Source organism: Hippopotamus amphibius, chromosome 4, assembly GCF_030028045.1.
Source record: "Hippopotamus amphibius kiboko isolate mHipAmp2 chromosome 4, mHipAmp2.hap2, whole genome shotgun sequence".
Lineage (NCBI taxonomy): Eukaryota > Metazoa > Chordata > Mammalia > Artiodactyla > Hippopotamidae > Hippopotamus > Hippopotamus amphibius.
The window spans coordinates 185,431,593-185,712,070 of record NC_080189.1 but is presented as its reverse complement, the minus strand read 5'-3'; the positions used below and the strand labels follow the sequence as shown (position 1 = coordinate 185,712,070).

General features: G+C 51.8%; 7 protein-coding genes across 17 annotated transcripts; 3 read left to right on the top strand and 4 right to left on the bottom strand.

The window, feature by feature from the left end:
• The first annotated feature begins 7,378 nt into the window (after positions 1 to 7,378).
• On the top strand, positions 7,379 to 8,973 carry LOC130851997 (collagen alpha-1(I) chain-like). The gene is made up of 2 exons (XM_057732646.1): positions 7,379 to 7,740; positions 7,830 to 8,973. Exons 1-2 carry the CDS (start codon positions 7,379 to 7,381, stop codon positions 8,971 to 8,973), a joined length of 1,506 nt encoding a protein of 501 aa, XP_057588629.1.
• Positions 8,974 to 17,859: 8,886 nt separating this feature from the next.
• LOC130852620 (ras-related protein Rap-2a-like) lies at positions 17,860 to 19,176 on the top strand. The gene has a single exon (XM_057733762.1). The coding sequence runs from the start codon at positions 17,915 to 17,917 to the stop codon at positions 18,515 to 18,517; it is 603 nt and encodes a 200-aa protein (XP_057589745.1). The 5' UTR covers positions 17,860 to 17,914; the 3' UTR covers positions 18,518 to 19,176.
• A 75,697-nt stretch (positions 19,177 to 94,873) lies between these two features.
• Positions 94,874 to 108,244, bottom strand: TNFAIP2 (TNF alpha induced protein 2). 3 transcript variants are annotated; one of them, XM_057733595.1, is made up of 13 exons: positions 108,196 to 108,234; positions 107,151 to 107,265; positions 104,958 to 105,339; positions 104,018 to 104,648; positions 101,778 to 101,892; positions 101,506 to 101,628; positions 101,220 to 101,320; positions 100,475 to 100,573; positions 99,769 to 99,892; positions 98,784 to 98,906; positions 98,399 to 98,554; positions 98,092 to 98,213; positions 94,874 to 96,678 (listed from the first exon to the last, which is right to left on the bottom strand). In XM_057733595.1, exons 3-13 carry the CDS (start codon positions 105,322 to 105,324, stop codon positions 96,537 to 96,539), a joined length of 2,103 nt encoding a protein of 700 aa, XP_057589578.1. In that variant the 5' UTR covers positions 105,325 to 105,339; positions 107,151 to 107,265; positions 108,196 to 108,234; the 3' UTR covers positions 94,874 to 96,536. The 3 variants fall into 3 exon arrangements, with proteins under 3 accessions (XP_057589578.1, XP_057589580.1, XP_057589579.1); XM_057733597.1 differs by having other exon boundaries at positions 94,874 to 96,545; XM_057733596.1 differs by lacking the exon at positions 107,151 to 107,265 and having other exon boundaries at positions 108,196 to 108,244.
• An 8,916-nt stretch (positions 108,245 to 117,160) lies between these two features.
• On the bottom strand, positions 117,161 to 131,636 carry EXOC3L4 (exocyst complex component 3 like 4). Of its 3 annotated transcripts, XM_057732711.1 has the most exons (12): positions 131,516 to 131,636; positions 126,496 to 126,917; positions 124,962 to 125,613; positions 123,855 to 123,966; positions 123,469 to 123,591; positions 123,000 to 123,100; positions 122,708 to 122,788; positions 121,449 to 121,563; positions 120,762 to 120,881; positions 120,528 to 120,680; positions 119,713 to 119,834; positions 117,161 to 118,427 (listed from the first exon to the last, which is right to left on the bottom strand). In XM_057732711.1, exons 2-12 carry the CDS (start codon positions 126,899 to 126,901, stop codon positions 118,235 to 118,237), a joined length of 2,178 nt encoding a protein of 725 aa, XP_057588694.1. In that variant the 5' UTR covers positions 126,902 to 126,917; positions 131,516 to 131,636; the 3' UTR covers positions 117,161 to 118,234. The 3 variants fall into 3 exon arrangements, with proteins under 3 accessions (XP_057588694.1, XP_057588692.1, XP_057588693.1); XM_057732709.1 differs by having other exon boundaries at positions 120,591 to 120,881; XM_057732710.1 differs by lacking the exon at positions 131,516 to 131,636 and adding an exon at positions 129,439 to 129,588 and having other exon boundaries at positions 120,591 to 120,881.
• A 4,315-nt stretch (positions 131,637 to 135,951) lies between these two features.
• LBHD2 (LBH domain containing 2) lies at positions 135,952 to 146,928 on the bottom strand. 4 transcript variants are annotated; one of them, XM_057730233.1, is made up of 6 exons: positions 146,860 to 146,928; positions 143,398 to 143,475; positions 139,492 to 139,618; positions 139,111 to 139,197; positions 137,347 to 137,503; positions 135,952 to 136,300 (listed from the first exon to the last, which is right to left on the bottom strand). In XM_057730233.1, the coding sequence occupies exons 4-6, from the start codon at positions 139,177 to 139,179 to the stop codon at positions 136,203 to 136,205; spliced, it is 324 nt and encodes a 107-aa protein (XP_057586216.1). In that variant the 5' UTR covers positions 139,180 to 139,197; positions 139,492 to 139,618; positions 143,398 to 143,475; positions 146,860 to 146,928; the 3' UTR covers positions 135,952 to 136,202. The 4 variants fall into 4 exon arrangements, with proteins under 4 accessions (XP_057586216.1, XP_057586214.1, XP_057586218.1 ...); XM_057730231.1 differs by having other exon boundaries at positions 143,398 to 144,241; positions 144,622 to 146,911; XM_057730235.1 differs by lacking the exon at positions 139,492 to 139,618.
• A 12,561-nt stretch (positions 146,929 to 159,489) lies between these two features.
• Positions 159,490 to 262,172, top strand: CDC42BPB (CDC42 binding protein kinase beta). Of its 4 annotated transcripts, XM_057730186.1 has the most exons (37): positions 159,491 to 159,977; positions 199,165 to 199,256; positions 204,492 to 204,575; positions 206,962 to 207,057; positions 213,152 to 213,300; positions 220,588 to 220,681; positions 222,450 to 222,650; positions 224,520 to 224,768; positions 226,131 to 226,210; positions 228,037 to 228,203; positions 228,287 to 228,406; positions 229,272 to 229,405; positions 230,650 to 230,892; positions 232,586 to 232,696; positions 233,958 to 234,202; positions 234,303 to 234,408; positions 234,967 to 235,091; positions 235,511 to 235,616; positions 237,533 to 237,681; positions 238,002 to 238,096; positions 239,667 to 239,746; positions 243,139 to 243,228; positions 243,528 to 243,605; positions 244,800 to 244,905; positions 245,531 to 245,667; positions 246,193 to 246,332; positions 247,778 to 247,859; positions 248,951 to 249,167; positions 249,288 to 249,350; positions 250,680 to 251,276; positions 253,886 to 253,983; positions 254,068 to 254,152; positions 254,279 to 254,396; positions 254,476 to 254,593; positions 254,950 to 255,055; positions 255,163 to 255,233; positions 260,773 to 262,172. In XM_057730186.1, the coding sequence occupies exons 1-37, from the start codon at positions 159,803 to 159,805 to the stop codon at positions 260,902 to 260,904; spliced, it is 5,139 nt and encodes a 1,712-aa protein (XP_057586169.1). In that variant the 5' UTR covers positions 159,491 to 159,802; the 3' UTR covers positions 260,905 to 262,172. The 4 variants fall into 4 exon arrangements, 3 of the variants coding, with proteins under 3 accessions (XP_057586171.1, XP_057586169.1, XP_057586170.1); XM_057730187.1 differs by lacking the exon at positions 243,528 to 243,605; XR_009053026.1 differs by lacking the exons at positions 254,476 to 254,593; positions 254,950 to 255,055; positions 255,163 to 255,233; positions 260,773 to 262,172 and having other exon boundaries at positions 250,680 to 251,092.
• A 1,994-nt stretch (positions 262,173 to 264,166) lies between these two features.
• AMN (amnion associated transmembrane protein) lies at positions 264,167 to 272,726 on the bottom strand. The gene is made up of 11 exons (XM_057733960.1): positions 272,670 to 272,726; positions 271,795 to 271,913; positions 271,645 to 271,689; positions 266,502 to 266,589; positions 266,144 to 266,361; positions 265,840 to 265,977; positions 265,550 to 265,658; positions 265,349 to 265,431; positions 264,979 to 265,156; positions 264,701 to 264,887; positions 264,167 to 264,529 (listed from the first exon to the last, which is right to left on the bottom strand). Exons 1-11 carry the CDS (start codon positions 272,710 to 272,712, stop codon positions 264,298 to 264,300), a joined length of 1,440 nt encoding a protein of 479 aa, XP_057589943.1. The 5' UTR covers positions 272,713 to 272,726; the 3' UTR covers positions 264,167 to 264,297.
• Positions 272,727 to 280,478: the final 7,752 nt, after the last annotated feature.

Sequence of the window (280,478 nt, the reverse complement as noted above, 5' to 3'; positions counted from 1 at the left end):
TGTTTACAGAGCTGCGCAACCATCACCACAGTCAATGCTGGAACATTTTCATCACCCTGTAAAGAGACCCTGTACCCTTCAGATATTACCCCAAACCCCTCTTCTCACCCTGCCCCCAGCCCTAGGCAATCACAGCTCTGCTTTCTAGCTATATAGATTGTCTGTTCTGGACGTGTCACATGAAATGAATTCTATAATATGTTGCCTTTTGTGATTGGCTTCTTTCACTTAGCATCGTTTTTCAAGGTTGATCGTTGTTGTGACTTGTATCCATGATCCATTCGTTTTTATAGTTGAATAATATTCTGTTTTATGGATACCCACATTTTGTTTATTCACACATCTGTTGATGGGCGTTTGAGTTGTTTCCACTTTGGGGCTTCTGTGAACATCTGTGTACGTTTTCGTGTGGACTTATGTTTTTAGTCCCCCTACGTTCTACTTAGGTGTGGAATTCCTGGGTTAGGAAAACGTTAACTCCATGTTTAACTTTTTGAGAAACTGTAGACTATTTTTCCAAAGTGTCTGCACCAGTTTACATTCCCACCAGCGATGTATGGGGGGTCCAATTTCTCGACATCATCATCCACATTTTTTATTTCTGACTTTCTGATGAGAACCAGCCTCGTGGGGGTGACGTGCTGTCTCACAGTGGTTTTGATTTGCACTTCCCTGATGAGTAACAATGTTGAGCATCTTTTCGGGCCATTTGTATATCTTCTTTGAGAAATATTTATTCAGAAACTTTGCTGATTTTAAATTAGGTTATTTGTCCTTTATTTCTGAGTCATAAGAGGTTTTTTATATATTCTAGATACAAGTCCCTTATCAGAGAAACGATTGCAAAAATTTTATCCCATTGTGTGGATTTTCTTTTCATTTTCTTGGTAGTGTCCTTTGAAGCACAAAAGTTTTACATTTATCTGTTTTTTTTTTTCTTTTATTGCTTATACTTTTGGTGATAGCTAAGAAATCATTGCCAAATCCAGGATCATGAAGATTTACTCCTATGTTTTCTTCTAAGAGTCTTAAGTTTTGGCTCTTATATTTGGGTCTTGGTACATTTAGAGTTAATTTTTATATATGACGTGGTAGAGCTCAGACATTATTTGGATGTGGCTATCCACTTATTCCAGCTGCGTCCACGGAACAGACTATTCTCTCTCCATTGAACTGTCTTGGCACTCATCAATAATCAATATCAAAATCAACTGACTCACAGAGTCGATTCTGGACTTTCGTGTGTTCTAGTGATTTATATACCTCTGCCCCTATGTCAGTGCCACACTGTCTTGATGACTCTAGTTCTGAAGTAAGTTTTGAAACTGGAAAGTGTGAGTCCTCTGACTTTGTTCTTTTTCAAGACTGTTCTTGGCTATTCTGGGTCCCTTGAGTTTCCATATGAGTTTATGATCAGCCTGTTCATTTCTATGAAGAGGCCAGCTGCAATTCTGATAGTGATCACATTGAATCAGTGTCCTTTTTGCTGCAAGTTAGAGTGTAAACAGAACAATACAAGGAAGGTTTCTGTGAGCCGCAGCCTCAGAGAAAAGGGGCCCCTTCAAAGTGGGTTCTGGAAAGAACAGCCTTGGCTGGCTTCGGAACAAAATGTTCTGGCTCAGCTGGAGCCTGAGTGGGCACCCAGGCCTGAGGAGGGGGTGGGTGCAGGCTGATGGCCCTTTCCTGCTAGCCCTGTGAGGTGCAGGGGGAGCCTGGAGCAGTGGCTCACCTGGACCTGGCCCCCCACGCCCATGGCTTCAAAGGGATGGACACTGGCCACCCAGAAACAGGTCTGCTCCTGGTTGGGGTGGATGTGCTGAATGGGGTGCTGAATGGACTGCCTGCAGGCAACCCTGGGCTCCTCTTGCTCTCCACCTGCTACGTGCTGCCTCAGTGGACAAAGGTTTTAACACCTGTGTACAGTTTCCCAGCGTATGCTAGAGCTCACGTCGGCCCTGGCAAAAACCAAGACCTGGAGCCTGATTGTGGGGAAGGCACACAAAGAAATGCATTGTGGGGAAGACACACAAAGAAATGCATTGTGGGACTTCCCTGGTGGCGCAGGGGTTAAGAATTCGTCTGCCAATGCAGGGGACACGGGTTTGATTCCTGGTCTGGAAAAATCCCACATGCTGCAGAGCAAGTAAGCCCACACGCTACAACTATTGAAGCCTGCACACCTAGAGCCCGTGCTCTGCAACAAGAGAAGCCACCGCAATAAGAAGCCTGTGCACCACAACAAAGAGTAGCCCCCACTCGCCACAACTAGAGAAAGCCTGCACACAGCAACGAAGAGCCAACACAGCCAGTAAATAAAATAATTAATTAAAAAAAGAAAGAAAGAAATGCAGTGTGGGGTGTGTACACCAAGGGAGAAGGGATGAATTTAGCTGGAGGGGACTGTGTTTGCAGCTGGGCTGTGGGTTGTGAGGCTGGGCTGGAGGAGGTCCAGGAGGTCCTCTCAGAGGGGGACCAAGATGCCCCACTCCCATGAGGGTCAGAAGGAGGGTAGGAGTTTGCTGGAGGACAAGAGGAGGGCAGAGAGGGAGAGATGGAACAGATGAGCTGCAGCTAGGTGCGTTGGCACAGCTGAGGCAGGTAGAGGGGCAGCAGGACATGGCAGTGGGCAGGCAGGGTAACCAGGAGGCCTTGTGCCAGGCCAGGGTGCTCAGGGCCTGGGCGTGTGGACAGCGGGAGCTGACAGGCTTCCATCAGGGCTGACCCTGTGGTGGGCCTGTTGCCCCGGCAGCTGCCAGCAGAGGATGCAGGGGGCTGGGCAGGATGGCCTGACTCTCTGCTCGTGCAATCAGTGCCTCTGTCTGTGCACCGGGGAGGTGAGGGCGGGATGGGCGGTACCGCGTCACTTGCACCATCTTCTCTGCACTGCCTCATCTCTGACAGCATTTTGGAATAGATCTCAGTGCCACCACTCTTACAGATGCGAAGGCCGAGGCTCGGAGGGGAGAGTGACGTCTTCGGGGTCAGCCGCTCTTCAGTGTGGATGTGGGGACGGACCCAGGACTGCCCCCTGCAAAGTGCCCTGTGCCTTGAGAGTGGGCTGCAGTTGGCGCCAACGCCCACCAGAGGGCGCCAAAGCCCAGCCTTTGTGAGGAAACCCCTCCCCCATGGACTGAGGGTCGGGCAAGCAGACCCCACCCCCAGGCCCTCCCAAAGGCTGGCCCCAGTCCAGGCTGGGAGAACTGAAGTGCTCAGGTCCCAGGGGGCCAGGGGGCACCCTGTCAGCCCAAGACAACAGAGTGGACTGGAGTTGGGCCAAAGGAGGGGGCAGTGTGAGAGCCCGAGGCTCTGGGGCCCCTTCACTGTCCTTAAACACGTGGCAAACTCTTCAAGATCCTGGGGGGCCCTGCGTCCTCGGTGAGCCCCTGCGGGGGCCGCTGTGGTCTAGCCCAGGCTTTCCCCCAGCAGTGGCTGGTCAGGAGGAATTTCCACCTGTCCCACCCCCAGCCCCCAGGGTGAATTGCGACAAGAGGGCTCAGGTCCACAGGCCTGGGACCAGCCTGCCGGTTCCTCCCTGCCTGCAGCCGGGATATGCTGCGGAGCCCGTCGCAGCCTGCCGCCTGCACTGGGACCTCACGGCGTGCCAGGCTGGCGGGGAGAACAGGGCGGCTGGAGGGCAGGACAGGAGGGCCAGGCTGAGCAGCCCCCTCCCCCGCCCTTTGGGGGCCTCTCCCAGGCCCAGATGGGCAGCCAGGATGTGACAGGACTCAGGCCAGAGAAAGAGACGAGAGGATGGCAAGGAGGGGGAGGTGGGGACATTTGGGGGCTACTTGAAAGGGTCCCCAGAAGCGACGTGTGCTTTCCCACCTCTGGATGCAGCTGCAGGGTCACGGAGAGGTTGTCAGCGTCCTTTCACTGTGAGGACAAAGCCGAGAGAATCGTGGAGGCGAGACCTGGAGCCTGGGCTCCACTGGTCCCGAAAGTAACCAATCCCGGGACCACCAGGTTAGCCAGTTGTAGCCCAAAGCACCCAGGACATGCAGGTCCTCACCCAGAGACAGCGCCCCCACCCCCACCGTAGACTCACTGTCTCATGGGGGGCTCACCCCTCTGAAGTGGATCTGGGTGACAGGAGTGCCACCTGCCCTTGGATGGTTTGACGATATCATGACACTATCACCCACTTAAGCTACAAATCCAAAGTCATCCTGACTGGAAAGCCACTTAGATCCTTGGAGGAGCTCAGTAAACATACTCTAAAAGTGAAGGACTACGTCACCAAATGGCCACGTCACTGTAAAAATGGAGAATATCTGATGGGAAGGCATGGCAAGGTCAAGGTCAGAGAAGTTTCTTCTAGCCAGAGGGGAGGGCGGAGAGCTGGAGGTGGTGCCAGGTGAGAGGAGACCCTCACCACCTACCCAGGGCCCCCGCCATCAGCAGAAAAGAAGAACGGTCCCTACTTAATGCCACATACAAAGATGGACTCTAGAGAGAATAGAGACCCAAAGGTAAAAGGTAAAAATATAAAGTTAGAGGAAAATGCAGAAGAATCTAACACCTGGACAGGGAAGGACTTCTTACACAAAGATCCAAAAGCATAATCAGCAAAAAAACAATGATAAACTTGATTACATTAAAACAGGCTTTTTCTTAGTGGACACCACAGACAGGTTAGAAAGAGATAAGAGAATGGGTAGAGATATTAACAGTGTCTAAAATTGCGGTGGAAATCTCTAGAAAGGACAGGAACACCTGTGAATCAACAAGGCTGATGGATGGGGTAGCAACTGAGGCAAAGGCTTCTTTGGGGTCTCAGGGTGTGTGTGGAAGGGTGAGGGGGCAGGAGATCTTCCTGGGAACAGGAAGAGCATGTGTTTATATTAGTTTCCTGCAGCTGCTGTAACAAATTACCATAAAGCTGGTGTTGGCAAAAGACGGAAGAATTGCTTGGTATAGAAAACCCATACATTTGGTGTCAGAAGTGTTGTGAGTAGAGGAATAGTTTTCCTTTCACCACATTTTCTTTTTTTTTAAAGCTCTTTATTGGAATATAATTGCTTTACACTTTTGTACCAGCTTTTGAGGTACACCAAAGTGAATCAGCTGTATTGATGCATATATCCCCATATTCCCTCCCTCCCGCGACTCCTTCCCATCCTCCCTATCCCACCCCTCTAAGTCATCACCCATCATCGAGTTTATCTCCCTGTTATGCAGCAACTTCCTGCTAGCTATTTTACATTTGGTGGTGTATATATATCAATGCTACTCTCTCACTTCTTCCCAGCTTCCCCTTCGCCCCCCTCAACCCTGTATCCTCAAGTCCATTCTCTACATCTGCATCTTTATTCTTGCCCTGTCACTGGGTTCATCAGTACCATTTTTTTAGATTCCATATATATGAGTTAGCATACAGTGTTTGTTTTTCTCTTTTTGGCTTACTTCGCTCTGTGTGACAGACTCTAGGTCCATCCACCTCATTACAAATAACTCAATTTCATTCCTTTTTATTATTCAGCTATTATTCACCACATTTTCTTTATCCATTCAACTCTGGTGGGACATTTGGGTGGCTGCCACCTCTTGGCTGTTAGGAATAATGCTGCAATGAACAGGCCTCCAGTTAATTTTAAAGAAGCTGAAGCTGCCTGCAGTCAAGTCATTTTTTATCTGCCTTTCCTTCCCCTTGTCCTCCTTCTTTTTCTAGAAAATAAAAGAGTAACTCTTGTACAACTGTTTTGGCGCTGAGACCCAGAACTTGTTTAAGAATTTAAACACTGTTTTAGCTGGTCCCATAAGCTCAGATATATGGTACTTTAATATATTTTAAAAGAAATTCTGGAGACTTCATAGTACTTTAATATATTTTAAAAGAAATTCTGGAGACTTCCCTGGTGGTCCAGTGGCTAAGACTCCGGATCTTCCAATTCGGGAGGCCGGGGGTTGATCCCTGGTCAGGGAACTAGATCCGTCATGCTGCAGCTAAGAGTTTGCATACCACAACTAAAGATCCTGCATGCCTCAACTAAGACCTGGCACAGCCAAATAAAAAGAAAAAAAATGTTTTTAAATAAATAAAAGAAATTCTGCAGTTTGGGGCTATATTTCCTCTTTCAAAAAAAATTATTTAATTTTGGCTGCTTCGGGTCTTAGTTGCCACCCGAGGGATCTTCATTGCACATGCGGGATCTTTCGTTGCAGTGTGCGGGCCTCTCTCTAGTTGTGGCGCGCTAGCTCAGTAGTTGTGGCTTGCGTGCCTGGTAGTTGCTATGGCACCTGGGCTTAGCTGCCCCATGGCATGTGGGATCTTAGTTCCCCCACCAGGGGTTGAACCCGTGTCCTCTGCGTTGGAAGACGGATTCTTAACCACTCCACCACAAGGGAAGTCCCTATATCTCCTTTTTGACCTTAGAGATAGCAAAGAGTTTTTAAATATAGATTTCCAGGTGGGAGGGTCTTTTTGTTTTCTGATTTATTTTTATCTTCTGGTTTTATTGTGTGATATCACAGAATATTGTCTACATGATTTCTATTTTTTGGAACTTATTTTAATTTGGGGGGGAGGGTAGTACTTGAAAATGTTCATGGATGTCCCCTGGGAAGGGCTGTGAGACTCGTGGGCCAGAGCAGCTCTGTGCTGGCCCAGCTCTTCCTCTGTCCTGGGCTGGAAGGACAAGCCTGGCCTTCGCATCATCTCCCCGTCCCCATGGGACTGTCCTGGGCCTGGGGCCCCAGCTCTACTGATACTGAAGCTTCCTGGGAGCCCTGAGGCTGGTGGGATGTGCCAGGTAACACCCCCACTCAAGTCTGGTCACTCAGCCACCCACCTCCCACCCCCATCAGCCTGTAACCCTGATCACCCCCTTCCCAGCAGGCTTTGTCTAGAGACCACAACCTGGTCCCTCCCTGGGACCCTGCTCAGCGTTAGTTTGTGCCCTTCCCCCAGGAGGACCCTCGGCTGGGTGGGGAGGGCATCACTTTGGGAGCCTAAATACACAGGACCCCCCTCCCACCACCCACCTTTTTTCCAGCCTTGGCCCTAGGTCCAGCAGAGGGCGCCCTGGCCCATTCCTCAAAGTCCCAGGAGTTCTGGGAGCCCAGGGGTCCAGACAGATGGTCTAGCCTTGGGAGTCCTGATTAGAGGCTGGGGAGCCCCTGCCGCTCAGGTGGGGACGACCCGGCAGGTCTGGGGCCTGTGTGCTGGGTGGTCCCCCTCACAAGGTGAGATGGAAGTCCCTCTTCCTTTCTGTTGCTTCCTGATCCCTGCACTAGGAGGCGGTGGGGCAGACACCTGGAGTCCAAAAGGGGGGCTTGACGTTCCTCATCTAGAAGAAAGAGGCGGTTTGTTCATGTCCCTCCTCCCTCCCCTCCCCTCCCGCCTCCCTAATCACCACGTGCCCACCGCCTGCTGGGGAGAATGGGCAGGCGGGTCTTCCTGGAGTCCAGGTTGGTGTCAGCCGCACCGCCCCTTCCTCTCTACACCACACTTTTCAGAGAATTAGCCCTTTTTTCAGGGACCCAGAGCTCTGACCCCAGCCCAGGAAATCCCGCCCTTCCCGTCCCGAGCTCCCGTGTCCCTGGGGTCATAGCCTCCCTGCGGTGCAGGACCGACACGGACAGAGACCTGGAGACCCTGGTGCGCTTGGCCCAGGCCTGGGCGCCGCGGAGCCTGGGGGACAGCCAAGGGACCCGCGACATCGTCAGCCCCTTTGGAACCGGGCCGGGCGGGGAGAGCCCTAAGCGCGGTGGAGCGGGGAGAGGGCCCCGGGGCGGAGAGGGGTCATTCTGCGCGCCCTGGACCCTGTCCTGCCCTCCGGCACATGGGAAAATCGTGGAAGCTCTGCTGAGCGGCCCTGTTCTCCGTCCAGGGACCTTGGCGCCAAGGCCGCAGCCCGGCCCGTCCACGACCCCGAGGGCATCGAGGCCCCGCCCCGGGGGCGCTCCCGCGGTGACCCAGGACCTCACCGCAGGTCGCACCCGGTGCTCAGGAGCCCGGCCCGCCTCCACCTCCAGCCCACCTGCGCGCACGCCTGGTCCGCAGGCCTGGCTCTCGGCCGCGACCCCCAGGGCCGGCCCGGGGCCCGCGACCCCGCCGAGGCCTCCCCGCCGCAGGATGCGCTCGCCACGGCCCGCGTGGCCTCGAAGGAGACACCGGGTCGGAGCAGCCGAGGCCGTAGGCGGGCGCAGGGCCCCCCCCCCCCCCCCCGGCCCCGCCGCCTCCTGCCACGCGGCGCCGGCGCCTCGTCGAGGGCTGGACCCGCGCGGAGACAAGACCCCCCCAGGAGGCGCCCACGCCGTCCTGCCGTCCACGCCCCGCGAGTGCTCCGCACCCGTGCCCGTCTCCCAGGCCCTCCCATCGGAGCCGCGCGGGGGACACGGGGGAGGCAGTGGGGGAGGGGGCGCGGCGACGTGGCGGGGCGCCTCCCTTCCGGGGGCGACAGGGAGACGCCCACAGCGGGCTGCAGCCTCCGCTCGGGGAGGAAATGCAGGGGCCGGGGTCGGGGGGCCCGGGGACCGCAGAGGCGCCGCGGCCCCGCCCCCGCTCCCCCCGCAACGCGGGCCCAGCTCCGCCCCCGACACCGCCTCCCGGGCCAGGGTCCTCCGGCCTTGAAATGGCGAGCCCTGTGCTCCCGGAGCTCGGACCGCATCTCAGGCCCTGGACCACCTGGCGGGCACCGGGAGCCGGGGAAGGATGTCCGGGAGGGCGATCCGGGAGGCAGCGCGGAGAAAGGAGACGCGCCCCTCTGGCCCGGGGGGAGGGAGTGGCGGAGGAGGGTTGGCGGGACGAGAGGGCAGGGGTCCCAGGGCGACCCCTCTCCCTCACCCCCGCAGACGCCTCTCTTGTCGGACTCCAGGCGGGGACCCAGGAGGAGCTGGAGGCGGGGGTCGCAACTCCTGGCCCGTCCGCCCTCCAGCCTGGATGTCCCAGAACGAGTCAAGATGGGCAAAAGGCCCTCGCGGGCATCCTGGCCTCTGGCTCTGAAACAGCATCTGCACCGCGGGAGGCACTGAATTATTGGTAGTTAACGGATGGATTGAATCAAGGAAGCGACATCACTTCAGTCTCCTCGACTAGGGACTTGGGTTTCAACTCAAGTATGTCTGTGCTCCCCCGCCCCACGCTTGCACACGTCTTCTCCAGCAGTCTTCACTCTGAGGTGTACCAGAACTTTCCAAGGACTGGCAGGTACACGCAGCTCTAAAGGAATCAGTTTCCAGTTTCTGGAGTCCCATATGAACTCTTTCCTAAAACCTACCTCCCCAAGAAAGCCCTGGAGACACGGGGTCCTGCTGGCTCTCTTATGCTCTGGCCATGCACGCGCTCCTTTCCGAGGGCTCACCTGGCACCATGGCCGAGGTCCAATGCTCCTTGGTGAAAATTTGGTGCAAAAACAAAACGTCCAGGGAGACAAACAAAAGACAATTCACAATTTGCTTTAGAATAGATAAAGCTTCCTTTAAGCAAATCACTGCAAACCCAAGTAGCACTTCTGTCTGTTCTCTCTTACGCATATTTATTTAAGAGCAAACTTAGAAACTGGATATTTTGGCTCTAGTTGACATGTTCTGAATACATATATAGTATAAAGTGGCAGTGATGACAATTTCTTCACCTGACTTTGTCAAGAAATGCCAGACTGCCAGGGCAGTGACCTTGGAGGGAAGGACAGAGCATCAGGAAGACACGTTGCTCTTTATTCCAGGAGTGGTCCCTCAAGGTCAGGCAGCTGCTTTGTCCAGGTCTTGTCTGAGAAGCAGAACTTAAGCGAGGAGACGGCTATAACAGGGGCACTTGTGGAGAGTCTCCAGGGCTGATGCTGGCGCTCAGTGTCCACAGGGCAGGTTGTCAGGAAGGGGAATTCAGGAGCGGCCTGAAGCCTCCTGAGTAGGAGCTGGTGCCCCTGAACACAGGCTGAAATCCAGTACAGGCTGAGATACCAAGGTCAGTTCTCCTTGCCTCTGACCTTGGTAACTCCCGTGTTCCGTGAAAGCCAGTATTTTTATTTAGTCTCACAATTTTTCTCATATCTCTATAATCTATTTTTTTTTGTTTTTAAAGCATATTTACCTTATAGGTATATCTTATAGGTGTGACTTTGATTGGGTACCCCTACTGCCTGAGAATTAGACTGTCTGTGCTAGCTCTTGCTTGTGGTGACTTGCTCCCATATTTGTTCTGTAACTTTGGAGCACGAGCTTTATCTGAGAGGATCACGAGAGACCCCGACGGAAGGTGCATCCCTCCAGAGAAGTCGGCTTACGTTGCTTTTGGGATCCTAAGGAACTACCCACTTGGACTCCTTAATGTTAATTTCTCAACTTGCTGTTTCTAGGACCTCCCAGGCACGTTCCGTTTACACCCCCGCAAACCCCACCCCCACCCCAGGACTGAGACCTCATTACAGATTTTAAGGAAGATCTTTTATATTTTGTCCCAGGAAGGGCCCTGGATAGAACATTTTCTTTCTCATCTCCTTCTGCTGATGGTTTGAAAATTTTTGAATTCATTCATTCACTGAGAATATGGCCCTTCTACGATGCAGACTTTGTGTGGGAGTCTGGTTCTGACTGGGAACTTTATAAAGGCTCACCATCTTGTCTCTCTTCTCCATTACGCCCAAAGCTCTTGGTTACCAAGATTGCAAATACCACCCCCACCCCCCCCACCCCATTTTCAGCAGCTTCTTTGTTTGGGACATTTCCTCTTCCCCACTGCTGCAGTTGTGCAAGGAAGGATTTTGTAATCATTCATTCAGAATTTCTAGTCTCAGCAGATTTTTCCAGTCACCTAAACGACTTAATTGCTGAAAAGAGAGTAACCACTTCTACTTTGCAGTGGCTACGTCCACATTTGTCTTCACTGCTAGACCTGTCAGCAGGGACGGCCCAGCAGTTTGCAGTAGTTCCAGAGGTCCTCAGAGGGCTCCTTTGTTTGCTGCTCCCAGGAGGGTCATACAGTTGTTCTCCACAGAGGCAGCAGCAGCTGCGTCTTTCCTGGGAATGCTGTCCTTCTCTGTGCCTGGAGTACTGAGACCGGTTCCTTCCAATTGGGTGGAGACTTGGAGGTCAGAGTGATTCTCTCTGGCCTAGGGCCAAAGGCTCAGAGACAGTTACAGGCTCCCAGGCACAACAAGGTCTAGATAACAAGACCAGGCCAGGTGTTTGAGGAGTGGGCACCTGGAACATGGTGTGAAGTTTGCTACCTGTGATTCTCTGCCATGAATTTCAAGGGGCTGCTCCCAGTGGGGTGGCCTGTAGGTTTGTGGGGCTGCCCACCATGGGCAGGTGAGTCCAAACGTTCTTGAGTCTCCTCTGTCATATCTCTCGGGTGTTTGGTCTCGGGCAAGAGTAATGAGGTGTCCTTACTGGGCTCTTTCACAGCCCTGCATTAACCACTGCCTTATCCTATACGGCGCTCTACAGCCTTGCGGGTGCAAACAGCCTCAACAAACAATTAGCAAATTCATTTCATTGGTATACTGAAAAAACCAATATACCAGGATAAATTAGGGTTCAATTCAGAAAGGCAAGCATTTATGCAACCACCCAATGACTATGGTCAGTTTTGCTATGACACCTCGTAAGCACTGCTAAAATTCAGGGTGTCCTGCAAAATTGCACAATAAAAGATATAGGACTGGGGACTTCCCTGGTGGCGCAGTGGTTAAGCAATCTGCCTGCCAATGCAGGGGTTCCATCCTTGGTCCAGGAAGATCCCACATGCCACGGAGCAACTAAACCCATGTGCCACAACTACTGAGCCTGTGCTCTAGAGCCCACGAGCCACAACTACTGAGCCCACGTGCCACAACTACTGAAGCTCACAGGCCTAGAGCCTGTGCTCTGCAACAAGAGAAGCCACCACAATGAGAAGGCCTCACACCACAACTAGAAAAAAGCCTGTGCACAGCAATGAAGACCCAACGCAGCCAATAAATACATAAATAAATTTATTTAAAAAAATAATAAAATATAGGACTTACAGCGAAAATGGGGTTGGAACAGGACACTCAAAATACTTCATCAGTGACACATTTTTTGAAAAGATGGGAACCTAATAAAAAAGGTTAGCGCAGTTGTACAATTTAAATTGTTTATATTTTTTTATTTTTAAAAATTTATTTATTTTTGGCTGGGTTGGGTCTTCATTGCTGCGCGGGCTTTCTCTAGATGTGGCAAATGAGGGCTACTCTTTGTTGTGGTGCACAGGCTTCTCATTGTGGTGGCTTCTCTTGTTGCGGAGCATGGGCTCTAGGTGCACGGACTTCAGTAGTTGTGGCACACAGGCTCAGTAGTTGTGGCTCGTGGGCTCTAGAGCAAAGGCTTAGTAGTTGTGGTGTACGGGCTTAGTTGCTCCGCGGCATGTGGGATCTTCCCGGAGCAGAGATGGAACCCATGTCCCCTGCACTGGCAGGCAGATTCTTAACCACTGTGCCACCAGAAAAGTCCCTAACTTGTTTTTTAAGATACATAAATACTACCAGAAAAATGATTCTTTATTTGAAAAGGCCTGAAGTTTGCTTGTGGAAGTAGGTATTGGAAGGGTTGCAGCTTATGAGGTATTGTGAGGTGGTTGGAAGGTTGTAACCCTGGTGTGGACGGGGGTGGGGTGGCTCATAACATAGAGGTTAGGAGGTAGCTGGGAGACGTTTGAGGTGTGCGAGTGCGTGTGTTTTCCTACACACCTCAGTTCAGCTGGTGGAGTCTTCTGTGTCCAACCTAGTATTCCTCATAAACAAAATCACACAGAATGCAAAATTCACATTATGCGCCAACTGTTGCCTAACGTTCAGTGTGTTGGAACAAATTCACCTTTTCAAAGCAAGCGTCATAGCAGGACTGTAGTTATGGTGTACCTGTGGGAGGCACTGCCCCACACACAGTAGATTCAGCAATATACTACCTCTGCCCTCATGGGAGATACATTGTAACAAAGGGAACAATAAATAATCAATTTCATGTAATACAATTTGTGTACCACCCTCCCCACCCCCAATTCATATGTTGAAACCTAACCTCCAAGGTGATGGGCTTTTGGAGGTGGGGCCTTTGGGAGGTGATGAGGTCCTGAGAGTGGAGCTCTCATGGATGGGATTACTGTTCTCATAAAAGAGAGCCCACAGAGCTCCCTGCCCCTTCCACCATATGAGCACACGGCAAGAAAACGGCTACGTATGAACCAGGAAGTGTCTCTCATCAGATGCTGAGTCTGCTGGCACCTTGACCTTAGACTTCCCAGCCTCCAGAAACGTGAGAGATGAATACCCAGCCTATAGTGTTCTGTTATAGCAGCCCGAATGAACTAAGCCAGCAGGACAGTAAGTGATGGGTTTGTGGGAGCTGGAATTGTATCCCCCCAAATTCCTGCGTCGAAGCCCTAGCGCTCTTATAGGTTGACGTGTTAGTTTCCTGGGGTGGCTGTTAAGAAAGCCCCACAGACTGGGTGACTTAGAAATTCAGTATCCCACAGTCTGGAGGCCAGAAGTCTGAGATCAAGGTGTTGGCAGAGTTCCTTCCTTCTGTGGGCTGTGAGGAAGCCTTCTTTCCATGCCTCTCCCTTAATTTCTAGTGATTTGCCAACAAGTCGTTGGCTTGTAGAAACACCACCCCAATCTCTGTCTTCCTCTTCAGGTGGCATTCTCCCTGTGTGCATGTCTGTGTCCAAATTTCCCCTTCTATATGGACATGAGTTACGCTAGATTAGCGGTTCACCCTACTCCAGTGGGACCTTGTCTTAACTGATTATATCTGAAATGACCCTATTTCCAAATAAGGTGACATTCTGAGGTGCTGAAGGCTACAACTTCAACATGTGAATTTGGGGGGCATACAAGTCTACCTGTCACTTACTTAAAAGGGGTGAGGGAAGACCCCTTTAAGTAAGTGATATATGAGCAAGAGACATGAACGAAATGAGTGAGGCACGCAGACCTCTGAGGGAACAATTCCAGGAGAGAATAGCAACTGGGAAGGCTCTGAGATGGGAAACAGACTGGCCTGCCAGAGGAGCAGGTCGCTGTGTCCAGCAGGGAGCAAGGAGGAGCATGGTAAGAGATGAGGTGAGAAAACAGAATGATTCACCACTAGGAAATCCATCAACTGACAATCAACAAATTAACAAAATGGAAGGAGAAAAGCCTTATGTGTTTATCAGGGGCCAAAACAAAACAAACAAACACATTCCCAGTGAAAACACTAAGGTATAAATAGATGAAAACAGCTTCTTATGATAAAGAATATCGGTTAGAGAACAAAAGCATCCATCGTATTAGCTGTGCGATATAAGGACATTTATGTTATTCAGAAATGAGGAGGGATGCCAGCAATTACGTCTTTGGTTCAATATTGTTATTTTTGGAGAGCCTAGCTAAAGCAATAAGATAAGAAAAGGAAATAAGCAGTATTCTCATCATTGTTTGCAGATAATGTGCTGCTATACACTTCCCCCCTACCCCAAATGAGGTATTTTTGAACTATTAGAACTGAGTCACGTGGGCATAGGGAGATCAGACTTGTGGTTGCCAAGGGGGAGGGTGGAGAGGGAGAGGGATGGACTGGGAGTTTGGGATTGGCAGATGCAAACTATTACATTTACAGTGGATAAACAGCAAGGTCCTACTGTATAGCACAGGGGACTATATCCAATCTCCTGGGATAAACCATAATGGAAATGAATTAAAAAAAAAAAAAGAAGAACGTATAGGGACTTCCCTGGTGGTCCAGGGGTTAAGACTCCACGCTTCCAGTGTAGGGGGCCTGGGTTCGATCTCTGGTCAGGGAACTAGATCCTATATGCCACAACTAAAGATCCCACGTGCCACAATGAAGATCCTGCATACAGCAACTAAGCCCTGGCACAGCCAAATAAATAAATATTTAAAAAAAGAAGAATGTATGTATGTGTATAACTGAGTCACTGCTGTACAGCAGAGATTGGCACAACACTGTAAATCAACTATACTTCAAAAACTTTTTTTTAAATAGAATGAGTCAGTCATCTTTTATGCCCTAACCTCAAGTTCTAGGGGTATACTTTCTTGCTCTAGTGATGGCTACCACAACCAGCTGGTCATGCAGATAGAGCCTGGCTGCCACTTGCCTCAGCTGCACTGCACACCCTTGCTCTCTACTGCTGCTGCCTGGATGCTTCTGGAGCTGACTCAGCCTGCCTGGCACACATGTACACCTGGAGGAGGCAGTCTGCAGGGCAGCCCTGGAGCAATGAGGAATGGGTGCCAGTAGATACGGGCTCCCCTCGCTTCTGTGCATCAGTGGACAATTCTGACGTTTGTTCTGCACTGCTCCTCAAAGCACTTCCACAGCAGTGATAACCCAACGCACCTGGCACAGAACTCTCCCACCTTTCCCTGTTTCTCTCTTCTAGGGCCCTCATTCCTGATCCCTGTGATCACTTCCAAAAATAAACTATTTGTCCACAAGACCATGTCCCATGTCATAGATTCTGCTTGTGGAGGGAACCCGAATTAAGAGAGTTAGTACCAGAAGAGGTTGTAGAAAGCAGAACTTCGGGGTAGAATTCTAAGACTCGTCACACACTTTTCAGACCTCGTTGTAGGGACTTTACTGCTGGTGGTGAGTGAGCTGGTGACGAGGTTTGGCCTGTGGCAGTTATAATGACTCACTAGGGGTGGATTAGAATGTGGTACAGGTGGAAGGGGACGCATGGGCTTATATGCTAGTGGTGGTACTTTAACTGCGTTGAGGCGATGGTAATTAGAAGGACGGTGGGGCGGGATGACTTTTGTTAAGGGCTTTAAAAGCCTCAAATAATAATGACCGGCTCAAACCAGCCAACTATCAATTTAAGGTGCCCTGTGAATGTGTGGCAGCCTTATGGCAACCGGAAGAAACTCTTATCTCCTGCAGGCACAGGGCACTGTGTGATGAAAATCAGTCCTGGCTTAGTCACATCTCTGAATAATGTTGGTTTTAGTTCTTTCTGCAGCCACATTTAATCTCCTGTTTAACCTATCAGTGGGTGTTTTCTGTTAATTAAAATGTATGTTTTCCATTTCTAGTAGGTTTTTTTTTTCCTTTTTGGGGGGAAGACTCTCTTTCACATCACTTGACCATAGTTTATAGCCTCTTGTTCCTTGCTCATATTTTTAAGCTTTTCTTTTATTCCCTTAAACATGTACATAATTATTTTGTGTGTCTGATAACACCAATATCCGCAGTTTCTGGATGTGATTTTGTTGCCTGGTGTTTCCAATGGCTCTCACTCAGAGTGATTTTTTTTTTCTCTCTGTGCATTTTGTGACTTTTTGTTGACAGTGAGTTCCCTATGTTCCCTCAAAAGGTATGCACGGGGAGTTGTTGAAACCTAGATGGAACTTGCATTCCTCCAGAGAATATTTGCAGTTTATCCTTTTAAAAAAATTGATTTTTAGTTTTGTTACTTTGCAGTCAGAAAAGTCTTGTAAGATTTCTCTATTTAGAAGTCAAGTTGTCTGTTGTAGTAAGTATATAATTAATATTATACATTAAGGCTGTTCCATGCACTGTCGCTGACCACAGACACCAAGGTGCAGGATGTCCTATTGTCACTTAACCTTTATTTCTGAATCTAGGCTGCCAGGGAGGCAGGAAATTCCAGCTCAGCCAGTCTTGGGGCCCTGGCCCCTCAGGGCTGAATGGAACGAGGGAGGTTCAGCCGTACCCCAAGCCGAGGGAAAGGGACTGTGTGGCTACCTCATCTCCACTTCCAACCCAGGCCTGCAGGCCCCCTGAAGTCCTAAGGCACCTGTTAGTGCCCGAAACAGACAGTGTGCAGAGTTTACTCAGGCGGGCAATCCCAGGACTTTCCATCCAGCCCTCTCTGTCCCGACACAGCTTTTCTCCTCTGACATCAAGGAATAGCAAGAATGTTGTGTAGCTGGAGAGCAGAAGCTTGAGAGAGACTGGAGCAGGAGAGTCAGACCTGGGGGAGTCCCTTTCTAAGTACGGTGACCCCATGCCGCTGGGTGAATGGGTTCATGCTTTCATTGTCGGGGTTGGGATGGAGTTATGCAGTCACTCTACTCTTAGATCAGGAGGGCACGGCAGAAAGCCAGGGAGGGTTTAAGTGGGGGAGTGAAATGCGATTTGCATTTTATAAAGTTCCCCGGGGCTCTGCTCAGTGAGAAGACAGGGCTGGAGGGGGCCGGAGTGAAGGCAGGGGCACGAGGGACCCAGGCACACAATGGGCGCCAGGAGGGAGTACCCTGGGACCCTCGGCTGAAGCTCCCCCCCAGGTTCCGCCTTCCGTGGGGTCCTCCCGGGCTGGAGAGGGGCCCCAGCGGCGCAGCCCCGCCAGGCCTGACCCTGAGCGAGGCCAGTCTGGCTTCCGGCCACGAGACTGGATCTGACATGGTGGAGAAATGCTGGTGTTTCCCGGTTGACGCGGAAGGGATCGGGTTACCTTCTGGCCCCGAGGACCGAAGGGGCTCTGCTGGGAAGGGGCGCAGGGAGCGGGGGCTGAGGGGCGGGCCCCAGCCGGCCGGCCGGCGGGCTCCTGATGGGAAAGGCGGAGCGGGGCCTGGCAGCCCGGGGCCCACCCGAGGGAGGCCTGCGACGTGGAGCGGGTGGGCGAGGTCGGCGCCAGGCCGCCCGGGGTCGGGGGCGGGGCAGACGCGGCGCCAGGCGCGGAAACCGGGGGCCGGGAGCGGGGCGCGCGGGGCCTCCGTCCTGGAGGCGGGGCGGGCGACCCCTGAGCCGCCGGGAGCGGACCGGGGCCCGGCGGGGGCAGGCCGGGGCGCGACGAGGGACGCCCGCCGCGGCCCGGCGCCGGAGCGCGCGCGCCGAGCCCCCCGGCCCCCCTCCCGCTTCGCCCCTGCCCCGCCCCCTTCGCCCCCGGCCCCGCCCCTCGCCCCGCCCCCGCGGCCCCGCCGCCCGGCCCCCGCCCGCGCGCGCCATTCCTCGGGCCGCGCGTCCCGCCTGCCGCGCCTCGGCCATGGCCGGCCTGGGGCCGCGACCCGCCAAGGGCTACCGGGTGGTGCTGCTCGGGAGCGTGGCGGTGGGCAAGACGGCGCTCGCCACGCAGTTCGCCTGCGGCAGCTTCCCCGAGCAGTGCGAGCCGTCGGTGGAGGAGCTCTTCAGCAAGGTGATCGAGGTGAACGCCGCGCCCGCCCTGCTGGAGATCGTGGACACGGTGGGCGCCGAGCACCTGGTCACCCTCAAGGACCTGTACATCAAGAACAGCGACGGCTTCGTGGTGCTCTACAGCGTGTGCAGCGAGGCCTCGTTCGAGGCGGTGCGGCCGCTGCGGGAGCGCATGGGCCGGCTGCGGGGGCCCAAGGCCGTGCCGCTGGTGCTCGTGGGCACCAAGGCCGACCTGGACGCCCAGCGCCAGGTGCTGACGGCGCGGGGCCGCGCGCTGGCCCGCGAGTGGCGGTGCCCGTTCCTGGAGGTCACGGCCAAGAGCAAACTGATGGTGGACCAGGTGTTCACGCAGGTGGTGCGCGAGATGGAGGCCCTGGCCCCGCCCGAGGAAGAGGCTCCCGCCATCCCCACGAACGCGCAGGAGACGTGGCCATCGGAAAGATTCATCGGCTGATGTGCAGCGGCTCAGGTTTCCCGTGTTCGTCGCTTTTCTGGATTTCTGAAGCTCACTTTGCTACTCTGCCTTTTGGAAGAAAGTTATCCAGCTGTAAACAAGTGGTTGCTTCTTTATATTGACTCACATCCGTGCTTCAAACTGTCCACGGCGCTTCTTAAATATTTGTCGAAAACTTTGTTTACCTCTGACAGTGCTGGAAGAAGAAATTGAAAATCGATTTTTTTTTTTTTGTGTACGGAAAGAGTGCTACCCTTTTCTTCGAGTGGAATTAGTTACCGGTTTTTTGTTTTGTTTTGGTTGTTCTTTTTGTCAAAACTAACACCTTCAGATGTCATCTGACATTTGACATTGATAGAGGAACATGAATTAAAATTTAAGCTTTCGATTCCATGAGGCTTTCATATGTTTCCCTCTCATTTACAGCCTTGAATGGCAGTAGTAATATTTTCCTCTCTGCGTATTTCTAAATATAGTTATGACATACATAGCGTTGGTTTGAAAGGGACATTGTATACCCTGGGAGGGGAAAAATCAACTGTGTACACAGGGGAAGATGGCTGAGCTGCAGCCTGCAGTTTTGTAATTGACATCTAGTCAGTTTCTGCCTCTGTAAATTAAGTGGAAATAAAACGACTTTAGAAGTTGGTGGTTTTTAATATTTGTCTTTCTGGAACCTAAAGCTACAATTCGTAAAGTTTCCATACACCATATCTTTGCTTTTCAGTTATTTTCCAGGACAAGTTAGTTACCAGAGTGAAAACTGGCACCACATCTTTTTGTGTTTTTGCAGAAGTGCTTTCGGCAGCGAGTTTTCTTTTTCCTTTTTGCTTGCCAGAGACGGATGTGTTGTCTGAATACCTGCCTAGTTTAACAGTGACAGGGGTACTGAAGTAGAAGCAAAACGTGAAGAATCTTTTTGCATAGTTTTCACATAACGATAGAAGAGGGTTTTTCCACTGGTTTAAAAATGTTGCTTTATAATTTAAAAAATTGGTCTTTGATATGAGTTGCTTGTGTTTATTTGCACAAGTTAACAGTTTTACCTTAGCTGCTGCCACAAAATTTTCAAATTTAGGAATCTGACTTAGCCATTTGAACATCCTTCTAAAAAAATAAACAAGAAAGCTCCGTGCCTGTGATCTGAAATAATTTCATTAAATTAAAGTTATCTTTTAAGTGATGGTTACACAAGGCTCTGGGAGTTTTATTTATATTGTATATGGTGTTTGACTAGAAGAATGGATTTTAACACAAAATATATATTTTAGAACCTCACAGTGCCTGCGAGCCAATTTGTCCCACAGGAGAGGGCTAGGCTGGGACCTCCCCTGTCTTTTATTTCTTTCTCTTTCCCCTGGATGTTGGGGGCGGGGGCGGTTGGGGACTTACTTTTGAAGCCTTGAAATCCAGCTAACTCACTACTCTCCTCTGACCCTCTGTATCCTGGTGTCACGCCTCCTGGCAGTGTTACCTCCCACCCTCTTCCAGAACCATCATTTCTCCAAGGCGACAGTTCAAACACAGGGAGCAGGGCAGGGGGCGGTGATGGGGGGTGGGCAGGAAACACCTCCTGGCCTCAGCTTTGTCCAAAGCTTCCCCCTCCTCCTGCTGAAGCAGAGGTTAAAAACCCAAGACGGTCCCCTGACTGGGTGTGGGCTGTGTAGAGAAACCCCCGGATGGGGGTGGGGTGGGGGTGGGCGGGTGAACAGTATCCCCCTCCCAGCCCTGAGAGCTGGGCGCCAAGGACTGCAAGCTGGTGACCCCCCTCGCCCTGCCTGCCCTGCCTTTCTGACTCTACCTGCCTATGCTGAGGCCTCCGGGGAGGTTTGTGCCCCTGGATCCCAGGCCCTCTGGATATCAGGCCTGATTTGGGAAAAAATTCACAAATAGCCATTTCTTCCTTGAAATTACTAGAACCACCTGAGACTACCACTCAGATCCAAGTGTCGGCTTAGAGCCCAGAGGTGTTCCTGTCTGACTGGTCAAAACAGGAATGATCAGGCTCACGTGATCAGCTCCTGTGACCTCAGGCATATGTATGAAACAGCGTTCTGGGTGTAACATGGGTGCGTGCGCGCGCGGACACACACACACACACACACGCACACATTAAAGACCCACACTGATTTTCTTTCTCTTCCTGCATTTCTAATTTATAACTTATGTATGTTATTTACAAGTTTCCTGCAGTCCCTCTGGCCTCAACTGAGGCCTAAATAACTCTACGGTGAATTTGCAAGTGGCCAGTATGACCATTTGTCAGGGTGCAGTGGTACCGGGAAGTACTGTGCCGAGGTGAGGGACCCGTGAAACTGTGGCAGCCAACTTGACAGCTTGAAATGTGTTCAAATCGCAAGCCCTTTTTATAACCCTGGGGAATGTGAAACTGGTTTCCAAAGAGGGTGGAACAATTCACTTACCCACAAGCAGGGTGAGTGCTTCTGATTTTGCAAATGCCCTGCAACTCAGGGCATGGACAGATCTTTTTCTTGCCAATCTCTTATGGTTTCAGTTCGTATTGCTCAGAGTACTGGTGATGCTGAGAATTTTTTTTTTTTGGCCATGCTGCGTGCCTTGTGGGATCTCAGTTCCCTGACCAGGGATCAAACCCAGGCCACAGCAGTGAAAGTGTTGCAGGAAGGGAGACCCTTTCCAGGGCCTGAGAGGGGGCTCTTGTCTCACACTCGGAAATGAATTGTCCGAAGGAGACGCGACACACGTGCTGACAAAGCAAGAGACTTTATTGGGAAGGGGTGCTGGGCGGAAAGCAGGAGGGTAAGGGAGCCCAGGAGGACTTCTCTGCCACGCGGCTTGCAGTCTTGGGTTCTATGGTGACGCGTGGGTTTCTGGGTTGTCTCTGGCCAATCACTCTGACTTAGAGTCCTTTCCTGTGGCGCGTGCATCTCTCAGCCAAGATGGACTCCAGCGAGGAGAATTCTGGGAGGTGAGTAGGTCATGTGGACTAGCATTTCATTTTGACCTTTCCCATATTCTTCTGGTTGGTGGTGACTTGTTAGTTTCCTGTCATAAAATAAATCATGCAAATTATTATTGTCTGCCTGGCCAGGGTGGGTGGTTACAATCTGTTTCCCCTAACAAAAGCGCCAAGTCCTAATCACAGGACCACCAGGGAACTGGTGATGCTGAGAGTTCTTTTGGAGGTTTTTAAATGACATTTGATTTCCTCTTCTGTGAAACGCCTGCTCTTTTTACCTACTTTTAAAATTGTGTGATGTATCCTTTTCTTCTTGGTTCTTGGCCCCTGAGATGCCCCCAGTGATCCCCACCTCCTGGTACTCATGCCTTTGTGTGGTCCCCTCCCCTCGAGTCTGGGCAGGACCTGGTGACTCTCTTCTAAGGAATATAACACAACAAGAGTAATGGGATGTCATTTCCAAGATTATGTTCCAGAAATGCTGGTTTCTGTTTTGCTCCCTCACTGTCTCTTTCTCAGAGCACTTGTTCTGGGGAAAGCAAGCTGATCTGCTGTGACTAGCTCAGTGGAGAGCGCCTTAGGGTCTGAAACCCACCAACAGCCTCATGAGGGAGAGGGAGCTCGGGAGGGGGATCTTTTCCCAGTTGAGCCTTGAGATGACAGCCACCCCAGCTGACCCTTTGCTGCGGCCTGTGGGAGACCCTGAGCAGAGGACCCAGCTGAGCCACAGAAACTGCGATGATAAGTGTTCACTGTTTTACACCACTGTGTTTTAGGGTAATTTGTTATGCAGCAATAGAGAACTAATATAGCTTTTTGGTATCTGGAAGTGGGGTGCTGACACACAAACACCTAAAATTGCAGGAGTGGCTTTGGAACCAGGCTGTGGGCAGAGGCCAAAGGATTCTGAGGAGTGTTAGGTAAATGCGAAGTAACCTTGAACAGGCCATCAGTGAAAAGCTGGACTTTGAGCATGCTGCCAGTAAGGAACAGAGGTTCCTGTTATGTAATGGCAGAAAGCTCAGCAGCCCTGTCAAATCTATAGTTAAAGGGAAAGCCCAAAGCTGCCCACTGCTTATTGTGTTTGTTTGTTTTCTGGCTGTGCCACGTGGCTTGTGGGATCTTAGTTCCCTGACCGGGCATTGAACCCAGGTCCCAGCAGTGAAAGCATCGAGTCCTAACCACTCTACCACCAGGGAATTCCCCAAAAGGTGCCCATTGAAATTCATGATCTAGCTGGTAGATTTCCAAGCAAAGTGCAGAAGGTGCTGCCTGGTTTCTTCTTGCTGCTGATCGTAAAATGTGAGAAGAAAGAAAGAAATTGAGAGAACTGGTAAACAAAAAGGAACAAATACTTGATGGTTTTGAAAACTACCAGTTTCTCCAAATGGCAAAAGAGGCTAAAATTAAGAAATGACTTCCAAGTGGATTTCAGATCCAGAAGAATTGGTCTAAAAATGAAGCCAAGGGTGTGACCGTAAAAGCTTTTACAAAGACCTCAGACAGATCAAAGCTGACACCTCAGAGTACTGTCCAGCCACACAACGGGTCTCTTAAGAAGACTGAGGTGAGCCCACACATCCTCCCGATCAAACAACAGGGCCTCAAGGAAGGCTGGATATTGCTCCTCACACAAGTCAGTAGGAGCCCAAGGTGCAGGAGCAGGACTTATCTCAGAGACTTTTGTGGGCTTGTCTTTTCTCTGATGGAGTTAGCCTCAAATCATAGGTGATACGCAAAGTTTTTGAAAGAATTATATCAGCAAAAGCACTACCAGCTTGGACTAAAAGAGACAGAGCCAGTTAAAAATGAAAGGAGATTTTGGAATCATCCCCTCACACACACCCATGGTCACCCAAAATTTTACTGGAAGGAAGCAGGCTGAGAAAACTACCTGGTTGCAAACACATGCTATCTTTCATTAAAAAATAATAATTTTTTTTTTTAAATGAAAGGATGACTCCGAGGGCAGAATAAAGAGCTCAGAGGACAGAGTCCAAAGCAATGGAGGATTATTTCCAGGATTTAAGACCAAACTAAAGAATTTCTTGGCTAGGTTTCAGAATTGCTGTGCACTGGTGATTCTTTTGTGTTTCCTATCCTCTCCCCTTTTTGAACAGGAGTGTCTAGAGCAGCTATCCCATGTCAGTTGCACCACTGTATATAGGGGGCATGTATGGCAGGTGAGAGGCAGATAACCTATCTCTTAGTTCCATGGATCTACAGACCAAGAGAAACTATATTTGAGCAGCTGTTTGCTTAAGGAACTATACTAGAGGAGCCTCATCCTCACTCGACTTGATTTGATGTAAGGACAAGATGACGAGATTGTAAACTTTAAGCTTATCAAACATAGAAGATTACTAATCCGTTTTATAATGTTAAACTAACCTTGCAAGTTCCTAAGATAAGCTCCAACTGGCCATTGTTTGCTATAAATTTGATACAATTGATCAATTGGTTTTCCTAAGATTTTGTTTCACATTTTTGCATCTATGTTTATGAATAAGACTTGCCTATAGTTTTCTTTTCTTATGCTCCTTTGTTTGCATTTGGTATCAATATTATGTTAACATACACAAAAAAGTAGTGGGGACTCTTCCCTCTTTAGAGATTGAAATTATCTGTTCTTTCAACTTTTGGCAGGTATTGCTTGTAAATCCATTATTTTGAAAAGATTTTTAATGTCCTTCATTGTTACAGGTTTTATATTTTTTTCTTAATTTAGTTTCCTAGTTTGTATTTTTCTAGGAATCTATACATCCTATGTCTTTTCAAATGTGTTGGCATAAAATTGTTCATAACAACCTCTTACAAGATTTTAAGTAACTGTAGCATCTCTGGTTACATTCTCCACTTTGTTCCTAATGTTGTTTATTTATGTCCTCTCTCTAGCCCTGGTTCCTTCTCTATCTCTCTATCTCTATCATCTCTATCTCTATCTCTATGTTCATATCTCTATCATCTCTATCTCTATCTAACTTTGGTTTATTCCAAAATTCACAAAAGAAAGTCAATATGTTCTCAGAAGAGATTCTGAGTTTAGCATATAGGATGCTCATTAAGAGATGCTTTGGGGAACGATGCCTCTGGAATGAAGGGGAGGGAAGTAGGAGGGCAGAGGGAGGAGCTGAACTGCAGCGCAGCCCTGATAATGGCCGCAGCCAACGCCACAGGGATCGCTGAACTAGAATGGCTCTTCAGGTGTTCTGAGTTGGGTAAGAATGTCCAGGTCTTTATACTCTCCCATCGGGTCAGTCATTGGATGTGGGAAGTCACCAGATGCGTGATACTGAGCAAGGCTGCTCTCTACAGCTGAGGCAGTCCCTGATTGACAGCTGAAGTCTGTCAATCAATAGCCCTCTGGCAGCTGAGACCACAAGCCTGTTGAAGGAGAACCTGGGCAGCACCTCTGTAGTCCATCATGGCAACAGTCAGATCTTTACTCTCCTTGGTTTGCTTTCAGTCTAGCTCACTCATGCCTCAAGTTCATCTTTCTTCTAAGTTTGCTAGAATTAGCCTGAAGCAGCCAACACGTGCCACTTACTTGTTTTTTTCTAACTGCTTCCCTTACTACATGTACCAGTCAATTCGGAAGAAAGAAACTAGACCGATTGTTTTAACAGAAAGAATTACATATAAAGAATTGTCCACCAGGTATTAGAAAACTGAAAAAGCAAAAAGGTGACGATAATTTATCCCAGAGCTGGTATTTCAGGAAGCAGCGACCATGCCTAGTGCTAGGGGAACAAAGGCTGAGACTATTAAAACTTGGAAGCTTAGAGGAGGGATCCTGTGGAAACGGAGAGCCAGCCCTCTGAGGACGGGCTGTGTCTGATTTGCACGGATGCCTCAGTAGCTGCATGGAGGGACCTCACAGAGCTGAGATCCAACATCCCTGAGGACAGGGCACCAGCGGCCTAGTGCTAGGATTCCTGAGGAGGGGCGATGAGGCTGGTTCTAGAAATGTGGGAAAACTTCAAACTGGAGTCCACTGCTGCTGTTGAAGTCACCTGCTACACTCACGGTGAAGCCCCATTTCTCTGGCAAACAGAGAAGAATGAGTGCATTTTCCCTCCTCTGGCCTTCCAGTTGACATCCATTACCCACTTGGGGGAGATGCTAACAGGCAGCGGGTCGGCAAAGGAGAAATGTGTTTACAGAGACGCTGCCTTAGCATCAGGAAGCAGAGAGTGGAAGTGTGGGTGTGAAGAAGAGAGAATGATAGCACAGCCCCCTTTTGACTACGAAGCACCCATACACACCTTTCTACACACACAAATTGAAAATGCTCTCCCCCGCATCCCAAACCAAGAGACACAGAGTCCCAAGAGTCATGGCACCCATCTCTGGGATACAGTTACAGTATCCACCTCTGGACTACAGTAGACTCCATAAATTCAGGCCCAGTCCCATATGAATATGCTGTTACTTAAAGACTAAATTTTAAGGTTAACTACCACCTGCAATCCTTCTATAAAATAATGGGAAGAAGAAGGGAAAGAAGCTACCAGTGATGCCACATGACAGGAAAGGAAGAAGATATTCATGGCTGCCGCAGGCACTGTGTCTGTAATCCATCATGAGGCCACAGTTGATTTTTAAATTGTGATAAAATACACATAGCACAAATTCTGCCATTTTAGCCATTTTTAAGTGTACAGTTTAGTAGTGTTAAGGATATTCACGTTGTTGTGCAACCAATCCCCAGAACTTTTTCATTTGTAAGACTGGAACTCCGTATCCATTAAACAACAAATCTTTACTATTCCCCGTCTTCACTGTGCCTCAAACCCACCATCCCACTTTCTGTGTCTGTGCATTTGGCAACTCTACTATCTCACAGAAGTGGAGCCAAACAGTAGTTTTCTTTTTCGCGACTGGCTTATTTCACTTGGAGTGATGTCCTCAAGGTTCATAATGTTGTAGCCTATGTCAGAGTTTTCTTTCTCTTTAAGGCTGAATAACATCCCATTGTGCTATGTATACATATACATGTGTATGAGTAGACCACATTTTGTTTATTCATTCATCCATCAGTGGGCACTTGGGTTGCTTCCACCTTTTGGCTATTGTGAATAGTGCTGCTAAGAACACGGGTGTGGACTTCCCTGGTGGCGCAGTGGTTAAGAATCCGCCTGCCAATGCAGGGGACATGGGTTCAAGCCCTGGTCCGGGAAGATCCCACATACCGAGGGGCAACTAAGCCCATGCACTGCAACTATTGGGCCTGCATGCCACAACTACTGAAGCCCATGTGCCTAGAGCCCGTGCTCCGACAGAAGAGAAGCCACTGCAAAGAAAAGCCCATGCACCACAGCAAAGAGTAGCCCCCGCTTGCCGCAACTAGAGAAAGCCCTCATGCAGCAAAGAAGACCCAAAGCAACCAATAAATAAATTTTAAAAATTAAAAAAAAGGAACATGGGTGTGCAAATCTCTCTTCAAGACCCTGCTTTCAATTTTTTTGGATATATACTCAGAAGTAGTCTTGCTGGACCATATATGGTAATTCTGTGCTTAATTTTCCAGGAATTGCAATCCTGTTTTCCATAGCAGCACTTGCTCACCAACACCAACAGAGTGCAAATGCCTCAATTAGTCCACATCCTCAAGACCGCTTGTAGCTGTTTTTTTCTCCCCATAGAAGTCATTCTAATGGGTGTGAGGTGATATCTCATTGTCGTTTTGATTTGCATTTCCCTAAAGATTAGTGACATTGAGCATCTTTTCATGTGCTCATTGACTATTTGTATTTCTTCTTTGGAGAAATGTCCATTCAAATTCTCTGCCCATTTTTTAATCAGGTTTGTTGTTAAGTTTTAGGAGTTCTCTGCCTATTCTGGGTGGTGATCTCTTATCAGGTATGTGATTTGCAAATATTGTTTCCCATTCCTTGGGTTGCCTTTTTACTCTCCTGATAATGTATTTTGATGTACAAAATTTAAAATTTTTCACGAAATCCAGTTGTTCAGTTTTTCTTTTGTTGCCAGTGCCAAGAGATCACTGCCAAATCCAAAGCTGGGAAGCTTTTGACCTATGAAAACATAGGTTTAGGTCTCTTCTACTTAATTGGTCTATGTTTGTCTTTATGCCAGTATTACACTGTTCTGGTTACCACAGCATTGGGGTAGTTTTGAAATCAGGAAGTGTGCCTGCCAGCTTTGTTCCTTTTCAAGGTTGCTTTGGCTGTTTGGGATCCTTTGACACTCCATATGAATTTTAGGATGGGCTTTTCTATTTCTGAAAAAATGCCATTGAAATTTTCATAGGGATTGCATTGAATCTATGGATTGTTTTGTGTAGTATTGACATGTTAACAATATGAGGTCTTCCAATCTATGAACATGGAATGTGTGTGCATTTATTTGTGTCTTTAATTTTTTGGGGAATATATTGTCATCTTCGCTGTACAAGTCTTTCACCTCCTTGGTTAAGTTTATTCCTAATATTTTATCCTTTTCGATGGTATTGTAAATGGAGTTGTTTTCTTAATTTCCTTTTTGGATTGTTCACTGTTAGAGTATAGAAATGCAACTGATTTTTGTGTGTTGATTTTATATCCTGCTGCTTTGTTGAATTTATTACTGCTAACAGTCTTGTGTTGTTTTTCTCTTTTGTGAAATCTTTAGGGTTTTCTACATATAAGATCAAGCCAACAGAGATACTTTTACTTCTTCCTTTCCGATTTGGGTGCCTTTTTTTTGTTTTACTTGCACTAACTGCTCTAGCTAGGATTTCCAGCATAACGTTGAATAGAAGTGGTGAAAGCAGGCACCCCTGCCTTGTTCCTGATCTTAGAGTAAATCAGTCTCTCATCATTGAGTATGATGTTCCCTGTGGGCCTCTATATGTATAGCTTCTATTATGTTTAGGTAATTTCCTTCTATTCCTAGTTTCTTGAGTATTTTTATCATGAAAGGGTATTGAATTTTGTCAAATGATTTTTTTTTCCGCATCAGCTGAGATGATCATGTTTTTTTTCCCCCTTCACTGTTACTGTGGTGTACGTTGATGAATTTTTGTATGTTGAACCACTCTCGCATTCCAGGAATAAATCCCTCTTAGTTATGGTATATAAGCCTTTTAATGTGTTGTTGAATTCTGTTTGTGGGCATTCTGTTGAGGACACAGTTGCTTTTCCCCCAGTTTTACTGAGATATACGTGGCATAGAACACTGTGTAGGTTTAAGGTGTACAGTGTGATGATCTGATACACACACATACTACAAAATGGTTATCACAGGTAGGTTAGATAACACATCCTTTACCTCACATGATTACCATTTTTATCAGTGTTGTGACAAGAACATTGAAGATCTACTCTCCCAGAAACTTTCAAGTATGATTTTTATAATTTCATTCCACTGTCCATTCCTTGTTTGCTTCCCCCTTACCCAGGACTCAGCTGGCTGGAGTTCTTTACCTGGTAGTATGACCCAAACATTCATTCCCAAAGGATATGAGTCCTCAGTAGGTTTCTGCCACTTTCCGGTTGATACTGTTTTTTTCTGATAAACTTTTACTATTGGAACAGAAGTCCCAAGAGGCATCTCAAAGAACCCACCTGGTCTCTGGGAATAATAGTGAGAGGAGTGGTTCCTCCACCACCCTTCGACTCCCAAACTCCTATATTCTGGCTACGGGAAAAACAGCACCAAATAGTCGTCCCTGATTAAAGATTATGTCACAACCTGTAAGATGGAGTCCCATCCTTTCAGGGTGTTGTCCACCAGTTGGTGCTAAAATGGTCTTCAGGAGACCATTCAACCTTTCCATCAGGCCAGCTACTCATGGTGAGCGAACAGAAAGGAGGACCATTGAATTCCATGGGCATAGCCTATTACTTCATTTCTTTTTCTGTAAAATTAATCCCTTGATCAAAGGAATGTTCTGTGGGATACCATGAAGGTCCATAAGGCATCCTGTAAATCTGTGGGTGGCGGTGCTGGCAGAAGAATCCCAGGCAGGGAAGGCAAATCCATATCCAGAACAAATGTCTACCCCAGTGAGGGCAAACTGCTGCTCCTTCCACGGTGGAAGAGATCAAATGTAACTGACTTTTCACTGAGTGACTAGTTGGTCCCTTGGGAAGTGACACCATATTAGGGGCTCAGTATTAGTTTCTGCTGTTGGCAGGTTAGAGACTCAATGGTGAGGACAGCCAGGTCAGACTTGGTGAGGCAAAGTCCATGATGTTGAGTCCGTTCACAGCCTCCATCCCTGCCTCCTTGGCTGTCTTGTACGTGGGCCCATTGAACAAGCACTTGGATGGATGGCTAAAGAGGCGGAACTGCTATGCACTGGATGGACTCTCTTGCCCAACTATTTATTTTTTAAATTTTTTGGCCACGTGGCATGGCGTGTGGGTTCCAGAGCGTGTGGGCTCTGTAGTTTGCAGCACGCAGGCTCTCTAGTTGAGGCGCACGAACTCAGTAGTTAGGGTTGTGGCGCATGGGCTTAGTTGTCCGGAGGCATGTGGGATCTTAGTTCCCTGACCAGGATTGAACCCACGTCCCCTGCACTGGAAGGTGGATTCTTTACCACTGGAAGCCCAGGGAAGTCCCAGATCACCTCTTTACCAATCTTCCCATCTTGTTTTTTTCAAGTCTCTGATGATCCAGCCAAGCCATTAGCAGCTGTCCGTGAGCAAATGTAGAGTCACCCTTCAGCCCAGGCAAAGTGGCCAACAGCCCAGCAGAATGCTGGAAATGAAACATACTGGGAGGACTTTCCTTCCTCACTCCCCTTTAGGGCCACCTCTGAGTGGGACTGCAGAGCTGCAGCCATCCACTTCTGGACCATCTGTAAACCAGGATCACAGTTTTTCCTCCTCAATCAGCTAGTCGTAAGGACCTCCCTGTGAGGCCATAGGTTTGGACTGTGGGTGAGGAGACAAGGCAGTCGGAGGAGGTGAGGCACACAGCCTATCAGCACACTTTGACAGGCTCTTTAGGTACACGGCCTACTGTCAAAGGCACTTAAGACAACAGTTTTACCATATGTTTTTCCGTGCTGCCACAGGGCTCACCCGCTTCCCAGCCCAAACAGATGCATATTTACACCAAGAGGGAAGCAGCCCCCCGCCACCTGGGAGCTGGCCTGGCCCTCACAGCTACGCCATGGCGTTCTCCTGCTGAACATAAACAAGCTCACAGAACACGACGGAGATGGAGCAAGACAAAAACCAGAGGGCTCTGTAATCAGGTCTAAACACAGACAAAAATATGAATACCTTCAAAACCACAAAAAGTGGACTTCCCTAGTGGTGCAGTGGTTAGGAACCGCCTGCCAACGCAGTGGACGTGGGTTCGATCCCTGGTCGTGAAGATCCCACATACAGAGGAGCAACTAAGCTCGTGCGCCACAACTACTGAGCCTGCCTGCCGCAACTACTGAAGGCTTCGTGCCTAGAGCCTGTGCTCTGCAACAAGAGAAGCCACTGCAATAAGAAGCCCATGCACCGCAATAAAGTGTAGCCCCTTAATTCTCCTACTAGGGATGAAACCCTCGCCCCCTGCAGTGGGAGTGTAGAGTCCTAACCACTGAACTGCCAGGAACGTCCCTGGAGTAAAGTCAACTTGTTCAGTGACAGGTGGTGTGCTCCTCTGGTCTTTAGCTAGAGGGCAGTGACGCCACCCATGCCTCACCCGTGGTGGTCAGGCCACATCATTTCTAGCAGCAAAACTTGCGGCAGTCAGGGTGCAGCAGGACCACTGTAGGTAATCTAAGCAAGGCTGACGTGATCAGGAAGAGTGGGAGGAGTAGGTTCTGGGCTTCCTCTCTGAGAAGGACTTCCACAATAATAAAAACTGCATGGGGCTTGGTGGGGAGTTCCACCCTCTGGGTCTCCCACTGGAGTCCTGAGTTTGCAAAACATCCAGAGCTACCATCCCAGGTTCTGGCTGACAAACTAGAGATCCTTCTGCTGCTACTGTCACTGCGGTCCCTGCCTCCACTGGAACCTGCTAAGAAAGTCCCCACCCCTTCACAACCTTGCTCATCAGCAGAAAAGAGCAAAGAGCAGCAAGGGCATGGCCTCCACCCCCTTTCCCACTTCCAAACCTCCTGGAAGATCATGTAGTTGGCAGACTCCAGCTGCCGTGCAGACCTGGGACGGAGGAAGTGGGGACACGCCGCTGTAGCAACTCCCACACCGCAGCCTCGAGCAGCTGCAGGACCTTTTTCTTTTTCTTTCTTTCTTTCTTTCTTTCTTTCTTTCTTTCTTTCTTTCTTTCTTTCTTTCTTTCTTTCTTTCTTTCTTTCTTTCTTTCTTTCTTTCTTTCCTTCCTTCCTTCCTTCCTTCCTTCCTTTTTCTTTCTTTCTTCCTTCCTTCCTTCCTTCCTTCCTTTCTTCCTTCCTTCCTTCCTTTCCTTCTTCCTTTCTTCCTTTCTTTCTTCTTTCTTTTCTTTCTTTCTTTCTCTCTCTCTCCCCTCCTTCCTTCCTTTCTTTCTTCCTTTCTTTTCTTTTTCTTTCTTTCCTTTTTCTTTCTTTTTCTTTCTTTTCTTTCTTTTCTCTCTTTCTTTCTCTCTCTCCCTTTCTCCCCCTCTCTCCATCTCTCTTTTTGTCTCTGTCTCTCTATCTTTTCTTCAAACAAAACCAAACTTTTGTGTTTAACCCCTCTGGGTCCGGACTTCTGACTGGCGCAGGGAGGAGGGGACGTCTCCCTGGGGTCTGGGGCTCTGATTGGGGTCCGAAAGCAGGAGCCCAGCCATCACCTCCCTCGGAAAGGCCTGCTCTGCTCTGCCCTGTCGCGGGAGGGGGCTGGGGGGGCAGTGTGGGGGCCACCAGTCAACGGTGGCTTCAGGTGAAACGGGGGCAGATTCTCCAGTCCCAAAGGCATAAAGGCCCCTGAGCCGTCTGAGGGGATCCTGGGGAGGGAAGGCACTGGGGCGCTGAGGAGGCCACAGTGGGGGGATCCCTCCAGATTCCATGCGTGCACTCTGGCGCCTTCCTTGAACCTCCACACAGGAGGTCAGGGCTTCCTGGGGTGCGGACACCGGAGCGCGGCCTCTCCGACGTCCTGTTGCACGTGCGCGTTGTGAAGGCACACTCAGCCAGTCCGTGAGGCCCGCCCGCATTCCAGGGAGGCCCGCAGGCCACAGGGGAGGACGCCGCCGAGCCGGGCGAGGAGACTTCTGACCAGGGTTGGCGGGGCGAGGAGGGGCTGCGCATTCCTGAGCACGGAGGCTGCTCCCGCGGCCCCGCGGGCTGACCACGCCTCCCGTCTCCAGGACCGCGTCTCCCGCCTCCCGCCTCCATGACCACGCCTCCCGCCTCCATGACCACGCCTCCCGCCCCCATGACCACGCCCCGCCTCCATGACCACGCCCCCGCCTCCATGACCACGCCTCCCGCCCGGCTGCCGTCGCGCCTGCGCCTGCGCCAGCGCCGGGCGGGGCTGCGGAGAATCCGTCTTTATGGAAACTTGGTGCATTTTCCTGGATTGCGGTCTGTTATGCGGAGAGGCCGGGATGCAGGAAGTCAGGGCTGCCGTGGGCCGGGAGGCAGGGGGCGGGTCGGGCCACGAAGGGCCCCCGACGCTGGTCCCCACCAGGCGTTTCTGCTGCGGGGATGGAGGGGCCATCTCTGGGAGGAAGGTGCACTCGGGTGGCAAAGAAGAAGCCTTTACGGGCAGCAACTTCGGAGCCTCCTCAGTGACTTGGAGGGAGGGGCGTGTCCACAGGAGGACGTCCTTCCACAAGGTGTAAGGTGACACCCGGGAGAGGGGAGGGAAGCGGAGGGGAGGGAAGGGGAGACCCACCCAGCGTGGGAGGAGGGAGTGAGCCTTTTGGTTTCCGAGGCTTCAAAACACAGCCCCACCCCTGGGAGCCAGAAGATGCCGACAGGGCCGCAGAGCCCGCCCTGCCCCGGGTTGAGAATTGAGTTCTTTGTTTTTGTTTTTGAGGGAGGTAGTAAGATAAAAGCCATCACCTTATTTAAATGTTATATGGAATATTAATAGAGCTTTCTTTGACAAAGTTATTTAGTTGTTACAGATCGAAATACGGTTGTGAGGTTTGTTTGGGGTTTATTTTATTTGGAAGCATGTGGCCTCTACAGCCAGTGAAGTAGAGAAGCCGCCAGGCAACACAAACAGCAACTTTTTAAAACACAAGCTCAAAAGAAATCCTTCCTAAGATTGCAAAAGGTAAAGCCTTTCAAAAAAGAGTTCCCCGTATACCGCTATCAAAAACCAGGATCTGGAATGAATTGGGAGATTGGGATTGCCATATATACATTACTAATAAGAAAAAAGACCAAATTGTACACTCTAAATATATGCAGTTTATTGTCTGTTAACAGTATCTCAATGAAAGTTCTTAAAACAAACAAACAAAAAACCAGGATCTGAAAAAAAGACTTAGGTTTGATAGGTTTTCTGTTCCAGTGTTGATGCTACTTTTAAAATATTCAAGAGCTCCGGCCAAATAGAGGGATCTGCGAAACACCCTTTAAAATACATTTGCAGAACTCAGTGTTGTTCCTCATTACGCTGATTTTTCCCTTCCTTTTAACAGAATTCTTGGGAGAGAAGTTAAAAAGTAAATGTGCTAACAGCTAGTTAACACAGCTTTAAAATAAAATTCATTCAGACAAATGTAAAATCATTTTATTTGTGCTTAATTTACCAATGCAAATGTTTACTAAAACTAAAAATTACAAAACTGGCAGACAGAGCTGAGTTCTTGGGTCTACATACACAATTAATACCACGGCGCCGCAGCCCCCTTCTCAAGGCATTTCTAGGGAGGTTGTAACTATATTTAGAGGGATATAGAAAGGACCACAGCTGCAGTTCGGGGCTGCAGATACACTTTAAAATATGTGAGGCTTCATAGTATTCTGAGCTTACTCTTCAGCTAAATTGTCCAGTGAAAACATGAATTATAACTCTCAGAGCGTGTTGTGCATCTTATCTCATCTGTACAGCAGCGTCCTAGTATGTCTCCCCTGCCAGGAAACAAAATGCCAGACAGGGAGAAGGTGTGCTGGCTTGAGGCTCAGTTATTCTCCATTTTTACTTTCTTTAAAAGACCCTAATTTGGTAATTCTGAGCTCAAATACTTACTCATTACAAGTACAGAATGTGATTAAGAAAATCAATTATATTTTTAAAACTTTCCCTTGCATTTGGGCCATTTGGAAGATCTTAGAAAGCTAAAGGGCCGATTGATAAGGCCCAGGTTTCATACTGGTGGGAACCACTGAGGGCATCTGTTCTCTGCCTGTGGATCTTGGGGGCCAAGGCCTTGGCACAGGACAGTTCTCTGCCCAGCCACCAAGGCCCCCATCTGGGGACATTCAAGTGGTGGCACAGGACCTCATCGTAGCTTCCACCTCAGGCTAGTGTCCATCTCCTGCTGGACCTGAGTCCACACCTGGTCCACCTGGGCCTCGCTCTCTGTTGTGACCTCCAGGCCCCAGCACTGCCCCAGCAGGCCAGTGTGTGCCCTGCACTGTCAGCCCCTCAACTCACCTGCTGAGGCCACCAGCACCACCCAATGTGCTTGCCAATGTCCGGGTGGCCCTCCAAGGCATGAAAGGCTCACGGAATTTTATACCCTGTTAAACCACCATTCAAGAATGAGGATAGAATGAAAATATTTTCAGAGAAGTAAAAATGGAAAGTGTTAGTAACAGACTTGATTAAAGTATGCACTTCAGGAAAAAGGAAATTGAACCTAGAATGAAGATTTGAGAGGAATGGTGAACAAAACAGATGAGGTAAGACCAGAGAAGCCAGTGAAGGAACTGAGTCTGGGTGATCCCACTATTTCAACCTATTAGACAACAGAAAAAGAACTTTCACATTCCAAGGAGTGACATTAGAATGCGTCTGCATAAAACTTGTTAAGAAGTGTCCAGTTGATCTGGGGACCACATCACTCTCAACAGGCTATTTAGGAGGAAGCTTCTGGTAGTGCTGGGCTAGGTAATTTACAACTGCCTACCCAAGACAACTGAACTGATGAACAAGATCTAGAAAACATATTTTTCAAAGCACCAGAGAGCTCAGAAGATAACAACCCAGAGAGAACAACCCAGGCAACATCACACAATAGGAATCCAGTGAAGTGAGTCTGGCAGCTGGAACAGCTTTTCCCCTAGGGACAAATCCAGGAGAGATGGAAGGCTGTGCTGCATCTTTGAAAGCCTCAGTGGCTTAGAGGTGTGGAATTGAGGTTTGTGGTAGGTGGTCTGCAGAGGTGACCACCAATGACTCCTGTACACACAGCTGCTCCTTCCATGAGGAGGCAAGTCTGTTTCCCATCCGTTAGAATCTGACTTACTCTGACTAATAGAATGTGGTATTTAGTGATATTGTGTCAGGTCCAGGCCATCGCCTTCAGAGGACTAGCAGCTCCTCTCTTGTCCTCTTGGAACGCAGTCACCAGATAAAGAAGTCAAGACTAGACTGCTGGGTGGTGAGACATCACATGAAGATAAAGAGAGAGGTGACACCATTCCAGCTGTTCCGGGATGAGTGAATATCTGCACATTCTCTCCCCAGCTGAGCTCCTCCCCGAATGCAGCTGCATGAGTGACTCCAGCAGAACTATCCAGCTAAGCCCAGCCAATACTCAGAGCCGTAAGAAATAATACATCTTTTAAATTTAAGCCGCAGAGCCTCCAGGTTTTTGCTATGCAGCAACAAATAATCGACAGTCTTTGGCCTGCTGAGATTGGGGCCCTAGGGAAAACATGTACTGCTTTAAGCTGGGATCTTAAAGGGTTGCACCCTAGAAGTGAGGGTTAACTGGAAGTAAAATAGCTTTCAGAGAGTCTGGAGCCCAGCTTTAGGAAAAACTTTCAGGGAACTCTCAAGCCCTGAAATTAGATTAAGCCCAGAAATTAGATTAGATTAAGCACTCTCTTATGGTTAGTGTTCCTAGGCACCTGGAAGAAAGTTAAAACTCTTTTGGAGAAAGAACAACCTAATCTTCACATTGTTTCAATGATTTATCCAGTATATAAAAAAGATCATCAGGCGCATAGGAGAGATGACAACAAACAACAACAAAAAGACAAGAACAGACCCCAGAGACCCAAGATATTGGTTTAATCAGACACAAACTTTTATTCTGTTGAAAGAAAAAAAAATTGAAAAATTTAGCAGACAACTGGAAACTGTAAAAATCACATAGCATATATGAAAAAGAATCAAATAGAAATTCTAGAACTGAAAATGGAAAAACTTAAATCCCAGTTCGCAAGTTAACTGCAGATTACACACAGCTCGAGAAAAATCAATGAACTGAGAGATTTCAGAATAAATTATTCTGAATAAAATTTTAAAAAGTAGTAAATAGGAGAGGTAAGAGAGTAGGTGAGGAAGTCTCACCTTGGTGTAATTCGAGTCCCCAAAGAAGCAGAGAGATTAGACCAGGGAAAAGCATATTAAGAGCTAATGGCTGAAAATTTTTGAAAATGGGTGAAGGATAATATACACATACAAAACTACAGATTTCAGCAGAGTAAATGAAAAGAAACCTACACATAAGATATATCACAATGAAATTACAGAACACCAAAGACAATGTGAGATCTGAAAGTAGTCAGAGGAGAAAAGTACAGTAGTTAGGCTAATAACTAGGTTTTTAACAGTAAAATTCAGAAGCCAGTAGGAAGATCTCTTTAGCATATTGAAAGAAAACAATTGCCAACCTAGTTATCTTTCAATATTTTTCAAAAGTGAGGGCCAAATAAAGAAATTTTCAGCAAAAAAAAAAAAAAAAAAAGGATTGCAACTACAAATTCATACTAAAGGAAATTCTAAAGAATGTACTTCAAGCAAAGTGAGAGAACAAGAAAGAATAAAGGGCAAAAAAAGTGATTAACGTGGGAAAATCTAAATGATGATTGCATATATAAATGGTAATAATTATACAGTATTTTGGGGTTAAAAACAAGATAGAATTAAAACCATAACAATAATAAGTTTAGAGGAAGGATATGAAGTTAATGTTCCTCTTTTTTTAAATTGAAGTATAGTTGATTTACAATGTTGTGTTAACTTCTGCTATACAGCAAAGTGATTCAGTTATACATAGATGTACATTCTTTTTCATATTCTTTTCCATTATGGTTTATCACAGGATATTGAATATAGTTCCCTGTGCTGTCCAGTAGGACCTTGTTGTTTATTCTGTATATAATGGTTTGCAGCTGCTAACCCCGAACTCCCAATCCATCCCTCCCTCATCCCCCTTCCCTCTTGGCAATCACAAGTCTGTTCTCTATGTCTGTGAGTCTGTTTCTGTTTCATAGATGAGTTCATTTGTGTCATATTTTAGATTCCACATAAGTGATATCATATGGTATTTGTCTTTCTCTTTCTGACTTATGAAATTAATGTTTCTAAAAATCCTTATTTCTGGGAAGATGGAAAGATTTTAACTTTAAACTTTGATGAGTTGTGTGAATATTTAAAATTTTAGTGTAACAAATAATCAAAAGATGAAAAAATGAGAAATATCTACAAGATGACGAGAGGTGGGAAAAACAAAATAGAATAGGCAGGACAAATAGAAAGCAGAATATAAGATGTTATATTTAGGGAATTCCCTGGCAGTCCAGTGGTTAGGGCTTCACACTTCTGGGGGCACAGGTTCAAGCCCTGGTGGGGGAAGTAAGATCCCACAAGCCACATGGCCAAAAAAAAAAAAAAGGATGTTATATTTAAATCTAATTATAACTGAATTACATTAACTATAAATGGAATAAATTCTCAATTTATGAAACAAAGATTATCAGATTAGATTTAAAAGATCAAACTACTGCTGTTATGAGACACATTTAAAATGTAAAGATGCCTAAGGTTTGAAACAAAGAATAGAAAATTATAGTGGTGAAATAGTAACTAGAAGCTTGGTATAACCATCTCAGTGTTTGACAAATAGACCTAAACACAGATTTGGAATGGGCTGGGGGAAGCAATCTTCATTTTGTAGCTCACACATGTAATTGCTGACATGCTAACTCACCTATAGATGTGATGTTATAACTGGGCCTCAACCTGCTCCACCTTCCCCCAGATCCTCCTTTAGCTTCTTCGACTCCTGGACCAAATAAGTGTGTGTTTAGCTCTGTGATGAAGGACCCCGCTGTTCTGCAGGATACCCATATCACCAAGGCCAGAGGCAGCGGGAACTGGCTCGGATTTCAGTCTGTCTTTATAGGGTGCCAGCTCCTGCTCAGAAGGTACTTTTATACAAACTTCTACCTGGTATGCAAGCACATAGATCTTTTCTTATGGCCATTTAATATCACAAATGTTTGATTATTAGCAACCAAGAAAAACTTAATTCCAGTCTTAGTTTGCTAGGGTTATTATAACAAAGTGGTTATAATAACCCTAGCCACAGATTGGGTGGCTTGAACAACAAAAATTCATTTTCTCACAATGATGGAAGCTGGAAGTCTGAGATTGAGGTGTTGGGAGGGCTGGTTTCTCCTCAGGCTTCTCTCTGGGCTTGAAGATGGCCGTCTTCTCCCTGTGCCCTCATGTGGTCTTCTCTCTGTGTCTGTGTCCTAATCTCCTCTTCTTAGAGGACACCAGTCATAATGGATTAGGGCCCACCTTAATATCCGTATTTTAACTTCATTACCATTTTAAAGACCCTACCTCCAAATACAGTCACACCCTGAGGTACTGGGGTTAAAGTGTGAACATATAAATTTTGGAGAGATGCAATTCAATACATAACAATTACTGGAAGAATCTTCTGGATCTCATCCTCCAGCTACAGTGTATTAAAACTAGAACACAGCAGTTGTTCTTTAAGAAACACAGGATTCATAGACATCCCAGTGTATTTCTGAGGAGAAGAGGCATCTTACCATCAAAAATGACAAAGCACATGAGGAAGTGAAACACCACGAGAGCATGCCAGCAGAATCATATAAACTGGATAGAGTGGGATTATCAGACAGAATTATACTTTATATTTTTAAAGAAATAAAATGAACTTCTAGTTACTATTGCACCACTATAATTTTCTATTCTTTGTTTCAAACTTTAGGCATCTTTACATTTTAAATGTGTCTCATAACAGCAGTAGTTTGATCATTTTTTTTTATTTTTTATTAATTTTATTGGCTGTGTTGGGTGTTTGTTGCTGCACACGGGCTTTCTCTAGTTGTGGCTAGCGGGGGCTACTCTTCATTGTGGTGCACTGGCTCCTCATTGCCATGGCTTCTCTTGTTGTGGAGCACAGGCCCTAGGCGCATGGGCTTCAGTAGTTGCAGCACATGGGCTCAATAGTTGTGGTGCATGGGCTTAGTTGCTCCAAGGCATGTGGGATCTTCCTGGAGCAGGGATCGAACCCATGTTCCCTGCATTGGCAGGCAGATTCTTAACCACTGTGCCAGCTAGGAAGTCCCAGTTTGATTTTTTAAATCTAATCTGATAATTTTTGTTTCATAAATTGAGAATATATTCCATTTATAGTTAATGTAATTAAATTATAATTGGGTTTAAACATAACTTTTTTTTCTATTTTTTTTTTGCCACGTAGCTTGTGGGATCTTAGTTCCCCCACCAGAGATTGAACCTATGCCCCTGGAATTTACTTTAAATGATAAGGAAATGACCCTAAATAATGACAATGGAGATTTGTAAGAAATTCAAGTAGAACTTCTAGAAATGAAAATTGTAAGAATTCAACTAAAATTAAACACTAAATAAATGGCTTAACAACTAGACACAGCAGCAGTATGAATAAAACTGGCATAACTCAGATATCCTTGTCCCTGTAGAAATTCTCAAAGGATCTACAGATAAGTGACAATTAATATGTGACTTTAGTAAAGTTGCTGGGTTATAAAAATTTGCTTACAGAAAAGATTCTGGGAAGATGGCAGAGTAGGAAGCCCTGAAATCTGTATCCCCACCTAGACAACAGTTGCCCTGGCAGAATTTGTCTGATGTAGCTGTTTGGGAACTCCGGAATCTACTGAAGGCTTTCAGTGTCCAGGCAAAAGCTTGGACAGTAAGTTACAAGCACCTTCAGTCACTTTTAAGGTCTTAGCACAGTGGATACCTGTCCTCCACCCTCAGCCCCATGGGAGGCAGCTGTGCACACACCCTCCACAGAGCCTGCAAGAGTCAGGGTGGGCAAAAAGGACCCTATCTTCCCAGTATTGGAGATCTGTGCTCTGACTATTGCTTGTGATCACAGGGGTCCAAAGAGGGGGGCAGTTATTGATGTTGCCCCTCCCCCATTATTGCAGTCCTCTCCCCCTCCAGCTGAAGTGACTTCCAGGGGATATAATAGGCCAGTGCCCTTCCCACCTTCATTTTTTTTTTTTAATATTTTATTTATTTGATTGTGCCAGGTCTTAGCTGTGGCAGGTGGGCTCCTTAGCTGCAGCTTGTGGGCTCCTTAGTTGTGGCACATGGAATCCTTAGTTGTGGCATGTGAACTCTTAGTTGCATGCATATGGGGTATAGTTCCCTGACCACAGATTGAACCCGGGCCTCCTGCATTGGGAGCATGGAGTCTTAACCACTGCGCCACCAGGGAAGCTCCCCCCCACCTTCATTTTCTTTTTCCTCTTTTGGGAGCCAGATATTGAAGATGAGGACACACAAAAACAATTACATATACAGCAACAGCCAGAAGATGACTGCACATGCCCAGGACAGACACAGGTTCAAAAAAGAGCTGAGAAAACCCTAAGTTTACACTTTATGCTGATCCTTGGCATAAAGACACCCTCAGCAGAATAAAAATAACCAAATTCCCCAGCAAACTCTGGGTAAGGGGGAGAATCTGATTTCCAGAGATACCACACTAGATTCAAATGTCCAGTTTTCAACAACAACAACAACACAAGGCAAAGAAATAAACAGAAACATATGGCCCATTCAAAGGAAAAAGAAATCAACAAAACAGTTCCTGGAAAAGACCTGATGGCAGCTTTCCTAGACAAAGACTTTAACACAACTATCTTAAAGATGCTCAAAGAAATAAAATGTGGAGAAAGTTTTTTAAAATGATGTATAAACAAAATGGAAATATTAAGAGGTAGAAAGTCTGAAACGAACCCCCTCTCCCCTCAAATTCTGGAGCTAAAAATGCATGATAACTGAAATGAAAAATTTGCCAGAGAGATTCAAAGGCAGATTTAAGCAGGCAAAAGAAAGTCAGAGAGCTGGAAGATAGGGCAATGGAAATGGTCAAGTCTGAAGAATAGACAAAATAGAGGAAAAGTGAACAGAACCTAAGGGATCAGTGAGAAACCATTAAGTGGACCAACATACACATTGTAGTCAGAGAGAATATTTGAAGAAATAATGATTGAAATCTTCCCAAATTTGATGAAATACATGGATATAAATGTCCAAGAAGCTCAGTGAAGTCCAAGTAAGATGCATGCAGAGCCACACCCACACCTGTTATAATCACACTTTTGATGGAAAGACAGAGCATCTTGAAAACAGCCTCGCCACATACAAAGGATCCTTAAAAAAATATAAAGCAGATTTCTCACCAGAAACTGTGGAGGCCAGAAGGCAGTGAGTCAATAGACTCAAAGTACTAAAGCAAAAATCTCTGTCAACCAAGAATCCGATATCTGGCAAAACTGTCCTTCAGATGTGAGGGAGAAAAAGACATTCTGGATTAAAAAAGTGGAGGGAGTTGGTGGCCACTAGACCAGCCCTGCAAGAAATGCTCAGGGGGTCCTGTGGGGTGAAGGGGAGGACACTGGAATCGTAACTTTAAGCCAGGTGGAGAGACAAAGACCTCAGGAAATACAGGGGCTGTTATAAAAGATATTGATGTCACTTTGGTTTGTAACTCCATGATTTGTTTTCTCTGTAATTTAAGACTAATGCATTTAGCTATTAGTTCATGTTTTGGGGCACAAAGTGTCTAAAGATATAGTTTTGTGACAACACCTTTTTAGGGATAGAGCTATAAAGGAGCAGAATTTGATATGGGAGGTTAAGCTGGTATAAATTGAGATTAGTGTTTTGATTTTAAAATGTTAAATATAATTCCCATGGCAACCACAAAGAAACAGCTGTAAGTCTGCATGCCACAACTAAGAAGTCCACATGCCACAATGAAGATCCCACATTCTGCAACTAAGACCCGGCGCAGCCAAAATAAATAATTTTTTTTTTTTTTAAAAGGAAAGTGCACAAAAGGAAATAAGGCATGTGTGTTTCAGCACAGAATTCAACTACACACACAAGATGACAGTAATGCAGGAAATGAGGACAAAAAGTTATTTCTATTTCATATAGAAAATAGCAAAATGACAAGAGGCCCTTTTATCAGTAATTACCTTAATCCATTTACTTTAATCCATTTACATTTAAACTGTTCAATCAAGAGTATCCATTCTGTCAAACACACATGATCCAACTATGTCTACAAGAGATTCACCTGAGATCTAAAGACACAAATAGATTGAAAGTAAAAAAAGCAGGAAAGATTCTGTGCAAATAGTAGGCAAAAGAGAGCAGAGTTGGTTATACTAATGTTAGACAAATTAGACTTTAAGTAAAAAAAAAATTGTTACAAAACAATAAAAGGTTCAATACAGCAAGAAGATGTAGTAGTAGATGTATATGTACCTAATGACAAACCAGAATATTAGAATAAAAAATACAAAGGGTGAAACAGTTGGCTCCACAATAGTGGGAGACTTCACTACCCCACTCCCAATAATGGATGGAACAACCAGACAGAAGATGGTGGTGGTCAATTCCTCTAGAAACCAACTAGACCCAACAGGCATGAACAGAACACTCTACCCAACAATGACACACATTCTTTAAGGGGACACAGGACATGTTCTACCATAGACCATATGATAGGCCACAAGTTAAGTCTCCATAGATTTAGAGAGATGGATATCATATAGAATATCTTCTCTGGTACAAGGAGATGAGTTAGAGGTCAACAGAAGGAAAACTAAAATTCAAAAACTGGAAGTTAAACATACCCTTAACCAAAGGATCAAGAAAAAATCACAAGGGAAATTAGAAGTTACAGACAAGTGAAAACAAAAAACAACAAACCAAAATGTGTGGGATTCAGAGGAAACAGTGCTAAGGGGGAAATTTACAGCCATAAATGCTTACAATAAAAAAAAATAAAGATCTCAAATCAACCACCCAACTTCACAACTTAAGGAACTGGAAAAAAGAAAACTAAGCCCAAAACTAGGAGAAAGGAAATATAGGGCAGAGATAAATGAAATAGAGGATAGAAAAATGAGAAAAAAAATAGTCAATAAAACTAAAAGTTGGTTCTTTGAAAAGATTAGAAAACTCGACAAACGTTCAGGTAGATGGACTATGAGAGACTCAAGTTACTAAAAGTGAGAAATGAGAGAGAAGACACTCCTGACCCTACAGAAATAAAGTCTGCCAGAGCTGTGAACAGTTATGCAGACATGTTGTGTAACCTCGATGAAGTGGACACAGGCAGCCAGTAGGACACAAAGCTGTTTGAGATGTTTTATTCCAGTTTCTAAGTGTCACCTGCTAAACCAAGGTTTAGCGGTTAACAAAAATGCTAGTCACAAACCCATAACATACAATGTACAGAACTGAATCCGTTTGTGTGGTCCACGTAGCCTTAGCTAGTTAACTGTTGGCTCGTTGAGCAGTTTACTGATATTTCTGGACCAAACCCCAGGATGTCACCTATCAGTTGGTTTGTCTGTTTGTGGCAATTGTGGCAGGTGACCCTGGGAAGCCTGTGTCCCAAGTCCATTCTCTACAGTGTCATGGCTCAGGGGACTGGTGCAGTGATTGGAGACAAAGAGTGTCCTTCCGGGAGGTGCTGCCTCTGACCTGTAGTTTGAAGCACAGGCCTTTCAGTCAGTGACAGAAGTGGAAACCACCTGTTGATGACAGTTACCCAGAGTCATTAAGTCCTGTCACAACCTGCATGTCAGATGGAAGACAGGAGTCTTCTCCTGAGGACAAGATCAGTTAAGCATCCAGTCAATGACTATCGTGGGAACAGACATTAGAGGAACTTTCAGGTCGTTTTAGTTTATCCTATAAAACATGTTTCCTTGTCACTACTGACAAGTATTTTAGATCCAGAAACTGCTTTTTAAAAAGCCTATTCAAGACTTCTGGGTTCCAAGGGAAAGGGATGGATTGGGAATTTGGGTTTAGCAGATGCATACTATTATATATGGGATAGATAAACAACTAGGTCCTACTGCAGAGCACAGGGAACTATGTCCAATATCCTGTGATAAACCATAATGGAAAAGAATATGAAAAAGAAGATATATATATATATATGTATAGCTGAATCACTTTGCTGTACAGTAGAAATGAACACATTGTAAATCAACTATACTTCAATTATATATATATACACACACACACACATAGACTTAACTGCACTAGCATTTTTAGTGGAATTAGGATGCACTGTTGAGTTTTTAGGGCTTTGCATACAACATTCTGTACATTTTGAGTGGTCTGCCCCAATCTTGTTTTTCCACAAATCTATTATTTTTGCTGAGCAATTTTGCAGAAGGTAACATTTTAAAGATGCATAAATGTTGTTACAGTAGAAGTGCCTGCACACATAACACTATGCCTGGGAGCAGGATGTGACAAGTGCCACAAAAGAGGGTCGTGGGGTACAGGGACATGGACAGTATTTTTTTTTCTTGTCCAGTTATTTCTCCAGGATACGCCACTAAGCTGCTTCACAAGAGAGTAAGAGCTCCCCCTTGAGGAACTTACGGGCTGGAGGCCGGTTCCTTCTCCGCTGCAGGTGGCGTTTCTAGCACACAAGTCGTGTATTGGTTGAGATTAAGCCCTGGCTACATATAATAGAATTGGTGTCTGCTTTCATTTCTGAGATTACATTTTTTTTTTCCAAGACTACATTTTACAGAAGAAAGCAAAGCCTCACCTGATCATTTGCAGCTGTGATTGGTTTTGCTTGTGGAGCCATCCTCATTCCCAGCCTCTCTCCTCTCAAGTTCAGTGGATAGACAATAAAATATATTTTTAAAAAATGAAAAAAAAAAAAAAAGCGAGAACTTTAAAATTATAAACATAAAATCAGCAACTTAAAAAAATAAATAAAAATACGTGAAAAGTTCGTTCGGGCTACTCTTTGAACAGCAGGGTGAGGCCGCTTCTATTGGGAACACACAATGGCTGAGATATTCTTATACATTATTTGAAAATACAGAATCAAGGGATGGCAGACACTTGAGTTGCCAGGTTCTCTTGCTGTTGTCATGATAAACAGGGCAGTTCCCAATAGTGCTGAACTAAATTAGAATCTGGACAATGCAAACCAAGTCAAGTTACTTATAAGATCTGTTTCCTACAAGCAGAGAATAAATCTTTGATGTAGCCCAGTGGCCACCTGGGAAAACTCAGGGAGGGGCCGTTGTAGAGAGAGTTTGATCCCTTTTTGCTTTAAATTTGGCACAGGTGAGCTCAGAGTCGTGCGGGGAGGAGACACCCGTGCTGCTTTGACAGCCTGAGGCCAAGAAATGCTTCTTTTAATTCTATACAACCTAAACACAGCAAATATCTACACAAGAGTTTTATCTTTGAAGAAGCTAAGAACGTAATATCTTCCTTCTTTTGTACGGAGCAGACCATTTACTCCAGGATGAGTTTGTCATGTGACAAGATACAGTAGGGGAGCTGAGGGTTTTCTGTTAGCTAATGTTCTGTTTGGCCATAAAGCTTCATAAGCCTTTAACATCTTCCAAATAACCCAACAACATTGAGTCAACTCGATTTTATCACTCTTTTGCTTTTTTCAAACTTCTTCCCAGGGTTTGAAGACCTCGGCAAACATGACCATTTCCCTTAGATCTTTTTCACTCACTGAATCCCTTGGGTGGGTCCTATCACCCCCCACATTCAGGCCCAGTCTGGAGGCAGGTGGTCTCTCCCTTGATTTTTTAAGCATATTTGTTATTTGTATAAACTTCTCCTAAAGGCACTTTTGATTTTTCAAAAATGAGTGAATATATTGACACAAAAGGTACCTGCACATCCTTTAGATTCCTGGGAAACCACACCCTGTCACAGCACAGGAGAGAGCAGGGGTGTCTTCCCTCCTGGTGCCTTGGTGTTTCCTGTTCTATTCAAGTTGTCCAGGATCAGAAGAACTTGCTTACATTGAGCTAGTTAAGCATCAGCCCAAAGCCCTAACAATAACAAGTCATGTTGACGTTACTCTGGGGACCTGCCCCCATCACCTTTCCCCATGTCACCCAGGGGACGCTGGCTCTGTCCCGCCCACACCTGGGTCTCATACTGGCCTGCGGGCCTGGGCTCTAGGGGGGCGGCTCTCCGCTTGGCCCTGGCGTCTCCCCTGTGAGGAAGGTTGGTCACCCCACCTTGGGCTGCTGGGTCACGGGCTGGCTGGGGTCACGGGCAGAGCTGGGACCCGGCGGCATCCTGCAGGTGCTCCTATCTGACCGCGGAGCTCAGAGCAGCCAGGGTAGCTCAGGAGCAGGCCCGTGTCAGGGGCAGTGCGGCCACACTGGAGAGGATCCTACCCGCCTCCTCTTCCAGGGGGGCCTCCCAGGGGCCTCTGGCGGTGGAGCTCCGAGGGTCTTGGGCTGCAGCGAGGCTGCTCACCCCGCTCCACTCCCGCTGCCCCAGCTCCGGTCCAGCCCGCTGCTACTCTGCAGGCCTCCTGGCATCCTTGGACCCCGGCGAAGGTCCTGCTCCACGCCCGGGTGAGAAGGTGCTGGGAGCATGAGGGGGCCGTGATTTGGTACCGGGCCCCCTGACCCCAGGGCCCCCGGACTGGCCCCGGCATCCGGGTGGGGAATCTGATGCAGGGGACCAGCGCTGCCGGTAGGGGCGCCAGGAGCCGCGGCCCACGCCCTCTGCCTGCGCAGAGATGCTTCCCGCGATGGTGGAGACAGCAGAATTCACAGCTGCAGGTGCAGAGACGCGGACACAGGAAGTCACGGCGCTGAGGTCAGAGACTCAGGACAGGCCCAGCGCCAGGAGGGAACGGGAAGAAAGGCGTGAACACAAGTGGTGAGATGGCGGCGCTAACTTCACTGGAGAGACTGGCGCAGGCGGGAGGGAAAGATAAAGCAGAGGGCTTCCTGGAGGCGGCGGCGCTCAGTGTGAGGGGTCCCCGGGGGCGAAGGCAGACAGGGTGTCAGAGCAGCGGAAGTACTGAGGTCCCGGCAACGCCCCAGGAGGAGACCGTGAGCAGGACAGCAGGTCTCTGGGCCTCAGTGTGCCCCTCTTGGGTCCGGACGGGCCACGAGGCACTTGGGTTAAGCCTAACTCTGACCTGCCTTCTCCACCGCTGGCCCCACTGTCCTCTCGAGGGGAAGAGGAGCCCCAGGTGGCCACAGCCTCCCCACCCAGCGCCTGCAGAGCTCAGGGGCCCCCTTCCCTCACCTGCCCGTGGTGGCCGGAACCAGGCCCTGGGGACACACCTGCCTGCATGACAGCACCTCAGGTCCCCAGCAGCACGTGGCCGGCTCCGCACGCCCCGCTCCTGCCAGGCCGGGTCACAGGTGTCCAGAGGCGGCCCCTGGGTCCCTCCCTAGAGGACTCAACGTGGAGACCGGAAGCCTCCAGGCCCGCCGAGGGGGCCATGGGCAGCCCCCACCCCCACCTCGGAGAGTGGCCGGCATAGGAAGCTGGGCAAGCCCCCGGCCAGCTCTCAGGACCTGGGATTAGGGCTCCCCCGGGGCCTGAGCAGGTCCCCCACCACTTCCCCATCCGGAGCCTACAACTGCCCCAGACTCACCTGGAGGGCCCAAAGCACTGGATAGGGGGCCTCCAGGTGGTGGCAGGAGGGGCCCAGGGGAGGGCTTTGAAGGAGTCATCAGAGGACAAGTGCCCAAAGTCTGTGGGAAGAGGACACACGCTGTGGCCCTCCGGGAAGGGGAGGGGAGGGACGTTTCTACGGCAGGGGGCAGTGGGGAGGGCCAGGCCACCCCACGGGCAGGGATGCAGAACACAGAAGTGCTGTCTTTGGGGCGTTTGGTTTGTTTGTCTTACAGTTCGGTAATCCTTTACTTCCCCAGGGCCAAGTCTGTTCATTGTCAGGAAGGCAGGTTTGGTATGTTGATGGTAACAGCAAAGGTTTTGTTTCTAAATCTGTGCCCGTGTTTGGGGAAACCACCGTTTAGGAACCAGTACAAGAAGCCAAGATGGTCATCGGTGTCTCCTGAACAGCGTCACCATAACATTAGAGATGTTCCCCCGGCCTCAGGTCAGTCTTCTTGGTTAGGCAGGCAGAGTTGGGATTTCTTTTTTTTTCTTTCTTTTTTTATACATCTTTATTGGATTACAGTTGCTTTACAATGTTGTGTTTCTGTTGTACAACAAAGTGAATCAGCTATATGTATACATATATCCCCATATCCCCTCCCTCTTAAGAGCCTCCCTCCCTATCCCACCTCTGTAGGTCCTCACCAAGCATCGAGTTGATCTCCCTGTGCTCTGCAGCAGCTTCCCACTAGCTACCTATTTTACGTTTGGTAGTATACCTAGACGTGCTGTTTTGTGCAAAGCACAGCCAGTGACCTGGTCAGGTCCTGGCTCCAGTAAGCGCTCGTGTTTTCATGTGGCAGGCAGGATGGAGAGGGCTGGAGAACTTCAGTCAGGGAGGGTGGGAGCCGAGGCCCAGAGGCCTCTTCACGCGCGAGGTTTGTGCTGAAACGCTGACCCTGAGCGTGTGGAGAAGCATCACAGAGAGTCAGGGACCTGGTGACAGGCAGGGGACCTGGGCACAGGCAGGTCAGGAGGGGCAGGCTTCTCCAGGCATGACCCCATGTCGGGGGGTGGTCCTGAGCCACTACCAGGAGAGGGGAGCTAGGGGTCCCCTACCCAGTGCACCCTGTGACTCGAGATGGGGAAAGTGAGGCTTAGAGAGGGCAGGGGTCGTTCAGGGTCACAGACATCAGGAGGGGCCGGTGTGCTGAGACAGCTCCCAGCTCCCAGCGCAGGGAGCCCCGAGAGCCCCGCTGCCCGCTGGGCTCTGTGCTGGCTCCCAGCCCCCACCCGTCAGAGCAGCATGCTGGTGGACCAGTCCCCAGGTGGTCAGGGTCCCCTTGGGTGGAGGCCCAGAAACAGGGGCTAGCTGGACCCTTGGGGCCTCCTCCCACCTCTGGGCTGGCTGGAATCACAGCCATCTTCTCACCAGGTGGAAAAAAATTGCTCCTGGGGCAGAGGGGAGGCATCTGGAGGTGGGGATCAGGGGGCAGGTGCTGGGCTGGGGCTGGAGTCCAGCCAGGTGTCTGGGTTCACGGGACAAGCCTGACCCTCCTCAGGGGCCCTGCAGGGTGAGGCCAACTCACAGGACTTGTCTCTGGGGAGGGAGGCCAGGAAGGGAGCAGCATAGGGCCATCAGGCAGGGAGCAGAGTTTCCAGCAGACATCACGGGTGGGGACTAGTGAGGGTGTCCCCAGAGCAGGGCCAGGGGGTGGGGGGAGAGGATACCGAAGAGGGGGCAGCGTTCAAGCCAAGACCACCAGCAGCCAGATAGAGGCTCCAGAGAGCCCCCGAGACCAGTGGACACCATTGCCTGATGCCAGAGGAGGGGCTGGAGGAAGCCCTGGAGGGAAGGCGAGGGCTCCAGCCCAGGCAGTGCCCAGCCAGCCTGGCCCAGATGCCAGAGGCAGTGCCGGGAACCCACGTCCGAGGACTCAGTTCCCTGCAGGGCAAAACCCCCAGCAGACAACGCAGCCCTTGTGCAGGAACTCCCATTGTTCTGGACATCATAGCCGAACCCCAGAACACAGGAGTCAACCAGAAATCGGCCAAGTCAGAATGCCGGGTGCTCAGGCTCCAGGAAGTTAGACAGAAGAGCCCTTGTGCGGTCAACGCCATTGACCTTGAGGAAGGAGGAGCCCCCAGGAGCTCCTCCTAGCACACCCCTGTAGGGCAGGACGTCTCAGCCCTCTTCCCATATTGTAATCATCCAGCTTTGAGCAGTCAATCGTGGAGGTCCTGGCTTAACTGGTCCAGGTGGGACAGATAGAAGCACTTGGCGCCAAAGCTGCCCAGGTGATCGTAAGGTGTGGCCAGAATGGAGGACCGCTGGGGTCCCAGGGAATGAAGGGCTGAGCACAGGAGCCTCCCAGCCTTGCGGGGGTCAGGGTCATGGTCGGGAGCGCTCACCCCAACCGGACGCTTGTGCCATGACGGAGAGGATTGGCTTCAGGAGATTAGCTCAACTCACCTGTTCAGCAGGTGCAGAACATGGAGCTGTGAAATTCGCAGTAGGCGCTGGTTATGACCCTCAATCCCTGGCTGCCCCCACGGTGAGCTGAGGGATCTAAGACATCAGAGTTGGCCCCCAAGCCAGGGGAAAGAGCCCCTCCACACAGAGGGAGCTTCCTGCCCTCAGGAGCCTTCTCCCTTCACTGCGGTGCAGGGTGCCCAGCACTGGGTGGCTTCACGGTTCACTTTCCATTGCTTGTGAGTCTGAAGAATCTCACCAATGCTCTTAAAGCCTTGTCTGCTGGTTGCAATCACACAGCCCCAGCTGGATGGGACCAGGGGACTCCCCACTGCCATTTCCCCAGTGAGTGGGGAGCCCAGATTTCAGTCCTTGGGAACTCACTGGTCAGCGAGGTCTTTGGACAAGGCTGTAGCTGGAGAAGCTCACAGGAGCACAGGAGGCAGGGGGCCTGTTTCATGGCCTGGGGTCAGGGACTTATCCTCCTAGGCCTGATGGGTCATCAGAATCCCCGTGGGCAGGGACAGGGTGAAAACAGGTCCCAGCCTCACCAGCAGGGCTGTTCTGATTTGGTGGCCAGCTGGGTCCAGGTTCTGGGTCCAGGTTCTGGGCTCTGGAGGAGTCCCCAGGGTCCTGGAGCACAGTCCGGCATGGGCCCCTCCAGAGGTGGGCAACCACTAGGGTATTTCCAGGGGCTGAAGGTGAACACAAAAATACAATGAATTTTGCACTGAGTTATTTTTTTCAGGTCTCCCAAACTCGTGGCACCCAGGGAGAAAGGAGAGATCCTGACTTTAGGTAAAAGTTGTCTTTGCAAATCTCCCTAGCCACATGCCACATCCCACATGCCATGTGCCACACACCCCACATGCCATGTGCCCACACCCCGCATGCCATGTGCCACACCCCGAATGCCATGTGCCAGGTGGAATTCAGTTGGCATTGAACTGCAGAGCTCTAGCCTCTAACAGTCTTTTCTGTTTCTCCCAGAGCTCTCAAAACCTGAAGAACTGGTTAAGAAAGAAAACTTTTCACTGTCTCATCTTGCTGTTGCAGCAGAAGTCACCAGTGATTTCTGACAATTCAGGGTTGAACAGACTTATTTCACATTTTAAAAGACAGGTTCCCAATACCTTTTAAAATTGCACCAAAAAAAAAAACCTACAAAAAAATTTAGGAATAAACCTGACCAAGGAGGTGAAAGACATGTGCTGAGAACCATAAAACATTAAGAAAAGAAACTGAAAATTATTCAAAGACATGGAAAGATATCCCATGCTCTTGGATTGGAAGAATTGATATTGTTAAAATGGCCATACTACCCAAAACAACCAATAGATTTATTGTGATCCCTATCAAATTACCCATGACATTTTTCACAAAACTAGAACAAATAATCCTAAAATTTATATGGAACCATTAAAGACCCAGAATTTCCAAAGCAATCCTGAGGAAAAAGAACAAAGCAGGAGGCATAACCTTCCTAGACTTCAGACAATACTACAAAGCTACAGTAATCAAAACAGCGTGGTATTGGCACAAAAACAGACATATGGATCAATGGAACAGAAGAGAGAGCTCAGAAACACACCTCTGGTCAATTAATCTTCAACTAAAGAGGCAAGAATACACAATGCGGAAAAGATAGTCTCTTCAGCAAGTGGTGTTGGGAAAGCTGGACAGTCACATGTAAATCAATGAAGTTAGAACACTCCTTCACACCATACACAAAAATATACTCAAAATGGCTTAAAGACTTAAACATAAGACATGACACCATAAAACTCCCATCCCAGAAGAGAACATAGGCAGAACATTCTCTGACATAAATCATACAAGTTTTCTTAGGTCAGTCTCCCAAGGCAATAGAAATAAAAGCAAAAATAAACAAATGGTACCTAATCAAACTTACAAGCTTTTGCACAACAAAAGACACCATAAACAAAATGAAAAAACTTACAGACTGGGAGAACATATTTGCAAATGGTGTGACCAACAAGAGCTTAATTTCCAAAATACACAAACAGCTCAAATAACTCAACAACAAAAAAAACAAACCAATCAAAAAAATGGGCAGAAGAACTAAAAAAATATTCTCCAAAGAAGACATACAGATGGTCAACAGGCACATGAAAGGATGCTCAACATCACTAATTATTAGAGAAATGCAAATCAGGACTAAAATGAGGTACCACCTCACACCAGTCAGAATGGCCATCATTAAAAAGTCTACAAATAACAGACGTTGGAGCGGGTGTGGAGAAAGGGAACCCTCCTACACTGTTGGTGGGAATGTAAATTGGTGTAGCCACTATGGAGAACAGTATGGAGGGACCTCAAAAAACTAAAAATAGAATTACCATGTGATCCAGCAATCCCACTCCTGGGCATATATCCAGACAAAAGAGTAATTCAAAAACATACATGCACCCCTATGTTCATAGTAACACTATTCACAATAGCCAAGACATGGAAACAACCTAAATGTCCATTGACAGATGAATGGATAAAGAAGATGTGGTATATACATAGAGTGGAACACTGCTTAGGCATAAAAAGAACCATTTGCAGCAACATGGATGGACCTAGAGATTGTCATACTAAGTGAAGTAAGAAAGAAAGAGAAAGACAACGCCATATATCACTTATATGTGGAATCTAAAATACGACACACCACCTCACCTCTTCAGCCTTCCCCATCCATTAAGGTCCAATTCACATCACATTTCATTCATTTAACAAATAGTTATTAAACACCCACTATGTGTCAAGCACTGGGTGATTCCTGACTATAATCTAAGGGCAGCTATTGCTAAATGTCAGCTGTTACATGCAACTCACCTGTCTCTCAGATGTTAGGTCTCCATTTGGCCTTCCTACGATGGGCCCTGACCACAAGATTGAATTCCTGGGCACCAAAGACATTAAATTAGGGCTGAAAGCACTTCCTGCACAATAAGGAATTTTGCTGGCCTTTGTTTCCAGTTCCTGGAAGGTAGCCTCCAAACCATTAAAATTTCCCAAGTGATAGGAGTGTCTTTGTTATTCTTGGTGGGCCCCTAGATAGCCTGTGATAACAAGATGATCCAGGATTGGGGCTAGCCACACCAGAAAGACCACCCATATGATTAGAGGCTTGGTGCTTTGAGCCACCTGACGTCAGTCTGGCCTCTGCAGAAGGGTAGGGGGCTAGAGATCGAGTTGAATCTTGCGGCCAATAATTCAATTAGTCGTGCCTACATCATGAAACCCCAATACAAACTCTGCACACTAAGCAGAAGGGTGATACATCCCAGCTGCACAGGGAGAGACGATGGAAGCTTCGTGTTTGGTACCCTCCCTATATATTTCTTCCTTCAGCTTGTCCTAATTTGTATCCTTTGTGCTCTAATAAAACTGTAGTCATAAGTATAGCAAAAATAAAATAAAATATGACACAAATGAACTTATCCATGAAGCAAAAACAGACCCACAGATGTAGAGAACAGACTTATGGTTGCCCAGGCGGGGAGTGGGGGAGGGATGGAGAGAGTGGGAAGTTGGGATTAGCAGATGCAAACTATTATATATAGAATAAATAAATAACAAGTTCCTACTGTATAGCACAGGGAACTATATTCAATATCTTGTGATAAACCATAATGGAAAAGAATATTAACAATTATATATATGTATATATCTGAGTCACTTTGCTGTACAGCAGAAATTAACACAACATTGTAAGTTAACTATACTTTAATTTAAAAAAAAAAGAAGACAGGTTCCCAGACTCTATTTAAAAGCAGGCAAGAGGACTTTTTTTTATCTTTATTGAAGTATAATTCTTTACAGTATTGTGTCACTTTCAGCTGTACAGCAAAGTGAATCAGCTGCATGTATACATATATTCCCATACTCCCTCCCTCTTGAGCCGCCCTCCCAACCTCCCTATCCCACCCCTTTAGGTCTTCACAAAGCATCAAGCTGGTCTCCCTGTGCTCTGCAGTAGCTTCCCACGAGCCATCTATTTTACATTTGGTCGTGTGTGTATGTCAACAGGCAAGAGGACTTCTGATTTTAGTTAAGGTGGAAGAGCAAGGACCAGGTTTACACTCTCACCTAAACAACTAAAAACTCAGCAAAAATATACGCGACAACAGCTCTGAAGATACTGGGCATCAGGCAATGAAGGACAAGAGGAAACAAAGGAGGTTCGCCCTCTGATGGCACTGGGGTACTGCCTGGAGCATTTCCAGGACAAGATGCAGGGGACAGGACCCAGCATCTGCTGAGTGGAGCCCAGGGAACCATGCTGTCAGAGCCCACAGGGCCGCGTGCCGAAGAGGAGAGAAACATACAGAGGGTTCTAGAGACCTGCAGAGATCTCCCTGTAGTATCAGCTGAGAACCACTGAGCACAGGTGGTGGGGGGATCTACCCGAAACTAGAAAAGAACCACCTGTGAGGGCTGGAAGCAGCAGCGCCTGGCGCTCACACAAGGCGGGGAGTAGCTGTCTGTTCCCATCAGCCAGCGTGGGAACATCTTAGCACAGGAGCAGGGAAAATTACCCTAGACTGCGTGCTGCTTGGGCCCCACCTAACAAAGCTTAAATGCAAGTCCTGAAAGGACCAAACTGTTTCCAAGTAACTTAACTGCATCCAGGAAAAATACCAAGAACATTTATAGAATACAAAAATATCGGACTTCCCTGGTAGCACAGTGGTTAAGAATCTGCCTGACAGTGCAGGGGACACGGGTTCAGTCCCTGGTCTGGGAAGATCCCGCATGCCTCGGAGCCACGAAGCCTGTGAGCCGCAACTACTGAGCCCACATGCCACAATGACTGAAGCCCATGCGCCTAGAGCCTGTGCTCCGCAACAAGAGAAGCCACCACAATGAGCAGCCCGAGCACGGCAGCAAAGTGTAGCCCCCACTCGCTGCAACTAGAGAAAGCCCATGCGCAGCAATGAAGACCCAATGCTGCCAATAAATAAAAAATAAATCAATAAAATTTTTTAAAAAAATCCAGCATCAAAAGGTAAGCATGACATGATCGGATTCCCTATCAAAAAGTAACAGGTGTGCAAGAAATAGGAAAATAGAACCATAAGGAGGAGAAAAAGCAACCCATCAGAATGGACCCACAAATAATACAGTTGAAAGAATTAGTAGATAATGACATTGTCACATAAAACGCAATGGTGTGTACTCCCCTACAAAAGGCAGAAATTGTCAGATCGGTTTTTAAAAAGCACCACCCAGACTTCCCTGGTGGCACAGGGGTTAAGAACCCACCTGCCAATGCAGGGGGCATGGGTTCTATCCTGGGTCCCAGAAGATCCCACATGCAGAGGAGCAACGAAGCCCATGTAACGCAACTACTGAGCCCACGTGCTGCAACTGCTAAAGCCCTTGCGCCTCAAGCTCATGCTCCATAGCAAGAGAAGCCTGAGCACAGCAATGAAGAGTAGCCCCCGCTCCCCACAACTAGGGAGAGCCCAAGCACAGCAACGAAGACCAAATGCAGCCAATAAATAAATAAATTCATTTAAAAATAATGATAAATAAAAAGCATCACCCAAATATATGCTACCTACAAGAAACCCACTTTAAATATAAGGACATAGTAACTTAAAAGTAATAGGATGGAGAAAGATATGCTGTGTCCAATCAGAAGCAAACTGGTGTGGCTCCAGTAAGATCAGACAAGATAGAGTTCAGAGAAAAGGCTATTATCTGAGATAAAGAAGGAAAGCGGTCTGTCAATCAACAGAACACGACAGTCCTACACGTTCGTGCACCTGTAAGCAAGCTTCAAAATTCATGAAGCAAAAACTGATTGAACTGGGAGAAATAGATGAATTCACAACTACAGCTGGAGATTCCAACACCCCTCTTTCAACAGACAGAAATTCAGGAAGGAACTAGAAGACTTGAATAACGCTATCAACAAACTGACCTAATTGACATTTATAGAACATTCCACCCAACAACAGCAGAACACGCCTTATTTGCAAATGCACACAGAATATTTGCCAAGATGGACCATATTCTGGACCATAAAAGAAATATCATTAAATTTTAAAGTCACGCAAATATTCAAGTCATACCAAGGATATTTTCTAACCGCAATGAAACTAAATTAGCAAACGATAACAGGAAGATCTCTGAAATAAATCCTCAAATATTTGGTAATGAAAATCATACTTCTAAATAACCCACAGGTCAAAGAAAAACTCTAAATGGAAATTTAAAAGTATTTTTAAATGAATGGAAATGAAAGGACTACATATCAAAATTTGTGGGATGCCTCTAAAGTAATATGCAGAAGAGAATTTTTAAAAAATTTTTATTTATTTATTTATTTTTTGGGGGGGTACACCAAGTTCAATCATCTGTTTTTATACACATATCCCCGTATTCCCTGAAGAGAATTTTAAATGCTGAACGCTTGCTCAGAAAAGAAGAAAGTTCTTAAATGGCCTCATCTTTCACCTGAAAAAACCAAGATAAAGAAAAGGAGCAAATTAAGCCCAAAATTGTCAGGGGAGAGAAAAGAAAATAATACAGATCAGGGTAGAAATCATGACTAGAAAACAGAAAAACAATAGAGAAAAATCAAGGTAACCAAAAGCTGATTCTTTGAGAGGATCACCTGTATAGACAAAGCTCCAGTCTAGCCAGACAGATCAGGAAAAAAAGAGAAAACAGATGGCCAAACAGAAACGACAGAGAGAACATCATTGCAGATTCTAATGACAGTAAAAGGATAACGAGGGGATATAATGAGCAACTTTATGCAAATAAACTCAACAACTTAAATGAAGCGGCCAAATTCCTTGAAAGACACAAACTACCAAAGCTCATTCAAAAAAAACAAGATTATTAGAGTAGCTCAATATCTATTAAAGAAATTAAATTTGTAGTTAAATCCTTTTCACATAGAGACATGAGATATACATCCAAAGGAAACTGAACAAAGACAACAGGCAAAGAGATATTAGGCAAATGAAAGAAAGAATCTAAGTATTAATTTAAGGTCAAAGCATACTTTCTTATGTTGATCCCCCACAAGGCCAGTTAGTTTCATTGCAAATAATTATTTAAAATAATAATAATATCCAAGACATGGAAGCAACCTAAATACGCATTGACAGATGAATGGATAAAGAAGATGTGGTGTATATAATACACACACACACACACACACACACACACACACACACACACACACACAGTGGAACATTACTCAGATGTAAAAAAGACTGAAATAATGCCATTTGCAAAAACATGGATGGACTTAGAAATTATCGTACTAGGTGAAGTAAGCCAGGCAGAGAAAGACAAATATCATATGACATGGCTTATATGTGGACTCTAAAAAAATGATACAAATGAGTTATTTACAAAACGGAAACAGACTCACAGACATGGAAAACAAACTTATGGTTACCAAAGTGGCAGGGGGTGAGGAGGGATAAGTTAGGAATTTGGGATTAACAATATACACTCCTATATATAAAACAGATAACTAACAAGGACTTACTGTATAGCACAGGGAGCTCTACTCGATATTTTGTAATAACCAATAAGGGAAAAGAATCTGAAAAAGTATAGATATATACACGTATAACTGAATCACTGTGCTGTATACCTGAAGCTAATGCAATATTGTAAATCAACCATACTTCAGTAAACATTAAAATAAAATAAAGTTTAAGGTCAAAGCATTTGCAAAAAAAGATATAACAAAATATAAATTACATTATGACAACATAATGTTCTTAAGCCTTATGTTTACAAACACCATGGCATCAAAACACTAGTCAAGATCTCTGAGAAACACCAGGAACAGCCGATACATCCAAGTGAGGACTTCTAGCACCTTGTCTATGATTTGTCTGCGCTAGCAAACAATTTACAAAAGGTCAAAGGATCTGAATAACACAGTTTACAGGCTCACTTATTGTTTTTATATATACAATTTATATTGTACCTCTCTCCTACAAACAGACAGTAAGCATCTTTATATTGAAGGAACATTTAAACTAGGCTATACTTGAGCCATAAATCTTTAAATGTTGAAAATCAGAGATTTTATTTGGCATTAAATCCAATAAACAAGAATGACCCTTTCCCACCCTCAGCAAAACCTTTGAAGCCCAGGAAAGCTGTTGCAGAGGCGAGCATGTAGCTTTACAGGCTTTTCTTATTACAAATTCTGAATAGATGAACGGAGGGATTAATTTTTAAAACTGCAGAAAAAATACACCAAAAGGAAATTAGTGGAGAGAATATATTTTGACACAATACAGGCATCAGAAAAGTTATATCAATAGCAGCAGCGTACATCTACAGCCAGGATTATGAAACTTCTTTCCCGTGAATGTGGTTAAGTAAGACAATATACACATTGCTTTGCATTTCAGATTCTAAAATAAAGCTGATGTGCATTGGTTTAGCTTGGTGTGGGGCAAAGTGCAAGGTGGTCTTACATTCCCCTCCTCTGGTGTCCAGCTCTACAGGACCATGTCTGTCAGCGATGGGACATGTCTTCAATCCCCGGGCCGCCTTCATCCCTGATTGGACAGACGCCCTGCTCACACCCATGCTTGCAGAGCAGGCGCAGGTAGGTTTTCTGTGCATTCTGCTCCACTGCTCCCAGAAATAAACCAGTGTAATGAGCAGTGTTTGGACTATTACTGAAGCAAAAGAAGTTGCAAAAAGACCTTCTTATACACGCGATTCTTTCCTGGTTCTCATGAGATGAGGGTTTCTGAGCAAAGCACAGGAAGCAGTAGCTGCAAAGGAGATCGATGGATTTGCCAACCTCAGACTTCATCTCTCTGAGGCAGACCCTCTGTAAACAAGGATAAAACACCAAGACAGACATGGAGGAGAGATTTGCAACATACATAAGAGAAAGAAATCATAAGTGAATTCAAAGGCCCTACAAATCAGTAAGCAACAGATGAAAATAATTGTAATAAACGCAAACTATGGAATTCCGAATATCCAGTAAACATGCGCTATGTGGTACTCAACATCACAGTAATCACAATTCCGCATTTAAACAGATACAATTTTTTTCCAACATAAAATAAGGCAACAAGGACTGACACATGGTCTGTAGGCAGTGGTCTGGGTGAAGGACACACAGAACTCAAGCAGCAGGTGCTCTACCACACCTCAAACAAAGTTTTTAAAAGGACACCTATTTCCTTTTACACCTGGGAAGGTGTCAATCTTCTGTCCTGAGCAGGGTAAGGGGAGCTGTCAAACCTCCCTGTTGATGGCTCCCGCCCTAAGGGCTCCGACTGCACTGGCCACTATGGGCCCTGCCCAAGTATCCACCAGCAGCAGGGAAATGGCCCGTCGACCTCTCACGAGGGGGTGCGGGCCAGACTCCAGAGCCCCTCTCGAGCTGGAGGCCATGAAGGCCTTTCCTCCAGGAGCGAGCATCAGGGCAGGCCCTGGACCCACCCATCCTCAGAGTCTGGGTCTGTCCCCACCCAGGCCCCTTTGGGGGCTCTTCACCACATGCCCTGTGGCTCCCTGCCCAGGGGCGGGCCTGCCTCCCTCAGGAGTCTTCGGGCTGTGAACTGCCTTTTACATCTGGAACTTGTGAGGGACCATGGCTTTTCCATGGACGAGCCAGTTACCATCGGCCTTCTGCTTGCAGCTCTGGAAACTGCTATTGTCCGAAATGCTGCCTCACCCTTGGGCACAGCTACGGTCCCTGCCACTCTCTGGCTGCCGTGGTGACCTGCTGTTCATCTCAGTAATTGTGTCCATCTTGTCTCTGAGGGTGAACCCAGGGCGGCCTCTCCTGCCAGCCGCAGTCTGCAGACGACAGCCATCACCAGGCTTCTAACAGGTGCAGAAGCCCATCTAGTTCATTGCCTAGTGCAGGAGCTTTCTCCTGGGCACATGGCCTGGTAGAAGGTCTCCAGCCACACGTTACAGCCCAGTTCTGCAGGGCCTTCAGCTCACCTCAGTCCTCCACCAAGGAGGTCCCAGCATCTCCACCTCCTTTACTTAAGGCCATTGTCACAGGCTTCAAGCAGCCCTCTCAGCAGTGAATTTTGACTGTGTCTTTGCCAGGGCACTGAACTGGAGTCACAGGTGAGTGACTCCGTGTGAATCATTCATTTCTTTTTTTTTCTTTTAATTGATTAATTTATTATTATTATTATTATTATTATTATTATTATTATTTGGCTGTGTTGGGTCTTTGTTGCTGCGCACTGGCTTTCTCCAGTTGTGGCGAGCAGGGGCTACTCTTTCTTGCAGTCTGCAGGCTTCTCTTGTTGTGGAGCACGGGCACTAGGCACACGGGTTTCAGTAGTTGCAGCACACAGGCTCAGTAATTGTGGCACATGGGCTTAGCTCTTCCACAGCATGCGGGACCTTCCTTGACCAGGGCTCAAACTCGTGTACCCTGCATTGGCAGGCAGATTCTTAACCACTGCACCACCAGGGAAGTGTCAAATCATTCATTACTATCTGTCCTATAACCACCCCCACCCCTCCCCCTGCCCGTCTCAATGCCCTCAAGCTCCATTCCTGCGCCTCTTCCTTCACTTCAGGCTCCTCAACCCTTTGATGAGGAAGCAATTTCTTCCCAGAGCAGAGACTACTGGGCTACATTCAAAGCTGACCCTGTTTATCTGCTTGGGGGTAAGGAGGCATGACAGGGACAGACCTAGAGAGAGACCAGCCGCATCTTGCAAGGCACCTGCCTCAGGTGAAGCCTTTGTGGACTCTCTGGGGAAGGGGAGGGGCAGCTTTTGCAGGCTGAGAGGGCTCAGGGGCACCTGGGGGAGGGAGGTCCTCAGGCTCCTCCTCCCAAACATCCCCATCCCAGGTCTGAGTGACTCTGTTCCTATCAGAGCGGGATGGAGGGGACCTGCCAGGGCTGTACCTTCCCTCAGCCCTGCCACCCTCAGCATGAGATCCTAGCCTGGTTCCCAGATGGTCAGTTCTGCAGCTGCAGGAGGCATCTCCTTCAACGCTGCCAGGGAGGAGGTCCTCTGCCTTCAGAGCCGCTTGGGCTGGTACTGTTCTACCTGCCCATCCCCCCTCCCCCCATCCTTCTGAGCAGTTCAGAAAGGCGGCCACGGTCACAATTCCGATCATTGCCCCTCCCCCTCCTCCATTCTGTCCCAGAGATGCTGCTCTGCAGCTTCTCCTCCACCTTCCCCGCATCCCAGTGCAGGTGCTCACTCACCCCGAGTCCTCGTCTCTCCCTCTCTCCCTCACTCCTGCTTCCTGGGGTCACCTTCCTAAAGAAACACCTGCATGTAGGGCTTTGTCTCAGGCTCTGTTTTGGGAGGGCCACCTGATCTGCCCCAGCCTTGCCCTTGGTCCTGACCTTCAGGACCTAGCATTCCCCCCCCACACACACACTGTCTGAGTCCTCTTTGCCCTACCCCCCCCCCCACCCAAGCACCCACTCCCAACCACCCCAGAGACCTCAAAGAAGCCCCTGCTTCATAGCAAAAACCGCACGGGACAGAGTTACACGTAAGGAAGAGCTATAACGCAAACTTCGCCATGGGGGGAGAGGCCAGAACCCGCTCAGAGCTCAACTCCACTGAGACAGAGAGCCGCAGGGCTCCTGAGGCTCAGGGTGAGCTAGTGGGAGAGTGAAGGAGGGCGGGGAAGGGCAGCGGATGTCCCGGGCCCACTGCGTCTGCTCATTGGCTTTATCTTCTCTCCATACCTTTATGACAAGAGGTCATTTTGCAACCTGGAGGCTCGGCTCCTCCCCACAGAGACCGGCGAGTGGGGCCCTACCTTCCAGCACGATTACCTATCAAGGGGTGGGCTCCCAGGTGCGGGAGAAAACCAGTCCTGCGAGAGGCCTTGTAAGAAAGAATTACATTCCAAAGGGGCAGAGGAAGAATGTACAGAGACAAGTCTTTTAAAGCAAATGCTCTAAACAGTGGTCCCCAACCTTTTTGGTACCCGGGACCGGTTTCGTGACGTCTCTTGTGCACTTTTATTTCTGTTATTATTGCATCGGCTCCACCTCAGATCCTCAGGCGTCAGATCCCGGGGGTTGGGGACCCTGCTCTAAGAAAAAGGAGGTCATGGCCCGGAGTCTGCAGCTCAGTTGAGTTGAGGGACACGTCCAGGCCATCTCCACCACCGGCTTCCAAGGGACTGTGCGCAGCAGCCTGGGCTTGGCTCCCGGGGACCAGGGTGCCACCTGCGCGGGGACCAGCTGCCACCGGGGGGCGCCCGCGCCATCCTGCCCGCGCCCCACATGCAGGCCTTAGGTTAGGACTCCGGGTCCCTTCTTCCCCCAGTCCTTGCCGCGAGGGGGGCCTCAGGCTTGGGGAGGGGTCTCATTTGCTCCCTGATGCTCCCAACTCGGGCTATTCCTGTAACCCTCTGGAAAGTCATACATGATCAAGTCGGGAAGGGACTCCCCTGGGTGCCCTGGCCCAGGTCTGTCCCCTGATTTGGGTGACCCCTGAGGTCGCGCTGGGCGCACAGCCCATTCCAGCTCAGGATAAGGCTTCAGGTCCAGTGCTGCAGGGCTGGTCAGGGGTGCAGGAGCTGGTGTGTGTGTGTGTGTGTGTGTGTGTGTGTATATATGTGTGTGGTGTGTGTGAGTATGTGTGTGTGTGGTGTGTGTGTGTATAGTGTGTCTGTGTGTGTGGTGTCTGTGTGTGTATGTGTGGTATGTGTGTGGTGTGTGTGTGTGTATGGTGTGTATGTGTGTGGTGTCTGTGTGTGTGTGTGTGTGGTGTGTGTGTGTGGTGTGTGTGTGTGTGTATGGTGTGTGGTGTGTGTGTGTGTGTGGTGTGTGTGTGTATGGTGTGTGGTGTGTGTGTGGTGTGTGTGAGTGTGTGTGTGTATGTGGTGTGTGTGGTGTGTGTGAGTGTATGTGTGTGTGTGTGGTGTGTGGTGTGTGTGTGGTGTGTGTGAGTGTGTGTGTGTATGTGGTGTGTGTGGTGTGTGTGAGTGTATGTGTGTGTATGTGTGTGTGTGGTGTGTGTGTGGTGTGTGTGAGTGTGTGTGTGTATGTGGTGTGTGTGGTGTGTGTGAGTGTATGTGTGTGTATGTGTGTGTGTGGTGTGTGGTGTGTGTGTGGTGTGTGGTGTGTGTACGTGTGCACAAGTGCTGCTTCCTTTCAATCTTCCCTTTCACACGCGCCCATTCCCCACTTGGCAAAGAAAGGCACCCATGGCTATTGCCTCCCATGGTGCATCACCCAACCCCTCACCACCGCCCCGTGACAAAACGTGAGGACACCAAAGTCAGACCCAACCACCTACATGATGCGAATGGAGCTTCCATCTGGTGACTCCTTCAGATCAAGGCACGAGGAACCTACCCCGGGTGGGCTCTTACATACATTCAGTTACGGGCAAAGGCCAGCATCAGAAGCAGAGTACTCTGACCTGTGTTGAGATGCTGAGTTCCAGTACTGGGGCTGGCAGGGGGGCGTTGAAAGGGGGTGCTCACAGAACCTTCCCCCCAAGACCAGCCTGGCTCCCTGAGTGGTAGCTTCTGGGAGAGTAAAGTGAGGGGTGTCCTTAGAAATGCTGACAGCTGCAGCTCTTGTTTCATCCAGGCTCAGCTCAGAAATTAGTGACATTTTAGACCTTTATAGTTGTGCGGAAAAAAAAAATATATATATATTTATATTTATATATATATATATAACAAAAATATCATAAGATAGCCAATAAAAGACATTTTAAAATGTCATATTTGGGCTTCCCTGGTGGCGCAGTGGTTAAGAATCCGCCTGCCAATGCAGGGGACACGGGTTTGATCCCTGGGCCAGGAAGATCCCTCATGCTGCGGAGCAGCTAAGCCTGTGCGCCACAACTACTGAGGCTGTGCTCTAGAGCCCGTGAGCCACAACTCTTGAGCCCATGCACCACAGCTACTGAAGCCCATGTGCCTAGACCCTGTGCTTAGCAACAAGAGAAACCACTGCACTGAGAACCCCGCGCACTGCAACAGAGTAGACCCCGCTCTCCGCAACTAGAGAAAGCCCACGCACAGCAATGAAGACCCAATTAATTAATTAATTTAAAAAAAGATGCATGGGTGGTGGTCCTTCCAAAATACTCTTTCGATTCACCTGTCTGGCATCTACACAGCACATAACTTGGATGCATCATGGCAGGTGACGGTGGACTAATGTGAACTTAAACAGGTAGTAGTTCCAATTACAGCTGATGTGCTGGATATGATATTTTTTTACTGGAGCAGATCAACTAACGCTCTGGAACGTGATACACGGTTATCGATTTAGTGAGTGGTTTAGTCTCAACACCTGTGAAGGGAGAGGCGCCAAAGCAACTCAACTCTATGTGGGAAGGAAATCAACACACCTCCTCGTCCTGCCTCAGCTCCATGTTAACTCTGCTGCCCTCTGTTCCAGTACAGTTGGGAGAGACGTGATCATCTTGATATTTTGCATGATGTCATGCTAGTTTGCTATATTGATGACACCATGCTAATTGGATCTGTTAAGCAGGAAGAGGCAAGAACTTTTTTTTTTTTTATTGGAGCATAGTTGCTTTACAATATTGTGTTAGTTTTACTGTACAGCAAAGTGAATCAGCTATACATATACACATACTCCCATCTTTTTTGGATTTCCTTCTCATTTAGGTCACCACAGAGCATTGAGTAGAGTTCCCTGTGCTATACAGTGGGTTCTCATTAGTTTTTTTTTTTCATTAGTTATTTATGTTATAAACAGTGTCAAGAGTGTATATATGTCAGTCCCAAGTTCCCAATTCATCCCACCCCCGCAATCCCCCTTGGTATCCAAACATTTGTTCTGTATGTCTGTGTCTCTATTTCTGCTTTGTAAATAAGATCGTCGAGGCAAGTACCTTGGATGTGCCAGTGGGTCTCCTATATGCCAGGTAACGGAAAGTTAAAGAAGTGGACTGCCACATCAGTGACATTTTTACAGGTGCAATGGTCTGAGCATGATGGAACATCTCCTCTAAGAGAGGGGAGGGGAGAGGAGGGGAGGGAAGGGAAGATTTCTGCCTCTTGCATCTCCTACCACTGAAAAAGAGGTCCAGCTATGTAAAGGCCTCTTTGTATTTTGGAGGCAACAAATACTGCATCCACTTATGGAGTGATCCAGAGACTGCCAGCTTTGAACAGGACCCAGAGCAAATGCAGGCTTCGCAGTACTTTCAGGATGCTTCTTTGAGCCACAAGATCCAGCACATCTAATGGAAATAAAAGCATCAGGATTGGATTTGAATTCTGTTTGGATACTCCAGTGAGCCCTGATAAAAGAGTTGCAGCAAAGCCCTCCAGAGTGAGGGGCAAGTCCACATCTCCCCAGCACTTACGAAGCAGCTCCTGGGAGCCATCAGCCCTGGTAGACGTACAGCAGAGGGTCATGGCCACAAGTGACTATGCAGAAAAGCTTCCTGACATGAGCTGTTAACTGACCCACTGAGTCATAAGAGATTGGCAGGCAGGCATGCCCAGCAGCCATCTGTCATGTAATGGAAGTGGCACTTTTGAATCAGGCTCAAGCCAGTGCAGAAGACAGGAGCACATTCCACCAGCAGATCTACCACCTCTTCGCTCCCCAGCCCCACCCATGGCCCCTGGAATTTCCTGATGACCAACTGGCGGACAAATGATGGGCCTGAGCCAGTGATCCACTTGTGGAATTTGTGCTTCTTGTCCCTAAAACTCTGTCAGGTTAGAGTTTCCATGGGTCTGTCCCAGGAGAGAATACTGAAACCCGGGACTGAGCAGGTTTTGCTAATTACCACTTGGCTACTAATTATCACTGGTAAAGTTTCCATAAATTATCGTTGAGCTCCTCATGCCAGTGGATCAGTGACAAAAAGGTACCAGATCCCGATCCCCCAATGGGGGCAGGGAGGAGACTGGACAGCTCATCTTAACGTCTTCCAAGAAACAGCTGCTGGCCATCACCTTGAGAGGGAGTTTGTGATTGATTGGAATGACAGCATCTTGTTCTCATTGAAAAAGGGGGGGAAATGAGCCCTCGTGTTATAACATGCAAGGAAACCAGTAGGTCCAGGGCAGCAAGGGGAAGACACAAATGTTGTGCCCCCCCCCCCCACGTCCCCTCGGTGCTGCCCACCTCCTGAACGTCTCCATGGCTTGTTCCTCCCCAGCTGTTTCTACTCCCAATCGACTCAGCTAGGGCCCAGATTGTGCTTGGCACCTGGGACAGAACAGCCCTGGGGATGCTGGATGCCCCGCCCCGGCTGCCACTACATAGTCAGACCTCCCTGATGCGCGTCTGCAGTGCTGGCCTCCTCGCCATGCCTCGGGATGAAGCCCCACATCCCAGGCTGCAGGAGCTGCACCCTGACTGCCCACTGCAGGGCCAAAAGGAGCAACTTAGGAGGGTGAGACAGTGAACTCCTGCATGGCAAACTTTGCCCAATGGAAAACTGAAGGCGTCTAGGCAGACACATTTCCTCCCCTCTTCCCTCTCACGAAGTGCTGAGGAAAATTCTTCCTTACAGTCTTTCCAAAGAAGTCCCACGGGTCAAGCGAACTCACCTGGGACGCATCTGCTTGTCCCTTTGGGCGCGCTGTGAAATGGTACCAGCGCGGCGGCGCATCACTTCACACTGGGCCCCACCCACACCTTGCCTTTCTCGGTGTCCGCCGGCCCCCCATCCCGCACCCCATCCCCCCGCACCCCGGCTACCTGGTCTGCATCTCTCATGAAAAAGCATCGTGCCACTTTCATCTTTGCCTCAGGCTGTTTTATAGAATACCCTAAGCCATACTTCATGTATTTACTTTCATTTTGAATTTTTTTTGGATAAAATATTGAAAGCTGTGGTCTTTTATTTCTGTAGCGGTTTCCCGACTGAGGGAGGCAGAGCAAGGAGTAACCGAGGCGGCTGGGGGAGGGTCTGGGAAGGGATGCGCGCGGGGGCAGGCCAGCCCTAGATGCCACCACGAGGGGGCGCAGCCTGCTCGGTGGAAGAGAAGCTGCGCGTCTGCCAGAGCCTCCAGCTCGGCGCATCCGGCCGGCGCTGCAATCCCCGGGGAGCCCCCTGCAAAGGCGGGCTGGGCTGGCGTCTTCTCCCCCAGGGGACCCTGCTCTCCAAAGGCTCCTCTGCGCGAGAGGGTCCCCCCCCACCCCCGGGCTTTCTGTCCAGACCTGGTTCCCATTGATTGAACCACAGCATCCAGGGACACTCCCTCTGTGAATCTGAGTGTCCCACAGTCCTGGGCAGTCCCCAGGGCCACTGCCTGGCCGGGGACTCCCTCTCTGGAGCTGCCGTGCCCCAAGGCTGGCCCACCTTTTCAGGGATGTCCCTGGGATCGTTGGCCTCTGGAGGACCCAGGGCTGCCACCTGCGCCTGGGCGGCACGTGGCACACAGGAGAGGCTGGGCAGCATGGACCTTGTGCCCCGGCCCCTGGGCCAGGGATCTGAGGGATGAATCATGGGAACGGCGTGGGCGGAGGGCTGACAGATGTCATCGGGGTGGCATCTGGAAGGGGGACTCAGAGGAACGACAGCCCGGGACTTACAGGGTGTTGTCACTGGCCAGTGGGGAGGCTGCCAGATGGTCGGTCCCCTCCCAAGCCTCATGGGGAGGCACGTGGAGGAAACACCAAAGAGAGGCCCAGCCGAGCGCTGTGCCCCGGTGTCCACTCTCCACGGTGTCCCCGTGGGTGACCCAGCCTGTTCTTTGTCCCCCACCCGCGGGCTGACTCCCCTCAGTGCGGAGGGGAGGGGCTGGCCCCACCGAGCAGCTCCTCTCTCCTCCCACCTGGCTTCTCTCCATCCAGCCCGGGAGTGCCCCATGTCCTTGGGAATCCCAACACTGCTTCTTCTTCAAGTCCACCTGGAGGTTCACAAGCCAGCTCAGCCCTTGCTAAACAACTCTGAAACAGTCCTTGGATCCCTTTGGAGAAAAACAAGAGTTCCCTTCCTCCCCTGGTCTCCCAGATTCCACCCGTTGATAACGTAGGATAGCCTAGGATATGCACCACATTCAGGGCAAGGGCTTGGAGGGCAGAGGCAGCCTACAGAGCGGCCCCCTCCCCCTCGGGGCACCCCTCACAGCAAAGTGAGACTCCCGCACCCTGGTGGGGCTGGGGAAGGACCCAAGGGCTCCTGCGCACAGTGGGCGGGGCCTCCAGCTCACAGGGAGCAGGGTGAAAGCCAGGGCAACTGGGGGTCGCAGAGGGTTGACAGGATTTGTCCTGGGAGACAGTTTCTGACCTCCCAGTTCCAGACTTCACACCCCCACCCCCACCCCGAGAAACAGCTGCTCTCCGGATCCAGGAGCCTCTCTGCTGCCCAAGCCTGACCCAGCTCTCCTTTCACCCTGTGACCCCAAGGACAGCTTCCTGGGCAAAGACCCCCTGGCCCCCAGGTAATGTCAGCCCTCAGCACGGGCTCCTCCTTCAGGGGGCGGCTCTGCCCCAAACCAAGAAAAGCTGCTCTTAACCCCCCACCACAAGGCCCAGGCCAGACAGTGAGGGTGACGAGATTTGACTGCCTGTCCTGGGGGACCCAAACCAGGTCCCCTCCACCACGCCTGGCTGCACTTCAGGAAGCTGTCGCCCTGGGGTGCGGCCAAGCTCTAGGCGGGCCCTGGCCCTCCTCCCCCCCATCCTAGGCCTAAGCCTCCCAGCCCCTCAGTCCTCCACCTGGATCAACTCTTCCTGGAATACCTGGCAGAAGGATTGGCCAGTCCCTTCTGGAGGAGCCCAGCCCCAACCTCAGGCCCCATCACACAATATGCCAGTGTGACCAGTCTCATTTTTAAGTAAAACCCTAGGCATCCTTTCCTCTATTATATAGACTTAAAAAAAGAAAAAAACTATTTTCTAGTTTCAAAAGTACTTCACTGCAGAAAACGTCCAAACTAAATAAAATATCAAATAAGAAATTTAAAATTACTCATAATTCCAACAGACTCAGGCACTACAGACATAGGTACATGTTAAACAAACTCCTTTCTCCACCATGTTTGTACAAAATACTATTTTGTTTTAAAAAATCTGAACAAAGAAAGGTCACTCACCATTCCATAGATTTTAAAGGATTATGTGAAGGAGAGACTGGACGACGCCCCTCCCCCGCCCCAGCCTGTCTGTTCCTCTACCTTCTCCCTAGGTGTGCAAACACATCTACATTCACACAGCAATCCTGCCATAGATACTGTACTATAAATTTGCATTTTTCACTTAATGTCATGTCATGGACATTTTCTCCAATGAGTGAAAATGGACCTGGCTCACTTTGCAACTTGTGGGATCTTAGTTCCCTGACCAGGGACCGAACCCAGACCCCGGCAGTAGAAGCTTGGAGTCCTAACCACTGGACCACTCACTGATTTTTTTTTTTTTTTTACAACCTAAATATATACAATTTTTATTTGTCAATCATACCTCAATAAAGCTGGAAAAAATTCTCCATCGGTGATGTTAAATCTTGAGCCTTTTAGAGGCAGGCATATACCATAAAGAGGCTGATGGAAGTCTCTAGGGCATGTGGGGAGTGGGGAGAAGTAGGGACCCACACCCTTGCTAGGAGCACTCCAATTCCATTTTTTTTTTTTTTAATTTTGTTTTTGGGGGGGTACACCAGGTTCAATCAATGTTTTCATACACATATCCCTGTATTCCTTCCCTTCCTTGATGCCCCCCCTCGAGTCCCCCCCCACCATCCCTGCCCCAGTCCTCTAAGGCATCGTCCATCCTCGAGTTGGACTCCCTTTGTTATACAACAACTTCCCACTGACTATTTTACAGTTGGTAGTATATATATGTCTGTGCTACTCTCTCGCTTCTTCTCAGTTTCCCCTTCACCCCCCGCCCCCTCCCATACCTCGAGTTCTCCAGTCCATTCTCTGTATCTGCTTCCTTGCTCTTGTCACTGAGTTCATCAGTACCATTTTTAGATTCCGTATATGTGAGTTAGCATACAATATTTGTCCTTCTCTTTCTGACTTACTTCACTATGTATGACAGATTGTAGTTCTATCCACCTTATTACATATAGCTCCATCTCATCCCTTTTTATAGCTGAGTAATATTCCATTGTATATATATGCCACATCTTCTGTATCCATTCATTTGTTGATGGGCATTTCGGTTGCTTCCATGTCCTGGCTATTGTAAATAGTGCTGCAATAAACATGATGGTACAAGTTTCTTTTGGGATTATGGTTTTCTTTGGGTATATGCCCAGGAGTGGAATTACTGGATCATATGGTAGTTCTATTTGTAGTTTTTTAAGGAACCTCCAAATTGTTTTCCATAGTGGCTGTACCAACTTACAGTCCCACCAACAGAACCCAGACCCCGGCAGTAGAAGCTTGGAGTCCTAACCACTGGACCACTCACTGTTTTTTAAAAAAGGCCACATTGTCTTGTAGTGTAATTATTTCCCTCTTTCCTTCTTGTTGGATATTTTGGGATTTTCCAGTTTCTCCTACAACAAGAATGCTTGTATATATAACGACACGTGTCCAAGTGTCCATTTATTTCTGATACATTCCCTAGAAGTAGAATTGTTACCTCAAAGATCTTGTTTAAGGTGAGATAAGACTCTTACTCTCTTTATTAAGATAAGAAATCTAGCAGAGAGCCAAACTGTTTACTGTTTGTCTGAGAAATCTCTTAGGTTACTTACACCGTTCAGGAATCCAGAAATGCGATTACACTCAGTTACCAGGTAAGGTTAGCAAGCAGAGTTCGGGTTTCTTTTTTTTTTTCTTTTTTTTAAATTAAATTAATTTATTTATTTAATTGGCTGTGTTGGGTCTTTTTTGCTGTGCGCAGGCTTTCTTTTAGTTGTGGTGAGTGGGGGATACTCTTTGTTGTGGTGCGCGGGCTCCTCATTGCCGTGGCTTCTCCTGTTGCAGAGAATGGGCTCTAGGCACGTGGGCTTCAGTAGTTGCAGCACATGGGCTCAATAGTTGTGGCTCATGGGCTCTAAAGTGCAGGCTCAATAGCTGTGGCACACTGGCCCAGTTGCTCCTTGGCATGTGGGATCCTCCTGGAGCAGAGATCGAACCTGTGTCCCCTGCACTGGCCGGCAAACTCTTAACCACTGCACCACCTAGGAAGCCCAGAGTTCAGGTTTCTACTGGAAGTTGTTCTCATGACATTCATCATAACTGAGAAATGAGAAGCTGGTAACAGTATAAATGTTCAGACAAGTCCCAGTTTTGTACCAGAAAACAAGATTTATACACGTGTAAGTGGTCTGAATTCAACACCTTATCAGATCAAATTCTTCCATCATTTTTACAATTCACATGGATATCTTTCCTTGAACGATTTTGGGGAAAAGGAGATATCTTTAGCTCTCAGCTTCCTTCTGTTAACTATGTAGACTTTAGTTTTTTTAAGCTGGGCTCTGGAGATACATTTGTTGGCCTTAGAAGCAAAAAACAGATGTGCGGAGCTCCATTTTACTGAGCCAAAAAGAGAAATAAATGAATAGGATCTTAATTAATAATGGCTGAATAAGGAGCACATATAATTTCTCTTCATCAAAGAACAGAAATGCTTTTCAATGGATACTGCCATAATTAATTTCAAAAAGACTTAGGCCAACTCATTCTTCCACCAATAGGGAGCCAGTTTCCTCACAATTTTGCCAGAACTGGAGGCAATTATCTTGTTTATTTTTGGACAATCTGATAGGACACAAACACCCCAAATTAGCATGTTTTCATGCTTTAAAAAAAAGGGCCAGGGACTTCCCTGGCAGTCCAGTGGTGAAGACTCCGCACCTCCAGTGCTTCTACTGCCCGGAGTGCGGGTCTGGAAACTAAGATCCCACATGCCACAAGGCACAGCCAAAAAAATTTTTTTAAGTTTTTTTAAAGGACTTTACTGAGATGTGATTGACATGTAATAAACCACACATATGTAAAGTATCCCGTTTAGTAAATTTTCATGTCATCCTCATGAAACTGTCACAGCGATGAAGATGGAGAAATCCATCGTCACCAAGTTTCTCATGCTCTTTGTAATCCCTCTCCTCGCCCTCCCTGCTCACTACCCCAGGCATGGATGGACAGCTGTCTTAGCTAGATCAGCTACTGTTTTCCAAGGGCGAGGCTAACGGCCACCAGCCGTTCCCCCTCGCTGCTTTGGCAGTGTAATTTTCATACCCGCTGTGGAGGGCCATTTGACAATATCGGTGAAGGTGACAAACTGAACCAGCCATCCCGCTTCTAGGAATGAATCTTATCAACACTCTAACATCCATGCAAAATGACGCAGGGACCAGCTAGACACTTTGATTGTAGTAGCAAAATATTGGAAACTCCCTAAATGTCCATCAGTAGACACCAGGGAAACAATTGTAGTGCACCCAGACAGTGGAGTGTTATGTGGCCATAACAGAGAATGAGGAAGTTCTCTTGGCTCTGATGCAGTAATTGCCCCCAGATACAATGGGAGGAAGTGTGTGTGCAGAGCAGTGGGTGGCGTGTGTGCCTCTTCACTCTCTGGGGGCCACCATAAGAGCCATGACCCTGACCTTGCCCCTCTTGCCCTCCCCCACCCCTCACCCCAGGAGAAGGAGGAAGCACTTACCTGGCTGGCAGTTGGGTGGGGTATTAAACCTCTTTCTCTCTTTTATTTATGTTTGTTCCATTTATCTCCTTCTGTCTCCAAGGGGGGAGGAGGGGGAATCTGCCCGAGGGAAGCACTGCTGCTCACGTGCAAGGGAGTCTGCATGCCCGGCAGTGGTGTGCAGTGTGGGACAGCCCGCAGCCCGAAGTGAAAACCTCACTCTCCACATCAGCTTTTTCAGTAGTGACCAGGGTATTTTGATCTTCACCTGCCTGCCAAACTCAGGTTGTGCCCATTCACTGGCTCCCCAACCATGAGATTGTATGCCAACAGTTTATACACATGCCACACATGCATTCTACAAGGTATCTGTGTATTGTGTGTGTGTGTGTGTGGTAACATACACATAACAGAAAACTTACCTTCCTAACTTTTAAAGTTACAGTGGCATTAAATACATATGTTCATATCGTTGTGCAAACATCATCACCATCTGTCCCTGTAACTCCTTTCATCCTGTAAAAGTGAAACTTTATATCTGTGAAACAATAACTCCCCATTCTCTTCCCCCTTATTACCTATGCCTTCGATAATATGCCAAGAAATCATTGCCAAATCCGATACTTTTGACCTGTTTTCTTCTAAGGGTTCTATAGTTTTAGGTCTGTGATTTAGGTTCTTGATCCATTTTTAGTTAATGTTTGTAAATGGTGCTAGGTAAGGGTACAATTTCATTCTTTTGCATGTGGATATCCAGTTTTCTGAACAACGTTTGTTGAAAGGACTGTCCTTTCCCTATTGAATGGTCTTGGCACCCTTGTGCCAATTATTTGACCATATATGTGGGGGCTTATGTCTGGGCTCTTCATTTTACTCCATTGATCTATGTCTCTCTTTATGCCAAAGCCACAACTGTTTATATTATCATAGCTTTATAGGAAGGTTTTTTCAAGACTATTTTGACTGTTTGGGGTCCTTTGAGATTCCATGTGAATTTTAGAATGGGCTTTTCTACCTCAGCAAATAATGTCATTAGTTTGCAGAATTGGGGATTTTGATAGGGATAGCATTGAATCTGTAGATTGCTTTGGGTAGTATTGATATCTTAACAATATTAAGTCTTCCAATCTATGAACATGAGATATGTTTCCATTTATTTGTTTCATTTTAAATTTCTTTCAACAATGTTTTGTAGTTTACATTGTACAAGTTGTTCACCTCCTAGGTTAGGTTAATCCTTAAGTATTTTATTCTTTTTGTTGCTATTGTGAATGATTTTTAAAATTTTTCCTTTTCATATTAGGTTCATTTCTTAGGTCATCTAGCTAAAGGTTTGTCAATTTTGTTGATCTTTTTGAAGAACAAACTTTTGCTTTCATTGATTTTCTCTGTTGTCCTTCTAGTCTCTATTTCATTTATCTCTGCTCCAATCTTTACTACTTCCTTCTGTCTAGTAGCTTTGAGTTTAATTTGTTATTTTTCTTATTCGTTTAGTAAAGTTAGGTTGTTGATTTGCGATATTTCTTGGTTTTTAATGTAAGCATTTATAGCTATAAGTTTCCCCTTAGCATTCCTTTTCCTGTGTCCCGTAAGTTTTGTTATGTTGTATTTTCAATTCATTCATCTCTAACTATTTTCTAATTTCTCATGTGATTTTTCTTTGATTCATTTTGTGTTTAAAAGTGTATTGTTTAATTTCCATAATTTTGTCAGTTTTCTACTTTTACAATTGATAAATTGTGATTTCTATCACACTGTGCTCAGAAAGACACTTTGTATGATATTAGTCTTTTAAACTCTAACAAATTTAAATTTTTAGGTTTTTTAAATCTAAATCTAACTGAGATTTAATTTGTAACCTAACTTACGGTCCATCCTGGAAAATGTCTTATGTGCACTTAAGAAGAATTTGTAGGGACTTCCCTGGCAGTCCAGTGGTTAAGACTCCAGGCTTGCAATGCAGGGGGCATGGGTTTGATCCCTGGTTGAGGAACTAAGATCCCACATGCCACACAGCCAAAAAAGAGGAAGAAGAAGAATTTGTATACTGGTATTGTTGTTGGGTAGAGTGTTTGGTACATGTCTGTTAGATCTAGTTGCTTTTACTGTGTTGTCTAAGGCCTCTGTTTCCTTACTTATCTACTGTCTGGCAGTTTCAGGCATTATTGTGAGTGGGGTATTGAAGTCTCCAACTGTTATTGTAGAACTGTCTATGTCTCCCTTCAATGCTCTCAGTTTTTTGCTTCATATATTTGGTCTGTCGCTAGATGTGTAAATATTTATCATTCTTATATCTTCTTGCTGTATTGAAACTTTATTAGCATATAATGTCATTCTTTGTCTCTAGTAAACTTTATTGATTTAAAATCTATTTGTATGACACTGATACAGCACCCCCCACCCCCGCCTTTTGGTCACTATTTGCATGGAATATCTTTTTCTATCCTTTCACTTTCAATCTGTTTGTGTCTTTGGATCTCAAGTGAGTCTCTTGTAGGCAATATATAGTTGGATCAAGTGTTTTTATGCATTCTGATAGTCTCTGTCTTTTGATTGGACAGTTTAATCCATTTACATTTAAAGTAATTACTGATAAGGAGAGGCTTACTTCTGTCAATGTGCTGTTTGTTTTCTATATGTTCATAGCTCTTTGTCCATAATTTCCTGCACTACTGCCTTCTTTTGTGATTAGTTGATTTTTTATAGTGAAATATTTACACTCTTCTCTCATTTCCTCTTGTGTGTATTCTATAGGTAGTTTCTTTGTGGTTACCATGGGGATTACATTAACATCCTAAAGTTATAACACCCAAATTTAAATTTATACCAGCTTAACTTCAATAACATATAAAACTCTGCTCCTTTACAGCTCTGTCCTCACATCTTTCATGGTCAATATCACAAAATTATGTCTTTAAATACTATTGTTGTGTCACTCCCCGCCTATTGATGGGAGTGCTCTTGGCTAGGGGTGTCTGAGGCACTGGCCTGGGGCTGTGTTACTCATAGTGAGCAACACAGGCATTTCTGCCATCAGGACCAATGTCATGGCTGGGCTGGCCTTGTGTTTCTTATTATGATTGCAGGATGCACTTCAGCAAAAAACTATCAGGGAACTTGGAGGAACAAGCTTTCTTACTCACAGGTCCTGGAGGGTGCACAGCACATCCAAGGGCCACACAGTGAGGTTGTGGGAGAGAAAGTGAGACAGAGAAAGAGGACCTGGGGCTTTGCCCTTGTTGTGGTCCAAGGATGTTGTCTGGGGTTTTGTGGGTCATTCATCATTGAAACATAACAGCAGGAGTTAGGGTGTAGTTTTCCACCAAGTTGTCAATTTTCTAGGTTTCCCACAGTATTTTGAAAGGGAAACATCTTGAGTGTTGGTGTCCTAGTTCCTTAACTGGTTGTTTTGGTAGTAGCTGTTTCATACAGCTGGAAATATGTTTATTTAACATGGATGTCTTTTGAAATGCCTCAGCACTTAAACTACAATCAAAAGCTTAATGTTAGGTAGTTACACTATACTTGTGTTCCCCAGAACATAAACCAATAATTCTTTTTTTTAAGTTATGATACTTTATTTTATTTTATTTTTGGCTGCGTTGGGTCTTTGTTGCTGTGCACAGGATATAGGATTCTTGGTTTACAGTTTTTTTTTTTTTTTTTTTTTTTTTAGCATGTGCGTATATTGGCCCTTGTCTCCTGGCCTCCAAAATTTCTGATGAGAAATCTGCTGATGATCTTAATGAAAATCCCTTGTATTGATGATTCACTTCTCTCTTGCTGCTTTCAGGATTCTTTCTTTGTCTTTTGAAAGTTTGATTATAACGTGCTATGGTGTGAGTCTCTTTGAGTTCATCTTACTTGGAGTTTGTTGAGCTTCTTGGATATTTATAATAATGACTTTCATCAAATTTGGGAAGTTCTCAGCCATCATTTCTTTAAATATACTCTCACTGTCTTCCCTCTGGGACTTTTATGATGTGTATGTTGGCCTATTTGTTGGTGTTCCACAGGTCCCTTAGGCTCAGTTCACTTTTTTTCAATCTGTTTTCTTTCTGTTTCTCAGCCTCAATAACCTCCATTATCCTATCTTCAGATTCACTGGTTCTTTCTTCTGCCTGCTCAAATCTGACTTTGACCCGCTCTACATTCTTTTTCATTTCAATTATTGTACCTTTCAGCTCCAGAGTTTTGGGGAGAGATGATTCTTTTTAGATTTTCTCTTTATTGATATTTTCATTTTGTTTACACATCATTTTCTTGACTTTCATTACATCTTCCTTTAGTTCTTTGAGCTTCTTTAAGACAATAAGTCTTTGTCTTTAAGACAAAAAGTCTCTGTCTAGTTTATCTACTATCAGGTCCTTTTCAGGGACAGTTTCTGTTTGTTATTTTTTTCCTTTGAATGAGCCATGCCTTCCTGTTTCTTTGTATGTCTTGTGATTTTTTGAACACTGGACCTTTCAATGTGGGAACTCTGGAAATCAGATTGTCCCCCTTCCCAAGAGATTGCTGTTTTCTATTTTTATTTTTTATTTTTATTGTTGCATGCCATCTCTGTGCTGAGGATGAGCCTGAGATGTAGGCATAATGTCTTTCTGAGTCTTTCCTGGATATGCACTACCACTTACTAATTTCCCACATATATGCAGTTGTTTCTGAATGTCCTACTCTGGCTCCCAAAAGAGAAAAAAGCAAAAAATGAAGGAGGGAAGGACAATAACCCTTTAAATCCCCTGCAAGTCACTTCAGCTAGTGGGAGAGAGTCTTCCAACAATGGGGAGGGGAAGTGCAAAAGCAATGGCTGCCACCTCTTTGGCTGCACCTCTGTGATCAGACACAGCAGCCAGTGATGAGAGCACAAATTCCCAATATTTAGAGTGCAGAATCCTTTTTTCTCACCCTAGCTCCCACATGCTATGTGCAGATTGCTCCAAGAACACATAAATAGCTGCCTGCTAGGCTTCCCAGGCTGGGGGGCTGGCAACAGGAGGAGGAGCCCCCAGAGAACCTGGCTTTGAAGGCCAGCTGTGTTTGACTGCAAGAATTACACAGGACTGGGGGAAATGGCAGGAGAAAAAAACAGCGACCCCATAAGAGACTGGGCCAGACCACCTGCTGATATTGGAGGGCCTCCTGCAGAAGCAGGGGTGTGACTGTGGCTCACTGTGGGGGCAAAGACACTGGCAGCAGCACTTTTGGGGAGTATTTGCTGGTGTGAGCCCTCCCAGAGGCTGCCATTAGTCACACCCAAAAGCCTGTAGGCTCCAGTGCTGGGAAGCCTCAGGCCAAACAATGAATAGGGTGAGAACACAGCCCCACCCATCAGCAGACAGACAGCTTAAAGTCTTACTGAACACAGTCCTGCCCACCAGAGGGACAAGACCAAACTCCACCTACCACCAGTCCCTTCCAGCAGGAAGCCTGCACAAGTCTCTTAGATGCTCATCCACCAGAGGGCAGACAGCAGAAGCAAGAAGAACTACCATCCTGCAGCCTGAGGAACAGAAACTGCAATCACAGAAAGTTAGATGAAATGAAACCACAGAGGAATACATCCCAGATGAAGTAAGAAGATAAAACCCCAGAGGAACAACTAAGTGAAGTGGAGATAGGCAACCTTCCAGAAAAAGAATTCACAATAATGATAGGACCTCAGAAAAAGAATGGAGGCAAGGATTGAGAAGATGCAAGAAATGTTTAACAAAGACCTAAAAGCACTAAAGAACAAACAAGCAGAGGTGAACAATACAATAACTGAAATTTAAAAATACACTAGAAGGAATCAATAGAAGAATGAGTGAGACAGAAGAAAGGGAGAGTGTGACCTGGAAGATAAAATGCTGGAAATCACTGCCACAGAATGGAATAAAGAAAAAAGGATGAAAAGAAATGAAGACAGTCTAAGAGACCTTTGGGACAACATTAAATGCACCAACATTCACATTATAGGGGTCCCAGAAGAAGAGAGAGAGAAAGGACCTGAGAAAATATTTGAAGACATAATAGTTGAAAACTTCCCTAACATGGGAAAGAAAACAGTCGCCCAAGTCCAGGAAGTGCAGAGAGTTCCAGGCAGGATAAACTCAAGGAGGAACATGACAAGACACATAGTAATCAAACTGACAAAAATTAAAAACAAAGAAAAAATGTAACAAGCAACAAGGGAAAAATAACAAATAACATACAAGGAAACTCCCATAAGGTTATCAGCTGATTTCTCAGCAGAAACTCTACAGGCCAGAAGGGAGTGGCATGATATGTTTAAAGTGATGAAAGGGAAGAACCTAAAACCAAGAATACTATATATATATATATATATATATATATATATATATATATATATATAAAGGCTCTTATTCAGATTTGATGGAGAAATCAAAAGCTTTACAGACAAGCAAAAGCTAAGAGAATTCAGCACCACCATACCAGCTTTGCAACAAATGCTAAAGGAACTCATCTAAGTGGAAAAGAAAAGGCCACAACTAGAAACAAGAAAATTACAAATGGAAAAGCTCAACAGTAAAGGCAAACACACAGTAAAGGTTGGAAATCATCCATGCAAATATAATATCAAAACCAGCAATTGTGCAAAGAGGAGAACACAAATGCAGGATATCAGAAATACACTTGAAATTAAAAGACCGGCAACTTTAAAAAAATATTGTTTATATATAGATTGCTATATCAAAACCTCATGGTGGACTTCCTAGGTGGTGCAGTGGTTAAGAATCCACCTGCCAATGCAGGGGACATGGGTTCAAGCCCTGCTCTGGGAAGATTCCACATGCCACAGAGCAACTAAGCCCATGCACCACAACTACTGAGCCTGTGCTCTAGAGCCCGTGAGCCACAACTATTGAGCCCATGTGCCACAACTATTGAAGCCCACTTGCCTAGAGCCCATGCTCCACAACAAGAGAACCCACTACAATGAGGACCCTGTGCACCACAATGAAGAGTAGCCCCTGCTCACAGCAACTAGAGAAAGCCCATGTGTAGCAACGAAGACCCAATACAGCCAATAAATAAGTTAAATAAAAAAATAAATGTATTAAAAAAAAAACTCATGGTAACCACAAACCAAAAATCTACAATAGATACACCCACAGAAAAGAAAAAAGGAATCAAAACACAATACTGAAGTACTGAAGTTAGTCATCAAATCACAAGAGAAGAGGACAAAAGAGGAAGGGAAGAAAAAAGACCTACAAAAACAAACCCCAAACAATGAACAAAATGGCACTAAGAACATATATATAGGGACTTTGCTGGTGGTCCAGTGGGTAAAACTCTGCACTCCTAATGCAGGGGGCCTGGGTTCAATCCTTGGTCAGGAAATTAGATCCAGCATGCATGCCACAACTAAGGGATCTGCATGCCACAACTAAGAGGTCTGCATGCTGCAAGTAAAGAGCACACATGCCACAATGAAGATCCCTGCATGCCACAACTAAGACCCAGCACAGCCTAAATAAATAAATAAATATTTTAAAAAACCATACATATCAATAATTACCTTAAACATAAACGGATTAAATGCTCCAACCAAAAGACATAGACTGGCTGAATAGATACAGAAATAAGACCTGTATATATGCTATCTGCAAGAGACCCACTTCAGATCTAGGGACACACAGACTGAAAGTGAGGGGATGGAAAAAGGTATTCCATGCAAATGGAAATCAAAAGAAAGCTAGAGTAGCAATACATATATCAGAAAAAACAGACTTTAAAATAAAGACTGTTGTAAGAGACAAAGAAGGACACTATATAATGATCAGGGGATAAATCCAAGAAGAAGATATAACAACTGTACATCTATATGCACCCAACATAGGAGCATCTTAATATATAAGGCAAATACTAACAGCCATAAAGGGAGAAATTGACAGTAACATAATAATAGTGGGGGAATTTAACACCCCCCCTTCATCAATGGACAGATCATCCAGACAGAAAATCAACATGGAAACACAGGCCTTAAATGACACATCAGACCAGATGGACTTAATTGATATTTATAGAGCATTCCATCCAAAAGCAGCAGAATACACGTTCTTCTCATATGCTCAAAGAACATTCTCCAGGATTGACCACATGCTGGGCCACAAAGTAAGCCTTGGTAAATTTAAGAAAATTGAAATCATAACAAGCATCTTTTCTGATCACAACGCTGTGAGATTAGAAACCAACAATAAAAAAAAACCTCTAAAAAACACAAACACATGGAGGCTTAACAATATGCTACTAAAGAAAGAATGGATCACTGGAGAAATCAAAGAGGAAATCAAAAACACCTTGAGACAAGTGAAAATGAAAGCACAATGATTCAAAATCTATGGGATGCAGCAAAAGCAGTTCTAAGAGAGAAGTTTATAGCAATAGAATCTTACCTCAGGAGACCAAAAAAAAAAAAAAAAATCACAAATAAACAACCTAAACTTACATCTAAAGCAACTAGAGAAAGAAGAACAAACAAAACCCAAAGTTAGCAGAAGGGAAAAAATCATAAAGATCAGAGCAGAAATAAATGAAATAGAAATGAAGAAAACAATAGAAAAGATCAATGAAACCAAAAGTTGGTTCTTTGAAAAGGTAAACAAAATTGATAAACTTTTGGCCAGATTCACCACGAAAAAAAGGGAGAGGACACAAAACAATAAAATTAGAAATGAAAAAGGAGAAATTACAAGGGACACCAAAGAAATACAAAGAATCATAAGAGACTACTACAAGCAACTATATGCCAATAAAATGACAAATTCTCAGAAAGGTACAATCTTCCAAGTCTGAACCAGGAAGAAATAGAAAATATGAACAGATCAATCACAGGTACTGAAATTGAAATTGTGACTTAAAAACTCTCAACAAACAAAAGTCAAGGACCAAATGGCTTCACAGGAGAATTCTATCAAACATTTAGAGAAGAATTAATGCATATACTTCTGAAAGTATTCCAAAAAATTGCAGAGGAGGGAATACTCCCAAACTCATTCTATGAGGCCACCATCACCCTGATAATGAAACCAGACAAAGACACCACAAAAAAAGAAAATTACAGGCCAACATCACTGATGAACACAGATGCAAAAATCCTCAACAAAATACTAGCAATCTGAATCCAACAATACATTAAAAGGATTATACACCATGCTCAGGTGGGATTTATCTCAGGGATGCAAGGATTTTTCAGTATCTGCAAATCAATCATTATGATACACCACATCAACAAATTGAAGAATAAAAACTATATGATCATCTCAATAGATGCAGAAAAAAAAACTTTTGACAAAATTCAACACCCATTTATGATTAAAAACTCTCCAGAAAGTGGGTGTAGAAGGAACATACCTCAAAGTAATAAAGGCCATATATGACAAACCTACAGCTAACATCATACTCAATGTTGAAAAGCTGAAAGCATTTCTTCTAAGATCAGAAACAAGACAAGGATGTCCACTCTCAGCACTTTTACTCAACATAGTTTTGGAAGTCCTAGCCACAGCAATCAGAGAAGAAAAAGAAATAAAAGGAATCCAAATTGGAAAAGAAGTAAAACTGCCACTGTTTGAAGACCACTTTAGAAAATCCTAAAGATGCTACCAGAAAACTACTAGAGCTCATCAATGAATTTAATAAAGTTGCAGGATTCAAAATTAAGACACAGAAATCTGTTATGTTCCTATACACTAATAAAAAAAGATCAGAAAGAGAAATTAAAGAAACAATACCATTTACCATTGCATCAAAAAGAATACAATACCTAGGAATAAGCCTACCTAAGGAGAAAAAAGACTGTATTCCAAAAATTATAAGATGCTGATGAAAGAAATCAAGGATGACACAAACAGATGGAAAGATACACAATGTTCTTAGACTGGAAGAATCAACATTGTCAAAATGACTATACTTAAAAAAAAAAAAAAAAAAAGACTATACTACCCAAGGCAATCTACAGATTCAATGTAATCCCTATCAAATTACTATTAGTATTTTTTCACAGAACTAAAACAAAAAGCTCTTAAAATTTTATTTTATTTTATTTTATTTTTTTAGGGGTACACCAGGTTCAATCAACTGTTTTTATACACATATCCCCGTATTCCCTCCCTTCCTTGATGCCCCCCCTCAAGTCCCCCCCACCCTCCCTGCCCCAGTCCTCTAAGGCATCTTCCATCCTCGAGTTGGACTCCCTTTGTTATACAACAACTTCCCACTGACTCTTTTACAGTTGGTAGTATATATATGTCTGTGCTACTCTCTCACTTCTTCTCAGTTTCCCCTTCACCCCCCGCCCCCTCCCATACCTCAAGTTCTCCAGTCCATTCTCTGTATCTGCGTCCTTGTTTCTTAAAATTTGTATAAAGATATGAAAGACCCTGTATTGCCAAAGCAATTTTGAGAAAGAGAAACAGAGCTGGAGGAATGAGGCTCCCTGACTTCAGACTATACTAAAAAGCTACAGTCGTCAAAACAGTATGCTACCTGCACAAAAACAGAAATATGGCTCAATGGAACAGGAAAGAAAGCCCAGAAATGAACCCATGCACCTATGGTCAATTAATCTATGACAAAGGAGGTACAACTGTACAATGGTGGTAAGATAGTCTCTTCAATAAATGGTACTGGGAAACTGGACGACTACATGTAAAAAAAATGAAATTAGAACACTCTTTAACACCACACAAAAATAAATTAAAAATGGATTAAAGACCTAAGCATAAGACCAGATACTATAAAATCCCTAGAAGAAAACATAGGCAGAACTCTCACTAACATAAATTGCAGCAAGATCTTTTTCCATCCATCTCCCAGAGTAATGAAAATAAAAACAAAAATAAACAAACGGGACCTACTTAAACTCAAAATCTTTTGTGCAGCAAAGGAAACCATAAACAAAACGAAAAGACAACCCAGAATGGGAGAAAATATTTCAAATGATGTGACCAACAAAGGATTAGTCTCCAAAATTTACAGTTTGTGCAACTCAACATCAGAAAAACAAACAACCCAATCAAAAAATGGCCAGAAGACCTAAATAGACATTTCTCCAAAGAAGACATACAGATGGCCAAGAAGCACATGAAAAAATGTTCAACATTGCTAATTATTAGAGAGATGCAAATCAAAGCTACAATGAGATACCACCTCACAGCAATCAGAATGGCCATCATCAAAAAATCTAAAAACAGTAAATGCTGAAGAGGGTGTGGAGAAAAGGGAACCCTCCTTCACTGTTGGTGGGAATGCAGTTTGGTACAGCCACCATGGGGAACAGTATGCAGGTTCCTTAAAAAACTAAAAATAGAGTTACTGTATGATCCAGCAATCCCACTCCTGGGCATGTATCTGGAGAAAAACTTGGTCCAAAAGTATACATGTACCCCAATGTTCATTGAACCTCTGTTTACAACAGCCAAGACATGGAAGCAAACTAAGTGTCCAACAGATGAAGGGATAAAGAAGATGTGGTACATATATACAATAGAATGTTACTCGGCCATTAAAAAGAAAGAAATAATGCCATTTGCAGCAACATGGGTAGACCTAGAGATTATAACATTAAGTGAAGTAAGTCAAAGACAAATATCATATGATATCACTTATATGTGGAATCTTAAAAAATGATACGAATGAACTTACTTACAAAACAGAAACAGACTCACTGACCTAAAGAATGAACTTATGGTTACAAGGGAGGAAGGGGGGAGGGATTGATTGGGAGTTTGGGATTGACATGTACACAGTGCTGTATGTAAAATAGATAACCAACAAGGACATACTGTATAGCACAGAGAACTCTGCCCAATATTCTGTAATAACCTATATGGGAAAAGAACTTGAAAAGGAATAGATACGGGTGTATCTATAACTGAATCACTTTGCTGTACACCTGAAACTAACACAACATTGTTAATCAACCATACTTCAATATAACATAAAAAATTAAACAAAAAAAGCTACCTGCCACATGGCTGGGGTTGGGGGATGAGTAGCTGCTACTGTGCTAGGAGCTGAAATTGACCAAAATTAATCAGCAATCAAAATTTATCATCCAAGCACTCCCCTAGAAGTTGCAAGGCTTCAACAGACTCCAGAGTTCCAAAACAGTTACATCAGACAATGTCAATGTGATTGTTGTCTAGGTGGGGAGATAGATTCCTGGCGCTTCCTATTCTGCCACCTTCCCAGAATCCTCTCCAAGGTGTTTGTATTTTATACAGATATTACACAATGCACATATATGTGTATAATGCCCCCAATGATTGTATTGTTCAGCCAGAAAATCAAAGAAACTAAACTAAAAGCCTTTTAGAACAAATAACACAATCTGATAAGGTCACTGACCACAAGACGAATGTGCAAAACTCACTAGTTTAACACGTTATGCCCAGGACCTCATAAGACAAGTTTTATGAGTAAAGGTCTGACTCACAACATTGGCTAAAACCATGAAAAGCCTAGTAATAAGTTTAAAAAGAATTGTTCAAGGGACTTCCCTTGTGGTGCAGTGGTTAAGAATCCGCCTGCCATTGCAGGGGACACGTGTTCGAGCCCTGGTCTGGGAAGATCCCACATGCTGTGGAGCAACTAAGCCTGTGAGCCACAACTACCGAGCCTGTGCTCTAGAGTCTATGAGCCACAACTATTGAGCCTGCATGCCACAACTACTGAAGTCCACGCACCTAGAGCCCGTGCTCTGCAACGAGAGAAGCACCACAATAAGAAGCTCACACATTGCAACAAAAAGTACCCCCTGGTCACCACAACAAAGAGTACCCCCTGGTTGCCACAACTAGAAAAAGCCTGTGTGCAGCAACGAAGACCCAATGTAGCCAATAAATAAGTAAATAATGGATAACTAAATATTTTTTAAAAAATTGTTCAATGCCTATATGGTGACAACTCAATAGAGAACATTTAAAAGTAAAAATCAAGAAAGAGGACCAGGGAATTCCCTGGCAGGCCAGTGGTTAAGACTCCACACTTCCACTGCAGGGGGCATGGGTTCTGGGTTTGTTCAATCCCTTGTCAGGAAACTAAGATCCCACATACCTCACAGTGCAGCCACAAAAAAAAAAAAAAAAAAAAAAGGACCGGAATTCATGGATAGAGTGAAAAGAACTGCCTGGGTGGTGCTGGTGGCAGAGGGTAGAGAACTGACTTTTTAATTATAAGCCTAGAACTGTTATTTGACTTTTTTGAACAATATTTACATTGTTAGTCTGGTAAAAATGTAAAATGAAATTTAAAAAAATTCACAAGACAAAACAAATTTGTGAGAAGTTAGAAGGTAATTTTGAAACCTTGGAATTACACTTAAAAAAATAAATATCCAAGTGCCCTCCAGAAATTGTATGCTAAGTTGCAGTCTCACCAATGGTGAGTGAGTGCATGTATTAATTTCCAACACTTTGCTTGTGTAACCCTGGGAGTCGGTGTTGCTTTAGGAGTGAGGCACCTAGGGCACAAGTTTTAAGTGCAGGCTTGGTATTTGCATGATCCTTAGAAGAGCACTTCCTTCAGTTTTGTGCCCTGATGCCTCACTGTTTCATCCTAGTCCTGGCCCTGATTGTGTCCCTGGGTAATTGCAGAGATTAATGCCACCACTGAAGACTTGAAGGAAGCAGGAATGGGGATGCCTCTTACATCCCCATACATCTAACTCACCAGCTTAGCCTGTGCAGATGTTGAATGCATCTTGGAGAATGACTGTGAACTGCAATCAATGTGATTAGATGGTGACTCCACTTGTATCTGCTGTCCCAGATGTAGTAAGTTTACTGGGGCAAATCAAAATGGCCCTGGCACTAGGTATGCTGCTTTTGACCTAGCTACTGTCTTTTTCTCTGTACTAATTTTCAAGGACCACCAGAAACCATCTGCTTTTACCTGGCAGGGCCAACAGTATACCTTAACAATGTCGTCTCATAACTATGTAAATTCTCCTGCTCTCTGCCGCAATGTATTCCACAGATATACGTTTGGTTGTCCACTATGTCTAGAGTGAGAGATGGCCAAAGGGAAAGATCTACGCTAATTTAGACAGTTGCTAACAGTTTGGCTGGATGGACACCAAACAGAATTGGGAGTCTGGTGACAAGAAAACTTGGGGAAGAAGTGTGTAGACAGACCACCTCTCAAAGTGGGTACAGACAGAGATTTGTGTGTGGGGTGAATGCCTGTCAAAGAGCCTCTACCTCAGGAGAGATTTATTAATTGGGTGAAAAGATGAAGCTCTGTAGCGGTGTCGGTCAGCCTCTGTAATAGTTTGCTAGTTAACAAAGCACCACAATCTGGGTGGCTTAAACAACAGAAATGCATGTTTCACAGTTCTGGAAGCTAGAAGTCCAAGATCTAGTCGTTGGCAGGGCTGCTTCCTTCTGAGGGCTGTGAGAAGAAATCTGTTCCCTGCTTCTACCTAGCTTCTGGAGGTTCTCTGGGAGTCTTTGGTGTTCCTTGGCTTGTAGAAGCATCACCCCAATCTGCCTTCATCTTCGCATGGCATTCTGTGTGTGTGTGTGTGTGTGTGTTCAAATCTCCCCTTTCTATAAAGTCAGCAGTCATATTGGACTAGGACCCCCCCTAATGATCTCATTTTAACTTGATTACTACTGTAAAGATCCTGTCTCCAAGTGAAGTTACTTTCTCAGGTACTGGGCATTAGGACTTCAGTATGAAGTGAGAAAAGGGAACACAATTCTCACAAAAGCCTCTTTCTCCAGCCACCCCAGTGCTTTCTCAAGGGACCCATGAACAAAGCAGCTACAACACAGGCTTCCTCTTCCCAGGAAGCTCTGGCTCCTGCTGAGTGCCTTATCTGACAACAGCAATAGGTCAGCACTTAGCTCTTGGTGGCACCGTTCCCTGGGGACAGAAGCCAGCTGCCTGGTAGCAGGTTGATTACAATGGACCTCTTCCATCATGGAGAGGCAATGATTCATCCTCGCTGGAACAGATGCATCCTGGAAATGGATTTAGCTTCCTTGCCTATAATGCTTCTGTCAGCACCACGATTGACAGACTCATGAAATGCCTTATCTACCATCATGGTTTCCATGCTGCATTACTTCTGAAACCAAGAAACTCATTTCACAGCCAAGGAAATGCAGCAGTGTCGGCGCCTGGCCATGGAATTCACTGGTCTTACTGCATACCTGACCACCTGGAAGTGACTGGTCTGATTGAAAGGCTGAGTCACTGAGTAAAGATTCGATTACTGTGCCAGTTGGGAGAAGATATCCAGGAAGGAGGAGGCTCTGTTTCACTGGCTTCCTTATATGTTTGCATCAGAGACAATTATATGGGTCTGTTTCCACTGTGACCAAAACTCACCGGTGCAGGGACCAAGGAGTGGAGTTTTGGTGGGTCCTCTTACTCTTACACCCAACCCTGAGCTCTGTTGATTTGAGGGTCTCAGTCCCCAAGGGGGAGGACACTGCAGCCAGGGGACACACAGAGGCTTCATTAAATTGAAAGACAATACTACCACCTGGCCCTTTGGGGCTCATTATGCCATGGAAGCAAAAGGCCACCAAGGGATTGCTCTGTGGCTGGAGTGACTGAGTCTGATCACTGGCGGGGAGCTGTGTTGCTGCTTCGCAGTAAGGACAGGAGGGTTGGTCTGCAGAGCAGGGCATTCTCTGCAGCTCTTCAGACAATTTCCATGACCAACAGGAAGGGTTAATGGAAAACCACATCAACCACAGCAGGGCAGCATAGCTGGGGACTCAGTCCCCTGGGGAATCTTCATTCAGGTCATTTCATCATGTAAATATCCCCGGCCAGCTGAGGTTCTGGCTGAGGGTGGGGAAAATCCAGGCTGAGTAAGGAAAGAGGAATGAGTAATGAGAGAAGGAAGCCCCAGAGACCGAGGAGGACTTCTCCATGACCTCTCCAGCTGTTACAGAAACAAGGGCTGTGGTAGCTTTGCCTGATTTTATTTGCTTTTTTATGTGTTTGTTTGCATATGCGAACCATTTCCCTTTTTCTCTCCTTGACAGCGATTGTATGTGCAATTTGTTGGAGGTTAACTTTACAGTTCAGACTTCAGGTAACAGAATATCCAGCAAGTCATGACAAAATTTGAGGAGTTAGCCCAGTGACGCTTGGGACTGCATCTCCTCGTTTTAGAGAAAGAGCGAGCATCTTCACTTGTAGGAAGGATGGGTGTATGGTATTGAGTGGAAAGGTTTATGGAAGGTTAAGTGTGTGTAGGAGGGGCATCTGGAAGAGATTGTCTCTCATCAATCTACTGCCCCCAGCTCCAAACTCCTCTTTCATTGCCCTGCTCAGGGATTCTGGAATTTTCTCCCTGGCACAGTGCTAAGCTTCGTCAGTAGAGGGTGCTGGAGGGACAGTGAAGCGGGTCTTCTGGGTCACACCTGTTTGCTAGCTGCCACCGGGGCTGTCCCTCCGCCACCTCCTGAAGTGGCTTTGCAGCAAGTTCTGAGCACAGCACCTGCCTGTGCGAGGCTCACCTGGCATCCCAGGGAGTGACTTTCCGGCAAGTTCTGCAGGCAGAGCACCTCACTGAACTTCACGAGGGCTGCATCCTCTCCACTGAGGCCTGGATCCTGTCCCAGTGCCGTGTGCAGGTGAGGGGACGCTTACAGATTCGCTCCTTCCTTGGAGCTGTGCCTCAGCCCTCAGCAGAACCTGCTCTGCCTGCACTGCGCGCGTTCCCCTCGTCCTCAGTAGCCAGTCCCTGTCACTCCAACCCCCCGCTGCTGTCCTTCTTTAAATGTTCCCTGTCTCAGGTACTGTGTGGTTGCCAGCTCTTGATTGCACCCTGAACGATACGACATCCAGAAAGGTGCTCAGCTACAAGCGTGAGCCTTGTGGCCAAGGAAGGGCCCGCAGAGGGCAGAGCCACGAGCGGAGAGAGATGGTGGCGTCCAGAGCTGGTGAGGAGGACGGACACCCCAGGGCACCCCAGGGAACAGCCAGCCTCTCCCGGGATCGGGGGTCAGGCCCCTCCCCTTCCGCGCCGCATGGCTCGTTGACGTCATCCTCTCCTCTGTGCTGCGTGTCGGGTACCAACTAGTCTCTGTAGTTCACGGGACTCTGGATCGAGGGTTTCTGTGGCCAAGCGGCTGCACCTGAGAAGCCCATCTACGTTCACGGGGTCGTGGGATCACCAACCTACGGCCTGATCCGCCGTCGTCTGAGACTTCGGGAGACCTTGGGAGGATGGGGGTGAACATGTCTTTCATGAGGGAGGAATCTAAATAATTGTCGTCAGAGGCAGATTGTGGGGGGAAATGGCCACAACATACTCCAGCTTCTCCCATCAAGGGGGAGCCTGTTTCTCCAGCCCTTGTATCTGGACTTGGTCGTGTGACTGTCTTTGATCACTGGGACCTTAGCAAATGTGACACAAGTAGAAAAAGTGGGGACTTCCCTGGTGGCCCAGTGGTTAAGACTCCCGGCTTCCACTGCAGGGGGCACGGGTTTGATCCCTGGTCGGGGAACTAAGATCCCATGTGCCATGCAGAGCGGCCAAAAAAAAATTAAAAAAAAAAAAAAAAGACAAAATGGAATTCACAGTTGAGAATTTTTATCTTTTGTAGAGCACAGGGAACTATATTCAATATGCTGTGATAAACCATGATGGAAAGGAATATGAAAAAGAATGTATATAGGTGTATAACAGAGTCACTGTGCTGTACAGCAGAGATTGGCACATTATAAATCAACTATATTTCCATTAAAAGGGTAATAAAAAAAAGAAAGAAAAAGTGCTTGTACACCAGGCTGCCCTGTCTCGCTGCGGAAACCTTCCCACCAGCTTGTGAACAAACTCAGGCCAGCCTCCTGGGAGATGAGAGGCCCTAGCTGGCCCAGCCATCCTCCTCAACCCAGAAACTTCCACAGTTCAGGACCCAGGGCCACCTGGACAAGAGAGGCTGCGGGTCGCGCCTCAGGGCCAGCCTCAAACCACCAGCCAACCATCCCTCCAGCCAACAGGAGCAGAGTCACAGTAGTGGACGTCTCAGCTGACCATCCCTGCATCCTCTGGACCCCACCCTGTCCCAGGCCCTCAGGGAGTCTCTGCAGGGAAATAACTGTCTGTACAGGAGCACAGACCCCCTGATTCACCACAGTCCTTAGTGCAGGTGCAGCGTCTGTACCACCCACCTGGAAGGCTCAGAGAATGGGGGCCCCAGGGCGCCCTCCTTCCTGGAGTCACCCCCCTGCAGCTCTCCCAGGTGAGGCTCCAGGGCAAGCCTGATCCGTCCACTAAACCCAAGGACTATCTCCTGCCCTGCGTTGACGGGCAGAGCCAGGGGCTGAGGCTGGTCAGTGTCCACCCACGCGGCAGGCAAGCCGTCTCTACTTCCCTGGATGTGGCCATGGTGTGCTCACATCTGGGTCTCTCCCCCGCATTCTCAGGGGACGCCAGCCCCTGCCCGCTGCCCCCTCCTCCACTTCGTCAGCATCCACACCTGCCCCCCCCGCCCCGGTTCCTGGAGCCCTCGGGTCCCCATGATGTCAGCCACGCTGCCTCCGAGCCGCGCCCCTGCTGTGTCCTCGCCGGTAATTGCAGCAGTAACACAACCTCAACCATCCCCCTGTCCCCGCACCCACCCACTCACCCCTGTGACTGCACCCCAGCTTCCTGAGACCCTGTCTTCTGACCCAGCACCATTTCTCAGCCCTTCCCCTCTCACACCCCCACAGCCCTTCTGCCACCTGAGACCCCAGGTCGGCTCTAACCTCTCCTGGGGGGCCCCCCCTCACACCTCAGATCTGCTCATCCCCTGGTGTGATCACATGACCCAAACCATATTCTCCATTAAAGCCAGCTCTGGACTCCAAGCTGGCACCTGAGCATTGAACTTGGCTGGAGAAAATCTCAGGCTGCTGACGAGTGCACTTCAAGGGCACTCGATGTTACTGGACGATCCCACACCCAAGACTCACAAGTCTCATCTCCTCTCTCCTGGAATCTCCCACATCTCAATGAAATGTTAGATTATAAAATGTATAACACGTTCACATGGCTCAATAAAAGAAAAAATTAAAACAGGACATAGTGAAATATCTCCTCCCCAACGTCTGTCTCCCACCCCTTCCCTGCCCCCTCCCTTCCTCTCCTTCCCCCATCCTCCCCGACCCTTGCACACACACTCACCAACAACCACTGTTAGTTGCTGGTGTGTTCTCCCGGGCTGCCTCAGTGCACACACGGGAAGACGCAAATGTTTCCACTTTGGTTTACTCGATGGCAGACCACCACCAACTCTTCTGCATTGTGCTTTTTTTCTCAACATTGTATGTTGGGACAATTTTCAAATCAGAACGGAGAGAACGTCCTCATTCTCTTTTACGGCTGCCTAGCACTCTGTTGTTTGGGTGCGCTGTAATTTTTTCCCTGGTGTCTATTGATGAACACTTAGGGAGTTTCCAATACTGTGCTGCTACAGTGGAAGTGGCTGTCCTGGTCCCTGCGTCGTTTTGCAAGGACGTGAAGGGTACGGATAAGATTCATTCCTAGACTCAGGATGGCTGGTTCACAGGAGTATTTGCGGGCTTTACTGATCTTGCTGCATAGCCCTCCACAGGGGCTGAGAAATCCCTCTCCCAGAGCAGTGAGGGGGGCACCTGGTGACCGTCAGCCTCCCTGGACCCTGTTGTCACCCATTTGGGATCCGGACAGTCTAATGAGCCACCCTCCCTTTCTGCACATCTTTCAAATTTAACTCCCCAGATTTCTCCCCCAGGGCCTTTCCTGTCTCCCCCCAGGCCTCCCCTGGCTGAGAAGAGGCCCTGAGGCCCCTGGCTGGGATGGGGCCCCGCATGCCACCCCGGAGCCAGCCTCATCTCCCTCCAATCACAGCCCTCGCAGACCAAGCTGTCTGTCCGCAGGCACCCCAGCACCCCTCAAGGGCTCTCCTGGCCTCCCCGCTGCCCCCCACTCTCCCTGCAGCAGCCAGCGAGGTCTTTCCAAGTCACACGTCACAGCAAACTGCCTCTTGAAAGCCCTCCACTGCTTTCCCTTCCCAGCTGGAGTGAACCCCAACTCCCAGCCCCAACGAAGGCCCCCCGGCCCCTGCCTGCCTCTTTGGGGGGTTTCGCTCCCCTCCCCACTCTCGGCCACCCCCACCCTTGAGCTCTTTCTTTCCCTACAACCTGAGCCCCTCCCAGGTGCCCCTCCCACGCTGCCCCGTCCCTGTCTGTGCTAAAGGGTCCCCACCCACGGTCCCCTGCTCACTGAGCACTCCCCACGGCCACAGTGAGAGCTGGCCCCCCCTTAACCGCTGCATCACCGCACCCTATCTCCCCCGCACTTGGACCTGGACTGTTTATTTACTGGCTCCCCTTTCCTTCCGGACCTCCCAGGAATGTCAGCCCTTCAGGGAGGGCCCGGGCCAGCTCTCCCCAGGGCCCCTCCAGCAGGGACGGGGTGAGGGTTCGAGGGTCCTTTCCGTCTCGTCCCACCATCGACTGCGGCCTCCCTCCCAGTTCACAGGAGCCTGGATGGGGGGCTGGCGCCCGGGGCCCCCCCATCCAGGCTCCGCCCCCCGTCCCCTCGGCCTAGTGACTCACTGCTCCACTCTGCGGCAAATCCTCCCCTTTAAGGGATTGTCCTGCTGCGACCAGGAAGTTACTGATGTAGAATCCTTGGCGGTGGCCTGAGCTGGTGACCCTGGCAAGACCTCACAGGTCTCTCCCCCGCCTGCAGGAACAGCAGGGACCTGCCACCAGCCACCACATGCTCTTCTCATCACCCTTCGCCTGCCCCACAGGGCGGCCCGTCCTGCGCCGGGTCCAGCGGGCAGCTGACCTGGCCCGACCCCCCATCTCGGGGTCCCTGCCTCTGGCTGCCTCTATTCTCCTCAGACCCCGGCCCACCCCGCTGCAGTGAGGCTGGGGGGCTCAGCACCCCGGCACTTTTGGGCCCAAATCCACCCCCTTTGGTCCATTAATGTCTGCCCGGAATGATGTAAAACTTTCCATCTGGTCTTCAGCTCCTTTCTCACCTCCCCACGTGCACCCCCTTCCCTCCTGCCCCCTCACTCCGTGCTCTGCAGGAGGTACGAGGGGGAAACGTATCGGCCACCCCCCACCCCACCCTGCCCAGGACCCCAGCCGCGGCTGTCCCCTTCCCTCCTTGGTCCCCACTGCTTGGTGGGTCCCTCCCACCCCCGTGTCACGGCGAAGGGCCTTCCCTCCTCTTCCAGGCCTTTCCTGCCAGACCCCAGGCTCCACCCCCCTCAGCTCTGTGGAATGGGTTCACCAAGGTTCCCCTTTCCCTCCCAGGGACCCTGCCCCTCCCACAATCCAGGGCCAGAATGGGGGTGTGGAGGACAGCTGCGTCCAGCTCTGTTCACAGCTGTAGCCTTCAAGGTCAATTCCAGAAATATGAAAGTCGGTTACCATGGGCCCTGTGCATGGGGTTGTCTGGAGGCACCCCCCGCTTCAGTAAACCACTGTGGGGGAGGCTGGACAGGTTCATGACCACCCTTCACAGGTGAGGAAACTGAAAGGTGAGGTGAGGGGCCTTGCCCCACAGCACAGCCTCCCCAAGCTCACGCTCACAGGTAGGCAGTGGGCAAGAGGCGCTGGGGTCCGGACACAGAACCTGGGGGCACAGGGCCCGCCAGACCTCAGGAGGCTGAGAAAGCTGCTGATGGCCCATCCCTGCTCCCCAAATAAATCACTCCACAGCTTTATACCAAGCTACAAAAACCAAGATCTTTTTCTACAAAAACACATATAACAGCAGTACAATTAAAAAAATAATAACATCAAACATGCTAACTCCTGCAAATGTACAAAGGCCTTTGTGCACCATTTACACAGGCCAGTTTCTGGCCACAGTACCTGGAAAGAGGGAGAAAAACCCAAGAGAGCTGGCTGCAAACCCCGTCACGGAGTCCCCAGAGGCACAGGCGAAGTGGAGTCGGCCTAAGGCTGATCTGACCCTGTGCCGAGCGGCTCTGGGGTAAGCAGAGGCCGAGGGTAACTGAACCCATGTTTTCCTGGGGTAGGACAAGGCACCCCGCGGGGCAGGGGACGGGGGGAGGCTGTGGTGAGCACAGAATGCCCCCCCACAAAGACGCCCACGTCCTCATCCCTGGACCCGTGACTGTGTTAGGTTCCACAGCAAAGAGGCGTTAAGGTGTCGGTGGAGTTAAGGTTGCTAATCAGCTGACCTTAACAGCAGAAGAGGATCCTGGAAGAGGTCAAAGGTTATTGTCTGGGTGGGTCAAAGGTTAGGGTTTCTTAACGTGGAAGAGGGAGGCAGGAGAGGAGTGCTGAGATGTGGAAAGGATTCGACTGGCCATTGCTGGCTTTGGAGATGGACGGGGCCACAGGCAGAGAGACATGGGAGGCCAGCCTCTAAAAACTGGAAAAGGCAAGGACATTCCTCTCCAGAGCTTCCAAAAGGAACCAGCCCGGCGGACGGCTTGGCTTTAGCCCACCAGACCCACATCAGACTTCGGAGCTCCTAACTAAAAGATGAATTCTTGTTTTACGCTACTACGTTTGTGGAAATTTGTTAAAGTGGCAATAGGAAACTAATCCAGAGGCCAAAGCCATCAAAGGTCGAGCCTGCCCTGCCCAGACCTCAGCCTGACTTCCAGGGAAGGCCCCGCGGAGGCAGCCCTGGGCCTGTCCCCGTGTGGGGAAGGCGGAGCCCAAGAAAAGCCAGGAGATCCTTGCCTCTCCCGGGCCCATCCTCGGGGGAAGCCCGTGGGGAACCAGACAGGGGCCAGGGGCTGAGCCGCAGGGGCTCTGATGTCACTCTGCCCCCAGCTTGCCGTGTGACCCCCCAGGCCTCTTTCCAGGCCCCAGATAAGAGCATATCTTTCCCTTTTTTCTCCTCCATTCTGCCTTGCATTCCATGCCCTGGCTGAGCTCAGAGCAGCCCTGGACCAGAGGAGGCAGGAGGGGTGATGCTGGGGCCCCGGCCCAGGGAGCTGAGGCGGCGCCGAGACCCAGGCTGAGGAGGGCAGGTCTGAGGCAGCCTGTGGGAGGACCCCGCAGTGACCCCGGCGTCCGGCGGTGACCCCGGAGCTCTCCCCTGGCCACGCCCCCTCCTGGCCCCTCCTTCAGTGCGTGCAATATCCACTGTCCTCTGCAGAGAGCTCCTCATGTGTGGCCTCCGCGGCTCCCCACAGCTCCTGCCCCACGGGAGGGGCAAAGAAGCCAGGGCTGTCCAGTTCCAGCGGTCCAGTTCCGGGGCCCGCGCCTTGGCCAGCGCTGAGCTGAAGCAGCAGCAGAAGACAGGATGCCCATGAGGGGCCGTGGGGGCTGTGGAGTTGCTGCTGGTCTGAACGGCCCCCCAAGGGGGTGGCGTCCGGTGCTCACCAGGCGCTCACAAGCAGGTCAGGCCGCAGAAGAAGCTAACCAACCTTTATAAGTGAAAACAGGGACTTGGAGGGCTCGTGCACCCCCGTGTTGATATCCAGGATGCTCCGGATGCTCTTGACCTCACTGTTGGACAGGTTTCCCTTGATGGCCAGGATGGCACTCAGGTGGCCTTTGCTGGCAAAGAGAGTGTCCCGTCAGCCCAGCCCGCTCGCCAACACCCCCGCTCACACCCCTTCCCAGCTCCCCAGACTCCCGCCGGAGCCACAGGGCCCTGCAACCAACTCCCTGCCCACGGGCGGGCCCCCTGCTCTCCTTTGCCCACTGCGCTCCAGCGGCACTGGCCACTGCACATCTCCGGAGCGCGCCAAGCTCCTGCCCACCTCAGGCCTTTGCAGTGACTGTTCCTCCTGGAGTGTTCTTCCCCACACTCTTGAGATGACCAGCTCCTTCTTACCGTTTAGCTCTCAGCCAAAATGTCACCTCCCCCGAGAGGCTTTCCCATCTCTAAAGTCAGCACCTCCTGTCATTCACAACCTTGGTAAACAATCTTTAAAACGTGCAGCTGTAATGCTTTGCATGATTACCTCAACACTGCTAACCCTCAGCAGACTGTAAGTAACATGAGGGAGAATGAAGACCTGGTCTGTCTTGTACTTCATTGCATCCTGGTGCCTAACACAGCCCAGTACCTAGTAGGAGACCACTCAATAATTGTTGGTGGGATGGGTGGGTGGATAGATGGATGGATGGATGGATGGATGGATAGGTGGATAGATGGGTGGATGGATCAACGGGTGGACAGATGGGTAGACGGGCGGGTGATCAGATGGATGGATAGCTAGGTGGGTGAGCAGATGGGTAACGAGGTGCTTGGATGAGTGCGTAGATGGACGGGCAAGTAGGTGAGTAGGTGGATGGTAGGTGAAGTGGATCAGCCAGTGGCTGGACTAGGCTAAGCTGGGACAGTCCAACTCATATCTCATAACTGAGACAGTCCGACCATATCTGAGGACTCAGCCCATAGAAGCAATTTCCCTGGCTCGCCAGATCCTCAGGCAGCCAGGGTCTAAGCCTCCACTCGGAACAGAGGCGCCAAGACCCAGGGCACAGGTCAAGCCCCTGAGGACCCCTAGGCTGAGTGGTGGATCCCAGCTTTACCTCTGACTTGCCACGGCCTCCAGCAGGTCCCCGTCTCTCTGGTGTCAGTCTCCCTTCTGAGGAACAGTATCATAAGGCTAAGAGTGTGGGCAGTGGAGCCAGACTGCCTGGCTTGGTTGTCTTAGCTCTACCACGGACTAGCTGTGTTACCCTAGACACATTCCTTAAGCTCCCCAGGTCTCATCTGTAAGCTGGGAGTGAAGAGTGTCAGCCTCCAGGACAGCAGTAAGGACTGAGTGAGCAGCCACTGCAAAGATCTGGGCACGGTGGCCAGCACACAGCACGAAGCAAAGGGACTGCATCACGGTGGCCAGTATCTGAGCGCCACCCACCCTGGAAGGACTCATTCTGGCCCCAGCAGGCTCTGACCACAGTGGGGTACGACAGGGCCATGCTGCCTGCCAGGTCGTCTGGTGCCTGTGTTCTCACCTGAAGTCAGGGTACCAGGTGGCATACGTGGCCACCTCGATCTTGATGGCACTGGGGTCTTGCAGGCGAACGATCTCGGCGAGAGTGGGGATGGCGTTGTGCAGCCAGGTTGCCGGGGAGCCCTGCAGGCACAGATCTGGTTGGAGGGAGGCTGTCCCTGCCCTGAAGGCCACCCGGGGGCCCAGAGGGGCTCAGGTCAGACTTGATCGGGTTTGGAGAGGCCCAGAGGGCTGTCCTGGCCCGTGAAGAGCTTGGAGCAGGAGGGCGGCCCATCACAGTGGGAGTTGGGGGTTGGGTAGGGGCTTACGCTCTGAGTGCAGAAGTCCTGGATGAGCCTGGCGTTGGCCAGGATGTGCTCCGCCAGCTGCTGCTGCTGCTCCGCCGTCTTGAGGACCAGGCGCCGCTTGCTGAGCCGGATGATGTACTCCTTCACCAGGTGCAGGTGTACCACCTCCATGAGCTCCTGGGTGGGCGAGAAGGCAGGGTCACGTGAGCCAACAGACAGGGGACTCACCACCTCCCTCGAAGCCTTGAGGCCAGGGTCCAGGGAGGGCAGATGCCAGAGCAAAGGAGCGCAGCCCTGTGTGCGCGCACGTGTGCATGTGTGCACGAGCTCGTGGCTGTGCGCATACACACGCGTCTGCACGTGTGTCCAGACCCCCACCCCCGCCACCAGCCCAGCACCCCCTCACCTCCCGGAAACAGCCCTGCAATCCCGAGAACTCTGGCAGCCTCTGGCCAACGGTGAAGATGATTTCCTCCAGGGTCTGCGTGGGGGCCGCCCAGCGGGTCTGCGTGAACCTCTTGAACAGTGGCTGCGAAACGAGAGAAGCGGGATGTCTGGCCATGCCCTGCAGAGCACACACAGACACACACGGACACACGAGCCCAGGGTGGGGGCCGGCTGGGGGGTGTTAAGGACTCCCAGGGAAGCCAGGGACCACTCCAGCCCCCGCTCACAGGCAGGGGGCCGAGGCAGGGTCTGCGTCCCCTTCTCCAAAGCCGCCGGGCTGAGACTCGAGCCAGCACGGCCAGCTGCCTGTCCTGAGGCCTTTCCACCGCCTCCCTCCTTAAATAAATAAATTCCAGCATAAACAAAGCCTCGTGCTTGGCCGGGCCTATGACGACCTTGCCAAGTCATCCGGGGTCACTGCCTGGCCACCTACAGCCGCCGGGCACTGGGGACAAGGCAGGTTCCCATGGAGGGCAGGCAGGGAGTCCCTCCTCTTCCTTTCCTGGGACCCCTGCCTCATCCTCTGTTAAAGGCATGAAAAGGTTTCTGTAGATTTCTTGGCCCACAACAGATGTTGTGGCTCTGAGCCTCACGGCTGGCAGTCAGGCGCGGGGACAGGGAGTGGGCAGGGAGGTGTGGGGGAGTCAGAGGAAAAGGACTTGCGAACTTGAGGACTGGGGTGAGTCTAAATGGGGGAGGGGCACTGACGCTTCTTGCCTCCACCCGAGGGCCCTGGGAGGCCCTCTGAGGCCAATCCCTGGGCTGAAGGGGTGGGGGTGAGGTCGAGGGCCATCTATGGCCCCATCACCTGGGCCACACGGTGATGCCAGGTCTTTGCTTTTGCCATGCCCCCCACCCCACCCCACCTCCACCCTCCAGGCCCTCCCCCACTCCCCTCCAGCACTAAACTCAGCATGGACCACCCAGCGGGAGGCTCCAGCTACCTTCAGGTCCCCAAACAGGTTCTGGAGCAGCGTATCAAAGCCATGACTCTTGAGCTCTTTCAGGGGGCTCATCAGGTGGCTCGGGAGGTCCTGCGGTGTCTGCCACTTCTGCTCCACGAACATCCTGAAGGATGGAGGCAGGGAGATCACACCAGCCCTGCCCAGCCTACAGCCCCATACCCAGAGAGCCAGTTAGCCCAACGTGAATCTTCCTAAACCATCACTCTAGAACCCTCACTGGCTCCCCATTCCCTATGGGAGCAAGTTCAAGTGGTCCCATCCATACTCCCTAGGCAGGGCCCAGCCTTCCCACCCCCAGCACACACCTAACACCACATCCTCTTCTAACTGAGGACAAGCTGCTCAGCATCTCCACAGCTCAGTTTGCTCACTGCTTAATGGACATAATCACTGTACCTACCTAATGGGATTGTTATGAGGATAAAATAAAATAAAATAAATCATTTGTGTGAGTGCGCGACCCACCAGCACTAGATGAATGCTTGCTGCTGCTGCTACCACAGGCCCTGATCATCCTGACCGCCCTGCTCATTTTAATTCAACACCTGTGCTTAAGCTGCTCCTCCCGCCTCCCTCCCCCATCCCAGGGACCTCCCCTCCACCCCCCAGTTACCCCCTCTCTCTCTCCCATAGGCAGGCAGCCCCAGTGATTCTCGCTCCCAGAAACCCTACCCAGCACCCTCACCGGAAGGAGAGGCAGTTGTTGATGTTGGCGATGACATTGGCCCTGTAATTTCTCAGCTGTTTATATCTTTCCAGAAATTCATCAAAGGCGCGCTGGTAGCTGGCGAAAACGGAAAGGGCACATGAAGGACCAGGACAAACACTGGGACAATAGCAGCCCCCAGCCTGCCCAATCGGCCTCCCAGGTTTACATATCCGCTCCCCGCAGCACAGGGAGGGGCCGCTGGCCCCTAAGCATCCAGTAACTGGCTTCACATGCTCAGGCCTGTGGGGCCAGGGCCCCTGCAAACCTCCTGAGGAGGGGGCCAGCCTGGCTCTGCTGCCCCGACTCCTCCCCCCAGGCCCCCTCTAGAGCTGGAAGACTGGAGGCGGTGGCGGGTGGATGTAGGAGTCCTCAGAGGTGGGGAGGGAAGTAGCCAAGAGAACTGTGAGGGTGCAGACTGGGGGCGTCCCCTGAAGGGGAGGCCAGGGCCTCAGTCCCTCACGGGGCATCTTCTTTGCTGCTGGAGGATGCTCTGCTGGGAGCTTTGCTGAGAGCTGGCGGTCAGATCACCTGAGGCTCTCAGCACCCAGGTGGGCGGTACAGGGGGACGAGGACTCCTGCTCATAAGGACAGATGCTCTAGGGGCAGGGAAGGGGCACGGATGTAGCTTGGATCCCCACCTGGGGCACAAGGGAGGCGTGGGGGCTCTGGGAGGGACGGCTGCAGGGACCCCTTCCTGTGCGCGCACAAGCCCGTCACTCACCTCCTGAGGAACGAGGCCAGCTCCACCAGCAGTATGTGCTTTATCTGTGTGCCCAGGTCAAGGGTGATGCTCTCGGCCTTGGCCTGGCCCTGGGAGACGATCTGCAGGGGTGAGAGGTACGCTGAGGAGGAGCTGATCTGGGGCTGGGGCAGGGGCGGGCGTGGGGGTGGGTAAGACACGGCACAAGGGAGACCGTGCTCAGAGGCAGGCATGTGTTTGCACACAAGCCTGTGGGCTCCGTACCCCCCACGAGATGGACTCGTGCTCGAGGGGCAGCCTGTGCTACCTGGATGATGTCGATGGCCAGCTCACTGTGGCAGTGGCCGTCCAGCCTCTGCGGAGCCACATCCTGGGTCCAGCGCTTTGACTCCAGCTCCAGGGCACGGGCCATCAGCTCCCTCACACTGGCCTGGAGGGAGGAGGGGCTGGTCAGGGTAGCACGAAGCCCGCGTGGACGTCGCCGTCAGCCTCGCTGCCCGCGTCCTGTCTGCCCCGGTCCCCCTGGGCTTCCTTCCCGCCCCTCCTGTGCCCCCGCCCTGGCACTGGCGCTGGACTCACCGCCTCATTGGAGAGGAACGTGGCCTCCAGCAGCCGGATCTGGTTGGGGGGCAGGAGGCTCCCCAGCCTGACTCCCTGCAGCTCGGCAGCCAGCTTGGGGCTGTTGATGACGTCACTGTGGGCAGAGGGGCTGGCGTGAGGAACACGAGCGCCACCCCTCAGGCAAGAGCCCTCCTCCCCAGCCTCAGCCTTTAGCAGGCCCAGAACTCACTTAACTTCCCTCCACCAAATCCCATCCCTGCTTCCCCATCTCGTTCAATGGGTCCTCCACGTGCTCAGCTTGATTCAGGCCCCAAAGCTTGGAATCATCGTGCCTCCTTTTCCTCTCTCACCTCCGCCTGCTCCTGCTCCAAAATCTCTCCCTCCCCCACCCAAAGCTGAGAATGTATCCCCCCGCCCCCCGCACTGCGCCGCCGCCACCGCCTCTCGCCTGGCTCACTGCAGGGCCCCCTCCCTGGCCCCCTGCTTCTGCCCTCACCTCCAACACTCCCTCCTTCGCCCAACGGGCAGTGCCACCTTTCAGGTCTGATCTCCCTGCTCTGAGGACTGCCCCCTCTCACAGAGATAAAGCGTAACTCCTTACTCTCTGCCTCCGTCCCACCCCATCCCCCGCCACACTCCAGCACTGCTGGCCTTGGGCACCCCACCAGCCCTGTGCCCCCTTCCCCCCCCCCAGGCCGGCTCTGCTGCCCCCAGAGGTGGGCCAGTCCAAGCAGGAAGGGCTGCCCCCCACCCCCCCACCACTCCAAACTGCTCCACAGAGGCATACCACCCAAACTGGTGGCGCCTCTGTTGGGTCCCAGGGTCCCCTGGGGACTGCCCAGCCCTGGCACTTCCTCAGGGGCCTTTGCCTGGAGGCTCAAGAATGGCCCTCTCTGAGCACCGCCCCCCCCAGCCTGATGTGCTGTGTCCCTTTGCTCCCCGCACTTCTGGCCACACAGACCCCCACAGAGCCACCCTGGACACCCCTTCCTCAGGGCTCCATGGCCAGCTGGCCTCAGTTTCCTGCTGCACTGACCCCAGTGGGCCCCGGGCTGAAAGCCCCTGGGGTCACTGGGACAGGAAGACTGAGGGTGAGAGGTACGAGTGCCTGGCACTTCCTGCTGAGTCAGGACAAGCAAGAAGGAACTGGCTCAGGGACGCCTGCATCCCCTGCCCTGTGCCAATTTCCCTGCACCCTCCTGACTCCTCACCCACCACTCCCACCTGGCCCTTCCTCCAATCCCTGCTGGAGGCTGACCCACCAGCACCACCTGAGACCACGGACCACCAGATGTGTCCCCAAGAGCCTCAGACATCACTCACACTGGCTACACATCCAAGCTTCCTGCAGGCTTTACACTAGGTGCCAGGGCCAGTCCCTGTGGGAACCCCTGGCCTCTCGTGCCCTGGGCATTTCCACACTGCAGTATGTCTCTCCCCACCCAGCTTGTGCGAAGGACTGACATGCCAGGGATCCACGAGGTCTGGGGAAATCAGGGGATGCCTGAGGCTGTACCCAGCCAGCACTAGGAATCCTCCACTGGCAGAGCCAGCCTCCCAAACTGAGGAGCTCCAGGCCTCGGTGGCCAGAGCCCAGCTCTGCGTGGGCTCGCTGGGTGACTCTGCACAACGGGGATCTTTCCAACAGGCCCCACCCCGCCCCTGCTCCCTGTCCCGCCTGGGAATGTCCCCACAGCCTGCTGGATAATCCAAACACTGACGAGCTCCACGCAGCTCCCAGAATGCCTCATGGTTCGGCCTTAGGCCCTGGAAGATGACTCCCTTTGCCGGAAATGCCATCCCCCCTCTGCATTCTTGCCAGCCTGTCCTCTTTCCTCTCTGCCTGACTGCCTGACTGGGAGCTGCCCCAGAGCAGGGACGTTGGCTCCTATGCCAGGCAGAATTTTGTGCCACCTCCTCCCAGCTGGCTTCCCTGGCTGACCCAGGCCAGGTCAGCTTCCCTGCTCCTGGCTCCCTGCCACAGCCCTACCCGCTCTGGGTGGTGGCTGCTTCCCAGACTGGGAACTCATGAATGAATGATAAAGTCCCTGCCATTCTCTGTGCCTCAGTTTCCCCAACTGTGGAATGTGGCCGAGGCCCAGGAGACTAAGGGTTCCACGTGCAGAGCGGACCCAGCCCAGGCCCTGCCCCTTTGAGTCCCAGCGCATCTGTGTGCTTCTCCCACCTGAGACTCCCCGCAGATCGGGCCTCCCCGCCCCTGGGGCCCTGCCCAGCACCCAGGCGCCCTGGCCACTCACTTGGGGTAGAGGTTCTGCACCCAGAACAGCAGCATGTAGGTGTCGCGCTCACACAGCTCGAACTGCGCCATGGCCGCCACCTGGGCCGCGAAGTGCTGGTGGTAGCTCTCGGCGTAGGCCGCCACCACGTGGAACTCGGCGGGGAACAGCGGCTTCAGCCGCTCCACCACGGCCTCCAGGTCCTCCTTCATGGTGCGGCCCATGTGCAGGAAGGCGCGCTCGGCCTCCGTGCGGCCCTCGGCCGCCGCGGCCGGCCGCCGGCCCAGGCGCTCCTCGGCCGCCTGCGCCACGCCGCGCCGCCACAGCTGCCGCCAGCGCCGGGGCCGCGTGGCCGCCAGCGCCGGGGGCCCGGGCCCCGCGGCCGCCGCGCCGTCCTCGCGCTCCTGCTCGGCCAGCACGGCCAGCGCCTGGCGCAGCCGCTCGGGCGCCGCCTCCAGCGGCCGGCGCAGCAGGCCGAGCACCTGGTCGCGCAGCAGCACGTACAGCGCCTCCACCTTGCTCTGGCGCCGCACCAGCTCCTCCTCGCGCGCGCCGCCCGCCGCCGCCGCCGCCCGCAGCTCCCGCTCCAGCGCCAGCAGCGGCCCCGCCGCCTCCAGCCGTCCGCGCTCCAGGTCCGCCTTGAGCTCCTCCACTGCGGCCAGAACCCGGCGTGAGCGCGGCCCGGGGCCCCGGAACCCGCCCGTCACCTCCCGTGGGCCGCCACCTCGGACGGTGAAGGGCGGCGCCCGAGGAGGCCCGTCGAGGTCCCAGACCCGACCGAGGTCCCCTCTGCCCACCCCCCAGCCCCTGAGATCAGGGGACGCAGGTGAAAGCTGGAAAGGGAGACACCTCCGCGCCCACCTTCCCCGCCCTCTCTGTCCTGGGTGAGGGGGGCGTCCACTCAGATGAGCCCGGGGCCTGCCCAGACCCTGCCCGGCTGGGACCTGGGGCCCCTACCTACCTGTGGGCAGCGGGCTGGCCGGCTGGGGCTGGGACTCAGAGTCGCCCTCTGTCTCTGCGGAACTGGGCTGACCCTTCTTCTTCCTAGTGAAGACGCTAAGCATGTTGGCCAGGCCTTTCGACTTCTTCTTCTTCTCCTTCTTCTCCTTCTTCTCCTTCTTCTTCACGGCCTCTTCTTCGTCCCTGTCTGGGGCTACCTCAGCCTCCAGGGGTGGCACCAGGTCCTCGGAGGAGGCTTCCGACATGGAGGCTTCTGACTCTGCCTCTGAGGTGGAGGGCACCTTCGGGGGGCTTCTGGGGAAGTCAAGGGCCCCTGGCACAGACGGCTGGCCTGGAAGGCCTTGGAAGAAGGTCATCATCTTCAGCATCACCCCGGCTCAGGCCTGCAGGTTGGCAACGGGAGGGAATCCGAGGGTCAGCAGTCTCGGGGGACAGGCCTGGCTCCTGGCTCCCCAGTCCAAGCACACAGCCAGGTTGGTCTGTTTTCACCCGTGTGACCGCCAGGGCTCTGGCCTTCTCCTGGCCCAGGTGGGCACCAACAACTCAACTCTCTCCCTGGACACAAGTTCCTCAGCACCCACAGCCCCTTCGAGAATCAGAGGGAGGAAGCTAGGGTGCCAAGAACCCCAGACAGAAAGGGCGTCACTTCATTTCGGCAAATCCTTCCTTGACAGCCTACCCTCCGGGCAGGGAGAAGGGACTGCAGGGTATGCGTACCACCCTGGAGCCCGTGAGACCCTGGGGGAGGAGGCAGAGCATGGGCTGCTATCCCATTGCACAGAGCGAGAGCTGAGGTCCAGAAAAGTCACAGAGCACGAGAGGCATCCTCCGTCTTGCCTGGTTCTTCTCTCGACTGGTGTAGCTTTGGGGTCACAGACGAACGCTAGGAGCAGAAACACAGCTGCTCCTGCTTGGACCACAAGGGAGGCAGAGCCTGACCCCCCTGTTGTGACCTTGGGGCTCAAGTCTACGGAAACCACAGGACCCCCTCAAACGTCAGGGGGTCGTTCCCATGTCAGCAGGAACAAGGGGCCCAGGGAGGCACAGGGCTGTCTGCAGGCACAGAGCAACTCAGAATGGAAACCCAAGCTTCCCAGTTCCACTGCACCCTGCCCGCTCCCAAGGGGGGTGACATCATCATCACAAAAGCTTCCACTTTCTGAGCCCTTCCTGAGTGCCCATCCTATCACTTCCGCAGTCCCTTCTAGGAGGGGCGCTATCTTCCTCACCTGACACAGCTAGCTCAGAGAGGCTGAAAATGCCCCAATGGTCAACAGCTTGGGCTTGGAACTCAGATCACATGGCTCCAGGCACCCCCGCCTCATGGTCCCTAGCACCTCGGGAGGGGCATTCAGAGAGGCAGCATCCTCCCCAGCGCCTGGACCACTGTGGAAGCCAGGCCAGGACTGGTGAAGGGGGACATGGCTGACCCCAAAGGAGGGAGCAGGGCAGGGCTGGGAATGGGGAGCACACAGGGCTGGGTAACCACAGCACCGGCCCCACCACCCAAGAGTAAATACACCAAGTCGTGACTCATACAACATGTTGATTTCAGTTCACCCCTGCAACAGCCCTGCAAGGCAGATGGGGTGATCCAACCATCCAGAAGGAAATCGAGGGGCGGGGGGAGGGGCTCAGGCCTGTTAGACTTTCCACATCCCCTGCTGCCTCCCCGTCAGCTCAGCCTCCTTCTCCCATCCGCCCAGGGACGCATCCCAAACCCCCAAGCTTGACCAGCGCCACTCAGCAGCCAGGAAGCTGGGGTTTCTCCCACTCCCACTGGCTTCACCAGGTGCCTGGACAGCGTCCTCCACTGCTGGATCTTGGTTGCCTCCCCTGTGACTTTTAGGCTGAGAGTTCCACCCCAGAACCAAGCAGGGGGTACTCTAGGGAGCCCCAAAGCCAGGGTCCCCGGGTGTAAGGTCACTGGGCATCCCTGCCCTGCCGACCCCTTGCCCCAGCTTCCCTCCCAATCCATCCATGTTCATGCCAGGCACCCACAGGAGCTGGTCTGGTCGGCTGGCTGGGGCTCCTCAGTGCCACCCTGGGTCCCCAGGCCTCACCTCTACCCCCCTGCTGAGGTGAGGGACAGGGCCATCCTGACCAGCTGGGCTGTCACTGGCCTCACCTCTGCCCTCACAGTCTCCCATATCCTCCTCTCCCACACATGCTAGGCTCTAAGCAACCTCCAGACCTGGCTCCTGCGGGTCCCCGCATGGCATCGCTGCCTCCTCGCCTCTGTGGCACAAAATCTCTTCACCCTTCAAGGTCCTGCAGCAGCCCCCTTGGCCCCATCCCAGGCCTTGACTCTGAGGCAGACGGTGCAGCAGAAAGAGAAACAGCTGTGCGCTTAGCAGTACAACCCACTAGGGTGTGGACCAGATACCACCCTCCCTTCACAGGCCTTAGTCTCCCCATCTGTGAAATGGGGATGAGGACCCCACCTCACAGTGCTGCTGAAAGGATGTGAGAAAAGCACCTAGCCACATGCTGGCATCTAGCCAGACCTCATTTAGGGTCTGTGTCATGTGTCCCAGTGTCTGTCAGGCTAACCCCAGCGCCTGGATATGGCAGAAGAGGGCAGGAGAGGCATCCTTTAAGCCCAGGCTTGTGGCTGGACACACTGAGACAGGAAGGGGTGTGCTCCAAGTTGTACCCTGTGGCCACAGCCTGTGGCCCGACAGAGGCACCCCTCAGGTCCAGCTCCCCCAGCTTCTCAGACACACACACCGTCACTCTCCTTCCTGGGTCAGGGCTGAGGCTCACACAAGTCTCCCTGGCCCCTGCGCCTAGCTCCTCTGCCCTGGGTGGGGTGGGGAGGGCGCACCGATGCCCAGATGAGGACACCCAGGCACAGGCAGGTGAAGCGACTTGGCCTCCAGCACACAGCCAGTCCCCACGCCTGCCCTGGGCCTCTGTCGTCCTACTGCAAAAGGAAGGGAGACCCGGCGCCTTTCCGCACAGCCCCTCCCTCCCTGCTCTTTGCCGGACGGAGCCTTCCGCTCGGAGCATCTAACCCGGACCCTCTGCGCACTGACGCAGCAGCTCAGCCGGGGCCTCAGTTTCCCTAGAAGGGGGGCTGCCGGAGACCTGGGACTCTCGGAGCGTCCCGTCCCCTTGGTCCCCTCCATCCCGCTGGCCTCTCCCTCGCGGGATGGGGCCGGAGACTCGGGTCGGGGCGGGCGGGCGGCCGCGCGGAGAGGCTGGGGACGGACGCCCCGCGGGCGGAGGTCACTTACTGTGTCCGGGCCGGGCCGCCGCCGTGCCGACAGAGCCGGGCGCCGCCTGAAATAGACTCAGACTCCGCCCCCGCGGGGCCCGGCCCGCCCCGCCCGCCGCCTCCGCGGAAAACCCGCGGGCGGAGGCCAAGGCAGAGGGTGGCGGGGGCTGCCTGTGGCCCCGTGTCCGGTGTCGCGCGCGCGCGCCCCCCGAGGCGCTGCGGGGCCTGCCCAGCAGGGGAGTGTGGGAAGGGGTCAGTGCCGCCCACCAGCCGGGCGGGGGCACGGGGCTGGCCGAGCGTCGCCAGGCTGTGTGGAGCAGGGGCCCCGCACCCAGGCCGACAGGATGGGTCAGGCGCTGACCCGTTGTGCGACGACGGCTTCTGATTGGCCGGCTGGAAGGGGCCCCCGCGCTCGGGACCACTTTCGCGCACGTCATAAGAGCCAGCACCCCCCCCAGCTCAGAGGAGCCCCCTCCCCACCCCAGCTCACCCCACCTGTGGGGAGTCCCTTTCCCGCCGTCGGGTGATGGGGACGGTCCCACCTAAGTCTCTCGGGGGTTGGCCTCGCGGAGGATCACCCCGTCTGGAGAGAGGGATCCCACTCCGGGTGTCACTGTGGCCGCATGGAGCCATGGGAGGGGGCTTCATGGAGGAGGCTCCCTGAGGGAGGGGGGGCTGGGGTGGGTGCGTGCTGGTGCCGGGCACACACTCTCGTCACCAGGTCTTGCTTAGAATGGGGAAATGGCTCACAAAAGTGAGGGACTTGCCTGAGGTCACACAAGCAGTAAATGGTGGTCTGAACCCACACCCGGGCCTGGCGGACTCCCACGGACGCCCTTTCCCTTTCTGGGACCGGGCTGGGCCAGGACAGGCTCCTGAAGGCACCAGGTGGGGACCCCAACAGCTCGAGCTTGAGGCTCACTCAGCCCAGCTTTGTCCTCACTCGGTGTGGCCTTGAGCAGGTCACATCCCTTTCTGGGCCTCCGTTTCCCCACCAGAGCCCTGTGTCTCTGGGTCCGTCAAGGGGCCGGAGGCGTGCTGGTGAAGAGTGCCCCCTCCCTGTTTCACGTCCTGGGAATTCCTGCCCTCTGGAAAGGACCCTGTGGCTCAGGAATTTCCCCCCTGGGCACCAGCTTCCTTTTTGCTTCTTAATAGAGCTTCTGCTCCTCCCTCCTTTTGTTTGCCACCGCCTCCCCCTCCCCGCTGGTTCCCTGCTCCCCCTGGGAACTGGGCACTGATCGCTGCAGCCTGGGAGGCATGGCCAAGTGGGCAAGGCCGGGGGGAGGTGGGGGTGCCCCTTGGAATTGACAACTTCCTCTTCCTCCTCGGGAGTGGTGGCCCAGGGCCAGTTTTGGGCTTGGATATCGAACCTGTCCCTGGGTGGGGGCAGCGCGAGGGGGGTGTGGGAAGAGGGGGCTTCAGGAGGCTGCAGTAAGATGGACTCCACCCCTTCTCTCCCTGTGGCCTTGGGGGTGACATTTTTCAGATCTGAACTGACAGTCACAGTGTCCCGTGAGTGGGAGGGTTATTCCAGCGCCTCATCAGCGCATACGTGGGGAGACGAAAGACCAGATCCCCCCAAGTGTATCCAGGCAGACAGGGTGACGAGGACAAGAACCAAGGGGTCCTGGCCCACTGCCTCAGCGGCTGCCTGCTATGGCCTCATTGTGCAATCCCCAAGCCTTCCCGCCAGGCCTTTTCTTCTAAGCCCAAACAGATTGGGAAATCACTAGAGACTCCAGAGTGTTCTGGGTCATGGTGGGAGGGGACGGTGTCAGGCTCGCAGACCCCACCATCCCCTGTGAGCCCTTGACCCTGGTTGGCAGGGACAGGAAGAATGCTTCGCCGGGCAGATGCTGGGCAGCCACTCTCGTCCCCAGCTGCCACGCCACCTGCGCTCCCCCTCCGTGGCCACACCCGAGCTCCAGGCTGCGGCCAGAGGCTGGGAAGAGCTGCCCTCCCGTCCTGTGGCTGCACTAGGCACGTCCCCTTTCCCTGAGTTCAGGCATGAGGGTCAAGCGTCACATACACAAAGCCCCCAACTCAAGGGAAATCCTCTGCAAATAGGGCTGCATAGAGGGCCAAGGGGTGTGACTGCCGGTGGGGCCCATAGGGCAGGAGCTATTCTAATCCCCTCTTGACAGATGAGGAAACTGTCCCTAGGAGACCAGACACTTCCAGAAGGAGCCAGAGGCCAGCCAAGAATTCCACCCTCAGCAGGAAATGAGCATCAGATGCTGGTCAAGAGTGTTCCTGGCCAGCTGCTGTCCCATCCCCCACCTCCCCAGGGGACGGGAGGGGGTGCTGCAGGCCAGTTCCGCCTGGCAGGGAGGGCAGCAGGCGGAGTGGACTGGCAGGAGACCCCTCAGGCCGGCCCGGAAGTCAAGTGCACCAGCACCTGGCCAGGAGCTGTGGTCAGCTCCTTGCACGCAACCCGGGGCTTGGGAGGCCCAGGACACATGCCTTCCCTCTACTTGGAAATGGCAGCTGACTTTTTAAACCGTGGTAAAGTACACATAACCAAATGCAACATTTTGACCATTTAAAGTATACAGTTCAGTGACATTAAGTTCTACACTGTTATGCAATCATCACCACCATCCACCTCCAGGATTTTTTCACTTTGCAAAACCGAAACTCCATCCTCATTAAACATTAACTCCCCCTTCTCACCTTCCCACAAGCCTGGCACCCACCATTCTATTTTGCGTCTCTGTAAACTTGAGTATTCTAAGTAGCTCATGTAAGTGGGAGCAAAAGAACAGTATTTGTCCTTCTGTGACTGGCTTATGTAACTAGGCACAATGTCATCAAGGTTCATCCATGCTGTGGCATGTGTCAGAACGTCCTTCCTTTTTAAACTTGAATAAGATTTCATTATCTTTTCATCTGTTCACGGACTCTTGGGTTGCTGCCACCTTTTGGCTGTTGTGCATAGTGCTGCTGTGAACATGGACATTCAACTCTCTTCCAGACACTGCTTTCCGTTCTTTTGGGGACACAGCTGACGTTTGTCGAACTCCACAGGTGCCAGGCTCTAGTCTAGGTGCTTTGCATGCATGACCTGATCTCATCATCTTGTGGATACTCTTAGTTATCCCCTTTTCACAGATGAGGAAATCGAGGCACAGATAGGTCCAGTCACGTGGCGGTCAGTGGTGGAGCTGGGAGCCATGCAGTAAGCGTTGTGCTATATTACTTATCCCCTAATGTTGATCAACTGAAATACAGCTAGATGTATTTAAGTCCGACACAAGGAAGGACTGACCGGCGGGCTAGGAAGCTTAGATGCAGAAACGGGAGATGTTACTGCCCTCCACTCCTTTTTCATCTTTGAAAAATAAAAAAAATGTCCCAATCTCTTTCATGACGTTGTTCAGTCAATTACCTGAGTCTCCGCCCTCACCTTGAGGGGCAGCAGGAGGGGCTGACCCGGTCCTGGCAGCCCAGCCAGAGAATAATGCTGGCGGTGTGTGATTAACCACCCTCCCTCTATTCCCCCTCCCGGAGCTCCCTGGAAGAGGGGCGTGCAAGGCAGAAGGGAGCCCGCTCTGGCACAGGGGGCAGCAGGTGCCAAAGCTGGGTGGGGGATGGGACTGGAATGGAGGGGCACCGGGAGGACCTGGCCTGGCCGGCAGGGCGGCGCTGACCGCGGGTGGGCTCTTCCCCACGGCCCCCCCCCTCCCGCCCTCCACTTCCCTCTGTGCGATGACTTGCACTTCCCATTGCCCCAACGCTGGCTTTCCCACTGCTTCTCCCTTCACTTCTCAGGCAGTCACCGGACCTGGGACCCTTCCTGGGTCCCAGGGGATGTCCCCCTCTCTAAGACAGAGTCACCTGATCCTCCACTGAAGATGAGGAAACAAAGTCTTGGAGGGGTAAATGGACACAAAAGCTGAGTCCTTGAGGCTGGGATCTCTGCTGCCACCCAGCCTTCCCCAAAGGGGAAGTCACTTGCTCAGGGTCATTGGCAGCTGTACCTGACCTTGGCCAGAGTCTCCTGACCTCCCCCAGGACCACGGGATGGCCAGGACAGCTGACCAGGAGCCACCCTCCCAGGCCAGCCCCTCCGGAGGGCACTCCTCAGAGTAGGCGTGCGCGGACAGGCAGTGTCCCCATCCCTCACGAAGCTGTCTGCTTGCTCATAGCCCCTCCCTTCCTCCCAGGAGGAAGTCAGACCCACACTCCTTTCTCGGTTTGGCAGATGGGGAAAATGAGGCCTGAGGAGAAATGGCTTCCACTGGTGCTCAGTGAGCCTGGCTCACTTCCTGTGCTGGAGGTGGGGCCACTCAGGAAAAAGCAGGGCCCACTGGGCAGCAGGACTCCAATCCCAGCGGCCTTCTAAGGAGTGTAATGCAGGAGGGCTCCCTGGAGGGGGTGCCCCTACAGGGCATCAGGGACTCTCCATGCCAGCCCCAGTGGCCTGGCCTCTTTCCTAAAAAGGCCTGGCTTTTCATAATGGCTTTCAGTGGTGATGCAAGATGGCCAACTTCAGCTCCTAGCCCTTCAGACCCAGGGCTGCCCATTCTCCTAGATGGTATTATTTCCAGGAAAACAGCCTTGCACCACATAAAGTTCCACCCACTGACAGAGGCAGGTCAAGTTGCAGGAGCTCTGGTGGGAATCCCAGTGCTGTGTAAGGCTGGCCAAGGCTGAAAGCAGGGGAAGCCTGCCCCAAACCACCACAGGGCCTGCCATTTCCTCAAATCCGGGTGTTGAAACGTCTCCTCATCCGACCCCGGGAGCTCCGCCCTTCTAGACTTTGGAGAAGGAAGGCACGACGATGGTGGGGGCTTGGGCTTGGGGACCCCTTGGATCCCGGGGCACTCCACCACTTACACCTGTGGTTTTCTTGTTTTGTTTTGTTCTGTTTTTGCTGTGCCTTGGCTTGTGGAATCTTAGTTCCCTGACCTGGGATGGAACCTGGTCTCTTGGCAGTGAAAGCGTGACGTCCTAACCACTGGACTGCCAGGGAATTCCCTCATCAGTGTTTTTTGACACGACACATGTTGCTTCACCCCTTGGGGCCTTCCCTCCTTAGGGAAATGGAGCAGACACTTGCTCAGGCGGGTGCCAGGGAAGGCTTCAAGGAGAGAGTGCATATAAATAACAATAACTGCTACTCTGAGGGAGGACAAACCTCAGACCAGGCCCTCACCCAGCATACCTGCATTTTCTCCTGTAATGCTCCCAATTTTACACCAGGAGCTAAAGCCCAGAGAGGTGGAGTAACTTCCCAGAGGCACACAGCTAGGAAGATGCAGAGGTGAGATCCCAGTCCAGAGGTGTCTAAATCCTGAGGCTAATTCTTTTTTTTTTTAATTGAAGTATAGCTGATTTACAATATTATGTTAGTTTTAGGTGTACAACATGGTGATTCGATATTTTTATAGATTATACTCCACGTAAAGTTATTATAAAATAAGAGGTTAATTCTTAACCCCTGCACCAAATCCTTAGGAAGGAGGAAAGTCGTAAATCACCGTGCAGAGCCAGCACAGAGGGCATCCCAGGAACGGCATGACTTTTCACGTCATTCCTCTTTCCCACATTCTAAGAGTCTGATACTGGAGGATTCTACCGTGCTAAGAGCCTTAGGTTCTCCATCACCTGCTTTCACAGGGCTCAGGAAGGACTGCCATCCTCCAGCCCAACTCCCTCCAACACAAGCAGGTACTTCACCAATGCCTGAAATGTCAGTATCCACGGATGTCCCGTGTATACAGTCCACTATCCGTGTATGTGTTCGTGTGTATATCCACATGTATTGCTTCTTACACGCTCAAGGGTCCTATAAGGAACCCTCATGGTTTCTGGGGAGATGGGAATAAGGAGGCGTTCACTGTATATCCTTTTTGTATCTTTTTAACTTTGAACTACGTGAATGTATCATTTTATCAAAAACATTAAAGTTAAAAACGAAAACATTTAACAAATGCGTTTTATTGTTTTTATTTTTTAAAACACTTATTTATTACTTATTTGCCTGCACCAGGTGGGGCCTCCGTTGTGGCACATGGGATCTTTAGCTGTGGTATGCAGACTCATAGTTGTGGCACGTGGGATCTAATTCCCTGACCAGGGATTGAACCCAGGCCCCCTGCATTGGGAGCAAGGAGTCTTACCCACTGGACCACCAGGGACGTCCCAACAGATGCATTTGAAAAGTCCATAATGGGTGGGTGGGTGCACACAGAGGATGGGAATCCCTGGAAGAAGGAAGGGTTTTGTAATGACCCCACGGGTCCCAGGAGAGGAGTGGACCCAGAGGTGGGTGTGACCTGTCCAGGTTTCAGTCCTCTCCAAGCTTTTCACTAGAGCAGGGGCCCAGGGAGGCTGCGCTGAGTCCCTGGAGGCGCTCAGCCACAGGGATGGGGGGTGGGGTTGTCCTGGCTCCCAGCACATCCGCCTACTAGGGGCCTGCGCTGCCACCCAGTGGGACCTGATTCTCCCAGACCCCGAGCTCTTGTGGCTCAGCCCTCGTCAGCAGCCCCAACTGATCACAGTGCCCTGCACCGGGCCACTGCCCAGCGTCCCAGCTCCTTCCCCGGGCCAAGGATGGATGGTGGGCAGACACTGACCTTGGTGGGAGGGGCCTCTGACAAGCTGGAGTTGCCTAAGGGACTTGGAGGTAGCAAAGCAAGGGAGTGAAAGCGGGGACAGAAAGTGGCCCTGGGGACCCTGCAGCCTCCTCTCCCCTCCGGGGCAGTGGTGAGGGGCCCTGCGAGGACCGCATCCCAGCTGCTGAGGGTGCCGCCCCTGTGTCCAGGGGCCCTATGAGGTCCAGGGCCAGGAAGGAAGGGGTCAGGGTCACCAGGCAAGGAAGGAAGAGGGAGAGGCTGTGCAGGCACGGAGGTGACATGCTGACGGCCCCTCGCAGCCCGCCCTTGGTGCCAGGTCTCTGTGGCCGGTCTCATCTACCCCCAAGCTCCCGCGCCTGCTGGGCACCTCCTCCTGTGCCACAGACGAGGACGCCGAGCCTCAGAGAGGAAAGGGCCAGGTCACCAGCTGTGGGAGGACAGCGCTGAGACCTGAACACACTCAAGCACGGGCCACGGGCCACAGAGAGCACAGCCCAGGTGGAGCTAGGGTGGGCACCCAGGTCCCTCCTGTCGCCCCAGGCTGTCCATGGGTCAGCAGGTTGGATTCATCCTGTCCTCAGACCCGAGCACCTCGCCTTGGACAGGCAGGACCCCGCACCTCTCACTGTCCCCCAGCCCCATCACGGACCCACAGGCTCAGGGTCAGAGACCAGAGGTGACCCTCGGTCCATGAAGGAGCCACAGGAAACATGGGCATTGGGGAAAGCCAAGCTGAATCGAAGGGGAAAGAGCAGGGGGCCATGCAGGGGAAAGGGGGTGGCCGGGCAGAGGTGGGACCAGGGGTCAGAGGTGGGGCCTGGGACCCAAGCTCTGGGGGCACAGAGGACATCCCACTGCACAAAGGAGCACAGACCCTGGGCAAGGCCTGCCCCCCATCCCTGGGTGCTGACAGGGGCTGGCACATTCCAGGAACACACACACACGTGAACACACACACACACAGATGCACACACGCACACATGCTTCCTTATCAGCCAGAAAACCGGGTCTACGAGTCTGGAAGCAGCTCTAAGAGCCAGCCCCCTCCCCCGACGCTTGGCCTGGACAACAGGATGGCCAAGGAAACACTCTGGCTCTTTGCAAGGCCTCATGAGGCCTGGTGGGTGGGTGGGTGGGGGTGTCCGGACACAGCCCCCAAGCCCGGGGCAGAACAGCCAATGGCCAGAGCCCTGGACCTGAGCCAGCCCTGGGCCCCTTGGCCTCAGCCCTCCCTCCAGTCCGCAGCCTCCCTGGCTGCACCCACATAGGAGCTGCTGTCTAGCCTCCTGCTCACCCCAACGTGGGCTTGGGAAGCCCACCCAGCCCCCCGACTGCTGGGCTCACAGGAGCACACACAGGGCATACGCCCACCTCCCTGGGCATGGAGGTTTCTGCCAGGAAAACCCTGACTTTCTGTCTCTGGGCTGGGTCTCAGCCTAAGTCTCTCCACTGCAACACGAGGAAGGAGGGCCTCTCCTCTTAGACCCGTGCCTCTCCTCAGGCTCCTTCTGGGGGCCTTCCCCACTTGCGGACCCCGCTTCCCACCTCAGGATTCACTGACAGAGTCCCCCACCCCGCACCCAGGGTCTTCTCAGCTTTTTCTCGCAGATGGTGCCCTGGCCAGGCCCCTGGGAACATGGGGTCAGAGGGGGGCCAAAGCTTGGCTTTATGGCGGGGTCTTACTTCCCTCTCCCCAGCCTGGGAGGCACAGATGGCACCCCCATTTCACAGCTGGAAAAACTGAGGTACAGAGAGGTGAAGAAACTTGCCTACGGTCTCCTACAGCTAGGACTGAATCCCCTCCTACGTCTGCAGCCTGGCTTAGAAACCCACCCCAGGACCCTCAGCCTGCAGCCAAGGAGCTCAGGCAAGGCAAGGCCCATCAGGGTCAGGGTCAGGGTCAGGGCCAGGAGTTGCAGGAGGGGGCCTACTTGAGGGGCCTGGAACTCAAATGTGGGACGGGGTGACAGGGGCTCCCTGGGGAGAATCTGGCCAGGACCAAACCAGATCAAGGCTTCTTATACCCCCCACCCACCCAGACCACTGCCGGCCACTGTGGTCACATGTGGGGTCAAGCTGAGCTGTCAATCACCTACCTGTTCGTAGGGAAAGAGGTGTCCCTCCAATACCTCCTCTCTCACTGGCTGTGAGGATTCCAGGCCACCCACCTGTGCTGGGGCCTGGTGTGAAGCAGTGCCAACCTCCATCCTCCGCGGGCCTCAGTTTCCCCACTGACACAAGGACTGCTTGTCAGTGTCAGCCCTCATACACCCCATCCCCACCCCCACCCATTCCCAGAGCCTGGGAACCCCAGCCGCTCCTCTTCCTCCTTCCTGCCCTACCCGTCCCCACCCTGCTGGATTCCCCATTTAAGAAGATCTGGACATCCCCTTGGCCCCCTGACTGCTCCACCCCTGGCCAAGTGCACCCATGGAACAGGCTGCCCCTGGCACCTGCTCCCGTTCCCCCCAGGGGAGAGGCACCTGTCACTGCCTACTTCAGCATCCCGGCAATCTTCCCATCTCAGAGCTCAGCCTTCCTGGCAAGCCCAAGGTTGCCTATGCAAATGGGTTTCCCAGCAGCCTCGCAGCAGGCTGGAGCCAAATGTCAGTGCCAACTTTTCGTGACAGAAGGATGAGGAGGGGCACAGCAGAGCAATCTCCTTGCAGCCCCACATCCAGAGCCGAGATCTGCCAGGTCAACCCCCCATATGCACACTGCAGGTTGACACTTGCCCTGCAGCAGCACACAACTTTCACTGCTTGGAAGTCCCTCTCACATCTAACCCAAATACCTCAAGCTGCAGAACAAGGTTTGGCCTTTTCTTGTCTCCCAGGGCACAGGGCTGCTTAGAACAGGACAGAGAAGTGCCCACCCCACTGGACAAGGCTCACTAGGCACATGGCACCAGGGGCCCAGGGTCAAAGCCTGTTTTGCTCTGCAGCCACAGGGGTGGGCCTTCCCAGTTCTAGACCTCAGTCTCCCCATCGGTACAGTGGGCAGGAAAGAGCCATCACCAAATGGAGTCACCAGGGAACCTCCGGCTGGCCCCTGGGTGCATGCGGACCCAGACCTCCTGCCTGAAGTCAACTTGGCCTGCCCCTTCTTAAGGAGATATCGTTTTAATTCATGTTTATTTTAAAAATAAATACGCTGTTCTTCACTTTCAGACTGGGGTGGTGCTGGACTTAGGCAGGGAGGGCTTCCTGGGTGGGCCGTACTGATGGGAACTTCTGACACCCCAAGCCCTCCCCCACAAATGCCTGAAATGCCTCTCTCGAGGCTGTTCTTTCTGGCCACCAGCCATGCGTGGCTGAGGATGGAAATTCCATGACCATGGGCTTCAGGTTTGGGGGCAGGGCTGAGAGGGCCTCCCTGAGCTCCTGCCTTGGGGCTCAGTGCCTGGGGGAAGGGGGCTGACCCTCCACCAACCACAGCCCCCCACCCGGGGTCCGCTCCCTCTCAGGCCCAGGACCACTAGATGCAGGTGATTAGCACATCCATGGAGGTGGGCACCTCGATCTCCTGGAAAAGCACGTGGCCCCCAGCAGCCCCGGAGCCCCCTGCCTTCGCCGCAGCCCTCAGCAGGTCCTGGGCGTGCCGCAAGAGGCGCTGGTTCCGATGGCGGCCCAGTCGGCGCAGCGCTAGAATGGCCAGCACGTGGTCCCGCCTGCAGAGACGCGCAGACCCTCAGTGCACATCCAGCAGCTCCAGCGACACTCGGGACCCCAGGGTGAGGGGAAGCCCGGGGCCCCAGCTGGAAGCGCGAGTGCACCCAGCGTTCCTGGAGCTTGGTCTGAGAGAGCCTGAGGACGAGCAATGCTCCTGGAGGAGGTGTCTGGGCCTTGAAGGGTGCAGGGCCGGCGGAGAGGGGAAGGGGCATGCCTGACCCGGGAGAGCCTCTGCAGCCTCTGCGGAGGTTCAGGAAACCTAGTGGATTGAGGGAGGCAGCCACGCGGCCACGCAGGGGCGGGTCCAGGCCAGGGGAGTTGCCGGGCCTCAGGCCTCCTAAAGGAGTCAAGGCCTCCTGCTTGGAGCACTGTGCCCCGAGTCACAGCCAGGCAGCAAGCAGAAAGGCAGCGTGGGGGTGGGAGGCCTGGGCCCGGTGGCCTCACGGGGGGCCCCTCCCATCCCGAGCACCCCAAGAAGCCCGAAGCACCGCCTCCATTAGCTAGGGAGGGAGGGCCAGCCCAGCGCAGGAAAGCCCCGAGGGGCCAGAAGGGGAACCTCCAGCGCTTCGAGGGGCGAGGGGCGAGGGGCGGTCACCCTGAGCCAAAGCCAAAGAGACACTGCGGGCTGGGGGCCGGGAGTTCTCCGAGCGGTGGTTGGGGGGTGGTCATTGGTGGCTCCAGGAAGGGGCTAGGCCCCGGGGTTTTCTGCGGCCTCCCCATCCTGGAATCTCCAAGGCCGTGGAGAGATTCGGGCCGCGATTTCCACGGGTACGATGACTCACCCCGCCACCCCAACACACAGCCCGGGATCAAAGCCTCCTTCCTCCTGGCCAGGGCTTCCAGAAAGGGCTTTCTCCCAGAGGTGGGGGCCGCGCCTTCCCCTAAGACTCCCGGGGCAAGGACTTCTCCCCACCGTCAGACGCCAGAGGGGGGCTCCGACTCCCTTCAGACTCCAGGAGTGGGGACGTGCCTCCCCATCCCACCACAGGACTGAATGAGGATGGCGAGAACAGACGACAAGGGAAGGGCAGCGGGGATCCCACCGGGCCCCCGACAGCCTGAAGATCAGGGGCCCCCCGCAGGGCACGCACCTGCGCCTGCGCACTGAGGCCGCGCTAGTCCGCGCCCCGCCCGCGAGGCGCTCGTCCCCCCTCCCCAGGACCAGCTCGCGCCGCCCTCGGGCTCCTCGCCTGCACACCTGCAGGCACAGGGACACTTCTGAAGGCTCGAGTCCCCTGACCTCAGGGCCCCGCGGCCCTCGCCAGAACCTAGTGGGGTACGGACCTGATGTCGGGGTAGCTCGCGATGAGTGTCTCCAGGTGCCGCTGGATGTCGTCTTTGTAAGTCTCGCCCAGTATGTCAGCCACGCACGGGATAGCTTGGTCCAACCACGTGGCCTCAGAGCCCTGCGGAGACAGGGAGACGCGTGCGGGGCGGCCCCCACCCCCCCGGGCGGGCCGCCCCCCCAGGAACCCTCTTGGCGCCCCTGCCTGCAGCCCCTCCATGAGAGCCCCGTTTAGCCCTCCCGCAGCCACCACCGCGGCGCCTCCTGCCCCCCGCACCGCGGAAGGGGACGCGGGCCTCGGCACCGTGAACTCAATCGCCGCGCGATAGTCTTCTTCCCTCCCCAGCATACAGCACAGAGGTGTCCTCCAGTGTCCGCTCAGATGGGTGAACCGAGGCCCCGCGGGCAAATCCTGCCTGGCATCGTACAGCGAGTGGGGGACCAGCAGCCCACATACGGGGCGTATGTGTAGGAGGACGTGCCTGAGCTCGAACTGCTCGCCATCAGGGGTGCGGGAGAGGTGTTCCGTACTCCCCGTCCATCACACGGGGCTGCAACCCTTATCCCTTCCCTACACCTCCCCCCCCCCAAAACTGCATGCAAATGAACGCAGATAGATGCAAAGCGTCGTCCCCACCTGGCCCGCCCTGGTCGGTGGAGAGTGGGGAGAATCGCTTCCTTCCACCAAAGCCCGCCCCGCGGGGGCTCTTAGAGGGGAGAACGGAAATGAGGATGGGGGGAGCTTGCGGAGGCTCCCCGCGCTGGAGGCCCCCAAGGAGGCCAGCGCCCAGGGGCAGTCAGACGACGCTCCTACCAAGCCCTGGAAGGTGTTGCCAATGGCCTGCGCGTCGAGGCCCATCTTCTGGGAGCCACTCACGCGCTCCACACCCCGGAACCGCTCGCGTGGCCTCAGCGCCTGCGCCAGGTACTCGCGGACAACGTAACGGTGCACCTCCTGCAGAGTCTCCTGGGCGGCCAGGGCGGGGGCGGGGTCAGGGTCAATTGTAGGGGCCCTGGGCACGCCCCCACCACAGCCCGCCCCCCATACCTGCGCCCGGGGTGGGGCCACGTGCTCGAGCTGGCGGGCAAACGCCACCACCTTGTCCATGAGGGGCCGCAGCACGTCCTGTGTCAGCCAGGCCTTTGTGCACAGGGCCTTGAAGAGCGGCTGGGGGCAGGCGGGGGTGGGGAGTCTTCTAACTGGGTGTCCCCCGTCCGCTCGACCCGCCCCTGGAAGCCCAGTGCATGGCTCCTGACAGGGGTGTTTCAGGCCAAGGGACAGTCGGCCAACAGGAGGAAAGTCTGGGGAGCTGTCTGACCCCTTCTCTATGGTACCTTGGTGACATCCCCTCTCCTACCACAAATGATGTCACTAGGCGTAGGGACTGCCTCCGCCAGGTCAGGTGCCCCAGGGGGCAGAGTTTGAGTTTGAGCCTCTAGCCAGGCCTTGCTTGGGGAGTCCTGGGAGTGGGGCTGGGGGCTGGATGAGGTGCAGTTCCTTGGACACACCCTCTCTGAGACATGGAGACTAAAAGAAGAAGGTAGTTGTTTCCCAGCTGTTCCTGCTCAGCTGGGAACTTGTCTGGGTCCTCTGCCGGCTCCCCCTCTCCCCCACACCACTCCAGCACTGCCCCCACGGTAAATGAAATGCCAGGACTTGGGCTCCCGGGCTCCAGGACACAGGGGGCACCTGCTGGTCATGGAAAGTGGGGACAGAAGGGCCCATCCCCCTCACCTGCACACGGCCCTGCAAGCCCCGGAGCAGCTGCTTCTGAAAGGCGCAGGCAGCAGCCACCAGGGGCTTCTCCAGCTCTTCAAGGCTTCCCGGGAACCTGACCAGAAGATGAGTCCTGGGGAGGGAGCAGGGCAGGGGACAGAGTGGGCAAGGGGGAGCAGGCTGAGGTCAAGGCCTGGCATACAGCCATGAAGGCTGGTGCCACACCAACGCCATTCACTTAGACTGTAATGTGAAGGGCAGCCCCCGGGGCTGCACAGTGCAGTAGCCCTGGGAGCAGAGTCAAGTGAGCGTGCAGCACTGTCCCTGGAGCCGATCACAGCAGGGTAGGCAGGGGAGGGGTGGTGGTCCCACTGGTGGCAGAGCTCCCCTGTAGCAGTGCGGAGCCACACCTCCATCCCTCTTGGGGATAGAACAGTGCGGCACGGCCATTCCTGACTCGGGGGCCCTCATTTGAGCCTCATAATTGCCTCTCCAAATATTACGATGTCCCCCTTTCACTGTTGAGGAAACTGAGGGCCAGGTTCTGCCCTGTCCCCGGCCCAAGGACACAGAAAGGCAGGCTAAATTGCCATTAGGGGTGTGGCCAGAGGCTGCCTACCAAGGGGCAGAGAATGTTCCCTGGGGCTGAACCCCAGGGTCCCCCATGCCCAGGACCAGCCTGGCACAGATTAGGGACAAGAGAGTGTTAGAGAAGCAGTGCCTCATCCTGGTCATGCTTTGGGGTCACACAGGCCTGGTTCAAGTCCCAGTTCCAGCACGTACTGTCTGTGTGACCATGGACAAGTGGCATTTCCTTTCCAAGCTTCCACATTCCCTTCTGTACATGGGAACCCCATATTTGCCCTGCAGCAACTGATGCATCTTCAATAGGGGAGCACTAAAGCTTGGCCTGGGGTTGAAGGCACAGAAGGGGGACAGCCAGTGCCAGCCCACAGGGAGGGCCTCTGCCCCTAGAGGCAGAGGAACCCAGGCACCAGCAAAGCCCTGGCGGGAGTGTCAGGGAGGGCTTCTTGGCCTCTGCTCAGCCTTGAAACTCCCCGCATCCCATTCCAGAATGTATCCCTTCCATCCCTCTGCGGGGCCGAGGGAGGACCCCATAGAGGGGACAGAGGCGGAGGGAGGGCCATCCCTGGCTGCCTCCTGGGAAGGCCGCCTGAGGCCACCGCGGTAGCCTTCTGCGTCCGGTTCCCTGAGCTTGCGTGCCCCCTGCTGGCCACGCTCGGCACCGCCCCTGCGGAGGAGCGAGAGAAACCCACCTGAGCTCCTCGCAGGCATTGATGTTGGCGCACAGGTTAGGCTCTGTCACCGCCCCCGACTCTAGAAAAGCCGTTTGAAACCTGGGGGAGGGGTACACAGAGGTTGGAGACTCTTTCTGGCTTCTATGACCCCGTGTCTGCCATCCCTCGGGCCTTATGATGAGGATCCTCCCTCTCACTTGTCCTGGGATCTCGGACTCTGAGCAAACAGGATGGGCCCTCCCCAGGGACGACCACCTTTCACAGCCTCGCCACTCCATGCACCACGCCCCAGTCCAGGATGTGCCCTCACCTGGGCAGGAAGAGGCCAAGCGCCTGTGCGCAGATCCGCAAGGTGGTGGCCTCCAGCTCCGCGGAGATAGCGCTGGCTGCCTTCACGTGCTCTGCCACAAGCTGCGAGGGATGCCACATGCTGAAGGCGCTTCTGAGCCCTCAATCCCGATGCCCCCAACCCCCCACCTCGTGGCTCAGTGAGTCTCCAGCCTGCCCTGCTCTTCCTCACAGTCTCGGCTGCAACTTCCAGCAGCCCCAACCTGGAGGTCAGCCCTGCCAACTCCCCGCACCCACAGGGGCCACCTGCTGAGCTGGAAGCTGTGGCCTGGCACTCCCAGCCTGGCCATGTGGCCTGAGGGCCTCTGATCCAGCCCCACGTGGGGCCTCAAGCTCCCGTCAACTGGGAGAGGCGGTTATGACTGTGTCTTACAGCTCTGGGTGTCTCTACTGCCTGAGGCCCAAACACAGGTCCCTCCTCCTGGGCGCACCGTGTGTACGTCGATGGACAGTGGCGTATGGTAGTGGCCCTGAAGCATGTCGGGGGCCTCGGCAGCTGCCCAGCGACTCTGCTCTAGCTGCAGGATGCCATCGAAGCAGCTAGCGATCTTGGTCTGTGCGAGGTAAGGAAGGGGCCGCAGTGAGACCCTTCCAGCAAGGAGGTTCCCTACCTCCCGAGCCCCGTCGCGTGCCCATGAAGACAAGGGCCACCCTGCCGGGGCACGGGTCCACGCTCGAGACTACAGGGGGAGAAGGGGGTCCGGCCTGAGCGACAGCTTGGGCGGAGATCCTGGGCACAGGGCCACCCTACAATGGGGCGGCGGCCACAGTCAACCTGGACCCCACCCCCTCTGGCCCGGCCCCGCCCTGGCCTTACCTCCAGGAAGCTGGTGTAGTCGCTCTCCAGTCGGGCCCACACATCGGGTGCCAGGAGCGGGGGCAGGGGCTCCGAGAGCAGAGCCAGGTCCTGGGAGCCCAGGAAATCTGGACTGGAAGGCAGGGTGGGGCCTGAAGGTCGGCAGGGAACTCTGAAGTGCAGCGGCTGCCCCCGTTCCCCTCTGGATAGGCTCAAAGCCTAACAGTATCTCCGGGTATCTCCCTGAGGCCCCGAAGCTGGGTTTCTGTTCACACATGCGGCTCCCCGCCACGCCCTCAGGGTTTCCATGCCAAACACCCCTCTCCCCAGCTTCTGACTGCAGGATTTTCTGGCACCTTAAGCCATCAGCTGTGCGTGAACAGAATGCATAAAGATGTCTGTCCAGATGGACCTCAACCGGGTTGCCTTGGGTGTGAGCTCTACCCTCACGGTCAGGGTACGCCCAAGACTGAACTCTAAAAGCCCCCAGGACCATGCAGCTCAGGGGCCAGCCACTATGCAGCCCATACTAGGGAGGCCCAGACGGAGGCGGGTACCTGTCTGAGGCCACAGAGCATATTAAGGAGCCCAGGACTTTGGCGCCCTCCTCCAGCTTGCCTGTGGAGCTGGGGAGTGCTCAGCTGGAGAGGTGATCCACTCCTTCACATTCTGCAGAGCCCTGACCCGAGGTGTCCATCCAAAGCGAGAATTCGGGTGAAAGCCAACCCATGCCAAGGGCTATGAGCCCGTGATTGTGTCCTGCCTGGAGGGGGTGTCCTTTGCTAATTCACTCTAAGGCACCTTGTGGACTAGCTTGTGCCTAACTGGGCTCCCTGCCTGGTAAGCAACCTCTGGCCCCCATCTGGATGGTTTCCAGCTTCAGGAACCTGCCGATGGGTGGCCCCTTAGGAAAAGGAGAGAGGGAGAGCACCGAGGTCTAGGATGGGGAGGAGAAAACGGCTCCCGATAAGATGCCCTATCGCTGGCACTCTCCCAGGGAGGAAAAGGAGAAGAAAAGTGCCCTGTGCTCTTCAGAGCAGGTTCCTGAAGGCCGCGGGGGGGTGGGGGGGGTGGGGGGGCAGTGCCAGTCCCTCCTTTCCCCTCATGGCGTCCTGGCTGGGGCCTCACCTGCTGTAGACATTGGCGGCCCAGTCCAGCAGGACGTAGAGCTGCTCGCAGCCGCGGGCGTCATGTGCGAGCTCCTGGAGGCGCTCGGCCACCGCGCCGTGGAAGGCGCGCAGGTAGGCCTCCCACGCCGGGAAGTCGGCGGCCGCATAAGCCGGGTGCACCTCCCGCTGCACCTTCCGCAGGTCGTCGCGAACCAAGCCGCCAAGCTGGGCCAGAAGATGGGCCAAGCTGGACGCACCCTCAGCGGCCCCCGGGGCCTCCCGCGAGCCCGCCTGCTGCACGCGCTCCTGCGCGCTCCGCCGCACCGCATCCTCCCAGTGCTGGCGCCAGTGGCGCGGCGTGCGCAGAAAGTCGCCGTCTGCAGGGGCCTCCGGGTGGGCCTCCTCTTCCGCGCGCACCACGCGGGCCAGCTCCGCCAGCGCGGCGGCTTCCACGCCGGCCGGGCCCAGGGTATCGCGCACGATGGCGCAGATCTCGGCCGCCAGCCTGTCATAGTGTAGGCACAGGTCCATGGCGCGCCGCGCGAAGCCCGTGGGGTCCTGCTCGAAGGTACGGGAGGCTTTCTCGGCCATTAGCTCAGTCTCCAGGTGCCGCAGCTGCTCGAAGGCCGCCAGCAGCTTCCGCTCGGTGATGAGGTCGGCCACAGGTTTGTCTTTTGCAAGGTCGGGCGAGGAGAGGGGCAATGAGGGGGACGCCCCAGGTAGGCCTGTCGGCCCCAATCCTACACATCCGGAGCTGGGCTGCCTAGCCCCAGAGCTCTATCTCAAGGCCTGCTCCAGGAGCAACAGCCCCAACTGCCCTATGTCCTTTGGAATCACCTTTGAAGAGGCAAAACCCCAGGTCCCAAGCTTGGCTCAAAACAGCGATTGGGATCAGTCCCTGCCGTCCCTGCCTTCCCCGCGTTCAGCGCTCACCTTCCCCGCTGCTCCCATCCCCCCTCCCATCTCTACGGAGCTGGACCTGGTGGCCTCAAGTACAGCCCTGACTGCAGGTCTGGTGGGGTCAGAGCTCAGGCTGGGCGTGTCCCCAGTGTCCAGTTTCAGCCTTTCTTGCTGTTCCCTGCTCTGAGCCTGCCTCCACCTCCTGGGAGCCCTCTACCTTCACCCACACCCCCCTTCATGGCCCAACTCCAATGTATCCTCTCCTGGGCAGCCCCCGACCTCCCCTCTGCCCATGGCTCCCAGGCACGCTCTGTGACCCTGTGATCTGAGAGGGCCAGTGCCTTGTCCACCACTCTGATTTGGCCAGGTGCCAGGCTGTGGAAGCCTGTGGAGTTCTGGGGTCCTGCAGATCTGCATTCAAATCCCATTTTTCCATTTCCCAGCTGTGAGACACCAGGCAAGTCATTTAACCTCTCTGAGCCTCACTCTTCTCAACTGCCCGGGTTGAAATGTTGGAAGAATTTAACATGCAATTGTGCAGGGGCAGGGGTTGGGGGTAGCTGGGGAGGAGAGCCTTTCAGGAAGCCTGGGTCTCACTGCCCGCTTCTCTGGCCCCAGTTTCCTCCCCTGCTTAGTGGTGGGGAAGCCCTCACCTTCTAGGTCCAGAGGCCCCGCCCCAGTGGACGGCTGCCGGCTGACACTGTCCATGGCCCTTGAGGGTACCTCCCGGCCGTGGGCCTCCCCTGGCACAGCGGTGGTCTGGGTCTGGTCGGCAGCCAGGGCATCATCCAGAGCTCGTCGTAAAGTCCGGAACAAGAAGCGGGAGCTGCGCCTGAGCAGGCCTGGGTCCTCCTGGGGAGCGCAGCCCGAGGCCCGCTGGCTCGCCCGTGAGAAGGCCCGCCGAAGGGTGCCCAGGCCAGGCCTCAAGCCCTCACCATGGGCACTGGGCTCATCCTCTCTGCTGGCCCGCCGAGCGTCCTGAGCTGGGGTCTGCGGCTCCACAGGCTCCTTGGGGCTGTGCAGCTCTGGCCCAGCGGCCACTGTCTGTGGCGAGGGCATCTTGGCAGCAGCAGAGCTGGGGGTGAAAGGGAATCTCAGGAAGCCCGGGAGGCGCCCAGCCCGCGGGAGCAGACACGGAAACCCATAAGAGCCCTGGGGGGTGTGCTGGGGCCCAGCGGCTTGGTCAGGGACGCTTTCGCCAGGAGGTGACCCCAGGGCTTGTCAAAAAGGAAATGGCACCAGGCAGCTCCCAAGGCCAGAGCCATCTTTGTGCTAGGCTGCAGCTACTTCTGCAGACGTAGACAGCTAGTTCTATCAGGAAACCTTCCCTGACACCATTTTCCAAAAAGGTCTCCCCAGGTACATGCCCTCACCTGCTCTGCCAGGCCAGACCCTCCCATCAGAGCTGGAGAGGGAAACAACGTGCAGGTTCTGGGACACAGCGCAGCCCGCAGCCCACAGTCCCCAGGGCTGGGCCCAGCAACCACATCCAGGACTTCCTGGACCTTAGGTCCTGAGGCTAAAACACCCACCCCCTCCACAACCCATCTGCCACCCCCCAGGCCCCTCAGCTCACCCCCTTCAGCCAGCAGGCCTAACTGCGTCTGCTCAAGGCCGAGCTCAGGGACCCCCGTGGGAGTGGGAGGCCACCCCTTTCCCCAGGTGTCTCAGAACTGGAGGGAGGAGGGGTCAGGCCAGAGGGGGCTGGCCCTGGCCACCAGGGGCTTATCAGGGCCTTGCAGCCTGCAGGGAAGGCTGTGGGAGGGGCCAGGGTTCTATATTTAACCAGGGGCTGGAGGTTCCGGGGCTGTTTCTCACCCATTGCATCTCCTCCCCACAACCCAGCCACGTATGCCCTGGCCCCTCCCCCACAGAGGGCAGGGAGGGAGTCCCCAGGTCACGGGGATGCAGAACAGGGGCTGCCCCCGTCCCACCCCATCTCAGGACCCTCACCACCCAGGCTCCTCCAGGCTCCGCCTACACCCCACCCCCTTTCAGCCCAGCCTGGCTGTGTTTGATTTTCTGGCTTCAGGTTAAGCTAGGGGTGGAAAAAGGAGAGAAACGTCTTGGCCTGCTGGGCCCTCCCACCCGCCCATTGTGTAAAGAGTGGGTGGAGGTGTGGGGGGCCCGCACGTTCCCACATTAGCCTTTAAGAAACTGGGGCCCAAAGAAAGGCAGGACCTGCTGAAGTCACTGGGCAGCCAGAGCATGAGCACACCCCGTCCCCAGGTCACCCCCCACCCCGTGGGGACAAAGGCCAGGTGGGAGCCAGCACCCGAGGCTGGGTGACAGTGGGCAGGAGCGGCCTCTCCCCAGGCCTCAGTGTGCCTGGGGGCGGGATGACACCAGGCTGGGCAGGGCCCAGACCCTTTGCCACCCCCTCATGCCCTCCAGCGAGATGTCTGTCCAGGGGGCAGACATGCAGGGGGTCCGCTGAGGCCTACCTTCGTCTCCCAGAGGCCACCGAACAGCTGGAAGGGGGCCCCGCGGAGGGAGGGGCAGGCCCAGGTGCTTGATGAGGGCCTTATCAGCCCCACCCCGGCCACAGGTCGTTGTCCTCCTGCGGTGCCAGAACTCAGGGACCCTGCCCTCAGACCAACCCCAATATGGCAGGGAGCACGGTCACAGGAGCACCTGTCCCTTCCACCCCCCCACACCGGCGTCCCCCAGAGCACAGCAGGGGCAGGAGTGGTGATGAAGCTGTGCCCAGCCTGCTGCTCTGGGCTCTGTCTCCAGGGAGCCTGGGGGAAGGACAAGCCCGCCTAGCTCAGTTGGGAAGAGCTCACACTTAGTAAGCACCTGCTGCATGCTCAGCCCAAGGCCTGGCACGTGTCAGATCCCCATGATAACAAAGTGGCATGGTGTCATTCACCCCATTTCACAGATGAGAAGACAGGCTCAGAGAGGGGCAGAGTCTTGCCTTAAGCCACACAGCTCAGGGGTGGAGAGCCTGGGCCAGCCCAGGTCTGTCTAGGAACCTGGGAGCAGAGGCTGGGCTCCCATGTCTCCCAGCACCCGCAAGCCAGTGTCGCTGCCCAAGGAGCCCTTCCTTCTGGCAGAGGGACTGAAGGTGGGGCCTGCTCCCTGGTGTCAGGAGTGGGGTCAGACTTGAAGTTCTCCCAGAAGCCTAGAGGCAAATTCTGGGGGAGGAGGGCCAGCTGGTGGCTGGGTCTCCTGGCAGGTGACAGAGGCAGACACTTGGAGCCCACCCACCCTGCTCAACCACCCTTGTCCTAAACCGGAGCTGCCCTGAAGGTCCATCAAGGCCCCCAGCTCATCCCTCTGCCCCCTGCTCCCTGAATCCTGCTCCTACAGCTTCCCAAGTCATTCTTGACCTTCATAAGGCACAAGTCAACCAGGTCACTCTCCTTCTTTAAACCCTTCCGTGGCTCCCCACAGCCCTCAGGCCATGCCTGAGCCCCACAGCCTGGCATTTGAAGCCCCCATCCTGGACCTCACTTCTCCAGCCTCACTTCTGGGCACCCTTGACCTGCGCCCACCCAGCCTCACCAGTCCCCTCTTGCCTGTCCCTACCTCCCAGCTTCTGCTCAGGCTACTCCTTTTCCCAGCCTCCCCCTCTGCTCCCCAAATCTGACCTGGATTTCAGAACCTGGGGTGCAGGTGCCTTCACCTCCGAAGAGTCCTTGGGCTGTGCTGTACCACCTGTCAGCTCATCAGGCCCTGGGACTGTCCCTGTGGTGATGGGGCCTCCTCACTGGCCTGGGGGCCTCTGTCCATCTACCCCCTCCGTGTCACCTCAGAGCCAGCCTGGAGGAGGAGTGAATCAGCAGTGTAAGGGTCACCCCCCGCCTGGGCTGGCCTGGTCAGGCGTCCCGCTGGTGTCTTCTGGGCTGCAGACTCCTTGCTGACTCTACCTTGCCCCCTGCCCCGTGCCTGCCTCCCCACCCATGGGGCCTCTCTCTTGTTCTCTTTCTCTCTGTCCCATTGCCCTGAGTGTCCAGAGGCCCTGGCCCCAGCAGCTGGGGCTTGGTGCTAGCTGAGCTTCAAGGCCCAGGAGACCCAGACCTAGCCTGAGCCCTAGGCCTCATGTTCTCCAGGTCAGGCCAATGCACCCACGGCAAGGCTAGAGTCAGGGGTGGGAATGCCACCCAGAAGACATGGTCATTGGAGGCTCTCATCCGGGGCCACCCTATCTGCGACCAAGAACAAGTCTGGGCTTCACCCACCACTTGCTATCCCCAGCCCCAGCTTCCACCCCCTTTTCCTAGGCCTGCCCTCCAACAGCAGCTCCTCCCAGGTGTCCCTCAGTGCCCATCCCATCCCAACATCCCCACCTACCCTGGGCCTGGGCCATCACCCTATCCTTCAAAGCTCCAAAGTAGCCACCTCAGGCAGAGGACTGTGCCTCCCTCATACCTCCCACCTGCCATCCCCCATCACCTGCTCACAAGTCCTAACTGTACTCCTTCCTAGACCCCTTGGATCCCATCTCTTCAGAGCAATCGGGGGTCTTGCCAAAACATAAACCTCTCAAGACCTTTCCTTGCAAGGTAAGATTCTTCTCCTGAAATAAGGAAGAAGACAAGCATGTGTGTTCTCAGATGGGAATTTCTAGTCAACGTTTGCCTGGAAGAACTAGTGAAGACAATAGGGCAAGAAAAATGAATCAGAGGTATAAATATTGGAAGAACCTGATAAAAAATGTCATTATTTGTAGGTGATATGACTGTCTGCTTAAAAACAGCTTTCCTATACTCCAGAAAAGCCTAGTTTTAAAACACACTTAAAAGACTTCCTTTCTTAATAGCAGCAAAACATAAGCCCTTGCCCTACCCTGAACTGCCACCTCCCTCAGGAGGAGCACAGACTCTTCCTTAGCTGGGTGTTCAAGGCCCTTCCTAACTGGCCCCTCCAGTTTCATCTATTCACTCACTCACTCACCCACTCCGATCACTTGGATGCACTCACCTCTCCTCCACACCTTTGTACAGGCTGTTCCCTCCGCCAGCAGTGACCTCACCCCCACTTTCTCCAGCTGCCAACGCCTTTGAGGCTCAGCACCTGTGGCTCCTCCCCCAAGAAGGCTTCCCTGACCATCTGAGCCCCAGACCATGGTCAGTGCCTCCGACTCTAGGTCTGGTTCCTGCCCTGGGCACACCTTCTCCCATGACTGAGGGACAGTGACAGGGTCTGGGGCACCTGCCCCTTGACCAGGAGTCCCCCAGCGCATGGCATGGGCCTGACCCAGCCTCCAGCCAGGGCTGCTACATGGCAGGTGCCCAGGAAAACAGATAAGCAGGTTCATGTAGGCGAGTTGGTGCACAGGTGTTGTGCAGCCACTTTTGCGCACGTGGGTCTTGCACACCTGTGTGTTAACCTGAGTGTGTCTCCCAGTGTGTGTGTGCCTCTGTTCTAGAATGTGTGTGCCTCCAAGGGTCCGTGAGTAGTTCTGTTCGAGAGTCCATGCGTGTCTGCGTGTCTTCATGTTCATGCCTATATGCTCTCTACCTGTGCGTGTTGTGTGTGCACGAGTGTGTGTGTGTGCGTGTATCACTGTGACCTGAGCTGGCATTCTGGCCTGGGCACCGAGCTGAGCCCTCAGCCCAGAAGCCACTAGCAGAACCGCAATTGTCCTCAGCCCCTTGAATCCCCGCCTACTCCCCACAGCGCCCCAGGGGCCCTCCTGCTCCACCTGCGCGGACACGGACATACCTGCAGGGTGAGTCGACCCTGGACCCCACGCGGATCGGGGCCGCCAGGAGGAGCCTGACGAGCCGGGCCCTCACAGGGGGGCCCGGGCACTAGAGCAGCCAGAGCGAGTGGCCACCAGCTGGGACTTCCCAGCTCTGGTCTAACTGGCCACCACCTCCAGCCCCACCCTCTGCCACAACCCCATACTTTCACTTTCAGAAGTGCTTCCACCCGCTTCTACTCCAGCGGCAATCACGCCAACCTGTGATTCCTGGCAGAGCAGGTGTCAGGCTCAGGCTCAGGTCAGGGGCTGTGGAAGGGGAGGCACGAGGAAGCAGCACCCTGGAGGCCGTGGGGGGTTGGACCCTGCCGGGGAGGCTGGGCCGGCCCATCCCTCCGTGGTCAGACTGAGGCCAGAGGGAGCAGGGGCCAGCTGGCCGGAAGTGGAGCGCCCAGCCCACAGCGCCCAAGCCCAGAAGGACCACTCCCTCCAGGGCAGAGTTGCCAGCGCCAGTCCTGGGCCCTGCCCAGCTCACATTGAGAGCCCGAGGGCAGAACTGGGGAGTAGGGGACAGACACAGCAACGGCAAAGGAGGGGTGCCCTCGAGGACAGGCAGCATTACATTCACCAACAAGGAGGGTTGGAAGGGGTCCCTGCTTGCGGGAAGTTGTGGAGGTGGGGCTGAGCCTGGTCCGTCCGGGGAGCACGGGGCCCCCTCCTCCACAGGGGCCCCAGCTAAAGACATTTCAGGGGAGGCTCACAGAGACTTCCCAGAAGAGGCAGGCCCCACACCTTCCTGGGGGGGATTCCACTGCTGGCGTCCTAGGGAAAAAAAACTTAGGGAAAATCCAAGGAGGACAGATCCAGGCCTGTTCCCCCTGGTCTGGAGCCACAGGGGCATGGCGCGTAGCAGGGTAGGTGCTCCGGGCAGCGCTCTGGAGAGAGCAGACACAAGCCTGTGAGCTGTCCCAGGGCTGCCGGAACGCAGAACCACGGGCTGGGGGGCGTGAGCAGCAGACATTTCTTTTCTCACAGTTCTGGAGGCTGCAAGGGCCCAGATCAAGGTGTCGGCAGGGCTGGTTTCTCCTGAGGCCTCTCTCCTTGGCTTGTGGACAGCTGTCTTCTCCCTGTGTCTTCATATGGCCATCCCTCTGTCTGTGGGTCTGTGCCCTAACTTCCCCTTCTTATAAGGCCGTATTGGATTCGGACCCACCAAAATGGGCTTATTTTAACTTAGTCACTCTCTAAAGACCCATCTCCAAATACAGTCACATTCTGAGGTACCGGGAGTTAAGACTTCAATGTAAGAATTTTTTGAGGACAAAATCCAGCCCATAACAGATTGGAAGGCACCTGAGATGCTGCAGCACCTTGCTGACATCTGCAGACAGACAAAGTTGTACCTGGAGATGCCAACACCTCCTCCAGGAAGCCCTCTGATTTACCTCTTGAGTCCTTAGCTCCCACAGCCCTGGGTTCCCCTCTGTGACGTGGGGCCACAGGAGTCCCAGCTCAAGCCTGTGAGGCACCCAACTGGTTGGATGGGCCTTTCTCCCAGCTCAGGCCGGCCTGCCTGCTGGTCTCCGGCCCCATGTGTCTCCAGCGGTCAGAGACTACGAGATGAGAGGGGCAGGCACAACTCCAGAGACAGAAGGGGGTCCTCGAGGTGATCACCCAGGGCTCTCCCGTGGGAGTCCTGGAACCCCGTGGGGTAGCTAGTCTCCACCCATGTTGCACTGGGATACCAGCTCAGAAAGGCATAGGAACCTGCTCATGGCCACACAGCTGGCAAGAAAGAGGCAGCCTTCCAGCCTAGGTCTCTGCCTCTGAGGACTGGGTCTTCCCATGGGGCCAGGGCCTGGTGGACACTGGGGGCTCCTTCGTCTGCCCCTCCTGTTCTCCAGCTCACAGAGCACGTCTGGGTGTGGGACCTCCCGTTGTGGGCCACCGCCACTCAAGACTAAGTCCCTAAAAGGCAGCTGGGGCCCAGGCCTGGGGGGGCAGGGGCTGCTCCCGGACCTCTTCTCAACTCCCAGCTGCACCCCACCCCTGCCCAAACCTGTGCCCGCTTCTCAGCACGAGGCTCTGATGTTTATTTTATTCTATTTCCATGCTGTTTTCCCCAAACTTTCTCCGTATCATCCCTTTGGAAAAGCCCCAGCCTTGTCTCAGAGAAGCCTCGGGCACAGGGCCAGTCTGGCCCGAGTAGAAGGCCGAGCAGAGGGGCAGCTGGGAAGTGGCGGCACAGCTGGGGACCCCAAGAAGAGAATAATTCCTGCTGCCGCATGTTGGGCTGCACCGCCTTGGGAGAGGCATTTCTGACTCAGCCTCAGCGTATCCCTCCATAAAATGGGGCGGTTGTTGGGATCCAGTGCGATCACCGCCGCAGAGCACCTGCCGCCCACGGCAGGCAGGGACGGGGAAGGACCACACCACCAGCCGGTTGCCTGTCCTAGGTCTTAACTGGGGAGCTAGGCTACCACTCGCTGAATGTAGAGGCCCAAAGCGGCAAATTCCACCTACACTGCCACCGGGTCCAGGGCAGAGACCAGCCTGGGAACAGGACACCAAGGCTCGGCCTCTGCCCCTAAGCGCCCGTGGGCCTGGGCAAGGGTCGGTGTCTATCGCTGCGCCTCAATCTCTCCCGGTGTTGCAAAATTTAAGTGGCCCAGCTCCAGGCGTGCCGGGGGCGGGGCCCCCGGTGGGCGGGGCGTACGTCTCTGGCACCGCCCCCTAGAGTTACGCGCTGGCTCCCAGAGCAGTCGGTCCGTGGCTGCGTGTGAGCTCGGCGGCAGGTCCTGAAGGGCCGGGGTCCTGCGGGCCGCGGGCCGTGTTGTGCGGAGCAGGCAGACCCGCAGGGTAGAGATGCCCTGCCCCGCCCCCATGGGGCTGCCTCCCTGGGCCTGGCCCCCCCCATTCCCCAGCTCACGGCGCAAGGTGGGGTCCCAGGATCTCCAGTTAGGGGTCGCCTCCACCCAAGACCCGCCCTGTTAGGGGGTGAGCTCCAGAGTGGCGCGGTGGGCGCCGCCTGGGCTTAGGCTCAGGCGCATTTGGGATTCTGTCGCAGCCCAGCTCTTTATCAGCTGCGGGACCTTGGGAAAGTCGCGTGTAAACGGCTGTAACACTCGGCCTGGGAGGGGCGAGGATGAAAGCTCAGTAGAGGGCACCATCCCTCCCCGCCCCCTCCCTCCCCCACTCCCACCCCACCCCTCCCCCGCGTTGCACACCAGAAACCCGGAGATGGCTCCTGCTGGCTCAGGCCCTCGACCCATTCCCGCGTGTCAGCAAGTCCTGGCAAGGCTTCCTGTGACATGTCTGCCCCTGCCTCTTTGTGGAGCAGAGAGGAAGGGCCAGAGGAGGACGGGAAGGACCTGGAAGGGCAGCCCAACCCCCTCCTAAGAGGGGCCGCCCTGGGCCTGTGATGGCCGCAGGTTTAAAATTAAAGCAGGCTGCCAGGCAAACTTCTGCACCTCTGCCTCCCACCTCTCCGGCATTTGGGGGGTGGGCTATTTTTAGAAGGAAGGCAGGTTGGAGAAAGTGCCTTATTCATCCTGGAGGTTAGCAAGGCCTCCAGGAGAGAACAGAGGGGCCTCTGTCTCCTGCCTCCTCCTCCACACTCACCCAGACCTTGTACCACCCACCTGGGCCTGTGGATTTGTTGAGCCAACGTTTACACAGGGCTCCCTCCTGCCAGGCCCTGAGCTTCCACAGGCCTGGGTCAGCCTGACCAAGGGCAGGGGGCCAGGTTGGGAAGACGGGAGGGAGGGAGGGTGGCACACCTGGAGAGTGGGCCCAGGTAGTGATCAGGTTTCTGTGCCCCATGCCCATCCTGATCAGCCAGCAGAGCCAAGAAGCGATGTCTCTGGACCCCGTGGAGGGAGAGGACCCTCACGTGGCTCAGGAAGAGGTGCTACCTGGTCTCCCACATGGGTGCTCTGCCTGGCTCAGTGGCTTCCCAACTTCAGGGATCCTTTCATAGCTGTGGCCAGCACTAGCCTTGGGCACCTCACTTCACAACTCAGTTTCCTCATCTGTACAATGGGACTATGCAAGAATTTAATGACTCAAGCTGGAATAGTGCACCCCACCCACGTACCATTTCTGTGCCCTACTGCACCCAGAGTGGGTAGGGGGTGACAGGAGGAATTCTGCCCTCAGGGTCCAACCAGGCATGGAGGCCCCAAGGAGAGGTGGGGAGGCCACCAGGAGGAAGCTGGTCTTGCCTTGGGCAGCCTCGGCTGAAGCTGAGCAGAGCAAGAGGGCCCTGGGCAGGGTGTCAGAGCGGCAAACATGACAGCCCACCAACCAGTGTGGAACACCCAGTGGCCACTCACCGGGCACTCGGTCTGGTCAGCCTGGGCTCTGAGCAGAGGCCCTTGCCCAGAAGGCCACCGGCAGAACCAAAGTTGTCCTTACCCCTCGAATCCCCACCAAGTGTGCCCACTGACCACCAGGAAGAGCCTTTATTTCTGCTTAGAACCAGAGAACAAGGAGGGGTGTGGTCCAGACCCTGGGCCGGGGACGGGAGAGAGCAGGGGCTGCGGTGCTGGTGGACCTGGTGAGGCAGGAGGTGGTGGCTCGGCTCTGCCCACTGGGCGCCCGGGCAGGCCCGGGCCTCTCTAAGCCTCAGCCCAGCTGCTCTGGGGCTGAGGCCCTCTCAGCTGTCAGAGCCCAGGGAGAGCAGAATCTGGCCATGGCCTTGTGCTGTCACTGGGTGCAGGGGGCCTGGTCCTCGGAGCTGGCACCCTTGCTCTCAGCGTCATCCGGAGCCTCCCCTGGTGCTCCCAGAAGACACGGTGAGGGGGCTGCAGAAACAGAAGGGCCTCCATGTGGGTGGGGGTGCATTTCTGACAGGTTTGCAAGGAAATGTGCGCGGGTGGGACAGGCCACAAGTTCCCCACAGGTGAAGGGGAGGGGCAGGCGCTGGGTGTGTGGTTCTGGGCGGGGGGGGGAGGATGAGGCCAGGCTCTGGGAGCAGGAGCTCCCCCGCCCCCAGCCCGGTCCCCAGAGTAAGACGGTGGCTGAATGGGCGGAGACTCGGGAGCCCAAGTCTCACTGGTTACCCCAGGGGTGGACCCTGGACAGACCTGAGAGAGGTTGAGGGGACTTTAGGGAGAGGTGGGGTTATGGCCTTCTCAGCCCCAGCTGCAGGGGGCGGCTGACCAGTGAGGGCTGCAGGAGGGGCGGGGGGCTGACATCTGGAGAGGAGGAGCGGGCAGGCAGGGTGCCAAGCAGCCCCAGCTGAGGCCGAATTCCCCGGGACAGACTCGTCTCCAGGGCACAAAGCTGCCCAGGGCACAGCTCAGCCCTCACGCACCCTCCACAGAGGCCCCCGCTGCCCGGCCTGCTCTTTCTCCTGCACCGCAGACGCGGCTCCTGGCCGACCCTGCTCCCGCCCTCACATCCTCCTCCCAGAAGCGTCCCTGGCTCTGGCAGCCCCTCGGGCTTTAGCCAGGGCACCCACGCCAGGACAGGCGCCTGCCATCGGGCTGGCCCGTCTCCCCCCTTTGCACCCATACCCTTATCCCTTCCAGGCCCTGGCGGGCAATGCACACTTGTCCCGAAGGTGACAAATGGTGAGGGAGAGGGGAGAGGAGGCGGGACCAGGTGGTGAGGGGTGAGAACGGACACATACCTGTGCACCAGGCCTGGGGCCACGAGGGTGGATGAGGGGACCTGGTGTGCGGGTGGGAGGGGGGATGGTGACAGGGAGAAGGGCAGGCCAGGCAGCACCTAGGCGCCGAGCAGAAGCTCCCAAGGCCGGCAGATGGACGGGGTGCAAGTGGGCTGGAGGGGTGGGGGACCCTCTCCTGACTTTTCTCGGGACCCCTGCAGGCAGCCCCTCACTCACCAGCAGCAGCCTGGCTCCGGGCGGACCCCCTCTGGGTGCCCTCCGGGGGCCAACGCAGCTCCCCACTCTCCACGGCACCCACCTCGCTGGGCTCCACCACTATTGAGGGCAGCCGCTGGCCCAGCCGAGGGCCCTTCTCCCGGGCACCCACCATAGCCTGCAGGGAGGGTGGGCGGGGGTCAAGGCAACGCCAGGTCTGGGGTCCCCACTCCCTGCCACGCCTGTCCTGCAGTGTCCACTGGAAGTCGGGGGCCCGAACCCGCCCAGTCTCCAGGGCCAGGTGAGCACGTGTGCATGTGTGCACATCCCCCAGAGGGTCCCGGCCCCTCCCCCATCCCACCACTAGAGCTGGGGCACTTAGCACCTGGGGCTGTGGCTTTCCCTGGAGCAACACAGCACCCACTTGGGCTCCACCGTTAGGCCCATTTCACAGACAGGAGCCTGAGACCAGAAAGGCCAAGGTCACATAGTGAGTGAGCTCAGGGCTTCTGTGCATCCCCAGCTGCTTCCCGTATCCTGCACAGCCACTTCCTGGGGTCTTTCCTACTGGGCCCTTGGCCTCCTCCCCAGCTCGGAGGAGCTGGGAAGCTGTTGCCATGGCAACCTGAGTGACTTGCTCTGGGCTCATTGTTCAGTGCCCACAAGAACCGTGCGGGGGCTGCCTCCCCAAGCCCTCCTGGTGCCCTCAGCATCTCCGCCTCCCATTCAAGGCCTTCCAAGGTACAGGCCCGAGCCGGCCCCAGGGCCACAGCAGTCCTGACTGCCCTGCGCCAACCCACCTCCGTGCCTTTGCTTCAGTTGGTCCCCTTCCTGGAGCTCCCCACCCCCATCTCTTTTACCCAGAAGGAGAGCTGCTCTGTGCGTGTCTGCCTTCTCCCAAAGGTGCCTCGAGGAGGGGCAGGCACTCGGCTGGCGGGGCTTTGCAAAATGACCCTTGGGTTCCTCAAGCAGAACCATCTGAACATATGTTTAAATGCACTATGTGGGTGGGGGCCCAGGAAACAGCATTTTAACAAAGTACCACAGGTGACCCTTAAGTGTGAAAACAGGGGTCACTAGGCGGGGACATCTGTGGAATCAGAGTGACAACAGAGCCAGAACCCCATCGTGGCCTGATGACTGGACCTCCTGGGCCCTCCTGCTGGCCTTGCCACTCCAGGGGCTCCTTCCCTCTCCGGGAATCGCTCTCCCCCACCCCCACCCCCGTTCTCCTTCCTGCCCTCCTCCGGGAGGCCGTGCTCGTCACCACCAGGGACACGCCTCTGCCCGGACAGTGGGGGAAGGAGATCCGGGCCAGTGGACTTTGATGTCTGCCCTCTCCATCCGCCCCGCCAGCAGGGCAACCCCCTCAGGCTCCAGACTGGCCCTCGTGCAGCTCCAGGCTGGTGCCCAATCTCTGGCCCCGCTGTCCCGGACAATGAAAAGAGCCCAACTCCAGAACCCAGAACACTGGGATTGCACCCCTTGTGCAGGGACCTCACTTTTCAGCTGCATCAATACCCCCTAGAAGAGCAGAGCTGAGGGCAGGGGACCCTGGCATGGCCTCACCCAGCAGAAAGCAGAGTGTCTTGGGTGCAAGTCCTGGGGTCTCGAGGTGTGGCACGGATGCTACGTAAGCCAGCAAAGCTGGGCCTTGATTGCTTTATGTGGCAGACTCCTGTAGAGGAGGAACCACCTCCCCCACCCAGGTGGGTAAACTGAGGCATGTGCCGAGTCACAGGCCAGGGCACGAGGGTGGCAGACCACAGGGCCCCAATGGCATACCTTTCCTGCCGGGCCTCCAGCCTCCTGGGCTGGGCCCGGCTCTGGCACGGCAGGCTGGGGGGCACTCATGCTGCTGCCACTGTCGGGCTGCACGAAGACAAGGAGCAGAAACGGGGTGTCCGCCCTGCGCCAGATGCTGGATCCCACCCTCCTCCCGGCAGCTTCAGACAACCGCAGCCCACACCCACCGCACCCCAGGCCCAGCACCCACAGCCCCAGCTGGACCCCCCTCACAGCTGCTCCCTGCCTGAGCCCACCCTCAGAGGTGGCACGGGACAGGCCCACACCGTGTGCCCAGGCTGCAGCGGGGCAGTGGCAGGAGTGCCCAGTTCCTCCCTGAGAACAGACACCCCACGCACCCACGGCCAAAGGGAAACTGACCTCCTGCCCACACTTGGCCACGCCCACCCAGGCCAGGCACAAGGGCAAGGGAGCCTGGCCAGAGACCACACAGCAAGGGAAGAGAGGCCCTGCCAGGCCTCCTGGACACCAGCCGCAGACTCTCCACCTGCACTAGGCCAGAGGCAGAAATGGGGGTGGGGGCTGGCAGGTAGACGCCTAACTTGGGCACTGGCCGGGAGGCAGCCAGGGGCCGCGGGCAAGGGGCAGGAGTGCTGGGAGGGGACTGGGCAGAGGGAGAGCACTGACCAGCAGGCTGGAATGCTTGTGATGCCCTGTTGGTTGTGGGAGAGGGTCCTGTGCCCACCCGGCAAAAGGGGAGGGCTGCTATTCTGGCAAACGAGGTTTCTTTCACTAAACACCCAGCTCAGGTCAGCTCAGGTCCCACTGGGACCCAGGGAAGGCTGGGAGGGGCCACACACTGCAGCGGGCACTCCCGGGCAGTGGACAGCCAAGCCATACCCACCTGAGCCTCCTACCCATCCCACAGCACCTGAAAGCCCCTCCCCCAGGCCCGATGCTCCCAGTTCAGTCCCTACATAGGAGCCCTTCTTGGGGTCCCGTCCCAGGACCCCAGAACCTCAACTAGAGCCCAGGGCAGCCAGGACAGAGACCGGGAAAGTGGACTCAGAGATCCAGACAGATGTGAGAAAGAGCCAGAGGGGGAGGCAGGAAAAACCCACTAGCCACAGAGACAGCGCAGAGATGATACAACTATAGAAAGAGAGATACAGAGAGTAGACAAAAAGAGACCCAGAGAGATGATGCAGATGGAGAAGGAGAGAGGAGCGCTGATAGAGACAGGGGACAGAGCCCCCGAGGGGCAGGCAAGCAGCGAGCAAATGCCTGCGGGCAGCCTCCCGCAGCCCGGGCCCCAGGGGCTAGTGCCAGAGGGGCCCCCGCACATCGAAGGCTCCCACCACCCACACTTCCAGCAGCCGCCAGGTGCGTAGGGCCAGGTATGGCTGCGCACAGCCGCCAGAGACACTGCTCTTGCCCAAAGCCCGGCGTCCAGCAGCCAAGCGCGGACTGTGGTCCCCGCACCCTCCCCTTCTCCAGGGAGCTCCGACTCAAACCCCCCCGCCCGCCCCCCGCCCCTTCCTCCTCTCCCACCCTCGCGGCGCCTGGCCACCCGGGCTCTTCGAGGGGCGCGGGCCGGGACAAGGGTGGGGAGGGGACGCCCCCGTGCCTCCCTCACACTCACCCGCCCGCGCTGGATGCTCGCGCCGGGGCTGCCACTCTCGGCTCAGAGCCTCTCGCCCCGGTTCGCGCTCCCTGGCCAGCTCCCCCCCTTCCTCCCCCGCGCTCTCCGCCCACAGGCGCTGGCTCCCTCGCCCGGCCTCTCATCCACACTCACGCCCCTCAGCCTCCGCCCTCCCAGCTCCAGCTCCCAGGTGGCACCCCGGCCTCATCCTCCCTTTGGCAAGACCGCATCCTCCAGAACCTGATCCTGGTCACTTGAGGTGCCCAGCCTCAAGTATGAGGTTCAGGAACTCAGGGGGGCCAGATACATAGAGAGAGGACACCCTCCAATTGGAAGGGGGAGTGAAGAGGACAAGGACTACACCCGAGTGTGAGGGCCAGTGTGTGTGTGTATGTGTGGTCAACACACCAGTCCCCTCTTCATCCCTGATCCCACTCCCCCAAAGGAACAAAACAGCCTTGGGACAATCAGTCTCAGTCAGCCTGGTGGATAGGCCTGGCACCTGAGGCCAAGGTGCGTAACCTCAATCCACATCATTCCCCACCCTTCCACCATCTGGCACCTGACATTCACCACCATTTATCCAACATCCAACATCCATCCAACATCCACAACCCACCATTCAGCATCCACTACCCAACCACCATCATCTACCGTGCACCATCTCCTCATGTCTCTTCTACCATCCAATCACCATCCAACCACCACCCAACGTCAACCATCTGCCATGCATCACCCACCATCGATAAACCAGCATCTATCCATCCACAATCCACCACCCAAATTCCACCATCCAATTCACATCCATTCACTACCCACCCTTCAACCACCATCCGTTCACCCTGCATCCACCCATTCACCACCACACCCACCATTTACCAAGCACCAGCACACCAGAAAAATACCCTTCAGTCCAACATTGATTCACCATCCATCCATCCACCACCTACACATCCATGATTCACTATCTAATAGCTCTCCATCAGTATTTAACAACTACCTACCCATCTACTGGTCATTTACCCATTCACCACACATCTGGCTGTCAATCATCAATCTACCGTCTACTGTCCATTTATCTGAATTTATCCACCACCCACCCGTTAGCCTCCAGCCAGCCAGCCACAATTCACCCATTCACAATGCAGTCACCAGTCATGCCCCATCCCTAATCCATCCATGTTTCTATGAACCACAATTCACCATCCACCCACCCACCAACCATCTACCACCCACCCACCTCTTATCTCTATTCACCACGTATCTATCATTGCCCATCTCACAATATCCCCTACCCATCCGTTCATCATCCAGCCATAATTCATCATTTGTCCAAAACCTATTCAAGTATCATCTACCATCCATCCATATTCATCCACTGCAGAAAAATTTATTAAGCGCCCTCTATGTGTCAAGCATTATTTTAGGTGCTGGCGATCGAGTAGAGAGACAGCAGTGGGCATTCATCCACCATAATCCATCTGCCATTACAATCCATCCCCCATGACCTGCGCATTATCTCCCATCCTTTATTCACTATTCATTCAATATCCATCTTCATTCATCACCACTCACCATCCATTTAGCATCTATCCATCTTCCTCCATCTATACATTAAACCATCCATTCACACTATAGCACTGACCACCTGCCATCCATCTCTCATCTCCCCACCATCTTCCCGTCCACCATTCACCTTTCATGCATCTATTCCAACATGTAGTCATTTATCATTTAGTCATCATCCATTCATCACCTAATCATCTATCTATCTATCTATCTATCTATCTATCTATCTATCTATCTATCTATCTATCCAGAATCCACCCATTCATTGTCTGCCCAGCATCAACCTTCCACCTACACCTCCACAGTACACAAACAATTATCTACTGACCCAGCAACCATCCATTTATTTGCCACTCATGTACCATCCAGCCACCATTTACTTGTCCATCATTCATGATCCATCCATCAATCATACATCCATTCACATCTATCTACCATCTTGCCATCTGTTCTCTGTGGATAGATCCTTCACAAGCATCCACTTACTATTTATCAACCAGTCACCCATATTTCCGTGATTCATTCACCCAACAAGCATCCACCACCCACCACCTATCACCTGCAATGCATCCACTATCTATAGATTATTTCAGTATCCATCAACCCATCAATTTAGTGTCCGCATTCACCTCCCTCCATCCCCCAATCTATGGTCTATTTATCTCTTCATCATCACTTAACTGCCATTACATAGATGCATCCAGCATCCACCGTCTTCCTTCCATCTACACCACTATCCACTATGCTTCCAGTACTTACCCAACCATTATCTGTACACCATCCACTCCCCCAAGCACACATTCTGCCATTGCATCCACCATTCATCCACTAATTCACCTCCCCATCCAGTCATCCATCCCCCTCTCAGCCATCTATCCACCTAGGAACATACCCATCCATCATTCTGCCACGCATTCATCTATTATCCTTATATTCTTATGTTACCCATATACATAAACATGAGCAAGTCATTCTCACTTCTTTTTTTCTACCACCCATCTCCATCAATTACCCATCCACTTATGTTCTCACCATTCTTCCGCACATCCATCCATTAACTAAGCACTTATTTATTAATAAATATTAATGTTAAACATAAACATTAAATACATTACTCAGTGCTAGTGCTGGGTTCTGGGGTCAGCAAGATGAATAAGATCCCATCTATATTTACAGTCTGATGAATTCACAGTCTGATGGTTCAAAAAAGGGAAACATTACAATAGCCAAGACATAGAAACAACCTAAATGTTCATCAACAGATGTACAGATAAAGAAGCTTTGGTACATATAGACAATGGAATATTACTCAGCCATTAAAAAGGATTAAATAATACCATCTGCAGCAACATGGATGGACCTAGAGATTATTCTACTAAATGAAGTAAGCCAGACAGAGAAAGACAAGTATAAATATGATATCACTTATATGTGGAATCTAAAACATGGTACAAATCAACAGATCTATGAAACAAAAACAAACTCACAGATATAGAGAACAGACTTGTGGTTGCCAAGTGAGGGGAGGGGAGGGAGGGAATGGGAGTTTGGGATTAGCAGAGACAAACTATTGTATATAGGATGGATAAACAACAAAGTCCTACTGTATAGCACAGGGAACTATATTCAGTATTCTGTGACAGACCATGGTGGGAAAGAATATGAAAAAGAATTTATATATATATATATCTGGGTCACTTTCCTGTACAGAAGAAATTAACACAACATTGTAAATCAACTATACTACAATAAAATTAAAACTAAGGAAAAAAAAGGAAGCAGGCCAGAGAAGTGTCAGTGTAAAAATGTATATTGTGTCCAAATCTTGGTGCCTCCATCTTCTGGCCATGGAATGGCTGTAGCTCTTTGTGCAAGTTTCCAAGGAGGAGGACCAGGGAGGCAGCATCACGGGAGGATAGCAGAGGCTGATCTGGGCAAGGTGGCTGCAGCGTGGGACACCTGATGACATGGGTGAGAAAAGAGGTGAGAATGGGAACACAGGCTGGCAGACATGATGCAAGGCTGGGAGTACCCAGCGAAGGGACTGGTCCCCGATGATGGGCTGCGGATGGCCACAGGGAGATCTGGGGGTGGGGGGGCTAGGCAGGCAAGGACCCCAGTCAGCTGAGTTCTGAGAAGGGACCCGCCCCCGCATACACATCCACTTCTTCACTGGACAGGACCTGAACCAGAAGGACGGGGGCCTGCCTTAGGGTCACACAGCAGTGCTGGGGTGGTCACTGCGGCAGCAACCATGCCACCTCGACAGCCTGGCACCACCCCACCCCCCAAAAGGCATCCCACCTCCTTTCCACGTGGGCAGGGTTTTCTCTCCCTACTTGTTAATGAGCTGTCACCCCAGGCGTCAGCTGTCAAGGGCCTCATGTCTCCCGCTGGCTCCTAACAGGGCTCCCAGGAAGCGCTCAAGGCCTTTGAGGCTGAAAGCTCTCACGGTGGAGCCGCCGGCTGGGGACAGGAGTATCTTCAGGGACAGGCCTGGAGGCCCTCTTCTGAGCCCACACAGTCGGTCTTGGGGCCCATCTTCGCCTCCAGCCTCCGATTCTGCTCCCCCCCCTTCTGCCCTCCACCGCGGGCCCTTGTCCACGGGAGACGGACGGATCTGGAGGCGAGAGCCGTGTGTCCGGCCGCGCCCGGCCTTTGCTGTGTGCCGTCGGGAGGCCCGGCCAACGCAGTAAGAGGAGGGAGTACCAAAGGAAGAGTAAGGACCGACCACCTGTGATGTTTCCCGGCCCTGGTGAGGCTGGAGGTACCCGCTTTCCGGCCCCGCACCTGTACGCACCCTCCGGCGCTTGAATGGAGGTGACGGCAGCGCCTGGCTGGGGGCGCTCCGCGCGGGTGGAATCCTGGCTCTCGGCCAGGAAGGGTTGCTCTTGACGCCCTCTTGTGGCGACCCTGGAGTACAACAGCCCCGACTCCCTCGAGGGTAGAAGGACATTCAGGGGTTAACCTGATCGTGAGCACCTCGCTTCCTATACTTTGTCCTCACGTGCTGAGAGGCAGGCCCAGGACGGGGTCCGTCTGCCCTTGGTGGGCTGCTGGCCGGAGGGTCTTAAGTAAATGACCCCAGGGGAGGAACGGACGGGCCCGGGGGACGGATCGACAGCGAGGGAGGAGGGCGGCCCGGCAGGAGAAAACATCCCACTCCTGTCACCTGCTGGGGCGAAAGGCCCCGAGGCAGGATTCTCGGCCGCGCTGCCCCGACACGAAATCCCCAGCCCCTAAAGCCTGGTTGGCTGCACAAGGTTTGGGGACATTTCTCTTTAATGTAAATAACCAGATTTCAGAGCTTTTACTTCTTTTAGAAACCCTCTGTATTGGCTGCGCTGGGTCTCCGCCGCTGTGCGAGGGCCTCCCCGAGCGGCGGCGAGCGGCGGCGAGCGGCGTCTCCTCTTCGCTGGGGCGCACGGGCTCCGCCGCTCCGCCACGCGTGGGATCTTCCGGGAGCGGGGCTCGAGCCCCCGGCCCCTGCATGGCAGCGCATTCTTCAGCACCGCACCGCCCGGGACGGCCCCCCGAGTGCGGTTAGATGCCGTGATAAGAGAATCACGCCAACAGAGGCGGCCCCGGGAAGCACGGGCGCCCTTCCCGAGGTCCGCAGGGCCCCGAGGGCCGCCCGCGGCGCCCTCAGCCCCCGCCACAGCGTCCCTCCGCCGAGCCGGCCCCCGTCGGGGGACGGAGCCTGGGGGTAGGGGGGACTGTCCCCTCGGGGAGGCTGGAGAGGCGAGCGCAGGGGCGCCCCGGCCTGCCCCAGACCTGCGCGGGGCTGGCGGGGGCGGGGCGCGGGGGGAAAGGGGTCCGGGCCGGGCGCTCCCCTGGGCGGCCGTGCGCCTCTCGAGCGCCCCCTCCCGGCCCGGGCGACGCGCGCCCGCTCCCCTCCCTCCCGCGCCCGCCTGGGGGCGCCCCGCCCCCCGCAAGCCCCGCCCCCGGAAGGGCAGGTCGAGGGCCGGCCGGGGGCCGCGTCCCGCTCCCGCCGCGCGCAGCGCGCCCTGCCCGGCTCTGTCCCTCGGGCTCCCTCTCCGGGTGTCCGGCCTTCCGTCGTTCTCCCCCCCCGGCGCGGGCGCGGGTTCCGGCTGCAGGAGCCAGCGAGGGGGGACCCGGTTGACGTGCCTTCCTCGCCGCCGCCTGCAGCCTCTCCCCCAGCCACGGCCCGACAAACTGAGGCCCGGAGAGAGCGGGCTCCCCCGGGAAAGGGAGGCGGAGCCGGACGCGCGCCGGGGCCCCCGCGCGGCGCCGACACCCTGCTCCCTGGGGGAGGAAGGGGCTTGGCCCCCATTTCAGAGGCCCGGGCGCTCGCTCGCCCGCCCCCCGCAGGGAGAGGGGCTGGTGGGGGTCTGGCTCAGCCGGGCCGGGCCTGGAGGACAGGTGACCTGGGACAGGTGGGGACGGAAGCGAGAGAGGCAGCCCAGGTGTGGGGGGGGCGCGGCGGGCAAGCTGATGCTGGGACCCCGCGCCGGTGCCACCGCGGAGCTGACCGAGGCAGCGGCGGAGGAAGAGCGCTGTCCAAGGCCACGGCCGCAGAGGCCACGCGGTCACTCCGGCCACAGCGCCCCGCCTACCATAGGGGACAGTGTTGTCGTCTGCCCTTCCTCTGCTTCACGCCAGTCCTTCCCGCTGTGCGCAGGGAGAGACTAGGGCTGGGCAGGGCTCATGGTCCTGGGTTTAATCTCTAGAGTTTCCTGAGGACTCGCCCACTGCCAGGAGCAGAGGGCAGAACGCAGCCGGCCAGCCTGGGAGACACCCAGCTCTTGCTCTGCGTGGCCACCCCACCCTCACCCTAATAAGCTGCAGTTCCTGTTCACAGAGCTGAGGACAGACTGTTCTCCAAGACGCGCTGGTAAATCAGCAGTGACTGTCCTGAGCCCCTTTGTGTAACAAACGTAAAGTTTACATACGTGCCCCGTTGTGCGTATATATGTTTGTATAGTGTTGAAATGTTCTGGAAGTACACCAATACTGTAGCTGAGGCTTCATGGCACTTCCTGTGTACAAGGCACTCTCTGGTGCTTTGCCAAGCTCATATAATCTTGGAAAACCTGTGAGAATGGTGTATTATTATCTCATTCCACAGAGGAGGAGACCAGGCACAGAGAGGCAGAGGAACCTGTCCAGGGTCGCAGAGCTGAGAGGCGGGGCTCAGATTCCAGTAGGCATGTGACACTTGCTACAAACCACTGGGCTGCGCTGCCATCGTCAGGGTAAGGGGCGCAAGGGGGTAGCGAGGCAGACCTCTCACTGCACCTCCATTTAACACTGTCCGGCCACACCCCAGCTGGGGCCCCGCCAACCCGGTGGGTCCTCCAGACCTCACAGCATCCCTGGAATGGAGGGCGGTTAACCTCTGTTCCATTCGGGCTCAGACACTGAGACTCAGAGAGGGAAGCGGCTTGCCCCAGGGCTCCCAGCGCAGGACTGAAGCTGGGACTTGAGTCTTCCCGGCCCCTCCTGCCTTCCACGGGAAGCCCTGGAGCCCTCCCTCTCCCCCACCCCCCCACTCACGCCCCAGGGTCGTCGAGTCCCTGCCGGATGGATGGGATGGACGTTAGGCCCTTGGATGGCACAGAAACTGCCCGCTCCCCGGTACCCTCCCCGGCACCTTCGCGTTTAGCTGGACTCTAAAAGCCCTCGCGTGACCCTCCTGTGCACCTGAGCAATACCGAGGTGGGGGGCCGATGGGGAGCAGGAGTGGGGGTGGGCAGGACGCCCTTCCGGCTGCAGCCCCGCTTGCGCTTGCGGGTGGGACAAGGCGGGGTTCAAGGCCTGGAGGCCCAGCGGACGGTGACCCCGCTCCTCAAGGCTGAGAGGTGGGGTCTGGCATCCCCTTCCTGCCTGGCTTCTGCGCCTGGGAGCAGCCGGGAGGTCGCAAGCCCTGGCCTGGACACCCTACCCCACCCCCATACCCTCCCCAGGTCTCAGCAGATCCGGCCTCCCCCACCCCCAACCCCCACCTCCGGCTGGTCATTCAGCCGCGCGGCCACTGTTTCCTCCCATGTCCACTCACCAAGCCACCAAGTGCGGTGCGACATCCGCTGCTCCAGGTGCACCTCGCCAGCGGGAGCAGAGGAAACCCCACGCTCTGGGCCTCTGGCTAGTGGGGTGGGAGGGTGGGGAAAGGCCAGGAGAACTCCTAGGAGGGGCAACCCAGGCAGCAGGCCCTGCGGGCAGAGGCCAGGCCTCCAGACTCCGTGACTCTGGAGGTGGGGCGGGGGCGCCCTGGGTCTTGAAGGCGGGTTTAGGGAGATTACCTTCTAAGCTCTGCCAGCAGTGGAGTGTGTGTGTGTGTGGGGGGGGGGGTAGATCCATGGTAAAAATAGCGATTCTCATGGTGGCACACACATGGGTAATGAAGGGCCCTCTCTGCCCACCCTGCCCATTCTCTCACTTAATCCTCACAGCCTTGGGAGGTGGGGGTCCCTATACCCACGAAGCAGATGAGGGATAATTTGCCAACAAGTGTAATTGTCCCTTGGGGTCAATCAGGTGACGCGGAGACTAGCCAGGCAGTGTCCAAACTAGATGTCTCCTTGAAGGTCACCAGGGATCCCTCCCTCCCCTTCTCACTCAGCCCTGGGGGGCTGAGCGGAGTAGGTGGGAGGTGAGTGCCCACCACGGCCCAGGGCAGAGGCCCTGGAGGGAAAACAACCCTGGTGGTCCCCAGGCTTGTGAGCGTGCAGGAGAACAGGACAGAGGCCCCTGCCCCAGCGGATGAGTCGGTGGGTCTCAGGTGCATTTGTAACAAGTTCCCAGGGGTTGTGCTGCTGGTTGGGTCTGGGGACCACACTTTGATAACCACGAGGTAGAAGGGGTGGCAGAGGGACAGGAGTGTCATCAGTCTACCTCTTCCAGGCCTCCTCTGTCCACACACCAAGCAGGACATGTCGGCCTTGCAGCCTATGCCCAAGGTCAATGCTCAGACCTCTGCTGGCCACACAGGCTTAGACGAAGCCCTAGCTCCTCCATCACTGCCTGTGTGTCCCTGGATGGTCTCTCACCCACTCTGAGCCTCAATTTCCTCATCTGCACAATGGGGAGGAGGACAAGGCTGTGTGCAGATTAGAGGCCACTTGGAAAGCGCTGGGCACGCAGAGGCGGCTGGAGTTGGTGTTCCTCAGGCAGTTATTCTTTCTTCTTGGGAAGGAGACACGAGCCTGGGTTAGAAGGAGGCCCCTGCAGCTTTGAGGGAAGGTGGCACAGCAGTGGGCCAGGGTGCCTAGGCTCGGAAGCAGGCCCTGCCCTTTGCCAGCAGTAACTTCGCTTCATGGAGCCTCAGTTTGTTCTTCTGAAAAAGGGGGCAATTCCTGTCCCTGCCTCACTGGGTTCTCAGCAGGTGAGTCTGTAAAAAGCTGCGCATAGGGCACTTAGAGTGTTTGCAGTCTTTGCTGCGAAGCCTTGGTGTCCTCCTTGAAGCCCCCTACCCTACCCCACGCCTCCTCCATGACTTCCTGGTCCAGGCTCCACACCAGCAGGAAGTAATTCCCTCTGGCAGCAGCACTGTAGGCTCTGGGAGGGGAAATCCTAGGTCAGAGGCTCAAAAGGGCCCCCTTATCCCTGAGGCAGTGGGGAGCCAAGGAAGACTTCCGAGAAAGAGGCGGGGTCAGAGCCGGCCTTTAGGAAGATGCATCTGGCGGCCAGTGAGCGTGGGGGAGGGCAGCCGGGTGCAAGGATCGCCGCCTCCAGTCTCTCACCTTCCGTTGTCATCACTGTCACCAGCTACTATCAATGTGACTGGGATGATCCGCATGAATGTGCCCAGTGTGACTGCGGGCTGTACCCTGACCGCGCTGAAGTCTCTCCGCGACCCTGCAATGGAGGGTCTCCATCTTCTTTTCAGAAGAGGAGCTGGGGGGTGGGGGGGATCACAGAGTCAGGCCGCGGTCTAGTCCTCTCGCCCAGCCCTCAGAGCATCCTGCGTGGCAGCTGCTGGGTACTCTGGGCTCAGGGCTTTTGTCTTTTGTTCTGGTTTGTTTGTTTGTTTGTTTGTTTGTTTGTTTGTTTTGGCTGCGGGGCTCGCAGGATCTTAGTTCTCCGACCAGGGATTGGACCCAGCCCCCTGCAGTGGAAGCAGAGTCCTAACCACTGGACACCCAGGGATTCCCTGGGTTTAGTGCTTTTGGATGCAAAGAACATTCCTGGCTGCAACGGAATGTGTCCTGCATGGATGTGCTTGGGGTGGGGGGGGGTGGTCAGGAGGGCAGGGCTCACAAACTTGCAGTCAGGTCTATGCCAAGGTGCCAAGGTAAGGAGAGGCAGCACACTCGAGAGAGGACTGTCTGACCTGCCTCCCTGCCCCCCCCCCCCCCCCCCCCCCCGCCCTGCCTTCACTGTGGGCTCCCTGCCTCCTTGCTTCTTGCATACACATCCATGGGGGCACCTTCTTTGTGTCTGACCTTGGCAGAGCACTGGCTCATGCCCCAACCTTCAAAGTACTCCACGTTGTCAGCTCAGAGGCTAAGGAGGAAGAGAAACACCCTTCAGGAAGAACTGTGGCTGAGCGAGTCGGGCAGCAGGAAACCTCAGGAACCACTGCCAGGGTCACAGCAGCCGCAGGACCCAGGCAGCGACTGGCAGGGAAGGTGGAGCCGCCTGGCCTATCGGCCGAGGCCCAGCCACACATGTCGGGGCCTGCCTGCCTCTCTGCAGTTCCACACTGGCCACCTCCTGTTCCCGCTCTGTGTCGGGGTTTTCTCTGCTTGGACAGCCTCACAGAGCTGCTTCCTTTTTGTCCACGTCTCAGCTGCAATGCCCCCGCTGTAGAGGCCTCCCCACGTGCCCCATCTGTAAGGCAGGCAGCCCCCCATGTCGTTACCGTGTCCACTTTCTTCCAAGCCCTCATCACTCTCCAAAATTCTCTCTTTTTACTCCTCTGTGCACTGGTCTGTAATCTGTTCCTGGACCAGAGTGGACACTTGGGCGACCTTGGCTGCTGCTGTATCTTCAGCACCTAGAGCAGTGCTGGATCTATATCATTTTTTTTAATGGCTACATGCAATTCCATATTTTGGAATTCCACTATTTATTGAAGGACACTTAGGTTTTCACTATTATTATTTTTTTCTTTTTGGCTGCGCCGCACGGCTTGCAGGGTCTTTGTTCCCTGACCAGGGATTGAACCCAGGCCCTGGACATGAATAGTATTGTACGTAGGACTGCATTGGTCAGAGTCACAGCAGGGGCACACGAAAGCGGGGAAATCCAGGAAAGCATAAAAACTGGCCTGTTTACTGAGGTGTGAGCAGGATCCCGGGCACTTGGGGAGGGATTGGGGGGAGCGGGGTCCCAAGGCTGGCAGCAGCAGGGAGCTGGTACCACCACTGGGGGGAGGGGCAGTGGGAGGGAGGGGTGACTGGAACCTGGGGGCAGCTGTTTCAAGGAGAGGGGCCTGGGGCATGCATGGGAAGGGGAGGTGGGGACAAGATACCTGGCTCACTCTCCCGAGCTCTGCCCCTCCCATGGGTACAGCCCCTCTGCGGAGGCTGAGAAGGGCGGAGGCTGGACTGGGAGGGGTGTCCACCCTGTGGCCCTCAGCACCCACCCCTGTCCGGTGGGGACATGTGTCCTCAACACCCAGGGCGCAGGTGCTGCACCAGCCCCTGAGCATGCTGGTGATGACCACCGGAGAGGGAGCCTGCCTGAAGCCGGAGGTGGTGGGCATCACAGCACTGCTCACGTAAGGTCTTGGGGGTGGAGATGGGCAGGTGAGAAGGAAACAGCCCTTCCCACCCCCACCCCGCCCCGGGGTGGAGGCTTGCGGGGCCAGCACGTGCTTCGAAATGTTCTTCAACCACCGACACCTGGGTCCGCCCCACAGCCGTGCTTGTGTTTTAGCTCTGGTGGGAGGACCCAAGCTTTTCTTCCTTCAGGACCTGAGCACTCTGTGGGCCCATCATTAAGGAGCTCCCTTCCTTTTTCCCACTAAGAAGAGCCGCAGTGAAATCCCGGGGTTCCACACGTAGTCCACCTGGCCCCAAAATGTAGGCTGAATTCACATTCCCTCTGATGACTGAGATCCGTGTCCCCTTCTCTGCCTGCTGCTTCAGCGGCAGGAAGAACCAGAAGCAGCCGGTCGCCGGGAGGGGACAGCCTCAGCTTTAACTCATCGGAAGCATGACTGTGTTTCCTGATGGAGGCATTCCTTTCTTGGACACTAGCCCAAGATCAGAGGAAGGAAAGCAAAAATTCCTCCAGTGTGTTCTTTGGTGTAACTGTGGGAGGGGCCAATCCCACCTCCATTGCTTGGTTCCTGGACCCATGTTGGGGCTGTGGGGGCATGGCATCATACAGTCAAGACATCACCCACCCTGGAGAATAGCCCTTGAACCTTGCAGGGTGTTGGCTCTCATCCAGCACCATGACTCGTCTTCTGCAGACCCACCATTTTCCCAAGCCAGCTGCTTCTGTGTGATGGGGCACATGGTAAGTCCAGGGAATTTCATGGGCTTAAGCCCTCTGCCATACTTTCTTCATCAAAAAATGAGTCCCTTGGGACTTCCCTGGTGGTCCAGTGGTTAAGACTTTGTTTCTTAATGCAAGGGGTGCAGGTTCAATCTCTGGTCGGGGAGCTAAGAGCCCACATGCCTTGCGGCCAAAAAACCAAAAAAAAAAAAAAAAAACAGAAGCAATATTGTAACAAATTCAATGAAGACTTTAAAAATGGTCCATATAAAAAAAATATTTAAAAAAATGAAATATTTAAAAAAATAATGAGTCCCTCAGTCCAAGACAATGTTGCTTGAGTTGCCATGGTGATGGATAAATAAAGCATTCTCCAAGTCCACAAATGGCTGTGCCGATAGAAGGAATGCGGCTGGAAAGGCAAGTCCTGACCTAAAATATGCAGGGACATCACTGTGCCTTCCATGAGGAAAGGGGTCCTATGTCATCAAGCTGGCCACCTGGTCCCTCTGGGGAATGGCGCCATATTATGAGCTAGGTGAGGGTCCTTGCTGGTGGCAAGGTGGGTGCCCAGCCACAATGAAGCCAGGTCAGCCAGGGTGAGGCAGGTCTGTGAGGCTGAGCCCCTGCGTAGCCTCCATTCCTGCCTCTTGGTCACTTGTACATGGACCCATTGAGGAAGCCCTGCGGCAGAGGAGGAAAGAGGCTGACGTCCTCAGAATAGGTCATCTTGTCCACTTGACACGCAAGAGCTTCCTCCACAGTAGATGTCCTTCGGTGAGTGTTTGTTCCCACTCTGTGCCCATTCCGAGAGCTCCATCTGCTTGCCTTTCCCCAAGACCTAGAAAAAGTTAATTCTTTCCAAGTCTCTGATCAGCTGGTCAACCTGTTGACCACTGCCCACGAGTCAACATAGAGTCAACATTTTTGCCTTCTGGAAGAATTTCTCTTCACTATGGTCTTTCAGGACTTCTCCTGAGTATATCTGTAAAGCCACAGCCATCCATCTCTGGCTAAAGCCACCACCCCAGGCAGACCAATCTTCAAATCAGGCACACACCTTTTCATCCTCAATTGATTGATCACAACACTCCCATGAGGGCATAGCTGCGGGTTTAAAAGAGTTGGTAAAAAAGTAGGAGCAGATACCATGGAGTCTAAGTCACCTACTCACCAAGTTTCCTTGTTCCTTCCAGGTCTGTCAGGGACAAGTTTCACTTTACAGTGGAATGCTGTGTGCATATCTATGTTTAAGATTTAGTAGATAAGATAACATCTATTTTGTGATGGACAGATTGTCACAGTTTCTCGCTATCTATGGCCAGGCATTAAGTCTCCAGCTTGCTGGCAAGCAACAAGCCAGGAGCTGCCTTTGAAATGGAGAAGAGTTGTTGGCAGAAGAAGACATGGCCTTACTCCAAAACTCTGGGTGCACACACAGTGATTTTCCTGCTGGGACTTGCTCCACAGAGCAACTCTGTCTGCCACGCACACTCAAAACCATAGGGTCTGCTGGATCATGGGGCTTAAGTGGCAGGGCAGGTTGCACCAAAGCCTAGACCTGCTGAAGAACCCATTTGTACTCTGGGTTCCACTCAAAATTAGCAGTATTAGTGGGTACCCAGTAAATGAATTAGAGAAGCTTACCCAAGTAGTAGACGTGTTTATAAAATCCAAAGAGGCCAATCAGGCAATGTACCTCTGTCTTCATGGTAGGCCTTTATATGTCTGAAAATGTCTTTATTTCCACCTTCATTTTTGAAAGATATTTTTGCTGGGTGTAGAATTCTAGGCTGGCAGTTAATTTTTTTCTTTTGGAACTTTAAAGATGTTGCTCTAGAGATTTCCCTGGTGGTCCAGTGGTCAAGAATTAGCTTTCCATTGCAGGGTATATGGGTTCAATCCCTGGTCAGGGAACTAAGATCCCACATGCCACAGGGCAACTAAGCCCACATGCCCCAACTACTGAGCCCACGTGCCACAACTACAGAGCTCACGTGCAGCAACTACAGAGCCCATGTGCTCTGGAGCCCGTGCGCCACAACTAGAGAGCCCATGTTCTCTGGAGCCTGCGTGCCACAGCTAGAGATCCCATACACCACAACTACTGAGCCCATGCGCTCTGGAGCCTGTGCACCACAACTAGAGAGAAGCCCGTGTGCCTCAACAGAAGATCCCACATGCCACAACTAAGACCTCACACAGCCAAAAATATATAAATAAATAAATACTTTAAAATATATATTAGTGAAAAAAAAGATGTTGCTCCAATGTCTTCTCATTTACATAATTTCCAATGAGAAATTTGTTCCTCTGCATGTAACGTGCCTTTTTTCGCCCTCTGGCTATTTTTTTCTCTTTATCACTGGTTTTGAGCAATTTGATTATGATGTGCCTTAGTATAGTTTGTTTTTTGGTTTTTGTTGGGTTTTTTTTTTTTTTATTTCTTGTGCTTGGGGTTCATTGAACTTCTTGGATTTGTAATTTATGCTTTTCATCAAGCTTGGAAATTTTTCAGCCATTATTTCTTCAATGTTTTTTTCTGTCCCTCTTTCTTGCTCTTCTCCTCTGGGACTCCAAACCACATTTTGGACCACTTGATATTGTCTCACAGTCCACTGATATTCTGTTCATTTTTTAATTTCTTTTTTTCTCACTGTTTTATTTTGGATAAGCTCTATTGCTATGCCTTCAAATTCAGTAATATTTTCTTATGTAATGTCTAATCTGCCATTAACCCCTCACAGTATGTTTTTCATCTCAGAAAGTGTAGTTTTCGTCTCTAAAAGTTCTAATAGTTTTTTTTTTCTAATAGGTTTTAAAGAAATGTCTTTTATGATTCTATTAACTTTTAGAACACATAGAATACAGCTATAATAACTACTTTTATATCCTTCTCTGGTAATTCTAACATCTGTGTAAGTTCTGGGTTTGTTTTGATTATTTGCTTATTCTTTTCATTATGGGCTGTGTTTTCTTGCCTGTTTGAATGCCTCGTGGTCTTTGAGTAGATGCCAGACATTGTGATTGTACCTTTTTGGGTGCTAGATACTTTGCTGTTCCTATAAATTTTCTGGAGCTTTGTTCTGGGATGCAGTTAAATTACTTGGAAACAGTTTGATACTTTTGGATCTTGTTTTTATGATTTGTTAGTAGCAGATCTGGAGCAGTGCTCAGTCCAGAGCTAGTTCCCTCTTCCAAGGTACAACCTTCTAGAGAATTCTGCCCCATGCTGGTGAGTTAATGAGTTTTTCTAGTCTCACTGGTGAAAAACAACACTATTTTCAATGTATGTGAGCAGTGGGCACTATTTCCCCTAATCCTTTTGTATGGTTCTTTCCCCAGAACTGGGTAGTTTCCTTCTACACAAGTGCTGGTCAGTATGCTGCTGGGTACCTGGGGGGCCCTCTGCAGATCACCAGGGTTCTTTCTCTGTGCAGCCCACTCCCCCCTGGTTCTGTCCTGAGCCTTCTAGCTGCCAGACTCTCAGCGCTGCTTCCTCACCTCAAGCAGCCCACGGGGCTTCACCCCAGTCCCCTCTCCCTGGCTGGGAAGCCATAGGGATCACTTCTGTTTATGGTGTCTGAGGGATCACTGTCCTTTGCTGTCTGGCTTCCAGCATCATGAAAATCACTGTTTCACGTATTTGCCTATTTTCAGGTGGTAGGGTAAAGCTATCTCCAATATTCCATCTTGGTTGAAAGCAGAAGTTAACTTGCATTTTCCTGTCAATGAGATTGAGCATATTCTCATATATCTGTTGGTCCTTTGTGTTCCTTCTTCTGTACATATCCTTGTTCACATTATTTGCTTGTTTTTCTCTTGGAGTATTTTCATTCGTTCTTAATGATTTGAAAGGGCAATTTTTGGTGTAAATGACAAGACCCTCGCTCACACTGGTTTAAAGAAAAGAAGAAATTTTATTGTTTCATGTAACAAAATACCCCCTGCTCCTTCTCCTTCTCTAACAGGGACTGTGGCAGTTGGTGTAAAGTCCCACCATCATAACATGTGCTATAAAGCAAGGATCAGCAAACTGCAGCCTGTGGGCCAAGTTCCTTTCTTGTAAGTAAAGCTTTTCTGGGGCACATGCTCATTTGTTTACATATTGTCCAGGGCTGTTTTCATGCTGTAAGAGTAGAGGCAGAGACTATAGGATACGCAAAACCTGAAATATTTACTGTCTGGCCCTTTGCAGAAAAAGCTCATCTGCCCTTGGTCTAAAGGAAAAGACAAGAAATTCTCTCTCCCAGTTTTAATATAAAACATCCTAAAGGAGTTCACTGATTGGCCTGGCTTGAAGCATATGATGGCCCTGTTTGGGGGGATGGAGAGCCTAACCAGTTGCCTCGGGTGACCTGCCCACACCCTGTGGCTGCCCCTCCATGATCCCATGAGCAGAGTGCAGCCACAGCAGAGACTTACAGGGAATGAGGTTCAGGTGCCAGGGGGTGCCAGGCAGACAAACACCAGACTGTCCAGCAAAGGGACAATGACCTTTGTCTGCTGTCCATGTACAAGGGATTGCTCAGAGAGCTTCAAATGTGGCCCTCCATTAGGGGGCACAGTGACTTGGGGATGGACTCCCAGCCGGGAAAGAAGGCTCATGAGCTGCTCTGGAGGCAAAGCCGGGCGTGTGCTGCTGTACTGGGACCTGCCTGTTCTGGAATGTTCGTCAGGGGGAGCGGTGCTTACTGTGGACAGATGTGAGCTGCATGGATGGGTCACCTTAGGTCCTGTCCAATGGTCTCCATAGAAGCGTAGAGGGTCTCCTGCAGGCACCAGGTAAACACCCACCCAGAAAAGTGACACGTCTGTGCAGGAGAGAGAATATCAGGGAACTGCTGGGGAGCCCGTGAATGTCCCTAAGAGAGAGGGGTCCGCTTACACTTTGCTAGACCAGAGGTGAGGCCAGAGCCCTCCCCAACGCCTCTCCCTTCCTCCTCTCTGGCAGCCGCCCCGGGTGGGTGGAAGCAGGGCCGAGCTAGCTGAGCTGCTTGGGGAAGGAACGCGGGAAATGCTGAGCACGGCCCCCTTTCCCCAGGATTCATCCCAGGCCCTAACGGGCCCAAGGGTAAGATTTAAAGTTAAACCAGGGGCTTCCTAGGTGGCGCAGTGGTTGAGAGTCTGCCTGCCAATGCAGAGGTCACGGGTTCGATCCCAGCTCCAGGAAGATCCCACATGCCGCGGAGCAACTAAGCCCGTGTGCCAAAAAAAGAAAAGACAATAAAGTTAAACCAGGTTCAGAGGTTTGACTCTGTAGACCTGGACACTAATTTCTGACTGAGACATTGTTTGTGGTTTGGTTACTGTATGTTGTACACATTTCAGGGTCTGAGGATAAGGCTAGGCTTAGTCTGGCTTAGTAGTGGCTTAGTAGTGGCTCAAAGTAGCCACTACTCTGACCTTTAACACCAAAGATTGTTTCTGCCTGCTTTTAAAAAATTAAGGTATAATAGATATACAGTGATATGCACTACTCTTGAGTGTACAGTTTAAAGAATGTTCCTTATATGTACTCCTGCATAACCACCACCCAAGTCAAATTATAGAACATTTCCAGAGGCCCAGAAGGCTCCCTCCTACCCTCTGCAGTCAATGCCTCCCCCACAGAGGTAGCCACTATGCTGATTAGATGAGTTTTGCCACAGGATCCTTTAGTGTTTCATCTTCAAACCTCTATCTGGCTCCTCCTCTGCTCCACCTGGCTGCCCTGCTCCTACCGAAGCTCCCCCCTTCCCTTTCTCAGGTTGGGGATCCCTAGCCCTGCATCGCGGCTCCCCAGCCCTCGCCCACCCCATGGCCTCAGTGACCTCCCACGAGTTCTAGGCCTCCCCTCCTCTCCCGACGCCAAGGGTTCGTCTGGGTGGGAGACGTTCTCCATCACCCTCCTTCCCCAGGCACACGAATAAACCCTCAATCTTAATATAAGCAGGGAGTCTCTGGGCAAAGCCAGCCTGCAGACAAACAGCAGAACGCTTCCTGCCAAACTGCCACCCCAAGGCAACTGTTTGCGGGGAGGGGACGGTGGGCACTAGCGTCTGAAGCGGCCACTGCGGGAGCATCACGAATCCCCTGGGCGCTGAGCAGCCCGCGGGGCGCCCCTCTCCAGCAGCCCCCGCCTGTCCAGGCCTCAGTCTCCCGCGCGTCAAGTTAGACGAGGGCCGCCTTTCCCGTAAGGCCGCTCCCGGCCCAGATGAGCCCCGGTTTCAAAACAGACGGCCGAGGCTGCCAGCGCTGCGTCGGCGGGGCGGCCCTCGACGCTCACGTCCGCCCACCGGCCACGAAGCCCCCAGGCAGGCCAGGGCCCGCAGGGCTGCTGCGAGCCTCCGGGTCCCCTCCGGGAGCCCGCACGCGGGCGCGCGGGCCCCCCACGCGGAGGCCCGGTCCCCGGCGCGCTCGCGCACGCTGCCGGCCGCCCCGCTGCGCACGCGCCGGCGCCGCAATCTCGGCGGCGCACTGGCCGCTCGCTCGCCCCGCCCACGCCGGGCGCCGCTCCGCTTCGGCCCCGCCCGCCCGGCCTTCCCAGCATCCCGGCCCCCCTACGGCAAGCGGCGAGGTCCGATCCCGCCGGGAGCCGGGAGCCGGGAGCGCAGGGGCGGGGCGGCGCGCTGAGGTCAGCGCGGCGGCGGCGGCGGCCGGCCCCGCCGTGGTTGGCTGCGCCCGCGCTGGCCGCGCCCTGGTTGGCTGCGGGCCGCAGGGCTGGGCCGCCGGGTCGGGGCTGGGGTCGGGGCTCGGGCGCCGGCCGGGCTCGCGCAGCGCTCGGCTCCGCGCCGCTCCAGGTCGACGGCGGGCGGCGAGGAGGGCGCGGCCGCGGGCGGGGCTGAGGAGCGCGCGGCGGGGGCGGGCGGCGCCGGGCGGGGAGGGCGGCGGCGCCGAAGGGAGGAGACCGGCCCATGGACCCGCGGGGCCCGGCGCCCCAGACGCCTAGCCGCCGGGACCGAGCCCAAGATGTCGGCCTAGGCCGGGGCGCGACGACGCGGACGGGGCGGCGACGAGGCGCCGCGGCTGCCGGGGCTCGCGGCCGCCGGGGCCCCGAGGGCGCGCCCTGACGGGCTGGCCGAGCGGGCGGCGAGAGGCCGGCGCGTTGGGAGCGGGCCGCGCGGCACCATGTCGGCCAAGGTGCGGCTCAAGAAGCTGGAGCAGCTGCTCCTGGACGGGCCCTGGCGCAACGAGAGCGCCCTGAGCGTGGAGACGCTGCTCGACGTGCTCGTCTGCCTGTACACCGAGTGCAGCCACTCGGCCCTGCGCCGCGACAAGTATGTGGCCGAGTTCCTCGAGTGGGGTAAGTGCGCGCGGGCCCGACCCTCGGCCCTGCGACCCCCGCCGGCGCGCGCCCCCATCCCCGCCGCGCCCCCCCATCCCCGCCGCCTCCGTCTCCATCCCGCCTCGTCACCGCTCGCCGCCCAGTCGCCCCAGCCCTGCCCGCCCGCTCCTCGCGCCCTCGCCCCTCCGCGGCTCTCCGTCCCGCCCTGCCCGCCTCTTTGGCCTTCGCACATCCGCGTTCGCCCGTCCCGCTCCCTTATCCTGCCTCTCGCAGCCACATCCTCGGTTCCCAGCACCCCCCCGCCCCCCCCCGCCCGGCCTTCGCCCCGGCCGCTTCCTAGATCCACCCTCCGAGTCTGGATATCGTTTCCTGCAGCACTCCCTGGGATATCCGCCCCCGCCCCCGCCCTTGGGGTCCGGAGTCCGCGTCGAGTTCCTCCCCCCACTCGCCCTGCTGGCTTGTAGGGGCAGCGGCGTGTGCTGTTTGCGTCTGCCTCCCGCACCCCCGTGCGTCTCATGGGAGCCCCTCCTAGGGAACAGCCTGTCTACATCTCTTGGTGTCCAGGCCCTGAACATCCGTTTTACTGTACCACTTCCAGAGAAATTTTAAGGTTAAAAGCCTTGTTTTGAATACGCCATGCGAGCGCAGATTGATTTTTTTTTCATTGTAATTTTGCCAGACCCTTGTGATGTTTGGGGGGCAGCTGGAACTGTTAGTATATGGGGTCACTTAAAAACTTTCTTCATTTGATCTTTGCATGCCTTAATCGTTGGCCACCTAGCCTGTTATGCTTTACTAGGACACAAGTGTGATTAGGTTATTTAATGGTTAGGATCCCAAGAAGAGCTACACGTGTAAAGTGAAATCTTCCTTCTTTCTCTCTAATTTGGGCATCTTGTCAAGACCCTCAGCCTCATATAAAACGACTGAGAAGGAAGAGGCAATGCTTCTGTTCAGGGTTCAGGCCAGATCTATGAAAATCTTATCCTTGGGTCATTTGCGTCATGGAGCTAGGACTGTGCAGTTTGAACCAGTAATTTCTAACCTTTGGGGCTGATAAAAGGTGATATTTACATGAAGAAACAAATGAGTGTATTCCATAGTGAGGCCATCTACTCTGCCAAAATAGTAATTGGAATTTGGAATTTTGTTTACAAGATAAAACTTAAGTTGCAATATTCTTTAGAGAGCTTCTGTTTTTTGCTGTTTAGTGAAATTTTGATGTCTTGTGAGAGCAGCAGCAGGAGGCCCGCAGTCCCAGGACAGCCTGTTATGCTTTATTTTGATGGGGACCATCACTCTTGGTTATGTAGGATATCTTTAAAATAACAGTACTGTTCATTTTCTGGGGTCCTTTATCAGTGATATTGTTTCCAACTGAATAATTAACTGACTTCACAGTTTCTTTGAAAGTGAGATCTTTGGTGCTTGTTACGTCCCAGCTTTCTGAGTATTCTATTTGCTGTTCCTTTGCTGAGCGTTTGATCTTGAAATCCAGACAGTTTCACAATCAGGTTCAAGTTAGTGCTTGGTATGTGAGTAAATGTGTGACTGAAAGGAGTAAGCAGAGGGAGGGTTGAGTTAGCAGGTAAGGTGTGGTCCAGCTGGCCTCTGGCCTGGGAACCCGCAGCACCTCGCAGGAGCTTATCCTGAAGGCTGGGTACCTGTGGACCAATGGTCCTTGTGTAACCCCCTCACTACCAGGTGGTACCAGCCACTCTGTGAACTGGTGGGCTTCACTGGAGGAAGCTCTTCTCAGCATGTGTCTTATGAGATTTGGCTTTTCCAGGTCTAAATAGAAGCTGTGTGCTGTAATAGAGAAATATTTTGAAAATTGTATTCTGGCTCTTCAGAAATTATGATTACAAATAAATTATATTATCTTAAGAACTCAGTCTGCGCAGAACTTTAAATTACAGAGAAGAAGAAGAATGGACTCTAATTTCAGGTGGCATTTTCATGGAATCGTAATATGTTTTAGCAGTGTTTTATCTCATGTGTGTTAACATGCGACCACTGCGGCTCCACAGTGTGTATCACTAGTCAGGGTGTGTGTGCAGCCCTGATTTAGTGTTACTAGGAACGCCCAGGTATTGTGTTTGGAAAGCAGAGGATGGTCTTGCAAATGGCACTGTTTGTGGAGCATTATTAGGTACCCTGACTTCCAAGTGGCATTACTTCTGCTCTGCTCAAGAAACAGATATATAGGCTGTCAGCCTGAGGAATGCTGAGTTTTTGGATTTACACTCTGCCTAATGTTTGAGACCTCTGATGTGTTGAGTTCTGTCATGTATGGGCCAGCCTTGCTAGGTATCTGATGAGAGTTATGTAGAATGCTTGAAAATTAATGAAGAAAAATAGCTGCTTCAGCCCAGATTTGAGACTTTTTGGGGAATCTTTGAGGAAATTCGGAAAGTGTGAGTAATAAAGTTTTAAGTTTTAAAAGAAAATTTTCTTGTTTCCACAGTGGTTGCATGGGATAAGACTCATCCCAGCCTTCACTGTAGGTTTTGCCTTTAATTTTCCCTTGATTTTGTTTATAGTTTGAGTAGTTTCCTCTATGAAATCCTGGACCTTAATTAAAAGTTGGAAATGTCCTGCTTTGCATGTGTATTTCTTTAAGCTGTTTTTTAAATGCAAATTTGATACCATTTGAAGCAGAGCGTATGAAACACTTTGAAATTTATACAAGTAAACAGCAACAAATATGGACAACTAAATGAGGTGGAATTGTGGTCTTTCATCTTTGTTATGTAAAAATACTTCTACATGGGTTAAATTTTTTTTTATGACTTAAAAATAATGGTTGGTATTATATTTAGACAGAGCTGATGTTTGAAGTCTCAGCCCATTGACATTGGATGGACCACCCTCTGCTCTGGCCCCCACGTAGCCTACAGGCCAGGTGGGAGGCCTGGGGCTTGCTGCTGGAGGCAGACCTGAGCGTGGTTTCCCAGTTCCCAGTCCAGGGCGTCTTCTCTCACCATGCCACCATGCTTCCTCTATAAGGAGTAGAATTAATCTTTGTAGTCCTCTGTTGTATTTCTTCATTGGTGATTTTTCTAATAAGAAGAATTCATAATAATGAGTGAAGTGGTGCCTTCTCAGAGTCCTCCTTCATCTTTGTGAGTTTCTGTAGCTCTTGGCACTGGGATGCTCAGCCCCAGGTGTAAGTGGGATGACTCTACCAAATTTAATATGTTCAGGCTTAACTGAGGGTGCTAAACATCTTAAGATACATTTTAATCTGATGGTTTCCCCAGATAGAATTTTTGCATAACATGGGAACACTTTTTTTAAGTAACAGATTTAAGAAACAGATCTTTTGAATAATAAGATCTAAAGGGGAATACTGGGATTGCATAATAAAAATTAGGTTCGCATAGCGTCTTAGGTTTGTAAATAGGTATTTGAAATGCATGGTGATATTGACTACATGGCAAGTGATGGAACAGCTGAAACCATTAAACATTAACCATCCAGCCTTACCTTTTCTCTCTTAAAACCTCCTCCATTGACACTTGGGCTTTGAAGTAAATAGCAGTGTCTGTGTTAAATCTAGACTTGCAGTACGTAAAACTGGAGTTGGAGTGAGTCGTTCGCACTTCCAGTTTCCGCTGTGTGAGCTACCTGGAAAAGCTTATGATGTGCAGTGAATTGCGCTTCCATTGCAATGCACGGAAGGTCAAAACTCAGTGTGCCGGCAGCAGTGTTGACAGGAGCGAGGCTTGCCTTTGCCCTGCCTCCTGTTGCAGCACCTGACGCCCTTGGGAACCTCCTCCTGTCTGTGCTGACATCTGTGATGCTGGATAAACACGCGAGCAGACAGGACTGTTAATTCCAAACTGTATTAAGTACAGCAAAGCTATTGAATGCTTTTCTTGGGAGAGAGGCAAAATATAGTTTTTGAGACTAATAAAGTAAAAGGATCGTGCTGGAAGAGACCAAATATAGATTTTTACCCCTTTTTAAAATCAAAAAGGTGATAAGATGAAATTCAAGAAAATTTTGAAAGAATTGAAAAGACAGAACCGCCTGTAATCCCATCACCCGAACCCCCATAACATGACATCTTTTAGTCCCTGTTCCGAGTTTGATTCTTAGGAAGTTCCAGAAAGACAGTATGTTAGGGTTATCTTAAATTTGTGTGAGAAGCTCACACAAATGCCATCTTACTAACGAAAATGTATGAGAGGAAAATGCACTTTCCTTAGATCTAATATCAGTGTTTTGACAATGTAAACTATGTATGGTAATTTTTGAAGGCTTTATTTAGGCTTAAAATCTATCAGAGAACAATTAAACAATTAGTGTCTTATTTTAAACAAATAAAATAGATACTATCTCTAAGGTGAAAGTCACACTTTACAGTATGATTTTAAATAATCTGTGTTTTGTACTAGATTTTTGGTCAGTTTTGTTGACTGTAGGTAACTGGCAACAAAATTGTTTTCAGATTGAAGCTTTGCAAAAAGGATCAATTATATAATAGACTTTTTTTAATATAAATTTATTTATTTATTTATTTATTTATTGGCTGTGTTGGGTCTTCATTGCTGCGTGAGGACTTTCTCTTGTTGCGATGAGCAGAGGCTACTCTTCGTTGTGGTGCGTGGACTTCTCATTGTGGGGGCTTCTCTTGTTGCAGAGCGCAGGCTCTTAGGCTTGCGGGCTTCAGTAGTTGTGGCACATGGCCTCAATAGTTGTGGCTCTTGAGCTTTCGAGCACAGGCCCAGTAGTTGTGGCACAGGGGCTCAGCTGCTCTGCGCCATGTGGAATCTTCCTGGACCAGGGGTCGAACCCAAGTCCCCTGCGGATTCTTAACCACTGCACCACCAGGTCCAACAGGAGACTTGGGATTTTTGTTATCTTTAGGAAAGAATTAGAAATTTGAATTGAAATATATAATTTCTATACTTGTGTTGGAGATTCTGTTCTAGGGGGGACTCCTAACATTACTGGCGTGATGATGACTCCTAGCCTCCAAAATCACAGAGTCATGGGTTTGAAAACTGTTAGGAATTTGCGAGATCGCATGATCTGCCCTGCACCCCCATGTCCCCTCTCCTTTGGGTAAACCAGGCTCTGGACATTTCCCCTAATCATTTCTGAGCAAGTAGCCCTCTAACCAGGGTTTCTCTCCTTCACGGATCCACGGTTAGCCCTGGGCCTCCTTGCTGGCACCTGCTTTGAAAAACCTAGTTTTATTTTAACCTTTCTCCCCAATTCCCATTATCACTGGTCTAGCTGAAGCTCTTAAGCCCTCAGACCTAAATGAAAGCCTTTCTAGCGTGAAGATTTAAATTTCTCTGCCAGATCAGTCTTCAACACTGCTTTTCATTTCATCAGTCTCCCTTTCACAATTTCCACAATGACTTTGTATTCTGTTACCTTAAAAAAATCAGGTCTGAAATCCATGGTCCAATGTTGGAATTTAAAATTGACCTAAAAAGATACAACTAATCCTAGTTTTAGAGGTTGAAATGAATGGCATCTCTGACCATACCCTGTGGGGTGATTTTCTTTAAATATAATTTTACTCTTATTAAAGTAAAGCATTTACTCAGTTTTAAAAGTCAAGTTCTACAGAGTTATTAATGCAAAACAGTAGTCTTTCTACCAGCCGGCCCACTCTAGTTTCTGACTTCTCATAAGCAACCACTTTTAACCCTTCTGTTTCTGCTGATAACCAACTGTCTTCTGGTCACATTGAGCTGCCAGTAATAGAGAACCAAACAACAGTGACTTAAACAAAGTCAGAGTTGATTTCTCTCTCATGCGACGTTGTCGGCAGTCCAGGGCTAGTAAGACAGCCTCATTGCAAGAAGTTGTCAGGGACATGGGCCCTTTCCTGCTCAGTCCACTGTCTCAGTCCACTCAGTCTGATGGGGGCCCTCCTGTCTACACTCCCAGCAGAGGGTGAAGGTGTTGTGTTATGTGGATGGGGGAGGAATCTTGGATACTGATGGTTACCTATTTAGCAATTCTTTCCTCAAATTTCATGCATCTATATAGCATGCTTGTACTGCTGATTTCTGACAATTTTATATATTATCTGTTAACTTTCTGCTGTGGAAGAGAAGGCTATAGAACTTTATGTCTTCTCCCGTGCACTGTGTGAAGCACACACATCCTTCCTTTCTCTCCATTTTTGCAAATCTGGATATATAATAACTCTTGTTTAAATTAATATTCAGTGTTTGTTTTTATCGTTGGATAAACACCTTAACAGCTAAACCACGTGGGATACAGTTAATTCCCAGGCTACTAGGACAGGGGATTACTTTTTTTGTGTTAATTGAAACGAATTTTTTTTTCTCTCATTTAGCCTGGATGCCAGTGTATAGTCATGATTTAGTTCAGGCTTTTATTTTTTTAATTTATTTTTATATTCTTTCGGCAGAGGATGGGGCTGCATTGTGACTTTGTTGCTGCGAATGGGCTTTCTCAAGTTGCCATGTTTGGGGGCTTCTCTTGTTGCAGAGCACAGGCTCTAGGTGCACAGACCTCAGCAGTTGCAGCACGTGGGCTCAGTAGTTGCGGCTCGCTCATGGGCTCTAGACTGCAGGCTCAGTAGTTGTGGCGCACGGGCTTAGTTGCTCCGCGGCCTGCGGGATCTCCCCGGCTCAGGGATCAAACCCGTGTCCCCTGCATTGGCAGGCGAATTCTTAATCACTGCGCCACCAGGGAAGTCACTAGTCCAGGCTTTTAAATAGAACTCCCCAGTACAGTCAGGCACCTCAAGTAATCTCTCACTTTTCATCCCTTGTAGAGCCTTTCATTTTTCTGTTCCATTCTAGGCTGTTTCTTTAGGCCTGCTACTTAGCAGTCATCCTGGGGGTTCTCTTCATTCCTTATGGGAATTCTTTTTGTGCCTCTCCTGTGTTGAATGGGAATTCCTAGATCGTGTGTCTTATATTCTAATGGATTCCTGAGAAAGAGGTCATCAGAGAGACATTTTTTTGAGACCTAGCCTGTCTGAAAATGCCTTTTCTTCCCTCACACTTGAATGGCAGCTTACCTGGGTGTTGCATTCTAGGTTAGAAGTCATTTTTCCTCAGAAGTTTGAAAGCGTTACTCAAATGTCTACCTGCTGTTGTTGCAAAGGGAAGCCCGAGCCCACTGTGGTCCCCACGCCTTTGTGACTTGTTTTATCTGGAAGCTTTCAGGGTCTCTGTTTATCCCTAGTGTTCCTTGGTGGGCCTTTTTGATGGGGACACTTGGGTCCTTCAGCTCTCCAGAACGTTTCTGTATTATTTCTTCACGATCACTTGGTTCTTCATTCTAGTCTTTTTAGTCGTTTGTTATTCATGTGTTGGATCTTCTGGAGCTTTCTGCTAATTTCCTTTCTCTGACTTTTTCCCATTCATTGATCTTTTGTCCTTATTTTTCTAGGAGAGATCCTCAACTTTATCTTCTAGTCCTTACATTGAGGTTTTATTTCTCCCATCATTCTTTCTAAGTGTTTTTGTCCTTAGTATTCCTTTTTTTCTTTAAGAACTTTTATTGAGATACAATTGATATACAATAAACTGCATATCTTTTTTTTATAGCATCTTATTTTTGTTTCATGAAGGCAGTCATTTTAAGAAACATTTTTCTTTATTTTTTTGTTGATTTATGTACACACATTTATGTTATATAGACATTTTCTTTTGTTTCCTGTGTTGTCTCTGTTTCTTCTGAGTCCTTTTTATCCTGTTTCCCATTTTGGTCTTTGTCTTGGGTATCAGAAGCTCTTCTTCAAATGTCTGGAGATTATTGGCTGTCTTCCATAATTATGAGTGGACTGATTGGAAATTCTCTGTGTGCAAAAACTTTAAATGTTGAGTCTCACCATTAGGAAATAGGATGGGGACCTGGCCCGTTTGAGGGGCACTGCCAAAGTTGCTAGAGTAATTCCTTCTCTGGGCCTGTCAGCTTCCCCAGAATGGGGTTTCTGGTCTTCTGCCTAGATGGTGGGGAGTGTGGTATATGGCCAGCTGCCAGTTTTCTGGGAAGGCGGGGTGGGGGTGGGGATGGGGGCAGATCTGGGATATAACTGCTTCTCCTACAGACTTAAAGCCAATTCTGTTTTCTGTCCACTATTGTTTAGCCTTCAAGAGACTAGTGCTGCCGGTAACTCCTGAGCTGCCTTCTCCCCACCTCACGTACAGTTAGCTTTCCCTTTTCCAGCTTTGCTGAAGTCTGTGCCACTTGCCCATTTGCTCTCCCCACTGTGCAGAATTGTGTTGACATTTCTAGTCTACTGTCTTCTCCTGTCATTCATTCAACAAGTATTCTTTAAGGACTTAAGAAGTGCCAGACACTGCAGTGGTGAACAAAACAAAATTCCTCTTCTCTGGAGCTCATGTTATCCATGAGGCTACGTCCTAGTGTAACCTGTGCTATCATTTCAGTAGGATTTACAGGTGGTGCAGAGATAAGGGTGTTCTACACACTAGAGTTAACTGAAAGGTACCCTAGTTTTCACCTCTAAATGAAGTCAGTGTGTATAGTTACTATTTTATGTTATATTTTATTTTATTTGGATGTATTGTATTTCTGTTATATTTACTCATTTACTAGAAAGCTTCCCCCGTAAGTAGAGGGAAGAAATGGAAATATGGGAGGGCAAATTTTTTTCTAGTAATTACACAGCATTGGAAGAGAGAGAAAGGAGATAGGGTAAAAGAATGTGAAGAAGGTGATCTTGGTGGGTGTGTTGAAAGCAGAAGAGGGGGTGCCTGAAAAGTGGTTGGAAGGAGGTCTGGGGAGGCACTCCAGGTGGGCATAGGGGTGAAGTGGGGGGGGCGCCTGTGAGGATGGGTAGTGTGGTGATGTTTGAATTGGGTGTTTGTGACTCAGGGACCCTGTGTATAAACTTCATCTTTCTTGAAGTGACACAGAGCTGATTCTGTTTCACTCCAAAGCTTTTGGTAGGTGGGAAGAAATCACCAATTTAAAATAAAGAGCAGAATAAGAAATGTTCTTGCCAGTCATGATTTTCTAAAAATGTAAATAACAGAAATGAAATCCAAAAGTAAATAGACCTCCCATAACATGACACCCAAACTAAATTTTAAGGCTGTTGCTCTTTTGTACTTTACCCTTGTTCATGTGAAAGAATTGATTTGAAAACATCGAGTTTCTCTCATTTTGCTTAAAAGATTTAAATCAGGGGGCTAAATTAATTTTTTAACATATATTATTTTTAACTTGAAATAGCATTTGTACTGATTCTTCATTATTGAGAAAGATGTTGATTTCATAGTTAATGGATTTGTAGCAATCCTAATTTTGCAGCTCAGATTTGTTTCTTTTTTAACCCTAAGTATTTGAAATCAGATTGTTGAAAAGTCTTTAAGTATATTAACAAATCACCTGGGGACTTCTCTGGTGGCACTAGTGGTTAAGAAATCTGCCTGCCACTGCTGGGTCCTGGGTTCGAGCTCTGGTCTGGGAAAATCCCACATGCCCCAGAGCAACTAAGCCCGTGCACCACAACTATTGAGCCCGTGCTCTGCAGCGAGAGAAGCCACTGCAATGAGAAGCTTGTGCACCGCAACGAAGAGTAGCCCCCGCTTGCCACAACTGGAGAAAGCCCGCGTGCAGCAGCAAAGACCCAACACAGCCAAAAATAACTAAATAAATAAGGAAAACCCCCCAAAACAAAAAAGCAAATCACCTTTCTGATGTACCTTGGAAATGAATCTGGGAAAAAGTTGATGAAACATTGCTTTCAAATATGTAGGATATATTGTCTAACTAGCAGCAAATTGGGAAATTATTGAGAATGCTCTATTTCCAGTTTCACCTGTTAATGTGTCAAGGGTAGCATTTATATTAGATTGTATTAGGACAAGAAAATGTTTCTCAAAACATCAGGCATTATTACGGTTTTATGTAATCAAAGTGATAAACCTGGATATATTTTCTTGTACAGATACATAATTTCTTTTTAAAAAGCAAGATTTGTGTTTATGGAGTTTTGATAATCTTTGTGAAATCATATGTTAAGAGGGTTACTGAATAGAAACCTGAGGCCTGTCAACAATATGAGAGAAATTTTACACAACTAACTGATTACGTTTATTTTAGTGAAGAATGTGGTTTCTCTGACATTTATAATTACCAAATGACTTCTTTTTTCTTTTCTCTCTTTTTTTGTGGCAGTTTTATCAAGATATAATCCACAGGCAAATTACCTATTAAATTGTAGAGTTCAGTAGTTTTAGTATTTCCTAGAGTTGTGCAGCTAGCTCTACTACTTATTTCCAGACATTTTCATCACCTTAAGAAGAAATCCTGGGACTTCCCTGGTGGCGCAGTGGTTGAGAATCTGCCTACCAATGCAGGGAACACGGGCTTGATCCCTAGTCCAGGAAGATCCCACATGCTGCGGAGCAACTAAGCCCATGTGCCACAACAACTGAGCCTGTGCTCTAGAGCCTGAGAGCCACCACTGCTGATCCCGCGTGCAACAACTACTGAAGCCAGCGCGCCTAGAGCCCATGCTCTGAAACAAGAGAAGCCACTGAAATGAGAAGCCCACACACCACAACGAAGAGTAGCCCCCGCTCGCCACAACTAAAGAAAGCCCGCGTGCAGCAACGAAAACCCAATGCAGTCAAAAAATAAATTTATTAAAAAAAGAAAAAAAGAAAGAAATCCTACCCTTTAGCTATCAGTCCCAACTCCTTCCTTCCTTCACCAGCCCCAAGCAGCCACTAATCTAATTTCATTATATATTTGCATATTCTGGATATTTCCTATAAATGGAGTCAAATAATATGTGGTCTTTTGTGATTGGAGTGTTTTCGCTTAGTGTAATGTTTTCAAGGATATATCTGTATGTCATTCTTTTTTATCGCTGGATGATATTCTGTTACATGGATTAGTCCATGTTTTGTTTACCCATTCATCAGTTGGTGGACGTTTGGGTCATTTCTACCTTTGAGCTATTTTGAATAATGCTGCTATGAACATTAATGTACAAGTTTGTATGTGAACATATGTCTTCATTTCTCTCGAGTGTATACCTGGGAGTGGAATTGCTAGGTCATTTGGTAACTCTGTGCTTAGTGTTTTGAAGAACTGCCAGATTGTTTTCCATAACAACTGTCCCAGTTTACATTCCCACTGGCACCAGTAGGGTTCCAGTTTCTCTTCATCCTCACCAATGCTTGTTGTTATTTGTCTTTTTTATTCTAGCCATCCTAGTGTGTGTCTCTCTTTGATTTGCTTTTGCCTAAAGGCTAATGATGTTGAGCATCTTATTTATTGTTTTGTTTATTGGCCATTTGTTCTTTGAGGAAATGTCTATTCAAATTCTTTGCTTGTTTTTTTAATTGTGCTGTTTTTTGTTGAGCTGTGAGAGTTCTTTATATATTTTGGATACAAATCCTTCATCAGATGTGTGATTTGCAGACATTTTCTCCTGTGATGTAGGTTGTCATTTCACTTTCTGAATGGTTTCCTTTGAAGCATGTTATTAATTTTGATGAAATCCAATTTAACTTTTCTTTTGTTGCTTTTGGTGTCATATCTAAGAATCCATTGCTAAATCCAGGGTCACAAAGATTTATACCTGTGTTTTCTTCTAAGAATTTTATAGTTTTAGCTTTTACATTTAGGTCTTTGATCCATTTTTTAAAAAGTTTTTATTGGAGTATAGTTGCTTTACAATGTTATGTTAATTTCTACTGTGTAGCAAAGCGAATCAGCTATATGTATACATATATCCCCTCTTTTTTGGATTTCCTTCCCAATTAGGTCACCACAGAGCATTGACTTTGATCCATTTTGAATCATTTTTTATATAAGTTGTGAGATGGGGGTTCAAATTCATTCTTTTGCATGTGGCTGACCTATTGTCCCAGCACCATTTGTTGAAAAGACTGTTTTTTTCCCCACTGAATAATCTTGGCACCCTTGTCAAAATCAACTGACCATAAACATGTGGTCTTATTTCTGGGCTCTCAGTTCTTTTCTATTGATGTATATGTGTATCTTGATGTCACTACCATACTCTCTTGATTCCTGTTGCTTTGTAGTAAGTTTTGAAACCAGGAAGTTTGAGTCCTCCAACTTTGTTCTTTTCCAAGATTGTCTTGGCTCTTCTGGGTTCCTTGAATTGCCATATGAATTTTAGGGTCAGTGTGTCAGTTTCTATAAAGAAACCATCTGGGATTCTGATAGGTATTGCGTTGAATCTGTAGATCAATGTGGGGAGTATTGCCATCTTAACAATATTGTCTTCCTATCCCTGAACATGATATGTCTTTCCATTTATTTAGATTTCTAAATTTTTTTCCAAAAATATTTTGTAGTTTTTAGAGTTTAACTTGGTTTTACTGTTTTATTGTGGCAAAATATATGACATAAAATTTGCCATTTTAACTTTTAAAGTGTTCATTTAGTTGCGTTAATTCCATTCACAGTGCAAAGTGTAAGATTTGTACTTATTTTGTTAAATTATTCCCAAGTTTGTCTTTTTAAAAATGCTGTTGCAGGCAGAAGTGTTTTCTTAATCTCATTTTTGGATTGTTCATTGCAAATTTATACAAATACAATAGATTTTTATAGTGATTCTGTATCCTGCAAAATTGCTTAACTTGTTATTTAGTTCTAATGGTTTTTTAGTGGTTTTCTTAGGATTTTTGTATACAGCATCATGTCACCTGTGAATAGAGGTAGTTTTGTTTTTTTCCTATCCAATTTGGATGCCTTTTGTTTATTTTTGTTGCCTAATTGTCTTGGCTACAACCTCTAGTACCGTGTGGAATAGAAGTGGCAAGTGTGGACATTCTTGTCTTATTCCTGATCTTAGGGAGAAAGTGTCTATGTCTTTCACCATTAAGTATGCTGTTAGCTGTGAGTTTTCATAGACACCCTTTATTAGGTTGAGGAAGTTCCTGTCTGTTCCTAGTTTGTTGAGTGTTTCTATCATGAGAGTATGTTGGATTTTATCAGCTGCTTTTTTGCATCTATGGAGATGATCGATCATGTGGCTTTTGTTTCTCCTTCTGTTCATATGGTGTATGACATTTAATTAATTTTTGTATGTTGAATCAACCTTACATTTCTGGGATAAATCCCACTTGGTCACGGTGTACAGTTCTTTTCCTGTGTTAGTGGATTTGATTTGCTAGTATTTTGTTGAAGAGTTTTGCATCTGTATTCATAAGAGATAATTGGTCTGGAGTCTTTTTCTTTCCTCATGTGTCTTTGTCAGGTTTTGCTATCAAGATAATACTGGCCTTATAGAATGAGTGAGGAAGGGTTCTCTCATATTTTTTGAGAGTTTGTGAAAAATTAGTATTTGATTCTTTCCATGCTTGGTAAAAGTCACCTGTGAAGCCATCTGGGCTTTCTTCGTGGTTAGTTTTTTGATTACTAATTTAGTCTCTGTAGTTATTATAGATCTATTCACGTTTTCTGTTTCTTCTTGAGTCAATTTGGTAGTTTTTGTCCATTTCATCGAGGTTAATTTGTTGGCATACAGTTTTCTGTAGTATTTCTTAATCCTTTTATTTCTTTAAGATCTGTAGTAGTGTCCCCTCTTTCATTTCAGTTCCAGCAATTTGAGTTTCCTCTTTTTTTCCCTAGGCCAAGTTTAAAAGTGGTTAAAATGGCAAATGTTTTGTTGGGTTGCAAGTGAAAGTAATTGAAGTCCATCCACGCTGTTGGGTGTAAGCACCCACAGCTCGTGCTTTGTGGCTGCTGTGTAGTATTCCACCAGGTTCGTTCCCCACAGTTTATCCGTTCACTCAGATGGACATCTGGGTTGTCCAGTTGGGGCTGTTAATGAAGAGTAAGGCTGCCAGAAGTTGTTTTGGTTTTAAAATTCTCCAGAGAGAATGAATGATTTTTCTAAATCCAGTGCCTCTCTCCCTTAACATTGAATTCTGTAATTATATTTGTGGAGGGTGGTAACAGATGGTCCAAGTCACAGTTCTACAGAGTTTAGGATTAAAATACCAAGTATTAAAAATATTAGAACCTGTGTCACAGAAATTGTATTCGACCAGTGCTATTTTTATTTTAAATAGTGTTAAAGTGATAAAAATAATGTATGCTTGTGATGTCATGAATTCAGGCAGTATAGAAGGGTATGTCATAGAGGATAAAAGTCTTCTTCCCCCGGTTGTATTATAATTTTTTTACTTTTTAAATTTTAGAGCATATTCTGGAGTTTCCATTAAAATTGAATATTGATTTGAGAGGTTTTTTTAACATCAAAATATTTATAGTCATTTACAATTTTCATAAGAAATTAATGTTAGAATATGGTTATTACACACATCAAGAGGATTGTGGTTTTTGTCTTTGATAGACTGTTAATTTTATTGTTTATATTAATATACATAATGCTGTTGAATCGTTCATATGTTGCCCGGATAGAGCACACTCATCCAAGGCGTTTATCCTCTAGCTGCACAGTCGAACCTGCTGTGTTCATGTTCTGTTTATTAATTGAAGAGTAGTCTGTAGTTAGTGGTTTTAACTTTTATATGTTATCTTTGGAATATTTTGGTATCAGAATTATGCTAAGAAATAAGATTTTTTATGAAAAGTTACAGAGCTTCCAATCTTGTGTTCAAGAATATTTTTTACGGAGTGAAGAACTACCTGAATACAGTGGCTTGCAGTGAGGGATATTCGTAGACAAGTTTCAAACTTAGTATTCTGTTGGGTTTTCTGTCTCTTTAGTTGAAATTATAGTTAATATTCCCTAAGAAACAACATTCATTTTATCAGTAACCTTTGGTTTATTAACATGGAATTGTATATAAAATCATTTAACTACTTTAATTTCATTTATGTCTGTGGCTACATCAGTTTTAAATTAGTTTTTACTCAGTAGTTAATTAGGCAGAGTTACCAATTTTATGTTGTCAAAGCTTATAGCATTTATGTTATGTTGTGACTTACAGTCTTTTTCGTTTCGTCTAAGTTGGTTGTAAGAATCAGAAGTTAATGATATAATCTATAATAATTGTAGGTTTGTAACTGTTATTCACTGTAAAACTCACTTGTGTGACTGTACCCAAAGGGCAGGCACCTACCCTGTGTCTTGAGTAGGAGAGTCGTCCAGATGTTAGCAGCTGGACTTCCTTCCTGACTTCCTTCGCTGCTTCTGGGTCACACTCAGTTGCCACTGTTTCTTATGCTCGCATCACTCTTTCTTGGATTCTTTTATTCTGATGATTTGCTGGAGTCATTTCATGGTGGGGGGATATGTATATGTTATACATACACACATGTGTATGTAACATTTTCTCCCCATGGAGGGATCAAGGGTGGTAATGTTTCCAAGGTATTGCATACCTGAAAATGTCTTATTGGGCCCTCCTTTCAGTGGTGTTTGACTGAGTGTGGATTTCTAGGGTAGAAACGTCTCCCTCTTAAGGAAGATACTGCTTCATGGTCATGGTGAGGTGCTGAGTAGAAGGTGGCTGTAATTTTTTCCTTTCTGAGGACACTAATTAGAATTTTTTTAACTTTTCTTCTCCCTGATTTATCTGTTTCCTCTGGAGTCAGTTCTTAGTTTACCTTGGAACTTTTCCTCTGATTTTCCTTCAAATACTGATAATCCTTGGTTGTTCTTTCTGTCATGGATTTTTTAAGAAACTTTCCTAAAAATAATATAGAATTACTAGTTGTCCCTATTGAGTGGTGATGCTTTTGAGTACTGCTGCATCCTTAGTCCATCAGATTTTGTAGTTTTTCCTCTCTGGTAGCATTTTCGTAACAATTGGTTTGTAATATAAATAAAACTTCATTTCATAACAAGAAAAAAAAACTTTAAAAATTCACGCCATTCCTAATATCTGTTTCATAGTGCCACCCACATCCCTTTTCTTATGGCTTATTTTTTCCCTACTACAGTAATATTGTGGTTTGTATTGCAAGTTTAATGGTGCTTAAAATATTACATTTATTATCTGAGAAAAATATCCTCCAGTAAAATGAAACTTTAAATGTGCTTTAAAATAAAGTTTGTTTGGTGTGGAGAAATTTGTTGTTTTCTACTTTTCCCATGGTGTTCTCCTTTCTCCACAGTGAAAGGGAGTTCTTAGGTAAACCTTTAGCAGTTAGAGCATCACCTAGACCTTCTGAAAGTAGAGTCCAGAGTATGTGCTGCTGTACCAGCGTTAATCGGGTCGGGGTAGAGATCTGCTGTGCCCAATACTGAAGCCCTTAGTCGTGGCAGCTTTGCAGAGTTGGTACGAAATGGTTACCAGCTCATGAAACTGTTTTATGACCCAGAAGGAATGCCAGCAATAAAACAAATGAACTCATAGCAAATAAACTGGGCATGTAGCTGATTTTCATGCCCAGATAGGCTTCCAGAGAGGAAAACTTCTGTGTGGTTTGTGACAAGAGCTTACGGCAGTTTGGATTCATTCTGTTTGGATTTCACTTGGTTTGAGTATTTGTAAAAGGAAGCTCATTTTCCAAAAACTTTTAGCCTCATATCCCTTGTCATGCCTTCAACTGTCCTGCATTGAAATATGAAATAGTCGAGGACCCCATGTTTGAAAATGTCATTGTTTCTTTTTTGGAGTGGCTTGAATTTTTCATATGTTGATATTCTTTGTTTTTGTAATTAGTGTTAATGAAAGTGATAGAGATTGGTATTATTTCCTTATTCCATTAAAAAACTTATTATAGGAATCTCAGTAATTGTTGAGTTGTTACGTCATTGTCAGTCTTACTTCATTTCCCCAAAAAGAGAGACTTTGAGGCAAATCCTAGACATCTGTCATCTCATTTGTAAATATTTTCATATGTGTGCCTCAGGAAGATAAGGACTGTCTTTGAAAGCATAACCATAATAACATTATGACACTGAAAAAATAACAGTAATTCCTCAGTATCGTCAAATACTCAACCAGGGTTTACATTTCTCCTTTCTTGCTGTTTTCAGATGATGTGTTCTATAGGAGCCAAAACAAAGTTCGGGTTGCCCGCCTCCTCGTTCTCCTTTAACCTGTAGACTCCCTCTCCCTCCTTTCCCCTCAATTGCAGCACTTGTCCTGTCCTGCTCGTACCTTTTGAATTTAAAAAATACAAAGCAGAGGGCTTGTTTGCTTATTTTTAAAAGAGCACCTCAGAAATGCGTAGGCTCAGCTGGGTAATGTGATGTACTGTTTAATGCGGACAGTGTGGCATCCAGTCGTGGACAAATCTAATTGTTGATGTTCAGATAAACAGCATTTAAAATGAGTGAAGCCGTTTTTGTCACATCTAAAATACTTCTCCTCAAACAACTTTACAAGCCTCTTTAACAAAAACCAAAACCACACAGCTCGGTTCTTCTATACATTCATGAGCATTTTGAAAAGGCATGGTTTCCACCTTAGTCCCGTAGGGCGAGGGCTTTGAAAGTGCTTGAGGCCCACCTGGGGCTGAGGTGGGTGACAGCTGAACAGAGGTCAAAGCTGCCCTCCCGTCAGGGCCAGGCAGGCAGAGAGGCCGGCTGCTCCTTTTTTCCCCCTTTTGAAAGGGAAGTGAGTGCATTGCTCTGAGGGCAGCTTGCTTGGTTCTTTGGTTCAGAAGCAGCTGCCTTGAAAGTAGGTTAAATGTTGGAGTTGCTGGGTGAGTTGCTGTTGCCATTTGGAATATTCTTATTCTCCTTCAGGTCTGGCCACTGGAGGCTGCACTCTAGCATTTCTTTGTAGCCTTAGGTGTCTGACATAGGATTAGGTTCTAGAAGATTCGTATAATTTTGGTGGAAACACTTCTTTTCCTTCCAAAGACATGTATTCCTTGTGCAGAAATACAGAGCTAGCCACTAAATGTGGTAAAGAGCTTGAATGAAGTTTGGATAAGAGACGATTACCCGTGAAAATATTTACTTTTAACTTTTTTTTTTTTTTAAACACCGCAGTATTCCTTGTGTATCATCAATGCAACTGAGAGACATCATCAGATCAGACTTGGATCATTCAGTATTTGGCTCTGGGCGATTATTATGACCTCTGATGAGAATGGTTTATGTACAGAAGGTTTAGGAGCTTAAATAGGACTCTCTTGGTCTCAGGACATGTGCTAGAATTTTTTTTAAACTCTGACATAAATTTGTTTTTCTGTTGTTTTGAGTTGAATGAGTTTAACAATAAATAACAATCCTGTTAACCAAGAACTCCACGCACTTGTGTTCAGATAGAAGAGTCTGAGCCATACATATGGGTCACGAGCACAGAGTATAATAAAGGTTATATGTTGATGTTGAAAAAGCCTTCTTGGAAGCAGTAGATTTTGTTTTATTCAAGTGAGGTCAGTGTTGGAGTGCTCTTGGAGGGCAGGCCTGTGAGGTCCGGGCTCTTACTCAGCATCCTTAGGGCTGGGCAGGGAGTGGCCCTTTGCAGGGTGCTGAGGCCGGGAGCGGAGGAGCAGCCTGGGCAGCACGGCGGGCGCCGGGGCCGGGCTCGAGCCAGCAAGGGGGGCAAGGCCTGTGCCCCTGGAGAGGGCCAGGTCCTGGCACTCGTCTGAGCACGGGCCAACCCTGGGAAAAGGAATCGAGGTGGGGGAGCACAGTAAGTCTTCTGTGATGAGCGTGTGGTCACTCACAATTCGAATGGCTCTGAGTCTGGATCAGGGAGCTTGTGGTTTACGTCCTTGTCTCATCTAACCCTCCTGATAACCCTCAGTCCCAGGATTATCCCTAATTTACCAATGAGGAAACCAGGGCTCAGATCAAGGATCTTGCAACACCAGTGGGGCAGCTGAGTCAAGCTCAAGTGTCTGTTCTCAGCCACTGTGTCTGCTTCATTTCAGTAATTTCTTTAAATATCCCTAATACCTTTTGAATAAATGAATGCATGAGTCACGCATCCAAGCAGGCTCTGTTGTGGCCCCTTACGCCCCCAGTGTGTAACTCCTCCCCGAGCAGTAAGCACTGTTGTGGCCCATATCACAGATTAGTTAATATCTGTGTTTTTTTAAGTGTATATAATTCACAGAGTTGTACAACATCACCACTATCTAATTCTAGAACATTTCCAGCACCCCTAAAAGAAACCCTATACCAGTTACTAGTCACTCCCCAGTCTCCCCTGCCCCCAGCCCCTGGCAGCCAGTAACCTACTTTCTGTCTCTATGGATTTGCCTTTTCTGGGCATTTCATGTAAATGGAATCATAAAATATGTAACTTTGTGACTGGCTTCTTTCACTTAGCATAATGTTTGTAAAATTCATTAATACCTTTTTATGGCTTAGTAATATTCCATTGTATAGATAGACCACACTTTGTTTATCCATTTATCAAATTAAAGAAATAGAAGAAAATTTTTTCCTTGTGATGAAATAAAGAGGTACATACATACTTTCAGTTATGAAATGCGTCAAATAAATGAGTCACAGGTATGAAATGTACAGTGTGGGGAATATTTTTTAATCTCTTTAATGTTGTATCTGTATGAGATGATGGGGGTTCACTAACCCTTCTGTGGTCATCATTTCACAGTGTATGCAAGTCAGATCGTTATGCTGTGCACCTTAAACTTGCACAGCGCTCTGCGTCAATTAGATCTCAAAAAACTGGAAAAAAAATTTTAAAAAGGATTTACTCTTAACTTTCATATGTAATGTACACAATGTTAATTATGTTTATCATGTTGTACATTACACATTACATCACTAGTACTTATTTATCTTACAACTGGAAGCAAGCATTTTTAGTTTTGATGACGTCTAATTAAAATTTTTTTCTTGCTTATGCTTTTGGTTTCATACTTAACAATTCATTGCCTAATCTAAAGTCACAAAGATTTATACCTGTGTTTTCTTCTCAGAGGTTTGTAGTTTTAGCTCTTACTTGTAGGTCTGTGATCCATTTTGAGTTAATTTTCCTCTGTGGGCTGAGGTGGGAGTCCAGTTACTCTTTTGCGTGTGGTTGTCCACTTGTCCCAGCACCACTGGTCCAAGAGGCTCTTCTTCCCTTTTGAGTCTTCTTGGAGTCATGTCTGTTTTTGAGCTTCATACAATGAAACCATGAGTATTTTGTGTCTGATTTCTTGAGCTTCCTACTCTGCTCGAGGTTCATCAGTGTTATGTGTAGCAGGGGGTTGTTCTCTTTTCTTGATGAGTAGAATTTCATTGCAGGAATACCACAGATTATTCTCTGTTCCCTGTTAGCGAACATCTGGATTGCTATCAGTTTTTGAGGGTTAATAAATAAGTAAAGCTGCTGTGAACAGTCTTGTATCTTTTTGGTAGCTGTAACTGGGTCATAGGGTATGTCAACTTAAGACAGTGGTCCCCAGCCTTTTTGGGACCAGGGACCGGTTTCGTGGAAGACAATTTTTCCACGCGGCTGGGGGCAAGATGGTTCAGGCTATAATGCGAGCGATGGGGGAGCAGCTGTAAATACAGATGAAGCTTCGCTCTTGTGCCCTCTGCTCACCTCCTGCTGTGCGGCCCAGTTCCTAACATGGCACGGCCCAGTACCGGTTTGAGACCCAGGAGTTGGGGACCCCTGGCTTAAGAGATAACAGACACAAATGAGGGAATTGGAAGGGTGATAAATCAGATGTTCTGTTTAGAGGATAGTGAAAGAATTGTTTACTTGGATTACCAGTTTTCAGAGAATTTGAATGATACAGTTCACCTTGAGCTAAAATGATACCAGCTACCATTGACTGTTAGTTCCTCAGAAGGTGTACTAATCATGAAATTAAAAACAGCTCTTTTTATTCCTGTGCAGAAAAAACCCCCGGCTTTTCTGAATTTGCAGCAGTGGCACAAAATTTTGATAAAATATTGCCTATTTGATGATTAAGGACAACAAGAAAAATAAGTGGAGTTAATTTTTTCCCTTGTTTTTTTTTCTTTTAAGGTTTTTTTTTTTTTTTGATGTAGACCATTTTTAAAGTATTAAATTTGTTAAATTATTGCTTCTGCTTTATGTTTTGGTTTTTCCACCGTGAGTCATGTGGGATCTTAGCTCCCGACCAGGAATCAAAGGCGGGAATCAAACGCGCACCACCTGCATTGGAAGGCGAAGTCTTAACCACTGGACCACCAGGGAAGTCCCCCTTTGGTTTTTAAAATTGAAATTTTTTAATCTTTTAAGAAATATGAAGAGTCACATATGTAAGAAGTAAAGATGAATAACAAGGGAATAAAAATACCAAGCATTTATATGAACTTGGGCTTTGTGTTTTCTCACTTTGCTTATTTATCAAAAGCAGATAATACTTATCCTGCAGGTTTCAGAGACTATTATGTGACCTTCCTGAACATGTAGATGTTCAGAAAGTGGTGATAGTTTTATCAAATATTTGGGGTGGAAGAGAGAGTAAAAAGACAAATTGAAAGTATTTAGTCAAGATCCTATCTTATTAGGTTTCCTAAATTGAACCATGTCACAAGGTTGATTTAATCATAACAAAATGTTGGTGGATATTTTAGGTTGCTGAAAATTCCCCCAAATTACTGATCACTGAAAATAAGTTGCCTTCCTTTGAATGTATTAATTTGCAGTCTTTTTTCTTGTTTTACTCCCCACTCCCTTCTTAGTTGCCACTTCCTTCCTAGATGCTGTTTTTATCAGTGTCCTTTGTTAGAAGCCTTGGGACTGGTGTCTTCTAGGAATGTGCCATCAGGCTCGGCCTCGAGAGTCAGGGGCCAGGAAGAGTGAATGAGGACCCACCCTGTTACAGGATTCTAGTGGCCAGAACTTTGAGCTCCCTTTTGTCCTTCAGTCTGACTCCAACAGACATTGTGAATCCAAGGAATTCTGGAGGAAGACATGTAGACATTTCCTTCCATGACGCTGCTCACGCCCTCCTTCCTGCCTGGTGGGTCACAGCCCACTTGGAAAAGTGTGTGGGAGGGCGGCCCAAGGTCTGGCTTTGTGCTGGGAAGGGGTGAGGAATTCAAGGATCTTTCTTCCTGCTCTGCACAGCAGCCAAGCTCATTTCCTGATCCCTCTTCCTGGTGATGGCCTCGCCCTCCAAGGCGTCCCCATCTCAGTGCTGGGTGTGTGCAGGGTCCTGCCCAGCTGACCTGCAGGGCGTCATCGGTAACCACAGAACGCACTGTGTGCTGCTTTTTTGTCTTTAGAGTAACTCAGTAGAATGCTGAGGGTGAAATTGGTCATTTACTAAGATTCCTAGGTATCTGTTTAGTTAACAAGTAAGATTTGGAATTATAAAACGATTTCTAGATGGCCGTGATACTGTACTGCTGAACTAGCAAAAAGCCATACTCTGTTGTTGTAGACGGTTTTAAATACTTCAGTTTGGCATGCTGTGAAATCTGTGTATTATCAAAATATGTATGTGTATAATCCCAGTAGCTGACTTGATAAAACAGTCTATATGTTTATCACTGTAGTTTCTTTATCAAAGTTTTTACTCAAAATTCAGTAGAGAAGAATCAGGAGAAACTGAAGAAAAACCAGTGAGTAAAATCACTAATCCCTCCTCGCCCCAAATAGTAACAAAGCGCTACTGAGGGTTCGCGGGGTGGGAGCCTGATGGAGGTGAGTGGGCTGGTCCAGGGAGGGACACTGCCAAGTGATGGGGCGTAGCAGTGGGAGTACTGAGTGCCATTATGTTCATTTTATTTTATTTTTTAGATTTTTTTTTTAAATAAGCATGGGCTAATTTTTCTTTCACTCTTTATTTTTAATTTTTTTCATAAATTTATTTATTTAATTTTATTGTTGGCTGCATTGAGTCTTTGCTGCTGCGTGCCTGGGCTTTCTCTAGTTGTGGAGAGCGGGGGCTACTCTTTATCACAGTGCACAGGCTTCTCATTGTGGTGGTTTCTCTTTTAGAGCACAGGCTCTAGGCATGTGGGCTTCAGTAGTTGTGGTACATGGGCTCAGTAGTTGTGGCCCTCAGGCTCTAGAGCGCAGGCTCAGTAGTTGTGGCGCATGGGCTTAGTTGTTCTGAGGCATGTGGGATCTTCCCAGACTAGGGCTTGAACCTGTGTCCCCTGCCTTGGCAGGCAGATTCCTAACCACTGCACCACCAGGGAAGCCCTATTTCTTAGAAGTTTTTGGCTGCACCACACAGCACGTGGGATCTTAGTTCCCTGACCAGGGATTGAACCTGCGCCCCCTGTGTTGGAAGCGAGGTGTCTTAACCACTAGACCACCAGGGAAGTAGCTGTATTCTGTGGATTGCTTGTTGAAGCTTGAGACTTTGTAAGCCTAGAGTCATGGTTTATTGTTAGCATCTAAGCCAGTGAAAGTGAACTTTTTGTGTACAACCTCTGAGATGTTGGTGATACTCATCCCATCCCCATCCTCATCCCATCCCCATCCCCATGCTGTGGGGCTACTTGATCACCGTGATGTGAGCAAAGATTTGGAATAGACCCACTTTACCTCCATTCCCAGATGAGTGGGGGTGTGGCTTGCGGGATCTTAGCTCCCCGACGAGGGACTGAACCCTGTGCCCTCGGCAGTGAGAACACGGAGCCCTAACCACAGGGAAATCCCATTGTTGTTGTTTTTTTTTTTAACAGAACACTTGAATGGATGTGACAATGAATTCAAACATCTAATCTGGGCTTTTTTTCTTGTTTTTTTTTTTTTGGTGAAGTAGCAAAGCTCTTCAGAGTTGTCTGTTCTCACTGTCTTCACTCCCTCTCTCCCAGCCTCAGACATTTGTCCCTCACCTCTCCATCAAAAGTGCTGCTTTTGTCACGGCCACCTGTGGCCTCCACATGGCAGAAACTGCTTGCTTCTCAGCCGAGGGAGGAAGTCCCCATTTCCTGCGCAGGGCTGGCTGCTCCCCCAGGCTCCCGGCTGCTTCCTTCTCTTCCCCCGTCCTCCTCGGGGCTCAGTCCTCCATCCCCTCCTCTACTCTGCGGTCCCCCCGGGGGGCCTCAGCCCGGCTCCCGACCCTAATGCAATCGTGTACCAAGTCCCCAGTTCACAGCCCCAGCTGGGCTCCTCTCCTGAACCCAGACTCACACACCGGCTGCCTCCTGAGCGTCTGCTGGACACGGGCTGAGCTGCCCGCAGTCCGTCCCGTCCTCCCCCACCTCATTCGTTGGCAGCTCCCTCCTCCCAGCTGCTTAGGCCAGCGTCTTGGATAATTCTCACACTGCACGTCCAGTCCAGCAGGAAATCCTGTTGGCTCCACCTTCAAAATATAGTCAGAATCTAACTGTTCAGACCAATGTCACCATGTAAATTGTAACTCTCCTCCCTGCCCTACCACACTCCGGCTTCTCTGCTTTTTTCCGCTTTAGCTAAAGGGTTTACTATTTGCTATATAATCTACTTATTCCTTATGTGTTCCTTATTCCTTTTCTGTCTTATTCCACTAAAATGGAAGCTCGATGAAGTTAGGGATTTCTGTTTGTTCACAGATTTAGTCCTACTGCCTAGAATAGCTCCTTGCAGATGGTGGATGCTTAATAAATATTTGTTTAACTGATCCTGATAGTTCTGAAACGTGTAAATAAAGCCCTTTGGGTCCTTATTGATTAGATGGTAGTCATTGTATCATTGACAGCAGCACTTTTATACAGGATTGCAGTTTACAAAATGCTTTCACGTATTTTCTTGTTTACTTGTTTATTCAGCCAACACAAACTCCAGTCAGTGTATCACGCCCCTGTACAAAATCCCTGGGTTCTTCGCTGTGGCACGCAAAGGAGGTGAAGACACTATGTCTGTGTTCATGTTGGCTTGTCCCACTTTCTCAGCCAAATCTTTTTCCACGTCCCTACATGTAATTTATGCTGCAGCCGAGCTGTACTGGGTGTTCTTTCAGGTGCTCTGCAGCTCCCTTCTCCAAGCTTTCTTTGCTCAGGCTGCTGATTCTAAACCACCCTGCTGATGGATCTATGCATACACGTCTCCCCTCTCCCCTCCCCTCCCCTCCTCCCCTCTCCCCCCCCCCCAATACGTAGCAGGATCTCAAGGTTGATTTTAAAAGCTGTGTCCTTACAGAGCTTTTACTTGTTTCCCCCCCACCTCTATCCTCACATCCCTCTTCAAAATAAGGGAAAAAAGGTTATGAGTTCACTCCCTTGAACACTCATAGCTGATTTCTTTTCTCTCTCTTTTAACAACTTTATTGAGATAAAATTCACAGACCATAAAATTCACCCATACAGCTTTTTTCTTAAAATTCTTTACAGCTCTTGCCTTGCTAGTCCATTCTCTGTATTCAGTGTGTATCTGTCCCTGCCCTCTGCCAAGCCAAGGGGGACTCTGAACGGCAGGGAGGCGGCCTTGGGTAGGGGTTCCCAGTCGGGCTTTCCTCAGTAAGTGAGGTTTAAGTTGAACTTGGACTGGAGGCTTGCATTCCTCAGATCTTGCAGGGCGTATTGAAGATGGAGAAGCAATCAGGGCCCCTCCGCAGGACAGACCAGAGGGTCACTGTGAGATGACAGTTTACAGCGAGAGGAGCATGCTAGCTGGCACGTGCCTGCGCCCAAGCGAGGACCGGCCAGCTTCACCTTCTCCCTGCCCACGGAGCTAGGCCTTTTCGGATTCACCCTCGTGGTGAATGACTCCAGATGATAAAGTGAAATTTCTTTAGAACCGTTGCATCTGAAGAGCAGTGTAGTAAAGAGGGTGTGGGAGACTTAATGGTTTGAAGAAAAACTACAGAGATGGTTGAAAGGCCCTAGAAAATTGAACAGTGTTGAAAGGACTGAGAAGCTGAGATTGTTCCAGTTGAGGAGAGGCAATTCACCAGATCTTTTCACTCCATGATTGGTTGCTTCTTCATTGGTAGAAAATTGAGTGAAAGAAACAGACAAGTTGCCATATTAAATTATCGAAAAAATTTTTTCAATTTATTTTTTATTGAAGTACGGTTGAATTTACAATGTTGTGTTAGTTACTGCTGTACAGCACAGTGACTCTGTTATACACATATATACGTTCTTTCATATTCTTTCCCATTATGGTTTGTCACAGAATATTGAATGTAGTTCCCTGCACTCTACAATAGGGCTTGGTTGTGTATCCATTCTGTGTGTACCAGTTTGCATCTGTTAATCCCAAACTCCCACTCCATCCCTCTCTCCCCTGCCCCCTTGGCAACCACCAGTCTATTCTCTATGTCCCTGATTCTGTTAAATTATGAAAATTTTTTGAGTTAAATTCTGGAGTGGGGTATGTTAGAGGGTAACAAAAGCCTAAAACTTTCCCCCCATTATATCTGTCTTGCTAGTGTAATCCCAAAAGCAAGAAGGGCGCTTAGATGACCTCTTAGGGGAAGATTACTAGAACTGGCCCTTCTGACAAGGCTTTAGCACTTTCTAAGCTGCTAGCTGACTCCTCATTTTTCTTCAGCTGGATTATCTAAGACACAGAACTGCAAGACAGCATTCCCCCCAGTCCCAGAAACCTGACCCTAGTGCCCCGAGAAGACACAGAGGCACAGCGCTAGCTTTGCATTCACGAAGCTCTAAGGTTGGGGCACAGACCCACAGTTTTCTCATTCATGGATGGGGTGACACTGCCAAGCTTGCAGGACGGCAGGGTGGGGGGCAGTAGGAGCTCATGTCGGGGGCAGACTCAGGGCCTGCTGTTTAGTGGGCACTCACATGCTGGGTTCAGTAGCAGACCACTAGGAAATGGTCTCCGTTAGTGGGTTACTGTTTCACATTCACACTCCATGTAGACTTTGGCCTCTACCTGTCATGTTAAAATGAGGTCAAACAAAACAGAAAACTGAAACTCTTACATCAAAAATTCTACTTATCACAGAAAAAAATATGACTTTCTTAAAAGGCTTTTGTCCTGTTTTCTCCAAAAGCAATAGAGTGACATACGTGACTGTGGCTTGTCTTCAGCTCACCTGTTCTGCTGGTCACTGTACTGTAATTAGTGACGAGCTTTTGAGCAAGTTGGGGAAGCAGATAGCAGCTTAAAGGCCCGACCCGAGGGGGCCTATCACAGTCTCTGCCTTAGGCAGAAATTTCACTTTAGTTGACCCTTGGCGGTTTACTGTTATAAAGTTCTTAAGCTGGGCATCACTGAAGAAAGTAGCCACGCGTGTGGAAATGTGAAGGTCATTGTGAAGGTCATTCCAACAGTCGGAACACTCTTCCACGAGTCACGTCTGCTCTGTAATGCATGCAGGGGAGGCAGTAGAAATGCAGTAGAAATGCTGATTAAAGTGGGGGGTGAGTGACAGCTCATTCACTGGGCGTGGGGGAGGCAGGATGGCGACTGTGGGGTGGTCTGGACCTTGCAGGTAAAATTTCCCTGCCTCTGCTAATGTAGCAGGTCCAGGAGCCTCTGCCCGGTGACAGCCCTGCTGTGTAAGGCGTGCTCATGGGTTATGTTACACCCTCCTCACAAGGGACCATCCCCAGGGCTGCGGGGGGCCCTTTTTGGGGTACTTGGTGTACAGGGCTACTTAGTGGCACTGAGTGCTACCCAGGTGTCATCTGTGTGTAACGTGCCTGGTAGAGCTTGTTTGTAACGAGTGAACCTTCTTGGTTGGTAATTTAGCTGGGTTCTAGGATAATTTGGGATGGTACAGGTTGTTTCCTTGTTGTGAAATATGACACATAAATGATACTAGTATAACTGACTAGAAAACAGCGTCACCCAGTAGTAATGACAGTAGCTACTGTGTAGTGAGAACTTACTGTATGGGCGCAGTGCTGAAAGCTTTGTGGGATTATCTGCTTTAATACTCCCGGCGACTTCTCAGATGAACAGTGTTACCCTCAGTCAGCAGGTGAGGAGACAGCCTCGGAGATGCAGGTACATCTGCCAGGCTCGCACAGTGGCCCGGTGGGGTTTGGGCGTAACACCGGGACCCACAGTGGTTGTATTTGGCCTGGCTATGTGGGTGTGCCTTCCACTGAGTAAAGGGATAGTGATCTTCGGGGGGCTTTACCCCTCCCCCACGAGTTTGGTAACCAGGATTCATTCTGTACTTTTGATTTTTCTTTTTCTTAAATTTAGAATATACATACACAGGATGTTTCTGTGACTCCCAGAAGAAATGGCCTGGAGACTAGCTGTCTCACTGGTATACGTATCAGAGCATAGTGCTGTCATCTGTTTGTACTTACGTTGCATTTTGGTGACTTGTATACAGGTATCCCCTGCTCATCAAAACTTAGGTTTCCGCCCCTTTGCTTTTATGAAGACCTACCTGTTTTTGATAACCGAGAGAAATCCTAAGACGATTTTCACTTTTAGGGAAAAAGGCAAAAAGTGAAAAAACCAATCAGCATTTATTTTGCGGAGCACCATTAATAGCGGCAGTGCCCACCAGCAGTGACCGGGGCCCCGCCAAGCTCCCTCCCTGGGAACCACACTCAGCATCGAGCCCCCATAGCTTTGCACTGTGAGCATCTGTGCTTTAAATCTGTGCGTCAGTCAGCAGGACGTGTCCTGAGGTGATTGCTGTGCTGCTTTACCCCGTCCCGGCTTAGGAAAGGTTTCCTCGGAGCTCTCTGCTTTGGGTAGCGGGGAAACCTGTGTGTGACTCTGTGGGCTCCTTCACGTTGTGCCATTCTACACTGGGATTTTTTTTTTTAACATAACGTATATGTGTATTCACGTCAGCAAGAGTTGGCTTTAGAAAAGAGACGTGTTGTGAAGGTCACTCACTGTACACAGGTTCTTGCGTTGACAAGGGAATCCCAAAGGGCAGTGCCACAGCTGCGCGTGGGGGAGACCCGCTGTCTCAGGGTCACTGCCCTCTTGATTGGGGGCTTTAAGGGGGACACGCCGCTCTCGGGCAGGAAGGCGGGCAGTTCTAAGTGACACCTGGTAGTGAGACAATAGGATTTTATTTCAGTAATGACAAAGCAAAATGGACCAAATGAAAAGGAATTGAGAAAAGCAGTCGCTAACTATGGAGTGGAGTCAGAATAAAGGGACGTGCAGCTGGCCCCGGGGCCGGTCCCCAGGCAAGGTCCAGGGAGGGTGGCCGCCCTGCATGACGGCGGGCAGGCTTCTGGGTTCACGGTTGCCTCATGCGACCTCCCCACCCACTCCCCACCCCAGCGTCTCAGATTTTCACTACTCAGTCTGAACCTTACTTGTCTTCTGAGTCAGGGTATTAAAGGGCTTCCTTTTCAGTCCTCTAAAATCTTAAACTGCATTAAGTTAAAATTAATGTTTGTTCACCTCACAGTGTTACAGTTCATGATTATGAGCTTATGTGGAAGAGTTCATACTTGGAGAACTTTACTTGGGAGTTAAGAGGGCTTCCTGGAAGATTCAGCTTCTCAAACTTGTGGTTCATATTGAGAAGGATTTGTGACAGGCTCCGTATGAAGGATCGTATTCCGTCACTTAAGAAAAGATCTTTGAGAGAGTAGCATAGACATATATACACTACCAACTGTAAAATAGATAGCTAGTGGGAAGCTGCTGTATAACAAAGGGAGATCAACTCGATGATGGGTGATGCCTTAGAGGGCCAGGACAGGGAGGGTGGGAGGGAGTCGCGGGAGGGAGGGGATATGGGGATATATGTATAAATACAGCTGATTCACTTTGGTGTGCCTCAAAAGCTGGTACAAGAGTGTAAAGCAATTATATTCCAATAAAGAGCTTAAAAAAATCCAATTATGACACTATAAAAAAAAAAAGACACACCTGATAAAGGAATGCTATCTAAAATATACAAAGAACTCTTAAAACTCAAGAATAAGAAAACAACCCAGTTGAAAAGCAGATACTGGTGAGGATGTGCAGCAGCAGTGATTCTCACGCATTTCGTGCAGGAGTGCAGACTAGTGCAGCCCTTTTGGAAGACAGTTTGGCTGTTTTTTTTTTATAAAACTAAACATACCCTTACCATATGATCCAGCAGTCGTGCTCCCTAGTATTTACCCAAAAGAGTTAAAAATTCATATTCACACTAAAACCTGCACGTGGGTTGTTTATAGCAGCTTTGTTCATAATTGCCAAAACTTGGGGGCCACCAAGATGTCATTTGGGAGCTGTGTGGATAAACTGTGGTATATCCAGACAATAGAATATTTTTCGATGCTAAAAAGAAATGAGCTGTCAAGCCGTGAAAAGACATAGAGGAATCTTAAATGCAATTTCTAAGTGAAAAAAACCAAGCTGAAAAGGCTACGTGTTATATGATATTCTGGAAAAGGCAAAACTATGGAGACGACAGAAAAATCAGTGGTTACCAGAGGGGAATGGTAGGATGAGTAGGCAGAGCATGGTGGATTTTTAGGGCAACGAAAATATTCTGTGTGGTATTATGATATTTGTCATTATATATTTGTCAAAACTCATGGAATGTTTGACCCAAGAGAGAACCCTAAGGGAAACTGTGGACTTTGGGTGATTATGATATATCCGTGTAGGTTAAAAAAAAAATGCACCATCTGGGAACTGATGTGGATAATGGGGGAGGCTCTGCATGTGTGAGGGCAGAGGGTATATGGGAAATCGCTGTACCACCTTCTTAATTTTGTTGTAAACCTAAAACTCCTCTGAAAACAAAACCTTAAAAAAAAAATGAAGGAATACTTAAAAAAAAAAAGTCTTAATTATTAAAACAAGTAAAACCCATTTAATGTAATTTAAGCACATTTTTCAAAACCTTTATGATAGATGTTACTCTTCCATAGGTGCATCAGCGGTCTGAACTGTGAGAGCAGATTTCCAGCCGCCTTGGAACTATGGACTCCTTCGGGGCTGGGGCTGGGGCAGGCCCTGGCGCTGCTCTCCCTGCCCAGCCGTGGGGAGTTCGTGCTGCGGGTGCTCAGCGAGGGCTGAGCTCATGCCTGTCTGCTCGGTTGTCCTGCCTGTGGGCACGCTCCCTCGCGGTGCTGTTCCAGTCTCCCCTCCCCTACAGAGATGCCTCCCAGAGCTGCCCGTCACTGCACCCAGCCCGTGCAGCAGAGGGTCTCCATCACGGCGGGGGAGACCTTCCAGGGTCGGAGCCGACGGCTCGGGAGGGAGGAGAGCGGCCCCTCGTGGCCTCTGCCTGTCACTTGGCCCTTGGGCTCCTGTTTCCTCATTAGTAAATGTACTGTTTGGACTGGATAACCTGAGAGACTGTTTCCACTTCCCTGTGTGTGAGCGCCGGGGGGCTGAGACATGTCAGGCGAGAGGCCTGGTGATGCCCGGGTCTAGGGAAGGCCGCGCAGGCGACACACCCGAGTGGGCAGAGTGGGCTTCCCTCAGGTGGGCTTCCCTCAGGTGGGCTTCCCTCGGGCCGCCGCCCTGTGACAGGGTCCTCTTTCCTCAGACAGCCCCTCCCTGGCACTCCCTGCAGTCGGTCTGATCTTTTTTCCTCTCTTATAAACACACCAAGGGGTGGGGCCGCGTGGGAGGGCATCATTTTCTCATCTCAGGACAGTTTTCAGTCGGCTTCAGCCAGAGGCCCTCGCGCCACCCAGTTCTTCCTGGCAAAGCCGTTTCCTGTGTAAAGGGAGGGGACACTGGGCTCCCAGTGTTTCCTTGCAGCTGGGATCTCACATTTGCCAGCGGTGGCCCCTGATTGGTTGGTTGATTGATTGCCTTTTAGTGCATCAAGAGAAGTTCTGTAGGGGACAGTCTTGGGTTGTAGAAGAATGAAGAAATTAGGAAAATTTTTCTCATAGTTAAAGTTTAGGTATCTAAGGGCTAAAGCTTTATTCAGTCTTTTTTTAGTGGAAAATATCCCAAGTTGTTTGACTATATTCGTACCTTAGAAAAATAAAAGCCCTCCCAGTGGAGGAGGTAACCTTTCCTGATGACAGGTTGTTGAGCCAGCTCTTCACTGCGTTCACTCTTGTGTTCCCTGTTTGGGGCTCGGGGGGCAGCAGTTCACCAGGTGGAGGTAGAGCCTGCCTTCCTGGGCCCTCCAGTCCGGGGGAAGATGGTGGTGAGCAGGTACAGACGCGGGGCTCACTTCCCGGAGGACGAGCAGGCTCCTGATCTGTTCACCTGGCTGGACTCAGGGACCCCAAGGACAGTAGCAGCCGGCGGGGGAGATGGGGGCGGGGGGCGGGGGGCGGGATGTCCCACCCAGGGCTCTGCTTCGGAAGACCCAGGGTTGAGCGAGGGCTTGAAAGACGGGTGTGGTGGGATTGAGGGGAGCATGGGGTAACGTGGGGGAGGGGGAGGCAGGCAGGGCCCAGACATGCAGCAAGTTCTGTGAGCATTTAGATTCTATCCAAGAGCCATGCAAAGCTGGTGAGGAATTGTCTGCAGGGAAGTGATGGGATTGCATTGGTTTTGGAGAATATGGTGCTCTGGGGCTAGAGGGCTGGAAAGACGGGAGTGGGTGCAGGAGACCAGCTGCCCGGGGCGGAATGGTGGCTCTGTGAGTGACTGAGGGCGGGGCGTGGGGATGGCCTGAGGCTGCAGCTGCCGAGCAAGGTGAGTGTGGTTTGGGACCAAGTGCCTTCCACCCCTGCGGTCGCTGGAGCTGGGAGCTGCACAGGGCCTGCCGGTCCGCCTGCACCTGCTTCCCCGAGCTGAGGGCGGCAGTGCCCATCGGTGCTCAGCGCAGTGCCCGGTGCTGGCTGGCTGCGGGGGCCCAGCCAGTGTTCGCCGACGCGGCAGCTTATGGTTGAGGACGTGGGAAGGAGAGGTCATTTTACTCTTTCTAAAATTTGCAATAGGTGTGTTGTCTTCAAAATCTAGCAGTTCATGATCACCATGAAACGCGAACGGTGTATTAAGCATTCCAGCTGATCTGTTTTCTTCAGGCTATCCATAATGTCTGTCTTCTAAGAGAATCTTAATATAAATGATATTTAAAATGAATCCCTAAATGGTGTTTTGGTTGTTGTGGTTTTGCTTTGCATCCTGAATGTGTTAAGAGTGTAGGACAGGCTGTGTTGCACCCCAGTGGATAGAATCCATAACATTCTGTACTCTGAGGAGCAGTGCAAGCTCTAGGCTTACTCAGTGGAGGAGCATTGCAGACTGAAAAATGCTTTTCAGATGTTCCTGCCCTGCTTTCTCCCAGTAAGCTCTAGCTCAGCTTTCCTAGCAATAGACTGTCCTCCCCTCCCACCTGCCACCAGGTCAGCTGGCTGTTCTCAAGTGATACTTTTTTCAAAACAGGAAACAGCAGCAGAATCTTGTGAGAAAGATGAGTTTGGTCTCTCTCTTCACTCTCTCAGGCTCTGCGTCACACTCAGGCTCTTCACACTCTCAGTGTCTCCATCACTGCCCTTCCCCCCCACCCCCCAAACCCGCTCATCCCTGGGTCCTTCCACGTGAGTAAGTGGCACCCGCTCATCAGCTTGTCCAGGTTACAAACCCAGCAGTCATCCTGGAGTCTCCTCTTGCTTCTCCCACGTCTTAGGCGACTGCGCCTCCGGAAGGTAACCCAGGTTCGGCCCCCTGCCTGGAGCCCGTCCCTGTCATCCCTGGAGCACCCATTACCTCCTGGGGGAGGCGATGTCCCCCAGCTCTCCTTCCATGCTTGCCCCCACAGCCTGCTTTCCAAACAGCAACCTTTTTTAGCAACCTAAAAAAAGGTTAAAAAATTTTGGGGGGAGGAAACAGTTTCAAACTTACAGAAAAGTTGCAAATAACAGGATAAAGAACTCCCTCAAGGATTGAGAGTAAGTTGCCTGCATTATGCCCCATCACCCTTGAAAGTTTAGCGTGTATTTCCTGCAGACGGGGGCGCGGGTAGTTGGGTACTCGCCGTGACCACCCAGATCTGGAATAGAACATTGGCACAGAGCTCCGTCCAGCCTTCTAGCGCCGCCGGCCGATGCTCTCGTAACAGAGGAGCCTGAGGACCCACGCGCTCACGTCACTTTCGTCCTGTCTTCCTCTCTCCCTTCTGTGGGAACTTCATGACCGAAACCTCTGCATACCCGTCATTTTGTCAAATATGTCTTCAATTTAGGTTTTCCTGCTGTTTCCTCGTGATTAAATTCAGGTTATTATAACTTTGCCACGAAAATCACAGAAGTGACATCATGTCCTTTGGGGTGATGCACAGTCTCACTTTGTCGCATCACTCTGATGGCTTGGTTTAGGTAGTGTCTGCTAGACTGCACTGCGAAGTCACTGTTTCCTTTTTTTGATCAATAAGTATTTCATTTGGATGTACTTTGAAACTATGTAAATATCCCATTTCTCATCCAGTATTTTGACTTACTGATTTATTTAATATCAGTGTGTACTCCTTTGGGGGGGTGCAAGTTTTGTTTTTAATCATTTATTTTTAAATTTATTTTTGGTTGTGTTGGGTCTTTGTTGCCAGGTGTGGACTTTCACTAGCTGCAGTGAGCGGGGCCTACTCTTTGTTGCAGTGTGCAGGGCTTTTCATTGCTGTGGCTTCTCTTGTTGCGGAGCATGGGTTCTAGGCACACGGGCTTCAGTGGTTGCAGCATGTGGGCTCAGTAGTTGTGGTGCACGGGCTTAGTTGCTCCGCGGCATGTGGGATCTTCTCAGACGAGGGGTTGAACCTGTGTCCCCTGCATTGGCAGGCGAATTCTCAATCACTGCGCCACCTGGGAAGTCCGCTGATTTTGTTTTATTTAATGGGCTGGATAACCTATCAGTATTTACTCTGATTCACTCTTTTTCACTGAGCGCTCTCCTATGTTTGGGCACAACGAGATGTTCCAGGCTCCCCTTGCTTTCCTGACCCAGCTCTGGAATTGATGGAGGAGCCCTGGCCCCTTAGCTGGAGAATGGTATCTAGAAACCAAGATCTGTCATTCATGATGCTTCTTGTTGCTGGGTGTTGCTGCCTCCTGTCCCTCTCCAGAGGCAGAGCTAGGGCTTCCATATGTGTGTACACACCCATTTATGTCTGTATTTTTTTCTGTGTCCACATTTTGAAAACCAGTGCTTATAGGGTCTCTTCTTTTCCCTTTTTTGTAACTCCCTTTTCTCACAGTGAGGAACCTGGCTCCCATTATCCTGAATCTGTTTACTGGTGTGATCAGCCCTTCTGTATGTAACAAATCTCCTGTCCCTGCTCTCACCCTGTTCCCCAGCAAGGATGTCCTCCTGACCCCAGCATCACCCACTTTGGACTCTGACCCCTGCTCCCTGTTAGGCTCTGCCTAAAGGGGGCACTAGAAGGAGGCGGGAGGGGCCTTGCAGCTTCCTGACGGCTTCCTCTTCCTTTGAGTGACATCCTAGCAGCCGGCCTCCTCCTGGCAGGAAGTGTCTTCTGGTGGTAGGCAGCTGGTCCTCGTTTGGACATTTTCCCGCACTTGCAGAGACCCCAGCATTAGCTGGCTAGCGCCCCTCTCAGTTCTCTGGGTCCCAGCGCGTAGGGCCCACCTCTGTGCTTAGAGGCCCCAGTAACTGGCAGCAGCAGCCCAGCCTGAGTGTCCGCTGTGGGGGGGCCCTTTGCCCAGGTTTCACAAATTCCAGCTTCTTCCTTTGGTGCGCCTGATCCTAAGGGCGGCAGTTGCTTCCTGCACCTGCTGCCTCATGAGAACATGATGCTCCCTTTTAACTTTTGCAGTTACCTAGTTAACAGTCCTTTCTGTTAGGTTTTCTTCAGGTAACTCGTGTGGTTTCTGTCTGTTGACTCTGCCCAGTCTGGATGGTGGGGTCACCTTGCCTTTGTGTTGGCACTGACTGACACCCCATTTGAAATGTCACTTTCTCCTTTTCATGGGTGTAAGTCCTTCCGTCTTTCTTAGTCCCTCCTGTCAGAGTGATTTCATGGCCTCTCAGTACTTGTGTGGTTTGCAGGGTGGTCTGCTGCTGTGATTTAATTTTCTTTTCTGGTTCTAGCTAATGCAGTCAGTGATTTTACATAGCACTACAATAGTTTTACTGTGTCCTTAGGACGGTTTGAAAATATTTAGCGTTTTTTCAAAAATAATACTTTCCTTCTGGATCCTTTTTAGTGCCCTCTATTTTTAAAAATCAGGTTTTGTCCACATAGTTTGTTTCCTATTGCTTGACTGTTAGTGTCTTTATCTTTTCACGCTTTCATTTGGGGTGTTGGCATAGTTCTTCCCCTGTTTATCAGCGATAAGTCTGTGTTCATGCATTTCAGGGAAGTTGTACAGAGCTGTGTAAAATGCATAAGCAAGAAAAATAGGTTTTATCAAAAGAGTAAGAGGAAAAGTTGACAAGGAACATCAAGTAAGACAATGGGTGTGGAAAGAAAAGATGAAGAGAAAACCAACCAGATCTCATCCGCCACGAGGGATGTCATGTGTTTCTGCCTCAGCCCTCACTGCTAATGGGCTGCTGCGATAGGAGCAGGGACCTTCTGGGATAAGAAGGTCCAGTCGCATAGGAGCAGATAACTCGTCTATGATGGCATGGCGACCAGCTGCCCCGCTGAGGACTTGACTCGCCTGGATGGAAGGAAGCCAGGGCTTTCCCTGGCTCCCACAGCCACGACATAGACCATTACGGTTAGAAATTAAGATAAACACTTCACACCGTGATCCAAAATACCCTAAACAACAGATGAATGATGGGTTGACTATTTTAAAAAGCCATTTAGCCCAGAATAGAATTGACTATCAGATCGTTAAAGAGCTATAACTTTCTAAGCCTTAATAATAAAATGACAAAGGAAAATTGAATTTGATTTTATTAAAAATAATACTTTTATTAAAAGCAATCATTGCTATAAAATAAAAATAGCATAATTCAGATGAAAAGAGGCAGCGGAATGGAGGCGTGGTGTTTACAGCTGTTATGCCTGACAGAGCCAAAGTAAAGCACTTACACCGTTGATTAAGCGAGATCAAGACGTGATCAGTGAGCAAATGTCATGAATGGGTAATTAACATCATGGGCATACAGCCAGGTGTGGGAGAACGTTACCTCCCCAAGGCATCCAAGAACTGTCCGTTTCAAAGGACGGTGAGACATCCGTGTGTGGTTGTGTGCGGCGAGTGTGTATGACTCAGGAGATGCAGTGTGGGGGGCAGGTTAGGAACCAGATACAATGCTGGTGCCCTTTGGAGAGTCCTGGAGTTGCATCCTAAAAGTTAATTTAAAATAGTAAAAAATTTGCGTGCACGAAAAGTTCATTGCAAATTTATTCACCATAAGAAAATAATTTAAAAAAATTAAACATTTAACCTCTGCATTCAGTAGACACACAGTTTTAAATTGTTGGTGTGTCAACTTAGTGAAATATTATGCAACTCTTAACATGATAGTTGAGTGGTATAGAAACATGAAAAATGTAAGAAATGAAATAAAAGCAGAATACAAAAGAACAGTTATGTAAACATTGACTGTGCCTACACTCAGGGGCTGGAGTGGGAACACGTGACGTTGAGGTGGTTCCTGGCACAGTTATGGGTGGAATTTTCTTTGATTTCCATGAATATTGCTCTTTGATTTGCATGTTTAAAACAGTGGCCAGCAGGTTTTGTGAATCTTTGGGATTTTTATAGACGAGTCCAGGATGTTGTGTTGAGCCCCTGCCAGCGCGTGTTTCTGTGCTGTGTGTGGAGTGGGGCTGGGGCATGGCTCCTCCGCAGGTGAGCGGCACCATTGCCTTCTCAAACTCGCTCTCCTCGTGGTGAAGTAGAACAAGTCAGATTCGTTGGGATTGTTTTTCTTCACAGTAAAATGGGAAGTACCATTTGGTTCCCCCAGAAGATGCCAAGAGAGGTCACGGTCTTCAGCGGCTGTTGAAAGTCCATATTTCCATTAGGATTTTTGGGAATGGATATTTTGGGTGATATTTGAAAGAAATAAAGATGAAGTATCAGCGACCTTTAAGTCCTAGCTCAAAGGTTTTCTTTAGCCTTGCTTTTTTTCCCCCCCTAAATAATTCAGGCCCTGTGTGTTCTGTTCCCTAATCTCTGTGCTGATGGGTATTTACAGTGATGGTGGCAGTACGTCACTATCAACGGGCACCAAGAGCCTTCTGGTGCTCTGGCTTTTGTTCCTCAGATCAGTGAACCATGGTGGTCAAACCTTGGTGGTATTAATCAACTATTTAAGGAGAAAAAAAAATTAGAGTTAGATTAATAATATGAAACTTAGAAGCCCAGGAAATATCAGATTGCAGGTTTGGGGGAAGCTAATTGTAAATGCACTTGTAGTTATAAGAAGTAACACAGAAAGAGCCCTTGTACATTTTGCCCTTTTCCCCCATGGGAATGTTTGCAGAGCTGTAATCGTGGAGGATTTGAAAAGGAGCTGTAGAGAACAAATAAAGGTTGGCATGAACGTAGGGATTTAGGTGTGACGGTGAAAATAAGAACAGGTGTAAGAGATGTAACGGAATGGATTCTAAACCAAGGGCAGGATGGTCAGCGGTCAGGGGTGCTGCTTCTGGAGTCAGAGTGTGGGGCTTCTGGTCCTGGGATGGCTGTGACGAATTACCATCAACTGGGGGGCTTAAAGGTGCAGAGATTTTTTTTTTTCTTTCACAGTTCTTGAGGCCAAAGTCCAAGGTGAAGGTGTCAGCAGGGCCATGCTCCTTCTGAAGGCTCTAGGAGAGAGTCTGTCCCTGTCTCTTCCAGCTTCCGGTGGTGGCAGCAGTTTTTGGCATTCCTTGCTTAGAAATGAATCACCCGAATCTGTGCCTCCATCTTCACGTGACTTTTCCCTGCTCTGTGTCTCTGATCCGGATCGCTTATTTTTATGCAGACGCCAGTCATGCTGGATTTAGGGCTCACCCCGTTTCTTTTTGTGACTTCATCTTAGCTTGATTACATCTGCAGAGACCCCGCTTCCAAGTCAGGTTGCATTCACAGGTTTTGGGGAGACACTGTCCAACCCAGTCCACTTTCCACAGAAACCTGGCTCAGCTTTCTCCTTCCTAAAACGAGGGTGGTCATGGAATGAATCTCAGCGGGCGTGCGGACCACGTGGAAACAGTGTGGAGTCCTGCTTCCAGCCCTGCCCCCCGTCACTGTCAGGGGCCCCACGCGGCTCTCAAGGGTGGTTACCCATTGTCACGGAGAATGTCTCGTGCCCCCCCAGGGCCCCGTGGCCCTGCGAGCTGACAGGCGGCACCCAGAGCTCACGGACCTGGCACGCCAGTGCCGCCCCGCAGAACAGACGGGGTTGCCCTCGTCAGTGGCTCGCACAGTGGGGAGAGCTCAGCCTCCATGATTTTTCCAGGGGATCTTTGTTGTGATGGTATTTGTTATTTGTTGTAACAGCTACTGAAGTACAGGTGCCAATATCAACATCTACATTAATCTGGCATAAATGCCAACTTTTCAGATGTTAATGACTACAGATATTAAATGATTTAAAATATTCATTTGAAAAGTAAAGATTTTTCTAAAAAAATGTATAACTTAATGGAATGCCCCAATCAATTAAATTTTTATCTATTGTCAACTTATTAAATTGTTAATTTTACTTTTTTTAATTTGTAGCTAAACCATTTACACAACTGGTAAAGGAAATGCAACTTCATCGAGAAGACTTCGAAATAATTAAAGTAATCGGAAGAGGTGCTTTTGGTGAGGTAAGATCAACTCCATTTTGTTAATTTTGCCCAGCAGCTCCCATCTAGCATTTTTAGGGTTCTGTACATTGATCCTGGGATGAGGTGGTTATTGGTATCATTTGGAGAGTTCTTGGTGGATAAAGTCTGAAAGATAGAATTAAGGAGAGAAAATAAAAACAAAAGGGGCGGCACTGACTCCTGAATTACCCTGAATATTGTCTGGACCAAAATAGTCCTTTCTGACAGATAAATCTTAAAAACATCCATTTGTCCGTAGAAAAAGGTCTTGGCAGTCATTTTGTTAAAAAATACCGCAAGGATCCCATCGCGGCGGTGCTCGTTGTCGTAGCTCGGCCACCACCCGTCAGTCCTCCTGTGGCTGCGCGTCCAGGCGCCTGTGTCCGGAGGAGAGCAGCTTGTGCGGCAGGTCCTCCGGAGCTGCCCTGTGGGGCCCTCACTCGGCGTGGGGCTGCTGCCCTTCCTGCCTCCCCGCCCAGCACCCTCCTCCCAGGCTGCGCGCCCTGCCCCGGGCCCCGCAGAGCCCCGGGCCCGCAGCGGAGGAGAGTGGGGTGCGTTCACCGCCAGGCACTTACTGGACTGTATGGACTCCTCTCCTCAGGCGTTGCCTTTGGTGCTCCCAGGCTGGGGAGCTGTGCCTGTTGGATAATGAGAGGCTCTGTGTCACGTCCCAGCAGTGCGTGTGCCCTGCCCGACGGGGACCCTGCTGGACAGGACTCTAAGGTGCTGCAGAGTGAGAGCCGGCGTTTGCCATGCACGGTGCACACTTTATATTGGGCAGGATGTATGTGGAAGAAAGCCAAGTGGGAGTTAAGCGAGATGGCTGCTTTGCTGTGAAATATCTCATGAGTTGAATCCAGGTCTGTAACCTTAGAAAACATCTCAATATTTTTGATGATTCTTCTGCTACCGGCACCTGATGACAGCCCTGCTTTATTTGCAGCGCTTCAGTAAAATACACAAAAAGAAAATATTCCTACGAAAATCCTTTCAAAATACTTGAGTGAGAAAGCTCTGGCCTGCCTGAGTGAATGTAGGCATTTGTGTGTTGTACCCTCATTTCTTCCTTGGAAACTGCCCTGGCCTCAGATCAGACCCCAACGCCATGCTCTGTGCGGACCCTGTATCTCGTCCTCATACCCTCCCCTTCCCCACCCAGCCTGGTCTTCGTACCCCCTCGTTCCCCAAGGAGTGGGTGGAGGGGAGGTAGCGCCCCTGGGGGGCTGCTTTGGTGGCAGCCTTGTCTTCTGGGACAGCAGCTTTTCCCAGGCCGACCTTGGAATGACCCTGGATCTGGGACTCCCCAGCCAAATTCACCTGTGGGCTGGGATGGGACAGGGAGGTTGTTGGAGTTTTGTTTTTAAATATTAAGGTATAATTACATGTAAAATGCACAGAAGGAGGTGTATGGTTTGAGTTATGACAGATGTCCATCTGTGTAGAGCATTTCTATTCTCTAGGAAATTCCTTCCTGTTGCTTTTCAGAGCCTCCACCTCCTGTAAGCCCCACCCTTCCCCAGGTAGCCACTCTCCCGGTTGCTACCAACAGGAAAAAAACTGAGTTCTGCATAGAAATAACAGCTCTCTGAGATCTAGGTAGGATGTGATGAAGTAAGGGAGGGTTTTTGCTGTTGCTCAGTGAGAAGGAGGAGAAAGACTTTTAAAACTAAACCGCAGTTCAGTTCAGTATATACTCGCACCGACTGTCTCCCGCGTTCCAGGAGCTACGCCGGGTGGTGGGCATGGCGCTGAGCGGGGCCCAGGCCCACACAGGGCTCTGCAGTGACAGCGCCACCCTCCCGCCACAACTAGAACGTGGGCTCTGTGGCTGGTGTTCCCACCGCCGTTGCCCCCCCGGGATGGCCTTGCAGTCGCGAGCCTGAAATGCGCCCAGTTTCCGCCTCTGTCTCCGGCAGCACATGCGGTCACGGACACAAGGACGCTCTCGATCAGCGTTGGGTCGAGGGTGTTCCTCACATTCGTGTGGTTCTAATGAACGACAGGCCGGGGAAGGGTGAGAGTCTCTGTGCGCACCTGCCCTGGCTCACAGGTGCGTGTCCCTGTGCTGCTGAGACCGTGGTGCCGGCCGCTCAAGAGCCCTGCCCCGTAGGAACTTGCAGAGTCCAGTTTGAGGGGAGCGTGTGAAATGCTCACCTTAGCAGCGTTGAGCGAAAGGTTTCTAGATTGCTATTCAGACAAGGGTTGGGGTCCTGGGGTATCCCCCTTTCTCTCGAGCACAGTGGCTTTGAGAACCTTCACCCTCCTTCAGCGTCGGGGGGACGGCAGCCCAGGAAGTTCCTTCCGCCTGGCATCCCTCTGGAGGCTCATTCCCCAGCTGCCGAGCTGCAGTGCCCAGGGCCATGCTTTTGGCGTGACGGCAGGTCGCCACGGATGACCGCGTGCCGGGCACCCCAGGCCTCGCGTGCGTTCACAGACGTGAGCGCCTGGAGGCTGCACCGCCGCTCCACCAGGGCCCGGGGGGGGGGGGGGGGGGGGGCCTGGCCCCAGGGCGGGCTGTGGGGGCGCCACGTGAACCCGACCGGCCTGACCCAGAGCCTGTGTGTCCAGCCGCTCTGCCCTGCTGCCTCACTTGGTCCTGGGATTGACGTAAAGAAACAAAGCTTTGAAAGCTTTGTTTAGAGAGAGTTTCAGATTAACCCAACGGCTGTATGAATGGAATGGTTGTAAGAACAGTCTAACCCTTTACCCAGATTCCCTCTTGCTGACGTTTTATCTCTTTTTATTTTATCATATTGTAGTTGTGTGTGTGTGTGTGTAATTTTTAGTGAACCTCTGAGGATAAGCTGCTGTGTCAGGTAAGGCCCTCTACCCCTAATACTTTAGTGCCTGTGTTCTGATAGGGACGGTCTTTTACGTAATCACAGTTCATGAACGTAAGTTTCGAAGTGGTAGAACACTTTTTATCCAGTCTGCTGTCTTACAGCAGTTTTGCCAGTTGGCCCAGTGATGCTCTTTGTTTCACCTTTCCCCTCCTGTTCTGGATTTGGGCCAGTGTCAGGTATTCAACTTAGTTGTCATGTTCCAGAATCACTTTTTAATGTTCTGTAAAATTATTCTGATTGGTATTTCTTTACTGAAAGTCTAATTTTGGAGATATTTGTAGCATCATCATCTTTCTTTGAGGGAATTAAGACCACGTTTTTGGCCAGGAAAAAGCTTCTGGTAAACCAAACAAGATTCTCTGAAAATTATGTCTTTTATAAGTGGTTGTACAGTAGAGAAAGCTTGTTGTTGTTGCTGTTTTTTACATTAAATTTTACTTCTGCGTTTCATGTCTACATATTCTTGAATTGACACGCGTGTTCCATGGCCAGATACCTTCTTTTCCCTTCCATGTATTGTATCAGAGCTGTCTTGCATGTTTTCTGGAAACAGTCTGTGCCCTAACAGGCCTCTTGTAAAGCATGAAGCTTCCTCGTGCTCTGTGTCTCATTTCTGGCAAGACCCGGATTATTTGTGAGGCTTGTCGTTTTCAGAGTCTTGTTATTTTCCTCACAGGTTAGCAACTCTATCATTCTTGCCAAGTTAGACCTTTTCTGTAGTAAATACTATGTAGCTTTTTTTTTTTTTTTTTTACTATCTCACCTATTTAGACTATGGCTAATTTCCTGGAAGCAACAGACATTTCTAACATGATGACAGAGCGTGTACCCAGAGTTCTTGTCCTTAGACGTGTCAGAGCCCATTTAGCCTTTATTTACGCACCGTTTATTCTTCATGTATTCAGGGTCGTAGCGAGTTTGGTCAAGGGGCTCCTAAGACTGTAGTGAATAGACAGCAGCTTAGGTGTGGTGTGAGGAGAGAGGCACATGGAGTGACCGTGAGAGGGGGGACTGCCAGCGATGGCTGGAGGGTGACCTTGGTGCGCTGGCGGGCGGGGGCCCTGGCTTGGAGCCCTGCCGTGGAGGGCAGGTGCCTCTGACCGCCTGCAGGCTCCGGGGTCACATCAGGGCACGTTCGTGGTGGACCGCCCCCGTCAGCCCCCATCTTCTGGCAGGGTTATATCTCACTCTGATTATCATTACAATAAGTCCTTAGAAGCTTGGCCTGAGGGTGAGACGCTGCCCCTTCCTGGGCATGTTGTTTAACCCCTCTGAGCCTCAGAGTCTGAGTCTGTGAAGTAAGGGTATCAGAGGTGGCCGTCGCCGAGGGCTGTGGAGAGGATTAGCTGAGAGGGTGCAGGTCTGCTGCTCTGCGCAGCTCTGGACACGGGAAGTGCTCCCTGCAGGTCAGCCCTCGTGGTCACTCTGACGATGTTGTTGTGTGGTGGTGGTGTTTAGAAAGCGAGGAAGTAAGTGATTCACTCCTAGAACTCTTTGTTCCATCCCTGCTGTGTGGCTGCCTGCCATTGGCAGCAGAAGGGTGCAGAAGTTACTATCAGAAGTGTGTGATGGGGACTTAGGTCAACGAGTGATTTATGTAGGGTAGGATGTGCCACGCAATGGTGCAGACATACATCTGCTGTTGGTAACAGTGGAAGAGCTCTTTGGAGATTTGATGGAGACCAGGAGTACAAGAGGACTTCCTGGAAGAGGTGACATTTGAGTTGTGCCTTGAAGAATATGGCTGACAGCCAGCACACTAAGGGCTAAAAACTACGTGCCCAAAACCATCCTGAGCACGTTAGGCGTGTTGACTCATTTGATATGCACAGCAGTCTTAGGCCAGTCCTGCTGTTATCCATTTCCTAGCTTAGAAACTGAGGCACGAAGAAGTGAGTTTGTCCAAGTTACACCCTTTGCCCCCCCCACCCCCACCCCGGTACTCACCACCCTGGTGAAGAACAGATCCTGGAGGTGAGCCCCGGCACGGGCAAGGCTGGCCATGGCGTGAGGTGGACATGGGTGTCGGGGGGCAGGCAGGTGTGAGTGGGGATGGAGCCCGTGAGTGCGGCGGGGGGGCTTGGAGCCACTGGTGAACTTCAACCGCACTGCTGTGAGAACCCACAGAGTGGAGGCGGGCAGACCCCTGGGCACCGGCGCGCGTCACTCTAGTATCTTGGGCTGGGCAAGTGAGATCATTCGAGTTGCAGTGTGGCCAAAATCAAGTTTCCATGCTCCAAAGGGCAAATCTTCATTTACATAGAAAACTTTCCTTAACAGGTCATTTCCCAGGGTTTCCAGGCAACTAAAACTTCACTGTAGTTACAGGGGATGTGCTGACCTTTTGTGTTCCCTTAACTCAATTTTTGTTAAACTCCCATTTGTGTGGCAGGTTGCTGTGGTCAAAATGAAGAGCACTGAACGAATATATGCTATGAAAATCCTCAACAAGTGGGAGATGCTTAAAAGAGCAGAGGTAGGTATGACGCATTGAGGACATAAGTAAACGAGGTTTATATGCGAGGAAAGGGTGATGAAGCCCAGCTGGGCGAGACCACAGTCCCCACACGTCTGGGCCTTTCTTCCTTGACAAGAGCTGGCCGCTCTTTGCCATCTGGACCTCAGCCCCCCCGCCCGGTGCCGGTCTGCCTTGGTGATGACTCATTACCAGGTGCCTGGCTCACAAGCCCCCCTTGGGCTGAGCAAGTGAGATCAGGGACAGGTGTGTGTGCAGGGACAGGTGAAAACCTCTGTGGAGGGACTTCCTTGGCGGTCCAGTGTTAAGACTCAGTGCCTCCACTGCAGGAGGCGTGGGTTCGATCCCTGGTCAGGGAACTAGGGTGCCATGGGGCGCGGCCAAAAAAAGCCAAAAAACAGAAAACAAACCAAAAAACCTTCAGGCATTTATCTCAGTTCTGCTTCCTGTGCAGAAGGAATTATTGAATTTGGGGAGTGAAGATTATAAATAAAGTAGCTGATGGCTGCTCGGCAGCCTCTGAGCCGTTTTTTCTTTCCTCTTCTTGCATCCACGCGGCGGCTGTTCTGTGACCTCAGCCCCACTCCCAGCCCTGACTGAGACCCAGGCTCTCCCTCTGGTCCTCGCCAGACTCCCCTGCCCCCCGGTGTCTGTCTGCACCGCCTGCCCTGTGTGTTCCTCCGTTTCCCATTCGCCTCAGAGCCAGGGGTCCTTCCTTTTGCAAGGACACGTTGCCATCAACCTCCTGGCTCCGTCCTTTGCGAGCTGCGCCATCGCTGTGCTCTGTCCTCTGATTTGCTCAGTGCCCGCCCTGTGCCCAGGCCGCTGTTCCCTCAGCACACAGCCACTGCCCTTTGTTTGCCCGGGGCGCTCCCCTCCAGATGTGGCCACCTCCTCCTTTGGAGAGTCCTTCTTTGGTTTCCAGACTTTCATCTGTCACTCTAAGCCCTCCTTGTAATTCTAGGTGGCCTTTTCCACTTTTGTTCTGGACCTTTACGTGCCGCGTGCCGCTCCTGAGCTCAGGTTTTCCCTACCTTGCTGGGCGCTCCTGCTTCAGCATCCTGCCGCGTCTCAGGTTCGTCCTGTTAAACCGTGTGTGGCTTCTCCTCGTCCCGTGTCCACACCGGTTTCCTCTTTCCACCGTGGCACCCAGCACCAGGTCTTACACCTGTCTATTGCTCAGTAAATGCATGTTGGTTGACTGAGTTGTCACCGATTTTGCAGTCACCGGGGCTGGACATGTGGGTGGCCTGTGACCAGCCCCAGCCACCCCTTTCCGAGCCTCCGCGTGGCGGCAGGCTCTGTCCCTCTTGGCTCTGCCGGTGTCCTCCCTGTGTCCTCACGCCACAGCCTTGGCCCCGCAGCCCTTCTTCATGTCATCACTGCATCTTGGTGGAACACAGGAAAGTCACTGAAGCAGTCCTCCTGTGGGGAAAAAGCTACTGTTACATGAGAGTTTGGAGAAGGAATGGTGTTTGGGGAAAGAAATAATAGTAGCAAATTCTGTTGAAGTTTATGTTTTTACAGGAGTGATTGATTTATGAAAGATTATAGCCGAGCCATACCTGATATGACTCGTTATGTTAACCTCTGGAGTGAAATATGTGTGGCGTGGGGTCAATTTTAAAAATTATAGCAGTGCTAAGGTTTGGGAGAGGTAATTCTCACCTTATCATACTAGTTAGTATTTAGCCAGATGTCACGGTGAGCGAGTACATCTTATGTATTTTCTTTTTATTTTAAACAAATATTTATTTATTTACTTGGCTGCACCGGGTCTTACCTTTATTTATTTGTGGCACGCGGGCTCTTTCAGTTGTGGCACGTGGGATCTAGTTCCCCGACCAGGGATCAAACCCAGGCCCCCTACACTGGGAGCTCCGAGTCTTAACCCCTGGACCACCAGGGAAGTCCCCTGAGTGAGCACATTTTAAAAGTGAATGTTGCTTGTTTAATTTAAACCTGGTCGCACAAACCCTACCTAATGGGCATGCTCAGACCGAGTCCAAGAGCCTCTGCTAATTGTAACGATTCCCCTGGACGGTGTACAGTGCACATGTATGTGTGAGACACACGGAAAATACAGTACAGGTGTGTAGATGCAGTGCTGGCTGAGGCGGTTTATCTTTTCATTCATGTTTCACTTAATAGGCTTATTTTAAACATGTAATTTTATAATATGCGCTTCTAAAACTCACCTTCAAAAGCATGGAGCACTGAGGAGTCGATGGGAGCCCTGCGGGGCGAGACGGCAGTGCACCTGGGTCCCTGTGTCCCGGAGGGCAGGGGACGCTCTCTCCAGAGCCTCTGTCTCCTCAGACTGTGCTCTGCAGGGCACCTGCCGCATGGACACAGCCCGCCTTTCTCCCCGGTTTTGTTTTTACAGACGGCTTGTTTCCGGGAAGAGCGCGACGTGCTGGTGAACGGAGACTGTCAGTGGATCACCACGTTGCACTATGCCTTCCAGGACGAAAATTACCTGGTAGGTGTGGCCACCGAGTCCAGCGGCATCTCACTGAAGCGTCTTGATTCCTTTGTGCTTGCCACTAAAAAATGAGTAGGACAGTTTGGAACCATCGTTGCTTAAATGTATATTTGAGAGATAAAACTGAGGGTTTGTTTTCATGTGACCATCAGGTGGGCCGTTTTCCTCTAATCACTAGGTGAGGTGCTTATTTTATTCACTCGGTTTGTCATAAACCGGGGGTTTAAAACATTCTCCACCTTGAATTACGTAGAAGGATAAGAAACTGCTGTGGGGACTTAAAATGTTTGAATCTTTGACGGAGTGGCTCTTTCCGCCACATTTCCCTGACGGCCAGGCTGGGTGCCCGTGCTGGTTTGCAGCCCTCCCCCCTGGAGCCACGGACAGGTTTTGGGGTGACTCTTGGTCCTCGTGTTGTCGCTTGTTTGTTCGGAGTGGAGCTGGGGCTCCCTTGCAGTGCAGGCTAATCAGCTTTGTGGTTCACGCGTGTGGGTAGCAATTGAGCGCAGACGCCTAGTAGAACAGATGCAAGGCAACCAGTTCGGAGTGAAAAGGAAACCAGACTTTTGGTTTGGGCCCTGAGTGACTCACGACTGCTTTGTTAGGACTTTTACTTCTGAGAATGACTTTCCAGGGCTGCCTAAACCTAAAAATGTCTCACCGTGCAGCTCCAGGTGTTCAAGGCCTGCTCAGACCTCGGGGAAGCCGGTCTCAGCCCAGCTCCTCCGGCCGGGGCGCGGCTGGCACGTTTCCCCAGCAGTGGCCACACGGGGCTTCGAGGGCAGGGGCCTTGGCTGTGTTCTCTCGAGAACAGCCAGCTTATAAGTTCACTCTCAGTAGTGGGCTTCATTTGCTTACAACAAGTGGAGACGTGTAGGATTTCTTTTATTCATCCTAATATAACCTCTTTCAGACATCAGAGGAATCCCTTAGGTTCAGTAGTCTAGGATTAGGTAAAGCCGTGTGTTATACTCTTTATTTGGAACTGAAGAAATACGTGTTTGTCTTGATGGAGGGGCGGCTGGGGTTTATTGAGCACAGCCTGTGGGTTACCTCGGTCAGTCTTCTCACAGGCCAGGCGAGTTAGGCATTCGTGGTTTTTCACCATTTTATGAATGGGCGTCTGGGGGCGAGGAGAGAGGAAGTCATTTGTCCCAGGTTATCGCACAGATACAGCCCGGGCCCCGCTGGCAGGAGGTGGTGCCCGGTGCCCTCCTTCTGGCCAAGGGCAGAGTCCCGCTGTCCTGGGGCCGTCTCTCCATAACCCCTTGCTTCCAGGTCAGTGTCCCTGCGTTGAGTGGACTATCTCCAGCTCACTTCCTGTTCTCATAACTGAATGACGTCTCTAAGCAGTGTTAGGCACCATGGGTCTGTACAGAAGGAAGATGTTTTTTGTTTCTAATATTTTTCTGCAGTCAGCATAGCGTGTTGCCAGCTTATTCTGAGTTAGGACAGCCAGTTAGGAATTCGGGTGGTAGAGCATCTTCTTGAGTTTGGGAGCTGCCCAGTCAGAAGTACAGGGACAGCTGCGCAGAGCAGGAAGACCGGGGCTCTGGCCCTTCCTAGTTGGGGATTGCAGGGTTGCAGGCCGCGTTTGGCTCCTGCCTCTGCTTCCCACAGGTGGCATTTTTAGGGGCAGTCACCGCCTTGCGAGGAGGATGCGAGGAGGAACGAGGTGGGAAGCGGGCGGCCTGAGGGCCGCTCGGGTACCAGGTGCAGTGGGGTGAGGGGCCCCTCGTGACATGGAGGCCGCCCCACAGAGCCCGTTTGCATCATACTCTCTCCTGTGGGTATCTAAACCGGGCGTTTTGTAGAAATTAAACCTGTTTCACCAGTAACTGAAAGGGTGTTGCCTTGTTGACTTAAGTCAGGATCCTACGTTATGTGACAGAGGAAATAGTTGGTCACGTTCTCTTATTCCAAAAGTAAGTCTCTACCTGCCTTCCGTATAAGCCCTTGCCATTTACTTTTCCTGTAAACTTGTTTCCCAGGAGCCCGTCAGTCATACTTAGCACGGCTGTGGTACTCTTTCTGTTTTCAGATTGTAGGTGGACAGGGAAGCTGCTGAGGCCCGCTGCGTGCGGGGCGCCTCACTCCCGCTGCTTTCCGGGGGCTGCGGAGCTCGGCCCGCGTCCCCCGACCCTCCCCCGCCTGCGTGTCCGTCCGCGGGCGCTGTGCTCTCTTCCCCGGGATCTCCTGCCCTCTGCCCAGCCTCGTTCTCTCCACCCTCCCTGGCGTGGCCCCTCACCCCCTGCCCAGCCCCTACGGTCCTGCCCTTGTCCCCCCACCTTGAGTCCGTGCCACGCAGGGAAGCCAGAGGAAGCTGTCAGCGTGGAGTGGGGTGTAGCTTCCCACGGTTCTCAGCGCGGAGCCCAGAGTCCCCTCCGTGGCCGTGGGGCCTGGCCTCGCCCCGTCCAGGCTCGCCGTGCTCCGCGGCACTCCCTGGTTCCCGCGTCTCCAGGGGCCCCGGTCCTACTCCTCTCGGTCCCTTTGTCCGAAAGGCAACCCTCGGTCCGGCCGGCTTCCTCCTGCCCCTCAGACCCCTGGGCCTGGGTCTGCGCGGTGGTCCGTGCACGGTGGCCACCAGTCGGGCCCTCTCACGCTGCGACTGGGTTTTCTTCCTGACCCCATCACGCTGAATTGCCATGTTCAACTCCCTCCACGTGAGGTCAGCCCCGGGGAGGAGGGGAGGAGGGCCCGGCGAGTGAACGCCCTTTGAGAGTCCTCCGTGTGACCGGAGTTGTGCCAGGTGTGAGAGAGACAGGACTGCTGCCCGTAGAACCTGCTGTTGGCCGGAAGGGACGGGCGACAGGGCCAGGAGGCCAGGGTGGCAGGCCTTCTGAGGCTGCCCTGGGGCGGAGGGGGCGGGGAGACTGGGGAGGCTTCTCTGAGGAGGGATCAGGTGAGCGGAGTCTTGGAAGCTGCGTTCTGAGGCAGGATGGGAGGGCTGCTGAGAACAGGGACCTCAGGGCAGGCTTCCTCCTCGGAAAGGCCCAGCCACAGGCTGATGCGTGTCCCTTCCCGGGAGGCACTAAGCCTCATGTCAGGATCACGGGCCCTGAGTGAAGTTGCCTGGGTTCACACCCTGGCTCTGCCACTTGCTAGCTGGGTGGCTCTGGCCCTGTCATCGAGCCCCTTTCCTTACCTGTGAACTGCGGTCAGGACAGTACCTGTGGCGAGGGCTTTTTTGAGGATGAACAGTGATGATGGCCGTAAGTCGTAGACCCTGAAGGCACAGCACGTCATAGTTGCACGGTGAATGGCAGCTCTTATTACTGGGGTCTCCATGATACTAAAGGATTGTCTCTCTGGCTGAGTCAGCAGGGAGTGGGATTTCCTCTCTCTGTTCATTGGTTAAAAATTAACTGCTCAGACAGAGCATCCGTCTCTTAAAAGCATCAAAGGAGGTAGTTCCAGCAGCTCTGCTTGGTGGCCCCGGCAGCAGGGGTGAGGGCTGCCACCCTGACTGTGGCTGTGCCCGTCCTCTCCGACGGGTGCGATGTCCCCACAGCCCCAGGGGCTCCTCCCTCATGGCCTTCAGGGGGCAGCCAGAGAGGCTGTCTTCCAGCGGAAGGCCCCCCAGCACGGCTGGCCCCAGGCAGGTGGGTGCGGAGTGGGGGGGTGGCCCAGTGCTGTCAGCGGAGCACGCCCAGTGCCTCGGCCTTCCCCCTCTTGCGGCTCCAGTTTCCACTCCAGCTGGACCTTCTCTGAACCTTCCATGGGGATGCGGCCGCGAGAACTTATCGTTCAGTTTGTTTGTGATACTGTTTTTCTAATAAAAGCGGTGGATTTTGGGTGACTTTAGATAATTCACGTCCCTTCTCTGGTCCAGTATCCGCTTCCTGTGGCCTGAGAGCCTGGAGAAATAAAACTGCATAGAACCTGACGGGCTATTATTTTGCTTCCACTTTGGGTCACTGGATTTTAGAGTGCCTTCCGCAGTGTCAAACCCTTCAGTCATTTTTCCTGCTGATTAAATACATGTGTGTATTTTCCCCATCTAGGCAGTTATTCTAGCATTTATTCTGAAGATGGTCTGTTTTTCAAAATCAAGGATGTTCTATTTGTACGTATTAAAAAAAAAAAGTTGGCCTCTTCTGCTGTGCCAATGTGTAGTCCAGACAGAGAGTTTCCAGTGTTGGGGTGTCCTGTCCCCATGTCCCCAGCACATTTGGTCCCTCCCTGGACTGTTCACAGACTCTTACCACCCATGGCCCTGGGGGAGTTGAGTCCCCTGCAGAGTCCAGGATTAGGCAAGTCGTCAGCTGCTGGAATTACTCAAACAAGCTGTGGCTGTTCCCGAGGTTCCCAGGCAGAGAAAGCGGGTCGGGTGCAGGCAACAGAGCTTTACTGACGGCGGTGATGGCACAGCTCACCTGGGAACGCAGCATGGGCCCCAAGATCAGGGTACAGTGTGTGCTCAGCCCGCAGAGATAGCCGTCAGACCATAGCCAAAGATGCCCTCTCTCAGACGAGAGAGGTCCTCCCTGCACATGTGGAAGCCCCAGCCCTGCAGGGAGCAGCACTCGGGGATACAGAGGCCCAGTCGCGTGTCTGCGGGCTGGGGTCTCCAGGGAGACGCTGTGAGTCTGCGTCTGCTCTTTCCTCGGTTGCCTTTACTGTAGGTGAGATTTCCATACACATTTATTTTCCTTTCGAATTTTATATTTCATTAGTCTCTCACTCTGTGCGTGAATCAACACAAAGCTATTTTAATTTCCAGTTCTTTATAATATATGTTATGGGACTTCATTCTCTTTTTCTTCAAGGCATTTTGCAAATATTATTTGTTTTTTCTTCTTTAACCCAATTAAAAAATGGGCAGAAGAACTGATTAGACATTTTCTGAAGAGGAAAATGCAGGTGGCCAACAGGCATATGAGAAGATGTTCACCATTGCTAATCATCAGGGACATGCACATCAAAACCACAAGGAGATAGCACCTCACACCTGTCAGAATGGCCATCATCAGAAAGTCTGCAAATAACAAATGTTGGTGAGGTTGTGGAGAAAGGGGAGCCCTCGTACGCTGTCAGTGGGAATGTAAATTGGTGCAGCCGTTGTGGAGAACAGTTATGGGAGTTTCTCACAGAACTAAAAACAGAACTACCATATGACCCAGCAATTCCACTCTTGAGTATATATCCGAAAAAAACAAAAACGCTAATTTGAAAAGATACATGCACCCCAGTGTTCATAGCAGCATTATTTACAATTGCCAGCCTAGATGTCCATCAACAGATGAATGGGTGAAGAAGATGTGTGCGTATATTCGTGTATGTACACGCACACGCACAATGGAATACCACTCAGACATAAAAAAGAATGAAATTTTGCCATTTGTAGCAACATGGATGGACTTGGAAGGTATTACGCTATGTGAAGTAAGTCAGACAGAAAGACAGATATTGTATGATACCACTTATATGTGGAATCTATAAAGTACAGCAAACTAGTAAATACAACAAAAAAGAAGCAGACTCACAGGTACAGAGAACAAACTAGTGGTTACCAGTGGGGAGAGGGACGGGAAAGGGACATTATAGGGATAGGGGATTAAAAAAGGGGTTTTTATGGGATTGTATGAAATCATGTGTGTGAAACTTGGGAATTGTAAAGCACTATAGAATTTAAAGAATCTTTCATTCAATAAAAATGAAGGGGGTTGAGGTAAAACATTTCTGAACATGAAAGAAAGATTTGTACAAATCAAAAATAATAACACTGCTAGTTTAAGTAGGAAGATTTAGCAATATCAAGAAATCAGTAGTCCTTTCATCAGTTTATGAGTTGAGTGTGACTTCTGTATTGATACCATCTGATCATGTGCAGGTAGAAATTTTATTGACAAGAATAAATAGTCATTGAAATCTGTTCCCTACCAGATATGTAACCTCAAATATAGCAGCATTCGGTCCGTCACGGTCCTCATTCTGGGGGGAGGTCGTGGACGACAGGAGCAGCAGGAAGCCGCCCACCCGGACGTGGAGGGTCCAGGAGTTCCTGCCGTGGAAGTTTGGCCCGCGGTTGGTTGTTAGGTGTCGTGGTGAACGAATGTCATCTTCTCTGCCCTTCTCTTCCCGGTTTTAGTACTTGGTCATGGATTACTATGTGGGTGGTGATTTACTGACCCTGCTCAGTAAATTTGAGGACAAGCTTCCAGAAGATATGGCAAGGTTCTACATCGGCGAGATGGTGCTGGCCATCGACTCCATCCATCAGCTTCATTACGTGCACAGGTAAGCTCCTCGTTCTGGGTTTGTGGAACCCAGCTTTCGTGTGTCAAAATATTCCTTTCAGAGTCCCGAGTCGTGGACCCCGGTTCCGTGCTGTGCGGTTGGCGGGTCCTCCCTTCGGCTGCCGTGCGCAGGATGCCTTACCAGGGTACTGCGTTACACCCCGGCGCCTGGCTCCAGGTGGCCCCGGCTTTATGTGACTGTTGTGACGCTCTAACTGCTGTCAGCCGGAGGCTCCTTCTCTTTTTACCTTGACATTTATCTGCCACTGGCTCACACGCTCCCCGGCCCACCCCCCAGGAAATACTCAGGAAAGGAGGGTTGGGTTGAGGAGAGGGGCTCACGTCACGGCAGTGGAAAGCACTTGAGTGAGTGTAGCTGGTCTCGAGTGTCGGGCGCTCCAGGGCCAGCAGGCCCAGTGCCTTGCCTGGCCTGTGCCTCCGTGTCCATCTCATTCTGTTGTTGGAGGCCTGTGGGGTTGGGTGGGGTTTCGTTGGTTTTGTCCTGTTTTAGTTATTTTATTCTTACCAGAGTATTTCATGGCAATAGCTGTAAAGAGTCAAGTAGATGTACGGGGCTCATAACAGAACGTGTCTCCAGCTGTGTGCCACCCTGAGGCCGCTCGCCGTCGGCAGCTGGCGTCCTTACCGGTTTCTTCTGGTGTTTACCTTCATGTTTCTGAACAACACGCTTCTATTGCTGTTTCATCTTGTGTGCGTGGGGGTTCTTAGATCCCATCTATTAAAATGGAGATTTGACCCTTTTACATAAGTATCTATCTCTCGCTCATCCCTCTCTCCCATCTGGCCCCAGTTAGTAAAATACGGTTGGCTTTTGAACAACATGGGTTTGAACTGCACGGGTCCACTGACACTCAGGCTTCTTACACTAAATACGTGCTGCGGTCCTACATGGTCTCTGGGTGCAGAACCACGGGTACGGAGGGCTGACTATAAAGTTACGCTTGGGTTTTCCACTGTGCAGAAGGTCGGCGCCACAGCCCTGGTGTTGTTCAGGGGGTCAGATGTTATAACTTTCGGTTAAATCAGTGTTTGGTGTTTATAATAGAATCTGTAAATATTCCTCACAGCTGAGCCTCATGCTATAAATAGTTACACTGCCTATTTTCCCCTGGAGTTAATGATTGTGCTGTTTTTTTCTCTAGCTGCTTCTCTGTGCAGCTGCCACTAATTATCCCCAAATATCGTGACCAAATTATAAAGCTCTGGACATTGAGACACAACAGCCGTGCTCCTTCTGCCTTCCTGGATCTGTCCCTTCCGTCTTCCCCACGCCTTCCTGCTTCGGTGGTTCTCATCCTGAGGTTTCCCTTCGGGTGGAGATGCTCTTCCCGCCTCCCTGGGATGGGCTGCCTTGTTTGCCGAGTCATGGTTTATTCTTTTGTTTTGGTGGCACGTATCCTCCAGTGGTTTCTGGAAAAGGAGGTGTGTGAGATAATTTTTTGAGAGGAGCACCTTCATTCCATTCACGTAGGCAACTGGTAGGTGATCCCGCGTGGAATTCGGTGTTGCTGTTGAGAGGTTTGCAGCCGTCATGACCTTGCACCATGGTCTCTGAGCCTGTCAGGGATTTTCCCAGGCAGATGCAGTTCCTGTTCCGAGGGTGGCGATGGTGCCCAGTGTCAGAGTAACAGCCCTTCCTTCAAGTCCTGCCACAAGTGTGACCTCGTTGCCCTGGAAGAGAGGACAGCTTGCCTGGGGCTGCTCGCTCCTGCCCAGGGTGCTGTACACAGGTCCCCCCCAGTCACAGGCGAGCCCAGGGAGCTTCCCTCGATAGCAGGTGCTGTTTGTAGGGAGAGGAGTTTTGGGAAAGGGCGTTTCCTCTTTTTCTTGGATTCTTTAATGTTGTTATGCCTGCTTTTATAAGTTATTATTGTTTTAAACATTAGATTGTATACTCTTCTTGATAGAACGTTGCCTAATTCGCAACAGAGAGGTGAATGTCTTTGTCACTGATCTCCAGGGAAATTACTTTGACTGCCTTTTGAATAGTTTATTCTGTCCCGTGTTTCCCTAATTAGAATGCTTTCTCCTCATTTTCTTAATTGGTTGAGTAGAAGCTTTGGTCTTTTAACCTCCAGGCATAGTAGGGAACATTAAAATACATAATTAGAAAAGTTTTTTTCCCTCAAAGTCAACTCCGTATTCAGACTAAATGTTTGAATGACCTAGTCTAAAAACAGTTTTGCATTTTTGCTAGAAAGTTCACAAAGTTAGATAATACAGGAAGTCTCAGGGGGTTGTGTTGTAAGTTGAGGCTGCATTTGGTGCGGCCAGAAGTGGGTTTTGTCAGAGTGTTATCACTGATGGATTTGACAGGCGTGGTTCAAAACGTAGCTTTGGGTCCCTCTCCCGTGGGAGGAGGTGGGCCATGGTGAATTTGGGCATTGCACACCGCCCTGCCAGCTGGGCTTCTGCAGACGGAATGTCTGCTCCCCGGCTTTGGCAGCTGGACCCCCGGCAAGGCTCACTGTTCAGGAAGCAGTGGGGAGCTTAGACCCGGGAGCCCACCACCCCTGTGGGTGCTGCCCCTTCCTGAGAGGTCAGCCCCAGATACCAGCAAAGGGAGAGACAGAGAGTGACAGGCTCACAAAGGATTGCAGCCGGGAACGTGCATCCCCAGAAAGAACAGTGTACATATTACAGTTGAAATAAGAACAGGTACAATTTTAAGAGAAGGAAAACTCAGAGAACAGAAATGGTCTTAGAAAAGGAAAACTAGAAAGCTGAGTAGAAGTGTGGAGTAGGAGTAGAGGAACTGGGCAAAGACAGAGGTGGTCCAGGGCCTCCAGGAGCCGGGCTGGCTAGGAAGCCTGTCTGCAGAGGCACCGGGACCAGCCCTGCCCCACCTCCCTCCACCGAGCCTGTAGGTTGGTTTTGCAGTAGGAAGCCTCATGGGGGCACTGACGTGTGGCTCAGAAATGGGCTGGTGGTGGGTGGGTTGGGTCTCCCTTCTCAGCACGTCACGGGCAAAACAGGAAAGGAAAACCAGACTGCAGTTTGTCCAGGGCTGTAAACTGCCATCCTCACTCCCCACCCCCTGCCAGCCAATTCCACTGTTTTAACCAGAGTCACAACAGACCATAGAGAAGAGGCACTTTCAGGGTGACTAGAGCTGCTTCTCAGCTGTGCCCCTGACTTTTTCCCAGAAACACTGCCACCACTGGGTTTTGGAGGGAGAATGGGCTGGGTTAGTCCCAAGCAAGGTGGTGGCCCACGGGGACGGTCAGCTCTTGGATTGGCTGCGCTCTTGGTGCTGTGGGGACCACCTGCCCGGCTCGGCAGCACTGCTGGTAGGAGCTCTGGGTCAGTCCTTGCCCTGAGCCTCTGTGGTGCTCTGCTGAGAGGGCCTGTCCTTGTAAGAGGCCTCCCTGCATGCAAATAGGCAATTCAGTTGTTGTTTTTTTAAATAACATTTATTGATATTATATTTTAAATAGAGAATCATACCGCCCAAATAACCCAGTGCCATTGGGGAAAAAAAGTAGTGCATGCAAATGGTTAGCAATTGAACACCTCTGGAGGGTATAAAAGGAAGAGGGGCAAGGGGCAGCCTTTGTGAAGACCCCTCCCCAGCCATCTTCTGAGACTCAAGTAGTGACTATCTCCTGTATAGTTGGTATTTTTCTCTCTGTATCTAAAAGCAGGCTATGGGGAGACACTTTAAGATCATGCATACATCCTCTTCAGAGTTGCTGCCTAGCTTTAGTGTCCACTGATAACTTTTTAAATTTAATTTAATTTAATTTTTAATTTTTTTAAATTTGTGGCTGTGCATGGGCTTTCTGTAGTTGTGGCAAGCGAGGGCTACTCTTTGTTGCGGTGTGTGGGCTTCTTGGTGTGGTGGCTTCTCTTGTTGTGGAGCACAGGCTATAGGCGCAAGGGTTTCAGTAGTTGCAGCACGTGGGCTTAGTAGTTGTGGCACACGGGCTTAGTTGGTCTGCGGCATGTGGGATCTTCCCGGGCCAGGGTTGAACCTGTGTCCCCTGCATTGGCCGGGTGGATTCTTAACCCCTGCGCCACCAGGGAAGCCCCCCATTGACGACCTTTCCCCGGGCCAGCCTTTACTGTGATGGTTGCAAAATGACAGTTTCCAGCTGCACATGTCAGGTTCTTTGCCATAAGTTACTTAGGTTTGGGTTTTTTTCTACCCCATTTCCCTTCAGTGCTGATGTGTTTATTCATTTAAATACAGTTGGGTTCACTGGTTCATCAGCTTTCCATTTCAGGCACCCCTTCCCATCTTTGTTGATTTAATTTCATTTTTTGAGCATGTGGAACACTAGCATACTTCAGTAAGACCAAAACTGTACAAAGTTATACCCAGAAATGTCACCCCCTTCCTGCACATCCACCTTATTCCCAGTTCCTTGTCTTCTGTTTATTGTGTGTGTGTGCACACGTGAAAGATAAGCAGAGGTTTCCTTATTTCTCCTTTTCTTAAAAGGTAGCATGGTTTTCACATTTGCATTTTGTTTTTTTCACTTAACAGTGTATCCTAGAAATCATTCTGTGTCAGTTCATGGAGCTCTTCGTTCTTTTTTCACATTTGCCTAGTCTCCATACATATCGGTCCCATAGTTAATCTCCTGTGGGTGGACATGTAGGTTGTTTCTAGTATTTTGCAATTACAAATGATGCTGTAGTGAATAACCTTGTACATACATCTTTTTGTATTATTGGTGTGTCTTTAGGGTGAATTCCAGAAGTAGGATCACGGGAGCAACAGAAATAAAACACATATTAGATATATACTAACATTTTTTATTAGCTTTCTTAGATGTTGCCAGTCTCCTTCCATAGAGAGCATACCTTTTTGTGTTCCCACCAGCAGTGTATGAAAGTGCCTGTTTCCTTGCAGCCATCTGATGGACGAGAGATGGTATACAGTGGTTTTTCTGTTGTTTTTTTGGTTCTTTTGGTCTTTCTTGTGAAGTTGAATATCATTTTTATATCTTTCTCTGTGTGTCTGAGTTTATTTCATGTTATTTGCCCATTTTTCTATAGGATTTCTGGCTTATTCCCTTCAGTTGCTAAACATTTGCCCTTTATCTGTAATACATGTTGCTAATATTTTTTCCCAGCTTGCCATTTGTTTTTTGATTTTGCTTATTGTAGTTTTTTGCCGTGCAGATTTTTTTAATGTGTTAAATTTATTGGTCTTTTATTACATTGGGATTTTGAGTCATAGTTAAAAGTCCCCCATTTTTTTAAACCGCCAGAGAAAAAGAAAACCCATGTTTTCTTCTAATAGTTTTATTTTTAACATATGGCTCTCTGATCAGTTTGGAGTTTATTCTTGTATAAAGGATGGATCTGATTTTATCTTTGACTAAAATGTTGTAAAGTTGTCCCAGCGTGAACTCATTTATTTGTGTCTTTGCCCATTGATTTGCAGTAACTTCTTTATTATATACTCAGTTTCTTCATGAACTTGGTCCATTTCAGGACATTCTGTCCTGTTCCATTGTTGTCTTTCTCTCTGTGCTTCAGGACCTCCCTGCTTTAGTCATGGAGGCTTGAAATCATGGAGGGCCAAGTCCCCCATTGTACCTCTTTCTCTTCAGTGTTTTCCTAGCTAGTCTTACATGTTGATTGTTCCATGTCAACTTTAATATCAACTTGTCTGGCTCCAAAAAAGAGGACATTTATTTATTTGTTTGTTTTTAAATTTGATGGGCCCTTCAGTCTGTAGATTCAGGTCTTTTTTTACTTCTGGAAAGTTCTTTTGGAGTATCGTTTCAAATATTAGTTGTGTTTTATTGTTTTGGTTTCTTCAGGGACTCCCATTATGTGTATGTTGTGCCGCCTTTGCCTGTCTTGCATTTCAGTCTCCAGCTACTTTCTTTCTGACGCTTTTTAATTCTTGGCCTCATTTTTATTCTTCCAGATCTTTTCCTCCATTTCTTCAATGCCTTTCATTAGATTTTTATTTAAATTGAGTCTCCTTTGGCATCTTATAATTATGTTTTCATTTCTGTTAATATTTTGTCTTTTTCTTCTCTTTCTTTCCTGGGTTAAATCAGCTCTCTTTTCACGTCTCCCTATTTTTGTCTAGTTCTGTTCTTAGTTTTTTTTTCTTTCTGACTCATTGAGGGATTATTATGTTTTGTGTTCTCTTTCATACTCCTGAGTATTCAGGGAGATTTATTTCAGTTGGGAGTGCTGTGCTAGAGGGGTTTTTTGCTTTCTTTACCTTGCTGGGTAAGAATTGTCATCATGTTTTGTTCACGTTTGTCTGTGAGACTCATGTGTGTTGTTGAGTAGTTAGGGCTCCCGTGTGTTTTCATTCTGTTGAAGTGCAGTGTTCTGTCACGTGAGGGTAGCCGCCTCTGTCTCCATCTCCTGCAGGTGGACGTCAGGTGGTCCCACTTTGTGGCTGTTACAAGTTGTGCTGCTGGGAACATCCTTGTACTCTTGTTGGCGAACATCTTCCTTTGCTTTTAAAGTTTGTGTTCCTTTTCATGCTGTCCAGTCACATACGCTTATTCTGCCAGGAAGGAGGGCTAGTTCCTTAAAGTCCACCCCACCGTGTCCCCCTGCCCCAGTGTTGGCAAGTGCACAGGACGGTCGGTAAGACCACGGGTTTGGTGAGACGGAGTTGACTTCCCTGCTGCTGTATGATTGGGCAGGCTGCTCCCTTCCTGAGCTTCCCTGTCGCTGTCTGTAAAGCACACTTTGGGGGCACATGGTGGTGTGCTGACCTGTAGCTGTCTTGCCCCAGTTCCTGGCCCGACTCCTTTACTTATCAAGTCCCCACTCACATGTCTCTTCCTCAGTGGTGACGGCCACCTGACTCCCTTCACACTCTGTCCCTCTACCTCTTTTTATGTTTCCTCGTGTTTCTTTGTAGTGCTTGCCACGTAGATTGTACTCTGGGATGCTAAGACCGTGTGCATATCTGTGCATTTGTGTGTTCACTTCCTGACACGCCAGCTGGTGTGAGGCTTGGTGGAAGCCGGGCAGCGCCCTCTCATGACTGCCGTAGGCCCGGGGTCAGGAGCCGCGCCTGCACGAGGGAAGTGCCCAGGCAGCCGTTGTTAGCGGGCAGGGAGGGCGGGTGGGAACAGTAACGCTCTCTCTGCGGGTTAACAGGGGACTAACTAACTGCTGCACGGGAACGAGCGCTGGTGGGGGCATCTCCCTGGATTGTTAGCGCTGGCGCAACTGATGCCAGCATTTCCTCTGATAATCCATTACTAGTTAAGGACTTTGACCTACCTAAGGTGTTGCATGGAAATGGTAATTTCTGTATTTATTTTACTAACAGAGACATTAAACCTGACAACGTCCTTCTGGACGTGAATGGTCACATCCGCCTGGCCGACTTCGGATCGTGTTTGAAGATGAATGACGATGGAACTGTAGGTATCTTTGTTGGAGCTTTTCCACTTGGTTTTGGGGTTTGCTTGCAGTTAGAAGGGGCTTATTTATGTTTTCAGTTTGAGGTACAATTAAGAAACCAAGTTTATTAATGTAAATTAAGATGAATCCATTTAGGAGACAGTCGAAATTTTCTGTTTAAAATATTTTTATTGCTTTTTATGTTTACAAAAGTAATTACGTATGCCTTCTAGAAGGGGGGTTGTCAGGTTTCCTCAGAGCCCTAGGCAGCTAAAAGCGTGCCAGCACTGCAGGGAAAGACAGGCAGCCCTTGGGTCCTTGCTTAAAGTGAGCCAGGTGGACAGACCTCACCTGTGTGATGGTGCATTCTCGTTCCTTTCTGGGGTGGGACTTCCTATCAGCCGGGAGTGTTGTAGATCCGGAAGGAGGGTTCCTTGATACCCTCTGTTCCAAGGGCCAGCAGACACTCCCGCTGCAGAGCAGGAGGACACCCCCGGAGTGGCCGTCGCCAGGAGGCCGGGCTTGGCCCGGGTCAGACCAGCACGCTGGCTGAGGGGCCTCAAGTGGGGCTGCCCTCCCTCACTCAGCTGCTTCCAGGCAGCGGCTTCCACTCCGTTAGGGAATCGTCTGCGTTCTCCCCGTCGCAGTTCTGGTTTTAGCTGTTTGGGAGTCTTTTCTTCTCTGAAACGTACACATGTAAAGTCTAGTGTAACTGCTTCTCCAGAGGAGAGCAGGCCCCCCTCCCCCACTGCCTCACTGTGCGTTTTCAGGCCGCAGTAAGAGAACCTATAAAACTGGCATCACTTGACAGTGTCTTAAGAAGAGTGAAGCCATTTACTCACTTTGTCTCCACAAAGCCGGTCTCTTATTTCTAAAAGTCTTGCCCACGTGTTGAACGATGTATTGGTGCCGTCTCCGAAGCCAGTCTTCTGACGATGGGAGCAGTAGCCTTGGTCCGAGCCAGAGCGCTGGTGACCTTTCTTACCTGCGCGGCTCTCCCATCCTGGTGGCACACACCCTGCATCACCCCCGACCGCTGTGCCCCGGCAACCCGGTCAGAGCTCCTGAGGATGTCCCGCTGAGCCACTCAGACAGGCTCTGGGGCTGAGGCAGAGCCTGGCCTCTCTGCGGGCAGGCCTTCTAGGTTGTCTCCACGTCCCGCCTGACCCTCAGTCCTGTGGACCCCGCGTGCTCTGAGGCCGGTCTGTGACCTCTCGGCCTCCCCGGCCCTCCTGGCTCCCTCCGGGATGGTTGCTGCCTCGCTGGTCGCAGCTCTCCGTAGCGGTGTCCCTGTGTTCAGTTCCATTCCCAGGCCCCCATGTAGGGAGTGTCGCCAGACCTACTTTCAGACATTCCTGTTTGGGGCCAGAGGGTAGGGTGTGGGTGAGTCGCCTGAGCTTCCTCCTGGGAAGCATGTTAGAAACTCAGGGTCTGATGTCTGAGAAGGGCTGGCCTGGACGCACATGGTCCCCGGACCACACTTTGAGCCTTGGTGGAGAATGTGGGTCTGCAGTGCCATGTAGGGGCTTGATTGGCATTTATTTGGGTGTTGACGGACCCAGTGTGCAAGAGTGTCACGCGTTCTGGAAACTGCGTGAGGTTGCTGCTGTAGGAACATCTGTTTGCATTGACTTTTGAATTATGAAGTTTGTACATCAGGATCATGTGCCAGTTTTATTCAACAGTTGCTTCATCATCTGCCGTCCGTGTCTTAGAAGCAGCAGTTAGGAATGTGAAAGTAGAGACGTCCTGGGGTTTCCCTTCAGCAGTGACCTCCCTCTCCCTCAGGTGCAGTCCTCTGTGGCCGTGGGCACCCCCGACTACATCTCCCCGGAGATCCTGCAGGCGATGGAGGACGGCATGGGCAAGTACGGCCCCGAGTGCGACTGGTGGTCCCTGGGCGTCTGCATGTACGAGATGCTGTATGGAGAAACTCCGTTTTATGCAGAATCCCTCGTGGAGACCTATGGAAAGATCATGAACCATGAAGTAAGCCGGTGCATTTCCATACCTGTTTGTTCTAGTCCTGAGTCGCAGACCCCGAGGCGAGGAGGGCGGCCTGGGGGGAGTCCCTGGGAGGAGGGACCGGGGGGAGCAGGCTGGGCAGCCAGATGGGCGTCTGCACAGGCCACTGACGCAGGAGCCATGGGGGGGGCCAGATGGGCGTCTGCACAGGCCACTGACGCAGGAGCTGTGGGGGGGGGGGGTTCCAGGGACGACCCCATTTTCTGGCGGAGGGTGACGGGCTCATCGGGCCGAAATTCCTGCGGGAGAAATGGGCTTCGGGAGGAAGACACAGGTACCCACGGTGCCGTGTGGGGTGGGAGTTGCTGGGGGGACGGCCCTTGGCCACTTTGGCCTGTATGTCTGGATCCAGATGCCGCTCTGACTCAGACCTGTTTGCCCGGAAGTCAGTTGCCACGAACAGGTCACACATATCAACATAGTAGTGTCCTTAGTCCTTTCTGGAACCTATTTCTTTTCCTCTTATTTTTCCCTTTTCCCTTTCCCAGCTGTTCATTTTCCACTTCAACATTGCTTTCTTCTGTTTCCTTCATTTTCCGTCTGTGGTTTCTTCCTCCATCTAAAGGTTTGTCATCTGTGTTTCTCTTCTTACTCCTTATCAAACGTCTTTCTAATGCCAGCGTCATTCTCTCTGCCCGTTTGCTTACAACATTTTTTTTTCCCCACCTTCTCTGTCACTGACACACCCCAGCAAGGGTCCCACTTATGTGCTGTCTGACCTCCAGTTCTGTCTCCCATCATTTGCCCGAGTAGGGAACAGATTAACACTACAGTGGTAAAAGGTCTTCTGTTTAAGTCTAAGTGAAAGCAAGTTATACTGTTTAAAAAAAAAAAAAAAAAACTTTTTCCAAAGTAAAAATAAATTTTTTATTTATAAACTAGTATGTACTTACTGTAAAGACTTCAGACATGTAAAAGCGCGTGCAGTAAGTCGATGGTGCACGTCTCAGTGATAGCGTGCTGAAGGTGACACGTGGGGCTTAGTTAATTGACACCTGCTGTTGCTGAGTGCCTACCGCAGTGGGGCCTGGCCCAGTGGTCTCTACGTTCACTCACTCAGTCTCCACCGCGGCCTGTGAAGCAGTGTGGCTGGCGGTCCTCTTTCAGAGATCACAGAAGTGAGGCCTGGACCGCAGGGGCGGCTCCCTGCTCAGGCCCAGTGTGCCATGGTGGTGTGTGACCTTGTGACGTTAAGCTGGTGTATGTGGGGCGGGGGGGGGGATGTATTTAAATAAATGGTATCACATCGCATATGACCAGGGTTTGGTCATCTTTCTACTCAGCACACAGAGGTGGACCTTACTCTGTGTGGGTGCGCACCGTATCTTGTTTTAACAAGTCCCTTTTTGGTGAGCATTTAGGTAATTTCCAGTTTTCTTGGTCAGGATAGAATGGCATCATGAACACATGTTTTCTCTTTGGGACTGTTTCTCTGGACTAAATTTGTAGAAGTGGAACTGCCACAGCTGTTGGCAGAATGCGTTCTGAAAGGCTGTGCCAGCTTCCCTCCCGCCCACAGCCTGTTGTCAACATTCCTTGCCACCTCGATAGGTGAAAAGATATCACTGTTTTCATTTACATACAATGTGGTAACAAGTCTGCCATGAGTAAAACCAGCAAGACTAATCAACGATTTTTATGTTTGCCTTTCTGGAATTCAGCTTCATTAACTTTGGTTGCACTTAGCTACCACGAAGTAGAACGTGACTGTTGCTTTGGAGCTATTGTTTCTACTCTTTTCCCTGTGATTTCTGTGCACGTTAGATTTTTCTGAGTATTTTCACTGCGTGTCTCCTGATTTGCCCCCCTCCTCGGCCCCCCCCCTCCCCTCAGGAGCGGTTTCAGTTCCCATCCCATGTCACAGACGTGTCCGAGGAGGCAAAAGACCTCATCCAGAGGCTGATCTGTAGCAGGGAGCGCCGGCTGGGGCAGAACGGGGTGGAGGACTTCAAGAAGCACGCGTTTTTCCAAGGACTCAACTGGGAAAACATACGAGACCTGGAGGCACCTTACATCCCGGATGTGAGCAGTCCTTCCGACACATCCAACTTCGACGTGGACGACGATGTGCTGAGAAACATTGTAAGTGTGGCTGCCGTCGTGCCCGCCGCGCCGCGTCACAGGGTCGCCGCGAAGGGATTGCTCGTGAGGTGGTGAATCTTGGAGCTGTGCTGAGTTCCACAGATTTTGGCGATTGCCTCAAGAAAATGCAGCTTTCGTTCCAGCCTTCAGCTTGGTCCTTAACGTCCCTTTTTTAAAATGATGGATTACTCAACTTGAGTAAAATTGAGTTAAATGGCTGTTTTGTTTTAGATTTCATCATAATTACTTTTATATTCATGGCTTTGTACCTTTGCAGAACAGTGTCACCTACGCTGTCGCGTTAGAGCGTCACTTCTGCCTCGTCCCCACTGCCAGGAGGTGTGTGGGCCTCTGGGTTTCTGGTCCTTCTCAGTGTCCCTGTGCCCGCGGACACGTGCAGTCTTCCTGCCATCGTGTGTGCTCAGTGTGCGTGTGAACGTTTCCTTATACGGCAGGAGGTCGGGAGTGACAGCGATGACGGGCCGATTTTGAGTCGCTGACGTTTCAGATCGTGGGTTTTGCAAGTTAGGACCTGGCCCTGGGACCCGTCCTCTGATGCACTTGTCAGTGTACCTTTGGCTCGTATGTTGTAAAATTCTTTTGGTCTCATCAAACTCACCCTTATTAGTCTTTGTCTGGGGGGATAGAGAAACTGAGGTTTAATCAAGTAAGAGAAAAATCTTCCTGATTACTTACTTTGGACACTTTTTCTTAGTAGAATAAGAGCTGAACCTTAGATGATGTGAGAAGAGACCAAGAAAAGTATTATCATTGTTGAAAGGCTTTTTCGTAGACGTCAAAGAAACTGTTTCCACGCTGAAATTTCCCAGATAAATAACTTTGCTTTTATTTTTAATAGAGAAGGCCCCTCACATTGAAAACAGAGTTGCAGTAAGCCTATGTAAAATAGTCTACTTTTGGGTTTCAGATCCCGCTTCTGCCTTTGGCCTCTGTTTCAGGCCAAGAACCCAGAGCCCCAGCCTCTGCCCCACATGCTCACGGGGCTGCGCCCACACCCCCCGCTCCTCCCTGCTCAGGGTCATGGTGAGCGGCGGGGCGGGCTGGGGGTCCTGCCCCTTGAGAAGGCTCGCGGTTACCAGCCTGATCCAGGTTGGGCCTGTGCCATCAAGAGCATCAGAAGCCGTGTGTATACCCTCATAACTGCATCGTGCTGTGGCTCGAGCCAGGAGTGAGAAGTGAACCTCCAGGAACCAGCCCCCATGCAGGGGAGGCCACGTTCCGGAAGGCCCTGCGAGTCTCCCTGCTGCACTCTTAATTTCGCCTTTGTGGTAACACTCTTTCTTCCTTGTTTTCCATTTGTTTGAACATAATTTCATTTGTGTTGTATGTGTTCTTGTGCAGGAAATATTACCTCCTGGGTCTCACACGGGTTTTTCTGGATTGCATTTGCCATTCATCGGTTTCACATTCACCACGGAAAGGTGTGTCTGCCTTCCTCGCTCCCCTGCAGGGCAGGGCCTCCCCGGGGGTAGACGAGCCGTCAGCGGGTGTGCTTCTGTGCGAGGCCGTGCCCGCCTCAGTGCTGGGACGGCCGTGCTTAAGGGAGCATCTCATGGGTTTGTCCTTTAAAACTGCACCCCTGGTGCTGCACATGATACCATGTCGCAGGGTCGGCAGACTTTCTCCGTGAAGGGCCTGATAGCAAACAGCTCAGGCTTTTGTGGCGTCTTGTGTATTTTTCTTCTTTTTTAACAAGCCATTAAAGTGTAAAATCCATTTTTAGCTCATGGGAGGTACAAAAGTAGACTTGAGGGGATCTGGCCTGCAGGCCGTGGTTTGCTGACCCCTGACCTCTGTGGACCACATCAGTGACTGCAGCCAGCAGCACGGTGTCCATTCACGCCCATCCACGCCCGGCTGAGCGCTTGGCCTCAGGGCTCTGCTTGCTTTTGTAGGGACTTAGCTGCGGCCCTGTTGCTTCCGTGGGAGGGGCCGCGGTACAGTCCCCCCAGAGCCGAGAGCACGAGCCCCACGTGGGGCTCCGGCCCCGGGAACCCCCGGCTGGTGTTCCTACGGGTCGGCCTGTCTTGTGTGGGCCTCTGGCAGAGCTGTGTTGCCTGAGGTGCTCTCATTCACTTTTGAAAAGAAACTGGGTCAAGGAGAGAGGGCTTAGGCAGAAAGGCGGATAAAATGAAACAAATGGAGCTGCCACGGTGCCTGAAGCAGTCGCTGAACCTGATTCCTGGCTTCCTCCAGCAGCTGGTGCCTGAGTTGATGTAAACTCCTGCAGAAGAGGGTTACTTTCTGCCCAAGCTCGTAGAAACTCTCTGTGGGTGTGACATGCCCTAGTTAAATAGCACTTAGGCCAGAGCGATGGCAGACACCTTCCAGCCTGGAGGAGGCATTCCGGGTGCGCTGGGCACGTTGATTTATTAGCTCCTTCTGCAGAAGCTCTAGACCTTTCCGCGGCATTCAGCTCACTCCCGCCAGCCGAGGCTCTGGATTGTCGGCTTGGGCCCAGGGACCTCCTCCTGGAATGGACCCTGGCAGTGCTGGCCGGTGCGGCACCCTTGGGCCACCTTTGAGAAACACCTGCTAGGCCCTTCTGTACGCACGTGTGTGCTGGGTGCCCCCTCAGAAATGTCTCTGACGTCACTGTCACAGTCAGAGCAAGAGGAACTAAGTGACCTGTCCCTGGGTTACCCTCTGGCAGAGGGAAGCACGCTGGGCCCCGCTGTGCGTCGGTGTGTGCCTGACCCCGGCGTGAGGCCCCTGGGCGCTGGTGCAGAGCTCGGCTGTGCTGGTCAGCGTGCTGGAACTGCAGCAACCTCACGGGGTGTTGAGTCTGCGAGGGAAGAGGCAGCACGCCCTCGCCGGGTCGCCTCACCGCAGGCCTCCGGGTGCGCGTCCCCGGAAGCCTCTGGCAGCCCCACTGCTCGTGCACAACGCCTTCTCTCTTCCGTGTCCGGTTAAGTGTACGGGATGATTTAGAAATTACACTCTGCGCCAACAAAGCATTGTAAATCAGCTGTACTTCAACAAAAAAGAAATTACCCTCCCCTCCCTTGCAGAGCCACTTTCTCTGACCAGCTCTGAGGGCGTCCCTCTCCCCTGCCTGATGTCACCGTCATTTGCAGGAAGGAAGACTCTTGTCTAATTTTGGCTCCATAAACAATAAAGTCTTTTCACAAGCGTTTTTGTTTGCCAGTTTAAAAAGGCTTATCTCTTACCCCAGGAAGTTTTTAAATGCTAATGAAATCACTGTAAATTCTCAGTAGATCAGAAAACCCTGTTGCTTTATTTGCAGCTGTTTTTCTGACCGGGGCTCTCTGAAGAGCATAATGCAGTCCAGTACGTTAACCAAAGACGAGGGTGTGCAGAGAGATTTGGAGAGCAGCTTGCAGGTTGATGCCTACGAGAGGAGGATCCGGAGGCTGGAGCAGGAGAGGCTGGAGCTAAGCAGGAAGCTGCAGGGTGAGTGGCGGAGGGGCCTCTGCCGTGGGGTCTGTATTATTGCCGCGGCCGCAGGCCTGCACTCACGCGTGTCTCCTCCCCAGAGTCCACCCAGACCGTCCAGTCCCTCCATGGCTCGGCCCGGGCCCTGGGCGGTTCAGCCCGGGATAAAGAAATCAAAAAGCTGAACGAAGAAATTGAACGTTTGAAGAATAAAATAGCAGGTAAGTGTTCTAAAGTCAAACTGTTTAGTCTCTATTCTTGGGCATTCATCTCTGCAAAGAAAATTTTTAGGGTCCTTTTCATTGGATGGAAAAGCAGGAAAAAAGAGTTCTTGTATTTTGCCAGTTTAATTAAAATTATTTCTCCAACTTGCTTAACTCTAATACTATAATGTTATAGTTAAAGCTAGCATCAGTTCCTAATATTTTATCCAAAAACTCTCTGAATATTTTACACTCCTCTGTCCTAATTCTCCTCCTTGTCACTCTGAGACAGAATTGCCATAACTTTCCTTTCTGAAGCTTTCGTCAGCGGCTGTGCTCACTTTCCAGTGTTTTAGGTGCTTGATCTGTTGTTACAACAGCGTGTGTTTTGTGGTTCTTAGGTTAGCAGAGGTTCCTAAAGACTCAAGTCACCTTTAAGTCCTGACCCTTTATCTGACACGAGGGTTGGTGCTGCACTTGACTCTCATCTCAGATCAAGCCTGAGTCAGTTGCCTTCTCTCTGTTTCCTACCTGGGACCCACTGTACTGATCCAGAAAACGGCTTCCATTGAGTCCGTTACTCAGCAGAACCCTCCCGCACACTCAGCTGCACTGCGCTGGCTCACACGGAGTCGGGGGCGAGGCTGACGGGCGCGTGCCGCCCTGGGCTCTCGGACCCCAGGGGAGAGCGCAGGGAGAGATGGAGCCAAGTCCGGGGGGTCTGCTCAGCGGTGCAGGTAGCCGTGCACATGCCTGAGAGAGAGTGTCAAAAAAGCCTCGCCGTCATAAAGATCGTTAGGATAAGTAAAGGATTCCCTGTCAGTAAGTCAGGTCACAAAGCTTCGCATGTAAGGGAACGTGCTTTCTTTTCTCTTTTGCTCAGATTCAAATAGGCTCGAGCGACAGCTGGAGGACACGGTGACTCTTCGCCAAGAGCACGAGGGTTCCACGCATCGGCTGAAAGGCCTGGAGAAGCAGTACCGCCTGGTGCGGCAGGAGAAGGAGGACTTCCACAAGGTACCCAGAGGCCTTGTTCGTCTGAGAAAGGATCACGGGATTTTGCGGAGTGTGAGGCTGAGTTTGAGCGGGCGTTAGAGGACCCCCAGGCCCCTGTTCTGTGTGCGGAATCCGGGCCCAGCTGTGCCCGGGTCCCGCGTGGCCCGTCCCGGCCGTGGGTGCCCTCCTGCCCCTGGGCTGCGCGGGCACACGTTCTGGTCATCTGGAGCCTCGGGCACGAGCCTGCCGTGCGGGCGGTGTCGCCGTGTGGGGACTGAGGGCTTTCCCCGCGCTGACCTCACCCGAGTCGGGGTCCCTGCCCTTCCCACCCGGCCTGCAGCCACTTGCAGTTCTGGCCAGGCTCTGCAAAAGAGGCCATTTGTGAAAATGGGGGTGACTTCCCCGTTGCTCCTTCATAAAGCCTATTTTCAGTGAGACACGTCCAGCGGCGTGTTCAGACAGCAGTGTGTTCACACCGGTTAGGACCGTGTTTCCTGGAGTCCGTTCATTTATGACACTTGGTTGTTGACCCTGCGGTCGGGTCTGTCTTCTGAATTGAGCAGGGTTTCCGTTTCCCGTGATGTTGTCCCACCTGCGAGGCTTTGTGTAAGAGGTGCAGGTGGGGCTGGAGAGATCCGCCCTGGGTGGGCCCACAGGGGCCTCTCCGCTCCGTGAGCGAGCTGCCCGGCTGGTGCTGCTCCAGCCGCTGGCCAGCAGGTGCCACAGTGAGCGAGCAGCCGCGTTGTCCAGGGACGGGCTGCAGGGGCGGGCGGTGAGCGCAGCCAGCGGTAAGGCCGGGTCGTCAGGGCGTTCTGAGGACAGCCCGCGTCCGCACCTCACACCCGCGTGAGTGTTTTTATATAAGTCTGTACTTCGAAATCTTAAGCATTTTTGTATGTAACGTGTGCTTTTCTGATTCTGCTGTGTTTAAGTAACTAGATTGGTGGCCAGATTCTTGGTTCATCTACCTTTGTGATTTTGTGGATGACACGGGAGAGGTCGAAATTTCCGAGCCAGACTTGCCCCTGCGAGCAAGCTGCTCACATCATAGGAGGGTGTCCCTGGGCTCAGGTGGGCTTCTTCAGGCTGTGCTGGGACAGACAAAGAGCTTTTTCCAGGAAGGGTAGTTCTCGGGCTGTGGCTGCAGCCTGTAACCAGACGTGCTGTCACTTTAACCCCTTAATACGGTAGAAGACAGTGCTTCTTGCCTCCCAGTCCTTGTGAGGCAAACGTAAAACATCTGTCGTTTACCTCCTTGTGTTCAGCAATTGGTGGAGGCCTCGGAGCGGCTGAAGTCCCAGGCCCGGGAACTGAAAGACGCCCACCAGCAGCGGAAACTGGCCCTGCAGGAGTTCTCAGAGCTCAACGAGCGCATGGCTGAGCTACGCTCCCAGAAGCAGAAGGTGTCCCGGCAGCTGCGGGACCGGGAGGAGGAGGTGGAGGCGGCCATGCAGAAGATGGACGCACTGCGGCAGGACGTCCGCAGGGCGGACAAGAGCAGGAAGGAGGTAGCTTCTCGGGCCTTGGGGGTGTGCTGGTGGGTGTCTGGGGGATCCCAGTAAGACGTCTTTGAGAGCTTGGACGACATCACATAAATCACTTTAAAACAAAATGGATCTTAAATTTCAACGTGAAGCAAAGCACGCTGCTCTGGCAAGCGTTTGTTTTGCAGTTCTCAGCCCTTGATACCTGTTTGTGATGTTATTAAAAGAGGTTCCTGTAGTACTAAAATTTAAAATGAAGTGTAAGGTGTTCATGCACACGACATACCATAGAAGCACTTCGTGATGTGCGCAGCGTGGCTTCAGGAGGAGTGAAGGCCTTAGGTACAGGGTGCCAGCTACCCCAGAGCAACGGTCCTGAGACTGGCTTTGGGATCCTTTACACTCAAAAAAAATCACTGAGGCCCCCAAAAGCTTTTGTTTCTTAATGTTTATCGTGTTAGAAATTAAAACTGAAAACACTTTCATTATAACAACAGACTCATTGAATGTTAACATAAATCACATTTTTATGAGAAATGACTAGTTTTTAATTTTTTATTTACTTTTTTAAATTAACTAATTTATTGATTTTGGCGGCACCGTGTCTTAGTTGCAGCATGTGGAATCTTTTAGTTGTGGCATGTGGACTTCTTAGTTGCAGCATGCATGCAGAATCTAGTCCCCCGACCAGGGATCGAACCCAGGCCCACTGCGTTGGGAGCAAGGAGTCTTACCCACTGGACCACCTGGAAAGTCCCGAGAAATGACTAATTTTTTTAAATGTAGTAAGAAGAGTGGCATTTTACCCATTATTGTGCTTTTCTTTAATGTCTGACTTCATAGAAAGCACCTGGTTCTCATATCTGTTTCTGCGCTGTCTGTAGAGATGTGCTGTTTTGTGTCATCTGTGTGAAGGAAACCCAGCTCCTAGGATAGGGAATTAGAAGAGGAAAGGCCTTGCGGACCCCTCAGAGGGCCTTGGGACCCCACGTTGAGAACTGCTGCCCTAGATGGTTCCAAACGTTGTGCTATTAACAGGCCGCGTATTTCCTGCAACCCTTCCTGTAAAATTCTGTTAGGGTTGACTCGGTAAACTGAATGGGAGGGCCTGGAAGCACAGGCTCTTGTTCCTTTGGCCCCAAAATGCCTGTTTGTTTCTTCTTAGACAGTCGATGCTGCAACCCCAGTTTGTAGTTGCAGCCAGCGGTGGCTGTCCTCCGTGAGCCCGCTTAAGCATGACCGTTCCAGTTCGGGGCGAGGTGATGCTGTGTCTGCAGGTTGCTTTAAGATATTGGGGGGCGGCCACGCAGCCGCAGCAGCTGGGCCCCGGTGCTGCCCCTTGACGCCGGCCCAGGGCGCGTGGCGGCTTTATGCCATTCTGTCTACTTCTGCGTATGTGTGAAATCCTCCATTTAAGAAAAAAATGAATCTGTGTTCTGCAGGTGTCAGAAGTACTTGTTTTCACAAACTGGTGAAATTTAGTTTCAAAGTATCAATTTAAATTAGAAGTTAAACTTATTTCATCACTCATCAGCTATTCCGGTGTAGTCCTGACGTGTATTTCTCAGCCCTTACCTTGTGACTGAAATCTGACGGAGAGCGAAGGATTACCGGGGTCCGTCAAGGTTTTGTTCCTTAGAGTTCCTTCTGGGTGAAGGTCTAACGGCCGCGGTGGAGCTGGTGTGTGTTGGTAAAAAGCGCTGTCCTCCCTCCTTAGCTGGAAGCTCAGCTCGAGGACGCCATGGCCGAGGCCTCCAAGGAGCGCAAGCTGCGCGAGCACAGCGAGAACTTCTCCAAGCAAATAGAAAGTGAGCTTGAGGCCCTCAAGGTAGTGCCCACTTAGCTCTTTATCTTGCTGAGCGAGCAGACAGCCTTAGCGGCTGCCGGGTGGGAGTCATCTTGAACGATGCGCTTGTTGGGGCCCGGACGAGACCCAGGAGTGGGGGTGGGCCAGGAACCTGATGTGAAGGCTTTTGGAGCTTTTCACGTGTAAAAACCAGGTTCCCTTGTTTCGTTCCCTACATGAACGTTTCTGACAGTCTAGAGCCAGGCCCAGTAAACCGACATCTCTTACTCTCTCTATAGCTTGGGTTTCTAAATTGGGTGGAGTCCGTTTCTGGAAAAGCTTACAGCCCGTGTCCTGCTGCTGACAGTGGAAGAGCCAGGCTGGTTGCCCGGGGCCCTCGTCCGGAGCCAGAGGGCAGCAGGGTGGCCGGGGAGGGGGCGGGGAAGCAGGAAGGGCGGTAGTGGCTCCTCTCTGGCCCGGCGAGACGTCAGATCCGGGACTCCACTTTCCGAGCCTTGGTTTCCTCATCTGTGCAGTGGAGACGATGGGTCTTCGCTGGCCCTCGCCCCTGGCCCGTCCCCCTGGCCCACGTCCCCCAGGGGTCTGCTGCTCCTCAGTGTCTCTGCTTCCATGGGGGACACCTTGTGCCCGGACTTGCTGCCTGTGACTGCGTCTCCCCGTCCCTTTCCACGCCCTCTGCAGTCTGCTCTGCACACAGCAGCCGGTCACACCAGAGTCAGCGCGTCACGTCTTCATTGCCCTTTGACGGCTTCCTGCAGCTCTCGAATTAACCCCAGCCTCCTCCCCCCAGCCCCCCGACTCCTGTTCTTCAGACACGTGCAGCCTGTCCCTTCGCTCGGTGCCTCTGCCCTTGCTGATCCCATCCTCTTCCCCTGCGCTGAAGCCCTTCGTAGCCTGATGTTCCCTTCCCATGTCGCCACCCCGTGACAGGAGACCCCATGGGACCCTGTAGGCAGGAGGGTGCCTGACACAGTCCCCCTCCAGAGAATACTGTTGTGTGAATGAACAGATAGCGCGGGGAGACCTCGAGGACCGTTTGTGTCAGTGTGTGAGACAGGGCCTCTGGGGTCCCAGGCAGATCTGGGCCCACCCCCCCCAGGGCAGACGCTGCCCCACCCTCCCACCCCCACCCCAGACCCGCCCTGCAGTGTCAGAAGGATCGGTGCCCGTCATCGGCAGGGCGCAGGAAGCAGCATTTACACGTGCCTGCTGTGGTCAGGGTGATGCCTGACCCTCGAGGACAGTGCAGAGATTTGTAGTTTATCCCAACCTTTATCTTCAGACGAAGCAAGGAGGCCGTGGGCCAGGCGCCACCTTAGAACACCAGCAGGAGATTTCCAAGATAAAATCTGAGCTTGAGAAGAAAGTCCTGTTTTATGAAGAGGAATTGGTCAGGCGCGAGGCCTCCCACGTGCTGGAGGTGAAGAATGTGAAGAAGGAGGTGCACGACTCGGAAAGCCAGCAGCTGGCCCTGCAGAAGGAGGTCCTGGTGCTGAAGGACAAGCTAGAGAAATCCAGACGTGAGCGGTGAGTGCACAGCCCCACAGTGTGGAGGCCGTGGCTGAGCTGGGCCGGGGAGGAGTGCTGGCGGAGTCAGGAAGCCCTGCAACCTCTCCCGCCCTCTCAGGCACAGCGAGATGGAGGAGGCCGTGGGCACAGTCAAAGACAAGTACGAACGCGAAAGGGCGCTGCTGCTTGAGGAAAACAAGAAATTAACTGCTGAAAACGAAAAGGTGATTTAAAGGGCCTGAATTGTCACTCTGTGGAAGCTGTAATGTTTTCATTCTTGAGTCTTAAAAGTTTATTTTAACTTTTAAACGAAGTAATAAGTTTGATCTTTTAAGCGGGATGTTTTCATTTGGTTACAAGCTGCTAATTACCTGAAACTAGTAGCTCTTAATCACTTTTTAAAAACATTTATTTGGTTGCACCAGGTCTTAGTTGTAGCATGTGGCTCCTTAGTTATGGCATGTGAACTCTTAGTTGCGGCACGAATGTGGGATCTAGTTCCCTGACCAGGGATTGAACCCGGGCCCCCTACAGTGGGAGCGTGGAGTCTTAACCATTGTACCACCAGGGAAGTCCCCAGTAGCTCTTAATCACTTTGATGTTCAGATTTGTGTTGAAATGTCACTTGTTAGATATGATCAGAAAGTCCACATTGGAAACTTAGTTTGGAAAAATCTCATAATGATTAAAGAAAACTTTCAAAGTCTTCAAAAGAACTGGTAGTTTCCATAATGCTGAGGATGCCCAGTAACAAGCTGTGTGTTACGATTGCTTCATTTCAGCTCTGTTCCTTTGTGGATAAGCTCACAGCTCAGAACAGGCAGCTGGAGGATGAGCTGCAGGATCTGGCAGCCAAGAAGGAGTCGGTTGCCCACTGGGAAGCCCAGATTGCAGAAATCATCCAGTGGTACGTGCCCGGCGAGCCCCACGCTGCGGCCCAGCCAGCGCCCCCGTCATGGCGCCCCAGCTGCCACCCCCTCCTTCACACCTCATGCTGAGTCTCTGAGGTCTCAGTACGGATCTCGCCTCCGTTTCCCCAAATCGGTAACATGTGGGGGCAGCAGTTCTGTCCAGTGATCATGACATTGGACTGAAGGTGGAGAAACAGCTGCACCAAGTCACCGAGGGGGTGTGGGTCGGGCTGACCCGCCCCGGGTGTCCTGGCTGAAATGGAGGCAGACCCTCCGGGAAGCAGCTGCACGAGGGCCCCGGAGCCCTAGGGAGCGAGCTGGGATGGCCTCCTAACCGGGCGTCGGCGTGTCACGGGTGACTGGGGGTGACACAGTGCTGGGCCGCCTCGCTCACGGGACGGCTGTTCCCCTCCAGGGTCAGCGACGAGAAGGATGCCCGTGGCTACCTTCAGGCCCTGGCTTCTAAGATGACGGAAGAGCTTGAGACGCTGAGGAGCTCCAGTCTGGGGTCAAGGACACTGGTAGGTCTGGGTCTAGAACGTGCATTTGTGTTGCTGTGGAGTCGTCAGTGGCTCCAGATGCGATACGGCAGGTGGCTCAGTGATGCGAGAGGCTTCCGTGCAGCCGGCATCTTGTCCGGTGTCAGGAGGTCACAGGGTACTTCGATATCACTCATTCATTCAGCAAGTCACTGTTGAGTAGCAGGCTCTGTGGTGCAGTCTTTTTTTTTTGGGGGGGGGGGGGGGGGGCAAGAGGCATGTGGAATCTTAGCTCCCCAACCAGGGATGGAACTCGCATCCCCTGCATTGGAAGGCGACGTCTTAGCCACTGGACCACCAGGGAAGTCCCTGCACAGTCTTAAATTAGCAGAGTGGGATTCCACCCTCAAGGAGGCTTGCTTTATTAGTGTGAAGAGCCGTCTGTCTGTCCAGCTGTCTGTGTGACTGAGCGCCCAGAGCGTGCTGAGCGCCAGGCTGGTGGCGCTGGTCCCTTGGTGGCAGCTCACGGGCCCTCCTCGCCCCCAGTGTTACCCTTGTGAAGGTGGGCACACATGAGCTTCTTTGTGAATAACACACAGAGCAAGAGTCAAGGAGAAGAGGAGCAGCTTCGCTAGGGTTGTGGGTAGAGTTACACTTAGTGAACCCATGGTTTTATTCCGTGTTTTCCTGGTTTGAAGGTGTGGTTACCAGGGTGGAGGGGGGGCAGTACTTTCGGGGGGACTGAACTGCTCGCCCCTGGCTTGTGGACGCCGCACCTCGAGTGCCGTCTCTGATAGGCTCCAGCTCACCATCACCTCACTTTTCTGATGTGTCCCTCCCCAAACACTTATGAAAACATGGAAAGCTCGTAATTTTATTGAAGGAAAAACTACACCCATGTTGTTTACTCCATGATTGGAAAGCATTTTCATTTTTACATTTATAAACACCAATTAGAATAAGCAGTAATTTTTTTTTGTTTCTACTTTTTTCTTTCAGTCATGTTTACAAGTACACTGGCACTTAAAAACATATTAAATTTTGTGCGAAAACCTCATAAATGATGAAAGAATATTGACATGTCCTTTTAGCAAAATGGGATTGTTGAGATTCTTGTTGCAAAATACAGTGGATAGTCCTTCATGTCGAAGGACTAACTGGCTGAGAATATGTTTCATTCGCGTATTGATGGTTGAGAAAATTCCTCTGGGACGCACGAGGTCCCCAGAGCCCGCCCCTGGAGTGGCTGGTGGGCCCCGCGGTCGCCGCCAGGGGGAGCCCTGCCTCACGCCTCCACACCCTCCCCTGACGGGCCGCTTCTTGTGAGCGGGTCCCTCGCTCCGCTTTCTGCTCTTCCCTGTTGTGGGGAAAAATGAGGAATTCTCAGCTGTATTCAGTGAAAGCCTGAAAAAAGTCTACCAAGACAGCCTCTCCAGGTTTCTCTCATACTCTTGAAAGTTGATGAAATACATCAGGCAGCTCAGTAAGAAAATGGAAGGATGCTGTCCTCAGGCTGGTTTATTTCCCTACAGCTTCACCCTTCTGGGTCATTTCATCGTTCTTCTTTTCTCTTATTTTAGTCTTTTATCATAGGTAGGAATAATTGATGAGTAATAGCAGAATGTTTCAAGATGTAGGAAAAATGAGATAACTGTGATCCTAGAATATAACTTAAATTTGTAAAAGAGTGTAGTGGAGCCATATAGAAATTACACCATAGGATCAGTTTTATTCTTAAAAAAAAAAAAAAAAACAGTAAATTTTATTCTTTAGAAGACCTCTAAGAAAGAATAGAAGTCACAGAACTAAAATTGGATCCCATGGACATCTAAGAGTTAATATTTAAATATAATAAAAGCTTAAGATTCAAAGAAGATGAATTATTTATTGGTTCGCATTAATTTTGTTAAATACATCCCTCAAGAATGTGGTTTTAATATCGGAACCAATCTCTACAGGACCCCCTTTGGAAAGTTCGCCGTAGTCAGAAGCTGGACATGTCTGCGCGCCTGGAACTGCAGTCAGCTCTGGAGGCTGAAATCCGGGCCAAACAGCTCGTTCAGGAGGAGCTGAGGAAGGTCAAGGACATGAATCTCTCCTTTGAAAGGTGCCTGTGGGGCCGTGGGCCACCTGGGGCTGGACTTAGTCAGTGCTCAGTTAGACCTGGCTGCATGGACATGCACGTGCACTTCACCTCTGGGGGGCGGTGCTTAGTGTTTTCAGGGAAGAATGAGAGCGGATGAGCCTGCAGTTTTGAAGTGTGTGAACGGGGCGGGGTTGCTTGTCTCCCCTGGGCCGGCGGCATTTGCGGAGCCCTGCCCCGCCCCCACCCGCCCGCCCCCTGACATCTCTACACTCTCTGAGCCAGCACAGAGATAGATGACCTGGGCTCTGGGCACTTAAAGCTGTTTATTTTTTTTATTTTAGCAAACTAAAGGATTCTGAAGCCAAAAATAGAGAATTATTAGAAGAAATGGAAATTTTGAAGAAGAAGATGGAAGAAAAGTTTAGAGCAGATACTGGTAAATTAAAATCAGAAGCTTCTGAATTGTTTAAGTATAAACCTTTTTTAATGAAATGGTTTTATTTTAGATTTAATTTCTTTTAGGTTTAATAGTTTTTAGTTACATAAAGAAAGCACTTAGCATAATTCCGAAGTCCAAATTCTGAACTAGAGTATGTTCAAAGATGCCTTCCCCAAAGGCAGCCTCAGTTTTTGGTTTAATCTTCCTTTGTTTCACCTTGAAAATGTAAAGCAAATACCTGTACCTGTATAATTAGACACCCGTGTCCCCATGACTTCACAAAGGCCTGCCCTGCTCTGTTCCACGCTCGGCCGAGGCTGCAGCCCTCCGAGGCTGGCCCCGGGGCCCTCGCCCGGCTCAGCGCCTTGCTGGGTATTGGGCTGTCCCGGTCTCCTGCTATTACAGAGTGCTGCGGTGAGTAGCCGTGTGCACGTAGCGTTTCCTGTCTCTGTCCGTGTATTTGGGGATAGGTCTCCAGGAGTGGGGCTGCGTGCCTGCACGTTGGCCCAGCATTGCCGGATCTGCTCCCAGGCCCGTGCGTTGTGTCCCGCCACAGTGCGGGCGGGGGCGCTGCCCGCAGCCACGCCCACAGCGGGTGCTTTCACTCTGAACGGGTGAGAAGTAGCACCACATTTGCACTTTCTCTGTTATGAGCAAGATTGCACGTCTTTTCATATGTTTGAAGGCTGTTTGTATTTCTTATTCTGTGATTTATACATTTGTGTTTTCTGCCCGTTTTAAAAATTCAGGTTGTGGTCTTAATTTTTAGGAGCTTTTTATATGTTAAGGACTAGAACCTTTAGTTTGACAGAAGTTGCAAATATATTTCCTAGTTCGTCTTTTTGTCTTTACTTTGCTTACAATGGTTTTTGTTGTTGTTTTGGTTGTTTTGCCAAGCATAAAGTGTTTTTGTTGTTGTTGTTTTTTAATTTTTATGTGTCAAATATATCAGTTGTTTTTTCCTTTTTTGAGCCATAGGGAAATATTCCCAAGTCCCCAGTTGTTCAAGTAATTCACCCATGTTTTCTTATACTTACATGGTTTCATTTTTAAAATTTAGATTACTGATCTGTTTGGAATTTACTGTGATGTACAGTTTGAGGAAGGGACCTGATTTATCTTTTTCCTGGGGCTAGTTCGTTGTCCAATACCAGTTATTAAAAAGTTCCTCTCGCTCCTGATTTCAGATGTGTGTCTTATCATAGCTGAGATTTAATCACATGGGCCCTGAGGGCTGTTTCTGGATTTTCTGCTCTGTTCATTGTCCACGGGCAAGACCCCCGTGTTCTCATTAGAGCATCTTTAATGCACCTGATGTAGTATCTGGTAGGGCTCCTCCCCCACACCCCCTCATGTTTAGAGATCTCGGAGGTAAGTCTTCCTTGGTCGTTACTCTCCCAAGTCTCCAGCTCCGGGGGAAAGTCTAACGGCATTTTTACTGGGATCACATCAGATTTATCAGTTAACTTACAGAGTATTGATATCTTAATGACATTGAGTCTTCACATCGAAGCGTAAGACACAGTCTTAAATTTTTACCTTGACTAGTCTTGTTTTGTTCTTACAGGACTCAAACTTCCAGATTTTCAGGATTCTATTTTTGAGTATTTCAACACTGCACCTCTTGCACACGATCTGACATTTAGAGTAAGTAATTATTTTTTTAAAGTGACAAATGAATTTATGTAAGTTAGAAATAGTTTAATATGATTTGACTACCTGTGGGGCCACAAACACAGCAGTACATTAACATCTGACAGTTTATCTCAGTTGTGCCAACCATGTACTCGACCAGGGATGCTGAGTGTATAAGGTTAGAGAGCTAAGGTGTTTGCAGTGTTAGAAGAGAAGCTTCCTCAGATTAGGTGGGAGCTAAGAAAGTGCTTGGCATGTTCAAGGAAGAAATCCACACTGGCCTCTGCCTGTGTAGTGAATATTTCAGGCAGTTTTTAAAATACAGATTCTCACACTGCAGCAAGTGAAGAATGAGCCAGTGACATTCCGATATCAGTGACTTCTGCACAGCTGTTCAGCGCGGCCTTGCTGATGGGTCGGTGGGTGGAGGTGGTTTGGAAGAACAGTCCGGCCCCGGGCCCCTGGTTGTGGTCCTGGTGGTGGAGTTCAGTGCCTCTGCTCAGGGAGTGACCCACACAGGAGGAGCCCAGAGCAGCCCCTCCAGCTTGAGAAGCAGCTGCTGGGTGCCGAGTGGACCCCACTTCCTCCCTCTTCCGCTGCAGGTTCTTCACATCACTCCATGGAGACAAAACAGACTTTCCCTCTTTTTCCAAAACCATAGGGAGGGACCCTTCCTAGCAACCTCTTGAAGCAAGGCAGAAAGTAACAATAATGAAAGGAAATCTTATTAGTGGGACTTCTGATGTGTTTGTCATTGCCTTTGTTTTCTAACTTTTTATTAGAAAACTTTAAACCTGCAGGAAAGTTGAAAAAACAGCACAGTGAACACAGATGTATCTCTCACCTGGCATTTTGCTGCATTTGCTTTCTCTCTCTCTCTCTCCATATGCACGTGGGCCTCTCTTCCCCTGAGCTATTTGAGCTTGAGGTGCAGGCATTGTGACCCCTGATACACTCAGCATTCCAGTGTTCCCCTGCTGAGATGAAGGACGTCCCCCCGCGTAACCACAGTGCCGTCATCACGTGGCCACAGTTGGCACTGATGCCGCAGCGCACGGCTGCCTTGCCTCCACCTCAGGAGCCAGAGCGTGTGTCTCTTTGGTCTCCTTTAACCTGGAACTGTGCCCCCATCTGTTTTCCCCCACTTTTTTTTTAATAACACGGTATTTTTGTAGTGTCCAGACCAGTAGTGTTGTAGAATATCCTCCACTTTTTCTCGATTAGACATGGGTTGAAAGTCTTGATGTGAACTCTGCACAGGAGACGGTGTGTTTTTCCCACAAGCAGAGGCCAGTTTGCTCAGCACTGGGGACGCTAAGCTTCTTGACCCTTAGGTGGACATGGTGTCTGCCGGACCTCGACCCAGGAAGGGCCGCGGGAGCAGTCAGTGGTCACTGCGTGTTAGCCGACGACCGTGATCCTTGCCTGGATCGGGTGTTGAAAAATCAGAGCGGATCTGTGTTGCCCCCACGGTTCTGGACACGCACCTGTTCACATTCACCTGTGAAGAAGGCTTTTCTATCAAATTTGTGATGCTGGCTTTTCCTTGATGTCCTCAGTTCCTAAGAAGCAAATACATGTAACCGTTCACACTCACGGTACCTCCAGAACCTGCTCTGCTCAGCCTCGTGCCTCCTCCCGGCCCTGCAGGGCCAGACGCCACTGTGAGGGGCAGATACAGGCTCCCGAGAGGCAAAGACTCGGCTTGTTTACAGGGCAGGGTGGCCAGGAAAGCAGCGGTTTTTCTGTAAAACTAGAGGACAGAGTAGCAGTCCGTGTGGCGGCTGATTCCTAGCTCGGACCTTCCATTGCCGCAGGCGGCCGGCGGAGCGGTTTCAGCTTGGAGGTGGAGGTTGGGATCTCTGCACCTGATCCTGTGTGGCCAGCACTCCTGCCACGTTCACATTCAGTGTTAGTCCCACACTCGCCCTGTGATGTGAGTAGGAAGGATGTTTACGGATGGAAAGAGGAAAGTCCTTGGTCAGAGTTCTGAGTGTGTTAGGAGGGTTTCCAGACGTGAGAATTGTCTGATTGAAGCTTCTGTTCTGCTTTCCCCGGATCAAGGTTGTTTATGTCAGAGATGTTTGCCACAATGACTGAATGAGTATATGTTCATGCAAGTTTGTATGGGGTGGGAATGATGGTTTTTGTTCCTCCTGTCTGTCACAACCGAGGACTCTGTCTCCTCCTCCACATCCTCTCTGCCAGCCTCTTGGGAAGACGTAAGTCACCGCCACCACCGGCTCCCCGCGCCCTCACGCACGTCAGCGGAGCGGCACTGAACGTGCGCCTCTCTTCCTCCTTCGTGTGCATCCTCGTGATTAACTAACCAACTAAATGAAACTAGTGGGGCTGTTACGGGGCTAACATTAAATTATTTAATGTTCTTTTGCCCTTCATTGATCTAAGGATGGAATTCTAACTCATTTAACATCCCTTTTTTGTGGGAGAAACCTGCTTATATTTGTAGCTAATTGATCTAGCCTTTCCCCTGTGAGTTTGCTGACAGGTTCAAATGCTGCCGTACTCGGTCGTGCCTGCGTTTTGTGTCTGTGCTGCCTTCCCATCTGAACTTGGCAGCTCCAGCCGCTGGGAAGCGTGTCTCTGATTTGGGTCAGTGGGGTTTTGATGTGAAACACAAGATACAGCTGTAACCTGCTCTTGGAGGTACCCACGCGGCTACTTCTGTGCCACACGCTTACAGAGCTGCGTACGCTGCATGTGTGCATCTGTGTGGACTGTAACTGCTGGTGATGAGGATATGCTAGGCTCAGGAACACTCGTGAGCATGAAGTCATTTTAGGCGGTTTTAGAATGCAGCTTTAGCGTCCACTGGTGAAAGTAAATTGGGAATCTTGACTTTTTAGAACAACACGTTGCTTCGCTGTGTCAGAAGACTTTTAGGGAAATTCCTACTTCTGGTCGCAGGTCCACAGACCTTTTCTGATGTTAGGACTTCTTCTCGATGCCAAAAAGGAGGTCATGGAGCTCTGGGCTGCTTGATCTTAGGGCTGCTGGGTGTAGAGTAAGTCACTGCTGAGTGACCCCAGAGGGTTGGTAGTTCCCGCTCCTGCCCTTTAACTGGCTGGGGCCGGGGGATGGGTGGTCCGGGCTGCAGTTGGCGGGTGAGGCCTTTGGCGATTGCTGAGACTTAGCAGACTCCGCCCTTCCACACGGTCGCCACCCCAGCCTTAGAACGCCAAGGGCAGTGGTCCTGGGGGAGGCAGGACAGCTGTGAGTGAGGTGGGGTCCATGACGGGATGTCCGAGGACTGAAAACCTGTGCTGGGACCTTAGGTCCCCGGTGAAATGCACTTTTAAAATAAAGAACATGTAGTTAGAGTCTAAATTCTGCAGAATAAGCTCTTTTATTCCCACAATATCTCTGTGCCTTTGTTTTCACAGACCAGCTCAACCAGTGAGCAAGAAACACAAGCTCCAAAGCCAGAGGTGTCCCCACCAATCTCTGTGGCCGTGAGCGCAGAACAGCAGGAGGTGAGAGTTTTGCCCTGTGGCTGCCCGAGAGCCATGGGGTCTGCCCCCCGCCCCCCACAGCCGTGCTCCTTGTAGGCCCTTGAACAGAAGCTGCCCTGGTGCCTCACAGCTTGTTTCTCTGAGCCCGATGCGTGTGTCAGAATTTCTGTCGGTGCACCAGCCAGATGGGGGCTGCTTCGACAGATGTCTAAACAGCATAGTCAGTGAAAAATGTAGAACTGTTCATCACTCGTCCGTTCTGCCGTGTAAGAGGCCTGCTGAGCTCGCACAGTGCTCACCTGTCCCCACTTGTCCCCCAGGACGTGGCTCGGGCCCCTCAGAGGCCGCCCACCGTGCCGCTGCCCACCACGCAGACCCACGCTCTGGCGGGACCAAAGGTAGGGGGCCTTGCTCTTCCCCGGGGGGCTTTCTTGGATTTAGGCAACTTGTGTAAATAAGACGGGCTTAGTATTTTTCATGTACACGGTGATGTTTTGTTCTCAGTAGTGTGAATCCAGCAAGTGTCAGGACCCTGTGTTTTCTAAGTTAAACTAATGACACATGAATGCATTTTAGTTGGGAAATTTCAGAGCTGAATCCCCCTGGGCCCCTTTCTTCATTCTCCAGGCCGTGTTTCCTTCCCCAGCGGTGGCCACTCTGTGTTAAACGTCTGTTAGGTTCCTTCTCCGCTTATTTCCTGGCTGCACTTCGAGCCTTAGAGAACCATGTGGTTTATGGGCCACAGTTTTTCCTCAGCGTAAACGGAATTCTGCTGAGTGTGCAGCTTTGTAACTTGTTTCGTCCACGCATCTTGGAGAGCTGTGCCCGTCAGCACGTGCAGGTTCAGCGTAGGTCATGACGTTTGCGGTGTGACAAGGCCCTAGGTCTCAAGCTTATTAGCAGGCATCTGGCCTTACATACTAGGTGGTTTCTTCTAGTAGATGTGGCCTTTTTTAAAGCTTCAACCACAGACGCTGTGCCAGCTGGAGACAAGGACTTGTTTTTGTGTGAGACTGGCTGGCGGCTTGGCTTTCGGCCTTCAGATCTCGTGGAGTCGGGGATCCGCCTGCTCTCGGGGTTCGGTGTTGGTCACTCCCTTGCGTCTCACAAATGGTTCCACATCTTGATGTGCCCTGAAACGAGCCTTGCGTTCGTTGTGTCACGCTTCAGAGGTGCTGTGCTTCTCACCTCATGTCATGGCGTCCTGTGTCCACTCTCCCGACAAGGAGCATCGGGGCTTCCCAGACTCTGGCTGGGAGGAACAAGCTGCTGTGGGTGGCAGCTCACCCCACAGTGTGGCCCAGGCCAGGCCCAGAGCCTCCGGCAGGCGAGGGGCTCACGTCACCACGGTGCCCCAGCCCAGCTGCCTCACTGGGGGGGCAGCGAGAGTCCTCACCGGGGACGCACGTGTGGACTCATTTTCTGGCCCAGGCTCCTTACATAGGTGTCACCGCTGGGCCATGTACATCGCGGTGAACAGGTGCGGTTCGGCTTTTCGAGGTTGTGCTCCAGTTGTTGAGACGTCTGGTCACACGCAGATGTGCCGCTGGGCCCCACCGCCGTGTCTCACTGCCTTGACCTTCTTCCTGCAGCCGAAAGCGCACCAGTTCAGCATCAAGTCCTTCCCCAGTCCCACGCAGTGCAGCCACTGCACCTCCCTGATGGTGGGGCTGATCCGTCAGGGCTACGCCTGCGAGGGTGAGTGCGGCCTGTGGCTGCGAGGGACCGGGTGGGGTCATGGTGAAGCCCAGCGAGGCCACAAGGGCGCCCAGGGCAGGAGCGCCTCGTCTGGCTTCACAAGTGCTCAGTGAAGGTCTGTGAGTTGAGATCCTGCTGCAGTGGCGAGAGCACTTGCCCCGGGGTGACCAGGCGACCTGTGGATCCTTGTTTGTTGTGAAGTGTAACGTCCACAGCCATTCTCCAGAATGAGGAAAAACACAGTAAAGCACTCTAAGATCTTCCACTACCAAGTTGTCTAGAGGGAAGGACCCCTGCCTGGTCTCTTTTCTTCCCGTTTGTCCTTACTGGCATTTTACGCGTCCGTGGTTGTCCGCTTGCCCTGTACTGGGGTCGGGCGGTCGTGAGCCGCCAGCTGAGGTCCCACGGGGAGAAGTGACAGGTCTGGGGCTGGAGCCCCGGAGCACAGGCACCAGCCGCCCCAGCGGGTGCCGAGGAACATGGAGAAAAGTTACTGGATGCCAGCATCCCTGAGCGTTTGCGGGAACTGTTCTAAGAACTGTTTCCTCCTCGGGGTGCCACACACGCTCGCGGCAGCTACTGCTTCGGGGGCGCAGGTTCTGACGGCTTTTCCGCGCTTTTGCAGTGTGCTCGTTTGCCTGCCATGTGTCCTGCAAAGACAGCGCTCCCCAGGTGTGCCCCATCCCCCCCGAGCAGTCCAAGCGACCTCTTGGCGTGGACGTGCAGAGAGGCATAGGGACGGCCTACAAGGGCTACGTGAAGGTAGGACATGCCCCCCGCTGCCCTGCCCAAGCGGGCGACCCAACCTGGTGACCCACGGCCACGCCCAGCTGCTCTGGAAGTTGGTCCCTTTGCTGCGTGAAGTGACCCACGTGCCAGCCCTGGGCGCCCTCCCCTCCTGGGGTCCTGAGGACCCCACCGGAACACTGAGAATCACCTGGGGCCTCTCGTCCCCACCTCCTGGGCTGATGTGCTTTAAGACGAGGTTTCAAAGCCACGTGCCCTTTGATGGCGCTGTGCCCGGCCCAGCGTTCTGCGGTGCCCCACGTCTGCTGTGAACACACCTGTTCACGGAGTCGTCCACCTTGGCTCCTGCATCACCTTCTGTCGGGGGCAGAACCCCTCCCCAGCACTGCCGCGAGCGTTCCCGGGCCCAGACCCAGCTCTGCCGCCAGCCTGGGCCAGCCGTGCCGCAGCCCCTCCAAGCAGCCTCCCAGGCCTGCCGCCTCCGCTTTCCGTGCCTGGACCTGCTGAGGCCCGGGGGGACGTGGTCACTTTGATCTGCAGGTCCCCAAGCCGACCGGGGTGAAGAAGGGGTGGCAGCGGGCCTACGCGGTCGTCTGTGACTGCAAGCTCTTTCTGTACGACCTGCCCGAGGGCAAGTCCACCCAGCCCGGCGTCATGGCCAGCCAAGTCCTGGACCTCAGGTTGGTGTTTTGTGTCATCTCTCCTCGTTGTAGGAGTTTTGTTTGATTTGTTTATCTTAGAAGGAGAGTTCGTTGCTTGGTGACCTTCAACCCTGTTTCTACCTTCACATCCTTCTCTGTAGTGCAGCTCCAAAAAAGGTGCCTGCTAGGAACTTTCCTGCGGTGACCGATTTTGCCTGGAAAGATTTGCCAGGTAGACGTCTAGTAAGAAAACCAGGGCTTCCTTGGGGGTCCAGCAGCTAAGACTCTGCGCTTCCAGTGCAGGGGCCCACGTTCAATCCTGGTCAGGGAACTAGGTCCCACATGCCACAACTAAAGATCCCACATGCTGCAACAAAGATCCTGCGTGCTGCAGCTAAGACCCAGGGCGGCCAAATAAATAAATAAACATTTTTTTAAAGAGAAAAGAAAACTCCATACCCAAGAACAAGTAGAAAAGACCCCAGAGACACACTGTGCAGCCTGAGGCGGCGGTGCTGTCTCCGCGAGCCCTTGTCGCGTGTGGCTACCACGCTGGCTGGGTGGCACCGTCTCGTGACGCGTCCTCATCTCTCGTCAGGTGACTTCCTGCCGTGACATGAAGACACAGAGCAGCCCCCCCCCCCCCCCCCGACCCCGTGGCTAATGTCTAAGTCTTTGAAGTGGATGTCACAGCAAGGTCGTGAAGTCCGAGGGCGGTTGGGAAGGTTCAGCAAGTTAAGGGACAGGGCGCGCTTAGCTCGGAGCCTGGCGGGCAGAGCCGCTGTTGCTGCTGCCACATCCTCTCCTCACACCGTGGAGCGCCCATCCCTCCGTCACCCACCCCCAGTGCCACGCAGTGTGGCACCTGCCTGGGCTAGGGCCTGGCCTGGAGCCTCCTTCTCCAGCATCAGCACTCGGGGGACCCTGAGGGTAGCTGCAGGAACAGAGGTGTCGCAGAATCGCCTCCCCGCGGCCCACGGGGCGGGGGTGAGCTACTGGGCACCTGTGATGGGGACACGCCCCCGGGTGGTCTTGCTCCTCCCTCACTGCACACAGGTGTGCCCCTGGCCCAGCAGTGACGACACCACTGGTGGCGTCCCGGGGTTTCGAGCGAGCTGGAGGTGATTCCGTGGTTATCTCAGCACATTGGATTCCCCTGTTTGTAGCCAAGTACAGGCCAAAGCAAAGGTGTGGTGTGTGTGTACCTGTGGAGCAGTCCGGCACGGCGTCGGACAGTAAAGCCCGGGAAGGGGCTTTACTCTCAAACATCCCTCATCATTGAAACGCATGCGAGGTTCCTGTCTTTTGTTTGCTGTCTTTGCTAATGTAAGCATTTTCTTATCCAGGTGAAAGCGAGGAGCCTCCCTTGTATTCTAGAAAATAGTCCCAAAAGTATCCTTTCTCATAGTGTTCCCGAGGGTGGAGGACAGGGCCCCACATGCGTGCCTCTTCTCTGCTGTTCTGAACGTGTCATTTCTTGCCAGAGATGCAGAGTTTTCTGTGAGCTCAGTCCTGGCCTCAGACGTCATACACGCTTCACGCCGAGACATTCCGTGTATATTCAGGGTATGTTTTCTTCCTATTTTTTAGAGACATTTCATTAATCAGAAAAAAACCCCTCGTGGGACTTCCCTGGCGGTCCAGTGGTTAGGACCCTGTGCTTCCACTGCAGGGGACGCGAGAGTTCAATCCCTGATCGGGGAACTAAGATCCCACGTACCACGTGGCACAGCCAAAACAAAAAACAAAAAAACCAAATCCATGTGGTTAAAATAAAAACATTATTGTGAGCATTTCCTTATGTTGTAGCAAGGGGCTCGAGCACACGCAGAGCAGACCTCCCATTTCTCCGTATTCCTTCACGCTTGTCAGTGTGTGTCCCCCCACTGGGTAGCAGACCCTCTCTGCACACAGCAGGGCCCCGTGTCCCCAGCGTCAGGCCCTCCCACTCCGTCCTCCCTCCTCGGTCTGTGTCCCTTCTGCTCCAGTCCAGCGCACCAGATGCACTAGGTGCTGGAGGCCGCCACGTGGTCGGCTGTAGATGAAATGGACCCTTCAGCCTCCCTCCGGAGGCCTCACTGGCCGTTAGCTGGAGCACAGCAGGAAGATGTCAGTAGACGCTGTGGCATCAGGAAGCTTCTGAAAGTGGCTCCCCCTCCACAGGGAGTTTTCACAAGTACAGTGAAATTTGGTTGACCACGAAACCAAGTCATGGGTCATTTTCTATCAAATCACAATTCTGTTCAGAAACTACCTCTGTATAAGACAGAAAATTGCCATCGTTGTGTGCCTAAAAGATGATTTTGTAGCAACCAAAGCGGTCCTGTTCCCTGGAATGTGTTTGGGGAGCCCACAGGGGAGTGTGTCGGTTTGAGGTCCTGTTGTCCCTGGATGTGTGCCGAGCGTGTGTTTCTCAGCTGTGATCAGAGCATTTAAGAAAGCAGCTTTAGAGCGAGGGCTAACCACCGTTTCGGCAGAAGCGGAGTTACCTGAGCTCTGGCGCGGCCAGGCTGCCCTGGACGGGGACCCTGTGTCCCCTGGAGGCCAGCTCTCCAGGCAGCGGCCCCGTCCCCACCCCTCCAGGCCGTGTGGCGTCGGTCCGGTGGGTCCGGTTGTCTTACGGCTCTTCTTTGTCTGTTTTGTTTTCTGTCGTGAAGGTGACGGCCTCTCTCTTAGGTTCACCTTCTAAGACCAGCTCGCTGCTCATCCTGACAGAAAACGAGAACGAGAAGAGGAAGTGGGTCGGGATCCTGGAAGGCCTGCAGGCCATCCTCCACAAGAACCGCCTGAGGAACCAGGTGGTGCACGTCCCGCAGGAGGCCTACGACAGCTCGCTGCCCCTCATCAAGGCCGTGCTCACGGCTGCCATCCTGGGTGCGTTTCTCCACGCTGCCACCGCTCGCGCCACGTGGGCCATGGGAAGTGGCAGTTCCTCCGCTGCTTTGGAAGCAGCCGACTTGCGCTCAGTACTTATTTCCTTTCTGTCACCCGCAGACGGGGATAGGATCGCCATCGGCCTTGAGGAGGGGCTCTACGTCATAGAGGTGACCCGGGACGGTGAGTAGCGGGCTCAGTGCCTCACGCGGGGTTGGTGGTGGGCACGTGTAGGGGTTAGGACGGGTTCCCTGGGTGAGAGCCGCAAGTCACCGCATCGGAGAGCTTTGTAAATGAAGGGAAAGGCCAGCGGCTGAGGAGAAGATCGTGCCGCAAGGGAGACAGATGGTCAATGGCCGACTGCCGCACGTCCACCAGCCGCGGGGGCTGGGGGCAGGGCCCGCCTGGCGGGTCTGGGGAGATGCAGAGGCCAGCCTCGGGGGTTGGGGAGAGTTGGCTGCCATGTATAGTAGGTCCCTCAGGGAGAGCGCTGAGCGGGAGCCGGGGCAGGGAGGCCTTCCCAGGGGGAGAAACTGCACTGAGGCCTGACCGAAACGCACCTTCCTTTGCTTCCAGTTTTTTTTGTTTTTTTGTTTTCAAATAAGACTGAATTTTTTTATTTTTATTTTTTTAAGAATTTATGTATTTATTTATTTGGCTGCATTGGGTCTTCTTTGCTGCGCACGGGCTTTCCCTAGTTGCGGCAAGCAGGGGCTACTCTTCGTTTTGGTGCACAAGCTTCTCTTGTTGCAGAGCACGGGCTCTAGGCTCCTGGGCTTTAGTCGTCGTGGCACATGGGCTCAATAGTTGTGGCTCACGGGCTCAGTAGTTGTGGTGCACGGGCTTAATTGCTCCATGGAATGTGGGATCTTCCTGGGCCAGGGCTCGAACTGCATTGGCAGGCAGACTCTTAACTACTGTGCCACAAGAGAAGTCTCACCTTTGTTTCCAATTTTGATCTTTCATTCTTCCCAGGAGAAAAAGCAAAAGTACCCCCAGTCTCTCCCTTTCACCTCCCTGGGCCCAGCTCTGGGTGCCTCTCCAAGGAAGAGGGAGCTGCCTCGAGGTGGCAGTGGTCCCTTCCTGACGAGCCTGGGGTCTTGGCACACTGGCATCTCAGGAGAAGGATGAACACGTGTGGCCTTGGGAGGGCAGTTGCTGGCTCAGCGCTCTTCATCCCTCAGGGTCCGGACCCACGGCTCTGGCTCAGAGCCTGAGAGGAGGTCCTGCCCCAGTTAGGGTATCAAGGGTCTTGGGTTGGTCTGGGGGTCCAGTGAGCAGGTGGGTGCTTTCAGCGAGTTTATCTAAGGATCCAGTGAGGCTGGAGACAGCCCTTTGTTTTCCAAATGCAACCTGTGGGTTCCCGGGTCCAGATCCACCCCCCCAGGGCCTCCCTGCCCTTGGCGCCTCCTAGCCAGGGCCCTGGCGCCAGGGGTGTGAGATGACGTGGAGGCGGAGACAGCGGGGTGTTGGGACGCGCGGAGGCCTCACGCTCTCGCCCCCTCCCCGCAGTGATCGTCCGTGTGGCCGACTACAAGAAAGTGTACCAGATCGAGCTCGCCCCCAGAGAAAGAGTCGCCGTCCTGCTCTGCGGCCGGAACCACCACGTCCACCTCTGTCCGTGGTCCTCCTTTGATGGCGCGGAGAGCGGCGTGGACATCAAGCTTCCAGAGACGAAAGGCTGCCAGCTCATGGCAACCGGGCCGCTGAAGAAGAGCGGCCCCACCTGCCTGTTCGTGGCGGTGAAGCGGCTGGTCCTTTGCTATGAGATCCAGAGAACTAAGCCTTTCCACAGGAAGTTCAGCGAGCTTGTGGCCCCTGGCAATGTACAGTGGATGGCCGTGCTCAAGGACAAGCTCTGTGTTGGCTACCCTTCCGGGTTCTCTCTGTTGAGCACCCAGGGAGATGGGCAGGCTCTAAACCTGGTAAATCCCAATGACCCCTCGCTTACGTTCCTCTCACAACAGTCTTTTGATGCCCTTTGTGCTGTGGAGCTCAAAAGTGAGGAGTACCTGCTTTGCTTCAGCCACATGGGACTGTACGTGGACCCACAAGGTCGGAGGTCACGCACGCAGGAGCTCATGTGGCCTGCGGCGCCCGTTGCCTGTAGTATGTATATGTTTTCTGTTGCCATACCCCGTTGCCGCTGTCACCTCGCCGGTCAGCATGTGTCTTATTTGCTTCGGTTTGTCCTCCAGCGCCCTTAGCTGAGTAGTCAGAGAGGCCTCAGGACAGGCGGGCTCTGGTTCACTGCGGTGGGCAGGGTGGTCCCGATGCCACACCCCAGGCCACTCGGGACGGGCTTGCCCTCCTCTCTCCCTGGCCCTACGGGGCCCCTCAGCCTCGGAGCCCAGCAGAGATGGCTGGCCTCCCTGGGGGAAGGCAAGGCAAAGGGCAAAAGTTGTTCCTCGTGGTGATATGTAAATGTACACGGTAATGAAAACAAGCTAAAGGTTTCCAGTGGCCAGAAAATACTCAGCTCTGATGTCCAGGTTAGAGTTCCTCTTGGGACAGGTGCTGTTCTAGAGAACAGTTGTTACTTAATGGGCTCAGTTACGTGTCCTTCTGCGTGGAGGATGGCGTGGGCGCGAGGCCCTGGAGTCCATGCTCCACGGGGGGTGCGTCTTGGTGGGCTTGCTGTCTGATCACTTTCTAAGGACCCTAAACCTCCAGTTCTACCTGCTCAGTGTAGGGTACAGCAGCAGGTGGTCCCCTTCGTCACACCGCAGGTCAGCGGGACACAGGAGTAAGTCGCAGCCCCAGGGCACATTGATTTCAGGCTGGCGGGGGCTCTGTTTTCCTTTAATTACCTAGAAGTACAGTCTTGTGTCTGCCTTGTTGCTGCGTCACAAGCTGGCAGAACACCCGGGCGTTGGGACCAGGAGCCCAGGCCCGTGACGGGAGGTGCAGGGCTGGCCTTCAGCCAGCTGGAGAGTCCGCACCGTCGCCTCGCCGCCACACCCCCTCGTCTTCGTGGGCAGCCAACGCAGGAGGGGCCTTGGGACCACCCGAGGCCGTCTCACAGGATGCAGGTCACTGGGTGCCGTGTTCTGTGATCTTGGCCGTGAGTGAGCTGGCAGGGACGCCCGAGGTGCCTGCCTCCTCCTCTGATGGCAGCTTTCCCCACCTTGGTGCTCTCGTTTCACCTGCACGCACAGTTCAGACGCCAAGTCCGTTTTGGAGCGGGCAGAAAGTAACTCAGTGACTTTCAGGATGGTGAACTAACTGTCGCCTGCTTGCCCCGAGCCCCATCTGAGCACGCGCGTGTTCTCACCCCCTCCCGTTACGCAGGGAGGCTAATCACCCCATCCTGTGAGGAGGCCCCTGAAAGCCACTCGGTGAGGGGACCTGCACAGACCGCACCGCAGAGGCTGGCTTCAGACTCCACAGCCCTGTTCTTTCCACTGAGTTAACTTTTTAGTTTAGCTTTTTCTTTAGACTGGACATCTCAGTTTATCACTTTATCAGTAAGTCGTATGCACAGATCTCTTCCGGGCTCCCTGCAGATGAAGCCCCACCTGCTCACAAGTGAGAGCAGTTATCCCAGAAGCCTCTGTGTGGGGGAAGGCCCTCTGACTGACTTCAGGGCCCTCAGGTTTCTCTGGCCATCTTTTTCCCATATGGCACTCAAAAAGAAGGCCTCATGGTTTGTCTGAAATGTCACTTCTGGGACAGTTTGGTGAGTGGTTCCAGCATCTTTTGTAGAGTCCCTAAACCCTGTTGTATTTTCTTTTTCGTGTACAAAAGAACAGGTGTGATTGGGCTGCCTGTTTGGAGTCTGTAATAGCAGCATAGAAGCTTTTTAGAAATTCATCTTCAGTTAGTTCAGTGTGACATGATGAAGATTAACTCTTAACCCTGGAAGGTTAGAAGGACCAGGAAACAGGGCTGAGCCAGTGCCACCTGCCAGTTCTGCATGACCACCTGGGCAAGGCTGTGACTGCGGCCAGCGTGCCGGGACCCCAGCCTGGTCACCTCCCCCCCCACACACACACAGCACCCCACAGGATGGTGCGACACGGCAGCCACCGATGCTCGCTCGCTCTCACATAATTCAGATGCTTTTACTGCTGTCCTAAACATGGGGACGTCTCCTTAAACTTCAGGTGCTGGAGGGCCACCCGTCCTCGGTCTCACGTCTGGTATGCTGGGAGGGTTTTCCGTCACGACCTGGCAATGTCCCATCGCTTAGCTTGGACAAGCACCAACTCCCCAGCTCATGGCAGGAGACCCGTTGTCATTACTGCGTGTGTGTTCAGATCCGACTACAGAAGGGCTGCCTGAAACCCATTCCAGAGGAAGCCAGTGCCCTTGCCCAGAGCTCAGCAGTAGTTTTTGGGTGGAGATTTTAAATATTTACCCAGAAATCTGACCTCTTGGCATCTCTTAAAGAGGGAATTTGCCTTAAAAAACAGAGCATCGGGCCTCTGCCTGGATTTCAGATGTGCTGAGCCGGAGGTAACAGGCTTCCGCAGTCATCGTATGAGACGCTAAATGAAGCCAGGTTTTTAAACAGGGCTTCTTCAGCATCTGTGCGGTGGTGCTCAAATGCTGTTTAGTTTCAGGAGTGGAGGTAAAGCGTTGGGTTGGGGGCTGTGTTTGAACCTTGACGTGCAGGTTCCCTCTCGAGTCGGGGGCAGGGCCCCTGTGGCCTGGGCCGCTGCTCCCCACCCAGGGTGGGAGGCCCCGGGCTCACCGCTCTGCTCCGTGTGCGTCAGGTTGCAGCCCCGCGCACGTCACGGTCTACAGCGAGTACGGCGTGGACGTCTTCGACGTGCGCACCATGGAGTGGGTGCAGACAGTCGGCCTGCGCAGGGTAAGGCCCGGGCGGTGCACGGCCCCTCCCCCACCCCACCCCCGCCCCCCGGGCAGCCACCGCCCCCTCTGGTTTCCAACGCAGATCCGGCCCCTGAACTCAGAGGGCAGCCTCCACCTCCTCAACTGCGAGCCTCCCCGCCTGATCTACTTCAAGAGCAAGTTCTCTGGTGAGCCCTGCTCGGGGGGGGGGGGGGCGGGGAGCGGAGGACAGAGGGGGGCCTCACGTGGGAGGCAGCAGCCACCTGGCCCTCCCCTCGGACTGCAGAGTCTGACGGCCCTCCCTCGGCCCTCAGGCGCAGTTCTCAACGTGCCCGACACCTCCGACAACAGCAGGAAGCAGATGCTGCGGACCAGGAGCAAGAGGCGGTTTGTCTTCAAGGTGCCAGAGGAGGAGAGGCTGCAGCAGCGGCGGTAGGAGCCTGGCTGGGGGCTGGGCCGGGCCCAAGGGACCCTCCGCCTCCCTGAACCTCACGGTGTTTCCTTCCCCCAGGGAGATGCTCAGAGACCCGGAGCTGAGATCCAAGATGATCTCCAACCCCACCAACTTCAACCACGTGGCCCACATGGGCCCGGGAGACGGGATGCAGGTGCTCATGGACCTGCCTCTGGTGAGCCCGCGGGGCGGTGTCCCTCTCGGCGCCCCAGCTCCCCCACGTCGTTCTTTCAGGGCTCCGTGAGGACGTAGCTGTCCACAGTGACTACTGAAACGCCGAGTGTGGACGCATCGTGTACTTTTTTACTTAAAAAGTGTGTCTTCTACAGGATTTGACGTGGCCTAAGTTGCTACTGCTAATCTTTAGCTCAGAACTGACCCGATGCCCCTGTCCGGAGGGCCTTCCCAGCCCGTTCGCCCGTTGAGGCCAGGGCCCCGGCCCAGTCGTGCTGCAGACTTTGCACTTGGTTTGCGTGCTCCCCGGATGCCCCAGGTGTGCTCACTTGCTGACATGGTGTTCTCTCTGCCCAGAGTGCCGTGCCCCCCTCCCAGGAGGAGAGGCCTGGCCCTGCTCCCTCCAGCCTGTCCCGCCAGCCTCCACCCAGGAACAAGCCCTACATCTCGTGGCCCTCGTCAGGTACCAGGGGCATCCAGGGCAGGGGCCTGGAAGCTGGGACTCCAGGCTTCTGGTTCGTCTCGTAACTGTTTTCCCAAAGATGATTGGTGGCCGTCTTTGTTACGCAGGTGGATCTGAGCCCGGGGTGGCTGTGCCTCTCAGAAGTATGTCTGACCCCGACCAGGACTTTGACAAAGAGGTAAGACTTGCCCGATGACAAGGGATGAGGCCTGGGGTCTGCAGCTGTGCACGTGCAGGAGGCTCGAAGCCGCTGTTCTTTGGAGAAAAAGGCCCCGTCTCCCCTGGAGTGGCCACGTGGGGCCTCGGTGGTCACCAGCCCCCCAGAGCTCCCTACGGACTGCTCAGGCTGAGCCAGGGTGGGGGTGGGGAGGAGAACGTGGGCTCTGTGGCTGTGAGTCTGTTAGGAGAAAGCTGTGGAATCTCCCTCCAGGTCAGGGCCTCAGGGAGAGCGCGGCCTCTGCGGCCTGGTGCCAGGCTTCCTCCCGCGCTCTGCTCCCGCGTCACCTGGTCCCTGCTGCCAGCCCTGGAGGGTGCCGCTGGGCCCAGTTCTCCTCCTGGGCACTGACTGTGGGTGAGGGTCACGTGCGCAGCTGAGAGATGAAAGCCTTCCTGTGAGAAGTGCAGGAAGGCTTCTCCCGTCTAGACTCCCCTGTGTAGTTTTGGGCGCGTGGCTGTAATATACCAGTAGGCGCATTCCTTTAAAAGTACAGGTAGCCTCGGTACGTCTCTCTACTCCTCTGACAGCCCCTCGGGCTCAGAGTGGGGTGGGGGGCCCAACGTAGGGGCACCCCTAGCTTAGGTGTTCCCGGGTGTTCTAGACCTGGCTCCAGATGGCAGTGTCCTCGGTTCCCTGTGTGCAGTGGGGGAGGGGGAGGACAGGAGGAATGGTGGCCTGAGGGCTGTGCCCTGGCAGCACTTCTGTGGGAGGGAGGCAAGGGGCTGGGCGCGCTGGCCGTTCTACATCTGCAGCACTGACAGCATGTACTCACGGGGGCTGCCGTACTCACAGGGGCTGCGTAGCTGAAAGCAGAAACAGAAGGGCTTCACTTCACGCGTTCCTCGCCTTCCTGACTGGGCCAGCTTTTCAGGTGTCGGTTGGCCGTTTCTTCCTCCAAGTCTACCTTCACACCCTTCACCTGTCTCCTCTTTAGTCACTGTGCTTCCTTCTTACTGGTTTAGAGAAACTTTGTAGACTGTGGGTATTATCTGTTGCAAATACTTTTCCTCTTATCGCTGATGTTTTAATTTTGTCTTTAACTGTAAGGGCATTGTCATATAGAAATTTTTAATTCTTACACAGTCCAGTTTTTATCTTTTTAAATTAAGATAAACATTCTCTTGTAGTGTCTTTGAGAGCTTGGCAAGGTTTTGTTTTCTGGGGCATGAGAGTGAGTGTGTAAGTGTGTCTTAGCAGGAGGTGTGTGTGTGTGTGAGAGAGAGAGAGAGAGAGAGAGAGAGAGAGGACCTGAGCTGCTTTCTTTCTAAAGTGCAGGGCACGCTGGCCGCGTACCACTCACTTCCTCGGAGCCTGAGAGCTGGGAGAGCACATCTCTTCATTCCCCATTTTCAAGACAATTTCTTAGCTTCTCCTTCAAATAAATTTTTTTAAACTTTTAGGTTATGAAGCTTGTTGACTCCATAATCAAAAAAAAAAAAAAGTAAACACAGTGTTGAGCTCCTCGCTGGCGTGGTGTTGGGTTCCTGTGTAGGAGCGCTGCACGCCTCTCCCCTCGATGGGCACCCACCTGCAGATCGCGCGTGTTGGTGGCTCATAGGTTACTTCTCAGGCATTTCAAGGTTTTTGTTGCCGTTGTGCATAAAATACAATCCTCCACTGCCTGTTGGGGTCATTGCAAGCTGGTGGCTTTGGAGTGTTCTGTGTCCAGCCACCTTCCTGAGTTTGGATGGGTTCTGTATTCCATTGGTGGCTTTGGGGGTTCGTCTGTGACCTTGTGTGTGTGTGTGTGTGTGTGTGGCCTCTGGGTGTGCTGGCAGGCCCCCGAACGATGTAGATCTGGATCCCTGACAGCAGCCCCCATGCCCCTACCTGGGTCTCCAGGTCTCCCAATAAGGCTGCGGCATGTGGGATCTTCCTGGAGCAGGGATCAAACCCATGTCCCCTGCATTGGCAGGCGGATTCTTAACCACTGAGCCACCAGGGAAGTCTCTCCAACCTGTTAATGTCATGAGTCAGTGTAGATTTCTTTGCATCCTGAGAATAAATCCTCAGCCACGACGTGTTATTCTCACCTGGGACACTGACAGATTCAGTTGCTGAATGTTGCGTTGCCAGTTTTTCCGTCTGTGTTTATCAGTGAAGTTGATCTGTGCTTCAGGGCTGTGCCAGCTTCAGCTCTGGCTTAGGAAGCCTGAATCTCTTAGTTGCCATCATACAGGGGTTTTCTTTCCTGGAAGCTTTCATAGGCCTTCCTTAAAAGGGCCTGAGATTGCTAGCTACAGAGGTAGGTCTTGTGGGGTTTTTTTACTTTTTTCCTTTCCCTGTTTTGAAAAATTTCAAACTTCCGGAAAAGTTGCAATAATGATAGTGAATAGCCCACTTGAGCTGTGCGTAGCCCATTTTCCCCATTTGGGTTTTGGGGGAAGAACCAGCGGAACGTGACCTGCAGCATCAGCACGCCCTTCAGCACTTACCCAGGGTCTCCCGTGGGAGGGTGGCATCCTGCCCCTAAATCCAGACCCCCGCCCACACCACAGGCTGCACTTAGTAGGTGTGTCTCTTTAGTCTTTAGTCTACCGTGCAGGCTTTCTTATCTTATTTGTTAAAAAAGTGCAGTTTTTTTGCAAAATGTCCCTCAGTCAAGGCTTGTCTGAGTTTTTGAATTGGGTAAACAGTGACAGGTCCCCACACCCATCTCCCAGCCATCCGGTGCTCCCCAGGGACCAACAGATAAGTGTGTATGAGCATGCGTGCACACGTGCACAGAGTTTTTTCCTGACTGCACACATCATGCCCTTTACCCGACGGCAAGGCTGTTCCCTCACGTGACCACAGTACGGCTGCCGCACTGATGAAGCCACCTGCATGTCCCCACAACGTCCTTAAGCACCTTTGCTGGTACAGGACCCAGTCCCCAAGCACACGTGGCATTTAGCTGCCTCGTCTCCTCAGCCCCCTTCACTCTGAAACAGGTCCTCAGTCTGTCTGGCAGAGAGCATGTCTTTTATTTTCTAGAATGCTCCTCGGTTTGGGTGTCCGACATTTCCTTGCCTTCAGATTTGGGTTGTGTGTCCCAGGCTGGAGTACAGCACACGGTTCAAAACCAGCCATCTGGGGGCTGTTTACTCAGTTCTCTGTGTTGTATGACCAACCAGCTCTCTCTACTCAGACCATTTCCATCAATCCAAGGTAGAGCCCAGCCACTGAGCATTTCTCCTCGGTGCCTGCCTCCCCCAGCTCCTGGCTACCGTCAGCCTTAACAGTCTGTGGACTTGCCTGTCTGGGCATTCCACGTAAGTAGAATGAATGAGACCGTACTTGGCCTTCTGTGCGTGGCCTCTTTCACACAGCATCGTGTTTTCAGGGTTTATCCAGGTTGTAGCATGCGTCAGTAAGTTGTTTCTGTTTATTGCCAGGTAGTCCATTGTATGCATGGACCACATCATCTGTACTCGTTGGCTGTTGTGAATAGTGCACTAGGAACATCTGTGTACATGCATTTCTTGAGGCATGTTTTCACTTCTGTGGGGTGTGTACTTAGGAGTGGAATTGCTGGCTCATATGGTAGCTCTGTGTTTCACTTTTTGAGGAAACAGCAGCTGCACCATTTTACATTCCCACCAGCAATGTGGAAGGGTTAAGATTTCTCCACATCTTTACCAACACTTGTTATTTTTCTTTAACAAAAATGTTTTTTGAATAGCCGTCCTAGCAGGTGTGAAGTTGTATCTCACTGTGGTTTTGGTTTGCATTTCCCTAATGATTAGTGATGTTGAGCGTCTTTTTCTTATGTGCTTATTTGTATATCTTTGGAGAAATGTTTATGCAAGTCATTTGCCGATTTTTTAATTGGATTCTCTTTTTGTTGTTGTGTTGGAAGAGATTTTTATGTGATATGGGTGGGGATTTCCTGGCGGTCCAGTGGTTGGGACTTGGCAGTTTCACTGCTGTGGCCTGGCTTCAATCCCTGATCCCGTAAGTTGTGTGGCGTGGCACAGCCAAAAAAAAAAAAAAGATGCCAGACCCTTATCAGATGTGTGATTTGCAAGTTTTTTTTCACATTCTTTGGATTGCCTTTTTACATTCTTGATAATGTCTTTCAATGTATAAAAGTTTCTGATTTTGATGACGTCCAGTTTATCAGTGTTTTCCTTTTGTTGCTCATGACTTTGGTGTCACATCTAAGAATCCATTGCCAAATTCAAGGTTATGAAGATTTAGTCCTGCTTTCTTCTTAAGAGTTTTATGGTTTTAGCTTTTATGTTTAGGTCTTTTATCCATTTTGATCTAGTTTTTGTGTGTGGTATGAGGTAGGGGTCTAGTTTAATTCTTTTGCAGGTTTTGTTCTTTCCACCATTGAATGGTCTTGGCACCCTTGTCAAAAATCAATTGACCGTAGATTTATAGATATGTTTCTGGACTCTCAATTTTATTCCATTGGTCTTTATACTAGTCCTACCACAGTGTTTTTGACTGCTGTTCCTTTGTAGTACATTTTGAAGTAGTTAAGTTTGGGACGTGCGAGTCTTCCAACTTTTTCTTATTTCAGTACTGTTTTGACTCTTCTGAGTCCTTTGCAATTCTCTGTGAATTTGAGGATTGGCTTTTTCATTTCTGCCCCTCCTGCAAGAAATCCATGGAACTTCAGGAAGGATTGCATTGACTCTGTAGGTTGATCACTTTGGGAAGTACTGCCGTCTTAACAGCAGTCTTCCAATCCATGGATATGGGGTGCATCTCCATTTATTTAGGTGGTCTTTCATTTCTTTCAGCGATGTTTTGTAGTCTCAGCATACAAACCTTTCACCTTCTTGGTTAAATTTATTCCTAGCTGTATTTTATCCTTTTGGATTCTGTTGTAAATGGAATTGTTTTCTTAATTTCCCTTTCAAATTGTTCACTGCTGTATATAGAAACACAACTGATTTTTGTGTTGATCTTGCACCCTGCACCTTCACTGAATTTGTTAAGTTCCTTGTGGAGCTTAGGATTTTCTATCTATACAGAGTCATGTTGGCTGTGAACAGAGGTGCTTTTACTTCTTCCTTTCCAACTTGGATGCTATTTTTTCTTGCCCAGCTGCTCTGGCTGGAGCTCCTAGCCCAGTGTTGAGTAGCAGCGGTGAAAGCAGCACCCTGGTCTTGCTCCTGCTCTGAAGGGGGAGCTTTGCTTTTCACCACCGGTGTGCAGGTAGCCGTGGGCTGCTTACGGGCACCCTCTGTCATGTTGAGGAAGTTGCGCTCTGTTCCTTGTGCTTTTATCGTGAAGGAGCTTCATGTCTGTGACCTCTGACTGCTTGTTGCCATGCTGTCTGCTTCTCCACTGCAGAGTTGCCCTTTTCTGTAATAGTTGTTGAGCCATTTGTGGGCTTGGGGCCTGGTTGATGATCTCTCACCCGCAAGGACTGCGTGAAGCGCTTGTAGAGAGCGTGTTCTCATACCAGGAAGGAGGGCAGCAGGGCCCACGCTCCCCCGGGCGGCATTGCCTCCACAGGCGCAGGGTGACGTTCTCGTGCTGTCTCCCTTCTTTGTCTTCACAGCCTGATTCGGATTCCACCAAACACTCGACCCCTTCGAACAGCTCCAACCCCAGCGGCCCACCGAGCCCCAACTCCCCCCACAGGAGCCAGCTCCCCCTCGAAGGCCTGGAGCCGCCGTCCTGCGATGCCTGAAGCCGCCGCCGGCTCGCCGCCCCGGAGCTGGGGGCCGGGGGCCTCCCGTGTCAGTGCCAAGACTGAGCTGACCCTCCAGTGTTGTCCAAGGAAATGTAGAATCAATTTGTAGATATGAAGAAAATGCTTTATTATAATAATGATCCGTTTTAGGCCGCGTCATCTGTGGCGACAGACCAGATCCATTCATCTGCACAGCTGTGAGGCGACACTGTTCCGTTTGCACGTGGAGGATGCCTGCGGCCTCTCCCGCCCAGAGCCGCTGTGGCGCGCGTGGCGCCTGCCGACCCAGCCTCCTGCAGACCCAGGGGCACCACGCGGCTTCGCAGGAAGCAGGCAGCTCAGGCCGGCCTCCGTGCCACGTCTGTTCCCTGTTCCCTGAAGCTGTTTCCTAGGACCTTAGGAGAATAGTAGGAAGTTGTATATTATTCCCAGTGTCACTAGAATTCTGAAGACAGAGCAAAGTGGAGGTTAGTTGGTGGCCTTTTTATGCATTCAGTCATTACACAGTCAGCTGCAGGAGTCCTTCTGCCAACCTTGTAGCCGTGGACACAGGCCCATTCAAGTGACGCCTGCCCTGCCCTGGTCCCTCGTGTGTGTGTGTCCATTCCCGGTCACAGCCACGACGCGTCACCAGTATCTACTACTGTGAAGTCAGCTGTGCTCTGTTTGCCGCTCGCTTCCACAGCTCTGCCTCCTGCCGTAAAACCCGCGAGTGCTGTGTGGCTGGGCCCCGAGGCCTGTGGGCCGAGAGGAGGCCAGAGCCCCGGGAGCCCCTGCTGCAGGCGCCAGGCCCCCTGCCCCGCGTGGAGCCGTGATGAGTGCCCTTCCGGGTGCCGGAGGACTCACCGCCACACTCTGCTCTGCGGCCCTGCCTGTGGTGCCCGCGTGCACCCGCGTGTACCTGCCTCCCGTCCCCGCGGCATTTGTGAGCGGTCAGGTGGCGGCCTGTCTCTGTACAGGCTTGCGGGTAACTCGCCCCGACGGGCTTCTCCTTGCTCTCCCGCCGGTCGACGTTCTTGGCGACGCTGTTGAAGACGTGCACTTACCTTGAGTCAGCACTGAGTGACGTGGGCACCACGGCCTGCCCGTGCGTGTCACGTGCCCAGCACCCGCCTGCCCGCCCCCCAGGCCTTCTGCTGGGGCTGGCACCTGCTCGGGGTTCTGGTTTTTACTTTTTTAATGTAAGTCTGAGTCTTTGTAATTATTGAATCGTGAGAACATTTTTGAACAATTTACCTGTCAATAAAGCAGAAGACGGCAGTTTTAAAGTTCTCGGTGGTTTGCCTGAATGTGACCACCTGTCACCTGGTGTCTGGGCCCTCCAGTAGCGCCTCTGTGCTGGAAAGAACCATCTTGCCTTTGGAAGCTATTCTTGGTCATTTGCTCAGGTGGGGTCCATGCTGAAGGTGCCTGTGTCCACGTGGCAGGAGCCGGCCTTCAGAGCCACCGCCTCTTTGCCTGCCGTCATCACGATGGGGGCCTCCTGGGGACACTCTGCACTGTGGTAGGCAGGGTCGGGGTGGGCTTCTGCTGGCCGGAGGGAGGGGCTGTCTGGCCAAGTGTCCCTGCTAGGCCTCAGGAAGCAGCAGCGGCCGGGCTGGGACAGGCGGATGAGAATGCAGCCTGAGAGCAGCGGGATTCCGCCAGGGCTGGGGGCAGGGGCGACTGCCAGACACAGGGTACACCAGGGACCCCAGTGCTGGGAGAGGGTGTTGCCCATGAGCCCACAAGGCGGAGCAAGTCCCCATGAGGGAAGCTGCATGGGAAGGCTGCACACGTGACCCTTCAGCAGCCCTGGTGGGTAAGACAGGGCAGAGCACCCCCAGGAGGGGGAGTGCACAGGGAGGCTGGGCTGGGTGGGTGGTCGCAGTGGGGTCTCTGGCCCCCCCCCCCCAGTAAGCTCTTGGTAACATGAGGGCGGTGTGAGTTTACAATGAGCGCAGAGCACAGCCGCCGGGTGCCCGGCAGGCGATGCCCAGGGAGTGTCCTGGGGGCCCCTCCAGCTCTGCCAGCCAGCGTGGCCTGGGCTCCACGGCCAAAGCAGCCCCGTCTCACTGTGGGCCTCAGTGGTCACAGCTGGGGAAGGAGCACAGCAAAATTTAGGCGCAGACAATCCTCCCACCTGTCCCTGAAAGGGGGCCACACAAGGCACAGGCAGAGACAATTGACTGGAATCACAGCACCTGGAAAACTGAAAAACAAGCACAGGCCAGTGGTGAGCGGGCAGCCGGGGCCTTGGGGCCAGCGGTGGGACTGGGTCTTGCACCACCCCCACCTCTATTTGACGGCTGCCACACGGGAGGGGAGCACCTATCACAGGTCTGAAACACAGGTGCTCCAGTGTCAGTGGTTTTTAAATGAAATATTAGCTGCTGTAACAGCTACACAGCACCAAGAGTAACAACCACCTACAACAGGCGTGAGCGTCACACACAGGACACTGGCCACAGAGCACGGCTTTCCCAGCAATGGGAGATGACACAGGTAGAGGTGTGTGTGTGCGTGCCTCTGTGTGTGTGATGTTTCCAGATGCTGGTTACACAGAAGTGTCTCTCCCTGACAGTTCAAGCTGGGCACTTGTCAGTACAGTTTTACACACACGTGATTCACCGTCCCTACTGCTGCCCCATCAAGTACCTACTAAGGCAGGTGTCCTACTCAGAACGGCTCAGCCCCCGACACCCACCGCCTAGGTCAGAGCCACCCTCAGAGCCACCTTTGGGGGAGGGCAAGGCCTGGCCTTGCAGCAATGGACACCAAAGAGCAGGACGCACCTGCCAGGGCTCTGACACGCCACCACTGTGTGCGGGCAGCTCTGCCCCTCCCACCAGCAGAGGGGATAGATCTGCTGTGTCCCTGGGACCGCCCCTCTGGGCAGCCCAGTCTGCTGGAAGTCCAGGTGCACCCACCTGGGCCCAGCATGAGGTAGGGGAGCAGTGGGCACGCCACCCTCCTTGGTGCCTCACTGGAATTTGCGTCTCCCCACCCCCACTCCTGCTCCAGTCCCCTTCCCTTGCCATTCGGGCTTCCTCCATGGGCCCCTCCAGAACAAGGGGCGGCACCCCCCCCCCCCCCAATTCTGGGTGCAAGTTCGCAGACCAGAAGCCTCTGACCGCCCCAGCCTACAGGTAGTACGCAGGACTGCCCTGGCCAGGCGCCGTTGAGCACAGGCTCTGAGGACCACCCCTCACCATCCGACCTGGCCCTCCCAGCTGCGATCAGGCAGGGGCAGAGGGGTGGGGACGCGGGAAGCAATGTGTCCACGGCTGACAGCAGGTTGCAGGAAAGCCCTTTATTGGGTAAGGCCACCCTATCCTTGGCCAGCGGAGGGTGGGGGTATCCCACAGGGCCCGCGGCGCCGACAGGACGGCGGGCCGGTTAGGCGGCCGCTCAGGCCTCCGCCTCGGCCCCGGCAAAGAGCGGATTAACGAAGTAGCTGCGGCTGGAGCTCCCGGCGTCCGGCTGCGGGGCCGGGAGCTGCGGGAGCGCAGAGTCAGGGAGTCCGGCCGCGGGGAAGCCCCACACCCCCGCCTGCGCGGAGTCCGCCGCGTAGAACACAGGGTTGTGGAAGCTCCGGGGCGCCCCAGCCGGCGCGGGGTCCGCCTCGTCGCGCCTCCTGCACCTGGAGGTAGGGACGCGCGTGAGCCCCGCGGACCCGAGCGACGCGCCGCGTACCTGCGCCCCGAGGCCCCGCCCCGCGTACCTGCGCCCCGAGGCCCCGCCCCGCGTACCTGAGCCGCCCCGAGGCCCCGCCCCGCGTACCTGAGCCGCCCCGAGGCCCCGCCCCGCGTACCTGAGCCGCCCCGCGCGGTGCAGCAGCAGCGCCCCCGCCAGCAGCGCCAGCAAGAGCAGCAGCGCGGCCGCCAAGCCGCCCGCTAGCCCCGCGCGCGGCCCCGGCGCGTTCAGCCCAGCCGCCGAGCCGCCCCTGACCGGCGCGCCCGACTCTCGAGCGGTCGCCGATAGGACCCCGAGGGCCTCGCCTGCAACGGAGAGCGCCGGCTCAGTGCCCCCGAGGGGGCGGGCCGGGCCGAGGCAGGGGTGCCGGGCTGGGGAGGGGGCGCCCGCGGTTACCGTGCTCCGCGAGGTCCGCCAGGAGGGCCCGGGCCAGGCGCCGCGCGCCGCCGGTCTGGGGCCCGGTCTCCACCAGCACCACCTGGATCTCCGTGTCCGCCTTCGCGCCGGAGGCTTCACGCAGCCAGGGCTGGCGCGGGACCTTGGACACGGCCGTTTGCAGCCCCTGGTACTGGGGCTGGAGAGGGGGACAGAGTTGGCCCGGGGACGCCGCCCCTCGGACCTGCGGGAACGTTGCGGGCAGGGACAAACGGTGGGCAGGCGGAGAGTGGACGCATCAATGAGGCGGCGGAGTGGGGCCCGGGCATCCCAGCGGAGGGGCTGGTCCCAGACGGGGGCTGCGGAAGGGCAGGGGCCGCGGGCCCATTACCAGGGCTAGGAAGGCGTGCAGCAGCCGCGCCCGGTACCGCTGCAGGTCAAAGGCGGGGCCGTGGGTCAGCGATACGACGGCTCCTGCAGCAGGAAGAAGGGGTCAGCACCACGGGTCCGGGTCCGACCGGGAAACCGAGGCTGGGAGCGAGCCAGGGTGGCCAAGCAGTCCCAGCTAGCAGGGGCCGCGCGGGGCGCTCACCGCAGAGGTCGCAGCACTGCCCTTCGGGCCGGAGAGGGTCTCGGCAGGCAGCCGGGGGGCAGCGGCCACCCAGGGGCTGGAGCAGTGCTGCGCAGATCCACGGCTGCACCTGGCGGCGGGGAGGCGGGGGTCAGCGCGGAGCCCGCCGTGAGAGAGGGCCACGCGCCCCGGGAGGCGAGCGGGCCAGGGACGACGGGGCGCGGCGGCCCCGGGCCCAGCCCCGACCTCCGGCGCAGACCCGGGCCCAGCCCGCACGGTACCCCGGCCACCCCGCTGCGGGCCGCCCTCACCTCGGCGTTGCCGCAGACGCAGCCCGACGGGTCGGCGCAGGCCTCGGCGCCCACGCTCAGCGCGCCCGGCCCGTGGAAGCGCAGGCGGCCCGCGCGCGACGCCAGGAAAGCAGCCAGGTCCTCGTCGCGCGTGAACGTCTGCAGGTGGCCGGGTGACCGCCGGAGCCAGCCCGAGGACGAGACGACATCTGAATGCTCGGAGCCCACCAGGCCAGCAGGGTGGGAGGGGCTCCGCGGAGCGGCAGTGGCAGGCCAAGGCGCGGGCGGAGGCCCCGGCCCGCGCTCCCCCGCGCGCCCGGCTCACCTGGCCCAGAGCCTGGACGCTGCGGACGCGCACGGTGCCGGCGCCCGGGACGAGACCCACCCGGAAGGAGGCGTCGGGCGGGAAGACGACGTCGTCGTGGCGGCAGGGCACGCGCTCGGCGTCCACGGAGAAGAGACCGAGCGCCGCGTCCCCGGAGCGCCAGAGGCGCGGGTCGTGCCACCAGAAGCGGTCAGGGTCGAGGAAGAGCGCGGGGGCGCCTGGGCGAGCGCGCGGCCCTGAGCTCCGCCCGGAACGCGCACCCCAACCCGGCCACGCCCTTCAGCCCGGCCCTCGCCCTTCCCTCCAGGCCCCGCCAAGGTGCCCCCTCTAAGCCCCGCCCCTGGCCGCGCCCCCTCACCTGGGCTACAGTCCAGGTGCGAGCTGGTGTCCGGGGCGCCGAAGCCAGCTCCTGAGGCCAGGATGAACTCCCCGTCCAGCGGCAAGAGCTGTCGGAAGCGCAGGCTGAGGCGGCGCCACGCGGTGGTCTGGGGCATCAGAGGGTCGCACTCTGCGCCCACCCCGACCCCCTGTCCCAGGGGAGGAGAATCTAGACCACCGAGTGGGCAGGTGAGGTCAGGGCCTGGGGGCACCTTGCCCTCACTGAGGGTCAAATAGGCGTCAGGGAGTAGGGCTGCCGGCCAAGGAGCAGGAGCCAGCCTGAGACCTGGGAGCGTGGGGAGTTTGGGGCAGGGTGACTCTTGTCAGGGCCACTGCCCTCCCCTGTCATCCCTGAAAAACTACAATGGAAGGGCTCACAGGTTCCAGGAAGCCAAGCTGCTGGGGACTCTGGAGGCAGCCCTGAACCTGTGAGGGAGGGGAGGGGGCTACAGCTGGGGGTGGAGGGTGCAAAGGTGGCAGGGAGGGTAGTGGGGCCTTGGAGTTGCCCTTCTCCCCCTCAACCTGGCCACCCCCTTCACCACAGAAGCCCAGGCCTCCGGTGTCAGAGGAAATAAGGCAGTGGGGAAGGCCAGGAGAGGGAGGGCTGACCGGCCCCCCCAAGCCCCAGGACCCCATCCCTCCTCCTTTCCCGCTCCGGGCTGAGGTTGAAGGTGAGGGCTGGACCAGGGGAGCTGCTCAGTGCAGGGGTCACGGGGGTTCAGCATCCCAGGGGACACCCACCCAGGGCCCGGCCTTGCGTCCCAACTTGCTTGGTAGGGCCTGCTCTTCAGCGCCCCAAGCACTGGGCCTGACCGAGAGGCTGACACCGGGAGGAGTCAAGGTCACAGGCCCAAAACCTCCACAGCACGGTGACAGGGAGGCAAACCCACCGGCAGGTGCCACAAACAAGCCATGGGGGACAGACGGACACAACACCCCTCACGATGGGGAGGTGGGTATTAGCAGTGGTGAAGCATGAACAAGAGCTCGGTTTTCAAAAGAGCCAAAGGGGGAAACAAATAACATACGGTAACGTAATAGCTGAAGGCAGGACAGGGCTCAGGGGAGAAACCAGGAGAGGCCGCAGCCCCCCACGCGAGCACCAACATTCAGATGCAGGGGCGGGGGCGGGCTTTGTATGTGACACAACGAGAGGGTGAATTCTCCACATTTGAAGAAAGCTGGGAAACCTGGGATTGAAAGGTCGCATTGAATGCCGAAGAAGGAAAATCACAGAACACTATGTGAATATCAAAGACAAAGAGAACATTCTAAAAGCGGCAGAGGGAAAGAACAGATCACCCAGGAAGGAAAAAAAAATTCAGGAATTAGGTTTCTCAGCAATAGCAATGCATGCAGAGGGCAGAACAGGCTGCCTGAAGACTTCCGGCGTCCGGAGCCACCTCCGGACACGCCCCTAGACGTGGCCCTGCCCACCGGGAGGGTCAAGACCCAGCTCCACCCACCAATGGGCAGGAACCGGCCCTGCCCTCCAGAAGAGTATGTTATACATTAAAAGATAATAAAAATATCTTTAAGCCTAAAACTTCAGAATGATTGTCACACAAAGACATGCCCTGCAAACATGCTAGGAGGAAGCGGGAGAGAAGTCCAGAAGCTGAGACGAGGTATGGGAAGCAGAGTGATGAAATACTTTGGTGAAGCTTATGCTTGTCTCTTAATAAACGTTTAAATCTAGGGCTAAAATGTGATGGGGGGAGGGGGGCACCACAAGGGCATAGATATGACAGTACAGAACTTACTTGTTCCAGGGAAGATACAGATATTGAAAAGATGAAGAAATCAGTAGGACTGCCAAACTTGAAAACCTGGATGAAATACACCAATTTCTAGAAAATTTCCAAATATCAAAATTGATGCAAGAAGGAATAGAGAATTTGAATAGCAGTAAAGAATTTTAGATGTTAGTCAAAGACCTCCTATTCCCCAAAATTCACAGTCCAAGTGTTTTTATAGGTGAGGTATACTAAACCCTCAAAGAAAATGTAATTCCCTCTTACAGAAGTTGTTCTGGGAAACAGGAAAAGAGCAAAACTTGCCAGCCCGTTTTATGAGGCCAGTGTAATCTTGATTCCAAACCCAAATGGAGGACAATACACAAGAAGAAGAATTATAGGCTCAGTTGACTTATAAGCGCACATGCAAAGATCCGAAATAAAATATTAGCTGACTGGATCCAATAATGTGTTTTAAAAACACATGGCGATCATAGAGTTCATGTCCCAAGAACGCAGGAAGGAAGGGATGGGAATGCTCGCACCCGGACTTCCCTCAAGTGTGTATGATGGCATCCCAGCAGATGGCAGCGGAGAGTCTGTGCCAGCAAAATCAGTATGACAGAGGGAAGTCGTGTCTTGAAGAAGTGACACACTTTGATCTGCACCTAAAGAGAGGTGCCAGGAAGACATGAGCCTTACAAGGACAGTTCAACTGCAGAAAACCTCATTCATAGGCTAAAGGAGGAAGGGGGAAATTATATCTAAATGCAGGGGGGAAAAACTGAAAAGTTCAACAACTTTTATGATTTTTTTAAAAGCTGCTAGCAAACTAGAAATAGATTAGACTCTCCACAATTAAAGTTTATGTACAAAACGCTACAGCAACCATTGCACTCAATGGAGAACTTGACATGCCTTCTCTTTCATGTTGGAACAAGACAAAGATGCCTATTTTTGTCACTTTTGTTTAACATAGGGGTAAGAGGTCCTGGACAATGCTACAAGGTCAGAAAAAGACATAATAGGAGTTAGGACTGGAAGGGAAGAGGAACAATGGTCTTTATTTACAAAGATAACCACATAGAGAATATAATTCTTAAAAATAGGGCACCGTTCACAACAGAAACCAAACTATAACGTATTTATAAATTAACCGATAGTACACAAAACCTCATTGTGGACCGTTTTAAGAGTTGTATGACCAATGATCTAAGATATTTGGAGAGGAAATCCATGCTCTTGAATGGAGGACTTGCTTGTATAAAGCTGTCGACCATTCCCAATCAAATTCCAGGGTTTTGGTGGTGGTGGTGGTGGTGGTGGTGGTGTTACCTTATAAACTTACTCTACAATTTCTCTGCAACAATCATATCCACAAAGAACGCGTTAACCTGGTAACAGAAGGGTGAAGAAGGCAATTGCCCCAGTGGATATTAAGATAACTCACAGGGCCTCAGTGTGATGCTGGGGACAGTGTGGTGCTGGCAGAAGAACAGGCAAAAAGATGGAAGGAACTGCAGGGAAAGCTCAGAGAGAGCCCCCACTGCACCCTGGGGAGCTGACGAACAGTGAGCGCAGCTCCACAAAGCCAAGGGGCAAGGCTGGTGGTTTGGAGGAGGACATCAGAAACTGGGCTCTTTCCAAGGAGGAAAATACAGCTGGTTCCTTAACTGGTGCCCCACTCAGACATGTGTCCCTGATGGCAAAACTGTGACTTGAGACATAATATATAAGTGATTGCAGTTGTGACTGGGAAGCTGGGAAGAGATGCTTAAACAAAACACTAAAAACACAGTTATAAGGCAACAGATTTTGCATTTGATAGATTAAAAACGGGGTTTTCTGATCAGAAAAGGGAAACGCAGGCAAAGTCCCCAGCGGGAAGACACTTGCAGTATCTTAGCAATCATTAATAGACAGAAAATAGGAGATTCCCCCCAAACAAGAAAACTGGGCTAATGGTAGAAATGGGAGGGGAGAAGAGTTCAGAAAGAGAAAAGTTCCAGGGAGAGAGTTCCAAAACAAGAGAAATGCAAGTCAAATCACTGACGTCGCTGCGTCTGTTACTAGGGCGACAGCTCTGCAGCCGGATGCAGCTGGGGACCCGTGCAGCGGGGGTGGGAGGGGCCTCAGTGCTGGGTCCTTTCGGCCCCTTGTCCCTGGGCCCCTGGGCATTTCCCACCCGGGTCCTCCGGGAGCTGACCCTGCTGTGCGGAGGAGAGGCAGGGGCGGTGCGGGGGTGCCCCCACGGGGCCGTGCACAGGGGTACAGGCGCGGAAGCCTCCGCACAGGGAGGAGGGCTTGCGTCTGGGCGGCTGGGCAGGGGAAGGAAGGGGCAGATAGAGGGACCCGATAAATGAATGAAGAATGAATGAATGCTGTCTCTTTTAAGATCCCCAAGCTCTTCCAAAGGAGAAGATCATCAAAGTAACGAAGTCAGCGGGGAGGAGCCCCCAGGTCCTGGCATCCTCCCCTGCACCTGACTCTTCTGCCGTGGATTCCGCCAGTTCTAAGCACCCCTTCCTGCTTGCTCCAGGCCTTCCTCTGGTTGCCACGGTTACCAGGGCTGTGGAGGTGGGGCGCCTGGGCCACCTCCTCCTCCTCACTGCCCCCTCTGCACCTTAGTCTCTGGGTTGGACAAACATGGGAAAGGCATCCCACTTCCGGATCTGCGGGGACCGGCACATCCTGCCCCTTCCCACTTCCCAGGCTGGGGCAGCTCCGGCTGCAGGTGAGGATGGGGGTCCCCTGTGCCCACCAGCCCTGCCCCCATATGGGGCGAGGCTCCCAGAATTAATCTTGCTTTTGAAAACCATTCAATTAACCGAGCTGCCTCCAAGTGGAAATAAGGGATCCCCAGATCCTGCATCTGGGCAAGATATTGAGTCCCAGGCCTGGGCCACCAGACTGTCCCCACTCACCCACAAATTCCAGTGGCCTCCAGGTGAGCCCCCCCCCACCCTAGAGCTCACACTGTGAAGCAGTTTGAGACAAAGGTCCCCTCAAGTTCTGATGGTGGAGTTTGATGCACCAGGACAGGGAAGGGCAGGGAAACCTTGGAGAATCTGATAGACTGCTGGGGGACAGGAGCCAGAGGCAGAGGGCGGTGGGGAGAGAATGGGTCCTCTGCACCCCCTAACAAGGCTGGGGCACAGCCTGGGCTGGGACTGTAGGACCTGTGTCCCCCCCTCCCATGTGGTTCTCAGACCTTCCAGAAGCCCCTCCAGAGGCTAACGGCCAGTGGACTGCGGGGTCCCCCACGCGGGTGGAGGCCGGTCAGGAGGCAAGAAAGGGGCATCGAGTTGACCCCGACGGGACCCGCCGTCCCTGCCCCCCCTCCCCCCCCCCCCCCCGAACCGGGGCCCATTAACAGCTCCGCCTCACCATGTCTGAGATGCTGTGACCTTCTCGCACGAGGACCGACACCATCTGCAGGCAGAAGCGGCATGAGCCAGCGGGGCCCCTACTGGGCTCCCGCGTGGCCGGGACCATGCTGGTGCCTACCCCAGCCCCAGTGGCGGGGGGACCAGGCACCTTGTCCGCGGGGAACTCGACGGCGGCGCCTGCACACGGGGTCCGGTTCTGGCTCCAGTTGGTGGCGGTGTCGAAGTCCATGTTGGGGACCCAGAGTTTGTAGGCGGCTTGTGTCAAAGCTGGGAAGGGGGCGACTGAATGCTCCCCAGGCCCGTGGCATCCAGGTTCCCACCCAGACGCCCCAATACTCCGGGGAGGACGACCTGGCCCAGACAGGCGGGGGGCACGGATGGGGTCCTCACAGCCGCCCTGGCCCAGGCCCTCGCCTCTCCCGGCGTGGGACCAGACCCTGTGGGAGCCTGGCCTCAAAGTTCCCTGACGAACTCCTACTGGATCTGCAGAGCCCGCTCAAACATGCCCTCCTCCGGGACGCCCGCCAGGATCGCCTCCTGGCCCGCCCCCAGGTCGCCCCGCGCTGGAGCCGAGGACCGGGCCAGGCAAGGAGGGAGACGACCCAGGGACGGAGGCGAATGGAGGGCGGAGGCCTGTGCCAAGTAGAAGGGTCTGGGGGACGGCAGGGCCCGTCAGACGGGCTCTGAACGGGAGCCGCGTCCCGAGGGGGCCGCGAGGGGCTTAAGAGAGGGGACAGGGACGGGGCTGCAGTGTTTGAAGCTCCGGGGGTTGGACACGCGCCGGCCTGGGCGCGACGGGGCTGCGGGCGGGGACCCGCGCGGTGCCCACGTCGCGGGCGGCCGGGCGCCGAGGGCAGGCGCGCTCCGGGCGTGGTCGGCCCGGCCCGGCCCGGCTCCCCGCCCCCGGCTCCCTGCCCGGCGGGCGCTGCGCGGGGAGGCACCGGGCGGCGCGGGCGGCGGCGCAGCCCCTCCAGCTCCCGCCGGCCGCCCCTCGGGGGCCCCGACGGCGCGCCCCCCGCTTACCGCAGAGCCGCAGCCACAGCAGGACCCGGGCCGGCGCGCCCATCTCGCCCCGGCTTCGGCGTCTCGGACCCGGAGACTTTGCCCCGCGGGGCCCACGTGACCGGGCGGGGTGGGGTGGGGGCGGCCCGGGCGGTTACACATTTACCTCCAGACCCGCCTGCTACGGCTCTCAGGCCCCTGGGAGGCGCCGGCCCGCCACCCTCCCTCCCACACACTCAGCCCTCCAGGACCTGAGGCCCTTGGGTGCTCAGGAAGCGGGGCTTGTCGGACCGACTTGCCCACAGTAACGAGCGTGCTGGCGGCGGGAAGTAAACAGCCTCTGCCCCCACACGCCCTCTGTCCCAGATGCAGCTGGAGCTGCACCCAACCTGCCCACCTCGTGGGGCTGGGTGTCCACTCTCCCAAGCAGGCCCTCCTGCCTCCTGGGCTGGATGGATGTGGCCGGTGGCAGATGGATGGTGCCTGGTGTCTCATGTATGGGGAATGGGGAATGGGGGGCAGTGGGTGCGTGGTGAGCGGTGGAGTGTATTTGTGCTGGTTTGTGGATGGATGAGGAATGCATGGACGGGAGATGGTGAATGATACACGAACGGACAATAAATGAGCGACAGTGGATGGAAAACGAGTGGTGTGTGATCGATGAGTGTTGGATGGTAGTTGGATGCTCGGGTGGTGAGATAGTGCCTGCTGGATGGATAGAGGATGGATGGTCGATGGTGAGTAGACAGACGATGGGGGCAGGTGAATGTTTAGAGTTGTTAGTGGCTGGTGGATGGATGAATGGATGGGTGATCACAGATGGTGGATGGACAGAGGAGAGTAGATTGTGGAAGGATGGGCGATGGCAGTTGGATGAAGAAGAGTAGTGTAAAGGGTGGAAGGCGGAATGGTGACTGGAGAGACGGTTGGCGGGTAAAGGATAAACTGTGGATGTTACATGGATGTGCATGGCTGGCTGGCGGTTGAGATGGCTGGCGGGTGAAAGATGGCTGTGGATGTAACTGAGCAGAATGGTGGATGGATGCACTGATGGTGGACAAATGAATGGCAAGTGGGATTCAGGTGAATCGTGACTGGATGGCCAGTAGAGAGGTGGTGAACAGATAGATGAGAGTAGAGATGATGACCAGATGCAAATGGGTGGGTGGATGGACAGGTGGACAGACTGAGTGAGTACAGGATGGGGAATAGATGGAGGGTAGGGGCATGTTGGAGGGATGGGTCTGGGTGGATGGCTGTGTTTCATTGGAGAGATGGGTGCTTGTCTCTCTGGATGATGGATGGTGGTGAGATGTGTTGGTGATGGGATGGTAAGGAGTGAGTGGGAGGGCAGACAGATGGACTTGGTAACCTGGATGATGGACAGTGGGCTTACAGGTGGTGGGGTGGATGGTGAACTGATTGTTAGGGGACAGACTGTGAACCAATGGCGAGATGAATGGGGTGGTCTGTGGATGGTGGGAGACCAACAGATGTTGCCTTGTTGGTTACGGTTGATGGAAGGGAGAGGAATGGTGGGTGGGCCATCGGGTTCAGGATGCCCTGGTGGTTGATGAGTGAGTACGGAAGGATGGATGGCAGGATAGGTGATGGAGGGCTGCGAGTGAAGAGGAAAGACCCAGCACCTTCCTCCCTCCAGGTCACCTGCCCTCTCCTGCATCCCCACCCACCCCTCACCTGCAGACCTCTTGTCATGAGGTCTCTGACTGGTCTTTGCTTCTCCCCCACACAAGATATGTCATCCAAGGAGGACGGGTCCCACTGCTGTGAGCACTCAAACAACTTTATGCCCTGGGTAGGGACAGCGGCTTTTCTGACTGGGGTGGAGGGAGTGAACACACCAGCTTGTCCCAACCTTTCTCCTGGCTGGGGTCGGGGCACCTGCTCTCAGTCGCTCAGGGGTGCCCGATCTGCATGGAGGGGTTGGTTCCCAGCCCAGCCTGGGATGGGGAAGGTGGGCCTGCATGGTCCTGAGTTTGGCTTTGGCTACTTGTAGGGCTGACAAGAAGCTCCATCCTCCACAGCAGTCAAGGCAGGCTTCCAGGAAGAGGTGTTAAAGCCAAGACGGAAGGATGAGGTCACAGCTGCAGTGGTGGGTTGGGTTGAAAGTGGCAGAAGAGGAGGAGTTGGGGCCGGTAGACTGTGGGGTATTGGTGTCCATCTCTGAAAGAGACATCCTTGAGCAGAGGCTGGAGGTGGGTCCGGCGATCAGAGGGTGGCCCAGAGAGGCACCCACACCGGGGCTCCTGCAGGCACCGGGCCTGGCCCAGAGCTGCCAAGTGTCACCGGAATGACTCAGAAGCAAAGATGTGAGGTAAAGAATGGCTGGATTGCACTACAGGTGACCTGTGTTCCCAGAAGGCCTTCACCTGTACGCACAGGTGCCCCAAACACGCAGGTCCATATATGCGCACACACTTTCAAATTGGTCAGGATGCCAGCGGGAAGTGGGAGAAAATGCAAGTCCCAAAGAGAATTTCTTCCAGTAACTAGGAAATCCATGGAGCAGCTGCTTCAGGCGAGGTTGGATCCAGGGGCTTGGGCTGTCCAGTCTCTCAGTCTCTGTGTCTGTCTGGCTCTGTCATGGCTTGACTGCCCTCTGTGGTCAGCCTCCTTCTGGGAGAGCTGGACCTGCCACCTCCCCAGCTAGGCCGCTGTGCAGCGTCTGAGGATCCTGTTCCAGCTGAGCACCGATCCTGCAGCCGGGAGTTGCTGTGCTTGGATTGGCCACTGCAGCCCTCTCCTGGCTGAGGGCACTGTGAGCCACGGTCCTGCCACCCCGGAGGTGTGGGTGTCTCCACCCTGCCTGCAGCCGTGGTCCCCAGTCAGATTCCCCAGCACCTACAACTCTGTGGGCACAGAGCCACCCCCCCAGGCCAATTCCCCAGCTCCTTCTCCCGCACGTCTCCTGACTCGCTGTGTGACCTTGGGGAGGTTCCGACACCTCTCTGGGCCTTAGTGTCCCTCTGGAGGGACTGAGGCTCCAGCACGCACAGTTCTGTTCCTGGACAGCTGGAGGGGTGGGGGTGGTGGGAGGATGGAGGGCAGCTTCACTCAGGTCTCTACACACGGTCAGCTCCCCAGAGAAGCCACCTTGGCCACACACCCCCCCCGCCCACTGTCAGCACCTGCCACCACCTGCCCCGTGGGGCCCACGGGGCCTTGCTCACACTCCTTGCATACCACCTGGAGCACAGGAGATGCTCCAGAAATATTTGTGAGAGCAAGGGATGGCTGGCAAGTCCCCAAGGCTGGCAGGTCACCTCCCAGGCTCTGCAGCCCCATACAAACCTGTCAGCTCAGGGACTCTGACCGCTGGAGAACTCCCCACCCTCGGGCCTCTGGCCTCCCCTACAGCCTCCGGATTTCTCTTTGGGCCTTTTGTTCATCCACACACTGGACACCAGGCCTGCAGCGGGGCCGGGAGCACAGCCTCCTGGGTTTGTCTTTGGCTGGGGAGATGGATATTGGACTCTGGTCAGGGCTCTGAGGAAGCACGGAGCATGGGGGTGGTGGGGTGGTGAGTGTGCTGTGAGGGTGTGTGGAGCCCTCAGGCAAGGGGGCCAGGGCAGGCCTCTGTGAGAAGGGAACGTGCCCGCTGAGACCTGGGAGGAAACAGCCAGTGCAAAGGCCCTGAGGCAGGAGCATGAGACAGGCTCCAAGCAAGGTGAGATGACCACATGCAGGAGGTGAGGCCAGGGCAGTGCTGGGGGCTGGGTTTGATGTGCATGAGTGGGGAGCCCAGGAGGGTGTGCATGGGGGGGTCTCCACCCGGCTCGGAAGGGGGGTGGGGGGTGGGGGGCCAGGCTTGGACGCAGGCTGTCCTGGATGTGAATCCTGTGCGAGGCCACACAAGTCACTTGGCGCATTTCGTCCTTCACCTGCAAAGCCAGGTGGCAGTGCCTGCCTCACAGGGCACCAGGACATGCTCAGCCCTGGACACCCCATCCCTTTTCTGTCTGCGGATGCTGGGAAGAGGAGGGCGGGGGACACGGACCTTGGAGCTGCCCCGAGCGGATCACTAAATCCCCCACCTTGGGGAGGGTTCCTGCAAGGGTCCAGTCAGGGCTGCGCTGTCCCGCCTGCCCACCTCTGCCCCCCTCCCAGTGGGGGCTTTAATTTGTCACCTGCCTTTACAGCCTTTGTACGGAGGGGAGGTTTGTTGGGGGAACTACACAGGCCTCCAGCGCCCAGAGGAGCCACAGCTAGAGGTCAGCAGAGACGCTCCCCCCTCCCCTGGCCTCGCCCCCGCGCCCCGGGACTGGCTGGGCAAGGACAAGCGAGTGGACGAGACTTGGGCCACACAAGGGGGCCGGACACACGGAGGCTGCACCAACCAGGTGACCACGCCGCAAACTCGGCAGAGAAGGGGGAGCCTCTGGAGCCCCGTGCCACGGCCACGGCGTGGTCCCTCCTCCCGGGGCTCCTGTCTGTGCCTGGAGGCCTCTCAGCTGAATGAGCGGAGTCCAGGTCCAGGGCCCGGCCACCTGTCCAGCAGGCCAAGGTCGTCGCCACAAGGTGCTTCCGCCCAGGTGTGTGGGCACCACTGGCTGAGCACGTGCGCGGCCCACAGCGCCTTCCCCCCCGGGGCCCATGTGGCCTCCCGACGGCCTGGGAGCAGAGGCTGCTGTCATCCCCAGTTTACACACGAGGAAGCAGAGAGGTGCCGGGGGCAGGGGCTCTGCTGCAGCTCCCACACCCCTGCCCAGAGTCCTCAGATCCCCGTCCGCACCCCCTGGGGCCTGGCTTGGGGAGTGGCTGCCTGGGTCTTGAGCTCTGCCCTCCGAGGCCTCCCCTGGGGCCTGGGGTCACCTGGCAGCGAGGCCGGGGCCCAGGGCTTGGGTCACGCAAAGCCTCCTCTCAATCTCTAACTTCTGATCTTGTGACCCAGGTCCAGGGCGAAGCCTCCAAGCAGCCGAAGCTCTGCAGGGGCACAGGCCTCCGGGCCTCTGCGGGCTCAGCACTGGCACTGCCCCTGGGGGTGGAGGTGGGGGGTGTATCAGAGGCCGCCCGGTGCCCATTTAGATCCTAGAGCTGCAAACACCCCCATGAGATCCCAGCGCCCCCAACACGGGCCACACGGGAGACAGCAAAGCGCAGGGTGGGCTCCAGGGCCATGTCCCCTCCTCTCCAGGGCTTGCTTTTCTTACTTAAAACGGACCCTGTAGAGCACGGGCGTCGCGGGCTAGTGTGGGGGGGCCAGGGCTCAGTCCCAGGAGCGCGGGGGCGTTTCCGCCCCGGGTGCAGACGGGACACACCGGAAGCCCCTGCGGCCTTGCCTGGCACGACCCCCCCCCCGCCAGCTTCTCCGCTGCATCGCAGGGCTCAGAACAGGGGGCCCACCCCGCGCCCTGGGCTGAGGGAGGTGGCGAGGGTCCCTCCGCAGGCGGACTCCAGGGACCAAGGTGGGGCGGGCGCCAGGCCCCGGGTGTGGGGCCCCTGCCCCGAGGTGCGTCTCCGTCTGCCCAGGTGCAGCCGTGGGGCGGGTCCTTCATCCTGGGAGTTGCTGCCAATTCTCGTGCCACAAGACTTGGGGGAAAAACTCCAAAAGGGTGAGAGGAAAAATCCGGCTTCTGAAATCCCAGCTGAGCGGCCCCTCCAGTGGCGCCGGAAACCCTGCAGCCACGGCTCCCGGCCTCACTGCCTGCCCGCCGCGCCGCCCACACTGCGCGCTGCCGCCGGCCGGGGGCTCCGGCTTCGGGGCTGAGGGCCCCCCGGGGTCTCTCTCAGCACCCCTGGTGGCGTCAGGTCCGAGTGGGGCGCAGGCCTGAGTGCCCAGGGAGGCGGGTGGAGCACAGGGGGTGCGTGGGCTCGGGGTCCCCCCCAAGACAGAGGGACTGGCCGTGCCCCCCTCTCTGGGCAGCTCCTGTGTGGCAGGACCCCAAGTTAGGAACAGCTGGGGGCCACCCCCCTGCGGTGCTGTGGGTGTGGGGTGGGCACGAACAGCGAGCCCCTGGGGCCTGGGCAGCACCTCTGGGCCAGGCCCTGAAACCCTGGGTGGGAGCAGCCTCGGGGGCTGGTTCCTGGGCTGCATCTCCCTGCTGCCCAGCGGGTGCTCGTGGAGGCCCGGGCCCCAAGCCGTGACTCAGAGAAGGGGTAAGCTGAGCAGGGGCTTCGGGGGCCTAGCAGGGCTGCAGTGACACGGGAAGGAGCAGGGACCGTGGGGGAGGGGCAGGGCTGCGCGGTTCCCGGGGCCTCCGTCCTGCCCTGCAGCGTTGGGGAGCGGCCCCCGCACCGGATGACCTGGGGGAACCCCGGGGAAGATGCAGGGCTTCTCGCGCCTACGCCTGACCCACGTGACCACCTAGGGAGATGCAAGACTGGCCGCACTGGTGCTGAACGGGCAGGGCCCGTGTTGGCTCCTGTACCCCCAACGCCCCTACCGCGAGCTGCAGCAGGGAAGGCGCTGCCCAGAGCCCCCACAACCACCCGCAGGGTCAGCACTGGCAGTACTAACAGCCTCCCTGGTTTCAGAAACGAGGTAGATGCTCTCCTTCCATCTGACAGATGAGGCAACGGAGGCTCGCAGAGCCTGAAGTCCCGCAGCTGATAGAGGGGTGGAGAGGGGATCCCCGGGCGGGTGAGGGCCCCCTGGCTTGCTCTGGACCAAGCCACGGACTTGAGCACGGCTGCTGCGCGCAACGGCCCCGGGGACCCCCTCAAGGTCAGAGCCACTGCCTGCAGGGAAGGCCGGGAAACCGCGCAGGACTGGCTGCACCCTCTGCGAGGCCCAGGGCACGCAGGGCCCAGGACAGAGGCCGCGGCGCGAGGGGCGCCCCACCTGGGGCCGGGCCGCGCCTGCGCCTGTGGGTCAGTGCGAGAAAGAAGCCAAGACTCCTTGGTCAGATTTATTTTCCTCTAATGAGACACTTCAGCATTTCAAAGTTTTGCATTCGACACTCTTACAAACTTCAGTTATTAGCATCAGAAACACAAAAACATTGCAAGACCTCAAAACAAATAAATACCAAATAAAACCACACACAACATAAACAGAAGTGTCCAACGTAATAATGCTTCAGGAAGTCGGGCATGTTGCTCACCTGCAGGAACAACATGATTATTGCTGAGCAACAACTCACACTGTCCTCTGTGTTTTTTCTTAGAAGAGCAGAAGAACACGGGACGTGAATCACTGGTCACAATCACTTGGACTGTCAAGATGGGTCCTCACAGAGAGCGGTTATACAGACGCAATTTTTAAAACAGGCAGGTTAAAAATACAGAGTCAAATGAGAGATTGGCCTTCTTTGGTCTTTGTTGTGGGTAAGAGAACTGAAGGCAGAGGTGTGCCATCAGAGACCATCGATTCTGAAAACGCGACACAGTTGTCTACGCGGATTTACACACTTCCTTTACCACAGACATTATTCTACAGATAATTCTCCTAGAAATCCTTGAAAATCATGCCAGCTTTTGTGTTTACCAATGAAGTCGTTGAGTTGGCTGTGGAAGGTATCTCACTGGTCTAAGGGGACTGAGTTATGACCCGATCACCACGCACTGCAGGAGGGGTGCAGCCACCCTGGACCCCAGCCCTCGTCGTGAGTTCACAAGACAGACTCTAGACACGGCAGCAGCAGCAGCAGAAATGAAATGCGAGCCCTGCCTGGTGCCCCTCGGGCCTCCGCAAAAGGGACCCAGCACCTGTGGCCCGGGTCACCCGAGGCCCACAGAAAACGCCCGGGACGCTTCTGGGTGTCCGCCCCCGCCATCCCGGCTCCCTGGTGACGATCCATATAGCCCGACAGACCGCAGAGACGACCGGGCACTGCCCTCACGGGAGCCTCACGCCGACCTCGTCTGACC

Coding starts and splice junctions, on each gene's coding strand:
- AMN (XM_057733960.1), bottom strand. CDS start 272,712: ATGGGCGCGCCGGCCCGGGTCCTGCTGTGGCTGCGGCTCTGCG. Junction 271,914..272,669: donor GCTGTGGCTGCGGCTCTGCG/GTAAGCGGGGGG, acceptor CCCCCTTCCCAG/CTTTGACACAAGCCGCCTAC. Junction 265,432..265,549: donor GCAGTGCTGCGACCTCTGCG/GTGAGCGCCCCG, acceptor TTCCTGCTGCAG/GAGCCGTCGTATCGCTGACC.
- EXOC3L4 (XM_057732709.1), bottom strand. CDS start 126,901: ATGCCCTCGCCACAGACAGTGGCCGCTGGGCCAGAGCTGCACAGCCCC. Junction 123,592..123,854: donor ACTACACCAGCTTCCTGGAG/GTAAGGCCAGGG, acceptor TACCTCGCACAG/ACCAAGATCGCTAGCTGCTT. Junction 120,882..121,448: donor GCTTGCAGGGCCGTGTGCAG/GTGAGGGGGATG, acceptor GCCTGCCCCCAG/CCGCTCTTCAAGGCCCTGTG.
- CDC42BPB (XM_057730186.1), top strand. CDS start 159,803: ATGTCGGCCAAGGTGCGGCTCAAGAAGCTGGAGCAGCTGCTCCTGGAC. Junction 222,651..224,519: donor GAAAGATCATGAACCATGAA/GTAAGCCGGTGC, acceptor CCCTCCCCTCAG/GAGCGGTTTCAGTTCCCATC. Junction 234,409..234,966: donor TAACTGCTGAAAACGAAAAG/GTGATTTAAAGG, acceptor GCTTCATTTCAG/CTCTGTTCCTTTGTGGATAA.
- LOC130852620 (XM_057733762.1), top strand. CDS start 17,915: ATGGCCGGCCTGGGGCCGCGACCCGCCAAGGGCTACCGGGTGGTGCTG.
- TNFAIP2 (XM_057733596.1), bottom strand. CDS start 105,324: ATGCTGAAGATGATGACCTTCTTCCAAGGCCTTCCAGGCCAGCCGTCT. Junction 104,649..104,957: donor GGCCAGCCCGCTGCCCACAG/GTAGGTAGGGGC, acceptor TTCTGGCCGCAG/TGGAGGAGCTCAAGGCGGAC. Junction 100,574..101,219: donor CTGGCCTCGTTCCTCAGGAG/GTGAGTGACGGG, acceptor CGTTTTCGCCAG/CTACCAGCGCGCCTTTGATG.
- LOC130851997 (XM_057732646.1), top strand. CDS start 7,379: ATGGGCAGGCGGGTCTTCCTGGAGTCCAGGTTGGTGTCAGCCGCACCG. Junction 7,741..7,829: donor GGGCCCCGGGGCGGAGAGGG/GTCATTCTGCGC, acceptor TTCTCCGTCCAG/GGACCTTGGCGCCAAGGCCG.
- LBHD2 (XM_057730233.1), bottom strand. CDS start 139,179: ATGAGTGCCCCCCAGCCTGCCGTGCCAGAGCCGGGCCCAGCCCAGGAG. Junction 137,504..139,110: donor CTGGAGGCCCGGCAGGAAAG/GTATGCCATTGG, acceptor CCCTCCCTGCAG/GCTATGGTGGGTGCCCGGGA. Junction 136,301..137,346: donor CCGGAGCCAGGCTGCTGCTG/GTGAGTGAGGGG, acceptor CTGTTTCTGCAG/CCCCCTCACCGTGTCTTCTG.